This window comes from Natrix helvetica (genome assembly GCF_964273705.1).
Source record: "Natrix helvetica genome assembly, chromosome: 5".
NCBI lineage: Eukaryota > Metazoa > Chordata > Lepidosauria > Squamata > Natricidae > Natrix > Natrix helvetica.
The window spans coordinates 57,464,116-57,718,455 of record NC_138551.1 but is presented as its reverse complement, the minus strand read 5'-3'; the positions used below and the strand labels follow the sequence as shown (position 1 = coordinate 57,718,455).

General features: G+C 36.1%; 1 protein-coding gene across 31 annotated transcripts; it reads right to left on the bottom strand.

Moving 5' to 3' along the window:
- Nucleotides 1-31,131: 31,131 nt before the first annotated feature.
- TCF7L2 (transcription factor 7 like 2) lies at nt 31,132-240,328 on the bottom strand. 31 transcript variants are annotated; one of them, XR_014175570.1, is made up of 16 exons: nt 239,485-240,328; nt 239,088-239,154; nt 238,747-238,871; nt 158,947-159,048; nt 71,291-71,423; nt 64,505-64,607; nt 61,618-61,704; nt 50,686-50,826; nt 49,146-49,305; nt 47,954-48,073; nt 41,355-41,403; nt 40,721-40,771; nt 39,525-39,597; nt 38,035-38,059; nt 36,790-36,845; nt 33,295-33,363 (listed from the first exon to the last, which is right to left on the bottom strand). XR_014175570.1 is itself a non-coding variant. In XM_081955404.1 (15 exons), exons 1-14 carry the CDS (start codon nt 239,671-239,673, stop codon nt 38,891-38,893), a joined length of 1,443 nt encoding a protein of 480 aa, XP_081811530.1. In that variant the 5' UTR covers nt 239,674-240,328; the 3' UTR covers nt 33,225-33,363; nt 38,861-38,890. The 31 variants fall into 31 exon arrangements, 30 of the variants coding, with proteins under 30 accessions (XP_081811524.1, XP_081811535.1, XP_081811545.1 ...); XM_081955404.1 differs by lacking the exons at nt 36,790-36,845; nt 38,035-38,059 and adding an exon at nt 38,861-38,933 and having other exon boundaries at nt 33,225-33,363; XM_081955405.1 differs by lacking the exons at nt 36,790-36,845; nt 38,035-38,059 and adding an exon at nt 38,861-38,933 and having other exon boundaries at nt 33,225-33,363; nt 47,966-48,073.
- Nucleotides 240,329-254,340: the final 14,012 nt, after the last annotated feature.

Sequence of the window (254,340 nt, the reverse complement as noted above, 5' to 3'; positions counted from 1 at the left end):
TCAGGATAAAATATTCTTGACACATGAAAGACTGGGCCATGGCTGAACATACTGTATCTTTAAATGGAAGCCTATCCCAAGCATAAAAGGCAATGAAGGAAAGATCTGTGAGATTGTTTGAGGTAAATGGATTCTATCAGATAAGTTTCCTTTTCTACATAGAAAAATGGCCAAGAGATCAATGAAAAAGAACTTTTATTACAGGTGTTTGCCCTGGAATCTCCATAAATAGACCCTTAGTGACTCCTAAGTCACCAAGAAGCTAAGGCAAAAGAGTCATTGGCAAAGAAGAGAAGCCATTGTTACAGAAGTGTGGAGCTCAATTAATGGAAGCCATTTGCAAATTTTGTTAAAACAGGCAAGAAGTGTTTTTATAACACACACACACACACCTACCAAAAGAGAAATGAAACCAATTGTCTTCTGCCCTGAAGAGAAATTATCTTTATAGAAAACCTTAGAACATTTTTGCTGCCTTGAACAAATAACAAAGTTTTTGCTTCCAATCCCAACTTCACCTGTAAAATTTAAATTAAAGGTTGAGAATTGACACATAAATATAATATTGTTCAAAAATCAAAGAATGTTCATTAATGGTTTTCTCATAAAAAAGAAGACATATTGACTATGATGTCACTAGGATAGGTCAAAGGTCATCTGCCTTTCAATATTTTCTATCAATTATTTGGATGAAGAGCTGGAGAGATTTTTTTTTAAAATTGGATGCAATAGCCGAAAGTAAAAAACAAAATTAAGGGTGATCTTGATAAGTTAGAGAAATGGGTTGAAGATATCAAAATTAAATTTAACAGAGTGGCAGGCAAATATCTGACTTATGAAACAAATATAAAATGCACAAGCATAGGATAATAGAAAAACAGACCTGGAAGAAGTTTTCTTAAGTAATAGTTTTCCTTTCCTGATTTTCATTCTGTATCCTGTTTTTTTAAGTCCAACATAGCATTATTTCATTATTTTTCCAGTCTCTTAATGTAGAACAGTTCATTCCATCTCCAAAACGTTATTTGACCAGTTTAAGTGCTGGAGGAGACTTGAATGACTGGAAAAACATGCAATAATGCACTACTAGACTTACTTTAAAATGAAAGCAAGAGAAGATAGGAAAAGAAAAAATAGTAATTGCTGCCAGCAACCTGTTTTAAATCAGCAATCTTCACTTTATAAAGAATGTCCTTTGATAATAGTCTATTACAGAATTCATAGGTAGATTATTTCTAAAAGGTAGTGAGAAAACAATTTACATTATGTGCATTTTGATACTTTGATTTTTGTACAGATAAATCACATTTTATTTTACATGTGTGTATTTATATACACACATATAAAAGTATATATGTCAAGCAGTGGTGGGTTCCGTATTCCGTTCCAACTGGTACGGTTGGAACAGCACCAGAGTTACCCACCTGCACGTGCGCATCATGCACCTGCGGTCTAGCGTCAATGATGCTTCTGCAAGCCTCAGCGATGCTCCAGCTGTTCCGTGGAGCGTCATGCAGGTGCTGTATGCGCCATGCATTTGCGCAGAAACACCAACAGCATAAGGCACCAGTAAGGAGCGCGGGCAGGCGGGCGGTGGGCCCTCCGGAGCACCGTACCGGAACAGTATCCTTCTTCTTTGACTACTTCTAATTATTTCTATAGAACGTCCCTCCAAAAGAGTTGTCCTGTTTCTTGAAGTAAAAAATAATAATTCTATGCTTATAATCATCAAATTTTGTGAGTTTTGCACAGTCATTCTTCAGCAACATATCTTTGGTAGAGCAGCAGCAACAGAGAGGCATAGGCAAGAGTTAAGACACTACATATTTGTTCTTTTCTTCCACACAACCTAAATCAGTACCTCCTCCTTTTAAATAAAACAAGTATGTCACTCATCCCAATGATAATTGCTTCTTAAGCATCAGAATATTTTTCTAATACTGGCATACATAGTAAAACTGCAACTTGGTAGATGAATTTGCCTTGCTTTAGAGCAAAATCAACAAAAGTATTTTCAAAGGTATTTTTCAAATATGTTTTGATAAAAATTGTCTTCCAATTCTTCCATTGTTGCTTAACAAGATCTTTCTCTCTCACACACACAAATGAAAAAAGATATCTAAGAGAAGATAGATAAATAGATAAGATATATAATAAATAGATAGATAGATAGATAGATAGATAGATAGATAGATAGATGGATGGATGGATGGATGGATGGATGGATGGATGGATGGATGGATGGATGGATGGATGACAGAGAGACATGAGAGAGAGAGAGAGAGAGAGAGAGAGAGAGAGAGAGAGAGAGAGAGAGAGAGAGAGAGAGAGAGAGAGAGAGAGAGAGAGAGAGAGAGAGAGAGAGAGAGAGAGGACAGATGATGATAGAGTTTATATCAAATCACTTTGCTCTCTGCAGAAGGCTATTCTGATGCCATAATTGAGCATATAAATTTCATACCACAGTTCAGGCTTTGTAAAAAAAAATCAGTTTTCCAAGTTAATACATTCACTTAAAAAATGGAAACAGCTAATCTCCAGGTAACATAGAGGCATGCCCTGCATATATCCTCATATACTTTGTACCTTAAATAATAAGAGCAATTTAAAGAGCAGGCATTCCATTAAGTGCTTTTGGCCTGTTGGGAATCTCTCTATCTAGCAGGAGACTAGGTCTTAGATATGGAGATGTCCTGTAGAGAAGCAAAACTCTGAAAGAACATTCCTAATGATGTTCCCGCATTGCTCCTGCTGTGGAAATGCTACCCTTCATCTCATTATCGTTTGGAGCCACAATAGTATCACGATGAGCTCAGAGAAATGAACGTGAACTAGAGTGAGGAGGCTGTGAAATGGATGAAATGCTTACTAACCCTACAGGTATCTCTGAGATCCTTTTTAGTTCACCTCGATGGGATGCTTGACAAAAGTTTTGAGAATACTTACCAGAGAGAAGGGCAGGAGAAATAACAGGATTATCTATTTTCCAAGATCTTAAGGCAACAGAACTGTGTATCTTAAGTGTTTACCTTTTCTCCATTGAAATTACAAATATACAGGTGAAACTTGAAAAATTAAAATATCATGCAAAAATTCATTTATTTCAGTAATGCTTAAAAGGTGAAACTAATATATGAGATAGACTCATTACTTGCAAAGCAGGATAGTTCAAGCTGTGATTTGTCATAATTGTGATGATTATGGCTTACAGCTCATGAAAACCCCAAATCCACAATCTCAGAAAATTAGAATATTACATGCAATCAATAAAACAAGGATTGTACATAGAACAATATCGGACCCCTGAAAAGTATAAGCATGCATATGTACTCAGTACTTGGTTTGGGCCCCTTTTGCAGCAATTACTGCCTCAATGCGGCTTGGCATGGAAGCTATCAGCCTGTGGCACTGCTGAGGTGTTATGGAAGACCAGGATGCTTCAACAGCGGTCTTCAGCTGCATTGTTCGGTCTCATGTCTCTCATCTTTCTCTTGGCAATGCCCCATAGATTCTCCATGGGGTTCAGGTCAGGCAAGTTTGCTGGCCAATCAAGCATAGTAATCCCATAGTCATTGAACCAGGTTTTGGTGCTTTTGGCAGTGTGGGCAAGTGCCAAGTCCTGCTGGAAAATGAAGTCAGCATTCCCATAAAGCTCGTATGCGGAAGGAAGCATGAAGTGCTCCAAAATCTCCTGGTAGACGGGTACGTTGACCCTGGACTTAATGAAGCACAGTGGACCAACACCAGCAGATGACATGGCTCCCCAAATCAACACAGACTGTGGAAACCTCACACTGGACTTCAAGAATCTTGCAGTTTGTGCCTCTCCATTCTGCCTCCATACTCTGGGTCCTTGGTTTCCAAATGAGATGCAAAAGTTGCTCTCATCAGAAAAGAGGACTTTGGACCACTGAGCAACAGACCAGGTCTGTTTTTCTTTAGCCCAGGTAAGACGTTTCTGATGTTGTTTGTTGTTCAGGAGCGGCTTGACAAGAGGAATATGACATTTGAAGCCCATGTCCAGGATCATCTGTGTGTGGTGGCTCTTGATGCACTGACTCCAGCCTCAGTCCACTCCTTGTGAAAGTCCCCAACACTTTTGAATGGCTTTTTCCTGACAATCCTCTCCAGGCTGCAGTCATCCTGCTGCTTGTGCACCTTTTTCTTCCACACTTTTCCCTTCCACATAACTTTCTATTAATGTGCTTTGATACAGCACTTTGGGAACATCCAACTTCTTTTGCGATTACCTTTTGAGGCTTTCCCTCCTTATGGAGGGTGTCAATGATGGTTTTCTGCACAACTGTCAGGTCAGCAGTCTTTCCCATGATTGTGATTCCTACTGAACCAGACTGAGAGACCATTTAAAGGCTCAGGAAACCTTTGCAGGTCTTATGGCTTAATTAGCTGATTAGAGTGGGACCCTTTGAGCCTAGAATATTGCATCTTTTCACAATATTCTAATTTTCTGATATTATTTGATTTGAGGTTTTCATGAGCTGTAAGCCATAATCATCACAATTATGACAAACTACGGCTGGAACTATCTTGCTTTGCATGTAATGAGTCTATCTCATATATTAGTTTCACCTTTTAAGTTGCATTACTGAAATAAATGAACTTTTGCACAATATTCTAATTTTTCGAGTTTCACCTGTATAATTCTTTACCCCATTTTCAACATTTGTTTGCACTGTTTTGGCAAGGGAGGCACTGCATATAAGGTGCATGTATCTTTTATATAAGTTAGACCAAAAGAGTTTGATCCAGTCTCTAAAAATCTAGGGCACCAAGTGGTGCCAGCAAAGTGATAGCAAAAATTCTATTAGCTTCTGATTATGTCAGACCAGATCAGTAACCTTACTATGCTTCTTTCTGTTTGTAATCCCAAAACAAATTATGTTCAAAAATGTAATACAGCTTGTTTTAAAATGTAATCCTTGCTTATAATTTTGTTGGTCTAGACTACTTACATTCTCCATTTGGGGGGGAAACCTTATTCATTTTAGTACATAACTCAACAGAATACATCTATTAAAAGTAATCTCTCTGTTGTATTGTTAGGTCACACTTGGAATACTGCTTGGAATACTTCCGTTCTGGTCGCCACGATGTAAAAAAGATGTGGAGACTCTAGAAAGAGTGCAGAGAAGAGCAACAAAGATGATTAGGGGACTGGAGACTAAAACACATGAAGAACGGTTGCAGGAACTCGTTATGTCTAGTTTAATAGAAAGAAGGACTAGGGGAGACATGATAGCAGTGTTCCAATATCTCAGGGGTTGCCACAAAGAAGAGGGAGTCAAACTATTTTCCAAGGCACCTGAGAGTAGAACAAGAAGCAATGGGTGGAAACTAATCAAGGAGAGAAGCAACTTAGAACTGAGGAGAAATTTCCTGACAGTTAGAACAATTAATCAGTGGAACAGCTTGCCTCCAGAAGTTGTGAATGCCCCAACACTGGAAGTCTTTAAGAAGATGTTGAATAGCTATTTGTCTGAAATGGTATAGGGTTTCCTGCCTAGGCAGGGGGTTGGACTAGAAGACTTCCAAGGTCCCTTCCAACTTTACTATTGTATTGTATTGTATTAACCTACTTCCCTTAAATTTCATCTCCTGTTCTTCATCATAAACTCCATCTATTTCAGATGTCATTGTTTTAAAGAACTCTACCTTTCATCCCAAATGGGAATGAACTGGTATCTGGAACTCTGGAACTTTTTGCACTATTTTGTTTCAATTTCATTTAGGACTCTCTTAGCTCCTTATTCACTTCTACTTCAGACTATTTGGTAATACTGCTCTTCTAAGCATTTGATCCTGCAATTACTATAGCTGGATAACTGCATCACTGCGCAAGTCAACACTGTCAATGCCAATTCCATTGCTAGACACTCAACCCATAGCCATAGTTGTAGAGTGTTATTTGTAATATTGTACTAAATTATATAAAACACTACTTTACTTTACTGTGGCATATGTAAAATTTCATATTTATATCCTAAAACTATATACTATAAATTAGTATTAAGTTTAACTACTAAGTTCTGTGCTGTGCAAATGAAAAGAGAATTCTCTTCGTTGCATGGCTAAGTTTACAAGGATACATAAAATCATTTCTGCTGCATTATTTAGCATTATGGCTGATGTGAGAATTTAAGTTTAAAGCAACTAGCTACTTATTTTATGTATTCATTGATTAATCAATAAAAACATCCCTTGCTGGAAGTTGCTTAAGGTTATTTTCCTACATATTTTAACAACATGATGGCAACCCCTACGCACACTGTAAAGGAGGATGTTAATCCTTTTATCCAAACCTGCCCACTTATATTTTAAGAGAGGTGATAATGTTTACACATAGGGACATTTTTAATGGGAAATAAAAAGCAGCATCACCCATCCTAATAATGAAAACAAATCACACCTAAACAACTAGCAAGATATATTTTTCCCTACAGCATTTTTTCATTTAACAAAAAAACTAATCCATCAGTGGAGACTACAAACTTTTAAATCTAGAGATAGAAAAATTAGCAGAAGAAATGAGGGCAAAATCCTATCTACAAAAAAAGAAAGATAGATAGATAGAAGTTTGTTTTTTCTTTACAGGAAGAACTCAACTCAAAGCTAAGTCTGTTCAAGGACCCGGATTTCATAATAGCCTTTGCTCATTGTTCCTCATTATCAGAGCAAGCTGCATTCAGACTAAGGCAGATCTTGTTCCTAAATTTATGTCTCTGTGTGTGACCGCTACAAAATGTGTTTTGTATGCTTTTTCCTGGAAGCTTAATATAGTGACACTGGTGACACAGCTTGGACTCTTCCTTTCATGTATATTACCAACTCAAACTGCAACCTGCTGGCAGATTTTTCTTAAACTCTAAAATGAGGGTCTAACCTTCTCTTCTTTTTCTTCTTCTTCACTGTTACCTATAATCTTGATTTGACTCACACAAAAGTGACACAGTGGGAAATCCACTCAAGTAGACTTTGAGAACTAACAATGGAAGCCTACCTACATGGAAGCCGACTGGTGTTTTATAGAGAGGAAATGTATTAAAGTTTAAAGATGTCATCTATGTTAACTGATGTGTGTTGTCAAAGGAAAGCTGCATATACATACATATACAGTTTCAGTAGAATGCAAAGAACAAATTAACCAACCAATTTGTTTAGAAGGAGCAAGACTGCAAAGAGTTAGGGCAATGCTTAAGTACTACTATGCCTGGACAATAATAGTGCTAGAAATTATAAATAAGATAGATATTGTATAAAATAAAGATTAATGATAGAGAAGTGGAAGACAAGTTTGCTACACACGTATCTTGCTTTTTCTTGTATTGTGTGTTATACTTTTAGTGTTCTTGAAGCCTTCTAACTAATAACAACATCTTATATGTTTAATCTTGTAAGTTAACCCTGAAATCTGATCATTTTATTATTATGTTTTCTTTACAATAGTTATCAACAGTCCTTACACTGCTGCATACTATTAATCAGTTCAACAAAACAGTGCAATCAATGAATCAAATATTTGTTTAAATCTTTTGTAATAGTCCTGTTGTTCTCTGACACTCAATTAATGCAGCAACAAAATCAGCTTTTGTCTCCTTATTTCCTGCCATTGTCAGTAGATTATATTGGAAAAAAATCATCTGCCATTTTGGCGTTGACTGGCCAGTCAGCTCTGCATGTTAATTTTCCAGGAAAAGAAAGATGGATGTAGGCTGTCTGCTGATTTTGTCACAATTCCTGGGCAATTTAACAAACCATTAATGGGCAAAGCTCTAAGTTAGGGATGGAAGAAATTCAGGGAGAAATCCTGAAGGCATCAGATAGCTCAAGCCACAAATTCAAAAGGTGAATAGCACTTGAGCGGGTTCCTTATGGTAATCTCCCAAATATGTTTTTCAGGGTTATTTCTGAATAACAGGGAGTATTCCTACATCAGACGTGATGAAGTGACATATGCTCTCACATATCACCAACCTAAATCAAGAGGGAGGAAGATAACATCTTCCTTTTCCCTTCCTCTCCTAGAGGTGCTCTGAAATGGTCGAGAATATGCATGAAGTGGTTTGGGATTATATATTATATTATTAAACCTTGAGGCTTAAAATTTATAAATTGATATGTAGTACCAAGCTTGAAAACTTCTATATTATCCATTATTGCTTTATTTTACTTTCTTAGAGTATTTATAATTCTTTTTAAGTGGTTCTGAAAAAGTAATAATTAAAAAGTAATTACTTCTGCAATGAACTTTGTCTCATGACTTTTTCTATGCATAGGATCAACGATACCATACATATAGGAAAGTAGAAAGCAAAGTCATCAGGTCCTATAGGAAGCTCTGCCTGGAAACATATTGTCTACTGTGTGATTTATATATAGGAGACCTTAGTCCGCACTAATCTGCTCAAAGTAGGGACTAAGAAGAGTTATATTGTTAGACCTAAATTTGATGTCATTATTAGATAACTAACTGCTAAGAGTCTTCATCTGGGATTACTAAATATATTCATACATATAAAATAGAAATACTGGAGGGTCCAATAGCATAATAAAATAAGTCATGGTGTTCTCTCTAGAGTCACTTTATTCTGCTTGATCAAATATATCAAACCAAATATATATATATATATATATATATATATATATATATATATATATATATATATATATATATATATATATATATATATATATATATATATATATATATATATATATATATATATATATATATATATATATATATATATATATATATATATATATATTCATATTTCTTATTTATCTTTCTGCAATCTAAATCTTATCACTTTTTTTGCTACATTCCAGATTCTGCTTTTCCTATCATACTTTGAAATGGTGCTAACATTTATTTTATTATTGCAGATGATTTGAGATATCTTATCTTATACTAATGTCAGAAATGGTAGGTACAGTTGTTCCTTTGCAACTATTTGCCTTAGGTCCTCCATTACTTCTGTTTCTTATGGCTTCTGAAGAAAAGGTCTCTAACAAAATTATCAGCACCATATACTTTCTATCTCCTTATCCAAGATTTCTTTGATTCATATGTACATAATGTCTTCCATTCTTCATATTTTTCTCATATAACTAATGAAATTAGTGGACCAGAGGAATGCCGTTGATATAGTTTACTTGGACTTCAGTAAGGCTTTTGATAAGGTAGACCATAACCTACTACTAGATAAAGTAGAAGAATGTGGGTTAGACAGCATCACCACCAGATGGATTGGTAACTGGCTGACCAACCGCACTCAACGTGTAGTTCTCAATGGAACTGCATCTACATGGAGGGAAGTATGCAGTGGAGTACCCCAAGGCTCTGTTTTAGGCCCAGTACTCTTCAACATCTTCATCAATGATTTGGATGAGGGAATAAATGGGGAACTCATCAAATTTGCAGATGATACCAAGCTGGCAGGAATAGCCAACACTCCAGAAGATAGGCTTAAGATACAGAAGGATCTTGACAAACTTGAACATTGGGCACTATCTAATAAAATGAAATTCAATGGTGAAAAGAGTAAGGTTCTACATTTAGGCAACAAAAACGGAATGCACAGGTACAGTATAGGTGATACCTTACTCAGTAGTAGTAACTGTGAAAGGGATCTTGGAGTCCTAGTGGACAACCATTTAAATATGAGCCAGCAGTGTGCAGCAGCTGCCAAAAAAGCCAACACAGTTCTAGGCTGCATCAACAGAGGGATAGAATCAAGATCACGTGAAGTGTTAATACCACTTTATAATGCCTTGGTAAGGCCACACTTGGAATACTGCATTCAGTTCTGGTCGCCACGATGTAAAAAAGATGTGGAGACTCTAGAAAGAGTGCAGAGAAGAGCAACAAAGATGATTAGGGGACTGGAGACTAAAACATATGAAGAACGGTTGCAGGAACTGGGTATGTTTAGCTTAAGAGAAAGAAGGACTAGGGGAGACATGATAGCATTATTCCAATATCTCAGAGGTTGCCACAAAGAAGAGGGAGTCAAACTATTCTCCAAAGCACCTGAGGGTAGAACAAGAAGCAATGGGTGGAAACTAATCAAGGAGAGAAGCAACTTAGAACTGAGGAGAAATTTCCTGACAGTGAGAACAATTAATCAGTGGAACAGCTTGCCTCCAGAAGTTGTGAATGCCCCAACACTGGAAGTCTTTAAGAAGATGTTGGATAGCTATTTGTCTGAAACGGTATAGGGTTTCCTGCCTAGGCAGGGGGTTGGACTAGAAGACCTCCAAGGTCCCTTCCAACTCTACTATTGTATTGTATTGTATTGTAAATGTTCATTGTTAAAGGGCATTTTTTCCAAATTCCCTGAAGATTGGTTCATTTCATCCATTAAAACAGTTATAATAAATGTATCATTTTCTTGATGTTTTGAGGGTTCCTTTTTCAGAATTTTTTCACTTGCACCATTTTATTGTGGTACCCACACCATTTCTGTAATTGTAAAAAAAAAGGTAGAGATTCCTAACAGACAATGATGGATTAGTTCTTGGATTCCTAATTCCTCTTCCATTATTTAATTCCCCAAATGTGGTGGTAGTTTGAGGATGCATATTGGTAATAATTCATTTTTATAAATTACTATTTATAAAAAATAGAAAGAAGGGGAAGAAAAGAAACAGATTTCCAGAATTTCAAAATGCTCAAGCTGTTTAGCATCCCTTGCTCAATTGTCTTCTTGTAATGACATAATAGGACTATTCCCATGTTGCCATCAATGAAAGAAGTGGTGATTTGCAATGAAATCTTTAATCACATGTTCATGAGATCAGCTCAGGCAGATTAGTGTGCAAAAGAAATATCCCTAGAGAAGCATACTTTAGGCATTAACTACAAGAAGGATTGTGATTGCTTTTTCCAATGTTTTTTTCTCCTGTACAGAATCAATCTTGTTATAAAGGAATACAAGAACGTTTTTTTAAAATAAAAACTTGTTTTCAGATTGATTGACTACATGCTGATTATGGTCTCTTCTTCTCTGAACTGGGAAGCTGACAAATTTGTACTATTCTCACATTTTGATACAGTTTTTTAAATGCTATATGCAGGTGTTTGAAACGTGGATGAAGGATCAGAACATAACATGTCATCGCTGAGCAGAAGATAAATAATGAGCAATTCTGAAAATATTGAAACCAGTATTCCCTATCAAGCTTCCAGCAGTAAATTACTGGATTATTCATGTTTACAAAAGAAGAAAACGAAACCGCTAATGAGAAAATAGCTATAAAATATTGAAGCTGATTCATTGATTATGTGCCATCAAGTCATTGTTGACTCTTGGCCACCACATAAATAGATCCCACCCCTTTGATAATAAAGGCTTAAGTAGAATATATTTAAAATCCCATAAAAGCAACCTAAAACTATTTGCAAATACTGCACTTCTTTTTTTGGAATACATTTCTCAGCCTAAAAATGCATTTTGGGCAAGAAATTACATTCCAATAAATGTTTGGACAAGGCATCTTCAGCTTTTTGTCAGATGTTATCCTTCAGGTTCCTCTGCTCTGTACCCTAATGGAATGGATTTCCCAGGAGTCAACTAAGAATGTAGTTGCCATCTTTTATACATGCTCCGGGCTGTGGAAAAAAGGCTGGCCAAGTAAGAATCATGTTGATATGAAGCCATAAGCAGATATCCCACCATAAGGAATCAAATTTAAGTTTAAGTTTAAGTTTTATTAGATTTATAGACCGCCCCCTCTCTCCAAAGGGACTCGGGGCGGTGTACAGACATCTCAATAAAAAAACGTATACAACAATAAATACCCTTAAATTCCCGTAAAATCGAATTAAACAATGGGCTGTACAAAGTGATAAAAATTAAAAACAACCTAAAAACTCACCCCTAAAAATTTAAAATACAGACTTGAGGGACTAAACTGGGATTAGGCCAGGCCAGCTAAATTGAACAGGTGGGTTTAAAGCTTCTTACGGAAGGAGCAGAGATCGGTGGTTATTCTGATATCGGGGGGGAGGTCATTCCAGAGGGTCGGGCTCATCACAGAGAAGGCCCTGCTCCTGGGCGTCGCTCGCTGGCACTGCCTAGTGGACGGCACCCGGAGGAGTCCCTCTCTGTGAGAGCAGATCGGCCGAAGGGATGTATGGGGCAGGATGCGATTAAGCAAATACCTAGGTCCTGTGCCATGGAGCCAAAATTGCCAAGAATTTAGGATTTAATTGAGAACTAATTCTGAATAGACCAAACAGAGTAGTCAATCTGCTGCCCACTAGATATTTTGAATATAAACTTCCATGTTACCAAAATATCCTGTCCTATCTGTGCTGTAGTGTAGCTTTTGGAAATCTTTATATTTAATTGAATGGAGCCAGTGAAAGGCATCATCATCATAGTATTAGATCCAGAAGTCCATTTCTTTAACTGGAAAAGAGCTAGTGATGTTACCCACCCAAGTTCTCTGCATACAGGGAGTTAGCAATGTTATCTCACTAGGAACCCTTAAAACTCCTGCAAAACCTAGATAGACTATCAGAAAGTCTGAACTTCAACTTTCAGCACTTTTGGGGAATTTGAAGGAATACAGGTAGCCTTCGACTTAGAACAGTTCATTTAGTGACCGCTCAAAGTTACAGCAGCACTGAAAAAAGTGACTTAATGTTTTTCACACGACTGTTGCAGCATCTATCAACTAATAAAGCATTTACAAATACAATACAAATACAATAGCAGAGTTGGGAGGGACCTTGGAGGTCTTCTAGTCCAACCCCCTGCCTAGGCAGGAAACCCTGTACCGTTTCAGACAAATGGCTATCCAACATCTTCTTAAAGACTTCCAGTGTTGGGGCATTCACAACTTCTGGAGGCAAACTGTTCCACTGATTAATTGTTCTAACTGTCAGGAAATTTGTCCTCAGTTCTAAGTTGCTTCTCTCCTTGATTAGTTTCCACCCATTGCTTCTTGTTCTACCCTCAGGTGCCTTGGAGAATAGTTTGATTTCCTCTTCTTTGTGGCAACCTCTGAGATATTGGAACACTGCTATCATGTCTCCACTAATCCTTCTTTTCATTAAACTAAACATACCCAGTTCCTGCAACTGTTCTTCATATGATTTGGCCTCCAGTCCCCTAATCATCTTCTCTGCACTCTTTCTAAAATTTCCACATCTTTTCTACATCGTGGTGCCCAAAACTGAATGTAGTATTCCAAGTGTGGCCTTACCAAGGCATTATAAAGTGGTATTAATACTTCACGTGATCTTGATTCTATCCCTCTATTTATGTAGCCTAGAACTCTCTTGGCTTTTTTGGCAGCTGCTGCCCACTGCTGGCTTATATTTAAATGGTTGTCCACTAGACTCCAAGATCCCTCTAACAGTTACTACCATTGAGCAAGGTACCACCTATACTGTACCTGTGCATTTCATTTTTATTGCCTAAATGTAGAATCAGAGGTGGTATTCAGTCAATTCTTACTGGTTTGGGCAAACCGGTAGCGGTGGCTGTTGGTGGCTCCACCCACCCACCCCGACATAATGCATGACCTTCTGCACATGCGAGCATGCTCACATTTGTGAACCGGTAAACATTGGAGGAAAGGGGGGAGAGCATTCCATGCATGCCTTCGGCTACAGTTGGATTTCAGATTACTACAGCAGGCTTGTGAGGTGTGGAATATTACAATCTGCTGCAGCACCTCATTGACGAATGTGATTTATGACACAGACTGAGGGGACATGAGAAACAGGGGTAAAGTTCAGCCATAATTTAACTGAGGTCAAATCTGACTCCATGCGAGTATTGCTGAAATGTTGTTCCTAATAAATGACTGGATTTCTTTTGAAACTTGGCTCAAGGCTCATCACTTAATTAGGGCATCTTTTAGAAACCTGTCAGCATCAAAATTCAGACACTTTGCAACTGATCCATATTTATGACTATTACAGTGTTCTGGGATCATGTGACCACTTTTTGCAACAAGGTAACAAAGCTAAGTCAATGGGGAGACCCGATTCATTTAACAACCAGGTTACTGGTTAAGAACTGCAGTGCTTCACTTAACAACTGCAGCAGAAAAAGTTATAAAATGGGGTAAAACTCACTTAACAAATGTCTTACTTAGCAACAGAAATTTTGGGCTCAATTGTGGTTGTAAGTCAACTACCTGTACTCAAACTGTTTCTGGTTTTAGTTCTTCTGAATCATAAAAATAATTCCTCACATTCTTTACAATGCTGTATTTGTGTGTGTGTTGTTGAGTGTATAACTGTATGTAAAATAGAAAGGCTCGTGTTATAACCATAATTTCATTAACTTATGGAAGAACTGTTTATTCAAGACATAAGCAAGAAATTGAATTCTTACAGTTGATTAATTGCACAGAAGGAAAATATAAACTAAAGAAGAAATAGTTTCTCTGAACAAATTCTTCTACAAAGTGTAACATTTGCATGCGGGCTAAAAAGTGCTCAGAATAAACCAAACTCTGCTTATTTTAGTTCATATTCAATGACCTATGATTAAAAAAAAAACCTGGCCTCACTAATAATGAGACAGAAATGAGATCACTGCTGTTGAGGGCTCGGTTTGTCAGGGATGCTTGCAACAAGACATGCATTTATCTGCCTTTCTATAACCCTTTTCAAGCATTCTGGTAGAAAAGCTAAATTGAACAGCCAGTTTAGGAGGAACTTGGAACCTGCTCCAACCTCTGTAAGCCCTCTGGGAAAAGACAAATTATTGTTGGCAGGCCTGCCTGGCTCCAAAAGTTGATCCAGCACCCCCACCCCCACCCTCCTCACCCATACAGCAGCAGCAGCAGCAGCAACAACAAAAAGGCTAAGAATGTTGTTATAATTAAATACCAGAGAGCCGATTGGCTGGAGGTGGTCCCGAAGCTGTGCAAAGGCAGCACAAAACAACGGCTGCTATTCATTGAGAGCAGCAGCAGAGAGGCTCAGAAGCTGTGTGTTTCCACTCCAAATTTAGTCCCCACCTACCTAAAAATGCCAACTCACTATGTTTTCAAACGACCACCTGCTTGGCTCTTTTGTAGTTGACATTTTTGAAAGTGACAAGAAACACACAGCTGGGAATCAAGAGGAAAACAGTTACCTTGTCACAGAAGATCATGAAGGGTTCTGGAGAAACCTGGCAATTGGTAGCAATAAATGGGCTTGCTTGCAAATATGATTGCAATATTTTCTCCAATCTTTCTTCCTCTCTCGCCGTTATACTCCTGTAGAATATATGAAAAAGGATGGCAGCCAAGCAAGTTCACAAAGCTGCACATTGTAAGTATTCCACAAATATGAATGGTCTCTCTACATTACTCCACACAGGAGAGTGTGTATTTAAGTTCGGATTGCTCAAGCATACGTGGAGGATCTCAAGCATCATTATTGACTTTGCTGTAGAACTGTGAAGAGTATTGGGGCTTTACTGCAAAGAAAAGTTGGCCTTGTTCCACATGAACAAATCTAAAGAATTTACTAGTCCAAGATCCTAAATATATTAGAGAGGAATTTTAACAAGTTAAGGTTCAAGAGTAATTAAGCAATAAAGTTTGAAACACACACATATACACTGTGTTTTCCACATGGTCTCTATTTTAATTGTATTTGATTGCATGTTTATTTACATGTACCAGGTATTTATTTATCTATTACATTTACGCCAGAGGTGGTATTCAGCAGGTTCTGACCAGTTCTGGAGAACCAGCAGCAAAAAGTTTGAGTAGTTCAGAGAACCGGTAGATACCACCTCTGACTGGTCCCAACCCCATCTATTCTCTGCCTCCCGAGTCCCAGCTGATCGGGAAGGAATGGGGATTTTGCAGTAACCTTCCCCTGGAATGGGGAAAGAATGGAGATTTTACAGTATCCTTCCCCTGCCATGCTCACCAAGCCATGCCCACCAAGCCACACCACACCCACCAAGCCACACCACGCCCACCAAGCCACGCCCACAGAACTGGTAGTAAAATTTTTGAATCCCACCACTGATTTACGCACACTGTTGTAATGACTGGAGGACTTACAGAACAATATCCAAGCCATTTTATAGAATTCAACCATCAAAATAGTTTGGAGATCTTTCATGAAACATGAAGGCAGAAAAGACCAAGTACGGAAAGTCATTGACTGCAGGTGGGGAGAATGTGTTTATCTTTGAGTCAGTATTGACTTCTGACAATTGCCTGAACAAGTCCTGGTATTTTTCCTGGCGAAATTTCAGAAGTGGTTTGCCATTGGCTGGTCCTTCTTAGCAATGGGGAAAAATGAATGGCACAAGGTCACCCAGTTAGGTTTGAACCTAAAGTAGAACTAGAACTTGCAGAATCCTGGCTTTTAGCATATTACCAAAACACTACAACAAACTGTTTGATGTACAAATTATAAACACAGATTTTTTTTTCCTTGTTGACTCACCATAATTTATAACTGTAGGATTTGTTGCCATCAGGTATGATTATAGCTATTAATTTAAAAAGAAACTAGAAACATTTGTGGGATGTTTTGTTATTGACTATTAATATTCAAGCTATGTCATTAATCCTAAGTAACATATGTTAAATGTTCATGTTTATCTTTGAACAGTGGACTAGTGGCTCTTTGGCCTTATGCAGTAAGAATATAGTATGGGGAATTAATGTTTTGGCAAAGAAAATATGAGTGAATACCATAGAAAATGTAGAGAATGCACTTTTAATGTTATTGCAGAAACAAGGACAAAAGAAATCTTGTTTTAATAGGTCATTCGTAAATTTATGTTTAGCATGTCAGCCAAAAGCACTTAGTAATCCAGCAGTGGTCCACTGAGTAACTACAAGGGAGAAAATACATGTTTTTCAAGGGAAAATTCCCCAACTTTTTCAGTACACCAAAGCTTTATTAAGGGATGATATAATATTTCTGCAGCATTATTTATTTTTCATGTTTTAAAATTTTAAACTTTCTGACTTACCTGGGTCACTTTGAGTGAAGAGGAAGTGTCCTGGGCCACACATAAAATATAGAATATAGTTAATGTATATAAATCACATAATACTATTAAAAGTTTATGCATTTTTTGGGCTGCATTATCAGCTATTCAGGACTATATATGACTTGCAGGTCACAGATTCAACATGCCTGACTTAGGCCACAGCAGTCATTCTGAAACTGTTGCATGCCAATAAAAGAATACATTTTATTTACACCAGGAAATTCAGTGAAAATGCATGAAAAGGTTTCATTTTTAAAAGAAGCCAAATTAAACTACAGTTTGGCATGATATATGCCTTTCTATGGAATCAGACAAACTAGGTGCTCAGTTTGTAGTAATGGTTCTGGGAAGTCATGCTGTAAAGTACCTATAATAAACAGCATTAAAGATGGAAGACAGACAGAAGAGCATTGATCAGATGTGCAGGCAATCTCAAACTGTCGATACATTTATGTTGCATTATATTTGTTTCTAAAAAATAAACAAAGCCCCTAAATATATATTAAAAAGCAACAACCCAGTATTGATCTAAAAGTGAGAGCTAAGCTGTGGGACCAACTTTGGGATAAGAGCTGGAACTCACAGTAAAAATAAATAAGAAATAGAACATTATATTTAGTCATAGTAAAAAAAAAATAGAATACTGAAAGTTTTGTTATATACTTTGAAAAGGAAACATCCAGAGAAAATGAGGATAATTGGAACCAGTGAACGAACCTGGAATATTTATATATTTATTTTGTATGTTTAAATCTCAAATACTTCCCAAGAGTTCAGTATGTATATGGGAATGTCCCTTCCTTTTATCTCAATAGAAGGCCTGTCAGGTTAGATGAAGAATATATTATTCTGCTTTTCTGTAAATTGGAAGTTGGTGGGTGGGTATGCAAAGCTAATATGTGTGCTTTTTGGACTAATTATTTCTATTCCTTTTGTTACTTTTTCAACAGTATTTTTTAATCATGTCCCATAGAGAGATATTTTTTTCCTTACTTCTTTTGCTAAAATAACCAAATTGATGCTGTTTTATTTATCGTAACCAAATTTTCTCAGGCCAGGTCTGAAACACTTCTTCCAGAAGTTCATCTATGCCAGGAGTCAGCAACCTCAAAAGTCCAGTTCCCCCACCATAGAGTCTCCTTCCAGCGTGGCATCCTTTTTTCTCTGCTGACCGAAAGTCCAGTTCCCCCACCATAGAGTTTCCTCTTAGCGCAGCATCCTTTTTCCTCTACCTGTCCTAACCTAAAGCCCTATCAATTGTGGAGCCAACTGGCAACAGGGAGCTGCAGCAGAGGGAGGAAAGAGCCATGTGCAGCTCCAGAGCCGCAGGTTGCTAACCGCTGGTCTATGTTAATTTCTACCATCATCTTCACATTGGTTTCACCAGCAGCACATCATCTTACTTTCAAAAATCTCCCTAGTTTATTTTCTGACTATATTAACAGAGTAAGAATTGGAAGGGACCCTAGAGGTCTTCTAGGCCCTGCTCAAGCAGGAAACTATAACATTTCTGAGAAATTTTATAGGCTAGCCATTTATAAACTTGAACCAGAAGGAAGCGGACTGAAAAAGGTTTTGCTGTAATAATATAGCATTTATTTATATTTAGAAATTAAACTCTGTGTTTAAGATTTGCAGCAAGAACTTTTTTCTAGAGACATGAAAGTTTCTGTTTCTGTTCCTCCTGAAGTGGATGCATTGTCCAAACCATTATTTTCCACTGTCTTTATCTTCAGTACTTCCTCTGAGAAAATATTTTGTAGAAAGACATTGGGCTGGAAAAGTGGTGGAAAAAATCTCTGATGTGCCTGATGCCCATCTCTGAGGGAAATTATTCTCAAGCCACTATCTGAAGTAGGATTACAGAACTGATTCTGTAAATTGCATTTTATTTATCAAATTTAAAGACCACCCATCTTACTCTTCCATTTTTGCTGCCCTCCACAATTCTTTGCAGTTTCATAGAAAAACTTTAATGAACTTCAAATCTAACAGCAAAGTAAAAATTATCTCCCCAAAGACACATAGAAGTGCATAATCATGTGTTGAGTTTTCTGAGATGCATCTGCCAAAATCTATATTAGGCATCTAAAGTATTGAAATGCTTAGTCCTTGCCAATTCACTCAATTTCTCTCCTACTAAGAATAGGAACTTTTTTCTTTTTCACATAAAGTTAACTATTTGGAGTTAAGGCATAGACAAAGAAGACTATTATGAACCTAAAGCTAAGATACTTTGCCAACCAAGTGACAAGAGAAGACTCATTGGAAAATATCCTTGAAGGCAAAAGAAGAAGACCGAAAATGAGATGGTTAGTGTCATAGATGTAATGAACATGAATTTGAACAAACTCTGGAAGACATGGGAATCTGACATGGTATAGTCCAGCGATGACAAACCTTTTTTGGCTCGCGTGCCACAAGTGGAGGGAGCGCAGGGGGGTCATGTGCAGGCGTGCCACACCCATAATGCAACATGCGACCCTCCCAGTGCGCATGCGTGCACAACACGCGACCCCCCCAATTTTTACATGCTTTTTTCGCCCTTCCCAGGCTCCAGAGGCTTTATAGGAGCCTGGGGAGGGCGAAAAGAGCCTCCCTGCACCCCCGGAGGCCCTCCGGAGGCTTCAGGGACTGTCCGGAGGCTTCCCTGAAGCCTTCGGAACACTTAAAACCACCCTCCGAGCAAACCTGAAGTGACTTCCGGTTTGCTCGGAGGGTCGTTTTAAGCCTTCAGAGCGCTCAAAAGGATCCTCCGTGGGGGCGGTGGAGGGCCTCCGTGGGGGCAGGGGAGGCTCTTTTCGCCCTCCCCAGGCTCCTATAAAGCCTCTGGAGCCCGGGGAAGGTGAAAAATGGCTTTTAAAAAGGTGAACTCAGCTGGCCAGTGCGCGCATGCGCACTGGCCAGCTGACAGGCAGCGCCTCGCGTGCCCTGACAAATGGCTCCGCGTGCCACTTGTGGCACGCGTGCCATAGGTTCGCCATCACTGGTATAGTCCATGGGGCCAGGAAGAATGGGACATGACTTAATGACTGAACAAACAAATGTCTGGAATCTGTTAATTTTAAAATAATGAATTATCATTATTTTCAGTAACTGGTAGTCCTACCAACTTATCCCATTTAATTAAAATTATCCTATTTATTGCAAATCATTTAATATAATAGGCCATGTTAAATTTAAACCCTGTACTTATGAGAAAACACTATGTAAGAAAAAAAATACCCATGTTAAATTTACTCATTCACCTGAGTAAAATAAAAATCTGGTATTTTAGGTTGCCTTCTTTATTAAATCCAGTATTCCTTTTCATTTAAGAACTAAGATAAGCAGCTCAAAATAAGATACAATTACAGTTCATTTCTCTATGTTTTGATTTTGAATGCTGTACACTTTTAACTTCCAGTTCACAGATGTCCACAGGTGGAATTATTTTTCTTTTCCACATAAAGTTGGGTTTCTTCTGTAACAGTTACCTCATGCTTAGTAATCACTTTTGCTTGGGCCACAATGTCCAATTTAAAATGTTCCTGCAATATAATATTTCACTTTTCAAAAGTAGTAATTTAGTGGATGATTTTAACAGATAGACAATGGTTAGAGAATGGCCCTAATCTTTGGGCAGAACAAAATAATTATTTCAGGTGGTAAACTGGGAGAATGACAGGTAAGGCAAAGCCCTGACTCACTGTTTTCTTGATCAGCATACCATTTTGGAAGACAGAAGTAAGTGGATTGATATGAAGTTACTGAAGCAAAAGTTGTAGCCACTAACATGTCATTCTGAGATTCCTCTAGGCCAGGGGTGTCCAAACTTGGGAACTTTAAGACTTGTGGACTTCAACTCCCAGAATTCCCCAGGGGAATTCTGGGAGTTGAAGTCCACAAGTCTTAAAGTTCCCAAGTTTGGACACCCCTGCTCTAGGCAAAGCATTATGACTTGCCATGCTTCAAGAACAATTTGGAAGGAATCTTTTGGACCTTATGGAAGTGAGAGTCCATCACTTCTCTGCTCTTCATTAAAACAGCCTGACTTTGAAATAACACGTGAGCCTGAAAAAATATGCCTTTGTTTTAACGTGTCTCTCCAACTACTTGCAACTTTTATACTAATATGGATCCCTTGGAGCAACTAGGCACTAAATCGCACATCAAAATTACTCTGTTATGTTCTATTACTCTTAAGACCGAGAAATATTGAAAGAATGCCCACAAATATTGAAAGAATGTATCAAGACTTATACTCTTCAAGAGTGCAGGAATGTCTTCTTGGGTGAGTAGCAGAACTGCATTCAAGACGGTGATACTCAGGATTTGAAAGGCAGACCCTGACCAGCTACAGTAATTTATAGCCTCCTCATATATTCTTTCAATTTTGGAAAAAGGATCCTCTGAATTTTTTTTAATCTCGTCATCACATTGTACTTCATTATTCATTGTATTAAAAACCAAGAGTTGAAAATGGGTATGTTGATAAAAAAAATATTTCATTTTAATGCAAGAACATTCTGTTTCAGTCTTCCAGCTTGCACTTTACCATTTGTTTTCACTTCAAATATATTTCTGATTGTTCCTGCCAGTACATTTCTTAAAGGATTTTATTGTCAGAGCCACCCAAAAAATAAGTTCACTTAATGCAAAACAAAAGTTTGCTTGTTATTACAACTGACTGCAGACAAAAGATATCAATACACATTATTACTTTTAGTGTCTACTTTGGAGATAAGCTGTACATGTACTTAGATTTAAGAATGGACCGATGCCATTTTTGGAACAAGATTTCCTTCTCAAAAGAACAAACCCCACATGTTGTTCTGAGATGAAATTGTTGGATAAAGCCAAATTATCACAATAAAAGTTATATGGATACCATAAAAAGCCAGAAATAATCTTCATCATTTATTTGTTGGATTTCTGTCTCAAATGCATTTTTATTACATAAAAGTAAATATGGGACCTTTAATGGCCTGATGGCAATTTGCCTCGCCTAGTCAACATTAATGCCTATATTTTGATTTAAGAAATATAGTTGTTTGGTTTTCTTGTATAATATATCGGTCTTCTGATCAGTACCTTTGATCAATTTGCTATCAATAAAAATACACATTTTATAAGATCATAATGCTATGGAATGGGGATTTACTGCCCCTATTGATGAATAAAATTCTTGTAAATACACTAATTGATATAGTACCTTGAGCTAAAAAGCTGATCTTTAGTTATTTGTAGAATCATTGAAATGGCTTTACAGCCCCAGTTTTACTCTTCTTCCCATGACAGTCTCATCTCAACCCAAGGTATGTCAACTTCTCAGACTTGTTTTCTACTCCCTAAAGCATGCCCAATAAAAAAACAGTGAAAGTATGAAATAAGTAAATTCACTATTATGCCCAAGCTTTATATTGTCATAGCAAAGGACAAGTCCCATTCCCAACCATTCATGAGAACTGGGAAGGCACAATTTTATAATTTTCCTAACTAGACACATAGAGTCCATATATTGGTTTGAGTTAATCATTAATATGCTGATAAATGATGACCTGGCCAAAGGGATGGTGTGTCAGTTGTGGTCCTTTTTGTACTGAGAAGCTTTGACATTGTGATTTGCATCCCTTTAAGAACACTGTTGCATTCTATGTGATGGTACCTTTCAACCTGAGGTTGGTACAGAATGGCATTGCCCTGATTACTAGTTGATGCCCATTCTAATTTAAATTTTTAACCTATATTTGTTTAACTTATAAAGTGAAAGCACTTTTTCATTTTCATTACTCTGAACCATCTATTTATGTGAAATCAGCAGTGACGTGCGGTGAGCTTTATGGCTGGTGAGGCTGGTGACGTCATCAGCGTGAGCCGCGGTCCCCTTCATGTTGACTCAGGAGTCAGGAAGGAGGGGAATTCCTCTCCTTCCTGACTCCTGAGTCAACATGAAGGGGACGCTCCGAGGGGCCGCGGCTCACGCTGCGCGATCCCTCCAGCCTCCCTCCTGCGCATGTCCCATTCCCCACCTTCCTAAGTCAACATGAAGGGGACCACGGAGCATGCTCCGTGGGACCGCGGCTCACGCTGCACGATCCCTCCTCCACAATCCCTCCAGCCTCCCTCCTGCGCACGTCCCATTCCCCGCCTTCCTAAGTCAACATGAAGGGGACTGCGGGGAATGGGATGTGCGCAGGAGGGAGGCTGGAGGGATCGCGGAGAGGGATCGTGCAGCGTGAGCCGCGGTCCCGCGGAGCATGCTCCGCGGTCCCCTTCATGTTGACTTAGTAAGGCGGGGAATGGGACGTGCGCAGGAGGGAGGCTGAGGCTAGAGGAGTCTCCTGCACACGTGGTCCCATTCCCCTCCTTCCTGACTCCTGAGTCAACATGAAGGGGACCACGGAGCGCTCCCATTCCCGACCACATGTGCAGAAGGCTCCTCAGCGCCTTTTCCCTTTTTTTTTAATTTTCATGATGAGAGCAGTGCGGCTCTGCCTCCCCTGCCTCCCCTGACCGCACGTCCCTGGAAATCAGTACCTGCAAACCCAAAGGAACTTTGCAGATCCTATGTTTTGACTCTGGCACATTAGTTTTTCTTTAGTAAAATACTCCTAAGCATATATTATTACAAAATTCTTTTTTATAGATCGGGCTATAATGGAGTATAGCCAAGCATGCTTTTTCTTGTTGCTGATGGCACATTAGTAAGCTGGTGACATTTCATCTAACCAAATGCAGTTCAGGTTACAAATGATTTTAAGACGTTTAGTGTTCTTTTACATTTCTACTGATATTTTTCCAAGTGGTCCTGTTCATTAAACATCTTTGTTTCTATTATTAAAATATCTCTTTAAAACATTTTTGCATGTTTTTTTAAAAAATATATGATGTGGTCTTATATATTTCAGTGTCAAAAACACTAACCATTTTCAGATTGTCATCCTTAATTTTATCTTTGGCTGATAAAACGTGTCTTCGTTTTATCAGTCCCTGGTTTTGGAGCTGTACTGTTTCTCAAGTTTCTTCCTGTAGTCCATTGTAGCCTCAGCCTGAAAAAATGCTATGCTCAAAATCTGTTTCCAATTCTCTAAACCATGTGAAAAAACATTCCCCCAACTTTTTTCCACCTTATTCTCAATGGTTCTGAGTTTTGAAAAATCTTATTGTTCTGAGATGTAGAAAAGAGCCAGCTCTGTTTTCAGTTACACATCTCTCCATCACTCTGCAAGTTTCCTGGCTGATCCTACTTCCTTATCTAAAAAAAATTACCTAGTGGAGGTGCCTAATGATGGTGTCCCTTGGGATTTAACTGAAGCATGGGAAGCCGCATAAATACAGAGGTGTTCAGTGAAAAGCGAGTCATTCAAACCATCCCTACCTTTATACTTAAGAACCTATCATCAGCCTGCAAAGAATCTACCAAAGAAATTCTTTTTAGCTGTTATGAACAGGGTTGAAAACATTTTTGTTATCTCTTAACATTTTCTGAATTAGGCATATGAAATGGTCTTCAAACAACTGAAAGCAAATTCTTGTAACTTCATGAGTCAGCCATGGACTTTATGATCTTTAAGCTTATAGAAATATTTTTATATAAATGAATGGGTGTTTGTGTATATATATATATATGGTGCAGTGTGTGTAAAATTATACAAACCACTGATTTCTATTTCCATTTTCTGCTGCCAATTTCTCAGCTTTGTAACTATATTGAAATGTATAGGGTTTTAATTTTAGATCCAAACTGTATGTATTTCTAGGCTCTGGAATGCATTCCGTTGAACGGAAAAGAATACTCTTCTTTGCTGGGTTTACAGCATCCTTCTTCCCATACCCAAACCATACTGTTGCATCTCAGCCCGTTCCTGAGAAGACCTGATGCCACCCACTATTTTACAAAGAATATTACTCTTGCGTATTTACTTAGAGGAAATATGTGTAAAATCTCCTGTTTTCAGTTTTCTTTTGTTTGCCATTTTTGCAGCTAGCAGCATGGCTGAGATGCATGGTAGGCTAGGGATCCGCAATGGGCTGTGGTCCACTATCAGGCCATAGTCTATTCAGAGCTGAGATGTGCAAGCAGTAAGGTGGCGAGCACGTGTGCAGCTCAACTTGCTCAACTTGAGTTGCGCAGGCATGCATGTGCATGCATGCCGGCCCTCGTGCAACAGTTTTAACACATGAAAGTCTACCCTGTGCAAGACAGGGAGAACAAAGTATGACTATGATCTGATTTAGGGGTGTGCATAAGCGCACCAGTGTGCCTAACATCCCTGTCCTACTGTCCCCATTTATTTGTACCCATTTCTTGTATTCTTATTCATGTATATCCTTATTCCTTTTATCTTGTACATGAGTGACAAACAAAATAAAATAAATAAATCGATCAATATAGGGGCTGGGTGGGTTCTGTCCTTCCTTTTTAAAAGAACTCACCTGAGAGGAAACCTTCTGCCTCCTGATTCAGTTGCTCGGGATTTCTCAGGTTCTGTTGGTTTTTAAATGGACATGTTTACATTTGTTGCTTTGTGGACTTTTTGGAAATGGGTTTTTCCCCCTTCTTTATGTAAACACAAACATTATACATAAACACAAATGTGTAATGTTATTGTATGGTATATTGTAAACCATTTTAAGAAAGACTATAGTAGTAGCCTGTGTGAACATAATAATTGTAGCAACAACTTACAGATTGCTTTCCAATATGCATTGCAGGCATGGACAATCATTTGGTAACTGAGGTTAGACTTGTCAAATATGGTGGGGATGAAGACTTCAGGGGGTGGGTGCCTGATGTCAAATAGCTATAGTATTGTCATGCCCTTGAATAGGATTATGCTTTCCTTTCCTTTCCCACATAAACCTGTTATAAGGGTTACTCTCCTCTTTCTAGCTGCTTTCAATCTCAAACTGTTAGAAAGCCTTCCCTCTTCTGAATTTTAACTTTTAGTCCTATTCTTCATTCTATTCCTTAGACTCACTTTTCTTTCATTGGGATAAGAGCACTTGAGAATGAGGGGAGTGAATGACAGAAAGGAGGTGTCAGTAAAAGACCTTAGAAATCAAGGGGTTCTGTGGGCACCTTTTGTTCCCTTCCAATTGAGAAGTTGTTTTGGACAGTGCTTCTTTTCACCAACCTAATATGACATAAAGAGCAATGTAAAGGAACACAGACACAAAAACACACTTCCAATTCTAAAGGTGAACTCTCATCCCCATTGGTTTTACTACCTGCCAAAAAATCAGTCAACAATCAATTGAAACCTGCTTGGGGAAAGTTTTATCATTTTAAGACTTCATCAGCGTGTCTTCCCGTGATTCACACAGCTGCCCAACTCAAAGAAATCAATATATTATGCTGGTCAATTACTTCATGTAAGGGTTGCACATTTAAATTATGTCAGACATGGAAAAAGGATATTTTCAGGGCCTGTCTACACATTTAATCTTTCTTTTCCCTCTCTGTTTCTTCCAAGCATAGAAAAGACATCCTTTCCTATTGTTTGTATCATGGCTCGTATGGTACAGATTCATAAAAAGTAAAGACAATCCTGCCTGGACTCATAGATTATATCTCATAGATATAAGCATCAACTTGGCTTGGCAACAATAGAGAAGTTATTTACCATTACCTTCTTCTAGGCAGTTTTTCAACTTTAACCTACAATCTAGGAATGTTAGCTAATATCCCATGAAGTCCTAGCCAAGGATGTGTTCTTCCTTAGCTTCTGAATCCATGTGTGTTTGACCAAAATTGCCTCCCACTTCCTGCGGAAAAGATTTTCTTGAAGAAAATTATTTGATTTGATCTCTGTGACTACATAGACATGACCATATAATTTATTTTCTCTTTTTGGGGCAAATAACACCAATATGGAATGTTCTTGCCTTGGCTGTTTTTCCAGTATTTTGGGAGGGACTTACCAGCCTAGTCTATAGCTTTGATATATTTTAGGAGTAGACATTTGTCTGCAACTACTAATCAAGCTTGACCTGCAGAGATTTTCCAAATCCAACTAGTATCTAGCTGCCACAATTCTTAGATAAACAAAAATGTAGCAAAGCTGAATTGTGTAGCTGTAATTTTCTTCCTCCAGGATTAGCAATTAATGAAAAAGTAAAATAAAATTATACTTAAAATTGAATTGTCTTTAACATGTTGTCATATCTATAGTGCACTTTCAGAATCCATTATATCAAATAGGTTAAAACACATTAAGATATTTTACAATAGGTAAACAGATGCTGATTTTGAGAAAGTTATTAAAGTAGTTTTAATTAATTAAATATTCATGAATGTAGTATATATAGGTAAAACAATATTTTGAAAGTAGGGCAAATGTTTTAGATAGTGAATATATTAAATTAAATCAACATGAAACTATTGTTACTATCATACCAAACCTATTTCAAAAGCTATTTCTTCTCCTTACCTGTTTGCTAATTCAGGATTAAAATAAATCAGATTTAAACTGTTATACTATTATACTATCTATCTGAAACAATACTTTTGGGAATAAGGAAGTCGTTAAATCATTACTTATCCAATCATTGTACATTTAAGATTAATTACTGTTTATGTTTGAACACAAAAGAAATTGAGAAAGTTTGTAACTGAATTTAATATATTTTAGATGTTTACTGAATGAGTCCTTAGATGAAAATATTATTAAACTGAATATTTATAGAGTAGGAAAGGAGGTAGGAATGGCATATGAAAGTGACATGGTACTGTTCACTGTGATCCTGGCTGTTCTGATGTCATGGCATGCAGGGTTCTTGAGTATTTTAAATTCCCAGGAAGAAGAAACATTTCCAACTTGTATCATGCAAGATCAACTGGGTTTGTGAAAATTGGTTGAACGAAAACTAAGTTAAGGGGAATAATGCTGATAGAAAGCAAAACATTGAATCTGAACAAAAGCTAGATGAAGGAGATGAAAAGAGAGAAGACCATAAAATCAAACGGTTGTAACGTACTTCGCTCTCTGTATGGATGAATGCTGATTTTAGCAACTATTAAGACAAATGAAAGAAGAAATAAACATACAGCAGAACAAAACCCTTCCCCTAACGTCCTAATGCATTTCTTAAATTTTGGAATATAAAAAACTGGGGAAAAGGGGAATTCAAGTCACGGTTGTCCTAAAGGTGCTTTTTCCAAAAGGCAATTGGACTTTCGTGGGTTTGTCCAGCTACCTTTTGGAAAATGTACATTTGGGTCTGTCTTTTGTAGTTACAGTCCTTCATTCTCTCCTTCAACGGTCAGAGAAGTCTAGAAAGAATCCAGTCATAGCAAATTAGCATAATAGCACTGTCTCCAATACTGGAAGATATAAAATATATTCAATTAATAAGCCTAAATAAACCATAATGAAATGGCTGAATATATGTCTTAGTTGTTCTCATATCCTTTTAAGAGCTGCTAGGACCAGAATTTCACCAATGTAGGTCTTTCACCACTTTCTTACATTTTAGTAGCAGATATTTATGGAACTATAATAATATTCCAAAGAGGATGTCTTCATTGAGCTTTATAGCATTACACACTGTTGTAGTTTCACCTGCTTGGAGGCTTATGTTAAATATATGCAAGATTTCGAAGAAAAACTGTCTTACTTTTTAAAAGTATTTTTGGCATTATGTTCCACCTTTTCTTCAAAATTTGTGGTTAGTACTGATGGCTGCAAATATACTTTTAAAAATAATTATATAGGACAGGAACGGGTAAGAAACAACTGGGAAGTGGCTGTTCTGCCTTAGTTTTATGTCAGTTTGATGTCCTGAAAGATCATCTTGTTGAAATACAATGTCAGGTCACCAGTGTTGTATGTATGATTTTTTTATCATTAAGTGAGGAGGCAAACCAATGTAATAAGGTTTCACCCTGGTGTCATCACTATATCATTGCACAATCAAAGTTGGTTGGATAAAGTAATTAGAAACTTTGTCTCCGGTCACAACATGGTTTCTTATTTCAGTTATAGGTAGTGCAAATTAAAATTTGTATTTCTTGGTATTATAAATATAAATTATAAATATATACTGTAAATAGTTCAAATTGAATAAAAATAAAATGGTGGGCCTAATACTATCAGCAAATTATACCAGATTATTTAATATCATCTTTTTGTAAACTTCATAATATTTTTTAAAGTATTACTAGTATATCTTATCTGCAGTCGCCATATAGGACAGTAGAAAAAGAAATACAGGATGTGATCCCTTCTGGTTTAAGTATCTCCGTATCTTACAGGGGGAAAAGAAATACGAACAATATTTATTCCTATTTTTATTTTATTTTATCCATTATATCATTTCTAGACTATTATGCTTTATGACCTCCAATACAAGTCATCTTCAATTTACAACCGCAACTGGGATAGAGCTTCCATTGCTAAGTGATGCCATCACTGAGATGCACTCAATTGTATTACCTTCTTTTTGCCACAGTCATTAAGCATGGTTGTTAAGGGAACCACAATTATTGTATGGTGTTAGGAGAATCACTATTGTTAAGTGAATCTGACTTCTTCCATTGACTTTGCTTGTTGGAAGCCCTCTGGGAAGATTGTAAATGTCAATCACATCTCTGGGATACTGCAACCTGATTGACAAACACCTGGAGTCTGATCATGTGATTGTGGAGACTCCGTAAAGCGTCAGTGTGAAGACCAGGCATAAGTTACTTTTTTCACGGCTGTCATAACTTCAAATGCTTGTCAGACTAATGATTGTTAATTGAGGACTACCTGTATAGATGCAAGTGGAAGAATGCTGCAAAACTATTTCTATGTTCATGATATTGTCCATCAATCTATATTTTGTAAATATACATACAAAATATGGATATGTTGTAATTGTTAACTCTATTCATTTTTAGGTGAAAAATACCCATTAAATTTAGCATATGATTAGATTCTAAGAATCTTCAAAAAGCAAAACTCCCCTTAACCATTCCAAACTGTACAAATTTCTCTTGTACAGTTTTGGGCATAAATTCTAAATCAAATGTTCCAGAGATATTTTTTCTTTGTAGTGATATACTTTTCTATCACTTCTTAAAAGGTACAATGAATTTCCCTTGTGAGAAAATAATGCTGGACAGGGGAAATAATAATGGAAACAAGAACAAAACTGGCTGCCAAATATAGGATTCATACATTGATGGAATAAGTATTTTCTACGATGTCTGAAACTGACATCTAAAACTCTTGGAACTGATTAATCTCGTAAAATTTACCATGGACCATTAAAGCACAAATGCCTAAAACTGAATTTAACAAAAAAGTAATTGGAAGTCTTTGGCAGTAACAGTCATTTCAGCATTTTATGTGTTACAGATGCATTTTATCATTGCAGTCAAATGCAGATGTTGCATCTGTTCTCCAGTACAGGAAGCAATTTGTTTGCGCTTATTGAAAATCCAGAATGGAGGTGTTGAGACAAGTGTAGGATTTAACATAAAAGAGAAATTCTTCCTTCTTCTAGTATTTGACATGGGACTTTTACAGTAAGTTCCAGTCACAGGATTAGGCAAGGAAAGAAGTCTGTAATCTTCCAATATTGAAGGGAAATCTCCAGCTAAACATCTTGAGCTTCTGGAGAAAGTGTGGAATAAAAATCTAACAAATAAATAATGTAGAATGAGGAAAGCTATCATCTTTTGCTTACTGCAAGAAGTTATGGAAAGCAGAAGCACTGAGACTTATGAGCTTTTTCTTTTAATTGCTTCTTGAAACTACTAGAATTTCTTAGCTCTTTTAAAGGAAGCCCTAGATTTTTTTATATAAAAAATCCCCAACAAGAGTCCCATTGATTATCTTAAATTATTAGATCATAAGGTTCAAATTTAGTACACACTGTGCATTTGGGCAATTCCTAGCAATAATTTACCTGTCCCGTGTCTTATTGTTCTGAGTCAATTGCATATTGTTCTGAATAGAAAACTTTCTACACAGCCTTCAGATTAGCAATTAATAAATATTTAATAACTATCCTTACCATGGTTGTTGACAATTTATTACACAAACTATAAACACAGAGATTGTGTAGCTGTTATATAAGATGGAGGCAAAAAGTACAATGTTGAAATATTTTTTGGCTGTGATGTTGTCCAAGGATTAAAGGAAGCCTATGGTAAATGAGCTGAAACTTTTCATCTGCACATACTAAGTTGCTTTTATTAATCCAGAACTGCATGCTACAGATACTGTACAGCATGGACATTTATTCATTACAAAAATGGCTTCCAAACCATTAAAATGAAAAATTGGAATAAGAGCAATAAAACAGAACAGTAACATCACAACTGTTAGAAAACATTCAAAGGATCCCTCCCCCCGCCAAAAAAATATGTCATAGTTAGCATCTTTAATAAACCAGAGAAGAAAACTGGAGACAGTTTTACAATAGCTTCATGTCAACTACAATGGCACTGGATGAACAGATGAACAATTTTTTCAGCTTTATACAGCATTTTATCTTAAAAAAAATTCTTTTGCAACATCAACATGCCTAGGATTTTTTTTAAAACTTTGCTACCTACCTGTATGTAGTTAAGTGTACATAGAAGTGGCAGTCTGATTTTTCCTTTTATGAACAGTCTAATATACAGAATTTGGCCCTTTAGGGTTTATACCTCTTCATTTTTAAATGCTTTCTGGACAATCTGCTACTAAACACATCTGTAATAGGTGACATTAAAAACTACATACATATCTACCTATGTAACATCACAGCAAAACAGGATGAAGAAAAAAAATACAGTGTAAAAAAGTTGTTGTGGAAAGACAGAAATCACTGAGAATTTTGGCACATAAAGTTTTGCTCACAGCCTACAACTGGCAGGGAAATTTATTTGTATTCCAAAAGGAGACACTGCTGCATTTCCAACAGCATCACAAAAAAGTTCTGGGCTAATTTTTCAAGTCTTATTTCATGTAATGGCTTTAAAGCTTATATATAAGCTTTATATACACACACATACATACTATCGATCCATCTGCAAATGTCCATTTGGTGGCAACTGCGTGATAGAAAACAAAATAAAGAATTAAAGTAAATAAAACAAAAAGTAATAAACAAAAATATATATAACATTTATACATAAACTTAAAAACCTTGTACAAATGAGTTGTTATATATATATATATATGTTGTGTACACTAAAAGGAAAAAAAAACTTTACAAAACATCTGAAGGGGGGAAATGAAAACATTTAAAAAATGGACAACATACAGGTAACAACAAGCAATTTCTAAAGCAATAAATACTACTGGTCCAATAGCGTTGTGATACTTTTTAATTGAATAGCATTCCCTCCCCCCAAAAGGACAACACCATGGAACAATGCATATTAACACATTTTAACCTTTGTTTCTGTACATTTAAACAATAACAAATAACGTCACAAGAAAAAGTTGTATCACACAAAGAAAAAAAATGGAAAAAAATTTGTGGCACTGCATTCATTGTGCCTTTAAATTTTTTTAAAAAACCAGATGTAAAATGATTGGTTCGCAAGCTCGTATTTAATACAAATAATAAAGAACCAACGCCTTCAACAAAGGCTGCTTCAAAATTGCTTCTTTTTTTTCATTTTTAAAATCAGTTCTTTGAAATTAAACTATTGGAACTACATAACAGTTATGTATATATATATTTATATGTATATATATATATATAATATTTTAAACGCTACAAAGACTTTAAACAGCTGTTGATAAAAATTTTGGCAGAATCATGAGGCTTTCTTTTCCATCTACATATTTAAAAAGAAAAAGAAATGAAATAACAATGGGTCAAATATTGACCAATGAACTTGATTGACATTAACTAATGTAGCCAGCCATATGGCACCATTTTTTTAAAAAAAATACAAATGAGAGGGAGAAAAAAATATCCTGACACAAAAATGAAAATAAAAAGAACACTCAGAAGCTAAAGCTATTCTAAAGACTTAGTTACAAGTGACAGGGGCTGAGGTTGTGTCCCAGCCAAAGAATTATGGGAATGCAAAGAGGATGTTGATGGTTGAGCTAACGAAGAGGCCGGTGCTGATTGCTGTAGAGTGGCTGACTGATGGTCCAGTGCCCCATTCTGACAATTACTAGCAGGCAGACCATTGGATTTGCCAGTAGAGCTTTCAGTCAGGATTATGGAGGATGTCTGAGGTGGCATCATTGAAAGGTGTGCCAATGGATCAGGTTTCAATGTAAGTGAGAGAGGCTGGGTCTGTTCAGTCTGTGGTTTTGAGTCTCTTGTGGGGGAGGCTACCATGTTAGGAGAAGATGGAGGAGAATCTAGTAGGCTTCCATCTGAAGAGGGTGGGCTGACGCAGCTGCCTTCACCTTGTATGTAGCGAACGCACTTTTTTTTTCTCCTAGAAACAGAAAAAAATATATCTCCTGTAAGTGCAAGAAAATATGCTATTGAATTGTAATCAGAATAAGAATTTTTTTAAAAAAGACCAACAAATGATGCTGGATTCCTTAACCTCGTCCAATGGGCTTACTAACATAGTACTAGTTACTACTGGACAATCATTATTTCAGAAATCTGTGTCTGCTACCTAGAGCAATTTGCTGTTTAGCCTGTTTTAACAAAAAAAAATCACATTACTTTTGCATTAAATGAATGCATTTTATTGTTTAATTCTGTACTTTGCATATTCTCATTCCATTAAACAACTACCATGTTGCTGATTCTGTCTGATACCAAATCAATATTTTAAATTTCATTAAAATTATTTATATAATTAGATTATATATTAACTCAGGAATCTCCTATCATTGAGTCCTGCCTCCTATGAATCAAAAGTAGGTGAGTATCTATCACTTCTGAATGTTTCTGTTTAGAACCACACCATATTGAGTGGGGGGGAAAAACAGTGTCAGAGACAAAAAAGAAAAAGAGAAAGTAACAGGAAAAATAAAAGTGGGGAATGAAGAAAAAGAAAGATTAACATAAGTATCATCCAAGTTAACAAGAATAACTGGTTGTATTACCTGCAGGGTTCAAGTTATCATATATATTCTTTTTTTGTCTAAGGATCGGGTGAGAGGATTCAGTTTCTACTTTGATTTAGAGGGATGTCATTTGAATTCATTTTGGCAACTTAAAGAAAGTCTAAATGGTTGGTGCAGTGCACACATTAAGCAACAGTATCATCTTAAAAGAGTAAATCAGCCCTATTATGTCAAGCCAGTGTCCATGCCCCACTTATCAAACTTATATAAAGATGACACCTGTCCAATGCACAATGCAGTATCGTATTCAGCAGATATGTCTATAGGGAGAACAAAAATGTGACGCTAACAATGAATGTAGCTTGTAGACCAAATATAAACCGGTCACAGAAAATACTGATTTTTCTTTGCTAAATATATTCATGGGGGTAAAATAAACTAACCAGCTGAAAATAACTTGTACATTTGTTGTCATGATGAAAGTATTAGCTAATATTTTCAAAAAAATGTAAAAAGAACAATGGATACTGCCACAGGTTGCAGTTAAGCAGTATTCTGAGGAAAAAAAAAACCTGTACAGAAGACAGGTTCCTGTTACCAGAAAGTTATTAGTGTAAAATCCAATAAAGGAATATGCAGTTTATTGTTGCTGCTTTTCATTTCATAGCTTTCCTTTCATTGCTGTGATGTCTGTTTGGGTGCAGGCCTTTGCAGCTTTGATCACAAATTATATGTGAGTTAGAGGTTTGTTTTCGTTCTCAAGACCCAGATTCATTTCTTTACACTCCCTCTCATATAAAACCACAACCATCGGTACATAGACAATACTGAAGAAGATGGACCAATCATTCAGTATAAAGAAGCTAACAGGTCATGTTTCAAAAACATTGAATAAATAAATCTTGGCATCTGAAAACATTTGTTCCATAGAGTTTTTATACACATTTGGAAATTTTCCCCCCCTCAATAGTTAGATTTTCTGCCCAAAGCACATTCAATTGTTAGAATTTTTATCATACTAATGTACTGATCCATGCTAGAAATTAAGAGAGGCATGCATGTAAAATTTAAGAATGAAGCCATTAAAAGTGAGTTGTAACAAAGATAAGAAAGCAACAGAAAAGGTTGAGATGGCAGGCAATAGCAAATCATGCTGTATTAAGGCAAGAAAAAGACAGAAAGAGCAGTTTGGTGGGCTCTAAATAAAACCTTACTAAACATCTCCTATACAATAATCACAACTAGATTAGGCTTAAATTAATGGAGTTCAATGTTCTGATTTCATGTCCTTTATGCCTTACTCTTTAATTAGTCCTTACGGGCAGAAAGGAGGAAATGCTACTGAATAAGTGTTTAAAGCAGCATTTTGTTTTTTTTTTACCGACCCAAGGGGAATATGCAATATAGCTGACATGGTGCTATTCATATTTGAAGAATTCATTCTATGAAGACATTTAGCTTTTGGCATGCAAAGTCTTGCCTGAACAAAGCAGTTTTCCAAGTAGTACAGAAGTCCCTACAAGTAAATGTAATGGGGACCATGTAAATAATTTCCCATGCTATTGGTAGAAAGTTCTGGCAGCCCATGCAGCACAAAGCATAGGGGTATACTTGTTTATGGGTAAATGGGTACAGTTTCAAAATATAGCGCCCTTCCTTCCATCATCAATCTTACACATGCCTCTCTTTGCAGTCCTGGTTGCCAAAGATATAACTTATAAGGATCAGCGAATACGAAAAGTAGCAGAAGTAGACATGTTTTTGTCCTGAGATGACAACGATAGTGACATATTCCTACATCGAACATTTCATATATAGTAGGGCTGGGGTCAGTGCTCAAAATTTAATTTACTTCACTCTCTACCACCCAATTTTCCCTTGTTCAATTTAAATATATTGCAATACTTAACCAAGGAAATATAAACACTAAGTCAAAATATAGTGTAATCCAGAAACTTTATTGCCATATTCTTTGCTGATGTTATGAGTTTGGTTGCTGCCAACTGTTTCTAAAAATCACTTCAAATTAAAATCAGTCTCTTATACAGTATAATTAGAGCAAACTTATCTCTACGTACTGAAAGACAGCAGGTATTAATGTGCCTTAGGACATGTGCAATTACAGTTGCACACCCAGATGAAATACATTAGCTATACATTTACAATTGGATTAATGAGCTTTGAATTCTGAGAGGATTCTAGAGGCTGCTGTGTTTTCAACGAAAAATGCTGTTTCTCTTATTATTTTATTTCTCTGAAGCATATTTATACTTTCTCTACCCATAAATATTTTCAGAACAAATGGTAAACTTAGATTATATGCAGATTGTTCTTTAGAAAACCCTGTGCTATTATCATCCAAATTATAAAATAGGTATTTTCTTATTTTCTAGTTGATTCTATATGAATCAATATTATGAGGTGAAAAAAGAAGTTTGACCACTGGATATTCCAATCAGGCCACCTCCGTATTTAATTATTCAGAATGCATGTATTATCTTCAATATTTTCATGTATTCAAGTATTAGTAACTTGCTTCATTTAAAAGCACACACAAACATACTTAGGGTGTTTCATTGGATATATATTACCAGATAGATAATGTATCTATTCCTTTTGTATTTCTGAATTACTGGAGTGTGAACAAAATATTTAGCTTAAAATCATGTTCAATTAACAATCAATATATCTTTGAACAAAGTATTTAATGTTCAATAAATGGTATTTCACCCCACATAGAAAATCCAGCCCAAATGAAAACTGAGGATACTTTGTTATTATTCCACAATTATTTGTTTATCTACAGTAGAAGTGGTATTAAAAATAAAATTCAAACAAACCTTTAATTTCAATGTTGTAGCCAAATGGGACTATGAAGAATAGACCACTATTCCTTCTGAGTGCAAGAAATCAATAAAGAGGTGGACTACTAAGTTTTCTATGAATAGTGACATGAGAGTAGCTGTTTGGTCTTACTGATTACAAAGCTGATTTTTCAAAATTAACAATATTATTTGTCTGTTTGAAATCTACTGCATTAATGAACTTGCAGTGTATTAATAAAATCACATGGTGTTTAAGGGCTGTAATGTAACATTGTTTATTGCAATTAAAAAAGCCTACAAGATTAAATTTACACACATTATAGCTTCAAGTCCTAGTCTGAAGAATGTTTTTTCATCTAGATGAAATTATGTTCTACTAAAAGAAACATGCCATTTTTAATGTGGACAACTCAAGGGTAGTATACTAAAAGCATTCCACATCAATAACAAGAAATTTCAAAACTGGAAATTCCAGTTACAATACATGATTAATGAAAGATGCTACTGTAATTTAGAGTAATGACAGTAAACTGGAAATTACATCTGATAATCAATGCTAGCCCTTTCCACTCTTCTCTCAAGATATGGCCCATCCAAAGGGTTTTTTAAAGGTCTTGCACTTGATCAGAAATTATATTCTATTATCTATGCCCTTTTTGCAGGCCAGGGTAGAGTAAATATGGCAATGCACAGATGTAATATCTAATTGGAAATGCCTATGCCAAAATCTTCTATTACTTAAATAAGGGGATTTTTTTTCTTCCTGCTGCTTTTGTGGCATCAATACTGTTGGTCTTTCCCAGCTCAAAACTGTGGTTTTACTGAGTACAAATTTGGAACACTGCCTCAATATACCATGTTTGATTAATACAAGAATAGATGCCTTTGGTCACATAAGTTTTAGCTATAAAATTTAGGAATTTAATATATGACTTGACAACAGCATTTGCTATTATTATTGCTTCTCTCACACAAATCATAGTTCTTAAGCATGCATGGAAAATTACAGGGTATAGGTGGAATTCAACACTCCCTCCCCCACGACTATGCATGAACTTTATCTATTAATTAGATGTATCATTTTCATGTGTATAGCTCAGCATCACAAAACTAACAGAACTGGCATGCATATAATATGAATAACTGCTCTACTTTCTAAAAAAAGGAATGAAGCATATGATAAGGGTGTAAATCAGAGAGGAAGGTGAAGAGGGAAGCACTACATACAGAAAAGAGTGTGTGTCAGATTAAAATACCTACCATCATAATAGTCCAAATTCAAAGACTGCTTGGATCAGAACAGAGAAATAACAAATTTAACCATAATTAGGGGAAAATGCAGAAAGAAAGATAGTTTGCTTCCCTTCACCACGTGCCTACAGAATTTACCAAGGGAGCTTAAACCCGCAGAAGGTTGTTTCAGTTATTGTTTTGTGTGCCTTTAATTCTCAACTTGAATTAACGAATGCACTAATATAAATATTTCTTCTGGTGACTTCTGTGTGCGCCAACTTTACATTTTAGTAATAAGATGAACATCAGATCGAGTGATGAATTCCTTTCTCATAGTTGTGCCCCCTTTCTATTGCATAAAAGACATGCCAAAAGGAGTGCAGAGCATTGGAGGAGAAGGCATAAAACTGTTCCATTAGTAAAAAGCCATTCATCATTTGAATGATTCAACATTGTGAGTTGTAAAATTCCAATTTGCATCTTCTTTGCTCAGATCTGATAACACCTTTTAATATCCTTTGGAGATTCTAGATATACACAGAGATCCTTAGGTAAATGCTTACTTAACACAAGAAATACTGAAGTTTCTTGCTTGGATAAAAAAAAAGTGAGTTATTTCTCCACAGATGAGTATGTGTGCATAACCAATCCAGTTCAGGTATCAAAAGAGATATTGCTCAAGGAAGAAAATTCAATTTGTATTGAATCAGCAAAGATCAAAATTTATTAGCAATCTGATCTCACAGAAGCAAGGAAGAGAGCAGGAAGAGGAAAGGGTTAAAAATAAACCACATATGTAACACTAAGATGACAAAGTTCATTTACTTCCCAAAAGGCCTAATGGGTTATATACCTGCACGGTTTGCACCATAAAGTCTGTCGGTCAAGCCCGAACAATGCCCGACACTTCTTGGGAGTATTTGCATCTGTTAGCACAAGGTAAACATAAAAAACAACAACAACAACACAATGGTGGATAGAGCTCAGTTGGATGCGAAATCTCAGCTACAGCTAACATTTCACTCTGTTCACTGCCAATCTCTCAGACCAAAGGGCATGAAAGAAAGAGGATCTCTGCAAGGTGACACACACCTACAATGCCTACACCTGCTGTGCATTCCTTGACTTAGCCCTGTATCTTCTCTGCTGAACTGCTGCACTGTGATATCAAAGGATGTTTGGCAATGTTTTCTAACAATGTATGCAACTTTCCAGAGAGGATGATGGAATTGTGTGTGCAAGTCTAGGCTGACGCTGTCTTACAGTGGATTTTTTTTTCAGCTAGCGGCAGCGACAAGGGGGGGGGGGAAGAAAACAAAATGGGTGAAGGAGAGCAAAATCCTTTAAACAGAAATAGAGGATCATTCACAGCAGCATTCCACTCCCTTGTGTGTTCTAGATCACAACACAGAGCTACAAAGCAACGAAGCAGGAGAAAAGGGAAGGGCAGGGAAAGTACCAAATAAACCAGCTGCAAAACCAGCCATTGCAAGTTGAGTGGGGGAGACTATACACACCTGCAGGGACCGCACCAGTTATTCTGTTGATCAAGGCCAAAGCGCGCTCGGCATTTCTTAGGAGCGCTCAGGTCTGAATGAGGTCAAGAAAGAAGCGAGCAGAAAGAGAGAGAAAGAGAGAAAAAGAAAGAGAGAAGATAAGAAAATAAAAATAAAAACAAGAAATAAAAATAAAAATAAGAAGGAAATAAAATCAATGACCTCATTATTAACTGTATAATATAAACGTTTGATTGTTCATTTCTTTTTTCTTTTTTTAAAAATAGTGACTATTGCATTTATCAAAACTATGGGAGATTAGCTGTTGCAATTAAAGCTGCAGTATCCCTGGAAAGGACTGTCTATTAAAAAAAAATAAACTTTAACCAGTTAAGAAGCACTGAAAAGGCAGCCATCAACTGTTCCTTCATTAGCTCCAGATTCAAAAGGAGCTATATGAGAACAAGGCTTGATGGACTGTACAGTTGGGCTAGGTATTAAACACCAAAATAAGCCTAGGGAGGAGCAGTTCAATATGAAGATCTACAACATGCTTTCTTTTTAAAAATGAAACAAAATGGAATAAAAGAAAAGTTTCTTTTGGAGGAGGTGGGGGGGAGGGGATAATGCAGCTTTGAAGTAAACATTCCATTTATTGTTCTTTTATTCTTTTTAAAAATGGTTCAGAATAAGCAGATAGCAAAATGGATATGTTAGTTTCAGCCAGAAATAAAAATGATCAGAAGCATGGAAGCAAGCAGTATGCAAGTCAAGCAGAGAATAGCCATGAAGATGTTGGAATAAAAATGGAAAATAAAATGTTTTTTTAAAAAAATATTGTGGTTGCATGCTGGCATGAGAAGACTTAGTGGGTGCCGTGTGAAATGCCATTAGATTAAGGAGGTTCATTATTAAGGGTTTTTCAGTTTAGATCAGTCTCTTTAAAGAAATACTGCATATTCAATTTGCACAGTTAGTATAACTGAGTTACTTTTACTGCATTCCTGTTTAATTGCCATTGTAATGAATAACAAATCAGAAACAAAACAAAACTATCAATCATAGCACATTATAAATATACAGGTATGCTACAGATGTGTGAATGGTTATTGTTATGTCAGTGTTTAAATGTTAATAAAATCTAAAATGGCAAAAGGAAAAAAAATGAAAAGCAATTTACGCAACTACTTTTAAATGGCTGAAAATGACATTAGCACCTGTAATCGGAGGAAGTGAAAGGCAAGGATTTAGGAAACATTCGCTGTGTTCTGAAAAAAAAGAACAAATTATACAAAGTCTTCAAAGGAAAAAAATAATCAGGGTTTTTCCAAAATTGACTATGAGATTGCCTATGCAGTATTTCTAATTTTCTAGAAAGAATGGCAAACCTCCTTAATTTTTTAAAAAAACAATGGCTGTAATTTACCATTGTAAAGGCATGCAGACCACACAGGTACAGCTGAAATCAATGTCAAACTCACAGATACGCACGCATGCACACACACACACACACGCACACGCACACACACAAACAGATACATACGGACACAGCAAATATCTAAGATAAAAATGCCATATGCATTAACAAACTATGGCACTATGGTGAATGGCTTTGTAGTTATTAAAGAAAAATGTGACTACTATTGCAGGAGTATCCATGCACTTCTTTGGCTACATGTTTTAAAAGGCAAGCAGTATGAAACTAATTTTAGTGGTATTTAAAACACAGCAAGAAAAAGCTGGATGGACTAATGGACTTCTAAGAAATAAGGCTACAAACTTTCTAACTTTCTAATTAGGAAATTATGGCCTTCCTTGTTTTTATAAGGAAGAAATACTAATTTTACTTACCATTGGTTTCTCCTGGCTGCTTGTCCCTTTTCCTCTTCTTCTTCTTTCCCTGAATGAAATATAAATACATGAAAAGATTGTTATAAAAGCATCTTACAAAAGGAGACGAGGGAAAAGGACTATTTTGCAATTCTTACAACAATGCTGTAAACCACTAAACACACACACAGTTAAATGATATAACAATAATTTAAATTATACTCCTTCTTTTGAACAGTTCATTCCATTAATAAGGATAATACAGCCATATCCAAAATTGATAGCTTAACCCAATGACTGATATAGTCTAAAAAAAAAGTATAGCTAAGGATTGATTAAACAGTTGTGATACACAAATGCACAAACTAAATCATGTAAGTTCAAGCTGGTCTTGCAAAAAGAATGAAAAAACAAAACAGTGAAACATATTAAGCATACAGTAGATCATTTCTCACTATAACTGTTTAGAAAACTATAATGTGTAAACAAGTAGTAGCGTAATTGATGATAGTAAATAATAGGGAAATGGTGTACAGTCAAGAGTACAGATGGATGAATTATGCAGGATGGAAAGAGCTTGAAATTTTCCTTAAAATTTCCTTAAAATTTCCAGCGCTTCCCATTCTGCATAATTATACTCTAAACCAGCATGTTATCCTGGGGCTTCACTGACAACTTTAAGAATTAAACATACATAAGGATTATCATGTTCTTCCACATTCAACTCTTCTTTCCAACCTCATTTGCAGAGAATTTAAGATTTTAGAAAGTTCTCATAAATAATATGAACCAAGAATAAGAATGAATTTCAAAACGGTGCAAAGTATGGCCATTTTCCAAAACATTATAAATTAGATACAAAAGGATGGAAATGCTCTGTATAGAAAATTATGTTTTGCTATAGAACTTCAGGAAATTGTATTGGTATTCATGTAACTTTATAAAATGACTTCAAAAACTTTCATTGTGTTTGTAAAGGAACGTTTTGTAGCTTTGGTAATAAATAAACTTTTTTTTCTATAAGCAGTAAATAAATAAAATATATTAATCTTTTATTGGCCTAAGCTAGACACAACATGGCCCATTAAACCTTTGCATTAAAAACAAAATAATAATGGAAATTTACAAAGAAATGACACAGCTCAAATATTCCGTCGATTGTGAATGGGCATCATACTATCAGAGTGAGAGTTTCTCCTTAATGAAACATAAGAAAGTATGATAATGGTTGGCAGGGGTTTTTCCTATATCTGTCATGTCTTCTTTTCAATAGGTCTAATGTAATTGCCACTTCAACAATTCATTTTGGGTTTCTACTTGGCATGTCCACTATGATGTTTATGCTACCCAGAATGTACCAGCAAGAGCAGGAGATGTGAATGTTCCTTTTGAAGATACAGCTCCTATAGGTATCCAGGCACAAGGCCTTTGAACTTGCTTCTTTTTCCTCATTCGGGTGGTAAATTGCAACCCTGCTGTTTTGGATGTAACAGACTTGTTCAGGAGAATTTTTGGTGACAGGGGGAAGGCTGTGTATTTGGATCCTTGTTTTGTTAAAATTTAATGCACTACTGGGAATACGCCAACAATTGAATAAGGACTGACTGTAGCAAAGGCCCAGTTTCACTTATACCTTTCATGGGGTGATTTGTGGGGTGGAACTGGGATATATTTTCATCCCTGGAGTCTAATATCTCAGAGGTTCCTATGCTAAAAACTCAGTTGTATTGGTAGCAAGCTAAATTTTACATCAATTACTAGGGAAATAGTTAAGTGCCTTATAATATAAAATACGCAAACAGGATATTGTCTCTAAAACAGGACTAGATGTCATAACAAATTTTATTGATGCATAATATATCATTTATTAGTTTGGAAGAATAGGACAGCAGTGAAATATAACAAAGTAAGTCCCTCTAGAAGAGAAATCAAGGAAATATATTTCTTACTAAAATAAGTTCCTTCATTATCATCATATAATAAAAGAGCCTATTGAAAAGAAAATTTAGAGCCCCTAAGTAAGTAATGAACAATTTTCTTGACATATGGTATTTAGGGAGAAGAATTCTAGATGAAGGAGGCCCAGAAATAGAAGTCGGGACCGATATGAGTTGATATGAAAGAGGGGCAAATAACAAATCAAGGAAATAGAATAACAAAAGCAGACAGGACCCTGTACAGCATACTTGCAGTCTGCCACATTTTGTTGCAATTCTTAATCTGCAACATCTAATGAATAAAATTGGACTGCCTGGTGTTTTTGACTGGCAACTATAAAATACATTAAATGCTAAAATACAGTCATTTACATCCACTTTAAATCAAAATAGCAAAGTAACAGCAATAAAACACAATTTGGCCAAATGCTGACCATCTATAATAGCAGTTGCACAAGATTTGGTCATGATATCAAAAACAGTTACATTCTAATCTGAGAGGATTCTGAAATGATCATCCAACTTTAATATTTTTATTAAAATAGGCGCAGCATATAGTATATGAGATGGCAAGCTCCATAACGAGGAGAGTATTGATATAAATGTCCCACCATTTCAATTTCTCTCATGCCAATAGGAGGAGGAATGCTGTGGGCGTGTCCCTCCAAAGTTAGGAAAACATGGTAGGAATGTGAAGATGTCATCTTATGAACAATTTTATAATTTGCAGCTGTAAATTTATCAAAAATTATATAAGCTATCTTTTTCTTACTTAGTGTAATATACTTTAATTACACTATATTAAATTCATATGTTATTGTATTAAATATATCATAGTGTATTAATTGGTATTGGATATATTACATCAAGAGCTCATGGAACATTGGAAATAAAGATATATTTCTACACTATATACTAGAGACTTATAAGAAGTATGTATTAAAGAATTGCTTTACGTGATTAGATAAATCTCTGTTTTCTACTTTTTCTGTTCATAGTCCTCTAAATTCATAATTACAAGAGGTGGATTTTCAATTTCTGTGCTCTTGCTTTCCAGTGTTCAGAGGTTCATGGCAGCCATTAGTGTGTTATCCAAAATATCAATTAACTTTAAAAAACAATATAGCTAGTCTACAACTTGCAACAGTTTGTTTAGTGACTATTCAAAGTTACAACGTCATTGAAAAAAGTGACATATCACCATTTTTCACACTCACTTCCAGTGTAACATCCCTGTGATAACATGAACAAAATTCAGATGCTTGGCAACTGACTCATATATATGATGGTTGCCATCTCCTGGGGTCATGAGATTAGCTTTTGTGACCTACTGACAAGCAAAGTTATTTGGGAAGCCAGATTCACTTAACAACCATGTTACTAATTTAATAATTGCAGTGATTCACTTAACAATTGGGGCAAGAAAGGTTGTAAAATGGGACAAAGTTCACTGAAATACTGTCTCATTTAGCAAGAAAAGTTTTAAGTTCAAGTATGGTTGTAAGTTAAGGACTACCTGTGTAAAACATATCCTCTGTTTAATGGCCCATTTGACAGAAAAAGTATTTGTGTTAAACACAAATGTCCATTAATTCTGAAATGTTCATAGTTTGCATAATTACAATATATGTAAATTGTCCAGACAAATTTTAGAGTTATCCATTAAGCCTGAGTGATTGTCTGCGAAATAATGGTGAAGTATGAACTCAATTTTTGTTCAATTAATTTAAAATCCATTAAATAGATGACTGCTAAATTAAGGTTCTACTGTTTTAACTAGTAGAAAACAAAATGATATATGTTAATATTGTACTATAAGAATTCCTTATAGTATAAACATCTTTTTCTTTCTCCTTCCATTATTGCTATAATTTTATAAATTCTTTTCTTATTAATCCTTTTGTTATATTTCTTAACATAAAATCAAAACCTCTGAAAGCTATTTTTCAAAGACTGTTTCTTTGATCATTTTATATTTCTTTTTTCTAGTTTCTTGTGTCCTTTTAAAACAGGAAACCAAAACAAATACTGGCATTCATTTTATAAATTTTTATCTTCTGTCCCTTTATTCATATTTCTTCACAGTAAATTTTATTTCTTTACTAATACAAATACCAAGCAATAATTTTTAATGAGTACTTTACCTTGAATCCATTATTCCTTTAACAAATATGAATAAATTGAAATGCCTAAACACTGATCATTGTATAATGTCTTCTATGCTGTTCCATTGATTTTAAGCATCTTAATGTCATTTGGAATATAAAAATGTCCTTATATTGTATGAGTCTTCAGGAACATTCCATTGTTATCTCACTGAATTTCACTGAATTTTATGCATTACATTAGGGAAATAAAAATTGCTAATAGCATACATTTGTGGGGAGGGGGGCAACAAACCAATGATACCTTTTCATATAATTCTTATTTCAGATGGCAAAAGTTAGTGGAGCTATCCTATCCCTAACATGTAGGAAAGTTCCCCTTGAATGTCAGATGGGCAGAACTTGAAGCTGCTGTGAAATGCCTCAGCTATCTTTGCCTATCCTTTTGAGTTTCAGTTAGAAATATATTTTCAGTGGTTCCATATGAAGGACAACTATAAAGGTTCAAATGCTTAAGACAGTGAACATGCTCATATGTCAATATGATAGGGATGTAGGAGGCGAAAATCTTTCAAGTTTTGCAGCATGGCCTTCCGAAATCAGACTGTACGGTAGCAGAAGGAATTTCAGTTTAACTCATAGGAACAACTTTGAACTTGGAATTAATATACCCTTGGGTTGCAAAGGAAATTATCTCAAAGAAGGTCATAAGCACTGCTATCTGCTTAGAAGCAGGGAAAAAGCTAGAGGCAATAGGAAAAAAACTTTAATAAATGGGACAGGCACGGATTTGAAAAGGATAATTTGAACGTTTTATACCATATATGGGTTGCTGGCGTTTAAAACAAAACCTTCATCTATGATAGTCTCAGGAACAGAACTCCTTGTACCAGTAGTGGGATTCAGCCAGTTCGCACCACTTCGAGAGAACCGGTTGTTAACTTTCTGAGCAGTTTGGTGAGCTGGTTGTTGGAAGAAATCATTAGGGCAGAGAACCGGTTGTTAAATTGTTGAATACCATCACTGACTTGTACGTTGCTTGATGCCTATGCTTGATATGATTGGGTGGTATGTTTAACCATGATATCAGTGGTGGGTTCCTGCCGGATCGCACCGGATCGCACCGGATCGCGCGCGCTCCCTTTCAGCGCTCCACCTGGCTCGCGCGCTCCCTTTCAGCGCTACACCTGGCTCGCGCGCTCCCTTCCGGCGCTAAAACCGGAAGTACGGTCTTGCCCCGCCCCTGGCGAAGCGACGACGCCTGCCTGCGCTCCACCAGCTCGGCTGTGTTTTATTTAATCAGGTCAGATATGATGGATCAATAGGATGTTTACCCCATGTTTTCATTTCTTTGCTTTCAGAATTTAGGCAGATTATCATTTTATTTTTACTGTCTTTACAAGGCAATTTATTCCTTTGGGTTTTTTAAATTTAAAATGGTTTTTATAGCTGCCCAATACAGATGCAAATTTACCACGCAGTTTAGCCATTTTGTTGTGATAAAAATAGGACAGAGTTTTATATAAACAGAATGAACTTATTTCACTGCTTTTTGACTTATATTCTATCAATTGCTAGTGAAAATATCTGGGCTCTGATTAAAATGTATGTTAACACTTATTGGAGTGTTTAAGTAGTGCTATTGGTTTGGTTTTGGTTTGGATTGATTTGGTTTTATTAGGTGATTGGTTCATATTGGAAATGGTCCACACAGATGCACTACCTGCACTGGGAGATTCCTATTGCACCTTATGAAATAAATTCATATTTCAGTCACAAATATATGGAAATAAACAATCATGAATATAGACTGATGGATCAGATATAGATCTTCAAATCCTCCCTCTACATCAAAATACACATCCAGCCATTTTCGCAAAGCTTAAATGAATACTACAGAATGAATGTTCATTCATAATGTATCAGCAAAGTTAACACATAGCCAGGATTGTGTATGATGCACTCTTCAACCAAGCTCCCAATTCAGGATCTTTCAAAGGGAAACTTAGATAAGAAAGGGAATAAATAACAAAAGCCAGTGCAGGGTAATTGGTAAGCCAACATCATTTTAAACACTGTGATCATGACAGACAATTGTACAATGAAGTAAAATATAAAACAGTAGAGGGTGGAATAATATATTTAGCCCCACTTAAGAGCAAGACTTCCATCAAATCTTTGCCTTCTCTGAAGCTAGGGTAAGCCATTCTTCCACTTTCCACCATACTCTCACACAGGTATGCAACAAGGCACTCAATTTTGGGGGTTGGAGAAAGAGATGAAGGTGAGAATAGAAAAGAACTGTATAATTATATTACTGTCATTTTGGTAAAGTATAAAAAAAATTGAAGTTCTAATAGAATATAAATTCTGCAAGAAATTTGTTCTCACCAAAACTTTACTGACACACCTCTATTGAATATGGGTGCCAATTATATCCAATTGAGTTGGTGACAGAACGGAAACATCCGCTATAATTACCGGATTGGTAGTCCTTGTCTTTCGTGTGTGGGCGTACTTCAGCAGATTACAGCAGTACTTGTCTACAATCTCTACTACTGAAAAGAATTCTACCTACATAGCCACCTACATAGTTATCCCGTGCGGACCAGCCGGGGTAAAGCTGCATGTGAAGTTGTCGTTCCTTTCTGGCTAATTCATAATATTTTGCTTGTTCTTCTCTAGATAGTGCATGCCACTGTAAAGAAAAAGAAAGCAGAGCCACAATCAAAAGAGTATTCAGTACTTCTTAGAAAGCTACATAACATATCAATAGATATGGAGGATACATTGTTGTTGATAAAAAGTCCACTTTATTATTACTTCAGTCAAGATTCAATTAATTGCCATTTAGGAAGAAGGAAAGGTGTAATACCTCAAGGATGATTAGGTTTGTACTAAGCTGTATTTTGAGTGTGAAACAAAATTATTTTGTAGCCTTTCATATCATACTTTCAATGATGTATGGTTTCCCTGCACAGCAAACTTTTTAATCTTCAACATGGTAAAAACATAACTTTTTACCAGTCAGTCAGTCTCACCTTTAGAAGGAAGGCATGGCCAGTTCCTAAAACACTGCCAATAAGATTGTGTGGTTTTGTCTTGAAGTCACTAGGGGTCATTGCTTGCTAAATGTCACAAAAATAGCAGTAGTAGTAGCAGTAGTAGTATCTATTAATAGTAATTCTACGTTGTTATTACTAAATGATGGTTCTTAGACACCTACTTATCAGATATTTAGGGTTCTTGCATTTAGAAATTCCAGCATTGATGTCTAAAACTTTGTGGATGGGATGTTGATGTTCCAAGAGACTGCAAATATGGATCAGAAATTGAATCCATTCACTAAAGTACTTTTAAAAACCAAGAGAAATAAAAAGTACACCAAATATTTTTGAGAACGGAGGAACCAGATTTGGTTGGCAAATGAAGATGAGAAAGCAGTGATTACATTCAAATATAAAAATCAAGGGAAATAGAAAACACATCTATTGACATTAGATAGCAATTTGTTATGGCGTAGAAGTGTAACTACATATAGATGTAACTACATATAGATGTAATAATCATCTATATGTTACCCTAAAACATAAGGAAATGCCAAAAGCCCATCATGTTAGAGCATGGACAAAGTTAGAAAAAGGCTACACATTCCGTGAGATAGGCATAATCTCCCCTGAAGTATATTTATGGATTGTGTCTTTTCATTTTAGCCATCTTGCTTGTTTCATCTAATAAGCTTTGTATATATACCTTGACTAGTTACCTACCCTTCGACCAAGAATCTGATTGATGGCAGCACTCTCTTTCAGCGTGCATTCTGCTACAACTTTCGCTCTCATTTCCTTCATGTACAACATAAATGCATTAAGAGGTTTCTTTATGTGTGGTTTCTTTTTCTCCTCTTCTTTTTTGGAGTCCTGATGTTTTCTAGACAGTTGACAACAAATAAAAAAAACAGAGAACTTGCATGACCTTATATATTCTATATTTTAACCTCTTCTCAAATAAAACCATAACAACAACTAGAATTTTTTTTTTAAATTTCTTACATTTGAGAATCATTCAACAAGGTATAAAAATGGGACATTTTATAAAATACAGGAAATATTCTATTTAATTTTTAGAAGTACAATTTATATCTCATTGTGCAGGGGTAAAATCTGCTTAAAGTTTATCTATCTATCATCTATCTATCTATCTATCTATCTATCTATCTATCTATCTATCTATCTATCATCTATCTATTATCTATCTATCTATCTATCTATCTATCTATCTATCTATCTATCTATCATCTATCTCATCTTATTTAATATACACATAATGAATGGGGCGCCTGCAAAATAGTATGGTACTATTATTTCACAAGACTATAGACAAGAATAGTACACTACATTATTGCCTTTTCATTTATTTCAGCAGAATGGGTGGTATATATGCTGCAATAATGGCTGAGAGCAGAGAAATATTTTTTAAGGTGGTACAAATAGTTTAAATATAGGCATTATAGGATAGTCTCAGGAATCAGTAACTGAAAAGAAAATTCTCAGCCATACAGGATGGAAACAGAGCACGCTATATACAAGACTGCTTGGCGGAAATATATGAAATGTTCACTTGATTATTCTAAAGGTAACTAATAAATACACTGATTTTATAGCAAATGTATATGAATCATGATAGGATCAAAAGATAGATTGGGATTAAACACATGAAAATAATATTGTAAAGAATATTTAAGGCTGTAAACCCCATAACTACACAAATGAGATTCCAGACTGTTCCAACTGCAGTTTATGATCTTGACTCAATTACTATATGCATGTTTGATATATAATTTCACACGTGAAAGTATAAATATGCTTTTCACAGGTACTCTCCAAGCAAAGAAACTACTTTGTCTAAATAAACATGACATCCATTCACTATGAACAAAACACTGATTGATGAGTCATCAGAGATCTTAATTAAAGCTTAAATGCTCAAGTAAACAAATTTAAAACAAATGGATAATAGGTGAGTGGTTGAGCGTAACCTTACAGGACAAAGTTGATCCTTTGATCCCTGTCAGTTTCCAATAGGATATTAAAAGACTCATGCTGGAAACCCTGGAAAGTCACTGTAAATCACTGAGCTAATTGGCCAATGATCAAACACAGTCTAAGCCAGTTTCCTATGTTCTAAAATGTCAACCCCAATGGTATACAGAAATGATTTCCAACACCACTTGCTACAAATTAGACCACCATTTTAAACTAAATTTAAATGTAAACAATGTAAATGCAAGCAACAGTAACAACAACTTACGAGCTATGGAGTGAGCCAACATCATTCTGAGAAGATTCTTGTTTGACTGTTGGGGTGACTATTGCTGGATGAGGAATCCCAGTTGTATGTAAACTATGATGTGGAGGGACCATGTGTGGAGGGAACCTAGAGGAGATAAAGCTGTGTAATTCGTCAGAATAATGAATGAATGGGGACAGGTGTTTACACGCATATCATAAAAGACACAATACAAGAATATCTATTAAAGCATTATTCAAAATACTTTTCTTTTCAAAATGATGTATCTCTGGTCATTAAATTGAAGAATTCATTTAATAAAAATCACTGATTTTTTTAATCTAACACATAAAAGTAGCAATTTAATTCATGAAAACACAATGAAATTACAGCTCATTCACTTGAATATAAAGCACACATCTTAATATGCAGCAAATTATGAAAAATAAAGCATTAGAAATTAGAAATGGAAGATTAAAGGTGGCTGTTTTGTTATTTATATGAATACGTAATAAAATGTTAACAGTACAATAGTAAAGCGATATAAAAAAAGATGTGCAATTTTTATATTATATTATGTATTCATATACTTATTATATAGATATATTAGATGCTATATTAGTACTTATCATCTTAGGGAAAATAAAATTTTGGGCATTTGTTTTATAAGGAAATAATGGGTATTTCTATGTAACTACATTTGAATAAGCATTACAAAAATAAGCATATGTTCTGAAGTTCACAAAATACGAATATATCTATATTCTCCAGGTGTATTTTATTATAAGTTACATTATTTATTATTGGCTATCTAATATTACATGAATAGTATAACCAGACTTAGATAATGAATTGATTCAGGACAATTTTAAACAAGTGGGAACTGGAAAAAGTCAAACAGAACACTTTTTAATTTTTTTAAATTAAGCAACAAATTGGTGAAATCCATAATATTGGAATACATGTTGCATACATCATTACCAAGATTATTAGAGATGATAGGTATTATAGTTTAACATCTCAGAATACTGAAAATTAATATCTCATGTTTCTAGTATTTAAAATAAATAACTGCAAGCATATAACTGATTAGTGTTTACTTAAAAACCTAACAAAATATATCCAAAAGGCTAGGTGGTTGTTGTCCTACCGCCTCTCCCTGAGAGAGAGAGTTGGGGATGAAACTACATTAATAAATAAGCTAATTGGATATGTCAGTTTATAAATATTTGGATCTCAGAGAAATAGTTCAATTAATCTAGTACCAATCAAAATAAGAGCAAAATATCTACCTTACTTAAGCAATACATTTTCACCTGACAAAGGAAGATTGGCTTTTCTTTTTTCCCAAAAGCTCATTAAATTTCATGGCCTTATATCATAAAATGAAACTCCAACTGTCTATAGTTTTTGTTTTTAAAAAAACCAGAATCAAAATACAAAACTACTACAACATGGATGGCACTTGAAAGTATAGGAGTAGGATTCTGCATTTGTGGTTTGTCCCTATTGTGGTTGAGATGCTGGGGGATATAAAGGCTACTTTTGTCCTAGATCATCCCGACTTGTATAGAAAAAAGAAATATTTCCTATACTCTTATGTCACGGGAATATATAGCATTACAGGGCTTTTACCTCTATGGTAGAGTTCCCTGAAGTGGCCAAAATTGATCCTCAAGGAACCATGGGACTATACAAGGTTGACACTATTATTATTATGCTTGGTTGCAGAATCACTCAGTTGTTTAGACTGGGCATTTTTGTCCATTTATCAAGTCATTTCCAAGGTCCCCAGATAGGTAGATATTATTGTTTAATAATATTAAAGATATCCTCAAAGGATATAGACTATTCCAAGTATAAATGCCTTTTACAATTGACTGAGGATGATTTGTCAATGCTGATGGTGTTCAAGTGATGCGCTGGGTGTTTTGGAATTGCACCAAAGTCAGTATATTGCTACAGAATATTGGTTAACTATGTTGGTACTATCTTTGTTTATTTTTGCCACAGTCGTCCTACTTCTTTTTGCAAGTCTTTCTATTTTGGTTCTCCCCCCCCCCTCCCCAGTTATTTCTCTCCTATTCTGCTGTCTCCGGGTATTTCAAAGTCTGCTTTCTAGTCTTTTTTGTCTTTCTTATCCACAATTGTTGAGTCTGTGGCAGATGCTTGTAATGCTTGAATTCTACAGTCCTAGGGCACTTTAGGTTCTTCATTTTCTATTTCAGTTCTTGCTTGCAGGCAAATATCACTTTGGATCACAAGATGTGTGGTAAGTAAGTAAGTAATAAGTAAGTAAGTAATAGGTATTTCCTGCATATATTCCACTATAGATAGCATTGTTGCTACTTTGTCGTGCCATTGTTTGTAGTTGATCTGTGTGATCTTGCAGCAACTAACTAGGTGGTTCTCTGTTTCTTCTGCTTCTTAGCAGAGACAGCAAATGCTGTCTTCTCAATTCTGACCTTGTATATATTTTTATTCTTAAGGCTTGGTTTTGTGCAGTCAGGATTAACTTTCCATTTTCCTGCTCTTAGCCATTGCCCGTTTTCAACCATCACTGTTATCTGCTTTCTCTGCTAATTATTTTTTAAATGTATCAGCTATCTAACACTTTACCTTCCCATGTATCTTTTATAATATTCACTTGGTCTTTCTTACAGGTCATTGATCTTTTTAGCATTCAATAAGTCTTTATGGTTCAGTGCATTTTTTTCATTGTCCTTCAGATATTCTTCCAATACCTTTTTTTCAAGGACACCTATTTCCTTGGTAATTAGAAACTGTCAATATCACTTCATGGATGAAGGACATGATTCATTATCATTATTTTTCTGGTCTTCCTATTCAGGGTTTTTATTTCAGTTCACCCTCAATCTACTAATCCAGATGTATATCTAATGACTGGTGTTGCCCAGCTGTTAATTGCCTTGACAGTGTTCTACCAGTGAGGTTAGACTTAAAGATCTTCTTCATTCTTCTGAGATATTCACTAGTAATCTTCTTCTTGACTTCAGTATGCTTGATGCTGTTAATTTGAAAGGTGCCCAGGTATTTTTTACTGATTATCTTCATTCATACTCTTGATATTGTTTCCATAGGGCAACTGGATTACTTCAGTTTTGGGTATTTTTCCCTGTTGATGGTAAGGGTGGTATATTTGTCCAGCCTAACCTCCACGGCAGTATTAAGAAATTTCCTCCTTAATCACAACTAAGTATATTCAACACTAGCAACTTATCACTGTCCTTTAAAACACAACCAAATACATCTTCATTCCATACCTCATTCCATTATCTATAAACTCATTTATAAATCCTCTTCTACCTGGCAAAACACTTTGATATTTTATAGCCCTGTCCTGTCTTGTTCATTATTGTATATAGATGAATCAGTGAATTAACGAACAGTAACAGTAATAGTGAGTCTGCTTAAAAGATTCATCTCTTGACATTAACTTGTCCCATCTAACAACATGTCTTCCATTCTGCAATTAAATTTTGCACAAAGCTTCCAAAATTTCTATTGACTTGATATTTCTAGATACCTGATTATCTAACTGTTAGATTGGGTATTGAGAAGGCAGACACAGGCTTATAGCAACAATAGCTCTTTATTAACAGTAGAACAGTATGTACAATCCAGCAACTGCTTGGTCTGACAGCAGCCCTTTTATAGGGAGCTGTCAGACCTCTCAACCAATAGGATTGAACCTCTGTTCCCGCCGGAACAGAGGACCTTGGTGGAAACCATGGTAGTTAGAGTGAATATCTAACACTAATTATATGTCAGAGAGTCAAATACCTTCTTGTAATCAATCCAAATTAAGGTAGTTTTCACTTTCTGACCATAATTGAGCCCACAATTATAGTTATAACTCATGACAGTCACGTGACCATGCCCAATTTTACAATCTTTTTGTTACATGAATATTGTGACTGTTAAGCATTGTAAGTTGAGCACTAGCTGTACATTCAAGTTGGTCTTCCTTCTCTTGCACTGATCTTTTGAGCAATTTTCTTTCTACTTAGATGGATAATGTTGGATTGCATCAGCCTACCACACTAATTAGCAATTTTGAATTTGTTAGCAAGCAGGTAATTGGCCTGTAGTTGCCTGGTGCTACCCGGTTTTCTGGATCTTTCATTATCAAGTAGGTTTTACCAGATGTTAATTTCTTCAATTTCACTTCCTTTTGGTATGTTGTTAAATGGCTAGGCAGTGAATGGGTTACAGCAAAAAAAAAAAAAAAATGCATTTCATCTTCACTGAGTGCTGAACAATTCTTCATTTTCCTTGCCCTTTTCACCACCACTTCTATTGTTATTACAAGTTTTTCATTTCAACTTTGATCTGATTTTTCCACTTAGAAAATCTTAAATTTTCATCTATTAATTGCGAAAGGCAATATTGCTTGGAACTGTAGACATACTAATACAGCATCCCAGATTTTTGGGAAACTTTATGTGCATGAAAACCAAACCAACGAAATAATTAGAAGTTGTGATTTCACATTGTTGTGAACAGATAACATTTGGAGCACCACCTGAACACCAAAATCACCATAAGTTAATTACAAATTTACTTTCAATAGCTCATATTTCTTAAAAATATCTTTAATGCCATCAAACAGCTATATCTGCCTATCCCAGGTCCTTGGGAAGGACTTTAGGTGGATAAAAATGCCAAATCCAATCTAAACATCTAGTTGATTATGTCACCAACCATAATAATGATTTTTGGAACAGCTTACATCCTGCAATGTTACTTTTAATACCAACAAACAACATCATCTCCCTCTTCCAGATCCTGAGGAAGGACTCAATAGATGGATCAAAATGCAAAATCCAGTCTGAACATCTGACTGACCATTTGACAAACATAATAAATTTTGCCTTGCCAGCATTAGGATAAATATCTTTCCTGACATTAATTATAACTTTTATTACTTGTCATTGCTATGATCTCATTTTTATTAATATTAAAGAAAATAATTCTTGGCTACCGAGCAGCCAAAACTGATAATAAAATCTGACATTTGTTTTATCAGGATGATCTGAAGCTTTTGGAAAAATCAGAAATAGAAATTCTGTCCTTGACAAATATGGTAAGAATTTTTAGTACAGATTTCACAAAGGGAGTTGAGACTATAGAAAGGTGTTCATGTAATAATAAAGTGGATAACATCCTGTATAGTAATGGAATTTAAATCTCAGGGAGATTGGCCAATGAGAAACATTGATGCAAGTTAAAAATTTACTGAACTGTAAATACTTTGTAAATGTGCAGGAAATAAAACACGAATATAAAAATTATATAATAAAAACTAGAACAAAATGCTGGCAAAAAAGCATGATCAATTGCATGATCAATTTCTATAAAAGATTGGAAAGGAAGATGATAAAGATTAAATCGGGCAGGGGCTTACAAACAGAAAAGAAGAAGAAAAGAAACCAAAGACTTTGTTTTGGCTGCTCAAGAGCAAGCTATTCAAACTTACGCAATCAAGGCCAGAATTAAAATACTGTCAAATTATTCAAAGTGGCAAATTGTGCAAAAAAAAAAAAAAAAAAGCAGAAGAAACAGTAGATCATCTCAACTCAACTTATTGAAGAAGATTCCATATACTGACTATAAACAGTGACATAACGCAATTATTTAAATAATTCACTGGAATATCGGTAAAAATCATATGCTACTATTAAAAATGATGGGGAATATAGTTTTAAAAGTAGTAGAAAATGACAGGTTAAAATATTGTAGGATTCCAGATAGAAACTGATAAAGTCTTGGCTCGTAACACACTAGATTTTATAATGGTTGAAAAGAAGAAAATGTGGATAACTGAGTTGGTAATGCCAACAAATATTGAAATAGAAGACAAAGAATTGCAGCAGATATCAAGATCTGAAAACTGAAATTTAAAGATTATGGCATTAAGTCGCCATAGTGTGCCATTGGTTATTACCACACTAGGTGCCATACCAAAAAATGTGGGATGGCATTTATATCTACACTGACAAAATTTCCATCTGTAAATTATAAGTCTACACTGCTTGGATTTGTACATATACGACGTCAATTTGAACATCATTGGCATTGACAATGTAAAAAGAAAAAGTTGTAAAGACAGCTTTACCTGGAACAGGTTACATAATGTAACAATATTTTTAACACCATAAAACAAGAAAGTCTGTTTATCCCAGGTCCTTTGGAAAGGCTAAAAAGTGGGATAAAATTGCCAAACCCAGCCCTAAATATCTGGCTGAATGTGCAACCCACCACAACAATTCATGGAAACAAACCTCACTGTACTACTGAATAGAGCAAAAATTATCTCCACCTTGAAAATGGAAAATCCATTTTCCACAGGTAAAACGCTTGTGGAAAATGATGAAAAACATCTAAGATCTTATTTCAGTTCTTGATTATACCTCATCGCCTAATGAGTCATTTCATCAGAAAGGATTCACATTCTTTGACATATATAAAAACAAATGGAATAGGAAGAAGAGATTAAAAGAGGAAAGAGAACACAGAATGAAAAGAAAAAAACTTTCAATTCCAGATTAAAGACTAACAGAATAACAGTTGGAAGGCACCTTGAAGGTCTTCTAGTCCAAGTCCCTGCTTAGGCAGGAAATCCTATACCATTTCAGACAAATGGTTGTCCAATCTCTTTTGGATCATGGTTGACTATGGCAAATTGGGTGTAGTTTTATTGATACCTTATAAAAATATTTGCTTGTTTTTTCAATTGTGTTCCTTCAACAATATGGATAAGCAGTAGATTCTCTTGAGTTGAATGTCAAAACCTAAGGGACGCACAAGGAAAAAACATGGTACTAAACCTAACCTATTTTTATGAAGGTTGTATTATCTTAAATAGTTCTTAACTTTTAAAAAGCTAGTAGACAAAAGGATAAGCAATAAGACAGATGTGTTAACTTTAAAAGCAAGTTTGGAAAGTCAAATCATGACAAACTGGTTGAACAAGGAAGAAAAATAAAAGGTGATGAAGAGATATCAGACATATCCTAAAACAAGGTAATAACAAAAAAGTAGCTATTTAATTCATTTCTGTCTGATTTTTGATAAGAGTGGGAAGAACTAGCTATACTAGTGCTAAAAACAGATGATGTTGCAATTACATTTTGCTGTGTAAGGAAAAAATGTGTATTATTATTATTATCATCAAGGTAGAAATACGCCCTTTTCCAATCTGGAATTTTTCAGAATTGTTCCCCAGGAATGTGGCCTTTGGGAATTTTGGTACTGAGCTTTCAGCACACAAAAAATGGTCCTTTATTAAAGTGTGTACTTTAAACTCTGACTGTCATAATACATTGAATTCTTTATCTTAGTGTCATTAGGACAAGATTTTTTTCTCATGTGAATGAAAAGGAAAAATTCACACAATTCTCTACCTATAACTTCTTTCTCTAATTCACTCTGGGAAAATCTTAGGCAAAGTCATGATGAGATGAAGCTAAACCTTGTGAAACTTAACCTTGGAAAAATAATATATTTAAAGCTTTGAAAAAGTCTAAATTGCTTAATTGATGGGAAAAACAATAAAGACCATTGATAAAGCAAAGAAATGAAGGAAGAGAAGGTTTTCCAATGTTGTGAAAAACAATGATGATTCCCAACTTCAAAACTAAAATCTGTTTGATTTTTAAAAGCTTCAGACTCAGTTTCTGAGTTTAGCATTATTCCCCAATGATGGTTTTACTTTGAATGAAATAAAAAAGAGAGTTGATTTTGAAAGATGTATGTATATGCATCCAAATGTCAGGAAGGAAAGCTACACTTTACTTTCTTATTTTCATTGAAATGAGAGGGTATGGTGTCAAAAATATTAAATATTAACCAAAAGAGTTACAGGTAGTCCTCAACCTTCAATCACAATCAAGCCCAACATTTTTGTTGCTAAATGAAACATTTGTTTGCCCCATTTTATGACCTTTTTTGCCATACTTGTTAAGTGAATCACATCAGTTTTTAAGTTAGCTAAATGGCTTTAAGTGAATCTGGCTTTCCTATTGACTTTGTTTGCCAGAAGGTTGCAAAAGAGGGTCACATGACCTTGGGACATTGCATCTCTCATAAATGCAAGTCTGTTGCAAAAAACAAATATCTGAATTTTGATCACATGACCAAATGGATGTTGCAACGGCGGTTAAGGGTGAAAAACAGTCATAAGTCACATTTTTCAATGCCATTATAACTTTGAACAAACATTAAACAAACTGTTGTTAGTCAAGGACTACCTGTACTCATTGTAACATGGCAATATAATAAATGCCACATTAATCGTTAAAGTCACATTTTCAAAACTATGATCCAGTCACACAAAAGACATATTAACTGGGCCATTTTTGTTACTGGGCCACAGTTTTAAAAAATTGCCATATTAAATAAAAGTGTCAAAAGTTATTTTTTAAACATCTTCTCTGTGTATGTGATATACCTGCCACTATGTACATATGGATTTTTGCTTTAAGTCTCTTTTGAGTTCCTCAGTATACAAGGAATAGTACTCTATACATTATATAAGAACATAAGACAGAGATCCTATGTCTTTGACTTTCTTCTGGCAGACCAGCATCTATCCGAATTGCAATAAACACTGTAAAAATTCTAAGTAGCTCATTATATACCCTGTCTGCTTTTATGGCTCCAAGCCAGAATATAATGATGAGCTGTAACTTGTTAAGGACAACTAATTTTTTGTTCCTGGCTGTCTCAGGGGCTTATCTCTCTTATTCACTCTCACTTTATTTCACTGTTGACATGTTTCTGTTAACTGGATGTCATCTGCCTGCCTTGATTTTATGCACAAGCAGTGGGATGCATTTTTCCATGCAACTATTCTGCTTTGAGTTGCATTGGGTTTGTCATTATCCTCTCATTTTCCCCTTGCACTTGTAACATTTCATCTATTCCTGCCTCATTTTATTTTATTTTTTTTCCTGAACCATGGTGCACCCACATTATGCTTTATACATGATCTTGCTCCCTTTGAAGCCGGCAGATTTCAGAGCCAGCCCTTGTCAGGAGAAGTGCCTACGACCAATTTAGCAGGCTGAGGGCCCCGAGCTTCAACATCTCAATCTAAAGGGGGTCACGGAGTGGCACAAGCGAGTGTCAGCAAGTGCTGTTTAATTGCCAATCTAGGCTTCTCCATGGTGTTTAAAGTATAATGACCCATCACTTAATTCTGAAAAGTCCTGGCCCTGCTGCTGAATAGAATGAATATCAAAGGATGTGCCAGAGTAGGGCAAGGAGCATACAATTCTTATAACTGTTGTAAGTATAATAGACTTGTACTTCTGTCATCCCCTTATTACAATAATGTATTTGGTTTGCTGTATACCCCTTCTAACTAGCTCTCTTTCATAAAGGCATAGCTAAGGAATATATTGTCCCCCTTTCTCTCACATTTCCTTCTCTTGCGAAAAACTAAACAAAATAAATAGAACAACCTCACTGATAACAATTAAACTGAAGTCGATGACATCTTTTCAGACCCTGCTTATTTTTTTACATATATACAAAATTAATAGCAAAATAACAGCAGAGCATGGAATTTTAATAATGTGTTTGCAGATAGAATTTGTTTATTTGGCTTTTTCCATTGGCCAAGAAGCTTCCTTTCTACTTCTTCAAATCCCTGCTATTTTTAAGACTCTTTCCCTTCTGCTGTCAAGCCTTCAGAGACATGAGGTTGAATCTAGATCCTTGCTATGTAATACATGCTAATTCAATTATGAGCCATCAACAAAATGGATTAGCTGATTCAGCCCATCAGGAAAGTCTAAACCTCCACCGATTTAATTAACTGGACTGAAAATCAGATGAACAGAAAATAAAACTATCATTAGGAGCAATTAGTGATTACTTAAACATAGTCCTGCCAAGCAGTTTGTAAATAAACTATCATCTCTTGGAAAATTAGGTAGAATTAATTGGAGTTTGGGGAAAAGAAAATAAATATGTATCTCTTAATCATCAGAAGATCAGGTGGGTCTTTTTATCTGAAGTAAAAATATTTGGGAATGAGGAGGAATTTTAACACCCCTCTAACAGCACAATAAGTGGATTGCTCATGTTAGAAGGAAGAGGCCATTGGGAAAACAAAATGTGTAAGAGCATAAGCTCCTGGCTTCTTAATATCCTAGGGTTACTAAACTGCTTTCCTCCAGTTACTGTAGCTGTCAGTTAAAACAAATTCACTTCTAATGAAAAAGCTTTGCTAAATCATATGCCTTAATTATACACTGATCTCCCCAATTAATATGAAAAACTATCCTCCATTGTTTTCTTATTTTAAAAAACCCTATCATATATAATGAAATACTATGATTAATACAATACAATAGCAGAGTTGGAAGGGGCCTTGGAGGTCTTCTAGTCCAACCCCCTGCCTAGGCAGGAAACCCTATACCGTTTCAGACAAATGGCTATCCAACATCTTCTTAAAGACTTCCAGTGTTGGGGCATTCACAACTTCTGTAGGCAAGCTGTTCCACTGATTAATTGTTCTAACTGTGAGGAGAAATTTCCTGACAGTTAGAACAATTAATCAGTGGAACAGCTTGCCTCCAGAAGTTGTGAATGCCCCAACACTGGAAGTCTTTAAGAAGATGTTGGATAGCCATTTGTCTGAAATGGTATAGGGTTTCCTGCCTAGGCAGGGGGTTGGACTAGAAGACCTCCAAGGCCCCTTCCAACTCTGCTATTGTATTGTATTATATTAATCATACTATTTCATTATATATGATAGGGTTTTTTAAAATGAGAAAACAATGGAGGATAGTTTTTCATATTAATTGGGGAGATCAGTGTATAATTAAGGCATATGATTTAGCAAAGCTTTGTCATTCAAAATTAATAATAAATGGAAGTAGCAGTTGACCCATATCTTAGACTCAGGTATTTTGAACTCACCTTGACATAGAAGCATTGACGGTTAAAGCAGTGGGATAGGGATGTCGGAATCCTCCAGTTGTGATTGGATAGACTGGCTGACCTTGCCTAGAAAGATAGGGAAGGAAATGAGTAAAAAAAAATAACAATTATAGGGGATTTAAAAAAATAAAAATAAAGTTCTCTGCCCAGTAAGTTTTATTCTCATTTGATTGGAACAAAAATCTTGGGGATTGTACAGCAACAGATCAAAGGAAAGGAACTCAGAACAATTTGAATGCCATAAATCTGATACGAATGGCTAATTAAATTTTATAACCTCTGCTTATGTCAATAGAGACCCTCTCCCCAAGCTGAAACTAGGTGTTTTGTTGTAATAATTAAAGGCGAAGTCTTGCTTGCTTTAATGGAGCCATCACACTAATTGAGGGCTACACATCCAAAGGAAAACAATAATGAATGTAAATTTATACCAAAATAAAGTACAGTGAATCAAAGGACTTCAGTTGCGCTTTGGGCCTCTTTTGGTATTTAGATCTTGGTGAGAAAACATTAAATTAACAGAGCTTAATTTGTAGCCTTTTGTCAGATTAACAAGTGTTGACAAGAGTTACCAGGGGAGAGTCCCCAAGAAGTATTGTGGGTAACCAATAGACAATCATACCTCATTACAATAATTAAAAAATACAGTAACATACCAAACAGCATTCTTATGAAAGCTTCATAGATTTTTCTGACTGAGGTTTATTTATCTATGCTATATTATTTTTTATCTGTATTTCAAATGTTTGAACTGAATGGAAAAGGTTTTGCCTGGTATGTATTGTTATTGTTGTTGGTACTATTTATACCCTAAATACATCCAATGTGTTTTGGCATGGAGTGGGTCCCAAGTTATTAAATGTAAATTGGTCAAAAAAGCATAAAGAGATAAGTAGAATAATCATATATTTAAAGTATTTGGTATTGAGGATTTTTTGCAATGAATCTTGTAGAAATACAATAATATGGTTTATGTATAAAGAACCAGAGATAAAGCTGTTAAATATTAATTTATTTCTAGCTAATGAAATAACACATTGTAAAATATTGCTACTGTAATAGAATTACAGGGAGGGACTCCTCCGGGTGCCGTCCACTAAGCAGTGTCAACGGGCGGCGCCCAGGAGTAGAGCCTTCTCTGTGATGGGCCCAACCCTCTGGAATGACCTCCCCCCAGATATCAGAATTACTACCGACCTCCGCTCCTTCCGACAGAAACTTAAGACCCACCTGATCCAATTAGCTGGCCTGGCTGATTTATAGTCCCACCTTCAACCTCCTGGCAAACACCTTTATTCTGGGGTAATTTTTAAGGGTAATTTTAATTTATATTTGAATTTTAATTTATTGTACAGTGTATAACCTACCTCCTCTGTCTATTTATGTATATCTACCTATATTTTGTATTTACATTGTTTTAATATGTCTGTACACCGCCCCGAGTCCTGTTTAGGAAAGGGTGCGGTCTATAAATTAAAGATTATTATTATTATTATTATTATTATTATTATTATTATTATTATTATTATTATTATTATTATTATTATTTGCATTACTTTTTTCATTTGTTAAATTTTCTCTGGCGTAAAAATCATTAATTTTCTTCAATCCCTGGACTATACTTTTCATCCATAAAATAAAAATAACTTGGATAATGACAAGAAGGCGGCTTTCACAAAATAAAATAATAAATAACTTTATAGAGGTATGCATGGTGAAAGCCATTTGTTGTGCAAAGCAGCTGACAACCTTCTATTTGTTGAAAGTAAAACATATTAATAGTAATTTGTATAATTTTATGCAACAATTTGTATAATTTGCATTATTAATATGCAAAGGAATGTGTAGCATAAATACGCAATACAGGTTTGCCATGTAGATTCCATTAGTCATAGAAGATCATTTAAAGCTAAAAAATAGAAAATTCATGACCAAAAGCCAAACATGCTAAAAACGTTGAAATGTTATACTGCCGAAAATATCTGGTGCATTTGATCAGCTAAATTATGTGAAGATTTGCACATTTTATTGAGACTCTCCTATTTTGAACATGTTGCAGTAAGTGGAATGGAACAAGTATGTACTAAGAATTATTTGTTATGAATACAATTACACTAAATACGTTAGACTATTTACATGCCAAATATGTTTGATAACCTCCTTTTTTGTTTTGTTTACTGCTAAGTAAGACATTGAAAATTCTGCTTGAATAATTCTAGTGTGATCCACATGTCGTAAGTCATGTCAGGTTCATGAACTACTGTAAAATTGTCATTACATAGCTATAAAAAGGCAATAAACACTCTGATTAAAATTAGAATCATTGATTAATTTTCATTCTAGTAACATATTTTAAAAACAGTTTGTTTTCTTCATCAATAGTTCCCCTACCCAGTCATGTAGCTCCCTCTTAAAGTTTGAAACATGTTTTATAAAAATAAAAAATATTTCAAGACATGAAAATAATTTATCTTTAGGGATGAATACAAACAAGTATTAAGAATCATAAAAATAACTATTAAAATGAGAAAACTGCTAACATTAAACTATCCTGGAAATTTTATTTTCAATACTTTGTACTAACATTTGAAATAAACATTTCATGGATAATCAGAAATTAAAACCAATTAAAAGCTGCATATCATTCTTATTCAATATTCTATGTCTAAGTTTAATCTTTATTGAGCAAATTATTGATTTCTCAGTGTCATAAATTGGCAGCTGGCAAACATGTTTATTTTCAAATGCACATTTCAGGCAAAGGAAATAACCATAATAAATATCCCCTTTTATGTATATATCCACAAATACATTTATACATACAAAATGAAAAATAATAAAAAAATAAGAAAATGGAACTCCTTACTGTGGTACTAACCATCCTAGTGGATGGGGAATTTGCCCTACAGTGCCCGGCGATAGCGGATAATAAGGAGATATATCTGGAGGGTGTGGAGGCCGTGGAATTCCTAGGAAAGAGGAAAAGGAAACATCATAAAATTGGGTCAGGGCAAAGCATAAAAAGAGAAAAATGAAGGAGGTAGCACACAATCCTAATTTCTATGCCGTGATTACTACCCATTTTCAAGGGCAAGGCCTACTGACTGGCCTTCTTCCCCGGAATAACTTGTTTAGTATAGTATCACAAAAGTAGGACAATCGATCTGTCTTCTTCTCCACATCCAAAGACCACAGAGGTCTTTGTTGTGCAAACCTTACAAGGATAAAGCTCCCACTCTACCTCCATTTTGTGCCATCAGGTGTCTTGCTCCTTTTATCCATACCTTTAATAACCTAAGAGTTATTTTTCTAAAATAAGATCATCTTATGATGTGACGTCTTTTTCTTTCTATTTTCTCCCTAAAGTTTCTTTCTCATCTTGCATGGATAAATTTGTTCCATTTTTTGTTTGTTTTAAAACTTTACAACCTTGATGACAAGAAGATGAGCCAGTCTTCAACCATCTTCAAGGAGGTGGGATAGTGTCGTCTGTTATTTGATGCATACTAATACTTCCTTTCAATTACCTGAGTATCTTTCCTGTGTACTATAAACTTTTAAAATGTTTAAAACAAATTTAAATTTACTACAATAGTAATTAAAGAACTAAACGACCTATTTATAATCCCTGTTCACACATGAACAGTATGAGTAGAAATAATGAGTTGATAGCAAAGAGGAATGCAACCAGGTTGGTAGTCTTCCACTGTGCCCAAAAGAATGGTGTATTTTTCCAATTGTTTCTGTCCATTCTAGTAGAATTGACAGGGTAGGTAAATCTTGTCCATCAAACAGTGTTATCTTGGATGGCAAGAAGCATGTCTTCTCTGTCAAAGCACCTATCTTTTGGAACATCAGGCCCTTCAGATTCATTTGTCCTCAACCCTGTTGTCATTTCCTAATAACTTGAAAATGACAATGTTTCCTTTAGCACGGGATTTGGAGGCCTATATCATCAATGTGATTTTTTTTTAATATGGCTATTATATGGACTTGGTTAGATTGCACTCAGGCACCATTATGTTATCATTGTGTTATTCAGTTTATGTAATAGTTTTAGTTTCTTTTTAAAAAAAATCTTCAATTTGCTATCAGAGTTATAATTGCAAGAAGGGCAGCTATAAAAATTGTTTAAATTCAGTAGCTGTGCCATTGGCATAACCCAATAGAAAACTAAAAGAGAGAGCATTTAGGGTTTGACCTTAAAGCTGTTCTGTTCCTTTACAAATCAAGTTATTAAAATAAACACAAAAAGATGCTTCCTATCTCCTGTCATAGTTGCTATGAACAAGCAGTTGTGGATCTGACAAGATTTAACACAGAATGCATATGTTTATTTTATATCATTTTACCATTATATTCAAGTAACCAAAACTTTAAAACAACCTCTAGAACCTAGACCTAAACTTATGAAATTGATGTGATTCACTAAAATCAGAAATAGCTGTAGGAGTTCTGGTTAAGTCTCCATTATGCCACATTAGAATGAAAGTCAAAGGAGAAAGTTACATTTTATACAGTTTTTACAAACAAAAAAAATCAGCCATTCATTTAATTGGAAATGTATTTTTCCTTTAAGCAAACTTGCAGGAGTATCTAGATAAGAGATGTCAAAGACAAGCAAACTCTTTTTATGCCAATCTCAGCATAATCTGAATCCCATGTTTTACATTTGTAAGGGAAAAGAAACAGATATAATTGCTAAGGATAGAGATATTACATAGTTTACAGGGTGAGAATTGGGTACACTATAAGTAATACTGCTTTTGGATAGATTTGGATGGATTGGGTATATGCAGTTTGATTTTTAATAACATGCATGCTGCACCGAATCCGGTTTTATCACTAAATTACAGTACTGTGCAAAAGTTTTAGGCAGGGGTCAAAAATGCTGTAAACAAAGAATGCTTTCAGACATATAAAATAATGATTGTTTATTTTTTTTTCAAAAATGCAATGTGAGCGAACAAAAGAAAAATCTAAATCAAATCACTATTTGGTGTGACCACCCTGTGCCTTTAAAACAGCATCAATTCTCATAGGTACAGTTGCACAAAGTCAGGGATTTTGCAGGATTATAGTCAGGTGTATGATCAACCAATTATACCAAACAGGTGCTAATGATCATCAATGTCACACATAGGTTGAAACCCAGTGATGAATTGAAACAGAAACAGCTATGTAGGAGGCTTAAAACTGGGTAAGGAACAGCCAAACTCTGCTACCAAGGTGCGGTTGTGAAAGACAGTTTCATGTCATGGCAAGATTGAGCACAGCAACAAGACACAAGGTAGTTATACTGCATCAACAAGGTCTCTCCCAGACAAAGATTTCAAAGCAGACTGGGGTTGCAAGATGTGCTGTTCAAGCTCTTTTGAAGAACCACAAAGAAACGGGCAACGTTGAGGATCGTAGACGCAGTGGTCAGCCAAGGAAACTTAGTGCAGCAGATGAAAGACACATCAAGCTTATTACCCTTTGAAATGGGAAGATGCCCATCAGTGCCATCAGTTCAGAACTGGCAGAAACCAGTGGAACCCAGGTACACCCATCTACTGTCTGGAGAAGTCTGGCCAGGAATGGTCTTCATGGAAGAGTTGTAGCCAAAAAGCCATACCTCCGACGTGGAAACAAGGCCAAGCGACTAAAGTATGCATGAAAACATAGGAACCAGGGCACAGAAAAATGGCAACAGGTGTTCTGGACTGATGAGTCAAAATTTGAAATATTTGGCTGTAGCAAAAGGCAGTTTGTTCGTTGAAGGGCTGGAGAGCGGTACAATAATGAGTGTCTGCAGGCAACAGTGAAGCATGATGGAGGTTCCTTGAACGTTTGGGGCTGCATTTCTTCAAATGGAGTTGGAGATTTGGTCAGGATTAATGGTGTTCTCAATGCTGAGAAATACAGGCAGATACTTATTCATCATGCAATACCATCACGGAGGCATATGATTGGCCAAAATTTATTCTGCAGCAGGACAACAACCCCAAGCATACAGCCAAAGTCATTAAGAACTATCTTCAGCGTAAAGAAGAACAAGAAGTACTGGAAGTGATGGCATGGCCCCACAGAGCCCTGATCTCAACATCATCGAGTGTTTCTGGGATTACACGAAGAGACAGAAGGATGTGAGAAAGCCTACATCCACAGAAGATCTGTGGTTAGTTCTCCAAGATGTTTGGAACAACCTACCAGCTGAGTTCCTTCAAAAACAGTGTGCAAGTGTACCTAGAAGAATTGCTGCTGTTTTGAAGGCAAAGGGTGGTCACACCAAATATTGATTTGATTTAGATTTTTCTTTTGTTCGCTCACTTTGCATTTTGAAAATTGACAAAAATAAACAATCATTATTTATATTTCTGAAACCATTCTTTGTTTACAGCATTTTTTCACACCTGCCTACAACATTTGCACAGTACTGTATATACAATAGAGAACAGTAACTAATCCTGTTTTTTAATGATTAAATGTATTTTAACTATGTATTTACCCTATTCGAATTTAACAATACTTTTTTAAAAAACACATGATTAACTTGAAATTTTAAAAAATCCTCACCTCCCAATTTTTGTGTTGCTGATTGGGTTTTTAAGTCTTTAGCTAAGATAAACAAATGCCTGGAAAGCGTTTATTTGGAATTATCCAAAATGTGTAGCTGCTCATAATGATATTTCCTAAACTTGTATCCTTCAAACGTGTTATGATCGCTAATTTCTGGCCATAGATTTAGACTAGGAAATTTCAACATGTCTACAGAGAGTAGATTGAAGAATTTATTTTAAAGTATTTTAAAGTGGCTTCATGCTTTTTGGTGCAGAAAAAGCAAAATTCGGAAGAGAAAACATTAAAATGAAGAAACAATATTCACAACTCTAAAACTATGTTTAAGTTGTTCAAAAAGCCATGATTATAAATTAAATCTTCCTGTGTGATATTTTCAGGTAATGGCAGGTTTTTTTTCCTTTCATTACCTGAACAGATCAACTAGACTTTAAAAATTTAGTGAGAAGTTTACACTGTTTCACAGAGCAAAGTGTATAAGGATATCAACATTTAAAAATCATGCCATATATAACCATCTTTAAATGGTAACTAACTGTCAGATATTTGCAGCATTCATATATGGATGCATGATATTGCTTTTAAAGTTAGAATTAAGTGAAATGCAGAACAAACAATAGTGGCATGTAGAAAAAATGCAATGCATCAATCAATGCATTTCTGACACATTATCTAAACATATTATCTTACACTTTAGTAATCTTTAACTACATTTGACATATATTCACATTATCAATTTTACTTTTTAATTTATTTTCAAGTTTGATTGGAGAAATCCCTTTCTTGCAAGGCCTCTTAAATTTTTTATGTGATTTAAAGAGCAAAGAGGAGGACCACTACTGCAGCAGTCTACATACATACATACATACATACATACATACATACATACATACATACATATATATATATATGTTTAGTTAACAAAATAAGGTGTACTTCTTAATGTTAACAAATCTCAACCATGTAAAGAATACAATACAATAATCATTATTTAAAAGGTAAAAGGAATATACTGCAGATAATACCAAACTTTTTAAAAAATGCTCTTTAATACCCAAAAGCTCTTGAAATTTATTATTCTTAAACTAATTTTAAATAAAAACAATAATAAATGGCTTTGAAGACTGGTAGAGATTGAATGTTATTTATTTATTAAACTTATATGCCACTCAGTTTCCTAGAGGTGACTCTAGGAGGGTTATAATCACTAAAAGCATTGCCCCGTTTCTTTATTAAATATTGATTTAAAAATTTCAAAAAGTAGCATGGCATTTTTGTTCAGATAATACTAGGGTTCATCCTATTAAATTTTGAATCAAAATGTTCTTAAGCAATTCATAAACTTGATCTGACCATGAGAATGCCTTGAATAGCTACAATGAAACTTTTTGAAAGAAATTTAGGTCAAATCTGGATTTCCTTTTTCAAATACTTTGATTAAAATGTGATTTTTTTAAAAAAAATTCTTTGGCCAGGATTACCTTGGTTGTTAAATGAAATGTCCACTAATTAAACTGTGACTCTGCTTATGATCTTATTTTATCTTAGCTTTGCTTTACAGACCTGTGAAGGTCGTAAATTCAAGGATCAGCCATGAAGCTACTTTTTCATCTTCCTCATAACTGGAACAGTTGCTAAACAAGGGAGTCACTAAACAAGTACTACCTGTACTTCTTTAATTTAATAATAGCACGATTGGCCTGTTTTGTAAGATTTAGAAATGTAGTCTAAATGCAGCTGAACACAAAACTATTATTATGTTTTGTGACTAAATATGACTATTATACAACACAATGTATAGATAGAGCACAACAATATCAGATGCATAGTGTAGCAATATCAGTATCAGATGATTTGCACAGATTGGGCCTTTACCTAGTATTTGAATACATTTAAATATATGAGAACAATTACTTCAATATTATTTCCTTTCTTTAAATGTAATACCAAATGTTCATACTGATGTAAATAGATGTCTATGGAGATTCTCAGTCGTCAGGTCATGGTTGTCCCAATTATGTTTTTTTCAAGAGGCAACTGGACTTCCTGGTTTTTCTTTGAAAACGCTTCACTTCTCATCCAAGAGCTGAAGGAGTTTCTTGGATAAGAAGCGAAATGACTTCAAAGAAAAAAAAACAGAAGTCCAGTTGCCTCTTGAAAAAAAGCACCTTTGTGATATAACTAGATGGTTAAAAATTCCAATGGGAAAATATAAACATTGTAAAAGTGAATATTTTCTCAGGACTTATACCAGTAGTCCTCAACGTATGACCACAACTAACCCCCAAATTTCTGTTGCTAAATAAGGGTGTTGTTAAGTTCCGTTTTTGCCCCATTTTATGACCTTTTATGTTGTTGCATTTTTGTTAACTAATTTTACTCATGTGAAACTGGCACGTTACTGGAATTGATTGACTAGGTGACAGATAAATATATAATACATTAACAAACAAATGATCAATGGACTTTTATAATATTAAATAGGAACTTATATTCTTAAGGAGATATCTAATATTTTTCATATTAGAATGTTTAATAAAGATATGTTAGCTTTATTATGTAAAATCACAGAGGAAACATTTGATGTTTGGCTTGCCTCACTATTTTATTTTTACACATACACGTGCGCGCACACACACATACACACACATATATTACATACACAAATACATAAATACACAAACACATAAATTTGCTTATATAGCTTTTGAAAGGATAACATTGTTTAAGAAATGTATTTATTTTGAACAGCTTTAGAAACAGTTGAGTATCATCTTTGTATATTTCTTTAAACCATAGGTTTAATTTCAGGATGACATCGATTAATCTTATCCAAAAGTAGACATTAGAAATTGACTGCATTATAATTAGAATGCATTGAATGATAGGTCACATAATTTCAAAGTGATGCATAAAGGGAATTACAATTTACATAACTTGTAAATTTTCTTCACATACTTCATTTTGAAATTGTTTTTGTTATACTTTGCCAATATTTTTGTTCTTTAATCAACCACTATCCCATTTAAACAATTGCTTTAATGTCTAGCATCTTCTCAAGCATCCCTCTGTAGTAAGTCTTGCAACCTACCTGTTTTGGGATCTACGTCGGCTGGTAAGTGTGGAGGAGGATTCCCTGGCGTGAAGTGCTCATTGCTGTATGTAATAAGCGGTGTAAGAGGATGTACATGGTGTGGGTGCTGCACAACTGGGACTTTGTTAGACTGTAAAAATAGAAAATAAAAAGTGTATAAGATGTTGCATTAATATGATCCAAGTAGACACACTAAAGAAGCTGTTTATACATATGCACATGTGCCCACACACACACACACACACACCCAATCATACACACAGTCACAGATGTGTTTAGCATTTATGACTCTTCATGTTCAGAATGTGAGAATATATTCAGTAGTGCTCTTTATTCGTCCTTTCTCTGATGCTTTGGGATTCTTAAGTTTATTTACTAGGAAGTAAAATGAAATAAACTCAATATTGTTAAGAATGAAATTTTTGGAATGAGATTTCCTGACCTGTAAAATGAAGTCTCTTTACTCTCTTTTAGGGACTTCTTCACAGTCACTTTTGAAAGCCACTGTTTAAATGGTTAAAATGTTTTTTTTTTCAGTGACCTATCATGTCCTTACCATGGCTATCACAAAACACTCAGGACAAGTCATGAACTGGCTAGTGTTCCCTTCAGTAGACCAATGAAAAAATTAGCTTCCAGTGCCCCCTGCCCCTAATCCCAATGTAATCACATACAGTACACTTGCTTTTGCTGCATAGTGAAATGACAGGGTGCCATGGAGACTTGTCTTTAAAGGGAATGAAAAGCCAAGAAGGTGGGGCAAGCTAAGGGTTCCAGCCAATGGAAAATCACCCATTCTGAAGACCCAGCATCAGTACACCAAATTGTGCTTGAGTCTTTCCTTTCTCACTGTTTTTGAGTTAGGTCTTATATGATGTGGGAACTTAGCAAATGCCATACATGGAAGAGCCTAGGATTCATTTTATTTAAACTCTCTAAGCTGTGATATATTTTAAAGATTGTAAATATTTTTATTGCTATATAAAGAAACATCTTATTATTTGAAGCAAAACTGCTGTGATAGTACTAAGGGGTTTTTTTTTTTGTCTGTTTCCTTTGTTTAAATTAAGACATGATGTTTGCCCTTGAATTTTGAGGGTGTGACAAAAAGTCTTGAAAAGCAGTTGTTTACTGATCTCTACCAGGTATTAAAATATTTTTCACCCTTTGCCAAATAAGTAATTCTAAAATTGCTGACACAGAGATTTTACTCACAGTCAGAGATGTGTACGCTGTAGAGTTCATTTCAGGGCACATAGCTCTGGTCACACATAAAATCCATGTGTCAGCAATTATGCTGTTGGTGGACAGGAACCAACCTGAGCCAATCGTGCAGCTGAGCCACCTAGAAACAAATTAGCATGGGCCCCACAGTATTTAAAAGAAAAGGTAGATTTTGGCTTTTTCAAATGCAGCTATTATACTATAACACAGCTTTTCTCTGAATACTTTTTAAGCTTTATCCTCAAGATAGGTTCATGTTCAGCTCCATGTCTTTCTTAAATTAAAATTTACTACTGACCCACCATCTATTTCTTTTAATTTTAGAAGTATATCCTAAAGAAAGAAAAAATAATAATTTGCAATTTTAGTTCATTAAACAAAAAACAAAGCAAGCAAGCAAAATTTATCTGATTGTCTCCAAGTGATAAAGCCTAAGTGCGAGGCAAACGTCAGGGAACTGAATGGGACTATTGAATTCCAGAGAAACTTCTTCTAAATAGGCATATATCGGCCAGGGTCCCAATTTTTAAATAACAGAAGATATTAATATGCACTTTCTCATTGGCAGTGAATACAGTTTAGGGGAGGGAGGCAGTAATAAGGACATGCTTAAAACCATATCACCACTCTCAGAAATAAGATATCAAATACCAAATTTCATAGTTGAACGATTATTCCTCCACAGTAAAGATAGAAAGAGATGAAAGAAGAAAAAATACATTGGGGAGGGGGGAATCTGTTTTCATTTTTAATACACAGTGAAATGCACACGCACGCACGCACATACATACAATCACATACAAATGAAACAAGCAGACTGTTGAGCCATTTTTTCTGCAAATAATCCAATTGCAATTCACACAGATTCATACACACTCACAAGAGAGAAGGAGAAAGGGGGAAAAACCCTATTCCCTATAGAGGATTTACACTAAAATCCTACAAGAGGGACATTTAACCAGATTAGGTAGCAGCAAAGATAAAGAGTCTAGTATTAGATGAAGAATGGATTAGCGTCAACTTTCATTTTCAAATGTGTCTTCATTTCCTTTTATTACTTTCAGTAAGGAACAATTTGCATTAACATCAAGTAAAAGGAATTACATTAAAAGAATAGGGACAGTGAGTAGTGTCTACAAGCGCCACCTTAGTCCAGAAGCTGTCATAGTGTTTACCATTATCCTCAATCTAGATTAGCAATTGTCATTCCAAAAAGAGATGGATGAACACTTTCAAAAGATGCAAGAAAATTAGAAGATTTCTTCTTTTAAAATTACTTGAATTTCCTTTTAAATACTACAGTCTTTCAATGCATGCTTTATTATGCTATATCAAAATTGCTTTATAATTTTTCAGTTGGAGTGGAAAAAAATCAGTAATGTGTGTGTGTGTGAGAGAGAGGTTAAAATTGTACCAAAACTATTTATTTAACTACTATACACTTAAAAAAGTAGTAGTTTTTAAAACTGTTATATAACTTATTTTTTATTATATTTCAGGACTCCTTCATAATGCTACAATGATTAAAAACATAGCTAGACAGAACCACTGAATGTTTAGGGACTCAGTAAACATGTGGAGGGCTATACTGCTTGTAATCATGAAATAAGGACTACGATAAGGAAGATAAATAGAGGTAATTGTAATAAAGATAAATTAGCTTAATTCGCTAGTTTGAAAAATAGTGAAAATATTAATAGTTGTTATAATCTGAACTGTAGCTGGTGGCCTAGTGGTGAAGACACTCGCTTCCCATTCAGAAGGTTATCTTTTCACAACAATATGAAGTCACAGCTGCCAGTTCTTTAGCTGGTGTTGGCTTTCATACGCATCGAGAAGCTAGGATGTCATAATATATTGGTATAATATATATTTGAACTCAAACAAAGTAGTTTTTGCAATTGACAGATGGAAATTCTGTCAATGCACAGATTTGTTACATCTGTTAAAGATTTTTTGGATTGCTACCCAATGTGCGGATTATCACTGAGACGGCCATGTCTGGTTTATAATCTTTAAATTTTGATTTTCAGATCTTCATACTTTGTGATGTTCTCCAATTCTTTGTCTTCTTTTCTACTACAGTTATCTCTGTTGTGTTATGAACCAAAATTTATCAGTCTATATTCAGAAATTCTACAAAATTTTAATCTGTTCATTGTAAACTACTTTTTAAAACTGTATTACTGTTATAGAATTTGTTTTGCTATCTCTCTGGCAAGGTGAACATACTTATTTATTCTTAGGAAATAAAACACATTCTGATTTTCTAGAATATTATTCCAGCCAGAGAGACAATATATACTGATGGCTTTTATGAATAATTATTGAGAACAAACTAAACAGCCAAATAATTTAACAATTTAAACCTATTATTTTATTCATAGTTCTATGTCAGATAGATCTCTGAAATTCAGTTTACTTGTTGACATAGTTTGTTCATCTTTTGTACACTCGTTCAGTATCCAAGCACAGCATTCTCATACTGAAATTTAGAGGATCTGTGTTTATGAATTATCATCAGATCTGCAATGGATGTTATGAAAGCGCGTACATTCTTCTGATATTTTGCTATTTTTATGCAATGCTTAATAGAAAATAGCATACAGACTTAATGTGAAGGTTCTCTATTATGCCATTCTCATTCCAAACTCTTACTTAGCTTTCTTTTTTTTATGAAGATAAATATCTTATTGAGGATTTCTTATATAAAATATTAAAGATCATATGATAATATCTATTACTATTTAGAGACTGTCAAACTTGGCATAAATCTGTGTGACGTATAATTACAAATAATAAACGGCATAAAACCATGAAAAAAAGAAACACGTGCTTCCAGAAGACATATGATATAACACACACACACACACACACACACACACACACACACACACACACCAAATAGGGGTTAAACATCATCATGGTGGGAGTTGTATGGTGTTTTTCGTGCAATTTAAATTTTTTGACAGATATGTTAAAATATAATTTTATGTTGTGGAAACATGCTGGCAGAGACTTTTATACTACATCTAGACAGATAAAACTGAACAGTGCCTGTCCGCTACAATTTAGTTTTATTAAATGTTTAATGGCTCCAATATGTTAAGCACATTTACTGAAAAGGGTTAGGGCAAAGATGGCCAGCAATTTAATTAAGAAAGCAAAGGTAATTTTGGATATACTTCTGGTTTGTAATAAAGAAAGCTGATTTTGCAAGTAGAATTATGGAACTGCATTAAATAAACGTTCTGGGTGGGGAATCTTAGGGTGAGACTATTAACAATGTTAGAATTAATATTCAATTTCTTTCTTTCTTTGAAACAAACAGAGGAATTACCTGACCCCCCCCCCTCCAAAGCATTCTGGTACAATCAGATGAGTATAAAAGGTAATACACTGAAATTAGATAAAAAGTACTATTATATCATCTTGGTTCATTCCCTTTTGCACATAGATTATTGTTTTCTAGAATATATTTCCCTATTAATTTTGTTTTGCTTACATTATAACAAAACTAAACCACTATTCTTACAAAACAGAAATTATCTGAAAGTATATCTTTTTAAATGCCATTAATGAATAATAGATTATTCTAAACAGGATTTTTCTTACTATAGTTAATAGAATACCAACAAATACAAAAATAGGTTGGCTGAAAATGTCAGAAGGATTCCACTTTTGGTAAACTTGGTATTTAACTTCTGGCTTTTATGAAAAAGCAAATTAAAATACAAATAGTTGGAAAAGTTAGGCTTTCTCCCCATTTTTCTTATTATCTGTCAATCATTGTCTGAAGTAAAGCAGATTGCATTACAGACATGGAATCAAATACTATGAAATTACTGGACAAAAATTAAGAATAGTTTAGTATAAATGAAGATAACATATACGAGTTCTTTTTACTATATATTTCAGACACAGTGTATTAAAAATGGAGCAGTGCCTTAAGTAAAATCCTATAAATTACTCCAAGAAAAAGGTGAAAAATTCCTATAAATTTCTCCAAGAGAAAGGAGAAAAACCTTGGGGGTGGTATACAATTAACTCCCTCTGGTGATGGAACAGTTTCTGTCCAGCAAAAAGAAGCTAGGAGAAATAACTTCCTCTTTCTCCAGTTCACCAGCAAAATGTCCTAAAATCTCAAAATCTACTCTGGAAGGTTTGACTAAAGGGAAGAAGAGAGGAAAACACATCTCTCTTCTGGAACGGTATAGGGTTTCCTGCCTAGGCAGGGGGTTGGACTAGAAGACCTCCAAGGTCCCTTCCAACTTTACTATTGTATTGTATTGTATTGTATTGTATCTATTTGTACAAGTTGGTTTGTACAATGTTGGTATTTGATCTCAATTATTATGTATGTGGAGGAGTAATATCAAGTATACGTAAATGCATCAGCAATAAGTGTACTTAGTACAAGAAGGTTACATGAAAAAAGGGAATAAGAACAAATAAAAATAAGTTGGGTCCATAATATGTATTCCATTAGGCTACACCCAGGCATGAAACTTTTGTATTGTATACCTATCTGAATCATAAATTTATGCTAACACAATTAGCAGCCGGAGATTCTAATCTACAGATTACTTTCGTTATCTTTAGACATGTTACTAGGCACTGTTTTAGACCTATGTATTTTAATTCTTACTCTAAGAGGTTGGACAGAATTGTAAGAGAAGCAAAAGTTAAATTCAACTGTAAAACTGAAACACAAATTAAACTACATCTCCGCTCTCCATTATGATTTTTCTACCACGGCCTCCTCTTTTACTCTAGTCTTCGAGTGTAAAATATTCCAAAATAAAAATTGGACTATAAATTTTAAACTGACTTTATAAATCTGATAGACAAAGATCAAAAGCAATTACAGTAGGTCTTGCAGGCTTTCTATATTTTGTGTCAGAACGCTGCTTTATACTATCTGCATCAGTAACTTTTAATAACTAAGCCTTCCAACATAACATGTTTTTCTTTTAAACCTGGTATCAGTTGTTTACCCACATAGATATTGTATTCAATCTAATTTATCTTCAGCATAGTTAAAAAAAGCTTAGGTAGAACTAGTCAACAAAAGCATTTTGGAGTTATTAACAATATCTAACTATTTTCTAATATTTTATACAAAATACACAAATGGGTATTTTAATGCCATAGTTACATTTAATCTTTTTTTTTCAAATGTCACTTTAAATACTTTTTGCACACAACAAATACAAACTACTCAGTTACTCTTGAGCAAATTAAGAACCATTATATTTACTGACTCAACATACATTTTATTGACATAAAGAATACTTTCACACCTGACTAAGTATTTTCTCCAGGAATCTACTTCTCCTTAGTCTATTGTCACTGATACAGTGCTCTGAATCCTTTCAAACTTTAACGTAGCTCATTTCTGCCTAAGGTCTTGCCCTAAGCTCATTCCCTATTGTAGCTAAGGACAAGGCTTCCATTGATAAACATAGCTCCTTATGTTAAAAGGACTCATTTTCTTCCCTCACGTAAATGATGGCAGAGTACTGACAGCCATGTGTATGGACAATACTTTCCTAGTCAGACTTTTTTTTTTAAAAAAACCTAACCCCTATACCCACAAACCCCTTAAAAGAGGGGGTGACCTGAATACTACCACTTCTGTTTTTCTTTCTCTGGCTGTTTCCTGATTGGAGAATTGTTCCCATTAAATAAGGGTCATTAACTTTTTCAAAAGCTAATCAAGGTCCAAATTATTATCTGAAGGGTTAATAAGATAAAACAGGGGGTAATTTCTTGCTTTAGAACTTTGTAATATAATATTCAAATAAATAAAAATTGGGAATGTTCACTTAGCCCCAATAGTCTTTTATCCAGGTTCTTTAAATGTCTGATAAATTAACACATTAGAGAAAACTATTTTTGATGGTTCATATATATTGTACTTAATTGATTTGCAAGAACAAAAAAAGAATTATTGACTTGTCAGTGTTTTTTCTGATCATAACTAGAAACAAAGAAGTTTGAATAAACTCAGGAAACTTACTAGGAATGATAAAGGCGAAATCAGGAGCATTAATTACTCTGGCAGGAAAAGGAGGAGGAAACCCAGAAAATTGAACAATTCCAAAGGGAAAAAAATAAGCATATACTTTAAAATGGATTACACATTTATTTAGCAAATTTATATATCCAGCCTAACTCAAAAAAACTGATTCTGTATGGCTTACAAGCAAAATTCCAAATTCTAATACAATGTGAAAGATTTATGAAGAGAGATACAGAAAGATTGACTACTAAAAATGTAAGTTTTAAATAATGTTCAAATGATTAGGTAAAAAATTTGTAGAAATTGATGTCTTGCTTGAAAAGTTAAGTTTTCATTATTAATAAGGAAATACTGCATTGAATTATTATTTAACTTGCTATTAGTCATCAGCCACATTTTACTTTGCTGCCATTATAAAAGATTAACCATTTATGTTCAAAAAAATGTCTGACATAATAAGTTTTGATGGCAAAATCAATATTTTGCAAATTCAAACATTCTTGGTAACATTTAAATTTTATGTAAACCATTCTTTGTTGTTATTCATTGCATTTGTATTTAATACAAGTAAAGAATATTACTCCTGAAAGTGAAGATGGGTCCCAAAAAATATCACAACATATTTTCAGAAGTCAAGGATGCAAATAGCTAGGCTTTGCAAAATCAGAAAGAAGTCATACATTGCTTTGCTCCAAAAATATTGTTTTTTATTTTTCAAAGTCACTGCAGGATGGCAATCCATGTATTATGAACCGGACTGACTAATACTCCCAAATACAGTCTTTATTTAGTATATATACTAAATAGTACACAGTATTTATACTAGAGAAAAACAGCATGGTTTCCAGTAAAATGAGAATTTGGAAGCAAAATCTTTTAAATTACTAATATCTAAAGTTTTGATAGCGTGAAATGAAAGATTAAATTTATCATTTTATAAAGTTTTGCTTTTTGGAAGAGATTATCAAGAATTACAAATTTAAAAAACTGCTACAAATTTTCTAATATCTTGGGAAATACATATAAGGAATTCTGCAATAGAACTTATCCTATTTTGCTTAGAAATGTGCTTATATCACATAATAGTATAAAAGTAATAGCTGTATATATACCCAGAACCATCAAATAAATGACATTTGTTTTATCAATTTTTGGGGAGAAATTGTAACAGAATAATTTACTTCACACTATTTCATAATAACTTTCATTGAGTTCAATGACTTTAATTTCTAAGTACTGTAGAATCCTTCTGAGGGTAAAATCTTGTGTTAGCTGCTATAGAACTAAGCATATGTATTTCAGAGAAAACGTCCTAGTTCCATGGAGCTTATTTCTGAAAAAATATGTTTTGGATTGTAGTCTTAGCCAAATAATATTTTTAAATTACCGTTAAATAAAATAATGACTAATTTTTCAACAAAGTTTTTTAAAAAACCAGAGTGAAAGAAGATAATTCATAAGTAGGCCTAAATTTCAGCAAAAGATACCTTGTAAATTATATACAAAGAAGTATATTTTGCAGCCCCTTAGATGCGGTTTGAAGCATTTTAAATACACATTTCTTTCCATTTAAAATGATATATTTTAAAGATATTATTAACCAAATAATTTGAAGAATTTCTTTAAAAATTGTATCATTATATTTGATGCAACAAAATAAACATTCCCCCCCAAAGAATTAATATTATTTATAGATGAAACCTTTAACTAAGACAGTAGACAAATAAGGCGATGCAAAGAATCTAAAACATACTTATGATATATAAAATTAAAATCATTTTTCTGGAATCCATATGGCTTACTACTTTAAGCATGCAAAAGGGTAAGATCTTAAGTGGGCAAATTAGTTTAAAAAAATATTAAAACGAAAGTTCCATATCCATGTAACTCAAATAAGCATGCCTGAAATCACCGAAATTTACTTCTGAAAAGCCACACATACAACCTATTTCAGTAATCTCAATAATTATGTTCTAAATAATTTTTTCTAAAATAGGGAAAGGTGAAACATGCACAACAAAAGATGTTGCACTATAAAATAAATGAAAAGGTTACATTTCAGTATGCTTTATGCCTTTTTGTAAATATTTTACATAAGTAAATATCTTCCCCTCCACACACATTTGTTTTCATTGGCAAGCTTTATCCAGCAGCTTTATTTTAATAAATGTCACCAGCTGCAAATTTTGAAATCCCCTTTTCTATGACAACACTACAAAAAGAAAAGGACTTCTCTTCCAAAACAAGAAAAAACAATTTTAATAGTCCCACATCTTTGCATGTGGAAAAAATATGTTTTGGGTTGTTATGCAATGTTAAGCATATTAAGAACTGTCACTGGCAAATTACTCTCTCTATTCCCTTCTCCAAAAATGATTCTCACTTTTAAAAAAAAAGATTATCTTCTGTTTTCAATGTTACCTCTGGCACTAATGAAAACAAGTTACACAACTAATTCAGTGTTCATTACTAGAAAGTTGCACATGCACACTGCATACACCAAAATTCATACTTACATACACACAAATGCTACTCACCCAACAATTCAAATTGAGATGCCAACATCCAAAATGCTGGAACAGAGAGAAGCCAGAGGCGAGTGTTCCTCCTTTATCATTCAAATCTTCCATTCCCATTAAAAGTGCATCTCTTGGGTACATTACAGCTTTGTTTCCCCCACTCTTAATCCTAAAATATTTTGTTTCTTCACAACCAAATAAATTGTTCTATAATTTTCCCTGTCTGCTTTTCCCTTTCTGTTTCCTTCCCTTTCCTTTACCCATGTTTTCACTTAAAGTATGGTCCTAAAAGATCAAGATATTTCCAGTTTTGAGGCCTGGAGTTCTCTGAACATTCAGCATCCATTATGACATCGAATGTTGGCTGAGAGAAGTGTCTCGTTTTCTAAAGGTTTGACTGTGCATAGCCAAACTCAGAGTAATCATTTCTAGGTTCCAATACTCAAATTCTCACCCTCACCTCTTTGTCTGTTAAGGATAATTTTAAAAAAACAAGTTACCTTGGAAATCAATGACAACAATGCAACAATTCAGATAGCATAGGTAACATTTAGCTGTGAAGCAAGGTAGTAAGAGAGAATCATAAGAAAGCATAAGCACCTAAGTGAAGCAAGCAATTCACTTTATATGAGCAACTGTCAGATAGCACCAAACCATTTTAGTGATCGACCTGCAGGAGGAATAAGTTGATTTCCTTGTCACTCTGACGCAAATAAAGTCTTTAGCAGATCGTCTGCTTTCAGATCAATGTTCCACGTCTTAATTTTTGCAAGTATTAGAACTGTCCCTTTGCATAAAATCAGATTATTTTGTACAAATGTGAGACAAAATCACCTTAGTATGTTTTCATGATTTTTTTTCAATAGAAAAGGTATATTCTGCTGCAGCAACTTTTATTAAAAGTTTCCATGTATGAACAGTAAAGAGAAATATTGCTTCAGTTTGCTCAGTGACTTGAACAATGCTAACTTATTTTCTCTGTGTCTTACAAGTTATTCATGTTAGCTACTTTTTAAAAATCATTATTGATTTAAGAGAGAAAAGTTGCCAAGACAGCGCTCTAATTTCTACCATCGAATTCACTACAAATCTAAAAATCTAAAAATAACTAGTGCAGAAGAAAATACCAATGTGATGGTTAAGCAATTTCTATCACAAAAGAGCATTATCAGTTATTAATACAAAAGCAGCGCAAATAAAGTTAATGCACAAAAGCATAACATATTTTACCCAGAAAGTAAATTCCCAGTAAATATTCCCAGTAAAGAAATCTTGTTAAATCTTCTGAAATCTTGTTAAATCCTTAAAGACCTGTCACTCATGTTTTTGACATGTATGTGGTAAATTAACCCCAGAATACATTTTTAATAAAAACAAAAAACTTTTTAGGCAAAACATATGGCAAAAATCTCTGCAACTGTTATGCATTCATTAGCCTTATTTTACAGGTGCATTGGCTACATTATATTCAGAAGAGGATATAAAATCCTAAGGGTCTGGAAGAACTTCTCCCAAAAAGAGAAAGAGTTCTTCTGTTTGATTTTCTCACCACCATCCTTTTCCCGCACTTATCCAGCCTTTGCAAATAAAGTGTCAGCCAGCAACCGTTAAGGCCCTTAATACCAAAACAAAACCCTGCAATTTCCCTTTACATGGTAATAACAAAAGCAATGAGGCTCCAGTTTGACAAGTAAAAAGCTCCAACAGCACGGCAACTAATTGCATTCCCTCCCTCTATTCACAGCGGCCACCACACTCCATCAGTTGCTTTTGTCCCACGTGCAATTTCTTAAATAAACTTCAAGTTCTCTGGCTGGTGATGGACAGTTCCCAATCATTTAGCAACAATAACTTATAAAATACAGCAAACAGGATGGATTGCCTTAAACACAAGGTTTCCTTCTTGGTTGTTCCAAAAATAGGAGGTGAGAAAGAAAGAGAACAGATTTTGTCCTTTATTTTTTTAAGAGAACGTTGTCAACCTACCAACATTCTTCCAATCTTTTTCCCTCTCCCTAGGAGAATTCTTCTGAACTCATTGCAGGAAAGTCATTTACTTAATGCAATGTCCAAGAACTGACAAAAATTCTATCATCTATCTATCATCTATCTATCTATCATCTATCTATCTATCTATCTATCTATCTATCTATCTATCTATCTATCTATCTATCTATCTATCTATCTATCTATCTATCTATCATCTATCATCTATCTATCATCCAGTTCAGTATCTCCATGAAGTTTGAGACCCCTCTCACATTATAGTGAAGTTACACTTATGCATGGGATAGGGGAAATTGAACTTCTGTTCAATCATAGATTCCTCTTAGATCCAATATAAAGGTGTTTTTTTTTTAAAAAAAAATTATTTACACAACTTCGAGAAAAAGGGTGCTGTGAGTTTTTCTACTTAGGGAAGAAAAACTCCCAAACATTCTCCTTCCCTAATTCAACTTCATGCTGATGAAAGGAAAGCAATGGCCTTACTTAACCCAACCGTCAAGAGCTGAATAAAGAGTAAGGTACAACTTCAGTTAAAACAAAACATTAAAAAAAGGATTCTTCAGTCATAATGGCAGACGCTAATCTAATAAAAAGTTCCCTAACTCCAAAGCATTTTTCTCATGGCAAAAGTATCCTACAATTTTCTAAACTGACAAAAAATTAACATGCAACAGAAACATGCAGCAAAAATGCAACTACCCATGCTGATACATGAAATGCAAAGTCTCAATCTGCTAGCCCCTGTGTGAAAGGAGGAAAAGGTATAACTTACCATTTACAACAGTTTTAATCAGGATGCTTCACGCTGCCTGGTTTCAAGCATGCTGCTGCTTGTTATATTAACATACCTACATGATGTGTATTAAGACAGCAGTTGGTTGATCCACTGGAGGGCAGCACCCTACCTAAGCCATTCACCACGGAGCTGCACAGATAAACACACGGGAACAGCTCTGCAACGCCAGCTCTTCAGAAAAGATGCTCAAGTCCAGTTCCATTCATAGAATTATTTCGCTTGGTAGGAAAACGAACAATGCCTACTTCTCCCTCTGATTCAATACCAAACCACACAAAAAGTGTGTGTGTGTGGGGGGGATAACTTCTCATTTCTCTGTCTCCCTCTCTACCTCCCCTCAATCTCCCATATAGTCAGTCAAAAGAACAAAAGCTGATATTTTGTTTGCCGACTTGGCAAATATAATGGAAATCTCCGTTCTCCAAAGTTCACCTAACTTGGTGAAAACACTGCTTCACTGCTCATCAGGGAAATGAAGCTTTAATGACTATTTGATGCCAGTCAATTGAGGAAGGGGGAAGAGGAGGTTCGATTTCAGTAAAAGATGGAAGATTGTTTTGCTCTTTTTCTTCTCCCTCGGAAAAAAAAAAACTTCCTTCCCCAATTCTTATCAACAGGAAAAAGTGAATGAAACATTATTTTATAAAGACCTTTAAAGAAATTAACATAGATGCCTAAAAATGGGACTAGCAAAAAAAATCAGAAGTATTCCATATATAGTTTTTCTGAAAAGCCTAAATAGAAAAATCACATGAAGTTGCAGATTCCTGCCTCTAAAGAGAATGGTCCTAACACATATTAAACCACCGCTGCGTGTCTCCTAAGCAGAATAGGAAAAAATGACTATTGATCTTCAAATAGTGATAATTGAAAAGATCAAAAAGATTAAACAAAATCACAAATGTGCTGACTTACCATGCTATGCTTTTTTTTGTTGCAACTTTGTAGAAATTTCACTCAAAGAAACTGCATCAGAGGTGTCAAATTTTTGAGCGGAGTGTGATCGTATTACTTCCGCCGCCCTGCTTTCCAATGCTTCAGAACTTTTTCCCTTTCTCTTTTTTGTTTGTGGTACCTAGCTTTTTGCCATAGACTTTAAAAGGCTTCAGCTCAGCAAACCAGCACAAATTATCTTGCCACCTTGCGTAGCTCTGATGCTTTGGCCGCTAACTTTGGAAGGCCCTTTACTACTGCATCAAAATTAGCATTGTCAAAGCAGTTAATGAATATTAATATTGTATTTGTCATTGGAGCTGGCCCGTTGCTGAACTCCGAGTCATCCATCAGGGACAAGATTAAGAACACAATTATTTCTGACTGACAGGGACCAAATCTGCTAGAATTTTTTTTTTTAAAAAAACAATTCGGGGGGAACCCCCACCCACCCAAACATCATCTTAAGGTGCTTCCCAAGAGATCAGGAGCCAAATTAATACTCTTTTAATGAAGTGCTGATCATTATTGGGTGGGGATAGACTATCCATGATATTTAGTTGTATTTATTGTAAGATTTGAAAAAAAAAATTTAAAAATACCAACCAATTGACAGTTCTTAATTCATAGTATTTTAAGAAAAATGACATTTTTTCCCTTAAATCTTTGTTGTTTAAAGAAAAGAAGAAAGAAGAAGCAATTCATAGTAATTTTCCATGTCTTTACTTTTTACTTCAGCAGCTCAAAAAAGCCAGCACAGTAAATAATTCCTATCCAAATTTGAAGACACCTTCATCTCCTACAAATTCTTTCTGCACCAATTCCCCAGTTCCCAAGAACTGTCTCACTCACTTTATCAACAATTCCATTTATAGAAACTCTTAAATTCCCTTTTAACACTGACATCTTTCTGTAATAAACATTGGAAACAGCACTTGTGGAACTCAACAATAATTATTAAGCAATCAGCAACCAGACAGTAGTCTCCCCTTGGGCTTGGAAAAGATCAAACATTAATTTTCATTCAATCAGGTCCAAATTTTTGAACATCAAATCAACTTTTATGATAAATTCTAATTAATAGAATCATGAAATCAAAAGAAACAAATTGCGAAGGAAACAAATACTGGAGAAAAGATGTGAATACAATGCTCATTTCCGAACCACTTGAACAATCATTGCTGTTAAATAAACGAAATGTTTCAAAACTTTCCTTTCCTGATCAATTTATCAACACCCAGCATACATATGTGCACACAAACATTCCCCTTTACAGAAATATCCAGAAATCAGTGGCTTAATAATGCAATTTTTACAGAGGCGTTTTGGAACATACCTTTGGTGGCTTCTTTCATAGGACTTACTTTTTGGCAATTTTTATTAATCTTGTCCTTCTGCCTTTTTTCAAGGGAAAATTGTTTATTATTTTAAATGTGGCAAAAGGCGAAGAATTAAAAGGGATAAAAATGACAGATGTGATAGTTAATCTGTCCAATGAATCATGGGGGTCTAAGTAAAGCTGCTGCGGCTACTGCGCTAATCTACGGCTCCCACTGACCAGCCTCCTGGCCCCCTAATGCCATTATCAACCCTTAGATGAACATTCTAAATTAGAGTTTTGTTCCAAAAGGGTGTGAAGTTGACCTCTTGGTGCAAGAAAACCTCTACCATACATACAGATGGAAAAAGTTCTTATGATTTCTAAAAAAGAAATTTCTTTTTAAGAGGGATTATGCATTTACGCATGTCTGTGTGTCTCAGTTTGTGAAAACTATTCGGTTACCATCAACTATGTCAGGATGAATGTTGCACCAATACAAGAATAAATAATTTAGCATTTTATATCAGTGTAATTTTTCTTTTTCTTTAATAATATTGCCAAAAAATTGAAACTATCTTGTTTTCTTTGCAGTCTAAAAGAAAATGAATGCAAAATAAACAATATTTAAATAGGTTCTTATTAAGGTTTTGCAATATACGGAAAAAAGGATGGATTTGAGGGTGGAATAGTAATTATACATACAACCAAATACAAATAACTATGGAAAACTAGAATTAAAAGCACAGTACATTTCCCCCGGCTATCACTTGTACTGATAACTTCACTTTGCCTTAAAGCATTCTTTTTAGGTATAAAAGCATAAAATAGGGGGGAGAAATCCATGAAAAATACGCAACAAAGCATTTCATATGCCATGCTTCTTTAGGGAGGAATATCATCTTCGAGAGATATAAAATGTTGTGCTTTGCTCAGGCATTTTATTTTGCATTAAACCCATTAAAATGTTGCCTGTATTTCTGAACCAAACCTTGGTCATAACAGAAAACCACTAATTTATCATCTCCTTCAACAAAACAAACATCTAATTTTCCTCTTAATAATATGTTAGAGCTTGGAAATTTTGAGCTGTAACATTTAGTTTGGAATTTTGTGGATAGAATCAACAACATCAAGCACTTCTCCACATCCCAGATCTTAATAGGTTGCTTTCTCCTGCCTCTCTCTGCGTCCCCAGCACGACTGCATCAGCACTAGTATCAAATTAACTCTCCGACTTTGAAACTTATTGATCTGCTATTAAGACACCAGTGAACCTGATGAAATGAGTGCTGTAGGTGCAGTCAAGACTTCAAAGTCTCACACAGCCACATAAAACAAGCGCCTTTGATCCTAACTCCGATCTGCTGAGGGTTTAAAGCCCAATTCTCCCTAAGCTGCCCTTCTTGCTCATCATGTCTGATGTCTTACCAACCAGTGACTTGATAATGTTAATAATGCAAATTTTTAGCAATTTCGTTTCTGGGCAAAATTACTATATGAATTTATGCTTCTTTCAAAGAGGACAACAAAAAGAATTACGGCAGCATTTACAGGAGGGAAAATGATACCGTAAATCCTGTTAATGCTCTACTTTTTAAAAAAAAATAATGTAACTGTTTTTATATTTGCATTGGCTATGCCAGATTGAAATATCTATTATTTCCTGCATATTCAGCCATGTTCAGTGGTAAAAGTTATGCAATAATTTCAGTTTTCTACAGCTGGATATGCATTGAAAGCTATTTGTGATCTCTGCATTTCCTTCCCCCCCCCCCTTCATGCTTGCTATTTACTTCAATGATTAGTCCTTATAATAAAAATCTGTGTATATAATTACATTAAATGATATTAGCTTATAGAATATATACAGTCCTTAGGAAATATATGCATTATGCACAACAAAAGAACTTGTGGCAGTTATGAGATGAAAGGGCAATATTGCATGAAAAATACACAGAAACTTGCTGGCTGAATTCTAAAGCATAAATATCTAAGTACTACAAATGCATACAAACAATTTTAGTTACAGTTTCCCCTCTTTATGTAAAACCTTTCAATTCACGTATAGATATTTAAACATTTCTATAAATGCAGCAAATATTTGTATCAAGAATATTATCTCTCTCACATATGATTCAACAACTACTTTTCTGCATTGTAAAGAGAAACATTCCTTAATATTTAACTGAGAGCATAATACAAATATTAGGTCACGGTTTTGGAAAAAAACTTGAGAAAAGTTCTTTGAATATAATGAATTACACAAATAAATCTATAGTAACTATTTTTTAAAAAAATCATTTTGTCATTTTTTTGACATTTCACAAAAGTATATTTAAAAGTAAAACATAAATATATATCTGTAAATGTACAATAAGAATATTTAACATTACCACCCAAATACTATTGCTGAACATTCAGCCTATTTTTCTGAAATTCATCTCTAACAAAATTTTGATTAAAGATTTTATTTTGGGGGGGGGGGAAATAACTCTTAAAAGATATTGCTATGTTGATACTCACTTAACCTACTTGCAATTCTAAAGAAGTCAACACTTGATTGTGACACTGTTCAAAAGAATTTCCTATGCCACAAGCATAGTAAAAACTTTCACCAATTAGTGCAGGAAAAAAGGAGGGAAAAGCCACAGCGCTGGTGCTCAAAGAGCTAGGCCTTGCGGCAAAGCTGTCATGTCGAGTGGATTGATCAACAGGACCACAATTTCTAATGGCATGTTGTCATGAAAAGTCAGCCACAGGGAGCCACCTGCTTTACTGCTCGTAGACAGCTAGGAAAAGGAAGGGGGAGCCTTTCATTCCTAGCTTCACTAGACCCTTTTACTAGCAATTTTGGAAAAGGTCTCCCGATTTTGATTCAGGAGGAATATGTCTCCAAATGTGTTACCCAGCCTCTAAGATTACAGCTATAGGAAGACTGAAATTCACTTCTTCTCCCTCTTCTCCTCCTCCTCATTTTTCTTTCTCTCTTTTTTGTAAATCACATACATCTACTTTCTTTCTTTCTTTTTAAAGGATAGAACCATAGTGTTACCTTCTCTATCCAAATCTTCTCATATCAAACCATTTTTGTTATAACCGAGTATAAAGCAATCACACTCATTGATACCTTAGAATGCCTGCTTTTAAAAAAAACAGACTTCTTTCTTCTGTCTTCAACAGATAAGCTACATTTCATACTATATAAAATTTTATATTTGTATCCTTTCTGTACATCACATATTTTATATTTGCATCCCTTATGTACTTCACATTTTTAAAACACGATGTTAGACATCTATGTTATTTGCATTTATGGGCAAACTTGACATTGTTTTAGATATGATTTCTATTGTAGAAAAGAAAAGCAATAACATTTTGGGTTTCAGGTAACATATCTGATAGGTGTTCTACTAATTTCCCCACAAAAATGAGCCAGCTCTGCTTTAATCATTTCAGAACATCTACTTCTAAGATAGATGTTCAATAGGAAATGTAGTGTCCAACTACAATTCCTATTGAATTTTAGTTATTAGAATTAATTGTCATACTATCTTAGGATGGTGAAAATTGTAGTCCAAAGCATCTGTAATACATCAGGTTGGAATAGGCTATTTCCAAAATTTGTATTAACCCGTGACTTTGATCTTTAGAATATAGGAACCATATTATATTTAGCTCATATATAGTGTAATGACATTGATGCCATGATTATGGTTTGGTTGAACATAAAATGCAACATCTCATTATAGAAAAGTAATATGTTCCCCAATTCTGGAACAAAAAATATTTTCTTTAAGAATAATGTACAAACATTGAATGCTTATTGATCAAACTTTGGTGCGGAAAAAATCATATTATTACTTTTGTTCAAAATATAAAATATATCCAAATCAAGGCAAAAATCATAATAATGTGAAATGTAGTCAATTTAAAAGTTTTCTTTAAGCAACAAAATCATGAGAATATAAAGAAAAAAGTCAAATAAAAGTTAAAGAACTTTCAGGTTCATGTAAGCAACCCCCAATTAGCATGCAAATCACGTACAGTAACCTTTTATCGGTGCAGCCTCTGGTCTCATCAGTCGATGAAATTCTCAGCCCGCGGCAACAGCTTAGCCGAGGGACGCAGACCAATGAGATAATATTCATTGTGTTAGCATTTCAAATGGCGAGAAAGTAAGAAGAAGCGCTAACTGATCACTACCCATGGAATTAATTGGATATTCCAAGAATAATGTCTCTTACTGAAGATCCTTGGAGGCTGAGCACATTTTGTGCGGTGCGTTAAAAAAAAGACTGCTTGGGGGTAGTGGGCATATTGGGGGTTAGCGCATTTCACTAAAGGCGAGAAGAAAAAATCAGATGCACTGAACCAAACTCGGTTAATCCATTCCATAATTATATACGCAAAATCCAATAAACCGGTAACATTATTAAAAATGTAAACTATTACAGAAAAACCTTACTACAGGGAGCTCATCTGGCGCTATGAATTTGATTCAAAGAAATTTGGGTTAAACATACAGGTTTATAGAATAGTGTTCTGACAATGAGATTTTCCTGTAGATGGAGTTATTTGTTTTATTTAAGACTGTACAAATGTCCTTATTTTAAAAAGAAATACATTTCAGCTTTATTAGTCAAAACATTGTGTGGTATTAGTGTATTGTTCCTTAAGAAACATGTTTAAACTTTTTCAATAGCCCTTTCCTTTTAAGCTCAAAACAGCATAAAAATTGGCATTGTTGAGGGGCGCTCAAAGATTCAACTAAGACTTTGGCTTGGTCCAAAGCATTAGCTCTCTCGATAAACAGCTGCTTGTGCAACTCCATAAGCTCCAAAAGGTTAAAAAGGAAGAGGGGGGGAAGAGAAAAATAAGATTAAGAACCTTCCCAAATGTTCCATCTTCCCTATCGACCACTGGCCTAGCGTGAGGTGTCAATTTTGACTCCAAAGAGAGCTCACAAATTCGCAGTGGTCCCATTATGCGGTCTCTGCGCTCATTGTAAATTCTGTCAACGAAGTCAATCTTATTAACTTCCGCACTGGTTCACACATGACATTTTCTTCAATTTTCTTGCTGACATCAAAAACATCAATTAGCAGCCCGAAAATAGGAAGGAACGAATGACAGAGCCTGATAACGTCAACTATTTGAAGCCAAGGGTAAATCTATTCTCCAGTTCTGAATGCGTTCATTACAATTGCATTTTCAAAGAAGACCTCCAAATAGCAAAGAAAATTAAATTTATCATCTAGAAATGGCTAGAAATTGTTTTTTTAATCCTACGTCTATCTCTCAATCCCAGAGTGTAATACAAAGTATCACAATTCATTTTATGATAACATGCCACAACTTTAATAGAAAGTTTATAAAATATGCAGTCTCTTCGTACTTCTTACAATCAGAAACTAGAAGGGAAAAGAAATTTGTCCACTAGATTGGAACACTGTCTTGTCTACTGATCAGTTCTTATAGGCTGGCATAGCACTGAAGAAATGAGGTGGGAGGAAGAAAGGGAAGGGACACAGAGCAGTATCTACAGTAATAAAGATAGTATGGACAATACTACCTTCGACTAACGAATGTATTTAAAACAATACAGGCATTATAAGACTTCAGAGTTTGCATTTTCTCCCATCACAGATAGAACAAAATAAAGATAAAGCAAAACAAACGCCACGTCCATTAAAGCAAAATGAGGAGTCCACTCAGAGGTTTTACACTACCTGTCAAAGCCTGAAAGCATAGGTCTTCAATCATCTCCTTGAACTTCTACTAACTGAACTATTATGCCAGCTCATTTTATTGATGTTTTCAAGAAAAAGAACTTAAAAACATGTTCATCCTAAACACTTATACACAAAATGGTATGCTTGCAGAGTTCAACAATACATCTGTGACAAAGATAGTACTCTAATTCAGGAGGGGAAGGTGGGGGTGATGTAATGCCAAGCCGTTGGTTTAACAATTTTTTTTTCATATGTGTCTGCTTTGTGCGACATCGTAACTTTCATGCTTGTATTACATCTCCTAGGGAGTGAATGAAAGCAGCTTCCGTGGCTACCAAAGACACTCACTCGGACTTAATGCAAACAGAAAGAGCGGCTACACCCTGATAAACAGATCACATTCCTTCGTCCCATTGATTTTTTGATCTTTTGCCATCTTTTAGTTGCTTCCACTCCCTTCCTTGTCTTTTTCTCAATGCCACAAAAGACAAAAATACTCAAACAATGAATGGTGAGGATATCTATTAGCTGTCAATCTGCCTTCCCCCCCCCCCAACCCGGCACGGACTAACAAATTTCCAAATAGAATGCTGAGAACCGGCATAACGATGTATCACAGTGTTTCTTTCAGATATACCTAATCATGACCTCACTTTTCATCTTTATCAAGCACAATCTTTCTGGGAAGAAGCTGGTGCAGGAAATGTGGACTGAAAAGAGACCTTTAGTCATGTACAAACCAGGAATTTAGTGCAAGTACTTCAAATATATGTCCAGAACTTTTGTTTCCTTCACAGTTAAGACTGCATTTATAAAGACAAAAAAATTGTTTAAAATATTTAGAAGTTAATGATATTAAAGAAGGAAGGTCAAGAAAATTTTCTGAATCATAATTATAATTTTAATTGCTATTTATATAAATATTGTGTATAAGATGAATTAATGAATTAATGAAATATTATGTTAATCCACATGTAAATAATATATAAAGAAAAATATTTCTTACAAACACAATCCTATGCATTTTTCAAAATACAGTGGAATATTTCTAGACAAAATTTAAGCCACAAAGTGACATAAACAATATAAATTGATATGTAAAATCATTGTTCTTAAAGTTACTCCTCTTTTTTTGCAAAATGCAAACATCAGTTGCGATAATTAAGAAATACCTTATACCAAATAGATATTTCCAAGTTCATATTGTTCTAAACATAAAATATTTTAGTCTACTGATTACAACTTTTTCTTTATCTAATCTTCTGTTTAAATCTATTTCTAACAAAAAGCTTCATTCAAATGCTTTTGCAGTGAAATGAATAAAAGCTCTAAAATAATACGTTTTTATACATAAATGCATACTCTTATGCTGTTCCCAATTATTTCCATGCATAACCTGCATAGGAAAACTTTCCTAGTGGATTATATTTAACATTTAAAACAGGTTTGTATATCCTTTCGGAGATTAGCTCCGAAACATCTATAGAAACAAACCTTGCAAGCATTTGAAAGGAACCTGTTGAATGGAGTATAAACAAGGGAAAGTACATGAAAAACTATCACTGATAAAATGAAACTAAATATAAATTATACTTGCATTTAAACTTTCCTATAACACAATAAAAGCATAAAAAGGTGGAAATCTGACTGCTTTAGTAACAGTATTTAATCCTTTGATTTCTGTAGATAATACTCAGAAAAATATAGTATGCTTTCCTCTCAATAGAAAAAAATAATACGACCACAGATATTTCTTTTACACAAATATATAAACATATACTTAACAATACAGGGACATTTAATGTTATGAAGAGGTCAAAGTGTAATTGATTGTAATATTTTACTGACAGTGCCAATAAATTGACCAGAGGTTAGAGATTGGATGAACTGTGATTATGTTTTTTAAACCACACACTGTCCTTGAAACAGAGTCTGCATACAGCTCTATTAGAACTAGCTCCAGTGCGCTTGATCTATTATTTACAAAGAATAACCCTTCACTGCTTAAGTGGTGACTTCTACTTCATCCTTCCATTTCTGACGCATCAAACAACTTGAGGGGGAGGAGACCGGAAAGGGAAAAGTAAATTCATAATACAATGTCCTGCAAGTGAAATTTCTATATGATTAATATAAAATGTTATCTGAAATAACAATGGCATCATCAGCAGAAAACACATGACAAGTTTTATTCAGTTCAAATAGCTAGCTATCCTGATGGGAAATATTGCATAACAACATTTTTTTAAGGTTTTAAAATAAAAACATACATCTGTGCATTTAATTACAAACGGATGATTCCCTTGTAATATAAACATTTATTTAATTATATTTTTTTTCAAATTTGGTATAATCGTTAAGATTATTATTTAAGTCCATTCTATCTAATTAGAATCCTTAGATCTCACCTCTGAATTGAACTTTCAACTCTGTGATGCCAATTAAAGAGTATTTTAAATATATTTCCCAATTAAATGAATTCCTATAATCATTTCTGACATAATAAATGAGCTTTTCAGCAAAATCCTTTCGAGGAAGTGATCAGGTGTGACTATACAAAGTTGGAATCTTACAAAATATTTAGATAATTACAAATATGTGATAATTTTACCACTTTAATATCACCTGATGATATTATTGCAAATATTTCTATTTTATTCTATTTCATTACATGTATATCAGTAGATGCCTATAGTTTTATCAATGACATTAGCATATGGTTCCAGCCAATTACACTTGACATTAAGTATTTTTTTAAGCACATGAAGGAATCAAGCAGTTTAACTGTGAAACATTTAAAATTTATAATTATTTAGGTGCAGTTGCCTATTAGGAATCACATCCACAAAACAGTTTTCTGATGTGTAACTATTCACAACCACATGCTTTCAGAAAAAGCAAGAAGGCAAGTAAGTCAATTTATGTCCACAGCTGTGGATGCAGAGAGATGTATATGCAAACTGAATATTCAAGAAATGTCTATCTGTAGTTCTTATCATTCAAACACAATTTGCATAAAATAGTGCTATCCCATTAAGCTGTCAGTTTATTTAGTTATACCCCATAGTTTCTGTATTGCAATAGAACTTTTAAATTGGGAAATAATAGAAATACCCAACAATAGAATAAGCCTACAAACAATATCCTATAATAATATCTAATCTAATAAAATTAAGAATATACCAAAAACGAAAATGTTCAATCACTATATGAAACAATTAAATCAAGTTATTAATTATTACATATTAAAAATGGAATTAAAAGAGGGTAAAGCTAAGGAATGTTAGAAGCTACAATGAAATCTTGCGTAACTAGCAATTAGGAGTAGTACATAGGTTACATTAACCTGATTTGCTTTCTATAGGAACTGGAATATAGTAAAGCACTGGAGGCCTGATAATTCAGGAGCAATGCTGGATAAAGGAATGCAGGTCGATCCCAAACAGATTATATATCTATATCAGATTATATATCTGAGTTAGCTTTATTGCTCCAGCTTAAAACATTTTTATCTTGTAGATATTAAATCTCAGTGTCTACCAGAAGCCATCTACCACTGATTTTAGGCCATCCATTGCCCTTTTGAAATTAAATGAAAAAAGATACAGTGGTAGATGCTTACGGCCATTAATGTCACCTACCTTCAAACCTCTGGGCGATTTCTCTTGATAATTACACACGAGTATTAAAAAGATTGGAATCCTGCATACATAGTGAACTACTATGCACATTATCTGGAGGCCTTAAAGCAGTACACTGAGTTTTTGATATGCAAAGCGCCTTGGAAAATTATTTTTACTATAAAATTAATGTATGATACAATAGCATTACACATATTGTATGATTGAAGCACAATGCTGTTCAAGAAATCTGATCACTGTGATACCAATATATAGTATGTGAAGAACAGTAGATTGAGGGAAGCTATAGACCTGCTAAGGTTAAATATCTACCAACCTCTTGTATTTCCAGACTAATCTTCACTTTTGCTTTATCATATAATTTCTTATTAAGGAAGCAAATGCAATGCTATGTAGTTAAGTGCATTGTAATAATAGGTATATATATATATAAATTGCTCATTTCATGATAGGTACAAAAGAATGTGTACCAAATACAGTATTAGTCCATATATGAAATGTAAATTGCATGAGAGATAACTCCAGCTGTATTAAGTACCCATTTCTAATGCAAGGGAGTGATTCAGTAGGCAAATATATTAAGGAAAAGTGCAGGTTTGGAGGTTAAGAGCAGCAAGGCGAAGATAAACATATCATTAAAGGCCAAGGGGTTGACTTGAATTTTTGTGGCAAACTCTAATCCAACCAATTCTCAGAATTATAGTTAATCATAGTTTTTAGAGTGTATTAGCTGCCTAAATGAAATGATTACAAGCTGTGTTTGTAGGAAAGATGTACTTGATTGTGCAAGTTGGTATCTGTGAGGAAAAAAAACCAAATGAATATTTCTGTACTGAATGTCTTCCTGCCTCTGTGTTTGCCTAGAGTAGAATAAGATAATATACAGCTATTTGCATTTAGGAAGAACACAAAATTAAACCTGCGGTATGGGGTTTTTTTTCTGAACGTCTTACTTTACAAGATTATAGATCTATTTATCTAAGCTAACATTGTACAAATATACAGTCTCTACATCTAAAAAACCAGTTCTGAATCCATACTCTTTTTTTGGTATTCTCAATATTGTCTATTAAATAGATCATTAGGGAACCATTTTTCAAAAAGATTTCTTTGAGCTATTGATAAAGCATTCAGCTTGCATAGCTCCTAAAGAAATTTGTAGCAAAATGGCATAAATTGTATTTTATAGTAAATTTTGATGAACTGTCTTATATTTATTATTTTTCATACATTTTACTTGCAGCAATATCTAGGTTAAAAAAAAGATGACGGTTCTATACTGTTAATAAAATTGTCCACCATTTAATGATCACATGTATGATAGGATAGTGGTACTGCATTCATATATACTGGAGAAGAGTTACCATCTTCAAAGCGTGTTAGTTACCATCTTCAAAGCGCTCCATGGCATAGGGCCTAGTTACCTGCAGGATCGTGTCCTGCCCCATACATCCCTGCGACCCATTCGCTCACACAGAGAGGGTCTCCTCCGGGTGCCATCCTCTAGAGATTGTCAGAGGGCGGTGCCCAGGAGTAGGTCCTTCTCTGTGGCGGGCCCTACCCTTTGGAACGACCTCCCCCCAGACATTAGAACAACAACCGATCTCCGCTCCTTCCACAGTAAACTGAAGACCCACCTGTTTCGGCTAGCCGGCCTGGCATAATTCGACAACTTTTCCACCCCTAGGTCATTTTTAATTGTCAATTTTAGTTTTTAAACTATTAATGTTATTTATTGTAATTATTTATTTATTTTTTACCTCCTCTGTATGACACTGTGCTAACTGTTGCTTGTATACGTCGCCCCGAGTCCCTGTGGGGAGAGGGGGCGACTAATAAGTTTAAATAAATAAATAAATAAATAAATAAATAAATAAATAAATAAATAAATAAATAAATAAACAAACAAACTTTCTTGGATGTTAATGTTTCTTTTCCATTGTTAAAACATTTATCACTAGGCAATAGACTTATATAATAAATAATAAGCCCTGATAGGGATCACCATATTTTATCATATTCAAAGCATAATTGATTACCATGTTTAGTGGCCTTCTGAAAACCAGTATGCTCAGGCCATGAGCCACTCAATGCTAGTTCTTGTTACATTAATTTCCCAAGGATCTCATTTTAATTGGTGAATCTTACTCCTAAGACATTAGTGCTGAACTGTAGCTTTAGTGAAAGGATCTAATCAAGAACGATCATGCTAAACTGTGATTGATCTAACACAGTTTAGTGAAAGAGAGCACTAAGTTTTACATTGTGGAGCAGGAGTATCCAACCATGGCAACTTTAATAGTATGATACTTCAACTCCAAAATTTCATAGCCAGCTATGCTTAAAGCTTGACACCCATGCTCCATCTCTGAGAACTACAGATATAGCCTTGAAGTGATACAAGAACCATTAAGCAAATATCCCCTTCATCCTGGGAAGGAAGAGTGAGATGAGAAAGAAACTCAAACATAAACACGTATGCATTATTTATTTTACAAATTTAACAATCAATTCTAAATTACTCAGGGAGCATGCAGTTAAACAATCAGACAATTTAACTTAAAAACACTAGCCAAATGCTCAAAGGAAAGCAACCATTAAAAGATAATGGAGGTGGGGCCAAGTGGAAATGGTATTTCAAAAAGCAGAGGCATGATAACCCCTCCTTGATTCTGTTTGGTATAAAAGGGGAAGAGGGAAACACTGACAGTGTCAGGTGCAAAGGATCTGTAGCTTGATCATTAAGCTACAGATCAAAAGATTTATTGTTTTACACATTAATCTAGTCAACTCCAGAAACACTTGCTGTTGTCATTGCTTCCCATTGTTACTGGGCCAATAAACCACCTTTCCAATTGCAGCTTGCCTCAAATTTTATTCCCCCTTTGCCTGCGTCTCTATCCTGGTTTGGAATAAGACACAGACTGGATTTAACCTCAATCAATAGCTTTATATTCAGGTTTCTAAATTACAATTGCTGAATTCACATTAACAAGTTATTCCCACAGAAATAAAATTTCTTTTTTGAACTTTGGGAAGAAAGCTGGTTCACATAGAATAAGATGTAGAGCCACAAATTATCCCAGCTATTTCAAACTAGTAAGGTATGGTGTGAACCCAAATAATATTTTTTCTTCTGAATATTTTTGTCTCCCTCTTATTTTCTAAATTGGCACCAGATAAGGAACAATTGAATTCAATTAAGATTGGATTTGGACTATTTGTGGCAATATAACAATTATAAGCTGATAATATGCTTAACTCTGCCCCAACTCTGCTTGCATTACTCCTACAGACAGGTTTTCAAGATTCTTTTATTATATTATAACAATAGAATCCTTGCATTGTCTGTTCCCAGACCTGGCTCAAAGATTGACTCATACATATGGAGCTATAACTTTTGTGTCATACCCATTCCAATTAAAAACCAATTTGAAATATCCCTTGAACTTGTTGAGCCAATTGTGAACTGCATGAGAATACAATGGTAGCTTCGAAGGGCAAAGTCTATATACATGAATAGAAGTTTACTGAAGTGGACACAGCAATTCACAAATAACATAACCAATATGATCTAGTCATTATGAATATTATTAGATAAATTAACACTAGAAACATTTTAGCTACTACTACCAGAATGCCATATTGTTTGTTGCCTATAATTATAATTAATTATAGATTAATTACCAATACATTTGGTAATTACCAATACATTGATACATGGATAGTGAATTCACCCTACTATAACAGATAATTTTAGCTTAAGAACCAGTTTGGTGTAGTGGTTAAGGTACCACTATACCAAACTGAAAGACTGAAAGTTCTAGTCTTGCTTGAGGCACAAAGTCAGATGGTGGCCATGGGCCAACCAGTCTTACTCAGCCCATGGAAAATGACAATGGCAAGCCATTTCCAAAATATTGCCAGGAAAACTGCAGGGATTTGTCCATGCAGATACTATAAATCAGCACTGATTCAAAGGCAAGGGGGGGGGAGTTATTTTCCGGTTATATTGGCTTACATATATATGGTCTGTCTTCTGGAGTGGGAATGAATGATCAAAGGATCTTCTTCCTAATCCACTGTGTGGTACTTGAGGCCCACTGCACCTGCCTGGCTCTGGGTCCACTTAGATTTCATAAATATTTGCTTATTTAAGAATAACAAAATGAGAAGAAGCTGCAGAGCATCAGCCTCGATATAATCCGTTTTTCCAATACCCTAATTCCTCTTTATGCATATTACGTAGCTTGGGAGACAGTTATAAACAGCTCTCAAAAGTGCAGGAAATGAAATAAGAAACACTGAAACGCTTGCTCACAATGAATACTGTAGCGAATGTATGCAGAGTGAAAGAGATAGAGGGGGGTGCACGCATGCGCTCACCTGCTTTCAAATAGATCTACGGAATAATTTTTTCATGCTCTAGATGTCCCTGTTCAACCTCTTGTACCAGCTATAGGATTATTAGTTCAGAAACACAGGCAAGATTCTAAGTTTTGGAATGACTATTTAATTTGCACTCCATGCTTCTGTTTTCTGATAGTTCCTGTTAAGAAATTAATATTTTATTACAGAACTTGAATGTTACGCTGATCTGCTTCCAGTATTGAATTTGCTTGTTAAAGATATTACATTTGAATGAACCAATATTTCTTCTAGCTGTTTTTTTGAATGATTTATCCATTTATTCCATTGCAAGTATTTAATTACAATTGTTTCATATTCTGTTGCAGGACATCTTGTCAGAAAAGAAAAACAGAAAGACAAATATAATGCAATTTTATATTAAATGTCAACAAAGCTATCCCAGAGCGGGCAACCTGTGGCAACTTTGCACCCCTCAGAATCACGCTATTAAAAATCAGCAACAAAACTATCGTTGTTAGCATCAATAAACTTTAGCCACCTATTCCTCTGTCTTCTTTAATGATGTTAATAAATGGCCAAAATCACATGCTGCTGTAGCCCTTGAGGTTGGAAGCAATTAGCTAGCCATTTATCCTTCAAATAAAATTGTAACAAATTACTCTGAATTGAGTTATTAATGTTGTAATTTTCTATTACCTTCATTTTTTGCCAAACGGACAAACATTTCATCTGAAATGTTCCTACCCAATTTTATCATTCATTCCATAGACAGTGGAAGTGTTGAGTTCTTTTAGCAATTTTTCATGGAAGCATAATAAATGCCAAACAGGTACTCCTCAGTTTCCAATTCAAAGTTATAATAGTATAAAACACACCTGCTCTGCAACCCATCCTTGCATTTATGATCATCACACCATCACATAATTACATGGTCACCATTCAAACAGTTCACCATTTACATTAACAACAATCACATGCTTGTCATTTTGTGCTTTCAATCCATTTGCAATAAGCAGTTAATAGACAACACAGCAGTGAATTGTAAGTTATTATCACGGCAGGCTCCATCTAACAACCACAGTGACTGCTTAAATGAATGGGAAGTGAGGTCCTAAGCCTGTCATGGTCACATGCTTAGTGAACATGGCACTTAGAGATGGAGTTGTCATTTGTAGCATTTGTCCCATATGTGGCCATTAAACAAGAAGTTCCCGTAATGACAGCAGCAGTCCTTTTAAATAAAATTGTGCTGAGGGGAATCGCACCTGAAATTTAAAAGTTTAACATTTCAAAAAGTTGCCATAATAGTCATTTTCTCTTTAATAGAATATAGGTACAAGTAGATGGGGCCAGTCACAAATATATTTAGAAGAAGGTAAAACTTAGACTAGTCTGAAAATGCTATTTTTATCCAATTCAACATACTTCCATGTTGGGCTAGAGTTCCTATTCCTTTCAATTTACAAGAAAATCTGTACATCTTAAATGGAGCCCAGAAGCATTCTTGTTAATAAAGTTGATGTTATAAGCTGGCATGTACAAATCAGCTTCTCATGTAGTAGTTTAAAACATGATGGATTTTTTAAAAGAAAAGAACAAAGTGTGAAATATTGCGTTATTTGCTCCATGTAGAAGGCATTCTTATGAGTATTGTGGCCACTGTAAGCAGACAGACAGATAAATTCATTATTTTGTTCTAAGCCATTTAGCTAATAAATAATTTACAAATAAACAAATTCAAAATTAATTATGTGTGGTAAATTAATTGTCTCATAGTGACTGTAAGAGTAAGCACAACTAAGGATTTGGGCTACTTCAAGTATGGCTTATTTGACTGGTAAATTGTGTGCCATCAGGAGGCCTACTACTAACAATGACACAGATTTAGGTAAGGCTTACTTACTACTAATTTTACTTTGTTTAATCCAGAATTTGAAAACCAGCTTCAAGTCGTGGGTTGAATTTTTGGTTAAAAATAACTAACGGAGGCTTCCGTGCATTTTATTTATTAAGATAAAAGGAAAGGCTGGAAGAAGTTTATGAAAGTTTAACAAGTGAAAGAAGAGACCAGAGAAATATACAATTAATATTAGACCAATGGAGCCAAAACATTTCAAAGGAATGTGAAAGTTACACATGTATTTGAAACAACAACAATACCCCCTAATTTAATGCTTTACTTTTTGTTCTGCTGTACTCTCTTTATTTCACAAACTATGTGCAGAGTTCAAATGTGTATTTTTAACAAAATTAAAACCAGAAAAAGACACCCCAAGAAGTATTTTCTTGAAAGTTGCTTTACAATTTATTAGTCATAGAGAAGATCAACATGATTTCATTTTAATTTTCAGGACCACAAAACTCTGAAACTGAAATTGCAAGCATGGTTTGAGTAAAACTGAAAGACTTCTTTATCAGCATGTTTCTTGACAGCAATGGAATGAAGAATAATTTCAGGATTTTGAGAATGGAAGTCTTGCAAAATGAAGTTTTTTCTTTCTCAAAACTTGCCTGCTGAAATAGAGATGAGAGTTCAAACCTAGCAGGAGTTCTAAGCTATAAACTTTCACTGACAAATCTGGGGTTTTAACATATTGGATCCAATCAAAAAGATACTGGAAAAGAGAAGGAGCTTCTACATTTCTAATTCAGATTTAATTTAATGGAAAGTACACTATTTTCTTTAAATATTGTTTGGAAAAATAATAAATACAAATTAATTTCATCAGTGATACAAACTACATTATAGATAGGCAGGCAGGCAGGCAGGCAGGCAGGCAGACAGACAGTTTTTATTATCTTACTTTTTTTTCTTCAATTCAATTGTATTTGATTCTAATAACTCCCTGCTGTTTTCTTGCCAAGATTTTTCAGAAGTGATTTTCCATTGTCCTTTTCCTGGGGCTGAGAGAGTGTGACTGGACCAAGATCACCGAGTTGGCTTTGTGCCTAAAATGGGACTAGAAACTACTAACCTGAAGTCTCCACCACTACACCAAATTGGCTCTCATCTTACTTTTAAATGTGTCCAAATATAGCCATGTGATCTTTGGTTTGTATAAACCCAGAATGCATTTTATCTTTTCCCTATATATTATATGAGTATATGACACAAATAATTTCCACATTTTGGCATGTTTCTAGCTATTGCTTCCTTATTAATAAACTTTTTTCTCAGATTTAGTTGAGGTCCCTTTTCCCCTGTAGTTTAAAAGGAAAAAGGAAAACCTTCATTGGTAGCAACAGACAGAAAGAAAAGAAAAGAGAAAGAAATGGCAAAGAGGAAATAAAAATGAAAAAGAAAATGGATTAATATTTATATTATGGGAAATTTATCTTGCCAATAGAGGGGATTTAATATGCCAGTAAATAATGTGAATTTTAAAGAAAAAATGTCAGGTTATTTGCATCCAGTTTAACTAACATGCATCTATACAGGTTTTATGCTGTTAGTACTAAATAGAATACATCCTAACATTTCTCAGATGTTGAAATGTTAATTATTAGTCTCCATTACATTCTATATTTTCATTTCTTTTAAGCTTTAAATAATATTTTGAAATAATGCATTATTCCAAGAGCTTAGAATACTGTACCTAAGCAATAATTTTGCCCTGCTAGGTGGCAGCACCTAGCCAACTTCAGCACCTACCTAACTTGAAATCTCAACAATTTTTTAGGTGACAGATGTGATTAGCAATTGTATGAAGAACAGGAGAAAATTCCAAGTCTGTAAGATAAGTCTGGAAAAAACATTCTGAAAGAAAGCAATGGACACTTCAAAATCTACAAGAATATGTCCATTAAATCACTAAGCATTGAGCTTCTGACAAAGGAGGCTTTATTTCTTAAGCACCACCTACTGTCAATTAATATAATTCTGCATTGGTACAAATTTCCTAAAACTTCTCAATTTTTTTCCCATGCATCAGATTATAGAAGGAAAAGCTTGTGCCTTAGAAGACACATAAACTGGGAATGTGATTCTGCAAGAAAATATCAGAGACAATATGTGTGGGGATGGAAGCTGGAAAAGTTCATGACCTAGAAAATGCAAAATAGGCTGATGTGGTTGTCCAATTACATCAATTAAGACTGAGATAACAAATGATTCATACTAACTCTTCTTCAACTTCTTGCATTGTATTTTCCATAAATACATGTGCTTTTAATATTTTTATATTAATATAAATGGTAGCCAGAAAACAATTTCATTGGAACATATGCAGAATACCTTTCCTACATAATTAAACTTGTATATCGTCTCACTTTTTCTACACTTTTGCCCAAAACATGCAATTTTTCATAGACAGAAATCAATAATTTTTATTGGAAGGCATATTACTCCATTTGCAAAAACTGGTGAATGCAGATGGCACATGTCAATCCAATTGGGACTACAACAGTGGACAATGTGCTTACTTTTTGTACTAGAATCTCAATCTAGTTTTGATCGTCTGCATGCACTTTTTGAAAGGAAACTATTAAGAGTCTGAAGCTCAGAAGAAAAAAATAGTTTCCTCTTGCAAACAGCATTTCAGCAAAAATAATAATCATAAATTTCTTCTCTAGATTTTAATTTGTCTTTTAGCAGTCTAGTTAACATTGCTTTTTTAAAAATAAAAAACGCTAGAAGAGAATGCAAATTATGAACAAGAAACCAGGCCCTACAGCACTCTATCACCAGTCTGAAGTATTTTGAAGCATAGTCAATCAGCTGCCCACAGAGAGATAGACAGACAACTACATTATCAACCCAACATTTTACCAATTTGTGAAGGAAAATGTCATGCAATACCTTGCTTCAAATATTTATGAAATCAAGAGATACTGTATTTATAGTACTATGTGAACTACAAGTTAGAAATGAGAATGTATTAACTAAAGCCTAGATCAGTGATGGCGAACCTATGGCACGCGTGCCACAGGTGGCACGCGGAGCCATTTGTCAGGGCACGTGAGGCGCTGCCCTGTCAGCTGGCCAGCATGCATGCACGCGCTGGCCAGCTGAGTTCACCATTTTTAAAAGCCATTTTTTCGCCCTCCCCAGGCTCCAGAGGCTTTATAGGAGCCTGGGGAGGGCGAAAAGAGCCTCCCTGCCCCCCCGGAGGCCCTTCGGAGGCTTCAGGGACCGTCCAGAGGCTTCCCTGACACCTTCGGAACGCTTAAAATGACCCTCCGAGCAAACCGGAAATGACTTCCGGTTTGCTCGGAGAGTCGTTTTGAGCGCTCCAAAGGTGTCAGGGAAGCCTCTGGACGGTCCCTGAAACCTCCAGAGGGCCTCTGGGGGGCGGGGGGGCTCTTTTCGCCCTCCCCAGGCTCCTATAAAGCCTCTGGAGCATGGGGATGGTGAAAAAAGCATGTAAAAATGGGGGGTCGCGCCTGTTGTGCGCGCATGTACACTGGGGGGTCGCGCATTGCATTATGGGTGCGGCACACCCACACACGACCCCCCTACGCTCCCCCCACTTGTGGCACGCGAGCCAAAAAAGGTTCGCCATCGCTGGCCTAGATCAAGGCTAAATGAATTTGGAATCCAAACATTGTTCTTCCTGTCCATGTAAAGAAAATATATGTCTGTTCTCTTTCATTCTGGACCTTCAGAAAGATTAAATCATACTTAATGTTTCTTCTATATTGCATATAAAATGTGGCAGCACACATGAGCATGCACCATGAAGTAAAAAATAATACAAATGCTAGATTAGATTTCCAGAGAAACCTATTTTCAAGACCAAAATCTTTGGACCTCTGAAGTAAATTCCCAAATGTACTGTGTTTCCCCAAAATAAGACAGGGTCTTATTTTATTTTGACCCCCGAAATAAGTGCTTGGCCTTACTTTCAGGGAGATCTTATTATTTTTGAGGTGCAGTAGGGGGAGTGTGTGGTCACCTCATGGCTGCTGCTGCGTTGCAATAATTTCAGGGGGTGGCTTATTTTCAGGGGAGGGCTTATTTTAGCACATGCTCTCAAAAGCCCGATTGGGTTTATTATCTGGCGAGGTCTTATTTTCGGGGAAACAGGATATTGAATACCATCTCCACACATTTATACTAGTAACTAGGTTTATAACTTTTTATGAATAGATAAATAAGAATGTTGAATATCATACTTGATGTACAGGTACTTAAATGCAGAGTTCATAGAAGATATTTCTTAGAATGTATGATAATCCTTATGTATACACAGTTATAGAATGTGTAGACTGCATAATTTACTGAATCATTACTATACAATTAGCAGAGAGTTATTAATGTTCCCAAAAGACTCTAATATCTTAAAGCAAAAATAATTGTAGAAAAAGTTATAAAATAGAAAGTTATACGAATCATATCTTCTATGCTTTGGCCTTTACTCATCATTTTTAATCTTCCAGTATTTAACTAGCAATTGATAGACAGATAGATTTACTCAGGAAAAATGATTCCATTGGAATCAGATACTTTTAATACTAAAAAGTAAATATGATAAATTATGTACATCCTGCTTCTAAATCTTTCTCATCCATCGTCTAAGGGTTGGTTAGACTAGTGGGGTGTTGTGGATGGAAAATATTTTCAGTAACTCTTCTTTCCTGGAATAACTCATGTAGCTTTGGGAAAAGCCCAATGTCTTGGCTTTGATTCTCCAGTAGCCACACATATACAAATATGCATCATTCAAAAACTTCAGCCAAAAGTGCTATATGGAACATTAGAAACTCTTCTGAATGGACTCTTGAGCCAGTTATAGTGCCATTTGCTGACAGATTCTTAGTTTTAGTTTCCAATATACCACAAAAAAAAATTTGAATAGGAGAAAAATCATAAACATTGGTATATCTCGTGTGTTCAGTTGAAACAATTCATTCTATTATGAAAGAACAATAGTCAGAACAATATTGCTTTCTTTGTATTCAACCCATACTTTTACCATGTATGTATGTAACTAACTCTTCAGCTAATAGTGATCAAAATTATTTTTGTAGCTATTTAGTTCTAATAATTTTTAGATTGCAAAGCCAAAAGATAGGGCTGCCTTGCTTTTATTAGCCATTAAGGGAGATTTTCTGAATGAAGTACAGAAAAAAAGGAAGTATTAAAATGGAAACATGTAAAGTCTAAAAAAAATAGACATCTTCATTTCTCCTGATAAGCCTGCCACAATATTTTACACGGCATATAAAATGTTGAACAGAATACATGCACAGAATCAATCTAACATATATGTGGTGTAGAAAAGGAAATAACTGTTTTCGCTTTAATGGTTATTAAATATGATGACCACTAGTCAGGCAATGAAATAATCTGTTATCACCATCTCATAGCTATTCTTGGAAATAGCTTTTGTCCCTGCAATATACCAATTATGCTGTCATTCAAGTACTAAACTATATTGGATAAAAAGAAATTAATAGTTAATAATGAACAGCCCTGTGTTTAAAATAGAAATTTAAAGCAGTCTGTGCCATTAATTTTATTTAAAAGTGCAACAGTTTGTCTTTTTCCAACAACATTATTCATTTTGATAGTGAGCATTTCTAAATGTTTTAAATTATCTAAAGCCATATTCTCAAATACCTCATCACCTGTAGGCTGTATACTTTTCTAGCCCTGTTTCACGAAAGGGAGAGAGGCACCTACCTAAAACATTCCCGCATCTTTTTCTATTCATAAGGGCATATAACAGGAACAGGACGCCAGCAAAACTTTGGCTATTTAGTTTTAAAATACTTGCTGTACATAGATCATTGAAGGAACATTCTGACAGTCCTATTGGGCAGGATGTCAGGACAGTAGATTATATTTTTAATTAGAGAAACCGATATTTAGTAATACTTACCAAAGATGGAGGGAATGGAGAGGGAGGGAGAGGGAGGGATGAATATGACAGGTAGAAACAAAAGCAGCATCTTTTTTCCTTCCAAATATTTTTTTTCTTTTTTCAACATAAAAGACAAGTTATTTTAGAACTTAATAGCATCAAATCTAAGTCTCATGCAAGGTAATATCTACATGAATGTCTACTAATGTAATTAAATCACTTCCCCACCATTTGTTTTGAAATGATACCTAATAGGGTCCACGCAGTCTATTAAGTCATGATTTGCTTAACCATGATTTGTAGAAATACCAGTAGGCTTGGTACATAAAACATACTAAATCAAAACCAGCTAGGTCACACTAGTTCTTTGGACAGTATGTGTCTAGCAGTGGTGGGTTGCAATTTATTTTACTATCAGTTCAGTTGTGCGCATGCTTCCTCACCCACATGCGCAATGTTTCTGCGCATGAATAGAATCATCCAGGAAGTGTGAGGAGCCTCCCACTACCGGTTTGACTGATCCAGGCAAACTGGCAGCCACCTCTAGTATCTAGTGATTAAGCTGAAGAAAGAAATGGGCTTAGAAAGCTGTTTAAGTGTCATTGCTACTTTGGAAAAAAGGTGGAAAAAAGAATTACTTAATATATATAACATTTTTTCAGTGCTGGCAAATTCTAAATATTTGGCTGCATCTAGGTGAGAAGGGAGTTTCTATAGTAAGAATACAGTCCCATTCTCTTTATATATATAAAAAGTAAGAGCTGATTCAAGGCAAGTGCAGTAAAAAGTTTGCAAGGGAATTACTAAAACTTTGGGTTAAATTATGAAAAACCCAGTTGCATCTTATTCATAAATTTATTACTGGAGCTGCATCAATGGTGACCTTTAACTATGGACAAATAACACTAACTTTCCCTAAAGGACAGAATTATATTTTTTATTAATCAATTGATCTGAAAAACTCCTCATGAGGCAAACTGTGGCAATCTATCGTGAAAAGCAGTTTGTTGGCATATAATATGTCAAATCCCTGAAACTATAGGAATCCTACCTTCTCAAATTGAATCAATTTAAGTATACACAAAATTTCTGCATAATTCTTAAGTGGTAAGTTGGAAATTTGGATAGCTGGCACATGTCACTTCTCAAGCTTTCCCATGTGAAATCTGAGATTGAACAGCCCTGTGAGAGGATGCTACAAAGTACTATCAATTAATTACTTATCTTTGTAAAGTAAAATAGAAATAGAATGGTTGGCCGTGGCCTTCATGGTCCTACAATGAATTCTTCAGAAGGACAGGTGGTCTAATGTTTTGCTAAATACATGATTAGTCATAAATAAGTCCTTGCACTTTTGACATTGTCAATTTACCAGTCTCTAATATGATAATTTTGGAAGAAAGGTAATAGTTATATTCTTTTAAGCATCAGTGCCCTTGTAGCTATAGATGCAGCGTGACACTTTAGAAAGCCTGAAGTGATTCCACTTCCTTCATTATCATTAATATGAATGCACTAACAAACAGAATTGAAACAAGCAAAAAAGCAAGCTGGCAAGCAGTCCACTTGTGATCAATATACATCGTTCCAGTCAGCAGAAACAAAAACCGCAGCAGAACAGCTAGAATCTGCCACTTCAGGCAAATTTTGTACAACTTCAAAGTTGTATGATATTTGCTTTCGAAGTGATTGTTTTTTTTAAAAAAAAAACTAAGATGCAAGGAACTTACATTTTTCCACCCCTTCATCAAATAAAATAGCCTAAATATTTGTGCAGATCATGAATAATGAGATACATTAACCAACAGGAACAACACATAATTTTGTAAGAAAAACATTGTAGAAAACCCTTATACTGCATATGCTGAAAACAATATTGTAAAATGTTTGTAATTGAAAGAAAGAAAGAATATGGAAAATCTCCAATGCTAGTTTACAATATTGGTGTACCACTGATAAGACCCCAAACACGAGTCACTTAGACCAATTCTCAAATTCAACTGTAGCAAACAGGAATAAGCATGTGGGAATGGGCAGTCTTGGATGCTTCAGACCTTAAGTGATTGGGGACAGTGCTTTAAAATAAGTCTGGAATTCACTGACTCTAAAAACAAGTTTAGATATTGTAAGACCAAAGTACTTTGTGATAGTTTAATGCTCCAGATAAAAAACTGAGCTGTATTTTGCAACCTCTGGCCTTATCTGCTCAGGTACCATAACTGGCTGGTCCTTAAAAATAAATAAAGGATTTGTGGATGTGAATACTTTCTGGAAAAGGCTCTAATTCTAGGAAAGGTGGAAGGAAAAAAGATAATGATCAGCAGCATGGTGGTTTGATAAACTCAGTTACAGTGGCAATGGGTACACTATTAGAAGATCTAAAGACCAGGTTAGGGATAAGTTGTCACGAACAAAGTGTGTCTATATGACTGCTAAGACTCTAAAAAAACTCAGTGGCATATATCAATCAAATGTGAATACTGAAATTTGTATAAGGTAAAGGAAAACAAAGCAGGATCTTAAGTTAGTGTTGTCAACAGCTCTAACCACATACCCCGCCAACATTGACAAGGCAAGCTACTCTGTATAAACAAGGAGCATACCCCACACTCACTATCACTGATGATGTTACCTAGTCAAATAATGAAATGTCTGTAAGCAAACAACTAAGTCAGAGAGTACCAAAGATTCCACAAAGCAGAAAGAATCTGTTAAGACCTATTCTGAATAATATAGTTTATTAAAAGCATAAGCTTTTGTGAGCTACAGTTCAGAACATTAAATTCATGGAGTGGCTAAACTGATGTAGACATTAAATTGGGAATAGGATGAAGCAGGGTTGGGATGGCAGCAGAGAGAAGGGAGGAAAGCATCTGTGGTTGTTCAAATTATATAGGTAACAGATTACAAGCACCTTATCAATAACAATTGAATATTATGACTCATTGTATTTGTGGAGGTCTACTGACACAGCCTGAAATGTTGATGTGAAGTCAACAATCTCTTGCTCAACTTATACTGTACAAAGTTTTTTTTAATGTGATATCTGCAATATCTGAGAGGCTGTTACTATTACTTTGTTAAATTTGTGCCCATTAATTCTTTTGTGCAATGTTTGGCCTGCTTGTCTAAATATAGAAGGCATTAAGCATTCCTAGTAAATTATGGAATGTATTATATAGGAGGAAGAGCATTTGAAGTCTCTTTAGTCTGTTTAGTTTATTACACATGTAGCTTAACCAAGGTGTCTTCCACTATCTCCTCCCCCATCCATACATCCTCAATCCATTTTAAAATCCTACATCATTTTAGCCACTCAGTGGTTCTAATGAAGTAGTTCTTCTTTTCATAAAAGGTGATACCAGGCCCCTCTTCATTTTAGACTACCATATGCCAACTACAATTTATAGGCAAAGAAACTAAATTGATATGATGGAGTCATATACTGCAGTCATCTACTTCAGCAAAGTTTATTGCAACTGAAGCATATAAATGAGAATTTAATTCTTGCCAGATTCTATAACTAATCACTGTGGCCTGCATATGCTTTATTTTGTAGATAAGGATAAAATGCTAAATAACCTTCTTAAAAAGTTAACATTACTTCAATTAATATTGTTAAGAACGTCTTGAAAGAAACAAGGTGTTTTGGGTTGCTGGAGGGAGGTGGGAGGCCTGTCATAGACCGTCTTCATGTTGGAGGGGTCCTACAGTCTGGTGTAAAGCTGCTGCCAATCCAGTCTGGCCCAGCAGTACGGTGAAAAGCTGTTATGTCCCAGGAAGCCTCTGCTGCCACACCTGATCCAGCAGCCTTTGAGACTGCAGGGCCACTGCAACTTCCCCTACCTGCTTATCTCCCCACCAATCTATGTCCTTTTGCCCATTGGTGGCAGAGCAAACATGGAGGTGATATAGAGGCTCAGGGATCTTCTGCAGTTTGAGCCAGTTGCCATCCCTTCCAGGCCTCTATTCAGGCCCAATGTCACTTGCGCCAATGAGAAATGATGCCTCAAACCCTACACCACAGTCAGCCCTGTTAGATCGGGTAATGGAAAGGCACACACAGGCTAACAGTAACAACAGCTCTTTATTAACTCAGTAGAACTATGTACAATCTAGCGAAGGTTGAGTCTGACAGCAGCCCTTTTATAGGGAGCTGTCAGACCCTTTGACCAATGAGATTAAACCTTTGTTCCCGCCGGAACAGAGGACCTTGGTGGAAACCATTATAGCTGAAGCTAGTATCTAACACCCTCCCCTCTTAGATGGAGTAATCCTATTGGTTAAGTAGTCACGCAGGTAGGCGGGCTTTTTTGGTAGCTCTGCCTGACCTGCGCAGTTCAGTTGGAGGGTGTTCTTTGGGCAGGTCAGATGGACCTGTTTGCTCCACTTGGTGGAAGCTCTGGAACCTTTCACAGGCCGCGCTGGAGCTTCTAGAGCCGGTTCGCTTGGAGCTCGCTGTGGGCCTGCAACACAATCAGATAAGTTCCCCTTGGGCTTGAGCTGCCTGTGGATGGAGTGAGTTCTTGCTCTGTTTAGGTAGGGCTTTGGCTAACTCATGCAGGAATTACTCTGGTTGCCTAAGAGTGGAGTTGGAGAGGCGGTCACGGAGTTGGTCAACATGTCTTCTCCAATTCCGATCACCCTCAAGCTCTACAAGATAAGAGCAAGGTCCGGTGATACCTATCACTGTGGCAAGAATCCACAGAGCTCCCTCGGCATAGTTGTGGGCATATACCGAATCCCCTATGCTAAAATTCTGAATTTTGCTTGTGGAGTCAGGGGGCGATGCAGCAGAATAGTTTGAGTGTAGTCGGTCTAAGTGGGACCTTAGCCGGCGACCTATGAGAAGCTCGGAGGGGCTTCTCCCAGTAGTGGCACTGGGTGTGATGTGCTGAATTAGCAAATAGTGATCAACCCGTGTTTGCCAATCTCCCAGGCCCATCCTAGATAGGGCCTCTTTTGCAGATCTCATCATTCTCTCCGCCTGACCATTGGAGGCGGAATGGAATGGCGCGACCAGGGCATGTCTGATTTCCTGTGCTGCTAAGAAGGTCTCGAATGCATGGCCATGAATTGGGGCCCATTGTCAGAGACCAGGACGTCAGGCAGGCCATGTGTGGAGAAAAGTCTCCGTAGTACCTTGATGACTGCATCTGCCGTAGTGGAGGTCATCAGGACTACCTCTAGCCATTTCGAGTAGGTGTCCACAACTACAAGGAAAGTCTGGCCATGGACTGGCCAGCAAAATCAATGTGCACCCTAGACCACAGTGACCAACTCCTGCAAAAGCCATTCCATGATGCTTTGGAACAGTCCAGGGGCGATACTAACTCCAAATTGCAGGCGGTGACATTTTAATGCACCCCTGTGCGTCACAATGGTTTGGGCCTCTGCCGTAACGCCATCTACAGGCAATTGTTGGTATGCCTGCCCCATGTCCAATTTAGTGAATACTTTGCCGAGGCCTAAGGAATGTAGTAGGTGCTGTACAATGGGTACAGGGTAAGCACTTTGTTGTAATGCTTTATTGATTGTGCATTGGTAGTCTGCGCAGATGCGGACAGACCCGTCAGATTTGACAGGTGTCGCTATAGGGGTCTCTCAGCGTGCGTGATCAAACGTAGGATTCCCTGGCCTACGAGCTTGTCAATTTCCAGATCAATTTTGGGGCGGAGGGTGAAAGGTACTCTCCTGGGCTTTAGCCTTATGGGAGCTATGTTGGGGTCCAAATTAAAAGAAATTGGAGTCCCCACATACTTGTGCCGAAGACGTCCTTGAACTCCTTAAAAATCGCTTCAGCGCTCTTGTCTTTAAAGGCGTTGATATCGGTCACTTCTAGGCCCAGGGCTTTGAACCAGTCAAGCCCAGGAAGCTCTGCAGGTCTCTGCTGACCACTGTCACTGGGAGCTGGCCACTGTATTTCTTGAATTGCACCCGGAAGGTGCCCTGGCCCATGATGGGGACTTGGTTCCCCTGGTAATCGCAGAGCAGATGTCAGGGGCGCGTAGATGCTGCTTCTTCAGGCTAGTGATAGCCCACTTGAGTGTAGACCACGGCATGATGGTCAGTGATGACCCGTGTCCATCTCGCATGGAGACCCTTCGATGAGGACTGTGACCTTCAGCTTTTTTGGCCACCTAGTGCGGACTTGGCCAATTGAGGTGTGGTAGGTGACTCTGGTGTCACCCTCTGAGAACTTCTGCCATGACCCTTGGTTGGGACTCTGCTGGCAGTTGGTTTGGCTTCTTGGCTGCCAGTTCATCATGGGGTGCTCACTTCTCCAAACTTTGGCGATGTGCCCCTTTCGCTCGCAGCACTGGCAGGTAGCATCGTGGAAATGGCAAGCCAATCGGGCATGGTCTCCTCCGCAGCTAGCACAAGACGGGAAATGCTGTTTGAATTTGCGTGCCGGCTTGGTGTGGCTACTGCGCATGCGGCAGCTATCATTTTCTTTGCCTTCTGAGCTCTCACCCTCTGCAGCCTCGCGATGAACGTGTATGTCCTTTTGCACGTTTAGTGGAGTACTTTGGTGCTGCAGGGTTTCTGTTGACTTGACGGCCGATTCTAATGCCCTAGCTTTGTCCAAGGCAATTTGTAGAATGAGGTTAGATTTGGCGAGTAACCTCCTCTGTAAATTAATGTCCCGCACACTGTAAATTAATGTCCCACAGCTAGCACAGGATGGGAAATGCTGTTTGAATTTGCGCGCCGGCTTGGTATGGCTACTGCGCATGCGGCAGTTGTCATTTTCTTTTCCTTCTGAGCTCTCACCCTCTTCAGCCTCGCGATGAATGTGTGTGTTCTTTTGCATGTTTAGTGGAGTGCTTTGGTGCTGCATGGTTTCTGTTGACTTGACGGCCGATTCTAATGCCCTGGTTTGTCCAAGGCGATCTGTAGAATGAGGTTAGATTTGGCGAGTAACTTCCTTTGTAAATTAATGTCCCACACACCGCATATGATGTGGTCGAGAATAAGCTCGTCAAGGTCTCGGAACTCGCAGTACGCTGCGGCCTTCCATAGCGCCGTAACCTACTTGTTGATTGATTCACCTTTCTTCTGGTTGCGAATATTAAATTCGTGCCGGTGGATGTGCTTAGACGGCTTGGAAGCGTAGTGAGTCCTCAGCGTCTGCTGGAGCATGGACCAAGTGACCAATTGTAGCGCCGTTGGTCTTTGGCAGCTTCGAACACTTCCTGTCCACAGTAACCAAGGAACATGTTCTTCTTGCGGCCTTCAGAAAGGCCCATGAGGTCGTTTGCTTCGAGGAAGCAGTCGAACCTCAGCATATACAAGTCCTAGTGCTCGATGACTGGGTCATATGGAGTAGGTGGGGCGTGCATGGCCATTTTGTGTTCTGAGGGTGTTTTGAGTTTGCCGCTCAAAATAGCTGCTCGAAGCCATGCTGAGCTCCGGGCTGGATTTACTTGCTGGATTGCTACACTCTTTTTGGTTCTCCTAGTTGCATTCCAATACCATCCTCGTCGCCAGTGTTAGATCGGGTAATGGAAAGGCACACATAGGGTAATACTAACAACAGCTCTTTATTAACTCAGTAGAACTATGTACAATCCAGTGAAGGTTGAGTCTGACAGCAGCCCTTTTATAGAGAGCTGTCAGACCCTTCGACCAATGAGATTAAACCTCTGTTCCCTCCGGAAGAGAGGACCTTGGTGGAAACCATTATAGCTGAAGCTAGTATCTAACAAGCCCCCCACTGTTGCCATTGTACAAAGCCTCTTTTGTCCCTGCGCATCCTGTGCTTCATAAGCTGTGCTGAACCCAGTTGACTTTGGCTGTTTTATAACTGCTGCTAATGGGGCATTCCAGACCAAAGTGTACTGCATGAGAGGCAGATGATGGACATACCAGCCAAACGGGCATAGATGGGATGGAGTCAGGCGGATGGAGGACCACATCCCTGCGGTCAGAAATGTGGGTGGGATGCCAAGTGCCCAAATGTTGATCATGTAGGAGCACTACAAGTTAGGGCACAGGTGATAAGTCCATTTTCTTCATTAGAATTATAATTATGAGTAGTTGCTGAATGAATGGTCTTAAGGACTACTTGCACTCTTCTTAAAATGAAACCATTAATTCATTATAAATAATTAAATCAATTAATTTTATGAATGTACTACATTAGTTTGGGGGTGAAAATACATTCAAATTTGCCACTTAGCAGAGGCGCATCAGCAGCAGAATTGATGGATATTTAATGTTATCTTGGGACTAACCAACTTGATAGGTGGAGGGTTTTTTTTTTTCCCCAAAACAAAGACTTCCTATGATGTGATGTACATTTGAACAACTCTGAATGTCAGAATCACGTAATCCTGGATTGGAAGGGAGCTTGGAGGTCTTCGGTTGCATACAACTCCAGGGCCAGGATCCTCCTATAACTCCAGATATACCAAACTGCCACATAATTGAGTATAAGAAAATAATAATAATTTGAGAGGTATCAGATGATAATAATAGAAGGCGGCATTGATACCACAATGCTTTATCAGGAGTATACCTGAACAAATAACTTATTTGTTGACACACTAATATATACAACCTATAGTCCCTTCCCTATGCCTTTTTCATTCAGAAGATTCTAGAGGTTGTGAACGTATTTAACTGTATGACTCATATAAGCTACCTTAACAAAATTAAAAGAATAGTCAATGTAATGCACTATTGTTTGTATCAAAAGGAACAAGATACCAAGGATGAAATGAAAAGACAGATGGTAGGTAGGTGATATGCAAACTTTGACACACTAATATATATACCCCATAGGCACTTCCCTGTGCCTTTTTCATTCAGAAGATTCTAGAGGTTGTGAACTTTGCTAGAACACATAAATTTGGAGGAAAACCCAAGTGATCATTGTGTGGTGGCAAAGTAGAATCCAAACTCAGTGTACACCAACGGCAATGTTGTTTCGCCAAGATTATTAGGGTTTTTATTGGAAGAATTTTACATACAACGTATGTGAACTGGTAGCAAGTTATAGAATCCAGTTAATAGAATCCAGAAATCTTTTGTGTGTAGCCTAGCACAATCCAATGCCCTCTAGAAACATTGGATATGGATTTCTATTATGCTTGGCCTGCACGTTGAAACACTGTACTCCAAACACATTGAAGGTTCACAACAGTTTGCAGAAGTGTTGCTGTTTGAAGATAGTTGGAGTCATAGAAAAAGAAGAAACAGGAAAAATAGTGTTCAGACTTGTGTTCTTTCACATCAAATACTGAAAATTGACTCAACACCTTCTTCAGATAGCATTTTTAAAAATCTGGTAACTTCTAACTTCCACTTTTTCAATATACTCTTAAAAGCAGGTTTCTTACCTGTCATTTCAGATTGTGGTAAACCTGACGCAAAAACTACTGTGCTGATGACACAGTAAAATAAATGTCTACTGATTGAAGGCCCTTGTGATCACCTTTGACCCCATTTCTGCAGCTCATGTTAAACCTAACAACATCTCCCTGCCAGTGTGTTTTACTAAGAGCAATGACTTGAGTTATGGCCTGCAAAAAGTCTTGGAAAAATGTTGGAAGTAGAAATTTAAGGCAATTATTGATATTCAGTGCTAATCTCTGAAGCTCAATCTTTTTTTAGCAAACTTTTGCACTTCAAACAAACATTGTGAAAAAGATTACAAAGGGCTCCTGTTGCAATAGAAATACAACACCAAAGGAATGAATTGAAGGTGAAAAAGGGATTTAAATGATTTATTTATATATATATATATATAAATTAATTTCTAGTTTACTAAGAATGAAGGAAGCACAACCTTTATTGTAAATCACTTTAAGATATAAAATATTTTCTAGCACATCAGAAAAGTTATATTGCACCTATTTCTTTAAAATAAATTTTATTAAAAGTTATAAAAAGAACATAAAAAGGGAGGGAGGGGGAGAAGGAGGAAGAGGAGAACAAGAAGAAGCAGCTTCTGATTTCTTTTGCAGAAATTACAAGAATGATTAGAGTCATCTCTTTATGATTAATATTGAAACTAATTTCTACATACAGTAGAATAGAACACATATCTTAGCTTCACATAGCAACATAGTTGTAAATGCTGCTTGCGTTAGCTAAGATAGTTAAACATTAATTTCTCATGGTCATTATACATTAATATAGGCATCAAATAATAGTTATACCTATCCCGCCTTAAAAACCATACAGTATCTTTAATTCAATGCTGTGCAAATGATTTTATAAATTCTGAAGTGAAGGGCAATTTATTTAACCAGTTCAAGTGAGTTCAGATTCCAGTTGTATTAGTACTAAAAATATAATTATACACTATACAATGTATATTTATAGTTATTCATATTTAATTATAGATCCCATTTCTTAACCACACATCTCCCTCAGGGTTAGGGTGTTAAATTGCGACCCTTAAAAGAACCACTATTCCTATACTTCCACATGTATTTATCTGTATAAACAACAGAGGCTCTTAATATTTCATCTGCTATATTAATCTATGATAAAAGTTTCTGTGGCACTTTAAGACACTAACATATGTATTGTAGCAAAAACTTTCATGGAATAGTTCCACTTTACCAACTGTCAGTTTAAAATACAATACAATACAATACAATACAATAGTAGAGTTGGAAGGGACCTTGGAGGTCTTCTAGTCCAACCCCTTGCCTAGGCAGGAAACCATATAGCGTTCCAGACAAATGGCTATCCAACATCTTCTTAAAGACTTCCAGTGTTGGGGCATTCACAACTTCTGGAGGCAAGCTGTTCCACTGATTAATTGTTCTAACTGTCAGGAAGTTTCTCCTCAGTTCCAAGTTGCTTCTCTCCTTGATTAGTTTCCACCCATTGCTTCTTGTTCTGTCCTCAGGTGCCTTGGAGAATAGCTTGACTCCCTCTTCTTTGTGGCAACCCCTGACAATACCCTTTGTGACAATACCCTTCGAATATTTTCATTGACACAAGATACAGCGATGACATTTAATTACTTTCTTTATAACAGAAGAACAGTGTTCTTGTAGTGTTCCATCTTTATAAAACTTTCTAAAAGCATTTTACCATATTGTGCTTTTTAACTCTTAAGAGTTTGTTAACTTAACTTAACATAACTTAAAGGTGAAGATCTGCAATAGCAATGAAAGCTAATTTGATGTAATGACTAAGGCACCAGGTTAGAAACCAGGAGACAGGGAATTCTAGTCCTGCCTTAGGCATGAAAGCCTAAGGTACAGAATGGGACAAGTCACCGTGACCAACTCACTACGGCCAACTCACCACAGAACAACTCACCATGGCTAACTTACCATGGGACAACTCAACTCAGGGACAATTTAACAATTCAATGTAATTATTTAAATTAAATAAAATTATTTTAATTTTTGTCATTGACATTTCATTCTGACCCTCCTTTCTTTAATGATTCTATTCCACCATTTCTTTGATATTGGTGTTCACTCTTGTTCTGCAACAAGTTGCCCTGTGACTAATTGGCTGTGCCAAATTGTCCCGTGGAGTAAGTTGTAGCGAATTGGCCATGGTGAATTGTCACAGACCCAGCTGGATGACCTTGGGCCAGTCACTCTCTCTTAGCCCCATGACATTAGGCGTGGATAACAAGCCGGTAGGTCAATTCTTGTCACAACAATTGGTTCAATATTCAGTTGATTTAAAAAAAAAACCTAGAAAGAAGAAATATATAATAGTGTTTCAACCAAAAAAACAAATGAATTTCTGGGATACCCACCTAGAAAAAAAATATGTGAATAATAAGTAACAAATAAGAATAAATAAAATGGTTACAGTTGGCAGATGGTTTTGGCTCTCCCTTCTTGTCTCATACTATCTAAATGAGCATGAATGTTCCTCCTGGCAATCCTAAGGAGGATCTTTTTCACCTTGCAAGAGCCTGATTTGAACCATACCTAGGTGATCCTCAGGCTGCTTTAAAAGTTTCAGGATCAGAGCAGCTGCTACCATAATAATCTGAGTTTGCTGTTTCCTGCAGTTGCTTGGCTCAAAACTCATACTTGGCTCTTCCAAGGTGACAAATGTGCATCCAGATATTATGGAACAATTTTTGTGTCTTACAGACATCATGTCACAAGAGCGTAATTTAAATGATTATTAGATAATACACACTCTCATGATGGTTAGGTATGAAAGTCTGTGGGATGAGGAGTTTGGGCTTATGTGAGAAGAGGAAACAGATACAAGAAATGTGGGAAGGAAGGATTTCTAACATATCCTGTCTTTGTTAATGTTTATCATTCACACTGGGGATTTATTCTTAGCTGTTTTCAAGATTTTGTTTTTACTTCATCCTAGCCTTAAATATGTATTCCTATAATCTGTGTTATTCTTACTACTTGCTTTGCCTGCAATGTGGGGCAGACATTAGCTATGGACACCTGACAGCCAGTCTATTTGTAACATCTCCTTAGCAGCTACCAGGAAAGTGGGAGACAGGTCCCTTGCCTTCATTTCTTGCTAACTTGTGGAGGCAATAACATTCCTCTCTGCTTTTACTGAGCAAGCTGGCAAGTTCTGATGACCCTCCAACTTTGCACAACTTTAATAAGTCCTGCTAAAACTGTGATTTCTCCAAAGTTGCTCACGTTTAACCATATATGTTTGTTTGTATCCCGCCTTTATCTTTTTTTTTTTTTACAAATAATTCAAGGCAATGAGCATATCCCCAAGCCTTCCTTCTCCTATTTTTCCCTATTATAACCATCCTGTGAGATGAGTTGGACTGAGAGAGAATGGCTGGCTCAAGATCATTTACCTGGCTTTCATGGCCAAAGCAGGTCTAGAACTGAAGTCTTCCACTTTATAGACTAGTGCTATAACTAGATCAAATTGGTCTTTTAATATATAGTGTTACTATTATATGTTGTCATGCATACAGCTCCAAAATCCTGAACACAGCCCCCATAGAAGTAATCTTTTTTGTGGCAGAATTATTTTAGGATTCTGATGAGGATGATGTCTAATCCAAAGACCCATCCAAAGTCAAATAGGTAGCTCAATCATTTGACTGGAAAAAGAAGTGAAAAACAATGTTTTTTTTGTTAATATGCCCTCTTTCCACTAATCCTAATGAGTCAGAAAGAGCTGCTTCGCTATCAGGAACAACCTTGCTCTTAGAGCAATTATAGAGCCCCGGCTTTGCCTTTTCCCTGAGTACACACCCTGTTACTATCATTATTAAACTATGTTTAATGACCTAACTACCACCATTGCTTAGGGTGGCTTGCTATAACTAAACAAAAGGAAGTGAATGATCCATTTTCTATGATATTTACTTACTTAGTAATGTTTATTCTAGAGATCTCCTCCCCTTCACCCTTTAATGCAAGGTAGTGAGAAAGATTCATTTACTACATTAGGAGGTGGGAAAGGAAGGAAGTGGGGGGGGGGAGTTAGAAAACAATATACAACAAAAAATCCTACGCTTTTATTCCAAGAATAAAGAAAAACTGCCACAGAACACTGAAAGCTTCTATGTGGTGGAGGCAGGGGACTGTCACACTGCAATCCAAAGGATTGAATTTATAGCCCTAGTTTCAATTGGTTGCTACCTTTGTTATCTTCTAACTTTGTGTAGGAAAACTGAACTATGACCAATTATCAGAAGGCTTATTCACAGAAAGCAACACAAGGGAACATGACAGATATCCCTAGTGTCACACAACTGATCTATACAAACCAGGGCAGACTTTGCAATTTTAATATAATTAAAAGAAATCTAAATGCTTTGATTTATATAACCACATCTGTAGGGGTTGGCAAGCTAGTTATGAAACATAACATCAGATGTCAGGATACAACTACAAAAGGCCACAATGTGTTTTGTGATGTTGTGAAATGCTTTCTTTGTCATTTTCCCATTGTCATGGTTTCTACCAGCCACCTGTGGATTTTAAATGCTGCATTATGGATTCCCCCCCCCCTTTTTTTTTCATTCAATTGTGCAGAAGGTGTTTTTTTCAGCAAAGTTTTTCAAAAGTGACTTGCCATTGCCTTCTTAGGGCTGGTGGAAAGTGACTGCCTTAAGATCACCCAGCTCTCTTTGTGCAAAGGCAGGCTAGAACCTATGGTTTCCTGGTTTCTAGCCTGATATCTTAATGCTAAAGTAGCTCTCGTGGATATATTCAAATTTTGTCCTTTTGGCAGGATCCAGCTGACCTCAAAAGCAAAGCCAGGCCCCATTAGGTAGTACCTGGAAAAAGAGATCACCGGGAAATTCCAGGCACAACACAACTCACTAATTGAATCATCTCCACCAACAAATGACTTATTGTAATAACTTACAACTCCTAAGATCTCACTGGGGTAATCACTATTTTTCAGCTCTTCAGCACTGCAAGAGATGCCATCATATCGTTCTTGATATTAAAACTTTATAAACCTTGAAAAGTTTCACCATGTTGGTGTTGACTGCTTCCCCCCCCCCCCCCCAAGCACGCCATCAATCTTTCATCCCACAGGAAGGAGCCAAAAAGTGTAACAGGGAGAGAAATGGTGTATCTAGAGAAGCCTAATTCTGGAAGCAAGCACTTCAGGAACTTCATTCTTGTTATTGCAATTTTCAGACAATATTCTTCCCTCTAATTCCATCTTAACTAGCATGTTACCAAATAGTTACTGTAAATATATACTGTGTGAATAACATCAAGCAGTATGGTTTTAGTTATACCGAAGTCATGATTAAGTTTCGTTTATTTTAGTGGGCTACTTTGAATAAAGGTAAAACCCATCTTTTATGCTTTAAAAAGCCTGAATACGTGACAAGGGGGGAGGGATTGCCCCTTTTGATTGAGTTCATTGTAGGGATATATACAGTTTAAATTAAAGTTAAAATATTTATTACATGTGCATGCAACTTGCATTTGCTAGCCAAGTCTCAAGAGCTCTGTTTGGTTTAGCCTGCAGTATGCAATCCTTCATTGCAATTATACATCCATTTTAAGAGTGGATTTGTCCTGTGATTTTGTAAGAACAAAAGTTAGTCAGCTTTAACATTAGAGGTGCTATCAGCTTATGGAAAAATTTCCATAGATTGCTTTGTCAGGCATAAACAAAAATGTTCTTTAAAGGCTAAAAAATAAGCAATCAAACAATCATCTGCATTTTCTAGTGTTGTTCCATCAGATTTTCTCATCTGATCTATAATTACTAAATAAGTACCTACAAATGTTTCCATATTTTTATAGACATGTTTACAAGAAGCATCCCTTCTTTCTTATCCTCAGCTGAACAGCCATTGCACATTTGAGAAACATATTCCAAATATGGAAATGTTACTTAGGTTATTTCCTCAAGTTGAGTTGATTTCCGCCTTGAACGCATCTGATTTATATTCATGGATTTGTACATACAGAAAAAAATCCCCAGAATAACAGAGTTGGAAGGGACCTTGGAGGTCTTCTAGTCCAAACCCCTGCTTAGTCCAATAAAAGTCTTGGTTTACAGGGCAAACTTATATAGTTTCCCCATCAGGTAAAGGAACACAGAGTTCAACTTTAATTAGCATTTTAAATCACAAAAATATTTCGTATTTTAGAATATATGTTGTGGATGGGTTTAATAATTGAATATAAAATGAGGTAAAAAGATATTCTCTTTAATCTGTGACGGCTTGTGCATCAAATAATTTTGTCACATGCAAATTCCACCTCAATCATCAAACTTTCCCCTTGAAAAAAATATGGCTGTCCCTGAGATAAAATAATTTTCTGAATATTTTCTCATCTTTAGGGATACTAACTTGAAAAGGCTTGTCCCTTTGTCTAGGGAATGGTGGGATATTGACATTATTTTGAATTATTTAACAGAAATTTCTCATCCTATGTCTGTTTTCAAGCAAAGATTTTGCCTATGTTGTAGACTCAGTTTCTAGAGTTAGAAAATAGTTTGTTAAATATATAGTGCTAGATTTCAGTAATTATATTAATGTATACTTTATTATAAGACATAATGACATATCCTGTCTTATCTAATCTTATACTAATAAACGATAGATCAGCAATATATATATTAGGTACTATTTGACCACCATGGCAGAAAAGTTGCATATTAGATTTTACATCATTATTTTACTTCTTTCTGACAGAAGTTTATAAATTTCTTAAAGACTAAACAAATGGGAAAACTATGTAACTCCTTGCCACTGTTGCCAGGGACTCTCCAAGGTAGAGAGTTGGAGAGAACAATGTTATTTTTGTACAGAATGCTGGAAGTAGGAATAAAGCACGTGCAACCAAAACTATCTCATATGTGTTAAAAACACACGAAATTCACTGTATTCATGGAATACATTCTTTGAAATTACCATTGTGATATTGATAGTATAAATGGGATGCCAGTGTATTACAAAATACATGTTCCTTCCACCGCCCCATATTTTGGACAGTAGTTGGATATGTGCTGGCATCACATTAACTATTACAAATAACAATACAAAGACAACTAATACAATACAACTAATAATAATTAAATGTAGCTATTGAAAGAAACACGGTAGCTCAGTGGCTAAGATGCTGAGCTTGTCAATCAGAAAGGTTGGCAGTTCAAATCCCTAGTGGCGTGCAATGGAGTGAGCTGTCGTTACATGTCCCTGCTTCTACCAACCTAGCAGTTCGAAAGCATGTAAAAATGCAAGTAGAAAAATAGGAACCACCGTTGGTAAGAAGGTAACAGCGTTCCATGCGCCTTCAGCTTTTAGTAATTCCAGCCACAAGACCACGGACATGTCTTCGGACAGCGCTGGCTCTTTGGTTTTGAAACGGAGATGAGCACTGCCCCCTAGAGGCAGGAACGACTAGCACATATGTGCAAGGGGAACTTCTACCTTTACCTTTATTGAAAGAAACAGAGGTAAAGTAAGGTCGCATATTTTTTTTTAATGAAGACAACAGATTTATTAATGTTTGCCAAGTGGAAAAAGAATTTATGAGAGACTTCTTTCATCTGCTTAAGCCCAATGAGAAGGTGTGCTACACCATTCATTTTGTAAATATTATCACTGTAATACAGATTGAGAACTAAGAGATTACCAGTTATTTGTGACTTTTTTACTTATAGGAATGATTCATCAAAAAATATCCAGGTCTGAATATGTTTGTGGGAACTCCCCACTATTTCTGTGATGTGACAGTTCAAAATGGAATTCATCATTTATTTGCTTACATTTTTTTCAACATAAAAAGAACAATAAGAACAGTATCAAAAAGATTTGCTCAAAACAAAAAGGAAAGACAATAAGATCTTGGAAAACCCCAAGAATCCCTTGTTTATTCACTATTGACAATGTTCCAAAACTATTATAAATGGTTTTCTGAGGAGGGGGGGAATGGGTAAGTTTTATTTACAAATGTAAGAAACTTCGACAGAATGTTTCCCTTCCTGTTCTTTCTTTAGGAGATTTCCCATAGGTGTTTCTTAAAAGTATGCAATATTTTGATACAATGTAACTGAAACTGAAATTGCTAAGTTTTCTTAATGAATTCTTCTCCTATGAAAGGGGCTTCTATTTTTCTACTAACATAAAAGTATTTTAGATTTTCTTTTCATGATATTCAAACTTATTTTATTGTTACAATAAGGCCTTACTTATCTTTCTGTTTTTTCCCATTTTGTTAACATAATGACAAATTATTTTGTTGAGTTCATCACAAATTAATTTATTCTACCTTTCCTAAAACTCATCCTACTTTGGAAATGTAAGAAGCTATTCCATGATATCTCCTATTAACATTTAATTTAAATGTGGCAATGTAAAGTTATAGACAAATAATTATTGTCCATAATGCAATTTCCTTTATCATAGAATTAGAATACAGACAAGAATCACTGTCTCCTTGTCTCTGTGTCTCACACACATATCAACACCTTTTCCCTTGGGGTGATAAAATTACCATATTTTTTGGACTATAAGACACACCGATGTATAAGACACAAAAACGGGATGTCGGGGCAGGGCTTCGGGAGGCCAAAAATGGCTATATTCGGTGTATAAGATGCACCAACATTTCCATACTCTTTTAGGGAGGGAAGGTGCGTCTTATACTCTGAAGGTTACGGTAAAACAAATATTTTAAAACTCACATTTTATTTTCATTCAGTGAGAGTTAGATTTGATTAATTGATTCCACTGGCATTGAAAGACAATATAGTTTTTACCATTAAGAAAATTCCACTTTGCATTACTTCATTCTCAAATTTTAACTTTTGAGCTTGAATTCCAAGGAGATAGTGGGAAACTGGAGATGAACAAAATAATTATTACAAAAACAAGCCCATTTTGAAATCAGATATTATCATCTTGTACAGCATTAAGTTATCCATCTTGGTGGAATTTTCTTTTAAGAAAAAAAGATAAAAGTAGCAATAGTTGTAATTATAACACAAACAAAAAGATTCTTAATCATGCCAAAAATCATGCTTTTTGAGGTAGTAGCACAGATGCCTTGAAATTTTGCAGTAAGCGATAAATACAAAGATTTTAATATAAGACCACAATTTCTTCATTAATTAGACAAAAATTCTAATGAAAAAGAGAAGCAGATTTTTTTTTCAAATGCACCAACACAAAATATTGAAACCAAGGCCTCCATTTAGGTCATGCTGATCTGAGTCCCTTTAGTTCTCATCAATTTTACTCTTCACTGAAGATGGTATACCTTTGATGTGAACTAATTACATTCAAAACATTTTGTCAAACAGCTTAATGTGGATGCCAAATAAGCTCTATCTGTCTAAACAGGGCTTTAGAAAACTTATCACTTTCACTGTTAACTAAGAGCTATGTTCCACTTCAAACAGACAGTTATCCTGAACCCAAAGGCAATCTGCATTTAAAAACAGCTAGTGGCAAGTAAGGGGTAAAAATGAGCCACCAATTTCTCTTTTAGTTTTAGTATTTGCGTCACAATCTATACAGAGGCATTGTTCTTTATTATCTACATGCATGTAATATATAGAATAAAGCATACAATGCCCAAAGCACAATGTTTTTTTTAATCTGATAAAACCTACATGATAAGAGAAAGTGTTTCAGGACAAGTATATTCTCTGATATCCGCAGCATTATTATAAGATTCTATCTAAAGAATCATGTTTATTAAAAATGCATTACAAAGAATTATTGTAAAACAAAGAACAACAATAAGAGAAGACCACATACAGTGTATTGGAACTTTGACGCTGAAGCTTAGAAAATGCCCTGTGAGCAAAAATTGTACTTATTTAAAGATTTCATGGGAAAATAATTTTACTTTTTCCTTCTTTGAATGGAAGATTGTATAGGTGCTTAAAATGGCAGATGTATTTTCAAGACAAAAAGCCAGGTGTTTTTTAAAACTATATTTTTGGAGTAAACGTATCTCTTAGAAATCTTTCAAGACTGCTTTTGCAATGAAAACTAATATATAAATTATAAAATAAATTATTATAAATCATAATGGTCCAGTTAGTCAAGTCAAAGTTGTGAAAAAATGAGGCATTGAATAAAAACACTGATAATTAAAAGGGTTTGATAATGTGATGTGCAACTCACGTTTATCATTCCAGCACTGGAACAATATTTGAACAAGAACAGGATGCCTTTAACTTCTCCCTTTTTATCTGTTTTCCATTCTGTTCTTAAGAAATGATACTTCTAGAGCAAAGAACCTCAGTATCCAGTCCATTTAACAACTATAATAAAATATTCTGAAAAATTAAACAATTCTATTGCTTAGTAGTGGGATAAATATATGTATAACCAATGGTGAGATTCAAATAATTAGGGTTCACTGCCCTAATGATTTCTTCCAACAATCAGTTCACCAAACTGCTCAGAAAGTTAACAACGGGTTCTCCCAAAGAGGTGCGAACTGGCTAAATCCCATCATTGTACAGTGTAACCCTGCCTAATCAAATTATCCAATGCTAACAATAATACAGCTAAAGCACTGCAAACACAGTTCCCATTCTAAACCTTCCCCAATAGTTTCATTAAACATCTACAGAGTTGAATGTAGAGTTTATAGAGTTCAATACCTCTATCATTCTAGGTCAGTGATGGCAAACCTGTGGCACGCAGAGCCATTTGTCAGGCATGTGAGGCGCTGCCCTGTCAGCTGGCCAGCATGCATGCGTACGCTGGCCAGCTGATTTCACCCTTTTTAAAAGCCATTTTTTGCCCTCCCCAGGCTTCAGAGGTTTTATAGGAGCCTGGGGACGGCCCCCCCAGAGGGCCTCCGGAGGCTTCACGAGTTTCCCTGAAGCCTCTAGAGTGCAAAAAAAACGGCCCTATGGGCAAACCGGAGGTTCGGGAATGGACTTCCTGTTTGATCGAAGGATTGTTTTCACTGCTCCGGAGGCTTCAGGGAAGCCTCCTGAAGGTCCCTGAAGCCTTCGGAGCACTTAAAACGACCCTCCGAGCAAACTGGAAGTGACTTCCTGTTTGCTTGGAGGGTCGTTTTGACTGATTCTGAGGCTTCAGGGAAGCCTCCTGAAGCCTCTGGAGGGCTTCCGGGAGGGGCGTGGTAGCTGTTTTTGCCCTCCCCATGCTCCTATAAAGCCTCTGGAGCCTGGGGAGGGCGAAAAAAGTATGCAAAAATGGGGTGGTTGCACCTGTAGTGCGCGCATGTGCACTGGGGGTGGTCGCGCATTGCATTATGGGTGTGGCATGCCTGCACACGATCCCCCTGTGTTCCCTCCACTAATGGCAGGCGAGCCAAAAAAGGTTTGCCATCGCTGTTCTAGGTCAAACCATTAATTCTGACCTCATGGCTGTGGAAGCAACATACTTTTTTTCCTTAGCCATTAGCCATGTGTGCTAGCCTTCTCTTTTAATCTTTCAAATGCTAAAAGACTGATTTAAGAACTGTTGTTTTTAATATCTTTACATTCTTGAGATTTTACACTATTAGCATATCGTGGAGATGGTTTTCTTAAATTTTGTTCAAAAGTCCTAATTTATTTTGAAGTGATATGAAATAGTGGATTGTATCCTGGAATAGTATACGGTTAACTCATTGTCAGAAAGACATGTTTTGATCAGGAGAACAGTTAGAAGATAGTGTCAAAAATGTGCTACAGAGAATTGAGCATTTTCCAGATCATGTTTGGGAGTCTTAACTTTAAGGGAAGAAAAATATCGATTTGAATGGTGTATAAATGACATTTTTGTGTCTACTGATAACTGATTTTTCTAAATGTAAATCTTTCAGAAATGCCCTAGATTTTTGGATTTAGCATGGTCTAGGATGCTCAGAGTTTCTCAATTGAAACATGGTTAATTTTGTCCATGTGACATTTAAGAAGTTTTCACCTTGCCTTCTGACTGCTATTTAAGTGTTGTGCTCTGCTACTCTTTTTTGCCTGTTTGTTCCACATAATGGCTATTACAATCCTTAAACTTTATGTTATAAATGACTGCTGTCCCTCCCCCTCAACAAACACACACCTTGGGCTACTTTGGGCTTCCTTAAAATGTTTTGAAAGACTTCAGTTGGTTTGTATGCTAGAATAACACCATGTGGTTTTAATAGTCTATTGGTTGTTTCTGAGATGTTTTTGGCACATTGAAATATTACCTTTGTGTTGGATTGAATGGTGAAGCACTTTTTGAGAAAATTGTGTGGGTATCCATTTTGTTTGAAGATGATATATAGGTAGTCTCTTGCCTTTTTCTAGTATTCAGAATTTCTGCAGTACATTTGTACTAATCTGAATAGTGTTCTTACTCAGCTCCTCTTATGAGAGATTGAATTGTTACTTTGATAATGGACTACTTGGTTAGTGTAGGATGTTTTTTCATAGTCTATCAAAAAACTATCAAACTTGGCAATCAGACAAATCAGCTTGGTAATCAGATAAATTAGCCATTATTAGAAGATAATTGGATTGGAAACTAATCAAGGAGAGAAGCAACTTAGAACTGAGGAGAAATTTCCTGACAGTTAGAACAATTAATCAGTGGAACAGCTTGCCTCCAGACGTTGTGAATGCCCCAACACTGGAAGTCTTTAAGAAGATGTTGGATCGCTATTTGTCTGAAACGGTATAGGATTTCCTGCCTAGGCAGGGGGTTGGACTAGAAGAGCTCCAAGGTCCCTTCCAACTCTACTATTGTATTGTATTGTAAGATAGAGATACCACACCTTTCAAAAGGAATAATAGAAAAGCTAAGAAGGAAACAAAACAACCAAAACACATCCTCTCCAACAGCCTAAACCCAGATAAGCAGGGAGTAATACCAGACAAATAATCAAGTAGAAAACAACAGTCTAATCAGAGAACTACCAAGGAGGAACTTCCACCATCAACACAGTAAGACAAACTACTGCATATAAATAGAAAAAAAACCACATGTAGTAGCACTGATAATATTACCTAGTCAGGTAATGAAATGTCTACAAGCAACAACCAAGCTCAGAGAGCGCTAAGGACTCCATAAATATATCATGTTCATATATTTATTTAGGTGAAGAATATCATATACAAATTTGTTTATGTCCTGAACAGATGTGTGAATCCGATATGAATGTTCCTATGAATTCATCACATTTCAATATGAACATCTGAACTGATTCGGAAGGACTGTCTATTCAACATTCATATAATTTCAGGGGAAATTTCCCAATCTGATCTATTTTGGGATGATTCAGATCATAAACATTTATACGATTGTGATCAGAATGTATCTGAATCAATCTGAATTGATTCAAATAATCAAATGTTTGCACGCAAGTAACACTTTGTTTCACTATATGCTTAGAAATACAATATAAATTAATCCGATGCATTTAGAGAAAGATACACATAAAAGTGAACACCACTTTTTCCAAATGAACTCTCTTTGTAGACAATCAAGAGATCTGAACTAAACATTGATAATGAAAGGGCAAGCAAATGGCTTGGTACGATTTGATATGCAGGTTAATACTTGAGGAAAAATTACATTCTGCTTGTCATGCAATTCTTAAAAGATAGCTTTAGAAGCCCTTACAGTAAAAATGCAGTGGTGGTTAGGGTTTTATCTTAGAATAAAAAGGAAATGTATACATATGTATAACATACCTCTAGAAGATGTCTATTCATACTAAAAAATTCAGATTAAAGGTCAAGGACTGGGGGAGTGAAAGCAGAGAATAGAAGCTAAACCATATTAATCCATAAACTGAAAATTATAATACCTAGTTCTAGTTAGTAGCTATCAAGGTTATATACATCAACACTGCATACACTGGAAATCCTCTTGGATTTTTATCATTGTGATTTGCCAACCAATAGCTGTCCTCACAAAGCAAGAGAGCTTAAGAATGCATTACTTTAAAATTGCTAAAAAGGATATTTTTAGAATAGCTCTTTTTATCTAAAGAGTGGGCCACTATAAAGAGTTATATTTTATTCTTCTCACATTCTATAGGAAGTAGTGGGTACATCTGTCTTTATTTGCCAAAGCCTACTGATCCTTTTTTAACCAGAGGGTCCTTTAATACTTCATTTTTAACACACTCAGCTATAATCCAGTAAGAAACCAGGGCATAATACATGTCTTTAAGAATTTCCAACACAGCAGGCCACATTAATGTCAATTTAGCTGACTACCTGAATGCTACAAACTAATGTACTCCATTACCTGTTTCCATATAATTTTCACATAAGACACATATTATGATACTCATTTTCACCTTCTAAAGTAGCTAATTGCATGATTGGCAGCTGAGTTTCCTTAGGTTTTGAGCACAATCAAAATTATCAATAAAGCATAGTCAAACTCACCAAAACACTTGCATTTTTTTAAATTTACAGCTTTACACCTTTCATTTACTTCAACCTAAAAATCCAGAAACATATAAATGCTGCTTAGTCAAGAATGAGTTTCTTTTTTTAGATTGTGGTCTTTATTCTATTTTTTAAAAAAAAACCATGAAGAATTAGAACAATGCCATTGAGAGCCATAAAAAACTTTTTAAGACAAATAGCAGTGTCTATTATTTTGATCAGTCTTTCTTTTTCAATACAGAAATCCCCTTGTCTTACAAATTTAACTAGAAAAGGTGAAATAGGTGGTGGGAAAATCTGTACCTCATATGCCTTTGAGTGATCTTCACTAATGATCAAGTAAAAGTTGATTTTAGCGCAAAGATGCGGCTAGCAGAATGCAGCTCATAAGGGACTAGCTCAGTCTATGAGAAAAATTCTTCTCCGCAAAGTAACAGACAAGCTTTTTATATTACTATATTTATGCAATAAACTGATTTTTTTTTACTTACAAAATGCTCACTGGACTATTAAGCTATATGAGATATTTATTTATATTTAAGGCAAGCTGCCCTTAGCCAGATGCATATTTTTAAATATGATTTTTAATTTTGCTTCTAGTAAATTCTATACAATACTGTAGGGTGTTAGGGTTTGGGATTTTTTTTTTTAAAAAAAAGATGAACACAGACTTTCTTCCAATAAAAAAATACAAGATTATTCTTGATAGAATCATACTCAATGATTATATGTACATTTCATTCTAAAATGGTGATGTTTTAAAATAAAGCTGACCCTATAAATATCACACTTGACTATCTTTCTACCTCTGATAGTGTTCTTAAATAAAAGGACTGCAAATATGTATAACTACATTAATACTGTTATGATAAAAAGCACTGTAAAATGCAAAGTAGCTAATACAGACGACCTTCCTACTACAAAGTTTATGTATGATTTTATGGTTAATTGTAATCAAATCTAGTTCAGTAATTTCATTGTATGACTTACAAAGAGGAAAGGCAATTTTAATGGGTTTTTATTTCCAAATGTGTTGTATCTATTTCCCTAGTAAACTGAAAAGAATAAAAGATTAGCAAATAAAAATGGTAATTCAAGATGCCACTCTTACTTTGTCGCGATTATTTCATCTTTTACTACCTACTTTTTAGATAATTTGATTTTCAATGTTGCATTTTATCTTATACTTTTGATATTACTGTCATTATTTGTGTAGCAGTAATAAAGGAGTCAACACAACTATCTTGATTTAGACAATTCAATACAATCATCCTATTAAAACTTTTGGTTGATGTAACTGGCGATTTAAATTTGTTGACATCAGGAAATGTTTATAATAGTCAAAGAATGCAATTATATAATACTATCTTGCTTCATCTGTAAATAATATTGATGTAGTTTCTAATCTCTCAACTTCTTAAGTGTTAAGGGAGTAGTCCAAAAGTCTAGTATATACTCGATATCACATGAAAACAATTTACCATTTATTTTGCTGAACCTTAATGCATTTGTTAATAACATTATCTAGTATATAGATTTATAGCTAATGGCAGAGGAATATAATTTCAGTCATGTAACAGAATATACTTTGTTTTCTTTCCATATACTGTTGCATACATTATGTTCTTAAGTCTTCCAAGCTACTTGGAGACAACTGGAAAGGAAAAACTTCATGCCACTGTTGCAGGTAATTGAATGTACCAATATCTCTGGATATAATGTAACCTATAGACTGTGATGTTGAAAGGTTATTATAGTTTACAGTTGATATGTGATATTACTGAAAACTTTAAAAATAAAAATAAAACATAAAAAGTTTATTCACATTTCAAAAAGTAAATACCATATTTTTTGGAATATAAGGCGCACTGGAGTATAAGACGCACCAAGGTTTTGAAGAGGCAATTTTTTAAAAAGTAGGTAGGTAGATAGAGGGAGAGAAAGAGAGAGAAATATAGTAGGTAGGTAGGGAGAAAGAGAGAGTAGTTTGATAGGTAGGTAGGTAGGTAGGTAGGTAGGTAGGTAGGTAGGTAGGTAGGTAGATAGATAGATAGATAGATAGATAGATAGATAGATAGATAGATAGATAGATAGATAGATAGATAGATAGATAGATAGAGATAGAGATAGATAGATAGATAGATAGATAGATAGATAGATAGATAGATAGATAGATAGATAGATAGATACAGTAGGTAGGGAGGGAGGGAGAGAGAGTGTGTAGGTAGGTAAGTAGAGGGATAGAAAGAGAAATAGAAAGAGAGAGAAATACAGTAGATAGGCAGGGAGAGAGGGTAAGTAGGTAGGTAGGAGAGGGGGGGGAGAGAGAAAGAAATATAGTAGGTAGGTAGGGAGAGAGAGAGTAGATAAGTAGTTGGGTAGATGTTTCCAGGTGTATTTATCCATGTGCTGGAGAAGGAAATTGCTGACAATCTGCAGCACCTAAGGCTTTGTTTCTGTTGGCACAGCACTTGATCAATGTAATTCTCATCAATCAGTTAAAGAGCTTTCCAAAAGGGGGAAAAAAGTTTTTGCACTCTGCAAACCTCCCAAAAACGGCTTGTTTTTTGAGAAAATGGGTTCATTTTTTTAAAGGCATGAATAGCCTTGCGGGGGGGCTTGCAGAGTGCTCCTGGGGGGGGGGGGGAGAGCGAGCAAAAACCGGCCCATTTTTTGTAAAAAAAAATTGCATGTAAAGCCTTATGGAGGCTTATAGAGTGCTGCCCTTGGCGGGGGGGGGGCAAAAAACAGCCCGTTTTTTTGCTCGTTTCTGCCCTCCCCAGCCCCCAGGACCTCTCTGAAAGCCTCCATAAGGGTATGCACATCAGGAGGCAAAAAAATCGGTATTTGATGTATAAGACGCACCCAGATTTTCAGCCTCTTTTTTGAAGAAAAAAGGTGCATCTTATACTCCGAAAAAATATGGTAGTTAAAAAGGGTACAAGAAAACAAAATGCATTCATGATCACTAATATTAAATATGTCTTATAATATGAAAACCTTTCTAATGACGTGCCATAATGTTAACCACTACTGTTTCTGCATAAATATCTGTGTTAGAAAAAGTACTTTTAAATGTTCGTACTAATCAAAATCATGTCTAAAAATGACCTACATAAGGGAAACCACTTGGGCACTTTCTTTCAATTAATTAAAATTAATTTAAGACCGAAAGAACAAGAAACATAGTGAAACTGATATATTTGTCAGTCTCTGGACTACCTACTCATTAACATGAATGTTAGCATTCCCATAAATTATGTTACAAAATCCCACTGTTATTGAATTTTAATTTTGATATAATATCTGTCGATCTATCACTAATACATCATTCAAGAGCATCCTCAGCTTTAAGCACAGTAATAAAAATTACAGAGTTACAAATAAGATATAGTTCAAAATAGTGGCTGAAGCCTGCAAGTTAATAATTTTTAAAAATGTACATTTCTACAAATGATTGTAAACTGAAAAGGGGAGGAAGTTTTCAACATGATAAAATATCACTTTACTGTGCATGGGACTACCTTTGAATTCAGAAGGTACAAAATGGTAATCATTTGATAATCATTTCAGTTGGTAATCCAGGTTACTAGTAGGTGGGAGCTGTTAGGTTGTTATTGCATGTCCTCTTGGGATGCTACATTGAATGCTAATAAGGTTTGCACCCTCACCTTCCTACATGGCTTGATTTCAATAGACTATGTCCTGTTGTGTGTGTAGAGGAATTAGGACCCATACCTCTGTGAATACCAAGAAGCATGGTCCCAGAGGCAGTCTTTCTCTGTGGTGTTTTGGAGTTCTATTTCACATTCCCCTATTAGCTTTTCACAAGTATTAAAACAGTATTAAGTGGATGCTTAGAGTTTGGACGGCCGAGTATATGAACTACCATTATACAATTTTTGTTACTGTGTTTTTGATCCTTACTATTGCAGTGCTCAAACCACATGGAATTGCCTAGCAAGGAGGTACGAGAGTGCTTTAATCCTATGAAGAAATATGAGGACCAGACGGAAATATTATTTAAGTACTGTTCTTTAAAGTTCCCAGATTCTTCTGCAATTAATCAAAAGTAAATTGACTGAAATAATACATATTTCCTAAATTCAAATTGCCACTTCATCTGTTTTCCTCTGCTCCTTCTTCATCAATCCTAACATTAATCTACACATAGCTAAAATATCCATGATAAAAACTTGCCAGTTTATGAGTAAGTAAAGAGTCTTTCACATTAATTCATAGTCCATAAAACCAAGAAACGGAACCCAGGTCAATGTCTTATCTGGTCTAGGGTCACTATGATGTTGTGCAATTTCCAAGCAAACAAAATTTACAGCCTTGCATAACATCAATATTGATAACGCAGCATGTGCGTTAAGGCATCAGCAGCCTTCAATTCCATTTTGCTGACTTTTTGAAGACTGGGATAATAACATTTATTTATAAACTTGCCAGCCTATAAGATTGTTCATTGAATGTGTCAGTTGTTAACATCATCATCACCACCACCACACCATTGTCGACATCATCATCTTCATCATAATCATCTCAACTCCTATCCCATCATTTTCAAAAAAATTTGCAATTGATATTTGTGCTGTTCTATAAAATGATCAAAGACTCTGTACAGGGATTCTTCTGGTTTAATTCTTTCAATCTGTTATCTACCATCCATATACTCGTCCACATTCTTTTTGCTCCTCTCCCTTCACATATTGAAATGGCTTGCTACACACAATGTAGCAAGTAACAATTTTGGTTTCATGTTTCATTAGTACACATTTTTGAGGACAAAATGTCAGGGTCAGGTTTGTACTAATTCATAATGTATTCCCAGCAAGAAATAAAATTATTGTGGCATGGTATTTTTGTTTTTAAAAAGATAATAGAAGGGCAGCAATAGTATTTAACATTATACTCATCATCATTACCAGCATCTCCACACAGTTTTTTCAGTCTCTTGATTCAACTTCCTCCTCAGAAAAGCAGCGCAGAACTCAACCTACATTTTTCTTGTTTTTTTTCTACTTGTGGAAATAAAAGTACAAGAATGATTGAACTGCCCTTCTGATTTCTGCAAAGTGGAATGAGGTTCTGATTCTTTCACTTTTCCACTTGAGCACTCCATAAAATATATGTTGGCAACCTTTACATAGCTGAAGGCTACACTTAACATTTTTGAGATGCCCCAAAACCTTATTAGTTGAGCTAATGATGGAACTGCAAAATGTGCAGACTCCCACTTCACATAGGGAATATGTTGAGATGTTCACTTTTTTGTAGAATACAGGAACGGATATTACTTCTATTTTAGAATGTACAAAACACTTTTCGTGTATTTTCTACCAAAATTACATGAAGGAAGAAAATACGCCATCAATTTTTGGTAATCATAATCAGGGATGATTTCAAAGCCACAAACAAGTTATGTGGCCCTGCATGAGGTCTGGAGGTCTGGAGCTACTGATGCTCATCTAACCATAAAAGGTCATGTTTACAAGACAGTTTCATTTTTTGAGAATTCACATTCCCCATACTATATAAATAACCAATGCACACAGAATTATTTACTCATTTTATTTACTATATTTAAAACATTTATCTAGCTGCCCATCTTATATCTAACGCTATAAGGTGGGTCCTTATAATCATAACAGATGTTCCACTCCTCCCAAATATACTGATTCTAATTTCATAATGTATCTGACTTATAAAACATACTGTGCCTGCTAATGTTGAATGATCACCAATGGAATATTGCTTATAGTGCTAATTAAAACTTTATCACCCCTAGATAAAGTTTTGCCTTTATCAGTTAAACCTTAGTAAAGTATATTGTTGGTTTTCACAAAAAAACAGGAAAATAATAATGCATTTTTAATTAAAAATTTGAATTAATATTATTGCTTAATCAATTTTGGCACTAATTAACTACCTGTCCTAATTCCTAATGCCACCATTTCTATGTGATAAGCCTGATTAACATAAAATCCTTGTCATTTTTCAGATGATTAACCTATAGAATTCAGGGATTCATAATGGCAGAAATTCTTTGGAGAGTTGACTAAAGGTCCTTACTCTCATATTTGTGAGTGTGTATGTTGATCAATTTTGTCCTTGTCTGCTTGCTCTGTCTAGACACTAAGCATTAGACAAACTCTACACATTATCTGACTGAACAGCTTTCAACTGCAAGAAAAATATAGCTGTTAACGTCATATGACCTGTGCAATAAACTAAATTCACTGCATAGATCTTTCAGCTCATACTCTTCCAAATACACTTTAAACAAATTCATATAAAAGACCACACTTCTTAAAATGTGTGCAATACTATTCAGCTCCATTAGCTAATGCGCTACTTAGCAGACATTTTAGCTAGGAATTCCCAGCCTCAAAAAGCTTGGTAAAATCTAAAAATGAAGCTTGTAAAATCAATCAATGTATGCGCTAACTTTTAGCTAGAGTTTGGTTTAGACAGAGTTGTTTGCATACTTTACTAATGAGATCAGATATTGAGGAAATTCCAACTATTAGAATCTAATCAGGCAAATTTTAATCAGTATAGGATTAAATCCCAATGATCAACAAACATTCATCCAAAGGGTCAGGGGTGTAATTTAGAATACTTGTGTCAAACACAAGGCCCAGGAGGTGGATCCAGCCTGCAATGTGGTCAGATCCGGCCTGCGGGGTCATCCTGGAAAATGTTAGAGGCCAGCCCACATCACTTTGACCCAGTCTACCCAATGCAAAGAGAAAACATCTGGCCAGTGTTGCTTCAGCCCAGACTACCCAAAGTGAAGAAGAAACATCAGGTCAGCGTGGCTTCAGCCTATTCTCCCCAGTGCAAAGATGAAATATGCCAGTAGTTTGGAGAGTGGTATCAAGATGGTCACACCCACCCAGTCAGACATGTCCAGTAAATTGTGTTAAGCTGGCCATGCCTACCCAGTTGTATGAGGTGCAATGACAATAAAGTATAATAAAGTTTGCCACACCTACCCAGACACCATACCCCCTGGTCCCCCCCTGAGGTCAACCACAGCCCTGATGCAGCCCTCAATCAAATTGAGTTTGACACCCTCCTTTTAATTATAAATATTAAAATTCATTTTAGAAAAATGGCATACAATATGTTTAAGTATTAGTTTATACATATAACATCTTTCTTTTTATCAAAATGGTTATCTCTGCAGAGTATTTCTGTATTTTTATAGTTTCCTTCTACATCTTGTCCTGCCCTTCCCATAAATGCAGTGTCTTATTTAATATAAGTATGAACACAATGAAAGAATTGTCACATCTGGATGCACAGCTATCCTGCATTACAAGGAACAAAATAAGGTAATGAGCAAAAGTTCCAATTTCATCATAAAAACAGGTAAAACTAACCTGGAAAATTGGATACCTATGGTCAGATGTGAGCAAGATTAGGATTTTACTTATTTCCTAAGAAACCATCTCAACAACAAACTGTGGTAAGCCAAAGTTAAGATAGTAATAAACAATTATTTTTCCATTAGTTTTAACTGCTGGCTTCCTTAAAGAGGACGTTTTAATCATATACGCTTTACATGCTGCATATTCATAGGAAAACAGGAGAAGCTAGGCAACCTTATGTATAATGATGAGTAACCAAGTTTGATATGCTAAAAAGAAAAAGGATGCAGTATAGAGACTCCGTTAAACAGACACTGGATGTCAGTGTCTGTTAAATGCATATTAAAAATGGCTATCTATAGTCACTATTTATCATATTTCCAAAATCCAAACCATGAGGAAGAATATTTAATTTTGAAGAGATTTTAATTTAAGAAAAGTATCATAATATAACAACTATGCATATATAAATCAATGAAGGGATGGAAGTTGCCACATTTTTTTCTTCTTTTCCTTTCTATAAGCTGATCATTGTTGTATTACTACTGGTTTTCCCTCTGTTATTAGGATGCTACTTCTGAATGTCATGACAGTTTATCACAAAACAGTCAGTATTTATAATTTAATAATGAGAAGAAATGGCAACTTGACTTACCCATGTATAGTGCACAGCAGCATTGAATAAGAAGCACTCTATTAGTTAAATATTCTTATTTTTATTTTATTTAATTCTTTCTTCCTCACTAGAAAAGCCTGAAGAAATACGGCCTGCTCTTGAACATTAAAAAAAAAACTAATAAGATCAGCTATGTAAGATCACCATGAGCTGAGCTGAGGTTCCTGAGATGGAATCAGCAATTCCGAAGCTCCTATGGCAGTGATGGCGAACCTATAGAATGTGTGCCACAGGTGGCACGCGGCACCATTTGTCAAGGCATGCAAAGCGCTGCCCTGTCAGCTGGCCAGCACACATGCGCGCGCTGGCCAACTGATTTCACCCTTTTTAAAGACATTTTTCACCCTCCCCAGGCTTCAGAGGCTTTATAGGAGCCTGGGGAGGGCGAAAAGAGCCCCCACCACCACCACCCCGAAGCCCCCCCGAGGCTTAATGAGCTTTCCTGAAGCCTCCGGAGCACAAAAAACCGGCCCTACGGGCAAACCGGAAGTTCGGGAACAGATTTCCGGTTTGCTCTGAGGGTCGTTTTGACTGCTCCGGAGGCTTCAGGGAAGCGTCCTGAAGGTCCCTCAAGCCTTCGGAGCACTCAAAATGACCCTCTGAGCAAACCAGAAGTCACTTTCGGTTTGCTTGGAGGTTCGTTTTGACTGCTCCAGAGGCTTCAGGGAAGCGTCCTGAGGGTCCCTCAAGCCTCCGGGGGGTGGGGGGCTGTTTTCGCCCTCCCCAGGCTCCTATAAAGCCTCTGGAGCCTGGGGAGGGCAAAAAAAGCATGCAAAAAATGGGGGGCGCCTGTAGTGCGCGCATGCGCACTGGGGGGTTGCGCATTACATTATGGGTGCAGCACGCCTGCACACGACCCCCCTGCGCTCCCCCCATTTATGGCACGCAAGCCAAAAAAGGTTCGCCATCGCTGTCCTATGGAGATATACCTAGCCATCAAGGCCACCAAGCATCTACCAAATATCTATTAATTTGGATGGGCAGAAGCAATAAGCATACATTTTAATACACACAAACATGCACACATACACCTCTATGTTCTTTTTATTGCACTGAGCAATCAAATGTTGTGTGTAAGGCTTCGTTCTTGTCTAAAGCAAAGTTAGCCGAGTCATGTCTTGAATTCGTCTGCCAAATTAAGCTGAGAAGTTGAACTAAAGGTTAAATGTCTGGAAACTATGCTTTGCTGCACTTTCCAAGTATAAAGACTGACATTAACAGACATGCCTTCCTTGTCTATATGAAGGAACATTTTGCTATTTTTATTGAGCTATATTAGGTACATAATTGCTACCAAGTTGAATTAAGATGCTGGAGCTTACCTCTTACACTCATAAAAACTTGGGGAAATTAGGTATTAAATGATTGCCAAATCTAAAAGAAATAATCCTTCATTTTTCTAAAGGGGATCTCACCAAGCCTTAAAAACAAATGCATACCATGCCAGAATTGAAACGACAACAACAGAGAGAAAACACTGCCTTTGCAAAGAAGCCAAAGAGACAGTGGTCCAACCAATTTCTGCAAGAAGGTTGCACAGATTGATGACCAAGAATGGCATGGCAATGTAGCAACAATGGTACATTGGGATATCTTCAAGAAATGCCATTTACCTACAAGCAAGGACTGGCAGGACCACAAAATAGACAAAGTAATTGAAAATGAAGAAGCTAAATGGTCTGGGACCTTAGCATTCACAGGCAATCACTTGCCACATAACAACCCAGTCTTAACAACTATAGATAAGAAAGACAGAAAAGTCTGGTTAGTGAACACTGCAGCACCTAAGACAGCAGAAGAGAAGAGAAAAAACCTGGAGAAAATCACAAAAAACAAAAATGTGCAAATAGAAGTAGAATAATTGTGGCAAAAGAATGCAGAAATAATATCAATAGTAATAGGCACCTTAGGTGCAATCCCAAAACAAAGGGAACACCACAGGTACATCATTTTGACTGACAGAATCATCAATAACTTTACTTGGAACAACTTGCATCCTGTGATGATACCTTTTACATCATTACATCATTACAAACAACATCTGCCTATACCAGATAAAAATGCCAAATCCAATCTAAACATTTAGATTGGCTGATTTTGTTACCAATTATAATAAAGGTAATAGAAAAGAACTGCCTGTATTCATAGACACTACGTTAATAATTCTCAGGTTCTCAGTTATGACCTGAATTATTAAGTTTACTCCAGTCTTAGACTATGAATCTAATTGTAAATTACCCACAGACAATAATCTGTCAATTACAAAAGGTCACACTGCATGGATCCACACATGTGGTACTCTGATACATTAAAACATCCTAGATTCTTGAGGAGAACTCAATGTGTATGAACGCCAAGACTAGCTAAAGAATTGGGAAGTGTGATTTCATATTGCTGTGTATTTATAAAAATGCCAAATCCATCTGAACATCTGGCTTACTGTGCGATGAAAAATAATAATAATGGATAGTTCCATCAATATTGGGAGTCAATATTAACCGCTTTGAGTAACAAGTTACTTGTTAACAAATAATTTGAATTGTTTGTAATTCAAAAATAATAATTCACAAATCATATTTCATATTATTAAAAACATTTTTAAAAACTATAAAATGCAGCTAAATAATATAACGGGAAAAAGGATGTTAATAATAACAAAGCTATTTGCTAGTTCTCCAATTTCCTGGAATCTTGAGGAGTCTTCAGAAGACAGGAGAGATGGGGTCAGACTAAACTTTGGGGGGAAGTTACTCCACACTGCAACCACCAGAGCCAAGAAGGCCCACGATGTAGAGCCCACCAAATGCCTTTTGTACTAAATCTGGTAGGACCGGAAGATGCTATTGGAGAGAGACAGTCCCTAAAATAATCAGGTCCCATGCCGTGTAGGCACGGAATAAATTAAAATACCTGCCCTTCCCAAACATTTTCTTCTAATACTTTCCCAACTTTATCAACTTTCTTAACCTCTTTTCCTAAATGTCCTTCTTTATCTTCTGACTTTGGATACCGACTTGGATTTTTTTAACAGATATCGGCCAGGATCCAGAACACTGTGTATCTAATGTCTGCATACCTGTGGAAGCATTTCCCTTGGACATGTTGAAACTGCATTTTGGTGGTAAATGGCATTTGGGTGAACATATAAGAAAGTAGAGGGAGTAGCCAAAGTAGCCAATATAAAGGCTATAAAGATATAATCCACTAATAAGGTTTCCGATGAGGGGGTTTACTGGAATAAAAGGAACTGCACACAAACAAGTTATACATAAGATATTAATAGTAGACTGCGCTACGAAGAAAAGACCCCTTTCCGTTAATCCAGTTATTGTTAGCTCAAAGGAGGATAAATCAATAAACGTTCAGATATTTTAAGGAAAGTATTCTGTGAAACAAATACCTGTAATTCAGCATACTCTAGGTTTATCACATTATGTGCTTCCCACATCACTAAATTAATTAATTTTATATTAAGTGATGCAGCCTGCAGCTCTTAACTGAGAAAAAAACAGTTCAAGGTCTTCAAATTATACTGTTCTTCTGACCCAATTCACACTTACTATTAATAATCAGCCTACAGTTGCAGGAAATGTATTCAACAAACCATTAGCTGTAGAAATAGAGATTTTGGAGTTTTTCAAATGCACATTATATTTCACTTATATTAGGGTTAATGCATGAAAGCCAGTTCTTTCATAATGAATCATAAATCATAGCAATGTACTCAACACAAATCTTTTCTTTTCCTCCCACCTCTACTTTCTGTCTCCAAGGTGGCTGGGCTTCTAGGCTCATTGTTTCTCCCTAGTAAAGCTTCACTCATAAGAGTTCTGCTGATAGTCAGCTAGGCTGAAGATACAGACGGAAAACATGAAAGTAAATATACTTGTGTATTAAAGTATTATTATTAATACTAAGAGACCCTGACTGTACATTGGGCTTCTACTTCAAGGAAATGTCTTTCATCTGTAAGAGAAATAATGGTTTGTAACATTATAAACACTACTATAAAACACACTTTTGAAAAACCAGCCCTTGCATCGTTATGGAACCGTGGCCTGAAACCCTAAATTATTAGCTTTAGGGAGCCGCCTTAGGCATACCCAGGAAAAGTGGTAACCCCACAAAGAGGAATGTTTCCAACAAGGGATCCTCAGTAAAAAAAACTTTGCCATGTGGGTGCTTTTGTGAAGCAATAATACATGCCCAGTGTGTTATTAAAATATTGCAGGTAGGCAAAGATGGTGTAATTTCTCTTTTATATTTATTCTTCCTTAGGTTTCATGCCGTTTATTAAGTTTGCAGCCTTGCCTGAAGCAAAAGGATAAACAAAAGCAGATATGAGGTTTTCTGTTTAAAGGGCCTGCCAACCTCCTGCAATGCATATAACCAGCTGGGAACGAGTGATTATCATCATTCCAACATTTGCTGTTCAATCCATTCGCTCTTCTAGAAAGCACCAAGTTAAAGTCACATTGAAATGGCACTGAGCAGAAACTCTGAGATTCAGAAGACAGGTCTACTTCTTGCACAACTGGAACAGATATAAAATCGTTGGTTTCATTTTTTAGACCACTGCAAACAATGCCATATTAAAATGATTTAGCATAGTTATGTTGAAGAAATGTAGAAGCAGCTTCTAACGTTTACAATCAGACTTTTTTCCTGTCATGTAAAAATGTCACCTCCAACTATGCTACCACACACCTTCTAAAAATCTATTCCTGGGGCAGAAGGACCAGTCTGATCAACATGGAATTTGCTATGGAAATGTAGAATAATTGACAATATGTTATTCCTTTGGTTCTGATTGCTGGGAATTATATACTATTTTATTAATGTCAGTGATCACAACTAAACACAGTTCTACATGGCATTTGAATTCTGAACATTTGTGGGATATTAAACTAAAGGCAGCTGCTTTCAGCTAATCCATTTCTGCAGAAAGCAAGGTAACTTCTTATACAAGTAGCACTTTGTTAATACAATGTATGAATTTGGTAGCAATTTAGAATATAGAATATTCTAGAATATAGAATAATAGGGTTGGAAGGGATCTTCTAGTTCAACTCCTTGCTGAAGGAGACGCTCTACCATTTCAGGCAAACAGCTGTCCAGTTTCTTCTTGAAAACCTCAAGTGATACAGCACCCACAACTTCTGGAAGTAAGTCATTCCACAGATTAATTGTTCTAACTTTTATTGTTGCTTTTTAACTGATTTTTAAAACCTTTTTATCTTCTGGTTTTATTTTTCAATTTTGTTAGCTGCTTTGAGGAAACCAAATAAATAACGTAGAAAGCAGGCTTGCGGATTTTAGTTGGAGTGAAATATTTTTAGAAGCTTACAAAGCTATTTAAGCCTTAGCATAGAAGCCGTCATACCACAAAGCACAATTGCATGCTATTGATTTCTGAAGTCACTGTTAGTCTAGGTGACTCTTTTATTTTCAAAAAAAGATAAATAGATCCTTCAGGGGCACTTAGTTATGGCAATTCCATGGCTACTATAGTAAGTTTGTATAAGATTTCACTTCAGAGGAGAACAAGATTCTTGTTGGTGGTGTGAGTCTATTCCTTGAAGTGATGGTAATTCTGGTATTTGCAAACTTTTTATATCTCAAGGGGACCAAATAAAGAAAAGCTGGACTGAAATATGGAGTGAGTTATAGTGAAATATTAAGTTCTATCTCTTCTATAAGCATCAGTCACTTCACTAGAATGTCCCAATGTGATTAGTTGCTGGTTTTTTATCAATAGTTTTTCAACTAAAGTTTCTTCACAATGTCTACTTATTAAAATGCATATTTAAAACTGATTTGAAACACAGCAATGCTGTGTTAAATGCAGTGTCATTAGACAGCTTAGCTATTGCAACAAACTAGAATTCCTTGTATCAAGAGGAAAATCAGATTGCAAATTATAATGTTTCAGAGAGAATCAATAACTGTCAAGTGTGAGAAGAAAGGGAGCACTTAATTCATTTCACTGTTATCTACTACAAATGGAAGAGAAAAATGATGGATAAGTGGACCTTTGGTTTTTGTAGGATACTGCTGAACTTAGTTACCAACACTACCAATGTAATGTCTGGCTCAATTAGAAGAGGAAGGAACAGAGATCAAGGATGAAGCAATGGCTGAACAAACCTCTTCAATCCACGGAATAAAACCAGAACCAGAATGTCTTCAGTCCTCCTTGATGGAGTCTGAGGCATAGTTCTAAAACCTGAACTTAAAAAAGCAATATGGCCATTATGTGGACATAGAGTAAGTTGAACACGTGAGAAATAGCAACAATGAGTCCTTGGAACAATAGATTCCAACTCTGGGTTTTTTAAATGCCAGCTGAAACTGTGATGGGCTCATATAGCCATACAAAAACAAAGTGTGATATAACACTTGCAGCCTAGACTTGACTACTCAATTGCTTATTTCTTTTGGTGAACTTATTACTGTGCTATAGACTGGGATCGCCTTCTTATCAGTGGTGGGATTCAAAAATTTTTTACTACCAGTTCTATGGGCATGGCGTGGCTTGGTGAGTGTGGCTTAGTGGGCGTGGCAGGGGAAGGATACTGCAAAATCCCCATTCTGTTCCCACTCCTGGGGGAAGGATACTGTAAAATTTTCCTTCCCTTCCCACACTACTCCAGGGGAAGGATACTGTAAAATCTCCATTTCCACTCCACCCCACTAACCTGCTTTCCAGTTCGGTTCTCCTGTGCAAAACAGAAGAAGACCCAGCCGATCATCTGAGAAAACTATCAGCTGGGACTCGGGAGGCAGCAAATAGATGGGGGTGCAGCCAGCCAGAGATGGTATTTGCTGGTTCTCCAAACTACTCAAAACTTCCACTATCGGTTTGCCAGAACTGGTTATAACTGGCTGAATATCACCTCTGCTTCCTATCTTTCCCTGCCTTCCCAAGAGCAAAATACATGAATACACAGTCCACCATAAGAAATAAGCAAGTATTTAATAACTTACACATGCACTTCTGAAAAACCAAGCAGACTCCAGACTTCTTGGCTTATGAAGCTCAGATAATGCTGACTGCTGTATTTATATAGTGAAGGGGGGGGAAGTACAGATAGAATTGAGCAAAAGTCTTTTCTTCAATGAGTCACATGAAAATATACAAACATTATTGGATGTCATTTTTAGACCATTCAGATTATATTAGCACCTTGGTTTTAATATCAACCTATATCTTGGTTTGGAAACAGTGGAAAGGAAATTTTACAAACCTTACTCTATGATATTATTTGAACTGTTATTATAAGGTTCATACACCTCTCTTTAGCTATTGACCCAGAACACTAAAGCATGTAATTTGATGATCCATCATTTTACTCTGTCATGTTTTTTCTGGTAAATAATCACAAGATATCAAAACAAAATCTGGCTTTCTGTCCTGCAAAATGCAAGCAGATAGCTTTCATCTTTAATATGATCCAAATTAGCCACTGTTAATCAGTTGCATATGCAGGCAGGGAGCTCTAGGGAGGAAGAAAACCAAAAAGATTATTTTATATTTTAGTGTTCATGTTGTGATTTTTTTCAACAATCTTTTAAATGGGGTTAATATTATTACTGATTTACCATGGTTTTAAGGACTGAATGTGTGTCCATGCACATGCACATATTGGCTCTGGACAATTAATGACTTTGTAGCAGAGACAAAACTTAACAGAGAATGTTGCTATTTATATATTTTAATACTCATGGAAGTTTAACTATTCATATAGTAGCCTGTATATTATATAAATATGGAGGTGATCTAATGTATGGCAAAATCAAACAGACGAACTGGACGAGATTCAGACAACAGATTGCCTTAATCTTTGTCATTTGTAAAATGGCACAAAATTTATCTAATCTACATCTGAATGTGATTTTCTGGTACAGTCCAAATCTTACTATAAATGTGGAAAATTTATAAATAATTACTTTAACAATAGTTGCAGTTAGTTAACTACATTAACAATACCATTATAAATGTAAAGTAATTCCATATTATTATAAACTATAGTAATATTTTCCAGCCAAGCCAAATTAAGTTTATACAATTAACAATACTGCAAACATTCGCCATCACTGCCATATACCTTATGTGAGCTATTAAATGGGATTTTGTCCTTCCTCAGGCTGTATCTGTTTGGTCACAATTGAGCCCAAAATTTATGTTGCTAAACAACACAGTTGTTAAGTGAGTCTTTCCCCATTTTATGACCTTTCTTGCCACAGTTATTAAGTGAATCAGTAGCGTTATTAAGTTAGTAACATGATTTGAATGGATCTGGCTTCCCCATTGACTTTGATTGTCAGAAGCTGGCAAAAGGTGATCACATGACCCCAGGACATTGCAACTGTCATAAATACATTTCAGTTGCCAAGCATCTGGATTTTCATCATGTAAACATGTAGATGTGGCAAGAGTCGTAAATGTGAGAAATGATCATAAATCTGTTGTAACTTTATGCTGTTGTAACTTTGAATAGTCATTGACCAAATGATTATAAGCCAAGAAATACCTGTTAGTTCCTGGTCCTGAAAAAGACAAGAACGAACCTACTAAAACAAGTTTTAGCTCCTTGCAAGGATGCTTCATATAGTTATGCCCTGAAGAAATTACTTTTTCTCCTACTTCATTTTCGTCCAAACACACATTTTAAAAGATGCTGACAGAAGACTTGCAAAGTTTCATTTTTTTTTCAAATGCCTTCTGAAACAGCTGACAAATTACAGGTTCTTGTTTGTTTCTAGGATAAAGCAGTGAAAGTATAGGCAGAAGACTACAAATCTTCTCTACTTTGCCCTTCATAAAATCTTTATATTTTGACATAAAGAATTTAAAGACCTAAAACACTATGAGGCAACAAGTAGCTTCTCAAATTTCACCTTATTTCAAAACTCTCGTCAGCATTAGAATATCTTATAAATTAAAGAGCAATCCGTTTGCTGGCTTGATATTATCTTTCCAATGAATTATATGCATTATGCACACACACATACATATATACATGTTTCCCCATTCCTAATAGGAATGCATGACACATTTTCTTCTTTAATATTCTGTACTTAAATTTTTTAGAAAAGTAAAAAAGACATGGATGGGAGTGGGAGCAGCAATCTTTTAAACACAAGGAACATTCAACTTGAATGTTAGATAAATATGTGGAGGACACGGTGACCCTTCTCTTATCTTCTTCTGACATGTTTAATCACTTCCAAAAGGCAAACAACTTTAAGCACCTCTAAAGCATAGATGAATAATAAACAGTTAACCTTCTAAAATCCACTTCTGAGTATGGAAAATCAAGGAAACAACTGAGACCTTGTCCAGTGAACAAGATTCCCAGGGACTGATATTTTTTTCACGTCCCAGTTTTTGTCTGTCAATGTTCACAACCGATGGTAAAGCTTGACTTGTGCCCACACAATCTACCCAAACTTAAAAAGCTTCACTTCATTTATTTTACTAAAGCAGCAGTGCCTGATTACTATTCCCACTACCCTAGCTTCTCAATCGCCTTTACTTTTGAACTTTTGCCTAGAAGCCTGGTGTTGCAACTCCTTTTTCCAAAAGGCTGCCAAGAAAACTAACACAATGTTTTTTAATACCAGAGATAGTAGGACTTGCCAAGATTGGGGGCAGAGGGAATTCTGTGCTTTATTATCATTTTTTTTCAATAGCACATAAATATTAAAAATAACAGCCATCCCATTTAAAAAAAAAACAAAATAAAATGAACATGATAGGAAACTATTGAGGAAAAACTAAAGCCACCCACTTTTTACACTGGGGCAATTTTACACTGTGAACTACTCTCACATTTTGCTACAACAACTTGTTAAAACTGAAATAGCATTATCAACCTTCAGAATTCAAAGGTTTTGTCCATTTTGCGTCTAGTTTGGCAAAAAAATATGCCTGATATGTTTTCACATTTTCACTGTAACTTCCTCTCCCTTAAGCACCAAGTACTTAAAAACGGTCTCCCATTACTTTATCTCCATGAAAAGCACACAACGTGGTCCTCAGCATTTCCTGTTTGCAGAATGTGCTTTAACTACATTGCACTCGGTACTACGGTGATGGAATGCACAATGTATGGCATTGTGAAAAGGTTTGCACTTAAAGGCAGAAACGCTGCGCTGCTGGTTTATATCAAATCCTGTCATCCTGTTCACCGAAGTCTCTCTGTCTCTCTTTCTCCCTCGCTCCTAGAAGTGAAGCATAGCGTGCACTCAGTAGTAATTGTGAGTTTTATGAAGGACATACTGAAGACAGAGTTCTGTAAAAATTCATATCCTATGAGCAACTTCCCACTTTCACACATTCCATTAGATATCATCAACAGGAGATATTTCACACCTATTTTAATGGCTGTGCAGTTAGGTCCAACACTGTCCCTCTCACCTAATATAAAACAGACTGATTATATTATTTTCCCACCAGAGTCCCTCCAGATGTATTGCAATATAATCTCATAATCCCCAGCTGCTACATTGCCAATACTATATACAGTGCTATAACAGAATGGTTAATATTCAGAAAGTATATTTCCTGCCTGTGAACTACCAATGGCATTAAAGACAATATCATTAGCAAAAGATTTCTACTTGACTATGATGCTATAAATAACTATTTAAAAAAATAGCATAATATTAAATTACAAATTCCTTAAATCATGAATTCTGGATATTATTGTTGCTGTTGCATTTAAATTTGTTATTGCCACCCACTCAGATAGACACTATAGAATGTAGACTCTGTATAAATATATGCTCATTTACAAGCTGTCTCTTTTACATTTACAGCCTCAGACACAATTAACCTTCAGAATGAAATCAGAAAACCTCCAGTTAGTTCAAATCTCTAGATTTCCAGAATGAATTTTTGTGATTACATGTCATTTTAAATGCCAATACCCTTTTCCTGTAACACACCCTTTATTAGGTTTTAATATTACTGATCCAGGTCCTTACTTTTAATAGCCCTATAGCCTGTAACAACATTTCTAAAACTACAATCAATAGACAAATACAAATCTATTGCACTTTGACTGTTGCTATAAGAAAAAGAGAAAAAAGCCTGTGAACTTTTTTCTGGGTGGCCTACTTAAATAATCCAAATCATCTGTCATCATTCATTACCTCTGTGGCAATTAAGTGCAAGAACCAAAACGTTCCTCCCACAGAAGTAATTACAGGTAACAACTGCATGGAAGTTTGAGAATCACTATCAATGTGTAACTATGGACCTTCCTGCCTTTAGAAAGGTCAGGCTACTTTTGCGTTTATTTTACAGCTACTTATCAGTTTCTTATTGTTTCCAAAAGCATTTATTCCACAGGAAGAATTTAAGATTTTATCTCATGTTTTGGCTAATTTGTGGGGTTTTTTTTAATTTTAATTTGAAAACATGAACTTTTAATAGTTTAGACTAACAGCTGTTTCTATCTTCCTTTTAAGGATAGAATGTGTTACTTTCCTGACATGCTTAAATTGAACTATTGAATCCAAATCCCTAAAATACAAAATATTTTAAAGTTTATGTGTTCATATATTTACGTATTTCATCTCGTAAGGTATTAGTTTACTTTTTCTATTAACATAAGCAGCTTTCTCCACACTTATCCTTTTTATTATATTGGTATTAGAATATCCTATTACTCAAATATTACTCTGGAACTACTTAATTCTATTCTTTTCAGTGGCTCAGATCTCTCTGCACTTTAACTTTAGTAACAAATTGTCTGCAGTTCTGTATCAGCTACTTCATTAAGTCTGCCTTATTGTTACTCAATATTTGATATGTAAAAATCATATCCGGTAATGACATTATGTTGGAGTAAACAGTAAATAATGCCAAAATATTATTGCCCTCATGATTATCTAGAAACTGCTAAGAAACATGTGAATAATCCCTCTAACCACCTAACAAAGTGGGTGCAGGTGTGAGAGGACAGTGGAGAAGAATTTGCACTGCATATAGTAAGGTGACCAGATGTTCCGCTTTTGGCGGGACAGTACCGATTTTTAACAATTTGTCCTGTGTCCCACGGCGTTTTTAAAAAGTCCTGATTTTTGGAAAGAATGCACAAGCTAGGGAACGGCAGGAGAACGAGAAGGGAATATATGGTTTTCGGCGGCCATGTCGCTATTTAGCAAGGATCAATGTGCCTTTTAAGGTACGCGGGTGCGCAGCTGCGCACGTGGCAAGAAAACACAGTGCAGCAGTTTGCAACTGCCGCGCAGTAATTTCTACTGTCACAGGCTCCGGAAGCTGGGGAGGTCCTTTGCAGGCGGCTAGAACTGGCCGCCCGCAAAGGACCTCCCCGGACTTGTTTTGATGAGCGCGAGGTGACTGACAGTAGTTTGCGCCGGCTGCGCTTGCTCAAACTATCGGCAGTCGCCCCGTGTTCAGCAAAGCAAGCCTGGGGAGGTCCTTTGTGGGCAGCCAGTTCTAACCGCTTGCGCCTGGCACTGCAGCTGAAGTGAACCTCCAAAGCCCCTGCCGCCACTAGAATAACTGCTGCTGCCGCCTCCTCCTCCTCCTCCAACAGCACCACCACATTTGCTGCCCGGCGCTGCGGCTGAGGTGAAGCCACCAAAGCTCCTGCTGGTGCCCCTGCCCATGGCAGCAGCACCTCCACCTCCGCTCGGAGCACCTGAGCTGGGTCATGTTGCGGCGACATTATCTGCGTGGATCTGCTCCATCTTCAGTTTTTTTCACCGGGGGCAGGGCTGCCGCTGAAGATGCCGACGAGCCCCCACTGCCACCAGAATAAGTGCCTCCTCCTCCTCCTCCTCCTCCTCCTCCTCCTCCTCCTCCTCCAACAGCACCACCACATTTGCTGCCCGGCGCTGTGGCTGAGGTGAAGCTGCCAAAGCTCCCGCTGGTGCCTCCGCCTGTGGCAGCAGGGGTAACGCGGGGCCCAGCTCAGAGCACCTGAGCTGGCCCCCGTGTTACCCCTGCCCCCTCCTCCTCTGCCATTCATTTGAGGAGCCATGATGCTGCGGGAGCGAGCAGGAAGGCGGCAGAGGGGGCGGGAGCAGGAAAAAAATGCCTCATGGCTTCTCAAAAGCACGGCGGAGGAGGAGGCAGCAGGGGTAATGCAGGATCCAGCTCAGGTGCTCTGAGTTGGGCCCCACATTACCCCTGCTGACACAGGCGGAGGCACCAGCGGGAGCTTTGGCAGCAAATGTGGTGGTGCTGTTGGAGGAGGAGGAGGAGGAGGGAGAGGAGGAGGAGGAGGAGGAGGAGGAGGAGGAGGAGGAGGAGGAGGAGGAGGAGGAGGAGGCGGCAGTTATTCTGGTGGCAGCGGGGGCTCGTCGGCATCTTCAGCGGCAGCCCTGCCCCCGGTGAAAAAAACCAAAGATGGAGCAGATCCACGCAGATGATGTCACCGCAACATGACTGGAGGAGGAATTCTGGGAGTTGAAGTCCACAAGTCTTAAAGCTGTCAGGTTTGAAGACCCCTGGGGGTTTTTTCTCTAAAGGGTTAGGGGTGCAAGGATATAGACAAATTTTTAAGCAAGAACACACACACACACGGTCAATGGTGTCCCACTTTACCAATGTTAAAATCTGGTCACCTTACATACAGATACATTTTAATTTTCCTCCAAACAATCTCCAAATCTGAAAACCTTTTACCTCTGACATAAAAGCAACAGCAATCAGGACAGTTTTAAAATGTGATAAACTCAAGTTAACACACCTGGCTTATATAACTTTCAATCCCCTTCTGCAAGGCCCCCTTTGAGCAGAGTAAGTAACAAAGGTGAAAAGGTAACCCATTAGAAGGCTTTAAAAGGTGTGCCTGCAAAATATTTTAGTTAGAGCATTTTGTACAAGAGCATGTAGACCGAGCTTTTTAAGCTGAGCAATAAAGAAAACCTGATTCTCTTATCAGGATTCACAGAATGAATTAATGAACAGCCATTCCATCAATACCCTAGTTCAGCCTTACGTATGTGCTTCACCGAGTTTTCCCCAAATTCCTATACCTATACCTAAAACAATATACATACAGGTCTAAATATACTTCATAACTAAATATACATACCATAATTTCCCTGTAGCCCTGCCTGTTTATGGTGATGTGTAGCTCATGTCTCTAGAACTTTGATACCAAAACCACTTTTCCTACTTACAGCACCTTATAGTATATTCTTGGCCATTGTTAAAGCAATGCAAAGCTTGTCCTTATTATTGTAACAATGATGGCTGGATGACTCTAGAATGTTTCTAATGGGAAATATTATACCTAATATCAAGAAATTCTTCTAAAACAAAGTTTATCAGTGTTCTCACGCTCATAGTAGCTAATCAACAAGTAATATGTCATATTGATTCATATACAAGAAATAGGCTAACCAATAAATTGTTTTATAAATTAACTTTTATACATCATTTAGAATATTCTAGATTTTTCAGAGACTACAATGGAAAAACTGCTAGCATAACTGTTGAGTGCTACTGAAAAATTATGTATATACTTCTTCACTTGGACTTTCTTCTACCAATGTCTTTGGATAAATGAAGATGATCAAATGCCAATGTTGTGTAATGCCCAAGATCATGCGTTCTATGGGAAAGCAATTAAACACAATAGCATTTTAATCTGATATAAGATACAACTCTCAACAAATGGTAGAAATAATATATTCAACACCTGTATTTGATTTATCCAAAACTTTAAATAGCAGTGCCTGCTATCCTATATTCCCTATCCAACAAATTATTGGATGGATGGATGGATGGATGGATGGATGGATGGATGGATGGATGGATGGAAGCAGATTATATTTATCACCTTCACTCACCTACTGAACTGACTCAAAATTACAATTTATGAAATGAAATATGTAATATATAACTGAAGGCTCAAATGAAGATATGTGAATCGTAACAGTTTGGTATTTTTTTTTACTAAATACACTCATAAAATGAAAAAGATTTCTTGGGTTAAAAAGGTCTGCAGATATTACAGATGTGTTATTTATCTAGTCATGCAACTTTGTGTGTTATTTATAATCCTTAACTGGATATTAATTAGTTATTTGTAACTCCTTGTAAAGAAAAGTTTGGGAGAATATTGATGGAGAATACAAAGTGACCATATTATTATTATTAGATTCTAGCTTTGTAATAGGAAGGTTACACAATAGCATTTTATCCATACCAGATATTATATTTTCCAACCTACAGCAACTTTCTCATTTAAAGGAAAACACTGGTCTTTCTTTGTGATCAATGTATTACCATTGCACAAACATTAGAACTTTGGCTTTTTGTAATCCCAGATGAATCTATGAAACTTGAAGTAATCACTGATTCACTGTTCTAAGAATGGAAGAAGTAATAAAATAAGCATCCCATATTTTGACATTTGCCTATGCATTGACATGTGGCCTAGTAAAATAGTCCTACATGTACACAATAAAAAACTGCTTAATCTCCAAGTGCACTTTTCATGTAAAAACGTACCATACTAAAAATGAGAGGCAATTTGGCAAATCTAGGTTTACACATTTTAGAAAAATCATGAATAGTGAAACATACATTTATGAATTATTGCTGTTTCTCTAGTTAGGCAGGAATACAGTCCCAAAAGGCAACATAACACAAAATACCTTATGTCGAATCTCAAGAGAGAAGCTATGAAACAAAATGTCAATCAGCAACATTCAAGTAGTTACTAAAATATTAGCTAGAATTATTGGATGAGATGGCTTTTCAAGACAGTCTTAGTGTTCAATTGATATGAAACATGGCAGTGAAAGTTTTAACAGAAGTGAGAGAACTTTCGCTTATATTATTGAAGTCCTGTCTCAGTTCATTTCCAATCCTATTCAAATGCTTTAAAAACACTTGGTGCCTTTGGATTTTGAAAATTCATAGAACACCTCTGCTCTTATGGATCTACTTCTGTATTAGAATAACCTGCCCACTTTTCAGGACTTGTTTGAGGATGGAATGGGATGAAAACAGGACAGTCATAGAATGCCATGTGGCAGCAAAAGTATCTTAGGCGTGTGTGTGTGTGTGTGTGTGTGTGTGTGTGTTTCTCATTTATGGTTTTGCATATCTTTGCAAAAGGCTTCACAATAAATATATAGAATAAATATAGTACTTGGCAAGTATATTAGGTGTTTGTTTCCTCTGTGGTTTCACCCTACAGTGCCTTGGTTAAGTATCTGTGGGTGTTCCAAATTCTCCTGGCACCACAATTCTTCAGGGATGTTTTTTCAATTACTCTGAATATGCATATTAGATACTAGTGTCAGAGTAGTTGTATTGTAGAAATGCATTCCACAGTATTCCCAAGATTTCAAAAATCTTCTCCACAAGTGGGAAAAGAAATCTCAGAAATTCCTGAGGAATTTGCTTTATGATTACCAAAATACTATTATCTGGCATGCAATACTTGAATTTAAGTTATTGCATAACAAAAAATTATATAAAAGTACATAGATTCCTGTATTTACAAATAGTCTTGATTTCTAGTTTTGATGTAAGAAAAAAAAACTTGCAGAGGAAAAACAAAAAAATACTGCACTATTATATAAGCTACATAAATTATTATGTAAAAACATTTTCAGATCCTAAATGAGAATTTTGAAAGTAACGGTTTCTTCCTTTCAATATATCAATGTAAAAAATTCAATAAATTGAGAATACCAGGAAAAAAATCTTACAATCATTATATCTAATAATGACCAGAGAACAACTTTTCATTGAAGTTGTTTCACTAAAAGGCTGAATATAGACTTGGCTGCCATTTATATGTGCTAGCAGTGTATCCTAAAAAGGGAAAGTTATAATCCCATTTTTAAAAAATCCTCTAAGGACATGAGAAAGTCTCCAGAACAATATAGAACATGATGGAGGAAACTGAAAAGTCCATCATTCTGTCCAAGGAAACATCATTTTAATCACTACTAGTTAACCTGTGACCTATCATTATTTCAGAGATATTTCTTTACCTGACAGAGAAACAGAATGATCAAGGGCAAAAAAGTAGTGGGAATGATTGGCTTTACTGCAAATCAGGCAGCAGAGGGGCGGGACCAGTTTACCCAACTTCTGGAGAGTTGGAGTAGAACTGGTCTATTGAACCTCCAGGCAGCAGCATTGAAGTGACCATAAATAAATATATTACACTACACTACACTACACTACACTACACTACATTACACTACACTACACTACACTATGTATGTATGTATGTATGTATGTATTTGTGTTACAACCCCTGGTATGCCCAAATATGGGAGGGAGCTCACTACTCCCCCTTTCTGTCCTTTGGCTCATTACAGAGGACCATCCAGGCTGTAATGAGCCAAAGGACAGAAAGGTGGAGTAGTGAGCGCCCTCCCATATTTGGGCATACCAGGGGTTGTAACACAAATACATACCTATTTCCCTGGCCTAGCTGATAAGGAAGAGAGCCTGTGGCTTAGTGGCAATTACATCGGCCTAATATGCAATACAGCCCTGGTTCGATTCCCAGTAAGGGTATGGCTAGCTGATGAGACCTAAATAGGTTGAAATAGTCTCCCTTTATTTATTTATCAGCACAAATACAACACAAATATATATATAATCTCCACTATTCTCTTTTCTTCTCCTCTCACAGTAGTGGGTTTCCATTTTTTTACTACCGGTTCACTTGTGCATGCATGCACAGTTAGTGTGCATGAGCAGGTGAGTGGAGCCTCCTGCCACCACCACTACCGGTTCTCCTGATCCAGGCCGAACCAGGAGCAACCCACCTCTGTCCTCTCACCTATCTGGGTGAAGGAGTAAAAGCTTCCTGGATTCTTAACCAGTTTCCTGTGAGAGATGATAACTGACTGTATGAAATCTGAACAAGGAACTGATTATTTTCACCATTTCACCTAAACAATGTCAAAAAAACCCAATAGGATATATAACAAGCTTGTCATTATTAATAATCAAGATATTACACAAACACACAAAGACCCCTTATGCCTTAAATGTTGCTTATACCTGTAAATATTAATCTTTTTTCAAAAATGAAGAAATATAAGATACAACGGTAAAGAAGCTTTTTCATAACTATATTATTTATTATTTATTTATTTATTTGCACTTCTAGACCGCCCCCTCTCCCAAAAGGGACTCGGGGCAGTGTACAGTCCACACAGCAAATACATCATCCACAGTATCTATCTATCATTATCTATCATTAAATAGATAAACAGATGAATAAATAAATAAATATGGAGGAGGTTAAAAGAATTAAAAGAACTGTACAGCAAGAATATAAATATGGCTTTAAAACCCCTAAAATCAATTAAATTTAAAACAATACCCTTAAAATACCAGTTAAAAATATATTTCCAGGAGGTAACAGTTATAACAGTTATAATTATGCCAGGCCAGCTAATCGGAACAGGTGAGTCTTCAATTTTTGTCGGAAGGAGCGGAAGTCCGTGGTGGTTCTAATATCGGGGGGGAGGTCATTCCAGAGGGTTGGGCCCATCACAGAGAAGGCCCTACTCCTTGGCGCCGTCCGCTGGCATTGCCTAGTGGACGGCACCTGGAGAAGCCCCTCCCTGTGAGAGCGAATTGGCCGCAAGGATGTATGTGGGAGGATGCGATCCCGCAAGTAACTAGGTCCTGTGCCATGGAGCGCTTTAAAGATGGTGACATTTCTACTTGCACATATATGTGCAGTGCAAATCCATGTATAAAATATTTTCAAAATAAAACGAACATAAATGGAGGCCTATTTTATAACTTCTACATTCCAATTGGTATAGAGTCCTGCCAACTGTTACAAAATTAGCAGCCATTTAATTATATATTTGAAGTGTTTGTACCTTTAATTTTCAAGTGGAACATGAACGTCTCTTCTACTTTCCTTTCCACCACTTTTTTTTAATATGCCATGTGTTTAAGTTATAAACCTGAGCACATGGACTGTTTCAAATCTGAAACATGTAAACTCCTCTAAGTTGGTAAAAGCGTAACAGCACATCAACACAATACAAAAACTCTTAAATAAAAAATATAATCCCTAATGATTTACAGACTTAAACTAATGTATGTACTTATCAGTTTCTTATGTCACAAAAAAGACACTTAAAAAAATAAAATTATTTTTGCACTCCTATTTCTCACATTCTGTATCAGCATTTTTACAACACATAATACTCCTGTTGCTTATGAGCTGTTTCTTACCTTCAGCAATTTCCTACAGCATCATCAAAATGATTACTTACATAATTAATTTTACTAAGTCTACACTTTCCGCAAGACATGAATATTTTTTTTAACAGGGTTGACTATTGCACAGTGTGACATTCAGTTTCATCATCGGTGCATTTGAGAGAAGAAGTGGCCAGCAAAACTGATTGCTTTCCCCCGGGTGCCCCAAAGGAAGGCCTTTTTAATTGACTCACCACAATGTGAGCTGGAGATGGGGACCTGGCATCTTTAAGGGCTTGTCTGCTCTGTAGGCTTCCCGTTTGGACATCTATCAACGGCCATTTCATCTGAAGATACTAGATGGAGAAAGAAAGACTTCAGTTAGGAAAGGAAATAGACAAGTAAACATTATGCAACATTGTAAAAGAGAACTAAATGGTATGCAACAACAAAATAAAAAACACTTTAAAAATGTTTAACAGAGGTGGTGTAAGCAAGTATTTTCATACTGTTAATTTATAAACTTTATCAGACTACCTAAAACTCCTATATTCTAGGTAGTTTATAGGGTTTACCCATGAAATTTATTGAAATAAAGAAAAAGGCAAACCTTATATTGTTATCTAAGGACTAAAAATGGAGAAAGAAGACATTGCGCAGAAGCAAAATGGAAAGGAATAAAATGCAGGGAAAATAGCAACAGGAATAGCACTTAGACTTATATACGGCTTCACCATACTTTACAGCCTTCCCTCTGTAAGTGGTTTACAGAGTCAGCATATTGCCCCCAACAGTTTGGGTCCTCATTTTACCCACCTCGGAAGGATGGAAGGCTGAGTCAACCTTGAGCCTGGTGAGATTTGAACTGCCAAATTGCAGTCAGCTGGCAGTCAGCAGAAGTAGCCTGCAGTACTACACTCTAACCACTGTGCCACCGTGGCTCCTCATGATCATTACTATCACTGCAAGAACAGAAATAGTTCCACAGTATATCTCACAACAGAAAGATTCATTTACGCTGTCTTACTAAAAGGAATGGTAATTTCACATTGATAATTATTTGCAATAAAATACAGTCATTGAAAAGTTAGACCTTTAAAAATTTATTTTAGAATTTGCACCTATAACACACCCATGGATATTTCATATTTAAAAACCATTTTTCAAAAATGGTGTGGCTAATGGAAACATATGCTAAAGTTCTCACTCAGAATTATGCATTAAATCCAGTGTTTCCCAACCTTGGCAACTTGAAGAAATACGGACTTCAACTCCAAGAATTCCCTAGCCAGCATTATGCTGGCTATCCAAACACTGCATTAATCCAATGGTCCTTGGATTACCTTGCACACATATCACTGAGGATATGTCAAAGGACCTTTTCCCAAGTCGGTAAAAGGGAAAATCAGAAAGCTATGGGAAGGACAATGAAAAAGCCAGGTGACTGTGAGCAGAGTTGAAGAAAGTAAGCAATTCAGGAAGTTATGTGCTAAGGAATCTGATTTCTAGTTTTAGGTCTTATGATGATTTGGCTTAGTTAGAAAATATGATTGTCAAATTTAGATGGCACCATCTTTCATCGTTCTATTTTAAGAAGGGTTGACAAACTATGGTGTGTTCAGGATTTCAGAAAGACTGTAAGGAAAAAAACCAGGAGTAATCACCATCTCTTTTCTAATCCCAGTAAAGCATTTGATATAAAATGAGGGTTTTTTTCCCCTTTCATGCTTCTAGAAATCTTCCCACTCGTGCACACATGCTCACCAATGCATGTATCCGTTGGGTGCTGCATGTAAACCTACTACAAATAATCTCAGGTAATTTCTGAATAATCTTTGCTGCGCTCCAGCCTTCGCTGCAATCTTCCTAAAATTGAACCTTCCAAAAATGTATTAGAATAACTTTGATTCATTTCTGAGGCTTTCCCTAGCAAAAAATGTGCAAAACATCTTGGGAATACAAGTAGGATTGCAATGTAACAAAATGATAAAAGAAATGCTATGGGTAGATTACTAAAATATTTACATCAACCTCACTTTAGGTAAACCTCACTTATAAAAATGTAGCACAGAGAATTATAAATCTCTGCACCATTCTCTCTCTTAATGTCAACAATTTAGTTAGACAAACAATTTCATTCTTGCCCATCAGCATGAGCAATAAAAGAGTTAGTTTGTTGATTAATATGCACTCCCATGACATACAAGCAACCTTCCAGCCAAGTGGCTGGTTTAGCCTAAAACTGACACTCAGTAAACAAACCTATTCATGATGCACAAGCAGGAATAGGGCATATCTCACTCACTCCAACAATAACAACCAAGACATGCTCTTGTTACTGGAAGTTAATCGAGAAGATTCAGAATTTACAAAGAAAGTTGGTCTCTGCTGAGAAAGATGTGCTGAATATATTGAGAGTTTGCAATGCAAGTAAGGCAAAAGCTTTTTCTGAATTTTGCTGGGTAAACTTTAATATATGATGCTGATGTACATGCTCAAAATGTTAATACATTTTATCAACAAACCAGGGTAAATCTAATCTAAAATTTGCCCCAATATACAGAAACCTAAATTTGCATGCATAATATTTTGTTCCTACATCTGAAGTGCATTCAGGGAGAAGCTTATATATTGCTTATGAGCAAATTAAATTCAATTGACCTGATCACATTCTATATATTTAATAATTTTCTTTTAGTATAATAGCAAAAACACAATTTAGCAATAGGTTCTGGAGAGCCTTATTCCTTTATGTGGCTATTATAAGAATAACTTGCTACAATGCTTCCAACTAGATACCTTACTTCATCTTTTTTTCACCCTGGTGCTATCCAAATATATCAGGAATATAATTTTCACAATTCACTAACAACAAGAAGCTGATAGATTGATTAAAATGGGAGGCTTTGAATGTCAAGATTTCAGATACAAAACATTTTATACTCCCTAGTCAGAATTACTGTAAAATGATTCAAGCTATTTTTGTCATAGAATAGACAGGAAACCTTCCACTATTTATTAAATATTAAAAGGCTGTGTTTAAAAAAATTATTAAACCCACAATTTTCCAGCAAACCTTTGTGATATAAAAATGATTTCGCAGGTTCAAACTATCCTTCAATTAACATCCCAGTCACCCTAAGCTTTCTTCATGATCCTGTAACTTATTTTTATTCTGGTAACAAAGATACAATTACTCAATTGAACTGATTTAGGAATACATCAATAGCAGTAAATGAACGTGCTCTAATCTTGAGCTAATCATCAAAATAATCACATAGCCCAAACCAGCTTAGTTTGGTAATAATATCACTAGAAAGAAGAGAGCAATTTTGACCTTCCCCGGTCTTTCAGAAACAGGCTTCAAAAGATTTTTTATTAATATGTTTAACCCAGTTTATTTTAACTAAATATAAAATGCAGCTTTATAAGCATTAGGAGTGCAAGCGATGATACTATTCAATATATGCAAAAAAAAAAAAGTCCAACATTTGGGGAGTTAACATAAAAGATGAATTTTGAATGTTCCTGAATCCTCAGATATTCCATCCCCTCTACAGCTTTACCTCATCCAGTTTAAATTGAAAAAACACCAGTTCTATTGACAAAGAATAAAACACTTGCTTTATTCAATAGCTTCAAACTTGAGCCATAATACAATATTAATGTGGTGGCTTCTAATTCTTATTTTACATAAAAGCTTCATTGTGTGCCAAATCCAATCTCCACAGGCTACCTGAGCCCTAGATTTTTATGAGTCTACATTTCAGCACTGCAAGTCTACAGTACACATAATTTTCAATTATGCTAGGGCAGGCCAAGATCACTGCTTATATAATGTTACTGTTGAAGGAAATGAGAGTCAGTCCTGCTGTTGAGTGAGCTAACTCAACCCAGATGGGAGGAAAAAATGGAGAAAGAGAAAGATGGACTATTGGAATTAGGAAGCAGCAATCTAATCCTGCAACAACTTGCATAGTAGAGTAAACTGCCAAGTAAAAAACCCATTATCAAGACATTATTTTAAGTATCAGTCTGGAAACACAAGAAGAAAGAATTCTTTTTTGCTGAGGAAACATTGCATCAAAAACTGCTTATAGAAGGATGTACATGTTCCATTGTCTTTTTAGGTTTACAACTGCAGCAAAAATAGGTTTACATCTAGTATTTTCAACAGAACGGTAACACTGAGTGTCCTGTAAAAAACACAGCGGTATTTCTCAACCTTAGCAACTAAAATTTGTGGACTTCAACTTGCAGAATTTTCAGGCACGTCCACAAATCATAAAATTGAGAAACACTGTATAGGGTGAGAAATTCTGAACACAAATGACAGCAAGAAGTCGTTTAACTCACAAGCTGCTATTAAGGAAATTTGGAGGCAGAATTATCATAGATTTTATTTTAGTATCAGCATTCCAATTTTCATTGAGCATCCTAGGAATAATAGGGAATTCAATTTGTGCTTTAAAAAATCTGATTCACTGTCAATCCAAGAATCAAGTATGAATATTGACATAGAAAGCAAAACTCTTATACAGTTTTTAATATCATATTGTATTTGTTTGCAAGCTTTTGTCAAAGGATGAAGGACCCCACAAGAATGCTATGGGATAGACTATAAAGTTAAGAAAGAATGGTTGATGAAAATCACAGAATGTTTCCATGGCACAGATCTAATCTAGCTCTTCATTTTATCTTTACATCACATTGGCTCAACTTCAAATTGTGTAGAGTTCACAAATATAATTAAATTTGTATCTAACCGTTAAATATTCTAATCCCTATCTCAGGGACAATAGGGATTATAATTCAATATGCAGTCCCAATCTCTACTCAAACTGAAGTCTCATGCATTCTGATGTTTTAGAAACCACCAGAGGTTACACGTATATAGGTTTTATGATAAATATGTAAAGAACACCTAATATTTGGGATAATTTCTCAATTTAGAAATCTATTCTTAGTTAACACCATTATTAAAGAAAAACACACAGAGATCTTTACTCCTTATCTTCCTTCCTGCAACAGCAGCATAAGTATTGATTTGACTCACAATACAGAGGTCTTTAGCAGACGATGGAATAAGTATATAAACTTACTTAGATCTGGAATACAAAATAGGCAGGTTGCTGACTTGATGAAAACAATGTGGATTGCAGATCTTGCTAAACTCACAGGTGACAGGAAGGAGATAGCAAGTTCAATCTCATTCTCATTTTCCATAGATACCAATGAAAGCTGGCTAACAGATAACCTAATGTTTTGGCAAGCATATTTCTTCAAATCCTTACTTACAAAAGACAATCATTTGTTAACAGTATAGTGGCTGCAGAAAATTGCTGAGAAGAAAAATTCATGTGATACTCCTGATGCCTGAACTTTTCACTAATTTTTCCCTGCATCCATTTGCACATCTAGCCTTGGAGTCCAAAGGACGTAAAAAAAATGTTGTGATTAACATTCACCAAAAAGGAAAAGGAAAATATTTCCATGATATTATTGAACCCCAGTAAAGTCCAGTGGCAACATTATCACAACAATGTACTTCGTTGCCAACTCAGAGAGGTATATGAGTTGATAAACATATTTCAGTTACAGTTTTAACATGAATACTTTTTAATTTTAAAGTTTTTGGACAATCTGTTTTACAATTACTAAATTTATACAACTATATAAAGAGAAAGATTAATGGGTCCATGAAAGATTCAAGATAACTTTCTGGACATTTTGGCTGGTATACATCTCTAGACACTGATTAGGAGAGTACATGTAAAAAAAAAGACAAATCAGTATTCATACTGTAGGAATATATTGTTTATCTTTTTTTTTAAGAAACAAGAAAATTGAATAAATTTGTAAAAGGTGATCCCAAGAAAACCCAGAAATTTTAATTTCATATTCTTTGTGGCTTTCTCTCTGTTTGGATCTTCTCAGTGACAGAGGCTTGTTACTTTATGCTTCTTGGGTCCTAAGATAACTTTCCATCTTACATACTAAATAAAAATAAAAAGTCCAAGAATACATTTTCTCCTGGTGCCTGGAACAGGAAGGAAAGTGGCATGTTTTAACATAAAAAATATTTCAGTTAAAAAGGAGATGATCAGAGTACAATGTAGTCAAGCCCCAACCAAAACCTTTTTGCAGCAAACTTACAATCCTTTTACTGAATTTTGTGCATTTTTGTTGTAATGTTTTGTTTCTTTTAAAAATGAAGAGAGGGGGAAAGGGAGAAACGGGGTGTTTTTTCACCTCCTAACTTTTTTTTTTTTACAATGCAGGCTCTGCTTTTTTATGCAGATCAGCTAAGTGATGTTCCACTAGTTGCAACAGGAATTGACTGACCTGCTTGTCACCTGAGCCTGACATTGTGGGTGGAGATAGAGCCCAAAGTCACCCAACCAGTTTTCATGCTTAAGGCAGGGGTGGGTAGCAGCAATGATTCTATATAAATGTAGAGTGATGTGGTTATGAAACAAAGGCCAGCAAAATTTCTTGCATCCATTTTCCTTTAAATTTATAAGCTGTTACAAATATCTATTACAAAAAGTAAGATATGAAAACTGAAATCCCCTCACACAGAGACTGAACACTTTCAAACATTTGTGATTTGTGAGGACACTACAAATGTCTAATCCAATCAGTACTGGGCCTACAGGTTCTCTCAGCCAATCAGGTGTATTCTTTTACAATACTTTTTAAAAAAGAAAAACGATTCAAAGGAATAAAAGTAACCCACAGGGAAAAAGACAAAGTTTATAAAAATATAAGTCATAAAAAGCAAAACAAAACAAAATGTAATGGTTTTGCAGATCAGCCTAAGCCCATAGTTATTTCCCCAAATTAAAACAAGCAAAAACATTTGATTTACATCAATATATATTTAGGATATATAAGAATGAAGGGGAAAAAACAACACTTCATAGAGAAAAGTTACTGGATATACGTGCAGGAATCTAACTAACGTATCAAAATGATAAAAAGCAGGAAGAATTTTGATAGGGCATTGAATCTTCCAAACAAGGATTAGTTATCGCCAAGGAAGACATTTTTAAAATTAAAAAAGTTAGTAAGATATATTCGGTCAAAAATACAAAATATACAGCTATGTACTTTTGTTTCACTGAATAAGAGATATGATGTTAGTAATGGATACAAATCAACTTTATAGCATTTTAAACATCAAGATTAACAGAAATGTTATTAGTATTTGATGCAAAAGCTGGCAATACTCCAATACTGTAAAAAAGATTCCAGCTTTATTAAAATAGAAGGTATTATGCAAAACCCAAGGCATGGTATCTTTAAAAAAAGCAACAGTGACATTTTGCAGACTTAGAATGCTGCAGATGTCATAAGCAAATAGAGAGCAAAACATTAAGCAGCATAATTTGGACTCCTTAATATTTCAAGTCCTGCGGGCATTTTGCTCACTGTGCCAAATAGCTGTGGTACTGGATGAGAAGGATACTCATAGAGTGTGACTGGGTGTGGGAGAGAAAGCAATGGGATAGTTTCTCTCTAGTAACCAGACTGAAGAATTCTTAGCATGTTGACTCTTGAGAAGTTCTCACCACAATTTTCCCAGTAGACAAAACAGCACCACAGGCATCCAAACCACCAAGCCATGTCCACCAATTCTACTGTCCCATAATCTCTGTCTGAGGACTAAACACTCTTAGCCTCCAGTCATCAACAAAGAGGAAGTCCGAGGAACCACTGGACTATTACAATCTTTAAAAAGCTTAAAGTGATCATTTGTTACTAAGCATAGTTCGCATTTTAAAATAACTAACCCACAAAGTTACTTTTGATACCAATTTTTATTTAAGGGCTGTGGTTTTTAGGAGTAGGAAATGCAACTGGCTATGGCTCACATTTGTCATTATACAAATGCAGCAGTGTAAACACATACATACGGTACATACACAAAATAGAAATGGAACTGTAATATATCTGGTTTTTTTAAAGTAACTTTTACTTAAAATAACTATTTAATCACATTAAAGTTAAAATGAAAACTATTTAGCTGTACCAGAAGTACTCCAAACTGCAATAAACTCATAACTAGTGTGTTTATCAGATAAAATAAACAGAGCTTCAAGATGAAAGATAATGTTTCCAAATGTGAGTCCAAACATGTTGCGCATAGTCTGATTAAATTACTAGAGCCTTTATCAGCAGGAAAATCATAATACTGAAAAGATGGGCACCACTATGCTTGCAAATATAATGTAATTTTTTTAAGTAAATAATTTATTTCCAATTAAAAGTTTTTTAAAAATATTTGGAAAGTTCTGTGGTAAATTTGAACTGAAAGATAAAAGGATGTGCCAACATTGTCACCAGTAACATATTCAAACTGCACTGGACTTGCTCAACAGTTGAGTCACATTTAATTGTTAAGGGAAAATGGCAAGGAATGGAAGGCCAGTGTGTGTAATGGTTAAGGTGCTAGCCTAGAAGCCAGGAGACTGTGAGTTAATGAAAACCAGCTGGGTGACATTAGGCCACTTAAACTCTCTCAGCTCAATCATCTAGCAATATTTTTGTTGTGGGGCAGGGATGTCAAACTCATGTTCGTCATGGCAGTGTCAGGTGACATATCCAGAGGTGGTATTCAGCAGGTTCTGACCAGTTCTGGAGAACTGGAAGTGGAAATTTTGAGTAGTCTGGAAAACCAGTAAATACCACCTCTGACTGGCCCCGTCCCCATCTATCCTCTGCCTCCCGATGATTGGGGAGAGAATGGGGATTTTGCAGTAACATTTCCTTGGAGTGGGAAGGGAATGGAGATTTTACAGTATCCTTCCCCTGCCACGCCCACCAAGCCATGCCACATAACCAGTAGTAAATATTTAATATGGACATATTGCGACTTTTTTTCCCTTAACTAAACTGGGCATGGGGATGGCCAGCACATGATGCAGCCAGCCTGTGAGCCGTGAGTTTGACAGGCGTTGTGGGAGGAAAAAGAGGAAGAGAAGAGGCATTACTATATATGAGTTACTTATAAAATAATAAAGGCAGCATAAAAATATAATAAATCAATAAATAAATTAACACTGAAATGAACAGACGTTTACATGGCAATGGGCATTACCTATGCTGTGTCACATAACTTGTGATGGCTTTTGCATGTAAAAATGCTTGTGACTTGCTTTCTCTGGAATGGATATGTCTTTTCTGTGGATTTTTTGTCCTTTTAATCTAACTACTTTTGACTTCTGTAAATAAATGTTCTATAACATAACCTGTCTGCTATTACAACTACTTCATAAATGGGCACATTCTGTCCATTGTGACAGTCATTTGAAAATGCCCACATTCCAAATATGCCTACTGAACCAAAATATTTAAAGTTCCTTAGCTTGATTGTCAATACTGCTCCTGGTATTCTATGGCTCATTGTTTTCTTATCCCATGAGCTCCTTTCCGGTTGAGCAACAGACTCATTAACCAACATATTGCCATAAGCAGGACACTTTAGCCACATTCAAATCAAGCCAGTCTTATCAATTACACTTGGATTAATCACAACCAGAAGCAAAAGGAAGGATACTGTTGTATAAGTGGCGGATTATGGGATTTGTAATCTCACTTTACTACCAGATTATGGTTGATGTGGGTTTTCAATAAACTACACCAGGAAATTAAAAAATGCAGTTCATTATGAACTCAGAAATTGTAAAAATGTTAGCACAACACAAATAATAATTCCTACCAGCACACTTCTGTTCACATCTTAAGTTAAATAAAACAAACTATGCAATATAGCAGTCTTGTTCTATCCATTTCTAAGACATTTGCACATTCTAATTTTTAAAACACACCAGTGAAAGAGGCCAATGTTATTATCTCCAGGCCACAGAGGCTGAGAAATAAGAAGTGGCTGATCTGTGATCAGTTATTGAGTTCACTGCAGGGATAAAAATCAAAGTGAGCACTTCCGATTCATAGAAAAGTCTCTTAGGCACCATTCCATGCCAGCTCTCTGTGAAGTTAATATTTATCAAAGCAGTACAAAACTGTAACTCCTCCTCCTACCACATGCTTTTTATAGGTTCTGTCCCTAACATATTACTTTAGCTCACTCCTGAATAAATGAATATGCACACGTACATAGAAATAAAGAGACACACTCACACATAAATGAACATGTCTCAATATGCCCACATAAGACTTCTGCTTTGTCAGTTACACTGGGTGCCAGTTTGCTTCCAGGTGTTACTCAAGGTTCTGATTGTCACAGTGGTAGGATTAAAAAAAATTACTACCGGTTCTGTGAGCATGGCGTGGCTTGGTGAGTGTGGCTTGGTGGGCATGGCAGGGGAAGGATACTGTAAAATCTCCATTCCTTCCCCACTCCAGGGAAAGGTTACTGCAAAATTCCCATTCCCTTCCAATCAGCTGGGACTTGTGAGGCAGAGAATAGATGGCAGCAGGGGCAGTCAAGGTGGTATTTACTGGTTCTCTGAACTACTCAAAATTTCCGCTACCGGTTCTCCAGAACTAGTCAGAAACTGCTGAATACCACCTCTGGATTGTCACCTATGAAGCCCTGAGTGTAATAGGTTTGGGACTGCCTGTCTCCCATATTGTCTGTCTGGCAATTCTGCAGGATTGGTGTGCTCAGGTTCCTTCAATGAAATCATGACCTCCCCAGAAGGCTACCTTCTCTGTAGCAGTGCCTGCACTCTGGAATGAGGTTCCTATTGGTGTTTCAAATGGGCTTTCAGAGTTACTCTTCTATCTCAGATCATAGAGATGGTGAGTGAAGCCCCCTTGAATTCTTTTTTTATGTTTCAATCCATTTCTATTATGCTGCCATCTTTTATTTCTTACATTTATTTTTTGATTGTATTTTTTAAAAAATGTTTTCTTTTCAACCACCTAAAGTTATTGGGAGTCAGGCAGCAAACTAATTTAATAATAAATAGCAAATAACTCTATATTTCTAGTGATGATATTTGGCTTTTACTTTCCAACATGCACAAATATACAGGTGAAACTCAAAAAATTTGAATATTGTGCAAAAGTTCATTTATTTCAGTAATGCAACTTAAAACGTGAAACTAATATATGAGATAAGACTCATTACATGCAAAGCAAGATAGTTCACGTTGTGATTTGTCATAATTGTGATGATTATGGCGTACAGCTCATGAAAACCCCAAATCCACCATCTCAGAAAATTAGAATATTACATGCAAACAAGGATTGTACATAGAACAATATCGGACCTCTGAAAAGTATAAGCATGCATATGTACTCAGTACTTGGTTTGCAGCAATTACTGCCTCAATGCAATGTGGAATGGAAGCTATCAGCCTGTGGCACTGCTGAGGTGTTATGGAAGACCAGAATGCTTCAATAGCAGTTTTCAGCTCTTCTACATTGTTCGGTCTCATGTCTCTCATCTTTCTCAGGCGAGTTTGCTGGCCAATCAAGCACAGTAATCCCACAGTCATTGAACCTGGTTTTGGTGCTTTTGGCAGTGTGGGCAGCTGGAAAATGAAGCCAAAAGCACCAAAACCTGGTTCAATGACCATGGGATTAATGTGCTTGATTGACGTCTTCATTCTTCCTCCATACTCTGGGTCCTTGTTTTCCAAATGAGATGCAAAAGTTACTCTCATCAGAAAAGAGGACTTTGTACCACTGTGCTTCATTAAGACCAGGGTTAATGCAGCCGTCTACCAGGAGATTTTGGAGCACTTCATGCTTCCTTCCGCAGACGAGCTTTATGGGGATGCTGACTTCATTTTCCAGCTGCCCACACTTCCAAAAGCACCAAAACCTGGTTCAATGACTGTGGGATTAATGTTGCTGACCTGAACCCCATAAAGAATCTATGGGGCATTGCCAAAAGAAAGATGAGAGACATGAGACCGAACAATGCAAAAGAGCTGAAGGCCGCTATTAAAGCATCCTGGTCTTCCATAACACCTCAGCAGTGCCACAGGCTGATAGCTTCCATGCCACACCTCATTGAGGCAGTGATTGCTGCAAAAGGGGCCCAAACCAAGTACTGAGTACATATGCATGCTTAACCGATATTGTCCTATGTACAATCCTTGTTTTATTGATTGCATGTAATATTCTAATTTTCTGAGATGGTGCATTTGGGGTTTTCATGAGCTGTATGCCATAATCATCACAATTATGACAAATCACGGCTTGAACTATCTTGCTTTGCATGTAATGAGTCTTATCTCATATATTAGTTTCACGTTTTAAGTTGCATTACTGAAATAAATGAACTTTTGCACAATATTCTAATTTTTTGAGTTTCACCTGTAATATGAACTTTTACTAAATAATTTCCATGTTGATAGATCTAAAAAACAATATCCAGACAATTTTCTATTGAGAATTCTACCAATAGTCTCCACATCCTAAAAACAGATCTTGATCAGGAAAATTTTTTACAAAAATGCCTATCTTTTCACTATATGTGTTGAATAAACCTATTAGCCAATGCAAGTATTGTGAATTTTTTTTTAAAAAAAGTTTACTCTAAAGAACTTCAAATGTTATAGTGCTTCCAACAGATGGTTTTAATTTTCTTTCTCAAGCATACTAAATAAAGGATTTGATAAAGCACCCAGATTATTTTTTAAAAAATTCACTTGCGCTTAAAGAGTCTAGAATGTAGAAGACATTTATTTTTACACTGTTGGGCAATTATATATATTGGCTGCAGCTCATCAAGAAATTTTCCATATTGTCTATTACATTATCTTTGTCTCACAATTTTGTTATGCTGAACTGGAAGCAGAAAATTGTTTACAATCCAGGTTCCATGTAATTTAGATTGTAATTCAAATCACATAAAGCTGTTCATGAGATCTCTCTCTCTCTCTCTCTCTCTCTCTCTCTCTCTCTCTCTCTCTCTCTCTCTCTCTCTCTTTCTCTCTCTCTCTCTCCCTCCCTCCCTCCCTCCCTCCCTCCCTCCCTCTCACTCTCTCCTTTCTTCTATTGTAATTTTTTGTTGTTGTTATGAGCCACCCATAGGCACTGGGAGCTGAGCTACATACAAATCTAGATAGACAAACAGAATGATTTATAATATACTCTATTTCTCATGCTCAACGTAGAGGTTTAGGAGTTATATGTGGACACAGCCACAATATGCAAATTTGAATGCCCAAAGAGTACAGCAAATATTGTAGCTCACCTATGGGAATATACTACATTTGATCTACAAATACCTCTTAAAACAATTCTTAAGGTGTTGCAAATTTCACAACACCCAAAACCTGCTTATGAGAAAGTCCTTAGTTAAATGTCTCTGTTATGATAACGGGATTTGATAACGGGATCATGTTTCCTTATCCATAGATAAATCTCTTTTTCCCAATTTTGGATAGTTTACTCAAGTTTGAGAAGCAGTGGTCTACGGCAATAAGGTAATATTGAATAACCCAAAGAGCTCTCATGGCGCAGTGATTAGAATGCAGTATTGCAGGCTGATTCTGCTGACTGCCAACAGTTCAATTCTGACCGGCTCAAGGACTCAGCCTTCCATCCTTCCAAGGTTGGTAAAATGAGGACCCAGATTGTTGGGGGCAATAGGCTGACTTTGTAAATGGCTTAGACAGGATTGTAAAGCACTGTGATGTGGTATTCAAGCCTAAGTACTATTGTTAAATGCTACTGCTAACCCCAAGATCATATGTCTCATATTTCCAAGTTACTGCTGATCAATAGAACATGCTTTGCCATAACATTTTTATTAATCCCTTTTCCTCATATCCAAGACATCATTGGATTATGTTGCTTCTTATTTGCAGCATTTCCATGATCTGCCATGTATTTCCTACCTTGCAGAGGTAATATAATATCTAACTTAATTCATTTCTCATATCCTCCTTCTGCTTTTTCACTCTTTCTAGTATCTATTCAGCTTTCCATACTTGCAAAAACAATCCCTCTTTAAGATATCTCTTTTTCAACAACTTCCTCAGCACAAATGAACAAAGCATTCCTGGGCATCATATATAATTACTTTACACAAAATGTAGATCCCTAGAGTAAGGAAGTCTTGCAATTAATGACAATGAGATTAGCAGTGATTCCTGTGTTCTGAAGGTTCTAACATACAGTTATCACTAATTAAATCCATAGCAGTTCTAGGAAATGCTGATTATATTCCCCATACAAACTACTTGCTTTTCCATATCTGCAAGCATCCAATCACTACGGTATTTCCTTTAACTGTACATGCATTTCATCATTGTTCAAGAGTGTAAAGGATTAGTCAGTTAAAACAGACTTTTCCATTTTTATTGCTTCTGGATTTGTTTGACATCTGCAGCAAAAAAAATACTCTGAATTTAAATAATGGAGGAAAGCAGAAAATTTGTATTTAACAGCTAACTTCTAGCAGCAAAGAGTAACTGGTTACTTAAGAAACTCAAAGCAAAGAAATACTAGGAGATCCTATTGGCCCTAATTTCAAATCTGTATTCTCTGCACATGAGCCATCAGTGTACGTTTGTTTCTCACTTAAAATAGATGCATACACTAAATCAAGTGCATTAACTTTAAAATATTTTGTCAATGAAATACATTAAGTTTGAATGTGTTTTACAACTGGATTTACAAGACCTGAATTTCACTCCAGCTATACACCCTTTTTTATTTAAGCAGCAACAAGAAAACAGACACACACGAAAACATCTTTTTATTTTTATTAGGAGGCCAGAGAAAAGGAAAAGGGAGGGGAAAATCGACTGCTCTATTAGCCAGAGGCACTTTGCAAGCAGGAAAGTAGAACTCAAGATGTGGGCAGGCCTCAGGTTTCAGTGCCTCGGGGCACATCGAAGAGACACCAATGTATTTACTGAGCAGTCAGTAAAGCAATGTCTCCAATCTTATCACATGCTATAATCTCATATTTTATGAGAATCCACAGTACATTTCCAAGTTCAAGCAGGGGATACAATTGCTCAGATGAAGCATAAAGAAAGATTATTAACCATCTATCCGGTATAAAATAACTTAGACATGAATTCAAAAGAATATATTTCCCCTTGTTTCACAAATAAATCCAAATTCCAAAAAGGGCAATGAGAGGTAAGAATCCCTTTTCAGTTATTTTAATGCAATGGAAAGCAGAATTCAGTTTTGTGCACACCTGTACAAAATCATTGCATTTTGCAATATCTGTATACTACTAAAACTCTTGTGTCTATTTTTCTCTGTTTCTTATGCATAATCAATCTTCATTGGGCAAAGCCATACTTCATAGGGCAGCTCTTTTTGAATAAACATACTTTAAATGGGCTAACTTACAAAATATTAAAATACAGGAGTCATGACTCCCATTGAATTGCAATTCAGTACTGCTGCACTCAGCTGTGGTCATATAATTGTCATTTCCAATGTTTCCTACTAGCTTCCCACAAGTCAGTGGGGAAGCCAGCAGGAAGTGTGAATTGTTCTGAGGTAATGAGAGAATTGTATACCTCAGGGATTGAAAATGAGCAAAGTAAGTAAAGAAAGAAATAAAGGAATGGAGGGAAGGAAGAAGAAGGGAGGGAAGGATGCATGCCCATGATCATTCTGTTTATCTATTTAGGGAAGTACACAATAAATTGCCTTATTGGCATTTGTTAAGGGACGAGGGAGTTGTTTAATCTTACATAAAGTTAGTGAACCACTGATATGTGTAGGAAAGACTATTACTTAGGCAATACCTTGAAATTCTTTTGCACTAAATGACTCTTGGACACAATCTTTTGCCCTTAGGTTATATGTTGTGTCAGATTTCCGTACAACATATTCAAATATCAATAATCAGTTTTCAACATTAATTTTTTGTAAACCCTGATACCAGAATGAGAATGGGAATGAGCAGAAATTCTTTTTCTGAATACCACTCTTAGAGAATTAATTGATATCCATTATCTACAATTTAACTTATCTTGCAAACATCTGGTTTATTCCAGTCAGCACAAAAAAGAAAACCAACATTATTAAAGAAACCACCCTGCTACTTGCAAATTAGGAAAAGAGAAAGAAACTATGAATATTGTCAGCATTTGATATGCGCAAGATACTGAAAAAAATTCCCATAGATAAAGAAGTCACCCAGACTTTCTGGTCAATATAGATTAGATATCAATTAGATTATTGAAAAGTAGTGGATATAAAGTCAGCCATATTGCGAAAGCACTAAATTGGGGAAAGGTAAGTTAAAGTGATTATTGCAATAAATTATAGACAATAGCAGCTTTTATTTAGAAATATGGAAAATGCTTTCTCCAAGTCCATTTACACTAGTATCAATGTAGTAGTGTGTCTCTAACTTGTAGCAGCATACTAGTCATTTGCATCACTTGCTATCATATATTTCCCCTAAGCTTGTTTTTTTCTGCAGAAATAGCAGATATTGAACTTGATATCTATTCATTCAAAATAGATAATACCATTGTCACTGAGTCTGTCATATTTTTTATTTACAAATGCAAACACGTTATAAAGGAAACACAACAGACTTCTACTAACACATTTAGAATTTTGGGAGTATGTAATAGGAACTCTTACAAAACAGCTATTTTGATGGGTGTAACCAGTCATAAAAATCCATTTATCAGGAAGCAGCCTGGTAAGGTTACTTTCCTCCATCATCTCTAACCTTCAAGATACTCCCTTTCACCTCATTTTACCTTCTGTTTCTCTCTGTTTCTTTCTTTGAAAGACGGACAGCCTTCTAAACAAACCACGGGGTTATAGTCAACTCAGAAGCATCACTGAACATAAAAACAATATTTAGTTGGGGCTTTGCAGTATGCTGGCTTACCATTTATTTTATTTAATAATGCCTTCAAAATTAGGTTGTAAAGAGAACTAGAGTTTCCAATAGGGGTGTTTGCAGGCATATTGATATGTCTGGCTGCTACATAACCAAACTCAGAAAAAGGAAAATTATGCTAATTCCTTTAAAATGGGAAAACTGGGCCCTGAGCATTTTCTTGAGTTCTACCAAACCAGTCAAACCGCTTTTCCGCTTCTTTTCTCATTATTCTACTTACACAAGCAATGCAGAAATGTAGGTGTGAAATAATAGATCAAGAAAACGATCAGAATTTAGACTGCAAGGATAGATTCTAGATTTATTGATTTATTGTAGGGTATAGCCTAGATTTCTGAAATTCTTCTGACTACTGTCTTCTCAGTGTTAACTGTTTTCTGGCTGTGATTGTATTGATGAGGTGAAAAATATACAAACTGACAACTCTTCTACATAAATAGAATGTAATGAAGCATATTATCTAATTACGTTTATAACAAAATGCCTGCAATACTGTAGATATCATTTGAGCCTTTTATTCCATTCTGCAAATGACTAAAGTGGCACTTTAAAAAAAAAAACCTGTTACTCGTCCAAATGCAAATTAAGCTTTTTTTTCTAAGTACACAACATTTGGGTCAATTTCCAAGAAATGCTGTGGAACTGCCCATGTTTACTGCATCTCTGGCAATGCAGTACAACCTTCAGTCAAGCTATTAACTTGAATGTTGAACTTCACAGCCTGGCTGTCTTTTTCAGCCATCCTTTTGATGTTACCTCCAAAGCAACTGATCAAAGGCTCCAAGTGTGGTGAAGGGAAGTCCCAGGCTCTTAGCCTACCAGCCTGAGATATATGTTAAAATGCTAGCCAAAAAAAAAAAAAAAAACCCACACACACAAGGAGAGGGGAAAAAAGGAAAGGTTGTAGAATATTTTTTGTAAAAGTACCATAAACTGCATCTTTGTGTCTGTTCACTACAATGCTGTTTCATTCACATGCATATATATGCACATTCAGACAATAGCCAAGGTGCTTTTAGTGATTCTTTCCTTTCATTTGCAGTAAACCCCTAAACAATGGATTTTACTGCTATTTCGTACAGAACTCTGAATGTTAGTGGAATGACAATTATCACCAATTGTGTAATAGCCTATCCTTGTACATTACAACAACCTATCACTGCGTACAGCATCTTTATCTGTAAATCCGGTCATAGTCACATATTAACACTGCCTGCTGCTATAAATTTAATAATATGGCAAATGTCCTTAAAGGCAAATGAGAAAGTTGCTCCTGCTTTGGTGGAGGAAGGGAGCCCATGAAGAATATGAACTGCATGCCATGCAAATAAAAAAAGCTGCTGCATTTGGGGTTTCAGTCCTGTTACCAAGAATGTTAAGACACTTCTCCAACTACATAATGGGCCTTATTTACCCATAACATTTTTAAAAAATTTATGATCCTAACCCTCACTTGAAATAAATACACTGCTCATAGTACAGGTAAGCAAGTTCAAGTGCTCTATTTCATTTGAGTCCTAAACTGTCCTAAACTTCAACAGAAAAATGCAACTGATTTATATCTTCAGTTCTATTGCAGTAAGTATACTAGAACAGCTTTCTTCTGCATGAGACTGAGGAAGGAAGGAAGGAAGGAAGGAAGGAAGGAAGGAAGGAAGGAAGGAAGGAAGGAAGGAAGGAAGGAAGGAAGGAAGGAAAAAAGAAAAAGAGAGAGACAGAGAGAGAGAGAGAGAGAAAGAAAGAAAGAAAGAAAGAAAGAAAGAAAGAAAGAAAGAAAGAAAGAAAGAAAGAAAGAAAGAAAGAAAGAAAGAAAGGACTGAATGTAAATCCTGTCTTGGAATCTATTCTCTTAATCATATACAAACAGTAAATTTTTGTTTGTTTGGGGTAATTCATTTTTTCAATGTTAATAAAATAAACATTGTTGAGAATTTATAGCTAAGAAAAGAGAATAAATCAATAGCTCACCAAAGCCATATGTTGTATCAAGATAGAAACAACAGAAGGAACCAACCAAGAATAAAAATAGGACAAAATCTGATCTGTATTTTGCCACATAATAAATTACCACAGTCACATGGACAGAGAAAAGAATGGAAATACAGTATTTTTTAAATGATATCAAAAATCTTTTCAATATGTATAATTAGAGTATTACTTTCTTTCTCTAGTTTTTTTTTACTTAAAACACAATTTTCTTCAGATTTTCTAACTAGCCACAAACCTATTTAGTCAAGGTATGCAAAAAATTAGGATCAAATAAATACCTAATTAGAAGGAAATAAACACTGTAGCACAGGAGTGGGAAACTTTGGCTCCTTCAGATGCAGTGTGGGTTTCAGATCCCGTTGCAACCGGTACGGTGCAACAGGGCCGGGCGTCCACCACATGCACGCGCGTAGCACGCGCATGCATACTTACCACCTGCGATGCTCCACGCTGCTCGGCAGAGCATCACGCAGGCACCATACGCTCCATGAGCATGCGCAGAAGCCCTGATCAGCTCAAATACAGGTAAGGATGGCAGGCGGGCAGGTAGGCCCTCCGGTGCACCGTACCGGAATGGTACCTGGTGCTCCCAGCAGGCACCGGTATGCCCTTACTGGGGCGTACCGGTTGTATCCCACCACTGTTCAGATGTTATTGAACCATAATCTCCAGTAGTACCAGCTTGCATTATCAAGTTTGAAAGATATTGGGTAGTTCTTAGATTCTCTTCACCTGTTTTACTGTATACATATATCACATATTTAACATTGCACATGCAACAATTGTCTACAGCAAAAGGTTGAACGTAGCTGACCTTACCTGATTCCCAAAAATTAACCAGGGATGGACCTAAGTAAGTACTTGGACAGAAGACACCAAGAAATCCCAGTGTTAGAGTTTAGATTCAAAAGTTGGACAAACATCCTACAAGACAACGAAAATCACTTCATCACTATTGCCAAGTAAATTCCACATAGAATTACATATATCTATGTAGTCACCATTTGTCAAGCTCAATTTATTATTTAACAATTATGGTACTTCTCCAGCAATAATAGGAACTTGTAATATCTGATTTTTTTTTCTTCCTGTATGAATTAAATACATCAGGTGTGTCAAACTTGATTTCATTGAGGTCGTCATCAGGGTTGTGTTTGATCTCAGGGGGCTGGATAGGTATAGGTGGCCAGCTTGACATCACTTGCATTGGGAGTGTCTATGGTGGCCCAAGCACTCTGCCAGTGAAAATGGAACTCGGGACAACTGCATGTGGCCTGAGGCCCATTTTTACTGGCAGAAGCATCACGGGATGGTCTTTCGCTGTTTCCAGGATGGTCTTGTGGGTCAGATCTAAACACCCTATGGGCCAGATTCAGCCCATGAGCCTTGAGTTTGACACCCCTGATATATATAGTCCTGCAGTGATTTCAGTCTCCTGTTGGGTTTTATACTGCTGATCCAATGTCTTTCTTGCCTTCAAAATCACAAATTATATCTAGAAAAGTATGCAATCTGATGGGAATTTAATATCACAACACATTCCATCTGCTTTTTCCATTAAAAAAAGATATGAAAAGTTGTTTCCATCAAGATGTAAAATTTCTCCCAGAATTAAATCCTATAATCCCATTTAGCAGACAGGAGGTGGAGCAGCACATTTGTGCTTAAGATATTTTAGTCTTTTAAGGAAGTAACATTCTCTTTTAACTTGCTTCTCTTCAAGAATGTTATCTCTGTTGATAGAGCAGATGGTGAAAAAAAACCCTTCTTCATTATTTAACTTCCCAAAATATAAAGGGAAATTGTTCAATGATGCAACATAGATGTATTTAACATGAGTCCCTTGACAATTCCTAAAACATGATTCTGGACAATAATAAGTATTACATTCACGCTTAAAAACTACATTATCTTTAATACAGCCTTCCAAATTATATTTTATCTAGCCTTGAGAAGGAGGAGATACCTCTTTTCCAAAAGGAAAGCAACTGCAGATCACGATTGGAAGAATAGAGAGCAATCCATTCAACTCCCCTTCGGCAAATGACCTATCAACAACAGTACAAGCATTTTGCTTGACTCAGGCAACTGGGGTTTTCTGCTTAACCCACAGGCATTTTTCCTATTTCAAAGTTTCTATTAACTCCCTACTGATGTACCCTAAAAGAATTTTTAAAGGCATGGAAGCACATAAATAAAATACTTTGATGGACCAGCACAGCCAAATGAAAGTCTTTCTCCTGCAGTAGTGGTGATAAAAGTTTCAGTTGCAGTTATATATGCAGACCTCCCTAGATTTCTGATAGCTGGCATTGCTGACCAGTCAGCACTGCTCAGCATTCAAGTTATCACAGATGATATTTAACATCAGAAGCAAAGTAAGATTTATCTTTCTATCATCTATCTATCTATCTATCTATCTATCTATCTATCTATCTATCTATCTATCTATCTATCTATCATCTATCTATCTATCTATCTATCGTATATGGCCAGCCGTCTCACATAAGGTGATTATTTATTTTTGGATAATGTTTTAAGCTATATGCTAATTGTGACCAATTTCACCATGAGCAGAAAATTGTAAAAGGAAATGAGACGACACCAACAGAAGAGAAAATGCTGCTATCAAATTCAATGAGGTGAATTAAACTTTATTATCTTGCTTGTATTATTTAAACATCTGCAGAACATACCCTGCTTAAATCACACACTGAAATATTCTATTAACAATCTTACAGAGTTAAAAATATGTGTATATGAAAAATGTAATATTAAACATTTGCAATCAAACCTCCAGAGGAGTCCACTGTCCTTCAACCTTTGAGAGATAGAGATAGCACTATATACTTCATTCTAGTTAGTGACCATAACAAAAATGTTCATTGTACAGTGCCAGCATAATTAAAGAAAAAGATGAACTAAATCCTTAATAGTCCAGAAAAATGAAAATACAAGAGAGAACGAGAATTGTTATTAGTGTTGAACAGTCCTTTTTTTAAAAGAGCTTTTCTTCTCAGAATATGAACATCTCATTGATATTCCCAGGAGTGTAAATTATCTGATGACACTGGCTGAAAACAGTGCTACTACCCCACCAAAAAAAATTTTTTTAATTCAAACAGGATGAACTTGGTGTTTCTCCTATGAATAGAATAGTTCACCTGCAAGCAAGAAAGATTGCAATAACTAAATAAATAGGATTTGATGTTCTTCTTCAGTGCTAGAGTGGCTGTGCATTTTGCCAAACCATTTTGTTTGTTTGTTTGTTTGTTTGTTTGTTTTATAGGATTTATATGCCGCCCTTCTCCCAAAGGACTCAGGACGGCGTACAACATTAAAAAACACATATCACAAAAGTTAAAAGGAATTTTGGCAACTTACACTGCTTGCTGCTCTATAAGAGAAGGAAAGGGAAAAGCTTACTTTCCTGAAAGGGTTATTGGAAGGTAATCAGATGAGAAGAACAAAGAAAGAAAATGTGATTCTCTAAGTGATAGCTACAGATTGATAGTACTTACAGATGTAGCTGTGACAATATGCATATGGCTATCATGCACCATTGACTCTCATGAAGTAGTGGGATATACTATACTAAAATATACAGATTAAACTTTTTAAAATTACAAAATATTATTTCGCCTACTTTTTCCAACACCTTTCACCTTAATTATCTGAATGAACAAGTGAATGACATATATGGATATAGATCTATAAACTTCACCAATCCACACACAATCTGCTCAAGAAAGAAAGATTTGTAGGCAACAATTAACAGTATCAGGTCTACATCCATGAACCCAATTTGTGCTCAAATAGATATTTTCTAAATCTTTGCAACCCAGCAATTCCAAAGGACCATTCTATCACCTTAGGTTATATTTCCAAAGTGAGGGTAAGTTATTTTCAGAAGTTAAGTCTTTAACTAAAATCAGAAATATGGAATTTCATAAGCCAATAGAAGAAATAGAGTGAAAAAAATCTTATTCTGCATCTTTGGCAACAGAAAAAATTGTTAAATCCTATTTATGCAGTAATGTATTGTTAGGTACCTTTTCCAAATTGGCAACATGCTACATGTACTCAGAAAATATTAAAATATACCAATGGCTGATATATTCACAAAGCCTTTCCCAAAATAAAGAGGTCAACTCTTATGGGACTAGATTTTTGATAAGGTTTAATTAAAATTAAGCATTTTAGCTATCTTTGATATAAAGAAAAATAGAAAAAATCATCTATAATAATAAGATACTGACTGGATATGTTATTTATACCAGTGTCATATGAAATTTAAACTGAGATCCAAATTATTTTCAGAAGTGAAAAAAGTGAACAGTCTACATTTCTGCAGATCCACCTTATTTTACAAATTATAAGTTTGTAGAAATTTGGGGGTTGGATCCAAAGGTTTCCTTCCATTACAGCACAGATTCTCTTCTGATGAAACAGAGAGATAACATTAGATTTCAAATGATCATGTTGACTTGTCTTTAATCTTCAAATGACCATGTTGGCTTGCATTCTTTCCTTGTGTTACAATTTTAATCATTACCATTATTCATTACACTTTCTAGGATTATGTTTCGACTTATAGAAGCTGCAAAATAATATTCTGAAATCCCTGGATGTGATTTAAGTTTACAATGCTCTCTCATCGTTTTTAAAAAAAACTTTTATCTTTTAAAAACTCAAAATTATATGATTACAGTGGAAACTTATGTGGGCATATGCAGAAATATATGTCTATATTCATTGTTATTTAATCATTTTACTAAATCTGCTGAACTTTTTAAAACAAGCATAAACAATATTGATTTCTTTTAAATTACTCTTACATATGTTTCAGACCTATTACCATGGCTAATTCAATTGGCAGAAGCCAATTTATATAACAATGTTATGCTGTTTGTCCAAATTTAGATGAGGTAGGGGGAAATCTTTCCACAATGATACAAACTGAATGTTTCGATATTTCTATTTTGCGCTCCAACTATGTTGTTTAAGACTTGGACTTGGTTAGCTATTGCTATCAACTGTCAACTCCTTTAATTTGCCTTGACAGAATTCAAGCAAGAAGATGGAGGAAAGCAAAAAACACATTCCAATAATGTATTATTACCATGCTGCAACAGATGCACAGAAATCTGCAAAATACAGCATGCACTCTAAATGGAGACTTGCTAATAGTGGCGAAATACCAATTAGTAAAGGATACTAATATTGACAGAACATCCTGATTCTAAGAAGTTGTTACAGAGACATATTTGGGTGTATGGAGCAGTTCTTTCGCTGTGAAGTTTAAGGGAACTGTTATGTTTTACTATCTGTATTATTGGGGCAATTGCTATTAGGTGAATTGAAGAATGAAGTTCATTCTTTGAGCAATGAACTGAGAGTAATAGCCTATCCAGTTTCTTCATTTTAATCAGTTCGGCTATGTGCTCTATCTTAACCCAGAGTAATGCAAGTTTACATGGCTATAGCTTGCACAAATACATATTTAGTATTACTCATATTTGGAGATGGTGCTGCAACTGGGGAAGGAAATATGGTAGGCAACAATGGGAAATAACAAGACCTCATCCCATCTAGGTTAATGGACCATCTTTACATAACTGTTTGGTTCTTAAGGTTTGTAGCGTGGCAATGAAAGGAGAAAGTCAAAGGAATTCCAATAGAATGTAGAAATATATTTTCCAAGCAGCTTATAACTGAAATTTCAACATTAATGACAGAGGTAATAAAAGGGAAAATAAAGCAGGATAGGCATCATGAAAAAGAATAGGAGACCTTAGAACCACAACTAATTTTGCTGAGGATATACAAAAATATTTGAATCCAAAATAGGGAAAGTAAATACTGTCATTGTAAAAGTGAGCTATCCTTTAAGGAATCTTACAGCTTCCTCTTTCCTCATTATGCACATCAATCTGAACTTCCTAACAAATTCACTACATCAAAATATAAAATGCATTTTTAAGAAAGTAAAATTCTTCCTTTTAGGTTCTTCTCTGACGCAGATCCAAAAAATGCAATGTTATCATAACAGATCCACAGTTTTAAATATTCATTATTTTCCTATATTGGAATAAGTAAGGAAAAAAAGTAGATCAGACTTTATAAATCACATAAATATAGTCAGCTCACTGGTACTAAAATGAATGTTGAATTCAAGTGAATTGAATTCTGCATATAACGAATGCAGTACCAAACACACACACACACACACACACACACACACACACACACACTTTAGTAAGAATTGATCATCTGAACATATTTCAAGAACACAGAAGGGTCTGAGTGGAATTGCATGGAATATACAGCTTCATATTCCTAACACATAACAAAGCAGCACTCTGTTCTCTAGAGTTACTATATCAATATCTACAATGCCTAAACAACATGGTTATAGATAGTATGGAAGTTGAAGTCAAAGCTATCTGGAGAATTCAGTTTGAAGAAAACTGTGTTAGAAGCTGCAGAGGAAATAATGTTGCTTAACTCTACTTAAGTAGCCTTAACTTTTATATTCAACTAGCTGGATACCCGTGCTTCGTGATGAAACTATGTGATCGGACAATGAAGGAGAAATCCAGTTCACTCCAGTTCAATCCATTGGCTCAGTTATGGTCAGAGATTGAAACACATAAGGAAATATCGCTCCCATGGCCTTGAGTCTGGAAGCAGTTCCATAGGTGGAAGGTGTAGACATTTTAGAGTTACTGACATTTAGTACTGTAAGGAGCCCTGGACTGCTCCTGAGTAGAATGTCTGCCAGTTTGAACTGAGGTAACGGAATGTGAGGCAACTGGCAGTTGGAACAGAGATCTTTTCAGATGGGGAGGGGGAGTAGAATGACTAACTCCTTAGCATCAGACTATGTTAATATAAGGCAACTGGCAGTGGCAACAGGGGTTTTTTTCAGATTAGGAGGGAGAGTAGAACTCCTTAGCATCAGAGTGTGTTGATTACTGTATAAGAAATACTAATGATCTGATGGTTATTTTGAAAAATCCTTTCTTAGCAAGCACCTAGAGCCAAGAGGAACATGTGCCAAATTTCAAGTTTGTAGGCTTTACAGTTTTGGAGATTTCATGATGAGTGGTATTTGGCATATATACATATATACATACATACATACATACATACATACATACATACATATATATTCATATAGTATATGAACTAAGACTAAAACAGTGTTTGTTAAATATTTACATATGCAGATTTTTGTTGTGCGTATATGTAATAGTGCTTCGTTAAATTATTTTAATTTAATGTTATTATTGTTAGTCAAACTTGGTGAATAAGCCAATATAAATATAGTAAGCTGTGTATGTGCTCATTATTTTATAAAACATGATGCTTTCTGCATCACATTTCCTTTAGTGCAAAAACAAGAGGCAGTCAGGTGAGTGATGCCACGATAAGCACACATTGATGGTCATATATGCCATGATTTATGTAGTGCTAAACTAACATTTAAAACCTGCAAATTCTTTGTGATAAAGAAATGGAAGAGTTAAAAGCATGAATGACCACACGTCTTGAGCGCTATAAATGTTCATGCCTCTATTTCTGAATACAATGTTAACCAACCTAAATTTATACCAGCTAATAGCTGTTGGCTAATATTTGCAGCCAAAGCAACAAAACTTTTTCAACACAAAGAGGAATGATCTTTGTGGCAACATATTTATAAGGAGCATTTTGATTAAAAATCGTAAAGCAGCAAAATAAATCAAAAATAAGAAAAAATCATTTCTAATCTTTAAAACTTCTAATAAAAAATATTGAGTTTTAGAGCCATAGAAAAGTTCTGAAAAGGGAACTTATTCTAATGTCTCATCACTTCACTGGACCACCCTCCAGTACTGAATCTAATTGAAAAGAATCCTTTAAAGTCAGCCTTAGCAGATAGACCAGATAGGATAAATGGCCAGTTAAGCTAATTTTACTTTATTGTGAAACATTAAAACCCTTGCCAAGACTGAAAGTACAGTTTTCTCACTGTCATCATTACATCCCAATAATTTAGAAGGAGTTCCCTCTTTGCCTCTTCATCTGCCTACTATACAGCCATGGGCTATGCTCCCTCTTATCTTACTATTTCCTATGCAGCAACTTGTTTCCACATATCCCAAAGTTATTCCCACATGCCATTACATACATCCACATGGGTCAACCAACATAGCTCATCACCAAGTATCTTAATTGTAAGAGATCTCAGCCGGCAATTATGCTAAACATGCAATTATCAGAGAGCTAGGCTATTGCTGGGATACCACATTGGAGGCAAGCTGCATATTATCTTTTTTCTGTTTCAAACCATAAATACCAAACAAATGATTTATGAACAAGGTACATGTCTGAAGGAAGGGGGAGAAAAGTTTATTGCAGAGTCTTCACTAACTTGATTTCTTATTTACATCTTCAATGGATGGAAGCGAAGGCCTTACTTCTTATTTGTAGAAAGAAAAAGGAAGGATGTATTCTCATAATTTGACAAATATTATGTTCAGCCTTTTGGTTGATAGCTTTGCCTTACCCAGTGTTATTTGTACAATGAAAATTTAATACAAGCTTGTAATTTCTTCGCAGTCCAACCCATCTCATAGGTGGTAGTTGTTGTTGTGGTGGTGGTGGTGGTGATGGTGGTGGTGGTGGGAAAAATAAGATGAAGAAAGAGTATAATATGTGTTCACTGCCTTGATTTATTTATAAAAATAATAAAAGTGGAATAGAGATGAATAAATAACAGGTTAATCCAGACTCTGAAATCATTTCAGACAAGCAGATACAAATTGAGACTGATGATATAGTATTAGCAATATCTGACAGTCACCTCAAATAAGCAAAGACTTAGCACAGACTATGTACTCTGGATGCTATTTCTGAGTGCTGTGTGTGTGTGAGAGAGAGAGAGAGAAAGGGAGGGAGGGAGGGAGGGAGGGAGGGAGGGAGGAGAGAGAGAGAGAGAGAGAGAGAGAGAGAGAGAGAGAGAGAGAGAGGGAGAGAGAGAGAGAGAGAATAATTTTCACATCTAGTCTCTAAGCCACAAACTCTCCTTAGAGATTTTCTTAGCATTTCCAGTGGAAAATGAAGACAGCTGATCTGGCACTGCTTTTATCCAGGAATTACAACAGGGTGAAGGCTTTTGCAGCATCTGATGAGTGACCGAGGCCTCCTAGACACCTCTGTCTACTGAATAGCTTTCTAACTGCCAGGCATTTGTGTTTTTTCTGCCAGTGAGTGAGAGAAGCCAAGCACAAACAACAGGCTCCTTGTTCAGGCACGCTTTTTTAACCCAATGAGGTTGCCCTCTAGAAATGTTTCTAAGTAAATAGCTAAGCCAGCCCATCATGAGGTCTATATACAGCCCTGCTTAGGATACAATGCATGCCACTGTAACATTTCGTCTGTCAGCTGCCCTTACAACCACCTCTATTGTAGCACACATCATTCCACCTTTACTGGGGGATTTCTGAAGGAATCAGAGGCAAAATCTAGAAGCTCTACATGGCAGTGAATAAAGAACAAGAAAAATGAAGTTATTTTTCCCTTTTTATAGAAATAAAAAGAAGAGAATGAAGTAGAAAATCCAATAGGGGTAAAGAAAAGAAATATTTTCCAAATGCTCCTTCTTTATTACAATATGAAGCTCAGACAGAAGACTTAAAGGTACTTTAAAAAATCAGAGTGCATCACGAAATAGAAAGATTCAAAGTACTTAAAAAGAATTCTTAGCTTAAAGTTAAATAGAATCCAACTATAAAAATAAGCATATGATATAACATTTGAGAGTGCCAAACTATTCATTCAGATGAATTTTCTTCCATTTTGAGAAAAGACTACTGGCACTGAGAAAGATTTGGAAAGCCTAAAACCATGATGGTGAACCTATGGCACATGTGCCGGAAGTGGCACACAGGGCCATCTCTCCGGGCACACCAGCCGTTCCCCTTGCACTTCCAGGTTCCAGCCAGCTGGTCATCACCTGTGTGGGAGCACTGGAAACTGGAACAGCAGCCCCCTAGTGTGCATGCATGCGCTGGGAAGCTGAGCTTCTGGTTTCCAGCGCATACATGCACATTAGCCAGCTGGTCTTCATGCATGCATGCACACCAGAAACTGGAAGACCAGGTGTACAGCGCATATGTGCCCACGGGAATCAGGAAGCTCAGCTGCACTTCCAGTTTATGGTGCTCCTCCCCGCATGTGTGGTCCCATTTCGGCACTCGGTGCCAAAAAGGCTCCCCAACACTAAAAGGTTTAAAACATATATTTCAAAAAAATTCAAACATATAATATGACTTGTTTGAATTTGGGCAAGCATACGGTGTGAACATAGTCACTGTGCTTCATAACCTGTGGTTTATGCTGTGTATATTATGTAAATGTAGCAAATTGTAGTTCGTTCTGTGAATTATGTTTCAAACATGTCACAGTACAACATGTAAAGCCAAGTGTAATTCACTGTCTGAAATATTAAGCAATATCATTTTTCAATCAGGTATTTCTAATCCAATTCCAATCTTAAAATAAGAAGTGGCCTTAAATTAGAGACAATACATGTCATAGACTGCTTTCTGTGACTACCGCTATCTAGCAGTTTCCATAAAGAATGGTTCCTAACTTCCTTAAACTACTTTTTAATAGAGCCAAATATAGCTCATGACATAAAATGAACATCAAAAGGGCAAAAGACTTCTATCTTTTCTGTGAAAATTACATTTTTACCACATTAGAAATTCATAGGCAGAATAAAGTGGTAAACAGTCGAGGGTATTATTACATAACTATGTGCAGAGTCCGAGCCAAGAACCACAAGCAAAGAAAAATAAAGGAGTGTTTCAGGTTTTCACAAAATAGCAATCCCAAATGAATCTCTAGACTGGTGAATGAGGTGACCCTAAAGATGTAGCCAAAAGTCAACAGATATTTTAAAACATGTTATGTTATGATAACATTTGTTGTAACAGAATATTGTTTTATGCAGAATCTTTATACTTTGACAACAAAGATGTCTCTTTTAAAATGTCTTTTTATATAAGGGCCAATCAAGAAGAAATACAGTTTTACACACCATAACTTCCTATATTGCCTTCTCTTTTTTATGCCACGCATTCTTCCATGCTTCTTTCAACTGTTGTATTTCAGACTAACATTCATGGTTCACCCAACACTGTTTCCTTCTCGACTGAGTTTGATATTTCAATAAATGCTGCCTGCTTAATGCTAAACTCGGCTGGAATTATGCTGGTTTTTAGGCTATATTCTGCCTAGGTATCTAGTGAAGCTAGGACGAAGCTTCAAAAAAAGAATGCAACTGAAGTAAAAAATGATTTTCTCTCAGACCAACTCCCTCACAGAGTGGAGCGCATGCTTGGCAGGCGTATGAGTGAAGTGAACGCATGCAAAAAAAATGTACGCCAAACCAGCAGTAATGCTGGTAGTAACCCACTACACACATACACAAACACACACACACACACACACACAAACCATAAAAGCTAAAAAGTTAATTGACCAAATTTCCAAATACTGGAAAGTTTCACTGCTAATAAAGATGGGGCAAACTTCAAACTTGCGCTCTCTTCTGTTCATTTTTGCAATAGGAGAGAAGCATCCACTTTCATTTTTACACAAAACATAGATGCCACCTTTGAGGACTCAAGTAGGGGATTGTTTACAACTACAGCTTAGAAGACAGAACCAACATCAAAAACTGAAAAAATAAAAAATACAATTGCTTTGCTACCCAACTGCAAAATGGAATTTTTATACCCCCAAATCTATGCTTCCCTAGATAAAATAATTCTACAAGCCAAACAATATAATCTACAATAAATACCAATAATAATAATAATAATAATAATAATAATAATAATAATAATAATAATAATAATAATAATAATAATAATAATAATAATAATAATAATAATAATAATAAATAATGTACTCATGAGCCAAAATGTTTTAGTACATTATAACGGATCATTCTGACCCAAGTGCCTTAAGATTAAGTTGTCCTTCTGATGCTTAAAAATCTTAAAGGTAAAGTATCAGAGGTAAACTTGCAGAAAAGGGAGGTACAATTTTCTACATTATTTTTTCACTTCCCCAGCTTCTTCTTTACTTAACATTGGCCAAACTGTAATGACTTAAATAAACAGAAAAAGAACTAAAAGTATTGCAAAACCAATCTCTAAAATTCTACCCTTCTTGCCTCAGAACTATCAATATATTACTGTCCATTTATTGAGACCATCCTCCTCCAAACTTTAGTTTAAAAGTGTGGCCTATTCACTAATCTGTTAAGAAGCACTAAATGTTAACTCTATTAGCCTATGGAAGCTGACAATGCTTTGTTATTCCAATGTCAAATTACGAAGTTTGTTTTGCAAATATCCGTAAGTAAAACAAACAAATATAGAAGACAATGGTTTCCATGGCTTAATGAGCTAAATAGCTTTGAAAAGGCAGTGAAGGACTTTCATCTACATCTATCCACATCACTATAACTAAAATGAAAATCCATATTTGTGATATCTGGAATCAGTTGCTTTTGACTGGTTCTTTGTTTAAACTGTCTTATAGAGGTAAAGAATTAGTCAGTGGATACACAGATCTTGTAGCTTCATAGCCAATTATCTGGATTGTGTGGTTCCACTACTCAAAATAAAAACCCTATCATTACAGAGTCATTGAGTGTTAATAGGTTTTAAATCAAATTTGGAAGGTGATGAAGTATAGAATTTAAGATATATCTAAATATGGATACATTTTTTCTCACTTCTGAAATAAATTACATATATAATATATATAATATATACTTTATATATATTATGCACACTCTGCTTCTATAGCATCCTAAATGATGGGAAATGTTGTATACAAAAGACAAGGACTCTGATTTTCACCATGGCAACCAGCTTATTCATAATATAGCCTACCTTCATCAAAGCCAGCAATAGGAAGATAAATAAAAGTGTAGTGGTAGATTCAAGTACTCAGATAAAGATGCTTGCATAAGCATGTAAATGAAATACTTCCATTAAATTGTAGGCACAGTTATTAACATTTACTCCTGGATAGTCTTTCTCCTTTTTAGCCCAGTAAAAGTAATAAGGAGGAAATTAATTATTAAAGGTTTGAGTACACAACAGCATCAAAGGCAAGAAGACCTTTTTACCATGCTTGTTATTACTGAATAATTTCAGAAATAGAGGCAAGATATAAGAGATGTGGAATATAAGATATAAGTCAGGGAATAGAAAGGAGGATACAACGTTCCTGATGATGCAGAATGGAGAACAGTCTTTCTCAACTACAAACTGCCAGATGGGTTAACCCAGGGGTGTCCAAACTTGGGAACTTTAAGACTTGTGGACTTCAACTCCCAGAATTCTGGGGGTTGAAGTCCACAAGTCTTAAAGTTCCCAAGTTTGGACACCCCTGGGTTAAGCGATAACTCTTATCTCCATTACACTTAAGAGTTTTGTTGGATAGACGTTGAGTCCTACACCGCTGGAAAGGTAATGTTCAAACAGTAAGCACTGATTTAGATTCCAGAACTGAAATCTGTACTGAACTTCCAGAATTTCCAATATGTTCTATTAATGAAAGGCAATCAGAGTTTTTGACTGCAACTTTTACTTAGACAAGCTTATTCAAGAAAACTTGTGATAAGCCATGATCAGATAAATTTGAAATGGCCATCAGTTCTTTTTCCTCAGCTAAATGATAATAAACTATAACAATCCCTATAATAAACGAACATTGGGAAAATGGGACAAACTGTCCTTGATATAATTAATATTACTAGATGCACAGCCTTCTATTGTTACTTTTTTTTAAAAAAGTTCTTTAAAAACACTCTCTATGGAATCGTACAGATATCTTGAATGACAATTGTAGTGATAACATTGGATATTATTTCAATTACGCGCAAATGTTTAACCAAATGTTTACAAGCTGCCACTTGTAATAGGCACATGTTGTTTCATAATAGTATACGTATTATCATAGGATGTAAGCTGTTCCAAACAAAGCTGCCTTTTGCAATTGATTGATGGTGATTTTGTCAATTCCAATGTTGTTCAAATGGTTATTATGTGTGGGTAATCTACGGTTAGATTCAATATCTAAAACTGGTAGAAACTTAATAATTCAAGTCATAACCAAAGGAGCTAAAAAGTATTAAGGTAATAATATAGGCAATTCCAAGCTCTGTGTGTGTGTGTGTGTGTGTGTGTGTGTGTGTGTGTGTAAAATTAGAATGTTAATGTCTGATGAATTCAATATTTGAATTCAATAGCCTCAATATTGAGGAATTCCTTTAGATATTGCTCTGAGAGCTCCAATCATGATCAGTTATAACAACAGATTTATTTTTCCACAAGAATTCATCAGGCATGTTATGAATAAGATGCATTTTTATCATTTTGTTATTATTTGTGTTGTTATTATTTGTTCACAACAGTGTAAAATCACAGCTGCCAGTTCTTTCTATGTATAGTCAATTCAAGGTGGTCCTGTGAGGTGAGTTAGGTTGAGAGAGTGTGACTTATCCAAAGTCACCTAGGTGGCTTTCATACCTAAAGGAAGCCTAGAACATACTGTTTCCTGATTTGTATATAATTCTTACTTGCTCTGGAAAATCTGCTTAAAGTGTTCTAATGAAAGCTAGATTTCATAACCTCCTTCTCCAGTCATAAAATACATACAGGTAGACAGAGTAATCAATCAGTCAGTCAGTCAGTCAAATCAATCATTTTTTTATTATAGCCATAGGCTAGCACATGGGTGCAGTAATAAATTAAGTGGGACCAATTAAACTTCATTTCTTTCAGACAAAAGTTAGAAAGAACAACTAAAAAAGCAAACTACTAAGATGCACTGACTGTATGCTCTTATTCAAGTGGTTCTTTTTTAAAAAAAATTCTTACCAGTAAGTATACATCTATCTCTCTTTTACCAAGGGACAGATAATAATTTTATCAGATACTAAAAATTTAGTGCTTCTGATGTCCAATTGTTACAAACTTTAAATCAGTTCCAGGATATTCTATAGCTACTCTTGTCAAACATCTTGGTACATTAAGTTTAGCCCATGCAGTACCTACGCAATAACAACATTGCATTAATTTTAATTAGTTGTAATGTGGCATGATAGATCTTGCATGGTCTAATCTTATGAGCTGGCTTTATTCCACCATATATCTTGAAATGACGTAGCATCCAAATAACAGAGTGAATAATTTCTGTTGGGAATCCTGTGTTTACCGCTTTTCATTATATAGTAACACAAAACCACAGAATTGTAGAGTTACAAGTAATATAAGGTCAAATTTTCCAGTCCCCTTCTTACAGTCAGGGCATTGCATTTGGTTTAGTCAGGAACAAGTACGGAGACAAGTTATAGTATACCTTCTATTCAAACCAAATAGGTTTTGTTTATTTTTTTAATTGCAGACATTTCAACTTATTCCAAAAAATATAAGGTTAAGTGTTTATTTTCTTCTAGTAGCATACTTCACCCAAGTTGTTTCTGCCAACACAACTGGATACTGGAACCCATTCCCCTATGCACCCCAAACTTCACCAAATCTAGATGATACAGTGTAACTTAAATACAATTTTGTTTTCTTTCAAATATCCTGGAAACAATGTATTCTATTAAATCTGTTTGTGTATAAGTAGGTTTTTTTGGTTTAAAAATGCATTAGTTATACTCAATTTGCTAGATTTATTTGCTAATTTATATAAAAGGAACAATGGTGCTAAATATCCTTGTATTTCAATTAAAAACCACATGTAAGATGCATATTTGTATCTAGAATTAACATTCATTTCATGAATAAACATTAGGGAAAACTAAAATAAAAATGATATAGCAGAAAGCCACAAATATTTCAAACAGAACCCAGATGAATTAGAACATTTATATCCTCAAAAAATAACCTCTAATAAACTGCAAAATATATACAAAAATAGCACTGAAATATATTTTATTAGCTAAATAAAAAACCATAATAATGCAGAACAACATCAAAAAGTAGGCTTATTACAGTTTTACTTTCAAATGAGCTTTAATTGATCTTTCTAAAATCAAACTAAACTGACTCACTTGAGAATGGACATAATCCCTTACTTGGATTCAAAACAAATGATAATTGAAGTAGTTGTTAGAAAAATCCAAGCCTACTGTATCTTACACCAACACCTTACATTTTTAGTGAACATAAGGGTTGAGTTACCTATTACATTGCAGCTTGATAACAAAATAAACACAACAGCCTCTCTCTATTGTAAACATTCCTTGGAAATGACAAACTTGCAACAAGTAACATAACAGTTTCTCTTCCCTTAACTTTCCTTTGAAAGTTCCTTTGAGACTTCTTCTTTACCATGGTGGTAAATTCTGTTGATCAATTTGACCAGAGAATTGGTAAGAACAAATGGGTAGAGACAAATCAGTTAAACAAGCAATCAACAAAACCTGATAACTTTCTTGTTTTTTCATCAGTTTGTGTGTGTGTGTGTGTGTGTGTGTGTGTGTGTGTGTATGTGTGTTACAGCAACCCAAATAACCTGCTATGCTTTCAAAAGTCATTAAAGAGATTGAATATGAAAACTATAAGGATGAGGAGAAATTGAAAGCCTTTATTTCTACTGAAGAATATTTTCTCACTTATACATCATAACGCAGAGACTACAAATAAATATTTAAGAAAAAGTGCTGTTTTAATAAGTGGATCTATTTTTACATACTCTGTAGCAAACTCTCAAGTTACTATGTAAAGCACCATGCTCAAAATTGTAGAAATATTTATATGTGTAAATGTTATACCTCAAGAATTCTTAGCAGATATACTTAGGCATCTTGGTTACAGTATTTTCTGTATTCAGATTCACCTAGACCTCTAGAAAATATCTCTGAAAAACTGAATGCTTTTTAAGGTGTTTTTTTTTTTGTATTAAATTTGAAAGCTTTGTAATTAACGCTTAAATCAAGCCACTGAAGAAATAATTTGCACCTTTCACTCTGATTTCAGGGTTTTAACTGTTTGTAACATGAAAAAAATCAAAATCCTATAAATCTTACTTTCTTACTCCGGAGTCAAATAGGTTTTAAAAAACAAATGAATAGCGAGAGTGTATGAATATGAAAAGAAGGTTAATTTCACTGAAATTATTTTTTCTTAAATTACTTCATAGGGTGAGAAGAACCACAAGTTTTTAGCTGTGACATTTACCACAAGATGATAGCCATCATTGAATATGATCCACTAAATTGCAATCTTAGAATACACCCAAGAAATCTAACTAGTTATGCCACATTCCTTTCAACCTTCTATGTCTATCAGTTTATATACATAGGTGTAAAATGAATTCCTGGTTCTGGTGTTCCAAATTATGCCCAATGTTTACAGTTAATGTTATCAAAAAGAGTATCTACAGCAGTAAATCTGTTCTTTCTTTTATTTTTCACTATAAGTGCCAACATTAGCCACCTAGAAATGAAAATGTATTCTATTTTCTACTCCAAACTGTTCTTTCCATTATTTTTAGTTAATCAATATTGTAACTCTGTACTTTATAATGAAATTTTCTTTATATATAAAAGGGCACAAATCCGTCAATACTTTGGAATCAAAAATAGAGACATATAGAGCCGATTTTGTCTAGAGATTAAGGCACCAGGCTAAAAAGCAGGAGACCATGAGTTCAAGTTCTACTTTCGACGTGAAAACCAGCTGAGTGATTTGGGACCAGTCACTCTCAGCCCAACTCACCTCACAGAATTGTTGGAATGGGGAAAAAAGGCAAAGAAAACATGTTGGATATGTTCAATGCTTGAGGTATTTGTCAAAAATAGCAAAGGTGGGATTTAAATAAATAGCAATTATTTCAATGTGTCTTCCTCAGCATAAAATAAATGAATTCTTCCTTCTCAGTTCACTTGGCACATATTTTGGTTGTCAAGGCTAAAGAGATAATTTTGACTATTGTTCCAGCCAGATATTATAATAACTAATTCATCATTTTTCATATTTATATCAGTTCTCTTATTTATATCAGGATAAAATGTTTAACATAATTGCATAATCTAGTTTAGCTTTCTAGCCTTTTGGGGAGGACATAGAGTAGATCTAAAAGGCTGGCTAGTTGGCTAGCTGAGGTACTTTTAAGTCCTCTCTGGAGAAAGCAACATATGGGATTTATAGAGAGAACATCAACATTTTTTTACTCTTAAATTCATGAGAATAAGCCTAAGAATAAGCCTAAAACATTCTTGCACTTTGCCCTGGATAAACCAACAATTTAACTGTAAACGTATTTTGAAAGACAATGATATGAATGAAAAATATGAAATGCTTATGGCAATTTATTCGTATTTAGGGTGGTGTGTGTTTTTTTTAATCAAAGGAAATGAAATTTTGGACATTAGCAAAAATGGACAAGAACAAGTTCTGATGTCTTTGATAAGCTCGACATAAAGGGCTTTTGATTTGCTTCTTGGTTTCATTATTATTACTTAATACTTCCCCTCTGACCTACAAGATGATTCTGTGTAAAATAAACAAGTCAGTTTGAAAAGTAGCAAGCCTGGTCATCAGTGAGATAAAGAATCATATTTTACTGGTCCCTACAGCCATGCTCTCAGAGAAGTCAAAATATAGTATTCCAAAGCAAGGGTGGTTTCCAGCAATCACTACTGCTGGTTCGCTTGTGGGCGGGCCGTGAGCGCACACATGCAAAGAAGCAAAAAACAAGATGACGGTGCCTATGGTACCGCCAGGAAAACCTGTTTGGGGCATAGCAGGCCTGGGTTGCTGCAGGTTCTAGCAACCCAGACCGCCAAACTACTACCAGTTCAGCCAAACTGGTCCGAACCAGTAGGAACCCACCACTGTTTCAAAGTTGCAAAGCTATGTTTACACAGACCTTACTTCACAGTAGGTCTGCTGATTTGTACCTCATTCCAATCTTACACCTTTCCTATGAGGAACCTTTTTTTTTCCATGTGGTCATTTCATGATCTATCACATGTAGCTGTGAAGGCGATCCTATGGCATGCGCGGCATCGCCTGTTCTTCTTCTGGGTTTCTGGCACACATGCACGCATGACGATCAGCTGACCTTTGTACATGCAGCCATCCCAGAAACTGAAGAGCTGGTCTTCCATTTACTTGCATGAGCATGCGTGCCAACCAGTTGATCGTCGCTCCGTGCATGCACTCCAGAAACCCAGAAGACGATGTGCTCATGTGCACACCGGAAACCAGAAATTCATTTTCGAGTGCACGCACATGCCCTGAGCAGCTCCTCTTGTTACTCAAAAACAGCAAGTTTTCAAAAAATGCTGTTTATAAAGCGCAAGGGGAGCAGAATTAAAATCCAATTTAAAGAATTATGAAGCCTTCAGATTTCTTTTGTTTTGAAACAGAATATAATTGCTAATCTCATCTGATAACTTTCTCTAAAGAATGGAATGGTAATCCAGGCAGAGGGGAGATACCAATTTACTGGATTAATATTATCATTTCCCAAAACTATTTTAATTGTATTTAAAGACCATAATTATCACAATGCAACTTTTTAAAAAATTGAATTTGTTTGTTCATTTGCAAGGCTTTAAACATAATATTTAAAATACATCATACAATCACTAATTCAAGATTACAAAAAACATAAAATATAAATAATCTTAAAGTATTTGTCTGAAAGGACAATTCTGAAGAATCCATTGGAAATAATTGTAGTTAAAATATAGGAAGAAATAGATGGCATATGTCAGACATGTGCTTATAAAACAGAAACCACCACTGAAAAGAATATATTTGTCATATTCATTAACATTCCTGATAAAAGTAGCAAGCAAAAAGTTGTCAGATTCATTACAAGGGCCATCAAAACCTGTAATTCCATGTGATTTTGAATGCAATTTAAAATTCTATTTATTACTTTAAAGCAGTGGTTCCCAAACTTTTTCAGTACACAGCCCCCTTGGTGCTACAAACTGATCCTCGGTGCCCCCCACCCAGTGGTGGAATTCAATTTTTTTTACTACCAGTTCTGTGGGCATGGTTTAGTGGGCGTGGCTGGGGGCGTCATGTGACTGGGCGGTTTGTAACAGGAAAATTCAAAACTATAACAATTAATTGCACATTTATTCAAAATCCAATTTAAAAACCTTTTTAGTTAATGTTCATTCAACAAAATTGTTGAACATGATCCAGTGATACCAGGTTTTCAAAGTCTGATAGTCATTTATCAAGAACCTTAGTAACTAGTAACTTAATAAACTCAGTAAAATTTAGTAACTACTTCACTGTTTAGTAAATTCTTAATGTGCTGGATGGGCTTGATGAAGTGATACCAGTTTCCCAATGTCTGGTTTTAAATCACTTAGCGGAGTGCAATGTTTCCCAACCTTGGCAACTTGAAGATGTCTGGACTTCAACTCCCAGAATTCCCCAGCCAAGGAATACTGACTGGGGAATTCTGGGAGTTGAAGTCCAGACATCTTCAAGTTGCCAAGGTTGAGAGACACTGCTCTAAAAGCATCAGAACTGTTTTCCTCTCCTCTCCTATTACAGTATCAGAGGAGCCTTTTCGGTAGCATTAACTCCTGGCTCTAGTTTCCAGTAGTTTTAGGTGATGGTTTGTCTTAAAAGACACTTAAAAAGAGCAGCCCGTTTCCTACCAGTTTGCCCCTGGAGTTCATGCAAAACTTGTTTCGTTGTCGACCACGTTGAAATTCCCTTTGGCCATTGCCCTGCTGCATCCTTCCCACCCAAGGAACACCACCCACAACCCGTTTTTTTGTGTCGCTGAAGGATTTTTGTTGCCACACGCACATATGGAGATCCCCGGTCCTGTGATCGCCCTTCACATGCCCGCAGAAAAGAATGTGATACTGCCATCATTGGTGCACAGTGCGCGGATTGGCGGAGCATGCGCCAACTGACTGGCTACCCCGAGGAATGCGCAGTATGCAAGAGGCCAGAAGAAACCATTCGACGGGACGGGGAGGGGGGAGGATGGGAGTGGCCGTCTGCGGAGGGCTCAGGGAGCATGCATGTTCCGAGCCGTGGCACTCGGTCTGGAGAGGGGGGAGGAAAAAAGCCTGAGTGGCGTGTGCCTAGCCATTGAATGAGAGCGGCTCGATGTCTTCCAATTTAGTTGTTTAAACTCTCTCCCATCCTATGCTTGGTTGCACGCTCTCTGTATGTCTCTCTCTCTCTCCCTCCCTCCCTCCCTCCCTCCCTCTCTCTTGCTGGGTGGTGGTTGAGGCCGCTGATAGTTAGGATCGATTCTGCTGTTGCTTTAGTTGCTGCGGCAGACAGCAGCAGCAGCGAGAAGCAGCAATGGTAGTATCGAGTAGATCAACAAAGGGCATTTATGGCAGGCTGGCCAGCTGAAGCTGTAGGCTCAGTGCAGCTCCTTCTCTGCACCCCATAAGTCATCCCACTGCCCCCCAGGGGCGGTACTGCCCACTTTGGGAACCACTGCTTTAAAGTCTTAGATAGATTAAAACCAATATATCTCACAGTATAAACATCTGGATTTAAAACTATGTGGATATTTAAATGATTATTGTTTCACACCTTTAATTATCTTAATACCAGAGTCTCAATAATATTTTCATTTTGAATTATTTTCAGGAATGCCTTTGATATTAAATGCATAAACATTTTAGAATAGAGTTAAGTATGTTTCTAGAAACCCTGGTGACACAGTGGTTAGAATGTAATACTGAAGGCTAACTGCCCACAGCCTGGAGTTCAAATCTGATAGGCTCGAAGTTGACTCAGCCTTCCATCATTCCATTGGTAAAATGAGGATCATATTGTTGGGGGCAATACACTAACTTTGTAAATTGCTCAGACAGTCCTATAAAGCACTACGGAACAGTATATAAATCTATGTGCTACTGCTATTCTATGTTATATTATATCATTTATATTCATAATATATTGTGGAGGGTTTTTATTAAGCAGTCATAAGAATTTGAGAAATATTTAGACTTCAATGACCTATGCATCAATGTTGTGACAGAAAAGGATTGCTTGCTTGAGAGGAATAGCCAACACTTTAGAAGATATGCTCAAGGAGGGACCTTGACAGATTTGAACATTGGGCCCTATTCAACAAAATACAAATCAGTGGTGAGATAAGCAAGATCTTACAATTAGGCAACAAAAACCAAATGAACGGGTACAGAATAGATGGGACCTGGTTTAACAGCAGGTAACTGTAAGTGGGCTCTAGTTCTAGTGGACAACCACTTAAGTATGAACCAGCAGTATGTTGCAGCTGCCAAAAAAGCCAATGCAGCCCTAGGCTACATCAACTGAATATCAAGATCACGTGAAATGTTAAAAACACTTATACTGCTTTGATAAGATCACCCTTGGAACACTACATCTAGTTTCGGTCACTACAATACAAAAAGGATGTTGAGAGTTTAGAAAGAGTACAGAGAGCAACAAAGATGATTAGGTGGCTGGAGGCTAAAATATATGAATGTTGCAGGAACTGAGAATGCTCCGTCTAACAAAGAACCAGGGGTGATATGATAGCAGTCTTCCAATATTTGAGGGGCTGTGAGGGGTACAAAGTATCTATATTCAAAAGTACCTGAGGACAGGACAAGAAGTAAAAAATTGAAACTTATTAAGGGAAGATCCAACCTAAAACTAAGGAGAAATTCCCTGACAGTGAGAACAATTATTCAGTAGAATAGCCTGCCTCTAGAAGTTGTAGGTGCTCCATAATGGGAGGTTTTTGGACAGCCATTTGTCTAGAATAATATAGGGTCTTCTAATGGATTATGGTCTTTTTACAGGGTCTTCTAATGGGTTCTAATGCATTAGAAGAGCTCCAAGTCCCTTCAAGTCTGTTCTGTTATTCCATTATTCTGCTATTCTGTTGTTAATCCATTATTCTTGAACAGTCGTATAAACCCCTACCATAGAAAAAGTGCAATGGCATTGCAGTGCAACTGCTCATTTCAAATGGCCATGTATCAATGTATTATTTGCAAATAAAATGACCATTGTCTTACCTGAAGGGTCCTTTTCAGGGCGCTGCAACGGAGAGTCCAAAGAAGGGGTTAAACACAGCCAATCTGCCCAGAACTGAATTGAAACTTTAAGCCACGCCTCTGGTGCCGACTCTCCTCAGATTTATTCAATGAAGACGTGGAACAGTTGCGCGCTGAAACTTCAACTGGAAGTCTAATATGGAACAAGTCAAAAATAGTCCAACAACAATAACAGAAACAACAAACAACACTGTGACTTCACAAACACCAGCGGAGAATAGACCCCAGGGCAGGGTGGACTCTCCGTTGCAGCGCCCTGAAAAGGACCCTTCAGGTAAGACAATGGTCATTTTCCAGGGCGCTGCTCTGGAGAGTCCAAAGAAGGGACATGCCCAAGCTAACTGTCACTAGGGCGGGAAGGCTCAGCCATCAGGGTCGCTCCGCTGGTATGGATGCCCTGAAGAACACGCCTCCCAAAGGCCCCTTCTGCCAATGCAAAACTGTCCAGTTTGTAATTTCGGACAAATGGAGACAGAGAAGTCCAAGTGGCCGCCTTGCAGATCTCTTCAATCGGTGCCTGTGTAGACCAGGCAGCTGTGGTGGCGGCGCTTCTAGTCGAATGTGCTGTGATATTGCGAGGCACAGGAACGGACTGTAAAACGTGGGCAAGCGCAATGCAGGCTCGCAGCCATCCGCCGATGGTAGATGAAGAGACCTTCTTGCCTTGAGAAGCTGGTTGAAAGGAGACGAATAGAGATTCGGATTTCCGAAAACTGGCCGTGCGCTTGATGTATCTGCGAATAGTCCTGCGCACATCCAGCATGTGCCAGCGCTTTTCCCTCGGGTGCCGAGGATGCAGACAAAAATCCGGAAGGACCACCTCCTGCGCCCGATGAAACCCGGAATTGACCTTCGGACTGAAGGAAGGGTCCAGCCTCAGGATTACTCTGTCGTTACGAATGAGACACAAGTCCTCTCTGACTGACAGGCAGCCAGTTCCGATATGCGACGAGCAAACGTGATAGCGACCAGAAAAACCGTCTTGAATGTGAGGTGTCTGAGACTGGCCGTCTTAATGGGCTCAAACGGGGGCCCGATGAGGGACCGCACACTACATTGAGATCCCAAGATGGGTATCTGTGGACCACTGGGGGTCTCAGGTTGGTCGCTCCCCTGAGGAAACTGCGGATGGTCGGATTCCGGCCAAGAAATGCGTAGCCCTCAACTGAGAGGATGGTTGACAGGGCTGCCACCTGGCGCCTCAGGGTGTTAGGAGCCAGGCCCTTGTCCAAACCTTCCTGCAGGAAGTCCAGGATGACAGGAACCAAAGCAAGGGGCGCAGACATACCATGAGCCGTGCACCAGCTGGCGAAGGATTTCCAAGTGGCGTCGTAGATGCGCGTCGTGGACTGCCGTCGTGACGCTTGGATGGTGCCAATCACCTTGTCTGACAACTTGCCTCTGCTTAGGAGATCCCTCTCAAGTGCCAGATGGCCAGCTGCAGCCACTGGGGTTCTGGATGTTGAAGGGCCCCCTGGCTGAGAGAGATGTCCTGTGGAGGAATCCGCCACGGTGGTGTGATCGAAAGACTCACCAAGTCTGCAAACCAGGTTCTCCTGGGCCAGTACGGTGCTACCCGCAGCACCTCCGCCTCCTCTGCTAGGATCTTCCTGATGACTCTGGGAAGAAGAGGTAGCGGGGGAAAAGCGTAAAGCAGACCTTTCGGCCACAGGCCGTGCAGCGCATTGACTCCTTCCGCCCTCAGGTCTTGGAACCTTGTGAAGAACCGCGGAAGATGCGCGTTGGCCGCGGTGGCGAACAGGTCCACCAGCGGGAGGCCGAACCTCTGGGACAGTTGCTGGAACAGCAGCGGATGTAGACGCCACTCCGAGTGGTCGACTGTGGATCTGCTCAGCCAGTCCGCCTGGGTGTTGCTCGTGCCCGAGATGTGCTCCGCCTGAAGAGAAAGGAGATACCTCTCCGCCCATCGACCCAAGAGCTCCGCCTCCTTCATCAGGGATCTGGAGCGCGTTCCCCCGTCGATTGATGTGCGCCTTGGTGGCGACATTGTCTGTCATGATGCGCACGTGGTGGCCCTGAACGGTGCTCTGGAAGCGCTTCAGCGCAAGCCTGACTGCCCTCAGCTCCAGCCAGTTGATGCTGTGAGCGGCTTCGGAAGGGGACCACCTGCCCTGTGCGAGCTGGTTGTGGCAGTGGCCCCGCAACCGAACAGGCTGGCATCCGTTGTGATGGTGAGCCTGACTGGCTCCTTGAATGGTGACCCCTTTAACAGGGCCGGAGACAACCACCACTTAGAGAGCGACGTACCTCTGCTGGAACTGGAATCAGTCTTGTTGAGCTGCTTTCGTTTGTTCTTTGATATGGAAGCAGGAGCCACTGAAGGGGACGGGAGTGAAGTCTCGCCCAAGACACGATTGACAGGCACGAGATCATCTTGCCGAGGAGCTGTGAGAGCTGAACCACCTTGACTAGACGTGACTGCTGCACCTGAACGACCATCTCCCGAAGGCTGGCCACCCTTTCCGGGGACAGGGATACCGTGCCCGAGGTGGTGTCGATAACGGTCCCTAGATGCTTCAGTCTGGTCGTGGGAACGAGATGACTTTTTTCCAGGTTGATGGTGAACCCGTGGTCCCGGAGGTAATGGAGGCCCGTGTAAGAGAACCTCAGGAACTTGCGGTGGGCTTTGCGGATAGGGATGTGGAGGTAGGCCTCTTTGAGGTCTATGGACGTTAGTATATCGCCTGGCCTGATGCCCCCAAGATGGACTGGAGGGACTGCATCTTGAACCTGCGATATGTCACGTGGTGATTGAACCTCTTTAGATCTAATATCCCCCTCCACCCTCCTGAGTTTTTGGGGACCAGAAACAGGATGGAGTAAAACCCTCTTCCTTCCTGGCCTGCTGGGACAGGTTCTATGGCCCTGATCTCCTTGAGGTGCCTTATCTCCTGTTCCATGAGGGATCTTTTGACTAACCCTGAGGGAACTGGACACCGGATGAAGTGGCGGGGAGGGGGGGACCAGAATTCTAAAGTGAGACCCATGCGGACCGTTTGAAGAACCCACTGGTCCGACGTGGTCTGCTCCCATTTGGCGTGGAACAACTGCAACCGCCCTCCTATGGGAGCTGACCTGTGATGGTCATTTATACCTCCTAAAGGGTCGGGAGCTGGAGCCCCCCCGAAATGGCCGCTTGGAGAAGGGCTGCTGGTGACCTCTGTCTCGAAAGGACTGACGGTCCTGAGACCGCTCACCCTGCTGGGGATACGCCCGATGATAGGGGGCGGAGCTGGTGGAGGGCTCATTGTTCCGAAAGGCCTCCCTCCTGTAAGAGCCAGGACCTTTACGATCAGGCTTTTTGGTGACTGATGGCATCACTTTCTTTTTGTCCTTGTTTTCCACAAGGACTGGATCAAGGACCTCACCAAACAGCTTGTCCCCTTTAAGGGGGCAGTAACAAGCTTCCATTTGGAGCGCATATCCACATTCCAGTGCCTAAGCCACAGGAGGCGTCTGGAAGTAACATTAGACGCTAGGGCACGCGAGGCAAACTTAGCAGCATTCAGAGTGGCATCAGCAGTGTACTCTGTGGCTGCCATGATTTTATTGATATCCTGCCTGACTTTAACGTCCTTGGCAGGTATCTTCCTCAACAACTGCCTCAGCCACAGGAGAGCCGCCTTGGAGAAAAAGGAGGCTGAAGCGGAGGACTTAATGGCCCATGCAGCTGCCTGATGGGTCTTGTGACAAGCAGTTTCGGTTCTCTTGTCCTCAGCCTTGAGCCCCTCCAACAGGTCAGGAGGGAGCACAGAAGAGGAGGTAAGAGCCGCTACAGGGGGATCGATAGGAGGGAGCTTGAGCAGCTCCTCCAGGCTGGCATCCACCGTATATAGCTTCTTGTCATGGCTGCTGGGGGTAGCCATGGTAGCTGGCTGCGCCCACTGTCTTTGAACTAAATTGAGGAACATCTTGGGTACAGGAACTATTTCCTGGACCGAAATGGGTTCCTCAAAGAGATCCCCAGATAGATCATCAGGGTCTACAACCACCTGAGCTGGGGGGGGTGGACCCCATGTGAGTTGAGATCTTAGCCTTATCTAAAATGGTTTTGAAATTATCCAAATTAAATAAGCCTGAAAAGGCCGGCTTTTTGGCGGGGCTTGCCTCATCCCCAGAGAATTCAGCTTCCTGCCTAGGAAGAAATTCCTCTTCTTCCTCCCAGTCTGACTCATCGGAGGCCACTGAAGAATGCAGGGACAGAGGTGGAAGGCTAGGAGTCATCTCTCTGGAATCCTCCTGAGGTTGCAAATGGTGGGTCTTGCGAGTGCGCTTGCCACCTTTCCGCATGCCTGCCTCAATGCCCTGGGAAATGGCCCTGTTAATTATTTCCTGCATTTCAGTGGATAGGTTAGGCCCTTGGGCCTCAATGGGGCGAACCCTTTGAGTGGGCCCGGGGATCGGCTGTTGAGGGGCTAAGGGCCCCATTGGAGCTGGTCCCTCCTCCATATCAGAGGGACAAGCAAAGAGATCAGCCTGATCAGCCATGGAATGGCCTGGAGAAGTTGCCATGGCCAAGGAATCCCCTTCTTCTTCACTATCAGAAATGGGGCCTCCCTGGGCTGGAGGAATTTCCCTGGAGGGCTCCCCAGGAGACACCGAAAGGGAAGATTGGGCCTGCTGTTGGGCTTTGGAAAACTGTTTTTCTAAGGCCTTCTGTCGCCTTAATGCATCTTTGTCTAGGCCTGAGCCCTGCTTGGGGCCATGCCTGGAGTAAGGCTTACTCCCTCTAATGGCCTCCCTGGCTGCTTTCCCGGCCTGTCTTACAGGGGCTCTGGAAGAGACACCCTCAGAAGTCTCAGGGACCTGATCTGCCATGGTAACAATCACTGGATGGGACAGTAGGGGGATGGGAAAACCACCACTCACCACCTCCAGAAAGCCCACCGCAGCACGATGCTCCTGAGGAGACAGAGAAACTGCAAGGCCTGAAGTAGCTTGGAATTTCTTAGGCGCGAGCAGAATTCGCTCCCAGCGCCTGCAGGAGAGTAAAGGAGGCGACCCAGCAGGCCACGATCCCACGCCGCTATCACTTGCTTGGATTGGGGCCCAGGTCGCCGGTCACACCGGGCAAGTCTGACTCCACGCGGCTCCTGCAAAGAGCCAGGCACCAGGCAGCTGCGGCAAAAAACTTTTAAAAGTAAAGCCGGAAGATTGCGCAATCCAAAATGGCGGCCGGAACTCACCGGAGCTTTGCGCGCCAATTTTAAAGAGGGAAGAAGCCAAAATGGCTGCCCTGGAAGCCCACGCAGCAATTTGACTTGCTAGAAGCACAAATTGCAACGGAGGGCTTCCAGTGGGAATCGGCCCCCAGTAGGGGTGCCCCAACAGCGCTGGCGTCGGCACTCCGACCCACGCACTTCCCCCAACAGCTGCCTGCGGCTTCTAGGAGCCAGAGCAAAGCCCCGGACTCCAGGAGAGCCGAAAGGGTGAGAAAAACCCAATTAAAAAGGGAAAAAAACAAACTTAAATTTAAACTCACCAGCCTGCTCTAAAAATCCTTAAATATACTGTTTTAAAAAATTATTCTTCCTCTGGAGAGTCCAAGGAATCAATCTTAGAACTGGAGAAAATCTTAAAGTGCGTCTACTGGGCTAGCTGAATTGAAAAAAATCTGAGGAGAGTCGGCACCAGAGGCGTGGCTTAAAGTTTCAATTCAGTTCTGGGCAGATTGGCTATGTTTAACCCCTTCTTTGGACTCTCCAGAGCAGCGCCCTGGAAAATCTCTCTTTTGCATATCACATTCATATTAACTGTAGTTAGCTCATGCTTGAAATGGCTTAAAAGACCATTAATAATAATGCATCAATTTTTCCCTACTAATGCAATGGTCCCCAACCTTTCCATCTTTGCAGACTGGTGGTGGCTGTGGAGGGAGAGGAGATGGGATGGTTTCATGCAAGCATGGGCCATCTGTGCAAATGCAGCTTTGTGCACTCGCTTGCACAGTCCGATTCCCAACAAACTGCAGGCTGGGGGTTGAGGAGCCCTTAACTAACATACATCCTGACTTAGTAAGACCTAGAACTAGTAATTGCCTCTTAAGACGTCTTTTGAAAGCACATGGTGTCTAATGAGTTCCACTATTTCCTGTTTCTTAACATGCAAGCAAAATTAAACAAAAGGCTGGTACAAATGTATGAACCAACAGTAGATAATCATATTGTTACTAAAGCAGGTAGCCAAACTGCTCGTGACTAGATTATACTTTCTATGAAGTATCATGATTATAGTTTGGGTTCTCCTTGATCCTACCATGCTTTTCAATTCTTTTTTGCTTTTCCCATTTTCTTGCATTTTCATTGATGCAAAGAAATTTTTGGCTTCCCTTTTTCTTGTAGTTCTACACCGAAATGATATAATCCATTTTCTATGGAATTATGGTACTCTGAAATCTATTCCAATTTACAGCTTGTTTAAAACACTGGGGATAAGATTGCTGACTAATAAAAGACAGCACTACCATTTGAAATGTTTGAACCAAGTTTAAAATGTTAATATGCAATAGCTGAAGTAGAATCTCATCCCATGTATTTTTCCTCATTCTTTTAAGATCTGACAGGAAGACTTCATTATGGGAATTTCTATTCTCTGATGTTTTGGGCTGCCAGCAAAGATTGAAGACTTTCTCTCAATGACACCTACTCCTAAAATATCCTCCCAGGAGAATATACACCCTCCGCTTAGTCAAGTTGATCAAGATATTTTTTTGTAAAGCTGCTCAATCAGTTCCCATTATTGTTTTATTTTGTGCTCTGCTTAAATACAATTTTTATATATAGTCTACCTTGTTGAAAATCGCTCCAGAGACCTTGTGTGAGTGGGAAGCAGGCTAAAAAATATATGTAATAAATAATAAATAAAAGTTGTCATCCCAACCTAATCAATTATTTATTCCTCTAAACAATAAATACATGTTATCCAACTCTTCAGAGTTAAGAGCCCATTGATTAGAAATGCTTTTCAGTTCCTCAAATTTCAGCCAGGTTCTTATAATATTAGACTTCTGTAATACAAATTCAACACAAACAAAAGCTTCTTAAGAATTGTGTTTTAATTTATACTTCCTCAAGTTCTGAATAAAATAAGGGGAACGATATTATAGATTCAAATAGGATATATACTACAGAAATCTCTCAAAAGCCTACTTCACAGGTATTCTGTTACAAATTACATTCTTCAAAGAAAAAAATTCTCACTTTACCTGGCACCACACTTGTTCATTTGTGCAGTAAAGCATCAAGCTTATCCTAAGTGAACATCAAATAAAGAAATAATGCAATTCTACTAGGACAAAAATGCATTGGCATTTTATTTACAACAAATACTAGTTTTAAAAAAAGATAATCACAATGGGAGGGTGAAACCCTCAAAAATTAAGGTACTTCTCCATTTTATAATCCTTTAATTCTCACACTCTACCCCTTTTTCTTTAAGCTGAATTTTTATCTGGACAAAAGGAAACCAAGTATTTAGAATCAAAATAATAAATTCCTTTTCATTGTTGCTTATTACAGTTTATCCTTCCCACTCTATATTTGATCTACAAAAACAATTATGATAGTCTTTTATCAAGCCAGAACAGCTAAAAGTACTAAACTATAAACTCCATGTCCTATGCATTGGAGATGGCAATTGTAGACCCGAACATTTGAAGGGTGTCAGCGAAAGTGGAGGGGCAGGAAGAGGAAAGAGAGAGGAAAGGTCTTCTTCAGAGATTGAAGACAGCCTACATTTATAAGTATGTAACAGTGGTGGATAGGTTACCTCAGCACTAAAAAGTAATGATTATGAAATCAATGTATCATAATTTATCCATCTATATTTGAAAAATTGGAAGGATTCAAAAGGGTTGTCTAAATTTCACAAAACACATAAAATTAACCGTTCCTTGATTATTTGTATCTGAAAATAGTCTGGTTGCTTATATAAGTATTGGGGGAAACTAATTTCCCATAGTTCTTAAATTACAACTCCCAACATCCCATGACATTCAGCCATGCTAACTCAGACTGGTAGGAATTATAATTCACCTTATAATACTAACACTAGGGTGGATATTACATACTTATTAACCAGGCAGTAATTTTTAGCTGTTTACTGAGCCCATAAAAATAAGCTCCTGCAGTTAATAAAGCAGAATCTTCTACCTCAAAAGGCCAAAGTCTAGTATTGTAACCAGTTGGCTGAAGAATGTAAAACAGAAAAAGACTTTCGTGACAGGAATTCCTTGTAGATAGAAGAAGCTGACATGCTAGAAAATAGCGTAACTAGCAACAGATTCCTCTTCTTACTGGCACTAATTTCATGCCTATCAATGGGCTGGAGAATTCCAAAATCCTTCTCCTCTGGAACTCTTTGTCCCAACACACCAGGGAGATAAATTAGGTCATATGTTATGCCCCTTTCCCTCCCAGCTCTTGTTAACTGAATACCAACCACATGGATCACACCAGCCAATACCAGAAGCATATGGCATTCATTATTTGATGATTAAAGTTAGGCGAGATTTCACACAAACAAGAAAAAGAATTAACAATTAAAAATAAAAATATGCAAGGACAGATACGTAATGAATGATAATGCTTGTATTAATAGAAAAAATGTAAATACAGATAATTTAAGTTGATTTTCCCCAAAGTGTTTGGAAGCCAAACAGTAAAGAATCCATGCACGTTTTTATAGTTTCAGGTTTAATTAAAACAATACTAGTTTAATATGAAGAAATTAAGGAGACAGTTGAATGTTAGTAGCATAATATTCTTCCAAAGAATGCAATTAAAACATGGAGGAAGAAAATGCAGGCTGAAACTCATTATTTTATCATTCCAGTTCTGAAAGTGGCCAACCCTTAAGCATTCAAAAGAAACAGGATGCTTTCTAACTGTCTTTTTCAACCACATTTTGGGGGCAACCTTTATTTTAATTCACCTCTCTCTAAACACAGACATTAAAGCATTCATTGAATTATATTTTTAAACTGTCTATCTGCCTCACAGAGGTACTTTCCAAAAATTAATGGAATGGATATGTTAGCCAAATACACTACTAATTATCATTAACTGATTAATAGGCTAGTAAGTCACTAATTAATTTATCCAATTTTAGTGAGATTAATATAGTTACAGGCTTCTGGAAAATCTCAATGCTTAAAACTAAGTTTTGTATTGCTTTGACTGGATGAAGTATAAAAGAATACATTATTGGATGATAGGTTTGCTGGGGGTCTCATTTATCTAAGCAAGGTGAACTATACATGTATATCACTCTTTGAAGCAAGCACAGGTTTTTAATGCTTTAGGAATTATGCTAGAAAATGACAACTATTTTGGTTTGGAATGGCAATGTCCATGCAACGTTGTTCTGGTGTGTAATCTCCATTTGACAGTACAAAATAGCTTGTATGAATACACAGGTTAGACTAAAGTATGAATGTTACTATGCAAGCTTGTTACTGGGAAGCTCTACAAACGTCTTTAAACAGTCCGCATTTGTTGTAAATGGTTTAAAAAGATTAACCAAAGTGGCCATCATATGTAACTGCAAAAGAAGAACTGGGTGAACAAAAAGTTGAATTACTATGTTTACAACAAATCTTAAAAGATAAGTGTAAGACCTGTTTGACTCACAAGAGTGTTGCAAGAAAAACCACAATCCATGAACTGGAAAGTAGCTTAAAAGGTCGTAAAATATTCGACATAAAAAGCCACTTCTACATACTTTATAATATAACCGAACCACTAAAAGAAAAAAAAAAGAGAAACCATTCACTAAACCACAGTTTAATTTGAACACTTTTAAAGTTCTTAGCAACTCTGTGCAGTTATTGAAGAAAAATAACTAATACAGTACTGTGACTAGAGAGAGAGGATTAAATATTTCAAAATGAGTTATGATTTAAAGTGTCATTTTATGCAACGAGGTCTTTCTTAGACTGTTTAAAATGAACACATTTACGAGTTAATGCAATTAAAATCCTCATTGGAAGTCATTTCCAAAAAGTGAAGTTCCTATTATCAGTTATAACTTTATTCTATAAAGCTATGGATAAAACTAAATGTAGCAGTAAATAAAACTAGAATAGATTAAGGCACCAGACTAGAAGCCAGGAAACTAAATTCTAATCCCACTTAGACATGAAAATCAGTGGGATGATTTGGTGCCAAACTCTATCTTTCAGCCTACTTCATAGGGCTGTTGTTGGGAAGAAATGGGGAAATTAGGTATATTTGCCACCTTGCATTCTATGTAAAAACAATAAAACTGGGATATAAATAAAATCAATCAATCAAATAAATAATATTATTTATTATTATTATTATTATTATTATTATTATTATTATTATTATTATTATTATTATTATTATTATTATTATTTATTTCTTAGATTTTTAAACCGCCCCCTCTCCCAAAAAGGGACTCGGCTTAATATGGCTTAAGTGTCAGAATTCAAATCTCACTTGAGGACCTATATGTGACAGAGTTAAATTCAAATTCCCGCAAGGTTTCACTTTATTTTATTTATTTATTTTAATTATTGTCCGGTTTCACTTTAAACCTAGAACCAAATGCGCCAACAAACTAAATTCAAAGCTGCTGCTACATGCTGAATTTTGTGTTATACCACTTTCAACCCTTGAGTTTGTGACATAGCTGCAAAATCTGCACATCCCACTTTGGATCCCTAAGAAACCATAGGTATACATATGCATATACATACATACATCACGGAGGGGGCAAAAATCTTTTTTAAAATTTACCTCTTCAAAATCTTGGTGCGTCTTATGCTTCTAAAATACGGTAAATGTTAAAAATTTGGTTCTGTGATTCTTCTTCCCAGGATTGCATTTCCCCCCCTTACTAAGAAGAAGAACTTGCAGTAATCAGAAGTTTCTAATAATATCGCTTTTTTAATCAATACCCCTAATCAAACCATACTGGGTTAGAAACACCATGTTCAGGTTAGTATAAAAAAGGGAATACAACAAAGGATGATATTAGGGGCTCTGCTGGAATATCTTGTTCAACTTCTCTAAATAGTATTTGTTTAATTCTAAATGTTTCCATTTTAAAAACAATTATAAATAAACTGTTTAAAACCTTAATACATGACAGTCATTACTGACAGGGAGGGGGGGTCTTCTTCATTTGAAAGATAAATAGTCCAATAAAAATAGTACCTAACATTTGCCCACATCATCCACACACCAGTTTTCCTCCATGTTTTTCTACTTGGTTCATCAACACAGCGCTGCTCTCCAAGTGGCGTTAGTACATCTTTTTGTCATTTCAGCTTTCCAGAATCATTAGCGTTATGTACTGAAACGGCACAGTGCTCTCCTCCCACTCTGACTCCATGTTCTTTCAGCCTGCAGAGCATCTCTTTTTCTATGTTGTTTCCTCCTTTGACTAATGTTTGCCAAGACTCATACATCATTCCCAAATTGGCCCAAATGAATTAAACACGGCTCTGCTTAACATTACGAGATTTAAATGGATTTTCTCTCTACAGGTCTGCCCTATAATTGGGTTTATCCATCTTGTTGAAGTACAGTTTACACTTGCTAACATCACGACAATTCAAGCTACATTTTCTGCTCCAGTGGCAGGAGCGAAGGAGATTTGTCATCGGATCATAACAGGTAATTCAAACAACAATTAGTTTGATGACGGCCCGTATGTCAATGTCTAGCCCTAGTCAGCATTACTCACACCCAGTGTTTCCTAAGATGAATTGTTCCTATGGTTTTTTGCTTTCAATCACCAACAATACTTATAACTGCTTTCCCAAACATGTTGCCCTCTATATATATCTTAGGGTTGTATCTCCCAGGATTCCCAGCCAAAATCTAGATAGATTAGAAATTCTAGCAGTTGCAACACCAACACATTGGAAGACACCAGGTTGGTGGGGAAATTATTTCTGTAAACATCCACAGCTGCATTGCCTTTAAAATGACATGTTTTTTGAAAGAAGATTTTAAAAAATGAACCACATAAGGATAGCAGTAAAAGCATATTCTGCCCTTTTGAACAGTTACTAAAAGAATCATCCATAAATAAACAGTGAATTCTCCAGATGATCTTAAATACTATGCCTGCAAATCAGTGAAACAAGTTTTGTAGAAAGGGTCTAAGGAAGATGGATTTCATTATGGCAAACATCCAGCAAGAACTTCAACAATTACATATTTTTCAGAATAAAAATTTCCATATTTTATGATATCTGAAATTTAATAATTTTGACAATTATAAATATATTTGAAGTTAAAAAGAAATAAGACTAAGAATTCATTCTAACCATCTAACTTAACAGTCCTCTTTTACCTAGTCTGATGCTGAGACATCATTTAATTGAAAGCTAGATATTTTTTGCCTGTGTCACTATTTTTTAAAATAGCTGGAGTATTTCATAAAAACAATATCTACTTAGTCAACCTAATCTAATAAATCTGTTTATATTGTGGGCAGAAGGGCCAAAGTTCTTATTTTGCTGAGCAAAGAGAATATTTAGGTGAATCAGATTTTAAGCACTATCTATCAAGCTAAGCTACCTCAGTGGATTTGTCTACCACAGCAGACAAAAATAATGAAACACAAATTCTTTTAAGGTAGGATATGTTAAAATGTAATGTTTACATAAGTAGAAAGATAGCACTCAAATTATCTATTAATTACTGCATCTGCTAATTAAAAGAAAAATTTAAAAGACATGGAAAGTCTTGAGTCTAGTGGCAGTGTTCTCCCTTCCTGAGTAAGATTCACTTTCACTTTTAGTATTCACATAGGAATAATAAGTTTGGTTAATAGAAATATATAAGCTTCCAGGCATGACAAACTGAAAATGTATCCACAAAAGTGGAGCTGATAACTGAGGCAAAGACCAAAGAACTGGTGAGTAGACTTGGTTCTTCAAAACTTCTTCAGATAAAAAAAGAATGAGAGATCACTCACATATACTCTGGATGGCTGCTTTTCACAGAGCAGTGGTCTTCCATGCATTTGAATGCTAGGAGACAAAGTGATTAACTATCTTACTCCCAATCTTGATGGACCTTTTCAAAAGGCACTAAGTTTGCAAGCCTCAATTTCTAATCACTTTCTGAAATTGTCTCTTAATCACCTTAAAGCTATTAAAGACCTTCAAAATGGAAGGACTGGAAATTCACGGGGTGAGTTAGATTTTAACTCTAAAGAAAAGGAAAAAATTATAAAGAACTTTTAAAAATTTTAAATAGCTTTTATTTAGCAAAAAGCTAAATCAAATTTTGATCTAAGAAACAGTTTAAGTATCCTGTTAAATTTGGAATATTACCATTCACTATAAGATTTTGAAATTAATTATAAAATAAGTAGCTGTTCATGGGACCAGGTTTATTTTGGCTCAGGTTATTGTACATCATTACAAAGATAAGCAACCTATGTTTTTAAAAATTGGACACTAGCCCAAAGATTCTAAGTAGAAGAATACATGTCTACTTTACTTACAAAATGACACAAAATGTCATAATATTGGAAATATTAAAGAAGAAACTTTAAGAATTAGTATAATATCAATAGTGTCAGTAGTTATGTCTGAAGCTATTGAACAAAGTAGATCTCAAAGATATTAGTGAAGAAATGACAGATGTCCCTACAAAAATAGAGGCAGTCTTCAACTTACAACCACAGTTGAGACCATAATTTCCCTCACAGGTCATTGCATTTGTAAATCATCATAAGACCTGATGTTATGACCATAGTACTGCAGTCATAAGTCAAATTACATCCCTAAGTCAAACTGTTACAATTGTGAATTCAGTTTAGTCAATTGTGTTTTGGACAATAGAACATGTTTTGTCCTCCTTTTCATTGTAAAAAAGTTGGTCACCTTAGTTTTTTGAAAGAAATCAGCAAAAGTGCTGCAGATCCCAATCATAAGAACGCAGGATGATGCAATCAATCATAAATGCAAGCCAGTTGCCAAGCATGCAAATTGTGACAACATAACCATGAAAGCAGGACAACAGTCGTAAGTTCAAATTTAGGTCATAATTTACCTTCTGGGAAGCTGTTGTTAATTGGAACCATCGCTAAGCAAATAATTAAGTTGAGGACTACTGTGTTTGCCCAAAAATACAACCTACCCTAAAATTAAGACCTAGCTTGATTTTTACACTTCTGCCACATATAAGCCCTACTCCCAAAATAAGCCCTAGGTAAGATTCTTCCCACTGTAGGGTGCACAGGGCGGAATGAGGCTCATGGGTAAAAATTAAGCTAGAGTGGGGATGGTGGGTGGAGTTGCCCTACTTACCAGGCCTCAGACACTCCGACCCCTGCCTTGCCGGCCCACTTTTTCTGTGGCCACTTGCTGCCGCTCATGCGCATCACCCCCAGCCTCCATCAGGGGCCTTCTGGAAAGACCTCTGCAAGAAATGAGGTCCAGATTGATGCGGGTCACCCCCAGCCTCTGTTTTGGTATCAGAGACCACTTCCGGAAAACCCTCTGCAGCTGATAACAGAGCTCTGGATCAATCTGGAGCTCTTTTATTGTCTGCAGAGAGCTTTCCTTAACACTTCTGATGGCAAAACGTAGGCCAGGGTTGATGTGCGTGAATGGCAGCAAGTGGCTGCAGAAGAGGACCGGCAGCGAGCTCTTGCTGGGCAGGGCTGCCACCACGAGATGAGTCAATAATTACATATCACCTGAAAATAAGACCTGGTGCCTTTTTGGGTAGCAAAAAAAATAAATAAGACCAGGTCTTATTTTCTGGAAAAATGAACTAAATGAAGTAACTAAAAATTAAGACTGTTATAAGTCAAAGGAATATAAATTCGGTTTATTTGATCAAGGTTAGAATAAGACATTTGTTTTGCAAATTTCTGCCAACTTATTATGCACTTTTAGCTGATACCAGGATTGGAAAGTTGACGTGTTATGCATTTGCTTACAGATAAATGATGGGATATGGAAGGAAGAGATACCTATTTGTAACATTATTGAGAGTGAAGAGTTACTAAATTTGTTTCTAAATGTTGTAATGAAGGTTGGAAATCATTTTATATATTTCTTTTTTCTCTTCTCTTGCACCTTTTTATTTCTATTTTATTTTCATTATGGTTAGTTTATATTTTTATTGTAATCAAAATGTTTATTAAATATAAAAAATGTTTTAGGTGTACGGAGCCTTAAATTTGAAAAACTAGGAGCAAATACATCTTGAGCCAAATTTTTCTACTATCATTCAATCCCTGGAAATTTGTGTCCCCAGCTTGGAAAACTTAAACTTAATTCTGGGAATTCTACTGAGTTTATGAAACATAATTTTGTTTTTTCATGACAAATAAAGATTTTACTGCTCAATCATTTAAAATATAAAATATGATTTCAAGCTGATTAATGAATGACAAGTTTAAAGTAATGATATTAAAACAGTGTCTTAAAATTAGATAAATCAACAAAACTATCTGCAACTTACAATTGCTGTCTAAGCTACTCTGATTTGAGGATATATCTATTGCAGGTTGTATGCTCAATAGGGAAAAATATGAATGCTAAAAAGCATATGATAAGTTCAGGTAGTCCTTGACTTACAACAGTCCATTTAGAAGCTGTTCAAACTTATAACAGCACTGAAAAAAGGGACTTAGGACTCTTTTACATTTATGACTGTTGTAGCATTCCCATGGTCACATGATCAAAATTCAAATGAACCACTGACTTATATTTATGACAGTTGCTGTGTCCCAAAATCATGTGATCATCTTTTGCCACCTTCTGACAAGTAAAGTCAATGGGGAAGCGAAAGCCAGATTCACTTAACTGTGTTGCTAACTTAACCACTGCAGTGAGTCACTTAACAACTGTGGCAAAAGGTCATAAAATGGGGCAAAATTCACTTAAAAACTGTTTCGCTTAGCAGCAGAAAGTTTGGGCTCAATTGTGGTCATAAGTTGAGGTCTACCTGTATGCTAAAGTTTAAAAAATGAAATTGTGACCTTCTAAAAAGTCATGGGATCATTTGCTTTAAATGTAATATGAGATGGCAAGGGAATCAATTTAGCAAGGTTTAAGATTTCTAAAATTAGTTAAGTGCCAATGAATCAGAAAGGATCCTAGTGACCAATGACTACCTCAGCATGTTCCTGCTCATAACCCATGGTTTTCTGAAAACATTACAATAATCTCTTTGATCCTATCAGTTTTTCTTCATTTCTTTCTCACAATATTGCCATACAGTTTTTTCTTGTCAATCATCTCTTTCCTCATTAGCGCAAAGTATATTAATTTATCTTGTTGATCATTCTCTCTTTTATTTTCTTGTTGAATAGTCTTTATTCTAAACCTAATTGATTTTTCTTGCAATTCATGGTACTCTTTTTTTTAAAGCTATAGCCTTAAAAGATGTCTATTACAACTGGAAAATTAATTGCTTAAGGCTATTTCAGTCTTTTTTCTTTATTTTATCACACAATTTATTATGTGTTTGAGCCATTCCCCAAACTAACACCTCCACTTTTTCTCTTCAACTGCTGAGTTCACTAAGCAAGCTGGCTGACATTACCTTTGTCTAATTACTATGTAATATTAACTCTAATTTTTCATCTTTATCTTTGAAATGAGATATAATTCTTCCTTAAATTTGGTGAGCAAGTTGTAATGTTTATGAATCACAAATTGCTAGAGTTTTAATCTCCAAATTTTATTACTTCTTTTAATCTTTTCATTCTTCGAAGTGATATATGTGAAAGAGATCTATGGGCAGTGTGGATTTTTGTCTCATTCCTTTCCCTTTTTCAAATTCACCCTAATTTGCCAATTCAATTTTTACAGGAACCCCCTATTCAGAAGAATATCAGATGTTTGGGCATATTTTTAAGTATTAATATAAATCATATTCTGACAAAATCTAGGCAATCAAAGCCTTGCTATAGTCAATTAGGCAATGGTAAAATTTGTACTTAAATGTTTTTGCTGCTCCCATTATTCATTTCATGTTTGCCATCTGATCTCATGTCTCTCTGCCTTTTCTGAAACCTGTGTGCTCATTTTACATTTTTCTTGCCATGCATGATTCTTTTCTACTTTGTAAACTCTGAAGCAAATTTTTTCTTACCAGAGGAATTATTACAACGGTTCAGGGGAAAGAAATATTAAGGAACATATGCCTAATCTAAATTTAATCAAAGTAAAATTATCTAGATTTGAAAATGCTGTTAAAATACATCTTGGTCAATTAAGTAAAAAGACTAGGAAAAAGCTACATGATGTAACATTTACAATTTTGGGCTGTAGCATTTCCTAACCTCTATACACCCAAGGATTTAGGTTCTTCCTTGCAGAAAGCAATTAAATGAGAACACACCCATCTTTTGTGTCAATCTTGAATCAGTCCATAAAACAATATACATGTCTACAAGTTGGTCCCACTACCAAGAAAAGAATATGCTAGTTAGAATGATATAAAAATCAAAGAAAATGTTTCAGTAAATTCTTCTACTTCAAAAAATAAAGTAATGCATGTCGTATTTCTTTCCTATATTATATTCTACATTCTCTCTCCTTGTCCAAGTTTTCATTTTTGTTGATCATTCTATATTTTTGCAGTATCTTTTGCAGGTTGTCAGACCTTACTAGGTTGCCTTAGCAATAATTATCACTCAAGAAATAGGAAAAAGGTCCATTTCTTTTTCCAGAAGAAAGCAAAACAGGTTTTCTTCCCTGGCAATGTTTTGTATAATTGCAGAAAAGCCTTAATTGTGCCATCATGTATATCAGAAATGATGTACCCAGGTTTTTCTTCTTATGAAAAATGCTTCACATAGAGAAGACTTGAGCCTATCAGAAATTTGTTCTATCAGACTACACATCACTGATTGACTCCAGCTCTACTACTCATAAGTTAGGAGCCAAGGACACTCCTTTATAAAACTGCAACAAATGCTTTTTACACAATAGATTCCTAAGGCCATTTATTACAAAACTACAAGGTGTAGCCGTGTTAAATATTAGCTTGGGAATGTACAAAATAAAACAAAATAATGAGGAAGTGAAGCCATAAAGGGCAATATAGTAATCTAAATTGAAGACTAATTTCCTTTCTCAAAGGAAGAAAAAACTATTTTAAAAACTAGCCTTAAAAAGTTACATTTTAAAAAATCAGTCTTTTGGCATTCCTGATAAATGCACAAATAGATCCTTGATGGCACAGTCATCTCTTACCTGATAAATCCATTAAATTCAAAATTTGGGATTTTTTTTTTAAAAAATCGAATATGTTAATGAGCACGGAGAACTAACATGTGTCACTGATAAATTAAAAGTCTTACACTAAGTCTTTATAAATTAAAACAGAAAGCAAGAAAACTGTCAGACTTGGAAGCCATCTTGGGCATTGGATCTTCAGGCTTGCCACATTTAGTCTGTGGGAAACTGGCAGGGGGGATTGTATGGACCTGGGGAGATATATAGTCATAACAACATTTCTTTCTCCAAGAGTCAAGGACATTCTGCCCTGCACCTGGAGAGGTGTAACTGGGAGGCATCTCCAGTTGGGATGATGCTTTGATTGGACCTTGTGATGGACATGTGGTGCTGGTAGGCATGGGATTTTATTTTGGATGGAGAAAACCTGGAAGCTTTTAGATTCTGATTTTCCAAGAGGTGCCAATATGACATCTCTAATAAAATGGAATTTTGAAGAACTTCAAGCCTTGGATTCTTCTCTCGTTGGAAGTATTACTTGAAACCCTGACAAAAACAATGTTCCATGTCCACAGAAAATCATTAAAGGGGATAGATTTCGATTGTGATGTATCCTATGCCAGAGATGTTAGATAGCCATTTGTCTGAAATGGTATAGGGCTTCCTGCCTAGGCAGGGGGTTGGACTAGAAAACCTCCAAGGTCCCTTCCAACCCTGCTATTGTATTCTAATGTATTGAGGTGAAATTATCTGCATTCAAAATGCCTATTTAATGTTGCAGATTTAGAATGGCAATTTTCAAACATGAAGTCATGAAAAAAGCATAACAATTTCTCTACTCCGATCTGGAATTCCAGAAACTATAAGGCAACCATCCCACTCACTGAATTAGGAGAAAAACTCAATGTGTGTTCTGAGTTTACAAGTCTGGAGCTCCTAATTTAATACTCTTTACAGAAAATCATGTGTAGCAGCAGTGCAGGTACACAAGGATCCAATCTAGATTAAGACATCCCTGGTTTTGTTTTCTTTTGTTTGCCTTCTTAACCCAGATGTCGTCAAAGATTATTGATACTAAACAGAAAATGTTATTTTGCACTGACTCTGTGGATGGAAAATATGAGAGATAATGCTATCTACAGACACAGGAGGATGAAAGACCTAAAATTTAATTTCTACATTTCTAAAACTCTTTTTTCTTTCTTTCTTTTATTGATATAGGGAAGTGAATAACCCCATTATGAACATAAGGTACCTTGCCACAATCATAATTACTGTTGGTTACATTTAATGTAATGTATCAGAAGGGTCCCAATACAGCCATTAGTCGACATAAGTGTAAAGCTGCTCCATAGAAAAGGTGGCCTTGAGTTCAGTAGGATTACCGCTCACATCCAGGAGCTCTATGCATACATTTTGTGATCCTTCAATTCTACATCAATATGGGTTTAGTCTATAGAACTGGCCTGCACAACATCTGGCCTGACAAACAGAATTGTACATCTTGTAAAGTCAATAAATTTGCTGCTACTACCCCAAAAGATGTGTTATTGAGCTCCTACAAGTCACCAGGTCTCCTGGGAAGACAAACAGCTAATCCACACCAGATATTTCTTTGTGAGCCTCAGTTATTTTTAATTTATCAATGTGATCTTTTCCTCTCTAAAGTTGTGCAGGCCTATCATTTAATAAGTTACCCATCCTAAACTGAAGATCAAATCATAGTACAAGTGTACATTTGTTTTCAAAACTAGTGTACCTTAATCAAATCAACTGTAAAAATCTCTATGCTAAAGATTACAAATCCATCACAATTTGTTGAAGTTAAACCATTAATCTTTATACCTTATTCCACTGTTATGTGCAAAACAAAGAAAGATTCTTTTCTTAAGTGGGACACAATAGTACGATGAAGATGGCTTCTAATATGTATTTATGTCTGGTAGTCACCAAAGGTTCTTTTATGATATGATCTATGATTATTTTTTTATTTTATTTATTTAGTTTGTCACTCATGTACAAGATAACAGGAATAAGAATAAACATGAATAAGAACACAGGAAATAGGTACAAATAAATGGGGACCGAAGGACGAGGACTTAGGCACGCTGGTGCACTTATTACTTCCTGCAAAGGTAATTTAACTGAAGGTATAAAAAATATTACCTTGGTAAATATCGTATCGTTACTCTTTTCTCAATTTTGTTTTGAGGGAATAATTACTAAAATCCATGTATAACATTCTTTATATATCAAACTGTATTTGGTTACTAAATTGTTTTGAGGAAAAGGTTTGGTATCTTTTTTTTTTTTAGCATTCAGAAACTACAAAGATGAACTTGTCAAAGCAATCATTCCTCTTCCTCTTATTAACTACAATAAACTAACTTCTATGCTATGTAGAGAAGGAAGCAAGAATTGTCATTCCTCAAAGTTGCACAGGATTTGAGGTCCTTGCTGATATTGTAAAGTTGGATCATGTGCATACTTTTAAAACTCTAAAGGGCCTCAGAAGCATTTTGGGACTTGTATGATGAGAATAAGTGCATCACCTAAATTCAGAACCAACATTAGTGCAGAACATCATCCCTAAACATATATTGGACCTCAACATTATGTTAGAAACACAAACTCATCACTCACTGACTGGAGTTTGGACAAAGGTCTGCTGATCAGAGATTGTAGCTACCTACAAAATTAAGCCACACATCTGCTAATTATCAAATACTCATAGTATAATTTTCACATAGCTGAAAGTTGCATGAGGCTACTGAAAGGTGCACAGCAATTTAATTGAATATGGTGCAAATAATCTAAAGTTACTAATTATGTGAAAGCACAATAGCTCAGGGTAATTTAACTAGCATGGAAACTATTCATGCAATCACTGCAAATGACATGTCTGTAAGAAGTGCCTCATACAAGATATATTATTCAAACCTAGAATTGAAAAGGACCTGAAAAACCTGTGTGAACACCCAAGGCTATATCCTCCACATATCATATATCCCACATAACCTACACAATCCAAGTCATAATTATCTTGCAATAAGAGAACAGGAGAAAAACATTAACCCAACCAGGATAGCTAATCCATGTTTTCTTGCCCAGAAGAAAAGCATCCTAATTATGTAAAATAGCATAGAAAAAGGCAAGAGAAAGAAAGTGCTACAAATAATATGTTAGGTGTTTATAGGTAACTGACTACATTGCAACATATATACTGTTCAAGAGTCAATATCTATACTTCTCATAAAGCTAAAACACTCTTGTTATAAGCACAAACCATACAAGAAACCATACATTTGGTCCTGTTTCATATTTAACAAAATCTGTCACATTCATTAATTTTTAAATATTTACACCACACTTTTCTTTATTTCAAAGCATTGAAATACCAAGCAACGTAGAATTTCTTTTCCATTCTATGTGCTTACACGTGCATACACATAGTTTGAAGAGCTACTAACAGAGATAGGAAACCAATAAACTTTCCAAATATCTATCCCAACCCTTTAGGAAAAGAAAAGGGAAAGGGAAATGTCCAGGCATTCTATATATTTGAATGACCCTTCAAAATGTATATGGATTTAAGTAGGGTAGTAGATGAGGAGACGTACACAGACCTTATGTGAACTCTTTTGAGATTACTGCACAAAGGCACTTCAGCTTGTGGTGGGCTGATTCATACTGTAATTTTCTTTCCCACAAAATGAACATCCACACATGACTGATACTTATCAGCAAGAAAGTATAGGGAGATTCCAAGTTTCTGCATCCTTGCCTCCACAATCACATGAGCAAGGGCATTCTCAAGCTACAGTCCTGTTGCTGCCTATTTAAACAAAATTCTCAGGATTTTCATTTTAACCTATTTCCTTTTAGATAGCTTCTGTCAAGTCAAGACCATGAATGATGTAGAACAATTTAGCAAGAGTTCTGTTATTTGCTTACACACAACTATGAAAATATTGGCATACCAAACCTATACTATTTTCACATATACCCTGGGACATCCTAGGAAGTGGTTATGCTTACTCTCTTTCTCTGTCTTCTTATCCGGCTTGGGGGACATGCTGCCCTTGTCTCCCCACTCCCGTTTTGGAATATATTCCCTCTTTTCTGAAAAACTCAGTCCATCACATCAGCTCCTCCTCTGTAGGCATCATGTCTCACAGCTTTCTATTAAAGGTAATTTTTGTCTATGCATCTAATTACTGTAAAAGTAACATTCCTCTTTGATAATCTACTTTAAAATATGGTAATAAATACATAAGTGTTGTTCATTGTTCTCCTGATAGTGGTCTCATGAATGCTGACATTTGCCAATGCAAGAGAAGCCTTCAGTTCCTTACAGGTGTGTCTGGATTTTGAGACTTCCTAGAGTATTTCACACATCTTGTCCTTGATATGACTTTGGTTGGTTAACCACTTCTAAGGAAGGTAACAATGGTGCTGAATTGCCACCAATTGTACAGGATCTACCCGACAAGGGACTGGTGGAATCCAAACTCTCTAGAAAGAGTTTTGTACTGTTTTCAGCCTGGTGAGAATCAACAATTTGGTGATTCTCAGAAATCTTCTTTGTTCAAATCATGACACACTTTCACATAACTGTAAAAAAGACAATGAATTCAAAAAATTTCCTATTACATTTTATGCATCTCTATATTCTCAAATATAATAAAGAAGGATGGTTACAAGAATCATCCTCTGTTAACCACTAGGCTAAACTACAGAAAAATGTCAGAAAATTCTGCTACCAAAATGTAGAAAGCAACTATAATTGCAAAGATCTCAAACAAGATGTTAGGATGAAAAGTTGTTGGGAAACAGTCGCATACGAATTCAATAAATAAAGGTAGTCTTCAACTTACAATATTTCATTTAGTGACCGTTCACTCAATGGCATTGAAAAAAGTGTCTTATGACCATTTTTATACTTATGACCAGTACACCATCCCTATGGTCATATGGTCAAAATTCATACACTTGACAACTGACTCATATTCATGATGGCTGCAGTGTCCAAGAGTCTGGCAAGCAAAGTCAATGGGGAAGCCAGATTAGCTTAATAACCTTACTAATTTAACAATTGCAGCAATTCACTTAACAACTGCGACAAGAAAAGTCATAAAATAGCAACTGTCTCACTTAGCAACAGAAATGTTGGGCTCAATTGTGGTCATGATTCAAGGACTAATTGTAATAATAATAAGCTTACTGCTAGACTTTAAAAGTAAAATGTCTACAAGTCCTAATTTTACAAAACCTGCACAGCATATTGAAGACTTTTTTTACTAAGGCAGTACAAAGTTTTCAAAACAGATTTTTTTTCACAATGCACAATAATAAAACAATGTAGTTAAATGTGTGCATACAACTGGAAAGGCAGCCAGGAACAGCTAATTAAGTAGTCATACAAGCCTGAAAAATATGCATACATAGGCCGATATATAGTATGTTATTTCATATCAAGAATCTGATGGAAAATTAAAGGTTCCAACAGCTTCAATGACAACTTGAATAAAATCCATTACTAAATTATTAAATTATTACTTTTGGTAGGAGCATTTGCAGAAAACAATCTGTTAAAATCATTCCAGTTAATTCCAAATATTTTGCTGTTTAAACTGAAGAATGTTTACTACTATTTTGCAAGTGGTAGAATGTATTATTTCTGAGCTTTCAACGCCCTTTACTCTTATATCAAGGTAGTTATTAAACTGAAAAGAATTAAGACAGACTCTAAACTGTGTGTTTTTTTCAAATTAATTTCTAACTTAATTAACATAATTCCAGGCTTCATTTTTCCTGTATTAAGTTTTCCCATTTAGTTCTTATTCTTTGTTCTATAGGAGTTAGATCTTTGGAATCATCCATTTTATCTGGCTAAAATATAGTTCTACATTTGGCTTGGATACCATTCAGATTTACAATGAAAAAAGCTAGGCTTGTAGAGGTATTTATTATCAAGCAGTTACTGTTATTGTTCATATCATATATAAATTTATCAACCACAATGTTTAAGAACATAGCAACATTATTTCAAATGTGTAATTTCAAGTAGCATTATATATTTTTACAAATATTATACACACCTCCACAAACACATGTGTCTAAGTCATGGAATGTACTAAGAATATGATTCATCAAGCAAATTCTAACAGTTCTAACTAATCTGTTCAATGTGATCAATTAATCACAAAAAGTGTGCAAATTTAATAAAATATGTTTCTTAACTTTGATCTTGAAAGACTTCCCACTTCCCACAATAAAAGCAATCCTTCAATCTGAGGGAATTATTTCAAAATTTACTGAATGGCACCTTTATTAGGAAACACTTCTGCGTTTTATATTTTTTTGTGGTTAACTAGATTTTAAATACTCATTTTAAACTGGAATAATGGATCCTACAGTGTAACTATTGTTGACACTGATTTTAAAATGTTTAATAAATTTGTAATCTTCCTACAATATATCACACACTAATAATTAACTACTTCATTAGCTAAAGGAATTAAGGATCTATTATTGGAAAACCTTTTTAAATTTTCAAATGACAGGAAAAGTAAAAGCAAATATTGAAACTATGCTGTGAGTGAAATTAAGGAACGAAATTGTTTCCCCTTTTACCTTGAAATGTCCTGTTGAGTTTACTTAGGTGCAGGAACCTTCCACATAATTTAAGAAATGACCACTCTGGATTCTGTGGTACTAAAACTCAGTTGAGCCTGGCTTAAAAAAAATATATCAGTGACAGCTTCTCACTCAACAACCTTCAGTAATTGCAGGAAGTCTTTTCAAGAGTACCAGCTTCCTTTCTTGAAAACTTTTTCAGTCCTCATTGTTTTGTTAAACAGTATGCAGTGGACTTCAACTCCCAGAATTCTGAGAATTGAAGTCCACCAAGGGCATCAATCATATTAGCCCAGGGATCTGCAAAATTGGCTCTTAAGACTGGTGGACTTCAACTCCCAGAATTCTGAGAATTGAAGTCCACCAGTCTTAAAACAGCCAACTTTGCAGACCTCTGTGTTAGCCCAAAGCCTGGCGCCGGGCGGGCCTTGCTCCCCCATTGGTGGAGCCCCAAGAAGCGAGGAGGGAGAAAAAGAGACGGAGGCCAAGGAGCTTCCCCCCCCGCCCCCTCCCAACAAAAATCTAACCGGGGAGCCAGGCAGGCAGTAGCAAATTAGCCGATCACGCACGTGTGATCGGCTAATTTGCTACTGCCCGCCCGGCTCCCCGGTTAGATTTTTGCTGGGAGGGGGCGGGGGGGAAGCTCCTTGGCCTCCGTCTCTTTTTCTCCCTCCTCGCTTCTCGTCCCCGCCGGACTTCAGGATCCTCCCCAATCATTGTGGGTCGAAAAGAAAAAAGGGAAAGGGGCGCTTTTTTTGAAGTGCCCGAGAGGAGGGAGGGGAGCGGGCGCCCGGCACACAGAAGAGCCGCATTAAAATGTGTAAAGAGCCACATGTGGCTTGCGAGCCACGGCTTGCCAACCACTGGTCTAGGTGAATGCTGAGATAGGGAGAAGAGGATATAAAATTATTGGACTGAAGTCCCTATGAGGCAATTCCTCACTCCCCAGAACTTCTTGTACAGTACCTCATTTACTGTTTTTCCTCTGCACCTAGGATTGTCATCTCCCCAAGAATGAGTTAATGACAGCAGTGTTACAAAGTGAGTGGGGGGGAAATAGACTCAGGAAGTTTCAGTGAAGTGCCTTGAGTTAATTTATCTCAAGCAAAAAAAAAATCACTCTTAAGTAACACAATTGCAAATGAAGTAATTCCAAAGGGAAGGAAAATGGTAGTGAGTGATAAAAGCTACAGGCACTTCCTTTGTGACTGGCACAATTTCTCTGAGTTTCATGAAAGGCAGAGTGAGAAAGAGATGAGGTTTGCCTGCGCAACTCACAACATCATGCCGGCTGGAAATATTTTGCATGCTGACGCTATACGTGTAATTGGTCAAGGTATAGGAAGTCCAGAAGAAAGACACTGTAACCCAACAGTGAACCAATTAAAAAATAAATATATTTGCAAGAAGACAGCTCTTTTGACACAAAGCAATATCACAAGACTCAGAATAACCAATCAGAAAATTTAATCCCCAAAGTTTTTTCTTATAAAAATGGCATTCTTGCCATACCTGAAACTCTTTTTACCAATTCAGGAAGTTTCCATCCTTTATAAACCCATCAGACACCCCCAAATTAAATTTAATATATAAACAACAGTCATCTGCTGAAGGCAGCAACAGCTTTAAGACATAAAAAGAAGTAAATGACAAACTATAGTGACATGTCACATAGAGGAGCCAAAAAAAAAAAAAACCTCACCCAAAAGTATCAACCCAAAGGATAGTTAATGATGAATAAGTAGCACAAAACATGCCTGCCCTTTTTCACCCCATGCCCTCGTTCCCAAGTATGTATCAATAGAAACAGCAGTTGATCAGGAATGAATCATACAGCGAGACATAAAGAGAGCGAGAAACAAATCTGAAGCTTTATCTTCTATCTTTTATTTTTAAAAAGTTGCCACTCGGTTAATAGAGATTGCTCTAATTATTGTGACAATTCCACATCCGGTTCAAACAACTTGTGTGTTCTTGACAGGATTCTCTGCAAGACTGAATTTCTTAGCCTGAGAACCACTTTTGTCTAAAAAAGATACTTCCCTTTGGAACCAAGACGGCCACATTAACAAACTGCCCTTCCATAGAGCTTCTTTTATTTTCCTTTTTTTTTTCAGCTGCCAGAATCAAGCTAAATAAAAGCTTGTCTAGGCCTTTCTCTCCATCAGCTTCATAGATTCCAGGTCAATTGGAGCACACAGTGGCACTGGAATTTCATATTGTTAATTACACCAAATGCCAACTGACATCTAAATAGCACTCCTACTAAAATTTAAATAATAGTATGCAAATACCTACCTGTGTGATAGGCATCTACTTTTATTACTGCAATGGAGGTATGAGTAAGTTAACTTCATTTCTTTTCATAGAAGTAGTTAAACTACTGAAATTAGTAGTTAATCAAACTGTACTAACATTATTTGTATATGAACACCCTTGATTAATTTTATGACAGCATTTATCAACCTAATTCATGATTTGCTTTAACTATGGTTTGTTAAACAATTATAAAACATTGCATTCTATTGAACCCAAATCCTTCCTAGACCCTGGTTTTTAAACTACTTATTTTCTAAACTGTTTCTATCCTGCATATCAAAGACTTGATTAGAGGGTTGAGAACAACACAAAAACAAACCAGCAATATCCCAAGAAACCATAGATCACCATTACTGTTTAAACATCATGCTAAACAATAGCCGAAATCCATATGCCAACAAAAAATGGTAGCTTCAAACAATATTTTATTTTCTTTAAACAAACCAAGATTATTTATGTATCCACCTTTTCTTATACTTGAAGCCCAAAAGTAGCAAATCATGTTATGATCTGGTTTGTTCTGTCAGAATGCACTGCTGGCATTGTATTGGTGATAAAGAGTTTTTAGCAAATACTTATAGAAACATATTTGTGTAACTGTATTTTGACTTCTAATTTCAGAAAAGGACCAGGGAAGTTTCTGGGCTTAACAGAAAATAAACCTAATTACATTCACAATTATATTAGTTTATGAGTTGTGGTCTGCACTGTGAAATAACTGTGCTAAATGAATCAGTTTAAGAAATAATTTCCATGGCTGAATTGGACAAAACACTTAAAACTAATTAGCATTAGTAAGATGTCATATTTATTTAATAATCAAATTTATATAGCCACCCTCTTACAAAAAGCTTATTTTAAATCAAATAAAAACATTTAATGTATCACAGACTGGCATCAGACTATGGTTCAGTCCTAATCTTATGCTCAAACACTTTCACTTTTCACTTTTACATTTAATGTCATGTTCAAAACAAAAGACTAATACTTGCAAGATTTGTAGCTAGTATCCAACCTAGAACAAAAACTAAAAATACTTTCAAGTCAATCTTTTGTGAATGTGGTAGCTGGTTTGTACCCCAAACCAGAATGTGGTATACCAAAGAAATAATTTTGAAAATTCCCCCTCTGTATAATAGACATAGGAATTAAACCTTGAAACCTTGTTTCACCTATGCTATTTCTATTGTTAATGTCCAATTTTGAACACTAAGCAGAACTAGACAATTAAAAGTTTTTAAATGTGGAGCTACATAGACATAATTGTCTTTGTTTGCATGTGCAATAAGTTATTTCTTTATTTAAATAATTGCCTATTTCATTAAGGTGTCCACATGAAAATATAAAAACCTAATACAGGTAGTCCTCACAGCAGTTCATTTAGTGACTGCTCAAAGTTGCAATGGCACTGAAAAAAGTGACTTATGACCATTTTTCACACGTGAATGTTGAAGCAGATGGTCACATGATGAAAATTCAGATGCTTGGCAATTGACTCATATTTATAATAGTTGCAGTGTACCAGGGTCATGTGATCCCATTTTGTGACCTTCTGATAAGCAAAGTCAATGGGGAAACTAGATTTACATAACAACTGTGTTACTAACTTAACTACTGCGGTGATTCATTTAACAGCTGTGGCAAGAAAGGTTTTAAAATTGGGCAAAATTCACTTAACATAAATTTTGTTAAGTGTTGCTTAGCAACAGAAATTTTGGGTCAATTGTAGTCTTAAATCAAGGACTATTTGTAAACACTTAATAAATCACTATTCAAAGTTCATACTACAATGCATCCTTGGGTCAGAAAAATATTCCCTTTCCAAACACTAATTCAAAACAATTAAAAAATTGTGGTTGATTAAAATCCAGCCCAACTGCCTGTGGAAACAACCAGGTCTTTTACGCCTTATGAGGGTCAACTAGATCTCTGGAAAAATGCTATTTCAAATTTCCCTTTCAACCAATGAAGTTCCCTTTACACATTCATGGGTCAGTTTGTATAAGGCTTTGATTAGCCAAGATATTTTAACAAATTAATACAACTTAACATGATTTGTAAACCAAATCAACATTCAAAGGGATGTATAAAGTTCAACATAAGTGGAACAAAGAAGAAAAGGACAAAAGGTTCTTGCTCAAAAAGTCGTTGCTATAATACCAAATCAGGAACCAAGTCAAAAGGTGATCTCTGTATAGTGATCCAAATCTGAAGTCTACAAACACAACAGGAACATATTATAATTGTGATATTGATGGATATATAAATCAATATTACAAATAAACTGTTTTGAAGCACAATTGCTCAGCAGGCAGCATGAGAATGTTACTTTATGGTTAACCTGTTTAGATCAACTCTATTAGCCTTTATCTTGCTGCATACCTTTAATCTCTAATGATTTGACAGAATGCTAAAGATTTGACAAGTTAGTTATATAAGAAAAGCCAGAAGAAGCTAAATTAAATGCAAATTCACATATTGTCACTGATGCTTGGTTTATTCTCCAGAAATGTAGATCTGTTCTTTCTTATTCTTTCCTTTAATTTATTTTTTCTTAATTTTCTTTATTCTTTCTCTAACTCACTGCTCACTGCTAGAAATTCAGTTCAGACCAGCTCAAGGTTAACTCAGCCTTCTATTCTTCTGAAGTCGGTAAAATGAGGACCCAGATTGTTGGGGGCAATATGCTGACTCTGTAAACCGCTTAGAGGGGGCTGTAAAAGCACTATGAAGCAGTATATAAGTCTAAGTTGCTATTAATATTTTGACATTCTATTTTCTGCCATATAGTAATAAGCCATAATCTGAATGGTATGATACAGAACATACATTTATTAAGATATTAATTTGGCTGCCCTACTTTTTTTAAAAAAACCAAAAGCACCTCCACACAGAAATTTGAAATAGTCTTTCTGAAATCTTTTTTTTTAATAAGGCAATAATTTTCTGCCTTAGCATTCCCCATTATTGTATTGGCAGAGGCCAAAAATAAATTTAATAACTAAGTGAAAGAAAATTTCAATTTACATAAGAATATATTGTCTGGCTGGAGATAATTCATATCTTATTTTCCAAAGGTCAGCAACAGTACAAGTCCCAATTTAAATCCAAATGATTTCAGTTAACCCTGTAAATCCACATTTGAGATCAGGCTATCTCAAGGGAGATCATCATGAGATTTTATTGTATATGGTATCTCTTATATCAATGGTTCAAACTATTTTCTGATTTTCAAGCTATTTTCTACTGATTTATTTCTACTTATTTTTAAGGAGTGATATGCTGTAAGTGAAGATGAATATTATCTTTCCTATTATGTGGTTTACTGTAACCATATGTACCAAGGTACACATAATTACTTCTAATTTGCTTAAAGTATAGATTATTTCCAAACCTAATTTTGAAAACTTAGTCTACAGTGGATTTGTTAACCTTGGTTATATTGACCATAGTAAACCCAATAAATACTTGAGGAGCCAAAATGTTAGATATGGAGAATTACAAGTTCAAGTTTCTGTTTAGTGTATATTTTAGGAAAAAAATTATAATATATAATAATATAATTTATTACAAACATTTAAAATGCAAAAAGTCTAATAATAAAATAAGAAGAGATACATACGTTTTTGTTTTTAAAAAAGACATATAAATTAATCCATTGTTCCTTATCATCTGTTAACACACAAGTAAACATTCTTTGTACTTAGTTTAACATTACTAAAGTACTCAAGGTACCACTATGGTATAGTTAAAACTACTAGTAAAAACTAGCAATGATATTACATCTCAAGAAAATTTATATTCTACTAGTCTTAAATTATATAACTTTATCTATGTAATCCATTCAGGAAGAAAAATACAATGGTGCTACAATGCTTGGCTATTTAAAACAGGGTCTACAGCAAACTAACAAGTAGTTCTAGATAGCTAAGAAGCAAACAATGGAGTCATTGAGCAACAACATGGCCTTTATGCCTCACTTATTCTAGCAGTAAGTTTTAGTGAAGTTGATGAGACTTCTGGGTGTGCAGGGAATGTAAAAATGCATCTCTTATGGAACTAGCAGCAAATTCTCGAAGAGATGCACAATCTTGTTATATCTTTTCATTAAAAATGTTTCTAGAGAAATATTTTAAGAATATCTTTTCTAATTAATAGCAGAGTGATGATCTAATTGTGATGTGCATTTTATGTAAGAAAAGCCATTTTTTTCTTACATTATTAATTAACTGTACCACTGCCCTCAAGTTAATGGACAGTATTGAAAGACAAAATGATAGCTAAAACCAACATTTAAGGATATACTTTGTGTTTTGTAATATTTATACAGATTCTCCTTTTTCACTGTGCACACACACACACACACATACATCCACAAACAAGACCCCAATCAGATTGTAGCCTAGATCTGCAATTCATTGACTTTACAATTTACCACATGTTGAGCTGGAGAGATCTCAGCTTCATTTGAATCATTGCACAAATATGCAAGTGATTTATCATTTTAAAACTGAAGACTGCAGAAGAACAACGCCACTTTTTCGGCATATTATCCCTTCTGGCAGAGTAAGAACAATTATGTACTAATTAAACCCTGTAAATAGGCTGCACCCTGTTAAAGCCAATGAGGCTCCCAAATTTCACTAAAGTTAGTCAATTAACTCATTCATGCCTGTTGGTCTGACTATACAGTAAAAGAATGTGAATCAAGAAATGAAACACTTAAAAAGAACAGAGTTAGTGGCAACCTGAAATTAGATAAAATTTTCATCAAAAACAAAAAATGATAACCTGCTAGAATATACTACTGTATTACCTTACTGTAAACTATTGACTATTCTGTTAAGAGATGTAGATACTAATACATTACAGAACTCTATTGAATGGGAATCATCATAAATCACTGTCCTAGATACATTGAGAAATTACTATTTAAAAAATGCTACTTAAAAAAATCGCATACATATGGGAGGAAAGATGTATATTTCTTCTCAGATTCCTTTCCTCAAACTAATTTATAAAATGCCTTAGATTAAATAAAATGCATAAAAGATGTATGGATATACACAGTCATTTCTAAAACTTTCCTTAAAACAGCTGTGCTCTTAAGACTGCTTATAAATGTTAAAATAGAGAAAGAAGCATCAAGATATCAATTAAAGAAATGTAGTTTTGAAGGGCCTCTAATATTCTTTTTCTTTTCCAAGACTTTCCTGACATATAAAACATGGTGAACCTTACATCTTCAGCTTCCATTTTAGCAATGGTTATCAATCATAGATACGTTTTCCAAACATCTCTGAATATTCAGAGACGTAAGCAAGATTTTTATTATTTCTGAGATCCACTTGGAAAAAAACTATTCTGTTTAAAACTCATGAATTGTGAACAAAATAAGATTAATTTCATTTTTGAAAAAGTGAGTTAATTTTATAATTCGTTTTTGAAATCAGAAATATTTGTTCTCTGGGTATATCAAAGCTTTTGACAAAGGAAAAGCATAGCTAAACATTCCATAAAAATATAGTGTCACACACTGAATGTTTTTTAATGCAAATTATTTTTATTACACAAGTTGTTTTCCTTAATATGAAACATCAAACATTGAAGACTATTGTACATTTCTTGGAAGGTGTTCTGTTTAAAGTGATGGTGAGATTCCCACCTTCCATCAATATCGTAAGAAGGCAGCTCAAATTAGAGATCTACTTAACGTTTTTTGAATTGTTCTTCAGCATTGCAAGAGTTAACTCTGAATCCTATGAAAAGGCTGCCCCACATTTAAGGAGAAACAAGCACTAACCTCCCACTTTCCCCAAAACAATCCAAGCTTTTCATGGGCTGATTTTCCTAATTCCTTCCCCCCCCCCAACCTCTCCCATCTCTTATTGCTTATAATTAGTGAAAGAAACCTGACCCACTACCAGTGTCTATGGACCTTGGATATTATAAGGCCAGCGTGGCGTCAAATATCTTAACATTCATAAGTGTTATGGGCTGTAAATAAATCCTGTAGATTTATGACCCTTCAGTGCCTGCCAGCAAATGAATGTGGCACATTTCTTCCAGCAGACCTATGGAGGTACAAGTTTGCTTTTGTTTGTAAAGTTAACCATTTCCTTCACAAACACACTCAATTATCAGTTACCAACAATATTTGCCATGGCTCAGTACAGAAACAATGATGTTAATTTAAAAAAATTGTTTAGGAGAATGCAGATTATGCAAACAATAAAGTAACTAACCCAGCAGCAGCTAAAAGTTCTACAGCAACAAAAGACAAAATGATCCTACCACAGTTAATCTGCAGACAGACACTCTAATTCTACCTATAACTGAAAAATGCTATTTTAATCTGTAAGAGCTCCTTTGTGGGCAGCTATATGCACTTCGACTCAAATAATATCTGTTCTGTTCTTCCTTTAAAGTTAGCAAGTAAGTTTCAAGAAAGGCATGAATTGCTGCCTCGGTGTTGTTTTTTTCAATTTCTACCCCCATGCGTCCAGCAATCCCCTCTTCTCTATTTAGGGAAACATTTGTTAAATCCAGGTTGTCTCGTGCTTAACAGCCATAACCCAGCTTCCACATAACTGCCAGACAGCTGTAAATGGGGGTTGAGCAATTTTAGTCATGGTATACATCTATGCAAAAGCAAAGAAAGAGAATTCTGCAGCTGTCTTTTTTCTACTCTCTTAAAAAAACAGAAAGAAAAAAATAAAAATCTTACTAATGCATGAACCCTGGAGCTCTTTAAAGTAAAAATGCCTATCTTGGCAAGCCAATAATCTATGTTTTACCCTTGCAGCCCCAAAAGTAATATTAGAGACATGAAAATGAAAACGTGGTTACATTTTGCCTTCATTAAACATAAACTCTAGCCTTCCAGAGTATTTCTAAGTGAGAAGCAAGGTAATGCATTGGTTCTCTCCTCCAGTCTGATTTTAAAAAGAATTCAGACAAGAGAGGCTGAAAGGACATTACTCATATGAAGTTTACAAAGCTATTTCTGACACAGAACCAGCATCCTAACCATGCTAAGAACTAAGAGAGTAACAGACAATGTGTTCAATTTTACTGGTTATTTTTGCACAGTTCAAGAGAAGAAAATATTTTTCCCCATTAAAACCATTAATTAAGTGAATGGTGCAATTTAGTAAACAGCCTATCCCTGCCAGTGAGCCCCAAACTCACTGAGATTTGAAAACTAGATGTAAATGGATAATATTCAACTACCACCATCATCCTTATTTCAGAAATCAAATTTCAGCCTACAGATTAGCAGTGAATCAAACCTTCACACTTGAAACAGAATTTTGAACTATGCAAAGCTATAAATATTTCTAAAGGACCTGAACAACAAATTAGCATAAATACCAAAGAAGGGCAGGAACACCTGTTCTTTTTTTTCAGCATGATAAGCATTTCATTGTTCTCTATTTAAAATGTAATGACCTGCGTAATTACAGTAATATTACACTGAACTGCAAAAGCTCAGATTGTCACACTTTTGAAAACTGTTGTCAAAACAATTCATAGCAGGAAAAAAAAGGTGGAGAAATCCTATTAACTCTTTACCCTCTTGCATCTAGATTCTTCAACTAAAGATTAAGGAGGGCGATTCAGAGCATTAAAAAAGGAATTATTAAAATTTTAAATTTTGGACTATTCAGTTTTGTTAAATCACAAATAATTCCCCTATTTTATGCTTATTGATAAAAAAAATATTACTCTGAGAAATAAAACCCATGCAAAAAGCGAAATGTAGGAAAGTAATATATTGAACTTTAATGTTAATAGAAATCAATTTTGAAATATTAACATTAAAATTATTTTGGTAACCAGAATAATATTTTCTACTTAATTGCTTTATCACTGATTTCTGAAATTAAATTTCATGTCATGAAGTTCTCATGACATCCATTTTCACACAAGTTAGTACTAAATCCATTTTTTAAAATCTATAACAGAGCTCTCCTTAGTATATATTGGTTCTCTTTACAGCCAGGTATATTATTCTGTGAAAAGCAAAATTAGTATGATGCAGAGGAATCTTTGTCCTCTGAAAAATGTAATTATTGCTATCAATTTTGAACAATCTTCAGCAACTGAACTATTACTTATCATAAGAAAATTTGGACTTTAATCCCTTTTATCCTTACCTGGAAGTAAGGGCTTGCTTCTGAATCAACATTTATCTAGGATTGGACTGTTAATGATTGTTTTAAACCATTTACATTTATACACCTCCCAAAAAAATCATAGATCAGTATTTCTATAAATCAATTTTAAAATATCAAAGGACAAAGATTTTTCTAAATAAAAACAAAACCCCTGTCTACAGTGAAAAAAGGACAATAATTACCCAAAGAAACTTTTAAAAACAATAGTACATTCACTCAAATTGGGAGGATAGTGCCATTTATGTAAGTAACTATTAGCTATTTATTTACACTCTAAATTGCAAAAACAATGTCCTAATTGTTTCAATATATTCTGAACAGTACAATATAAAATCAATTTTTAAATAGTTTTAGCCTTGCAACAAAGTAAAGAATGGATTTTCTTTATAGCTATGATTTAAGTTGCATGACAAAAAGAAAAAAGAAACTGAAATATACAGCTGGCTGTCATGCAAATAATAAAATTGTCTATTGAGGATGAAAAATGCTTTCTGAATCATGTGATGGCAAAGAACAAGGTCACCTGTTATACTAACAATAAAATAACAGATTTTATACAAAGCACTGACTTCTCAGAAAGGGCTTTATTACTAAGTGATTTTTTTTTCTATTAAAGATAACTATTTAGGCCTGATCCAAAGTATTTCAAACATCCACACAAATAGTCCCCATTCATTTCAAAAGATGATGTATCTAATCCAGAACAAAAGTGCCACCAGAAAAAATACAATGTGTATTAAACCACAATATCCTTAATTATATGGAAAAGGGAATTTGCCTCTCAGCTTTCTAGCCAAAGAAATTTAAGAGAGAAACTTTATAGACAAACTTAAATTTTCCAAATTATTTATATAAATTCCTTTGGGGAATAAATTTATACTGTCTTAGTGTACATTTAAATAGCCACAAAATAGCCACAATTTTACCAACATATTTCATTACATTTACCTGTCCCACTACCTTGCCAATACTGTATGTAATCTTTTCTTTCCATTATACCAAAACAGTGGTTATAAAATATATACTTGCTTTAATCATGATCCCCAAAATGCAAGAAATTATAAAATATATTCACTAGGTTAATCTCATCCTTCAAAATACTTTAAAATACATATGTAAACACTACTTGGTCATCCTTGGCCTCTATAACTTGCAATGTGTATTTGGGATCTGAATAAAAACAAGTCTAACCCTATTTTAATATGCATTAAAAATATATCCTATTCCAGACTGGTGTTACCAGGAATCCCACAAGTATTTAATAGTGGATGTGTTACTCAACATTTATGTCTTATGCTATCACTATAAAAGGAAAAGGTAATTTGAAGAAACCAAAAGAAAGGGAAGTAGGATAGAAAACTTATCTTAATTTTAAAATTTAAGGGAAAACCTATGGACAAATTGTGAATGAATTCTGCATTCCCTGGGGGTGTAAGTCAGTTTATAAATAATATTATAAAAGTTTACTTCATTTCTAAGAAGAGCAAGTAAAGTTGGAATCAATCTATAAATATAAAATAGTAGCCAACAATTTTTACTTATGAAGAGCTTAGTAAAACAGCAATCTAATGGCAACAGCAACTTCTTTTCTGCCACGCCTTCTGGTGTTTCTGCCACACCCATAAAAGTATATATCCTTCAGTAAGAGTAATGTGTGTACGCTTGTGATTTAAAATATTCCATTCAAGTAAAAGCTTGTTCCTTTATTTAATGCTTTTGCTGAAATTTAATTGTTTTTAATAAGAAAAATATATATTTTAATAATCCTGCTGACTCTTCCTGAAGAGAATTATCCCCACAGAGAATAAGGGAAAGGGGGAAAGGAGGGGGAAAGATCCCTTGAGATTTTTTTCCTTTGTAAATTTAAAAAAAAAACAGTTGGTACTCCTAAAGCAAGACAGAATCATAGAAATGATAATATATATTATGCCACAGTTATAGAATGGCTATGGCATCTCTAACCTTCGTTAAAAAAACAACTGTGCCTTTTTTGAAAATGTCGCCTTGCAAAGGAATGCAAATAACATTTTCCCACTCTGAAAGGACAACACGCTCTTCTCAAGAAACCCTCAGAAATCAAACCAAAAAGAAAGAAAAATGGAAGGGGGAAAACACAATAAAGCAAGATGCTTGCAGTTAAACTGTCATCCGCAATATATTTAAAAACAAGAGTCCCCGTAAAAAGGGTGTACATAAAAGATACAATTTAACACCAATTAATCATTCAATGGCAACTATCCCAGTAAATTAGTATGTAACTCGGCGAGGGTTAGGACAGCAAATAAAGGGTTAAGTGGGAGGCAAAGCAAAGGGGGAGGGGAGAGAAAGCAAACCCCGTTCGCCACTCAAGAGGGCCGGAGAAAACAGAGCGCTATAGAAATTTCCGAGTTTGGGGAACTTCGAGCGAGCGCGGGCTCTGGCGCTGTGAACCAGGAGGGAGCTGAACGTACTGAATCGGCTTTCTTTTTTAAAGTCACTGGGGCTGAATCCACACCTCCTCTTCCCCCCCCCCAAACTGAAAGTAAAGGAATAAACATGGCGAAGTATAAACAAACCTCTTCCCTCCCTTGCCCGCCTCCCCTCCCCTCCCCCGGTCTGCGGAACGCACAAAAGTTTTGGAAAGTTTCTGGCCCTGCCATGGCCGAAGTGGGAAGGAACGGGCGGGACACGCAGAAGCCATTGGGGGCTTTGGGAAGGGAGGAAAAAGGAGGAGAACGCAGGATCGTAGCAGAAAAACCGGGAAAGGAAACCATTAAAAAAAAAGTCACTCACCGTTCTCGCCGTGGGCGAAAGGGATCCATTGGGGAGGTAGGGGCCGCTCAGGTCGGGAATCATTATAAAGGGATACCCAGGGTACGGTGGGCCCTTAAACAACCCTCCATCTTGCCTTTTTGCAGCTAACATGGCGGGGAAACGAGGAGCAAGAAGGAAAATAAAAGAAGGAAAGGGGAATCACAGTTAGAAATCGTTTCACACACAAAAATACAACGAAAACTTTAACGTACACGAATTTACAGAAAACGCAAGAGAATTTCACAGCCGCCGCCGCCTCCCCATCAAAAAAAAAGGGGGGGGGACTTAAGGGTGGCTGCCAAAGAGAAAAAGCAACTTACCTTCCTCTAAACTTTCTCTGGGTTTATCTCTGAAACTTTCGGACCTAGGTGGAGGCCGCCTCTCCGCCTTTAATTCAAGAAAGGTGTTTGGGAGAAGGGTGGAGGGGGGGTCACGATAACAAAAAAGAGAGGAAAAAACAGCGAAGAGTACATGGGAGAAGTAGGTTGGTGGGGGAGAGACGGAAGAAAGAAAACGAGAACAAGTTAAAAGTTTGTGCAAAACATAAGGCGAAACATACGGCAACAGGGCAATTTACGACGGGGGGAAACCAAGTTAGTTGTGTTCTGCCTCTCCCCCCTTTTCTTACTTTCCTCCCCCCCCCCATCTCTTGTCCTACAATCCTCCCACCAAAGTTGAGCGAGGCAGGTGTGTTTCAAAGGGGGCAACGTCTCTTACCTCGGAGTCTGAGGAGCTGTTTTGATTAGTTTCTGATTCATTGACCAGAGACGATTTGACGTCCGCTAAATCCCTCTCTGCAGAAGAGTTCTCCGAGATCTTCTCTTCTTGTTCCCCTTCGTCTTTAAAAGAGATCAATTCATCGTTCGCCCCCAAATCGTCCCCTCCACCGCCATTGAGTTGCGGCATCTTCTTCCTGCCTTACCCCCACCAGCAGCAATTTTGCAAGGACGGAACGAGAGAGACAGAAAGGGGGGGGGGGATAAGGAAAGAAAAAGGGGGAAGGATATTTTTCTTTAAAAAAAAACAAGGCAGAAAGAAAAGGGAGAAGTTTGTAATTTTAAGAAGAGTCCCAGGTGAAAGTTCTTTTCTCTTTTTCTTTCCTCTTGGGGAGGGGAACAGAGGGGGAGGAGGAGGAGGAGGAGGAGGAGGAGGGGAGGGCAGTGTCCCTGCTCCTTTCTTTTTGCACCAGTGACTTTGGGTTTCTTCTTTTCCTTCTTCTGGATTTTCTCTCTCTCTTTCTCTCTTTCTCTCTCTCTCTTTTCTTCCGATGATCAGATCAGCATGTAAAGACACGCGGGCAGAGACAGAAAAAATTAATAAGAAAAAAAATTATATAACGAGGGAGGGTTAAAACGGGGGAGGGGAATTACTTAAAAAAATGGTAGCAAACAAACCAAACAAATCAGCTGTAAAAAATGGGAGGGGGTAGAAGCTGCAGATATAGGAAGCCTGTGCCGGTCGGATTTGAGTGAGTTGAAGTTAGACTGAGAGCTTTTCAGTTCAAAGGCGGCGCTGATTGACAGATAGAAAAAGGGGGATCGAAATCCGGAGGAACGGAGAAGTCTGGGATCCAGGATTATTGACAGGGAGAAAGAAACACTAGGCACTTAATGAGATGCAGGAGGGGCGGGGGCTCCCTTGTGACGTGTGCATAAATAAACAGGAGGAGGGGGTAACGGAGAAACTAACAATGATCCCTTTTGGAGAGAGAAGGAAGGGGGTACGCGGCGAAGGCAAGCAGGCGGGCAGGCAGGGGCGACTAAGCGAAGGGAGACAATGCAGATAAGGCGAGGAGGCGAACCTGTCAGTTCTAACCCAGCGGGCCAAAGCGAACAAAACTCGGGGTGCACCAAACAAATTAGGGAAGGGGGCAAGGCAGGCGCTTCAGCCGTGCGTTTGCACAACCGTCAAGGCAACAGAAGCACCTCTCCGTGCCTTCGTGCTCGCACTTGGTTGCGCACTCAACTTTCCGGCGTGGTATAGTGAAATTTTTTTAAAGAGTTGCATCCGATGCACTTTTACCAGGAAGTGATTTCGGTCCTCTGGGACTTTCTTTCCGAATAAACAGGCGCGGGCTTGTGCTCCACTGGCCTTTTTATTTGGCGGGGTTGGTGTGTGTGAGGGGTGTGTGTCTCTCTTTTTAACGGCCGTGCAATGGTTTCGATCTTAATCTGCGGCCAGAAGAGTGGTCAAAAGGCTTATATTCCCCCACTCCCCCCCGTTTTATGGCTGAAAGAGAAGGCGAAAGCGAAGAGAAGAGGTGGCGCAGCTTCCAAATAGTTTGAATCGGATTGGAAAGGGGTGGGGTGGGGGCTCTGGCGCTGGACTCCAGCTCAAACCTGCAGAGCGTGGCTCGCAAAGGAAGCCCCGCGATTTCCGCGGTGGGCTTTCCCAGGAACGTCTCTGGAACTCGAGTGTTTTCCTCGGGCGTAAATTCCACCGGGCTTACTCCCCAAGCCCGTAGCCTTAAGAGCCCGCAGGCGAAAAGTGCACCAAGTCTGGCTTTCTAGGAGCAGGACGTCAAAGACCAAAACAAGGGGAAAGGGCTCCTTTTCTTGAGATAGTTTGATACAGTACCTGGATAGTAAGAGAATGGGTGGATATGACTAGTTAATTGTCCCGCGGGAGAGTGGGGGGCAGTGGGACTTTTTAAAGAGAGAAGTGCGAACTTGTTGTTTTCTTTCTCTTCTGGCCACGAGTTTTCCTTCTGTTTCCCGCCATCAGAAAAACTCCAACCGAAGCCAGAAGGGCTCTTCAGAAGAAACACTACTGCGTGCGTGTGTTTGTGTGTGAGAGATCCAACTGTGTGGTCCCCGTAGCTGGCTAGTAAATGAATTGCCAAATATAGATTATTGGGGGAGGGACGGAGGCTGGGTCATGTAGCTCAGGAATGTGCAACATGACATGCTCTTCTGCAGTTCGTGATCAGTTTAAACTGGGGAGAAGCAGCGGCAGCAGCCGAACGTGGCTGCTAAAAATGACATCTGGCATCCGATTCTACTCTGTTGATGAGTGGAGTAAAACAAATTGATCTTCCAGAGTGACAAATTGTAACAATGGAGGAGTCAAATGGAAACTTTAACATGACCAAGGAACAAAAGTAGCAATGGGAGAGAGGGAGGCAAGAGAAAAAGACACACACTGAGTATGTTCAAGGGGAATTAGTAAATTGCCTAATAGAAATAGTGTCAAAAAGCAAAGGAGGGGCTGTTTAAACAAACAAGCATTTCCCAAAAAGCATATAGCTTGTTGCTCCCTAAGAGCCGCCTGAGCTCTCAAGATTTCCAAAACAAAGCTGATAGGTCATGCAATATTTACAGAGTTTAGAGGGAAGACACTCAGTAAACTATCTGTTCTGGGAAAGAAAAATAAAAAATAGTGCAGAGATTGACATAGCTATAACTAAGCCATTGTAGAAAATCGCATAATCATTTGCGCATTAAAAGAAAAAAAATCAGGCTATAATAGTTTTTTTTAAAAAAATAATTGCAACTTAAGGAAAACAAGAGAGGAGAAACATAAAAAGAGGTAAAACAAATGTGTATGTTTAATCAGACTGGATTGCATAGGACACAAAGAAAAGGGCTAATTACTCTCAGCAGGTAGGAACTAACCTTCAGATTTCATAAATAAGTAAATCAGTGAACAATGTCTAAGTGGGAAGATGGAGACAGAAAAGGATTACTGAAGACACACACACACACACACACACACACACAAAGGAGGAGGAAGAGGAGAAAACACTTCTGTACATATGCATTTAAGAATTTCTTCTGATTTTTTTTCTTTTCAGACATTATGAAAAATAACTGATACAGAACATCAATTTTCCTTGATCAACTACAATGTTCATAATAGGCTTATTTTAACAAGTGAGAAAACATTAAAAATGATTTTATGGAATTATTAATTCTAGCCAAAAAAGTGAAGTTTTATTATCTGAAATATTTGTAAGTCAATTTGTCAAAGGCTGGAGGTTTAGATCCAGCCAGCAGAGAAATGAATAGGTCAAAATTCATAAGAACAGGTACTGATAATCAAATAAACACTAATAATTTAGAACAATCTCCAATCACTCAAACATCCTGAAATCATTAATTATGCCATCAGGTTTCAGTGACATGCCAGGATTCCTAGAAAAAAATCTTTGCTAGATCTTGTATAGGATGGCCCAAAATGCCATAACATTTCCATAAGATATAAGCCAATCTTTTAAAATTACTTTACATTTGAGTAGCCTTTGACTGTCTTGTGCTTTTCAGGTGAGACCACTTTGAATTTGGTACTTAAAGCATTAAATTTATGCATATTTATTGAAAGTCTGGTTGATCTTTATTGGGCTAAGTTTAGAGTTACTACAGAATTACACCATAATTTAAACAATTTGTTTTATGAGTTTTAAAATGTGTTGTCAGTCAGATTGTGATATCAACATTTTGTGCTACTGTAAAGATCTTATATTCCAATATATAAAGAGCCCTATCAAAAATATTCAGTGGTCTCTATCTTCCTTTATTAGGTATCTTCCACTCTTAGTCAACTTGTAGCAACTTGTAGCTACCTGCATGATTGGAGAGAAGGAAGACAAACCCACTTCACAAGCTTGTTGAGATTTTGTCACTTCCTGAACTGTTTTCCATACAGGTTTTGTGTAAGAACTGGTATACATTTTGTCTTATTCTTTCTTTCCTAAATCTTTTTTTACTTCATTTTATGTCATGTCTTTTAGAGTAACTTTATTTGATTGTTATTGATTTATAAGTCATAGAGGACTCTTCTTTCAACAAGTTTTAAATATAAACAAACAACATATTTAGATTGGATCCAAAGGAAATTCTGACAATGGAAAAAATGTGAATAGTGGTGATTCTTCAGTGGGATCAGTACTTGGAATTTGTTTAAAAACGACTTGTGGCCAAATACACCAATAATTTAAAATTTACATTTTCTGTTTATTATTGATCAGTTTTATTTTAAAGCGCTTTAATAGGAGTAATCCAATGAAGTTGAATGTAGAAATTTCACAGGAAACAAATACACATTTATTTATTTATTTATTTATTTATTTATTTATTTATTTATTTATTTATGCCATTCATGTTGTATTTGAACTTATATCGGGTGGATTATTTTCAAGGCAGAAATAAATGGACTGAGTCAGCAGGACACGTTCTTAAGTTTATCAGGCTTTGATCCCATTGAAATCTGAGGGACTGTTTAATTATTTAAGTTGCACTGATTTCACTGAGAATACAGATAGTTAATATATGAATTGGCCACTGGTTCTTGTTAAGATGTCCTAAATTGCCTATTTATTTTATTTATGCCATTATAAATTATTATTAATTAATTGCATTATAACATCATTAAAAATATGATTTATTTATTTATATATTTTAAAAAATCAGAATGGTCTGCAAATTTCTGTAAATTCATATTTACTTAGGTCTATTATCCAATAAGACCTAAGTACGTAAATACAGTAAATAACTACATGCAGATGAATTATGGTAAAAGCATGAGCTGTTATTTTATCATGTGAGATCTTGTGATAGAAGGAAACTATAAGAAAAGTTCATAACCAGGTTTTCATAAAATAAGCAACTAAATGAAATAGAATTTAATGTTTAAACAGATGTATGTGATATGTTTGTCCACCAGTGTTGCCTGATAAATACTGGGACATTTGGAGTAATTTCTGGATAACCCTATATCATTCAAGAGCCCATGTAGGACATGGTTAGCTGAACCTGAAGGAGAGATCAGTCATGAGTTCCTTTGCACCCACAAGAGATCTAAGTCCAGTCCACCTTGAATTCCTGTGATTCTTATCTACCCGCAATTTTCTTGGGCATTAGTTCAGATTCTTTTAGAGAGCTTAAAATGGCAATCAACCTTTATACCCATTTAAACTGCCTGGAACTCCTGATTTCCCTTGTGCTGGATAGCTCAATCTTGAACTCCAAACAGTGTCCTTTTAGTATAGGACATTCCACATAAATCAATACGACTTAATGTCTGGTTCTAATGTGAGATTTTGAAAATCAAAGCCATATTCTTATCTATGCTGAAAAATGAATGGTGCTCTTTATAAATTTTTGGGGACATCTGGATGAGGTAATATTTATAAGCAAGATGCAGTTTTATGCAGGAATGAAATATGAAATATGGTATCTATAGATATCATATCATTGAAGAGTGTTTGATAAATATTATATTTTAAAAAGTATTGGCTAATATATTATTCTGACACTAAATATATTATAATTGGCAAAGTTAAAAATTCTTGTGAATTGCCTGTGGAAAGGTTGTCCAAAATTAAACCTATTAAAGGAATGTGATGGAGTTAATTATCAAGGTTTGTGACAGTAATTTAAGTGATTTCTCTTTAGTCGTTAAGGGAAGGGATCACTGAAATAAAGCTGCTAAAATATAATGCTACCACATAATCAGAATTATAGATTATGCAACAGTCAAATGATATCAAGAAATGTGGATTTTCAAGTTGTCTTCCATGAGCCTATGATGTTTGGGATAACCATTGGTGGTCTGATCTCAAGGATCATTTTAATGGTAGGACATATATATGAATAAATTCGCCCATGGATATGTCCCCTTCTCTAGCCTGGTATTTTGTGTGTGTAGAACAAGATTCTCCCTTGGCATTATGTACTTTGAAACTTTAGAGAACTACTGTAGATAAAAATTATAATTTTATGGGTATCAGAATTGAAATAATCAGGTCCAGATTAACTAACCACCTAACCAACCACACAAATTTAGAAACTTTCCAAATTAGGAAAGCCACTTCAAGATCTGACATAGTTTAATCCAACGCAAAGTCCTAGGACATAAGCCTTCAGGGTTAGTTTTCTAGCTGGCATCAACTTTGTAAAAGAATCAAATATTTAGGCTTACAAAGAAATACACATATCTTGACAATTTTGCAATCTTTCATTGAGTTCACTGAAAATAATTTAGAAATGAATATACTAGGTTCAACAGCATTTTTTTTAATTCAAGGAAACAAGAACTTAACTATAGATCATAAACACCTGTTTGCACCAGGGTTCTCAGGTTGTATCTTGAATGAAAACAAATGCAGACTTTGCTACAGCTAAAGTAATACAATATTCAAGGGAAAATTCAGTCTGATCCTTTATGTGACTTGTGATTTATGGTCTGTTTTGCCAAATTTTAACTAACAGCTGCTGTTTTGTCTAAAGCAAGTGCTTAGAGCATGGGCTTCCAGATAATTTTTAGGCTGGATTGTTGTCTTCCAACGCTAAAGAAAAGGTCTGCTTTTCTGCAGTGCTTCCTTAATGTTGGAATACTATAAACAATAATTATCTGATGATAAGATAGGATGATGGTGCACCTTCTATATCAAAGTCTTGTTATAGATTTTAGTAAATAACTCAATTGATTGGATATTGATCAGAGCTTTTTTGGATCAGAAGGAAATTTCTTTAATTTTAATGGGAACTGTAAATGACCTTAAGGCTTGACCACATTATTCACAGTTCTAAAAAATATGTGATAGAGCCATATTGTACATAATATAACCATTTTTTTTAATTATTACACTGTTTCAAGTAGAGATAGTTGAATTATAACAAAGATATACTGCAATTGGAAGTGGTACATGGGCATAGTCTGTCTTTCTGTCTCTCCCTCCCTCCCTCCCTCTCCCTAAAACTGAAAAGTTAGCAAATATTAAAATTGGTATGCATCAAATACAGAAAGCAAAACAAAATGATATATACAAGTAAAACCAAAAGCCCACAGTAGTAAGATGAAATAGGGAGGAAGATCAGTTAATGGCTGTTCCAGAAGCTTGCTGAGTTGGATACTTCCTTTCTCAGCTTTGTGACATATATGGAGACATAGGACATTAATGACCAGAAAATATTTTAGTCAAAATTAAGTTCTACTATCAACTTCATGGAAGGCCTCTTAGACAAATAGTTCCTAGCATGCCTAGTACATCTGTAATTACAATCTAGAGCAGTGTTTCTCAAGCTTGGCGACTTTAAGTCCTGTGGACTTCAACTCCCAGAATTCCCCAGCCAGCTATGTTGGCTGGGGGATTCTGGGAGTTGAAGTCCACAGGACTTAAAGTCGCCAAGTTTGAGAAACACTGATAGAGATAGTAACACTGGCATAATCTGAAAAGCTATTGTTTGAACATTGTATGTAATATGAGATAATCATAATTATATGGTCAGCTTCAAATAATATTTAATATAAGAATGAATGTTCCAGGTACTTCTTTTACTGTTCCTCCTGCTGGTTAGAAGAAACTGCCTTGTTTTTCTTATTCTGTAAGCAGCTAAGAGGAGCATTCAGGCAAAGTATCAAATGATAATTTATTTTTGTTTTTACAAAACCATTTTAAAATGCCATCTACACTTATATGAAAAACCCTGTAGAGAAAACTATAATGTTTAGATTGCAATTATGGCACAGTATTTTAAACTGTTCTCTTATATCAGACTTCTTGACAGAGGAAAAGTGGTGTTCATTTATTCATTTGTTTGATTTTAAAAGTATATGCCTTAATGTTTGCCACTAAAGCAGTACCTGGAGCTATAGGCAACAAAATGAAACTAAACTTTTAAAATACAAGCAATTAGAAATACCAAAGGCGAAAGGTTTTACTTCAGTCTTCTTCCTGCTGTGCTTTTTTCAAAAGTTCTTTTACAAAGGGCAACATTTAAAAATGCTGTTTCCCACCTGTTGTGCAGGTATAATCTATACTCTCAGATACAGACAAACTACTTGAAACATATAAGTGCATAGCAATATAGATTCTCACAACAATTATTTTGTTGGAGTTCCTTCAAAACCTAAAACTTTTCCCAAAGGAATGTATCCCATATGAATGACATTATACAGATATGTGTATATGTTACTCTTAAGCTGAAAGTGCTGTCTTGGCATTAAGTTAAATTTGTTTTAACCATGGATTTACTAGATTTATATTCTATCTTTCCCACATGAGTTCAAGGTAACATGAAGATCTCCCATTATTATTACAGCTACTGCTCTGTCAGAAAATATAGCCTTAGAGCCTCTGTGTGCTCTGTGGCACACAGAGCCATTTCTCCGGGCATGTGAACCATTGCCTGTTGCTTTTCCAGGTTCCAGCAGGCTGGCCAGTTAGCCAGCATGCATGCTGGGCAGCTGCTATACTGGTTTCCAGCACGCAGATGCACACTGACCACCTAGTCTTCCGGTTTCTGGCATGCATCTACACTGGGTGGCAGCTGTTCCAATTTCCGGCACACACATGTGCACTGGCCACCTGGTCTTGGTGCATTCATACACACCAGAAACCAACGACCAGGTAGCCAGCACGCATGTGTGTGCCAGAAACCAAAAGAATAGCTGCCCGGCACGCACATGCGCACCAGACAGCTGGTCTTCCAGTTCCGGCACGCACGCATACTCTTGTTTCATCACGAAGTGCCGAAAAGATTCACCAACACTGCCTTAGAACATGGGACTGGTCCAAAGTCATCTGGACAGCTTCCATGGCTGAGAATACACTTGGTTCTTCCTATTCCTGGTTTTAAATATCAACAACTGCCCTACAGTTGGCTGGGTTCATTATTATTTAGCATGATGTATGAACCCATACATTTGGTACAGTAGACAGAGAAAGTTCAAGGCACTTGAGTTAAATCCCTACTTGATTGTGAAGCTCACAGAGAGACTTGGGATCAGCATGTAGTCTTGGATAATCTCCCTTATAGACATCTAAAGCTAAAAAGAAGATACAATGTGTGGTATCTTGAACTCCTTGAAAATAAGGAAAGGATACAGATCTAAAACATATGTATCTTGCTGCTAAACATTTGCACTTACAAACTGAATTGTCCTGTATTTTGTTTAAGTGACTGAAGAGAATCACATTGTTACAAGAAAAGTACTCTGCCAGTTAAAACAGAATTTCTTTAAAATTATTTGGCAATTTATACTAATTGCTGCTTTATAACAGAAAGTTTTACATATTCTTTATTTATAGTAAATGTGCTTGGGATTCCCTAGGATACCTGATCGTTAACTTTTACAGATTTGCAGAAGTGAGTGGTAAAATTTACCAGCTATTTTTCTCAGAAGAGAAGGGCCTCAAGCAGATCTATAACTTGTCATAAATTCCTATATAAAACTGTATGAGCCTATATCATCTTACAAGAAAGTCGCATTTCTGTCAATGAAACCATTTTTACAGAAATGATCATATTCTCAGTGAATTTAGGCAACACATTTTCAGTCCTTGAAGCATCTATTCTAAACTAATCAATTCAAAATAGACTCCTTTTGGACTATTGTTACAAAGCAATTTTTGAGCATTTATTTCATTTACTCACGAATGATTCTATTGTCTTCAGTTGGTTTCAGTAAAACTATTGAAAATATTGTCCTTGACTTTCATTAAATACAAAGATATATAGCACAAGTAGAAACAATTATGTTTAGTTATGCATCTAAAATGTGTTTTAAATAGCCTCCAGAATTAGGTTCCACTACAAGACAACAAAAATAGTTGTTTAAAGACATCACATGAAGACAGCCAACAGATTCTTTATTAGTTGTATCATTTTATCATCTGTGCATTCTTAATGTTGCATTTTAATCATTTAAATATATGTTTCATTTATGTAATAATTTGTATGATACCTCGAATAGACTATGTGGCTGAAGGGAAGTACAGAACGGAACAGAACAGGACAGGACAGGACAGGACAGGACAGACAAGAATACTTTATTTGGCCAAGTGTGATTAGACAAAGAAGGAATTTGTCTCTGATGTAGAAGCTCTTAGTGTACCTTCAAAACAATGGAGTAATAATCATAATAATAATACCAATAAGAGAAGGTAGTAGAAAAAATGAGAAGAATAACAGCCATGTCACATGGGTAAACATACTTAGACATAAGAAACTACTGTGGAAATTAGGTGATGACATGATGGAAAAACTCTTTGTGTCTAGTTGTTTTGGCATGCAATGCTCGATAGCGGCATCCCAAGGGGAGAAATTGAATCAGTTTACATCCAGGATGTGAGGGGTCTATAGTTATTTTCTCAGCCCTCCTCTTGATCTGTGCAATATGCACATTCTCAATGGAAGGCAGTTGCAATTGTTTTTTCTCCAGTCCTAATTATCTGTTGAAGTTTATACCTGTCCTGTTTGGTTTCTGCACCAAACCAGATCTGTATAGAAGAACCAATTATAAATTCAATAATTCCTCTGTAGAACTGTATCAACAGCTCCTGAGGCTGTCTGAGTTGATGCAAGAAGAACATTCTTTATTGTGCCTTTTTAATGATAGTTCTAATGTTACATGTTCATTTCAAATCCTGGGAGATTATAGAATCCCAAAACTTGAAGGACACTACTGTTGATACTGTGTAGTCTAATATAGTAAGGGGTGGTAGAATAGGAGAGCTCCTCCTAAAACCCAGTCATCTTTACAGTTGTAAACATGTTCAACTCAGTGGTGGGATTCAATTTTTTTTACTACCAGTTCTGTGGGTGTGGCGTGGCTTGGTGGGTGTGGCAGGGAAAGGATACGGTTAAATCTCCATTCCTCCCCACTCCAGGGGAAGGTTACTGCAAAATCCTCATTCCTTCCTGATCACCTGGGACTCGGGAAGCAGAGAATAGATGGGGCAGGGCCAGTCAGAGGTGGTATTTATCAGTTCTCCAAACTACTCAAAATTTCCGCTACTAATTCTCCAGAACTGGTCAGAACCTGCTGAATACCACATCTGGTTCAGTTCCATGTTTATTCCAACTGCACTACAGGATCAGTTCTTCATCACCGACTTCAATGAGACCAATGCCTGTTTCTGCCATCTGCCTACTTCAGTACCTTAATACTGTTCTGTTGTGATTCTGAATCTGTGATATTGGTCTACTCATGATAATAACATATCCAATGCATCAACCACAGCTCTTCCTCCTCCTAGTAGAACTGTTTTATATATTCTGGACGAGTATTCAATGTGAGAGTCGGAGGCTTTTAACAGAACGGTTTATTCACCACTGCTTCAGAATGAATACAACAAACTCTGGGTTGACAGTTTATTTTAAACCCACAGCTGTCAACCCGTTAACCAATAGGAACACAGCTTAACGTTAACCAGTAGAAACACAGCTTAACCCATGCTTAACCAATGTATGTCCAAAGCTGTGCTGATTGACAGCTGGGACATAACAAACTGGCAAACATGTTATTTATACATCATTATTTTAAAACATTGCTTTAGTACACAAAGCATACTTACGTTATATATCACCAGGAGGACAGATACCACCAGAGCAATTTATAAACTTGAAATCAAGAACAAAAGACATGGAAACACAATGATAAAGCCAATGTAAAATTTAAGAATCCAAAGTTTTAAAAGTATTTGAATTTGAGTTGTGACAATGTCAGCAAGTTGGGTGGATGAAGGAGAAAAAAATGATGGAAGAGATTCTCTTCTGGTACAGGTCCATTATAACACTGTGAGAAAAGGCATATGGGGAAAAAGGCAAAGATGACTTCAACAGGTACACTGGAAAATAGGCAGAGAAGGCACTATTTTAGATTGTCTGATCGATCTCAGGTTGTCTTCCCTCTGAAAAGTTGATTGTGGCAAAAAAAAAAAAATCCAGAAACTTTGATACAGTATGACAACTGCAAAGAAAATAACAGCAAAAAACAAACAAGAGAGGATTGTAAGTAGAATACTTTCTACTCAGAAGGTTTTAGAGATCAGATGCCATGGCTAAGAAATATTTATTCACGATGCTATCTGCATTATTTGGAATATTGAGGATACCCCTTTTATGAAGATGATTTATGTCAGAATGTTATTTTAAAAAATGAAATTATGTATTTATTAATTAAAAAACCGTGGTCATTTCTGATCCCTGACTTCATTGCTGAATTAATTATTCCAACCATCCTTAAATTCTGTTATGTTTCTCGATTCTCATAGTCTTTTTTCCCCTAGATGATAAAAAATGTTAATAGCTCAAAAGAGATCAGTGTCTAATGTCATGCTATCATGAAATTGTTTCCATTCTTATACATGTACGTAACGAGAAAAGAGGTACTGAAAAACCAAAGCATCCATAAATTTATCAATTTTATTGACAGCATGTCTTTTAACTGTAACAGCAATGGAAGAAGCCCAATAAATGAAACATTTACTGAATAACTTGCCTTATTTTCAAGCAGTATGTGATTCCTTTCTAGCTGTCTCCAGAAGATGTTTTTAGCCTAATTTGCTCCCTAGAAATTTCACTCACTAGAGTTCTACATCTATGACGTTTTATTGCCTGAAGCCAAGTCTGAATAAGAACTTTCTTAAGATATACTTATCCTAATGCCAATCTACAATCATTGGACTACGGTAGTTTGATTTATGTGTACTCCACCTGGTGCATGGTTTGCATGCTTTCAGACATTCACCGATTTCTCTCTGTGGCTAAAACCATGCTAACCTGCCATTATAATTTATTCACTTTTTTTATTTACAAGACTTATATTTGTTGCAATGATTCCAGGGGCCTCACAACAATCCATAAAGCATCCTTAAAAACATACCCTTCCTTTGGGCACTAGACCAAATATCCTTATAGCTCAAACCCTACCCCCTTTATCCCTAGCCCATTGCTTGGGATAAAAATCAGATCTTTACAGCCCTCTGGGAGGCTGAAAGGGTAGGAATCCCTTTGATCCCCAGTGGAAGGCTTTTTTAAAGAACGGGGGTGGCTACTGAGTAGGCACTCCTCCAATGTCCCATCAGATCACAAGATGAAAGGGAGGGAATCTGAAGTGCACCCATTAGAATTGCAGAAAAAACAATTACTGCCAACCTGCCTTCCATTGAGGACCTGTACACTACACGAGTCAAAAAGAGGGTCGTGAAAATATTTACAGAACCCTCGCATCCTGGACATAAATTGTTTCAACTCCTACCCTCAAAACAACACTATAGAGCACTGCATACCAAGACAACTAGACACAAGAACAGTTTTTTTCCCAAATGCCATCACTCTGCTAAACAATTCCCTCACCAAAGTAAAACTATTCACTAAGGCTGCATTACTATTACTATTATTATTCTCATTGTTCCTATCACCCATCTCCTCCCACTTATGACTGCATGACTATAACTTTATTGCTTGTATTCTTATGATTTATATTGATATTGATTATTTCCCGATTGCTTATTTGTACCCTACGACTAACATTAAGTCTTGTACCTTATGATTCTTGACAAATGTACCATATTTTTCAGAGTATAAGATGCACCGGAGTATAAGACCCACCATGGTTTTGAAGAGGCAAATAAAAAAATAGTTTTTGCACTCTGCAAACCTACCAAAAATGGCCCATTTTTCATGAAAATGGGCATGTTTGCCCCCCCAAAGGTATTAATAGCCTTTAGGGGGCTTGCAGAGTGCTCCTGGGGGTGGTGGTCAAAAACGAGTTAAAAATGGCCTGTTTTTCTTTTTAAAAAGGGCATGGATACCCTTTAGGAAGCTTATAGAGTGCTCCTGGGGATGGGGGGGGTTTAAATTGAGCAAAAAACAGGCTGTTGTTTGCTTATTTCTGCCCTCCCCGGCCCCCAGAAGCTCTCTAAAAGCTTTCCTACAAGCTAAGCATCGCCATTTTGGTGAAGGGGGCGGGGTTTCAAAAAATGCTGTATTCAGTGTATAAGACGCACCCAGATTTTCAGCCTCTTTTTTGAGGGAAAAAGGTGCATCCTATACTCTGAAAAATACGGTATGTTGTCTTTTTATGTACACTGAGAGCACATGCACCAAATACAAATTCCTTGTGTTTCCAATCACACTTGGCCAATAAAGAATTATATTCTATTCTATCATACATAATCTGATAGGACAGGGAGAGGCAGACCCACAATGCTTCATCCAGTTGTATACACAACAAAATAAATCCTGAAACACAAATAGAAAAACACATTCAAAAAGGTCATGTACCACAACCGGGGAGGTGGGGTGAGAAATCCCTACAGGTAAAATATAGAAGAAAGCACATTCATCAGTAAAAAAGGAATATTCACCTGACAGTAAACAATCACAGATGAGTTGAGGTGCACTTTAGCTGGCAATGTTGGTAAATGTTGGTGAAGAGAGAGTCTGCTAAATGCTACAATCCAAAAATAAAACTGCTACTGGAAATTCACTTGCACTGGTGTACCATAAATATGTCAGTGATTTTAAATACAATTAACTTCCATTAGACTGTACTGTGAGAATCAGCTGTCATGTCTAAAATTATAAATAAATAAAGCAGTGCACCGAAGGAAGATCTGTTTGCATTATGATAATGAGAATGTGTTATTCCTGATTTAAATACAGAATAACAGAGTTGGAAGGGACCTTGGAGATTTTCTAGTCCAACCCTCTGCTCAGGGAGGAAACCCTATATCATTTCAGACAAATGGTTTTCCAATGAGAATACCATGATGTTTGCTTCAACAGAAGGCTTGGCCATCATTTTGTCTACTTCCTAACATTGTAAAAGAGATTCAGATACTGC

Bases quoted from the DNA above. Each gene is read 5' to 3' on its own strand.
- TCF7L2 (XM_081955398.1), bottom strand. From the start codon at position 239,673: ATGCCGCAACTCAATGGCGGTGGAGGGGACGATTTGGGGGCGAACGAT. The intron at 50,827-61,617 runs GTGAGTTCAAAA...CGAATTACACAG, and splicing joins GTCAATGCTTCTATGTCAAG to CTTTATCTCCTCTAGGTTCC. The intron at 39,598-40,720 runs GTGCTAATGTCA...GACCTCATTCAG, and splicing joins TTCACTTCCTCCGATTACAG to ACCTGAGCGCTCCTAAGAAA.